Consider the following 288,358-nt stretch of genomic DNA (forward strand, 5'->3'; position numbering starts at 1 on the left):
ACAAGATCTGACACATCCTGATCTATTTTATGGTTGTTCTTGTTCCTATAGTTTGTGGTAGCACTACTCTTGTGATGTGGTGTCTCGATTTTCCATAACCTCTTAAACAGACTGGTAACCTTTGACCTTTGGAGAGATTCTCTTGGCTGACACTTCCTTCCTCTGTCGATGACTTCTCATCTGTCATCTGAAGTGGATGTTCAAGTAAGGATTCATAACAAGTAATAAAACATTTACACCTTTTCATAATAAACTCTTTTTGGTGTATTTTCTCTTACAGATTAGGGTTTAAGGTTAAAGGTTACCATGAAGAAGTAATCAGGAATATGCATTCAAGTTCAAATGTAGCCGTACTACCTTGCACTGATACTGTCTTGCACTATAGCCACGCTTGCTGTTTAATTCTATAAATATAATTTTGTGGTTACTTATGACAATGACAATAAATCTTGAATCTTGAACCACCTTGTCTGATCTCAGAAGCCAAGCAGGGTTGGGACTGGTTAGTACTTGGATGGGAGGCAGCTGGGAATACCAGTGAGGTGACAGTGGCTCTAGTGCAAACTATAATTGTGTCCTTAGGTAAGATACTTCATTATTATGGCGTGCATAAATTAGAAGCCTTGCAATTTTGCATGCTTTTTTTTTTTTTTTTTTTTTTTTTTTTTTTTTACAGTGTATGAACGTGCATTGTTGTCTGTGTCCTGATTGGCTAAGGGACTGTAGACCATTGTCCCCCAGTCTCTTCTGTGCCATGTCTCCAGTACAGTACAGAATACGTTCAGCCAAATTTACATAAATGTTCAATCTCAGTGTGACTCTGAAGTGCTGTATGTTTGCAAGTTTTCTCCCCGACAAAACCCACAATGTCAATAAAATGTTCTGCACCTATATTTTAAAATCTACAAAAGTTTGAACTTTGAGAATGTTTAAACAAGAGAGAAATGTGAGAAAATGCTGATGCCTGTCTGAGAAATGTGTATAAGGTGTGTGGTGAGGGGTTTTACAGCTGCAAAACATATATAATAATTGTAAAAAATAAAGCTGACTACTTTGCAGATTTTGCCTATTGCGAGTTATTTTTAGAACATAACCCCCGTGATAAACGAGACACCACTGTATACGTATAGGTAGACTTTTAATTTCTTCTATTGCTGAACATTAATACTGTCACTCCAGACAGTGGTTCATCTTTCATAATTCATTAATGGCTTAAAAATGAAAACAAACATGAACAGAAACCATGGCTGACTTGTCGAGGTCATGGCACATAAAGAAGTCACAGGAAAGGAAGAGCCCATTTAAAGACTTGATAGTGACGATCAGACGGTGTTTTTCCTCTGATAGTCCTGTGCAAATTCTTAACATTTTTCCAATTGCTTGTTCAGTGTTAGTTCGAAAGTTATCCCAAAAGGACATGTAAACGTGAATGTGCATAAGTGACTGTATGATTCAGATCCGTGCCGTATAAGCAGTTCAGTGACAAATGCTGACAGTTGTTTTTTTTAGTTGTGGCTGCAGGGCCCTGGGGCAGTGGCCTGGTGACACGCTCCGTCATGTTGCTCAACACAGCTGCAGTAAACAGCCTGTGTTTAGATGCCCATGTCCCAACCTGTGCATACTGTGCTTGTCTAGGGACATGCTAAAAACTGACAGTCAGCTATTAGTGCACTGAATTACTCTGCAGTGGAATATACAGTAGTTTGTAGAACACAAGGGTAGCTTTTTCTGGTGGAGGGTATATGCTGCCTACTTGTCTCCAGTGAGAAGTTTTTGCTTTGCCTGGAATGTTCCGCATACGACATTAAACTAAGCTATCTCAATGGAGACAAGGAGGTGACAGTATCAGGTTACAGGTTAGATCTGTGGAAAGGCAAGCCTGCTATACTTATATGTTTCAATCTTTTAGCAAAAATACATGTACCTGAATAAATGCCATATCCAAGCAAAGCAAACATTTCTGTCGAGATAGCTGGTAATGGACGCCTGCCAGAAAAGTTACATTGTTCACCTTTAAATATTCATTGCATTTAGGACATATGGCAACATTATTTTTAAAGTATTTCTATTTTAGCAGTACCAAATGACTGTAAATGCACCAATCATTTGACTCCTCAGTGCTTGTTTTGCTTATCTGCAGTCACCCCTCCTTTCAGGTAAATAATATTAATAATCTTTTACGGTACACACCCAAAACATAATACATTCACAGTACATATACTTCTTAAAAGTGGGTGTTTTCACAAAGCCACTCCAACAGCTCCTGTCTTGACTTGTTATTGAGGAATAAGATGCTTTTTTAAAACCACAGTCAACTGAATTATATGATCTATCTTTGCTTTTGAACAAGAATGTATTTGTCTTAGCAGTAATTGAACTGGTCTGTTATGCGGGTGCAGTCACATCTGGGAGTCATACAATATGTTTTTGACTTCACTGCATTTGTTCTTTGCAAAGTGGAAAACACTTGAAATGATGCTGACTAACTACTTGTTCATAATACGTTGCGATTATTGTTTTATATTCCCTTTGAACTTAAAATGGTCCAAGATATTTGGTTAATAGTGATTATTCAGGTCACAGTCATTCGCAAGAACTGAAACATAACGATAATTGTGATAATTTTAAAAATAAATGTAAGTCATTTCGATTTCCACAAAAGGTAAACCTAAATGTAAAGTGCTTTTTGTTTGACCATTAATGTCACGTGAAAATTTGATTTCATAAAGCTGCTTATACACTTGAGGAAAGATAAGCTACAGAAAATTACATATTTCACTGTTGTTTGTAGTGTAAGTAATCTGAATAATTGTTAAATCATGATGTGTTTCTTGTCACAGTAACCCTAAAACTAAAAATGTATCGATACATCCCCACAGTCCAGTCCTAAACATATCTAGGTGATATGCAGTCAGGGCATGTGTGTGGTTTCATCAGATAGCAATAGTCTTTATCCCTGAATAACGAGGCTTACATTTGAGCTTTAGTTTGAGAGTGTGTGAGCTAACCACAGTCCAGGCTGACCCGGGCTGACCTGAGTCCTGTGAGCCTGTGGTCCATCACCGTTTCAGCTGGTGCTCCGACAAACAGGGCAAAGAGAGAAGAGGAGAAGAGGGTCAAATACAATAAATGAATGAATGCTGAGAATCAGTCAGATTAGCTAAATTTGAACAACACATTGGGATCTATTTCAGGAATAACCAGACTAAATCACAACCAAAATCAGAGTCTAGAATGTAATGGTGTCCTACTCCCAGGACAGGGGCGAGAGACACTTTTTGGGCTGACACTGGGCCTCATTTGTGAATGTTTTTTAAAAAAATGTTTGTAACTTTTACTTAAAGAAGATGCTAAGAGAACTCTGCGCTCTTTCTTAAGCAGCCAAATGTCTCCTTGAATGAGAACTGCGTCTAACTAATCAACATCAAGCTGCGACACTCACCAGGACACTCATAAACAAAATGCATAGAATGTCATTTTCAACACAAAACATAAACAGAAATAAAACTCGAACTACATTGAATTGTCTTGGACTGTAGAAGAATCCTTTGTACCACGAGCGCTCTCTTTGCCAGAGTGTGAGCGCCACTGCCCTACAGAGGAAGAATGTTAGAATAAGATTTGTGCATGTGTTAGTAATAAAGGCCCTTATATGTGGCAAGAGCAAGTGTGCCATTGGAGTGGATCGGCGTATTTCTCTTTCCTGCTTCGTGAGCCAAACGCTCCATTTTCCCCGATCCTTTTTCACAGCCTGCTTTCATCCCTCACAAAAAATTCAGAATACCGCAAAGAAAATGGGACGGGGCGGAGTTGAGAACGCAGACCAAGTTTTATGTTGGGGAAGATTAGGAATGACTTTTTAAATGCCACACTATAGGGGCCGCACACTGGAAGAGTTGGCTCTAATGAGTTTAATGTGCACGTTTTGGCGCGAGACGTTCCAGTGTGGTGGTTTGTGGAGTGATGAGGAGGAGAGGTGATTTATGGCTGCAGTGAGAGTCTGGCTTGTTTTGTGTTGCGGTCTTCTCATAACGACTGGAATTTCATCATATTTGCAGTGTATATTGTACGTGCCATATGCAGTAAGTGTGAAGTTGTATCATGTTATAACCATCATGGAAACGACATGTTTTAGGATATTTGTGATATAAAGCTAAAATCATCATCCATTGTTTTGTTGTTTAATGTGAAAAGTTCAAGCATCCACTCGCTCCATATAAGGTGAATTATAGGTTTGAGTCTAATTGGGTGGTTGTTATTTCAACTCCTACCCTTGTTGTATCGCTTGGCAAGGCTTTAACCATATGGCACGTACTCTAGTCACAGTAGTATTTAGAGATCGACCAATATGGGTTTTTTCATGGCCAATGCCGATTGTTTAGAATCCAGAGCAGCCGATGGCCAATAAGATCTACCGATATCTTTGAGCTAATATATAGGGTCAATTGTGATTATTTTCCTCAGATTACTGGTATGTATTTTTTATTTTTCTTTACCAAAACCCTTTAAGAGAGCAGTGTATTACATTTAGTGCACTTATCTCTTCATATAAGTGTTAAAATAAAGCTTTGTTTGTACGTTCTAGGCTATGGAAGCCCGTTTCCGCCATGAAAAAAAAAAAAAAAGCCCCACAGAAAGTCGAAATTACGAGTTTTAAACTCGTAATTACGACTTTTAAACTCGTAATTATGAGTTTAAAACTCGTAATTATGAGTTTAAAACTCGTAATTATGAGTTTAAAACTCGTAATTATGAGTTTAAAACTCGTAATTATGAGTTTAAAACTCGTAATTACGAGTTTAAAACTCGTAATTAGGACTTTTAAAACTACTAATTATGAGTTTAAAACTCGTAATTAGGACTTTTAAAAGTATGAATTATGAGTTTATAACTCGTAATTTTGGGAATGTAACATTTACAAAAAGTGAACCTTATCAATTTTGATTAAATGAATTTGGTATTTTAATAATTTCCTCAATAAACCAGCGGGGTTGTGACCAGCTGGCACTCTGCTCAGACCAGGAAAACGAGCGCTCACAGACACAGAGCACAGCTCATGAGTGGTCAGAACAGCACTCAGGGCCCACTGATTTGTTCAAGACGCCAGAAACTTTACTGGAGCTTAATTTATTCATTTTTTAAAAGTATGTAGGTGATAAACATAACAGTCCTCCTCCTGTCTCCTCTGCTCTGTACACTCAGTTGCAGTGTGCTACAAGCTCAATTAAGACTTTAAAAGTTCTAATTACGAGTTTTAAACTCATAATTAGTAGTTTTAAAACTCATAATTACGAGTTTTAAACTCATAATTAGTAGTTTTAAAAGTCCTAATTACGAGTTTTAAACTCGTAATTACGAGTTTTAAACTCATAATTACGAGTTTTAAACTCATAATTACGAGTTTTAAACTCATAATTACGAGTTTAAAACTCGTAATTTCGACTTTCTGTGGGGCTTTTATTTTTTTTTTCATGGCGGAAACGGGCTTCCATACTAGGCAGCAAATCCACCAAAACAAAATATTGGCAAGATTTAAGGCCGGGAGCAATACGCTAAAAAGTCCAAATATCAATCAACTGATATATCGGCCCATTTCACTGTGGTAAGCTCATATAGAAAAGGAAGAAAGGCTATTGCTTTTTATAATCCCCTTCTGACCAGGGCAGTATACGTGCATGTCTAACAACCATCAGGCTTAATCCATCTGCCAGTTTGCTATTAAAACATAACATGCTAATTGCACTATACTTGCAGGTGGTGCACCCAATTACTTACTTTTTACTGTTTACAAATGCTTTTCAGAGACCTCCCAGACAGTCCATTAGTGCATTTTTACTACTGATTGAGTGGGCCAAAATGCAGCAGTGTGTGACCTGCCAAGTTTACGGTAAATAAAGGGACTATAAAATGTGGTATATATTTCATGTCAAGGACCCATCAAAATCATCTTTCTTTTTAGGGTGGTGTTTATTATTATTATTTTTTTTTTAGTTTCAGTATTTTTTTTAATATATTTTTTAGTATTTTTTAGTTAAGTTATTGTTACTACCCAAAAATGGATCTTGCTTCAGGTGAAGTTTTTGCCTTAGATTTCCAAACACAATGCTGCGTTTTGTCTGTTTCAGCAGTTTTTCATTTGTTTTCCCTCAGTTCTTTTGACTCAAGCCTATGATTAGCCTAACTCAATCATACTAAATCACTATTTTCCCCGAGAGGCATTAGTGCAACATGGGCTGACAGGCATATAGGGCCTTAATGAGCAGTACTATAACTGGCTGTCTTCTTGTACAACCGGGACTTCAGATGCGTTTACTGTGAAATCCTTGCAGGCATGTTTTGCTGTTCGGAAAGAGGGGTAGTGGTAGCATTTATCTCCAGAGGTGGTCTAACCTCAGAAGTAAGAAACTACGTGTTTTAAACCTTTTAAAAACAACATTAGATAACACCATTTCACTGCCAATCCAAGACATTTTAGGAGATATTTAGTAGTGCAGAATTTGAGTTCCCATGCTTTCCAGAGCAGGAAAAGTACAGAGTTGACAAGAACAAGGAAGAAAAGTCAATTGGGAATAAATGGGTATAATAGTGCAATTAAAATTTTCCAATGATATGTTGTGTATTTCTGATAATTATCAAACTACTAGAGAAGATGTCTGTGTAATCCCTCAGTCGTCCAGGTCTGATCCATAGTAAATGCCAAAATTAAATCTGTCAGCTGGATAAAAAGTTGCAGGAGTGAAGACATTTGGCTGCTCATCGAAGCCGCTTCTTTAGTTTTGGTCAGATTACTGGTGGACACTGCCTTATATCTATCTCAAGGAAGGAGCTAACTAACTGTAAACAACTATTGTTAACAGTTTCTGCATGTAGGCTGGATCTGTTGAGCTACACTAAGTGTGCACTGTGCCTGAGACCTACTTAGCATAGTCATTCAGCTCTTAATGGGTCTACTGGCTAGCTCTGTTGACCTAACCTACTTTTACTATCAGACTACTAGTTTCCATTAAAATATGAGGTGTGCTTGTCTATCAAATTGAGGTATTACATTAATATTAATCAACATTTATCTTTATTTTATAAAACAGACAGAAATTGTAATTTGAGGCTTATAACAATATTCAACCACACAGTTTGAATTGCGAAATGTTTCAGAAGATATTGAGTTGGTAGGTTTTACCCAACTTCCCACACTTGTCAAGGCAGGAAAAAAGCAGAGTCAACAGGACACATTCCTGCCCCTGCCCTCCCTCCCTCACTCTGCTCCAGGAGGCCATAAACCATGATGAAGATTTACCACCGATGCTGTTGATAGATAGATCTAAAAAGATCATTCTGCCACATGCCAAGCCGTCCACATGACCTTGGGGCTGGTTGGAGATTGCTGAGAGATACACGTTGTACACTGTCATTTAACCTGAACCTGAATGACACAGTGAGAAGTGATGAGGAGCAGCCTGGTGCAGACCAGACGCTTCTGTATTATGTTCTATGAGCTGCAGTGGAAATGTGGCTTACCACCAACTATAAATGACAGGACATCATTTTATTTATCATCATAGGCAACTCATCGCTAACTACGTTCACAACACTTATATTGTTGTATTAAGAATTTTATAAATAAATATAGGTCATAAAACTGAACAGACAAGACCCACTTCAGCAGAATGAATGACAGGTATATGACAGTACATCACATCTTACTCATTTGATGACTTGCTGCAGGTAAATAGCTGTGACAAATACAGTAATAATTTTGTGATGTGCCCCAGAGGGGAGGTTGGCTTACCAAGCTAGCTTTCTATCAACAATTTAAGACTAACTATTTAAAATATTACTTCCAAAAATATGATTCATGTTGAAACTTGAGAGTGTCTTTTTGCCTGGGATAATATTAGGTTAATTTAGCTTATTTATTAATTAAAAGTAAATTGATGGGTTTTGATTAATAAACAATTTGATACGTATTTTTATAATTATATTAATGTACCATGACTCGTTGCTTGTTATTTAACAAGTTGACACATGCAGCTGGGAGTGTGTGGCATTTTCTTTCCAGACTGTGACTCACCCACCTGCAGTGCCCCAGCACCTCTCGTGTCAACCGACCCCACCCTGCACCCCAAATATGACGCACTGCAGGAGTCACACCTATCAATCCCCCAAAGCCACTGTTTAACAACAAATGTTTCTGACTATTTTAATACATGGTGACGTTTACATTTCTATGAATTCATTTATGGGCCCTCGCATGTAGCCCTGACGTATATATTGACAGCAGGTGGCTCTATTTAATGCACACATATAAAACAAGCAGGAAGCATTAAAACACAGACGCAGGATTTGCAGTTAGTCCGAGTGACCCTGCTCTCATTTCAGTCTATGTGCACCACCACCCAGGGTCTGGACATACCTGTCCAAGCCATTAGACACGCTTGCCCTCCATATTAGAATAATAAATACACAGTGTGGGCTCCACTCTGGTTAATGTGTCTCTTTCAGCTTGAATGTGAATAAACAGCAGTGGTTTTGGGAAAGCTGACGAGTGGCAAACCGTCAAATGGAAGTGTGCACACATATATTACTGTGGCTTGTTTGGGCTGTCACCAGTTTACTCTTTGAGACAGGTCACATCAGTCAATGTGTTTACATGAAGGGCAAACTTTGACTAAGCTTATATTAAACACTCACATTGTTATAGCTCACCTGTGTCCAAGTTTACTCACAGGAAACACCAGCTAAACTACTGTCTGAGAGGTGATGATTTCAAAATATCTTTTCGAACTCACTGTTGCATTCTTTGCTCACTCCTCGCTAAACTAACATAAATTGTTACGATACAGTGGTACAGTGGTTTCGGTTGCCAACTTTCAGTGACAAAGAAAACATTTTTTTGGGATGACATTTTAAATTTTGTTAATTGTAAAGCATAATATTCATCTAAAACAGCTTAATAAAAGAAACTGGTTCACTGACTTTCTGGTTTTCAGTTACATGTTTTATTTGTAAAAAATTGTATAAAAATGTACAAATTCGTGGGGATAGGGGGTAGGTGAAAACAGAAATGTCTCATTTCCCAAAGGAAGAACAAAACAGGACTTCTCAATCAAAATGCAGCTTTGTGTAAGATTCAGAGAACATTGTTATATTATGGTTAAAAGTTCATAAAAGCTGATTTTACCTTAAATGTAACCTGTCATTACACATCGTCCAGGACAAACAAATACACTATGTAACCATATACCAATAGCTGTGAAATATATATCTCACAAACATAGTGATACATTTTAGACTGTTATTAATCACTCTATTTAAAATGAAACAAATACTGACTTGAACTTTGACCACAGCTTTAGAAAAGTATTTCATTACTCATTAATGCAGTGAGCCCTTAGTGTGGCTCCCATGATAAACACTCATAAAGAGCCTGGGATTGAGTTGCACAAACATAAATAGCTCATCTATTTGTAGCAGTGATGCTCCGTGCCAGAGACAGACACAGGCTCTGAAACCCACTGTCGCCACCATCAGAGTTATGGCACAAACGAAGGTAGTCAACACGCCTGACAAGGTGTAGGCATTCGCATAGAAATACATCTGTAATATATAGTCCTTGGAGAATGGAACAGCAGAATTTGCCTTTGCCCACCATCACAATTGTTGTTGACTTAAAAATGTAAATATGTGAATGTAAATTGGTTAAAGGTCCTATATTAAAATTGTCTCTTGTGAGTTTTAAGACATGTTATAATGTTGTTACCTCATCAGAAACAGACCTGGAGTTGTGTTATGTTTCATTCACACAAATTTAAGTAAGCCTTTATTATTAGACTGTTTACATCTCCAAAGCTCAAAATGCTGTTATCAAGTTGACAGTTACCTTTTACCTTTAGCAGAGATGGGCAAGTCCAGGGCTGAAATTATCCAAATTATTTTAGTGAAGGTGTATGGAGTTTATTACCTGTATTACCACGTGACATCACAAGGTCTAACGGAGAAGAACTCAGCCTAAATATGCAGTGTTTGTGTGTTAAACATGTGTGAATGAACAAAAGACATCTCCAAGTATGTTTTTAATGAGATAACAACATTATAACATAGATCAGAAAACAGTGTAATATGGGCCCTTTAAAATGCAAGACTAAATATTAGACTTTAAATGGACAGAATGTGACCGACTACCATTAACTGCATATAGGATTCTATAGCATATTAATTACTGAGATAATTATCAGGATCAAAGTAATATTTAGACTGCAGAAATCCCATTGATAGATTGGTTAATATCTCTGTGTGTGATGTGTATTTATCTGTTGGTTCCTGTTATTTTTTACTCTTGGGAGAGATAGTTGCATGTGCATTGTGCTTGCGTACATTGGTGTATTAATATGTGTATGAATTGGTGAGTGGTTCTGATATAAAGTACTTTGAAGGTGCTATATAAAAATGTCACTGTTGACCATTTAAAAATATCAATATATATTTTCTGTCGAGCTACAAAAAGTTTGTTTCACTTTAAGCCCTGTACTTATGTCATTCAATTCAAAGCACGCTGAGGCAGATGGTTCATCCTAGAAAAGAAAAGCCAAAAGCAAAGATTAGTTTTCACACACAGTGATATGTCTTGCCATGCACAGCCCTTCACTACGGGATGATGGAGGTGTCACTTCTCCCCCCCATGGTCCACAGCTATTTTCCACCACATTAACTTGCACCATTACCCCCCACAAGCCACAACTGGGCTCTCTGTGTAACATAGCAGCACACTGATTGATTGGTCTGTTTATTTTTTCATTGGGCCTGACAGGAATCCCAGACTTCAGCTCTCAAATACCTTGCAGATGGACGGCTCCCCTTTGAAGGCCCACTGCGATTAACCTTTGCAGGAGAATAACAGAGCTGTACGCGAGGCAGAGCGGCAGGGAAGGGGGCTTTGATGTGGGTTTTCTGGGTTTGCTCGCTGCGCGCTGGGAGGCAGGGAGGGGAACTGAACCAGGACGACCTGAGAGGGGTCACAGGGGGCCACAGGGCACCCATGGGGGCTACCAATGTGGAAGAGAAAGTAATGGGCTTCAGTTAACTTGAACTCTATATTATATGCAAACTGCCTGTGGTTGGTGTTTTCTTGGTTGGGACTATAGAAAATATCCCAATAATAACTGGAAAATATTTTTGCAAATGATTCCAAATTGTGTCTGTAAATACCTTAGTTGAGATTCAAGTACTACTGAAATGGCACAAAGCGTGAATGGACTGTAAAATCAAACCCAGAAGTACATACCTCTTTTGCAGCTTTTTAAACATAGCTTTTATGGTAGACATTATACTTAATATTATAATTTTACAAAACAACAATGTGTCAATATTTCAGTATATTGCCCGTCTCTACTAATTGACATTTAGTTAAAAGTTACACAGCTGATAATTTACCAACCAACCAAAAACTGCTGCCATGGTGATTAACGATTCAAAACAAAATATTACATCTTTTAAATGGGAAAAAGTTGCATACATGTTAGCCTATTTATATACTGGAATTATTGTACACCCCTGTAGACAAATGCTGGCTATCCCACCATTCATGATTGAAGCCACCTCACCAATAAGAAAAATTTAGTGTGACTTTCAATCAGGTAAAGGTTATTTTCTGTTATTATCAAGGCCCTCCATGTGGGATGTACAAGTACAGGCTGAAAAGTTAATTCCACTTGTTTCCGTGGCAGCAGGGAGTGGACTCACCTGAAGTGTTTGTCAAACTTGTCAGGACACAGATCTTTTGTGTTCAGATCCAGTAAATTGGCAACCAGCAATGGAGCTATTTCTGAGTTTTGAAAAGCTGCCTCCCTGCCTTATCAAGTGGTAGTGCCACTTTTACCGCCAAAAGTAAATGATTAAGACTTGCCCCTGGGGCTGTCTGGCTGGTGTAGTTGAACTGTTTGCTCAAAGCCAATATTTAATGACAACTTCTGTATCAAATTCAAATAAACGCAATCTCAGATTTTGACAGAAACAACTGTTGTTCCAGGAACGCAACCTCTGCCTGACTTTTAAGGTTTATGGGCTGTCAATAGTGGTGACAAACTGACTCCCATGATGCACAGCAGTGGCAACCAAATCCTTAAGGCAAACATGCATATTATGCAAAATCAACTTTTATGGGCCTATAATTATGTTATAACAGTGTTTCAACATCATTACCTTATTGTATTATGATTGATTCATGTGTACTTTAGTAATCTTGGCTTGTACAGTCCTGTATTTGAGGCTTGAGGTCTCAGAAAAAGTATGTTTTCACCTACTCCTTACACCCATTTACTAGTTAAGATTATTTAAAAAAATAAGAGTTAAAAAGTGCTCAGTGGCTGTAAATAAAAACACAAATCTGCTGCTACTGTGAAATGCTACATTGATGAGGCTTTGCTTTGTGTTTTACAGTTTTTAATTTTGGAGAATATTTTTTCTTGTCAAGAGTGTAAGTGTCTCATAAGTGTCCCTTATCCTATGTGCCATGTCTTCTCCATTGGTGGGTTGACTTTGAAACCCAAAACCAACTCCAGGAGTCACCTTCCAGACCTGGACCACACTCACCATGTTCTTGATCATACGACTACAGCTGACCTTTCCATGAGGAACCTTGCGGCCCTGTGTGACGCTTACATAAGGGTAAGGACTTGTTAGAGGCCAAATGTACCAATAGTGTCAGTAGCATCAAAGACCCCGCCCCATGTGCATGATAAGGTCCTGCAGTGTGGATCTGTGTGTGTGACTTTTCATAAACCAGAGTGACCCCCGCACCCTAGGGCCCCTCTGCTCGCACCCTTGTCCCATTTGGAGGATTCGGTTTCAGTGCAGCTACGTGCTGCATTCCCATCATACACACATGGCCAAAGAGATGCAGTGAGTGAGCAGCAAAGAATGGTTGACTTGACAAAGTAACTGGAGCAAAAAAAAATTCAAGTTTTACTGGGCTTGGCTTTAAACAACAAAGCCAGGGCAAAATTACTGTAACTTCATTTGAACTTTCAAAATTATTATGACAAAAAAAAAACAACAAAAAAACAGACAAAATCACCAATAAGATGAATTTATAAATTGATATTATATACATAATTTTGTAAATATATCATTTACCCAACTACATACACCCAAAAACAAGGTTACCGGTAATATAAACATTTAGACTGTCCAGTAATTGTTGATTATTTTGAGGTTCAAAATTGTGGCTCATCAGAGACACAGCTGTTAAGTGTTCTAATAAATGAGACAAGAAAAGGGAGAAAGGGCAGGTCAGCGGTCAAGGTTTTCCCAGTGGCCACGTGATCAGGGTGGCCAGGCTGTAACTCAAAGTGTGTGTGTGTGTTGGTGCTGAGTTTGCAGGTACAGTCGTTAACCTGAGCTGGAGCAGACCACCCACTTTGCTTTTGGTCTGTCAGGACAGAGTCACTCAGCTTGACTCATGTTGTCACCACAGCCACATACGAACATCAGATGACCAGTTTCAACACCTCCACTAGTTTTAGAAAGCTCTTAACTAACTGAGGGCTTGTAGCTTCACGGGGTGGAAAAGACCCCAAATAATAATAATACACCTCATTCATTTAATGGTGCTAAGCTACTATTGAAGCCACGGCTGCCAATACCTGATATCAACCATTATGGAGAATATAGCATTTATTTCCTCAAAATGTAATTAGGCAGCTACAACAGTACAATTTTAAACATTATGACATGTTTTGAAATTTGAAAAATAAAATTAAGCTTTTATTTATTTATTTAATTTAAACATTTTCATTAGCATTTTGTGGCTCTCCTGGTCCTCCTGGATTAAGTTAAGAACATTTTCAGAAACTACCTAGTCAACAGTTTATAAACCAATCAGAAAGCTCCTTTGTTTTTTATGTTTTTAACTTAATTCATTTATTAATTAGTCTATTTAACAAGCTCTTTTAATAAAAGCATTTACTAAATAATTTATGAAATCGTGTTTTTAAAACACTTAAGACTAAAAGGATTTGTTAATTTATTTAATAAATAATCTATTTAATCGTTAAGCCTATTCAAGTGGTTCTCAGGGTCTTATTACATCAGTTTATAGGCCACAAGTGGATATCAGACTCTACATATTTTCTGGATCAAAGTCGATATTCAACACCAGTATCAGTATTGATGCATACTAAATACATATCCTTTTGTCATAAGTATCTCCTGTTACTTGCATATCCCTCTCCCAAGACTCTAACTGTTCCCAGGGGCCTCACAGTGTAAGATTGTTAATTCATTTAGCTGCTGTAAACCCAACCCTGGCCTTCAGATCTGCCACTGATAATCAAACAAAAAACCCATTTCCACTGCCGACAGTCACTTAATCCTCTCTCAGTAGCATGGGCCCCTATGCCTCTCTGAGCTGACCCAACTGCCACTAAAGGTTTCACACACTGTCTCAGCGCACAGTGCACTTGGCCACTCTCCCTCTCTCCCTTCTTTCTCTCCCTCTCTCTCTCTCTCTCACGCACACACACACACACACACCCCCACCCACACACCCCCACACACCCCCCCCCACACACACACACACCCCCACACACCCCCACACCCCCACACACACACACACACACATACACACACACACTCTAGCTCTCTCTCATCTTCTGTCTTTCTCTCTCTTTCTCTCTCCTGTGTCCCTGATGTAAGCTCACACACAGTGGATTCTCAGTAACCCAACACTAGGCAGCCGAGCTGGAGTCAGGTCCAGAAACACATAGTTATAAAAAGAGACAGAGCAGAAGAAAGGGCACTGCCTTCATGTGACTTTTACTCCCTCACTGCACACACGGGCTATGTGGACAGTCCTGTCACTCAGATATTTTTTCTCCCTTTTTCATCTGTGGCCACCACAACAAACCAGTGGCAGTAGTTGAAATTAAATGAAATTTGTTGTCACTTTTTACTTTCTGCTATAACCAGATCTTGTCACCGCAGCTCCTCCAGTAGCCCAGACCTCCCCTGCTGAAGTGTCCACCTCCTCCACTACCTGCTCTTAGAGTGGATAGATGTGTGGGAGCCTCATCAGACTCATCTCAGCTGTGCCCTTTTTGACAATGAAGAGGATAGTTACTTGGTGCCAGATCATAAACCTTGCTACAGTTATCTATCCCAAAGTCACACAGGTCTGATCTATAGCAAAAGATGAAAGTTTAAATCTGTTACTGGCCAAATCGTTGTAAAAATGAAGACATTTCATTGCCCATCCAGGCCGCTTCTTCAGTTCTGGTCAGATTGCTGATGGACACTGCCTTATATCTATCTGAAGGGAGCGCCTATTTCAGTATAGTTGTACGTATTCCCTCATAAAACACTCGTCAGCTGTAACCTTTATCATTTTCATTTTACTGTATATCACAGCATTTTATATTTTCCATGATTCCAGCAAAGGAAAAAGCTTGATCTGAAATGGGTCCAGATTCAGACAGAGGGGTGGATGGTGGGCGCGGTGGGGCAGCACTTGTTGATCTCCGGGCCGTCCCGCGTGGATAGAGTGTCGAGGTGTTGAAATGGCCCATTGAGCCAGAATGTCAGCTACAGACAGCAGATAGAAGCACAGCTATCTGTCCTCAGCTCACAGCACAATGTGTATGTCTCCAGAGAGAGGGCCAGAGGAAGAAGTTTGTTTTTATTCAACATGAACTGTGTACACGCTGACATATAAACTCCGACATATAAACCCCATTGTGAGGTGTTCAGTGGAAAGTGTGGCTCTGAAATGCCATGTGAGTAACAGAAAATGCATGGAAAGTCCTCACAAAGCCAGCATTGTTCCTTCTGTCTGTTAAATGGACACAGAAACATTGTTAAACAGGCTGTGGCGCAAATTGTGGGAGTGAAATCCGATTGCGAGATAGTTAGAACAGAGTCATCTTAGATATTTGTTGTAAAGTTGAAAGTCCAATTCTGACTTTTTACACAGTAAAAGCAAAACATTTGGTCTCCTATGCATTCAGTCATTTTCATATATAAGGTTTTTTTGCTTGATGACCTTTTCAGTGTCATTTTAGTCTGCTGTTCCAGACTTGGCACAAAAGTTAAACATTTGCTATGACATTTTGCCTGAATGTGGTGTGTGAGTGATCAGTGGTGGTCTCCAGGACTCTATAGGCGCATATTAGAAGCCACGTTTCTGTCAATCTTCCCCAAGGCAACTGTGGCTATAAATAACTTATGACCATATGAAGACTGAATAAATAATGCTGTTCGTTTTAAATTGTTAATTGCTAAGGCAACAGTCCTAATTTTTCATAACACGGAAGCTCATGGATAATTACTTTTGTAAGACAATAAAAGAAAACAGAAGAAGGTATTTTCAGAAGTTTGCACATTAAATAAATTATTCTGAGTTGTGCAAGAGGAGAAGGCGCCAGAGGCAAAGAAACACAAATATCCCAGGTCTGTTTAGTATAAACTTGTGAGTCTGTTACATATTTAGTGGAGATCAGAGATGAGTGACAGGTCCCACACTGCAGTCTGTGGTGCAGTATAAGATAGAGATCTCACATAGGAGCATGCAGCACTGTGTTTGTGCCTCTCAGTGGAAAAGCCTCAGTCTAATGATGTCCAAACAGAGGTGTGCTGGACACGCTCTGCTGCTGATGGAGCAGCCACTCAAGCCCCAGCTAATTACAAACTGCCACAATGATACTGTAACATGGAGCCAACACAGCCCCTAGAGGACTCCCGACTATAGCGGGAAAATGGACACGGACAAAGTCAAATGTTTGCTGTGTAACATCTGAAAATAGAAACATCCAGTGATTTCCTTGGTCCTCACAACTTGATGACTGACTTACCACTGAAATGTTGAAGCCAATAATAACTTTCATTCAGAAAGAACAGGGTTTATTGTGTAAGAGTTTGTTACGTTCTAATATATGGCAACCAAGCAGATATTTAAAAAAAGAGACAATCTCTGTGTTTTATGCACTGATATTTACAGAGTGAGATAGACATTCAAAATCTATTCATTCTGATCAAAATCTGAGTGTATATTGGAATGTAAACTGTATATAAGTGCACTGTGTAACTTTTTGGTCGAGGGTAAGCTACAAGCCTGTCTCCATGGAGATGTCATTGCTCTGTCAGGAATGTTTCACAGTATGGTCAATGAATTTAGAGTTGATTTCATTTTTATTGTTTAAAAATAACTTGAAAAATATACATTGCTATTATGAGTGGGGTTGCTTTTTCACAGATCGGACCTGTAAATTGGCTGTGTGGCATCACCTGACCTTCTAAGAAAATGATCAAAATTCACTTAGTTCATCAGAGCACCTATGATCAACTAATTCTCTGCAGTATCATAATATTGATCTCAATCTCTCATCCCCATTTCTATGCAGTTGCAGAAGTAACAATATCCTCTAAACCCCCTCTCGTGCAGCCCAGAATGCAGACAATGCTTGGACCGTGTTTGACAGGGCTGGCCTGAGAACATTGTGCACTAATACGTCTAGACACCAGCAAAGAGAGGATTTCAGTCACATGTGCCAGCTATAAACAGCATGGAGACCCAAGCAGAGGCCAAAGCATGATACTTATACCTTTTTGTCCTGGACCTTTTACTGTCTGAGGGCTTGTTGCCAGCATGAGTTGCTATACTTACCATAGGACATTTATTACCACGCCCTGTCCCCGTAGCCGGGCCAAAGAAGCAAGGCGTGACAAGCAATGTAACACAAATATATATGGTAGATTGGCTGTCAAATATAAAAGCCACACAAAATACTACAAGGGGTTAGGCCTAAATATAGCAGGACAAACTGGCACCATCCAAAATGTTTGCAGTAAAAGCAGACAGGAAGCAGCTTGTTGTCGTAGGGTGTGTGGTTAAAATGGCATGGTTTGTTTCAGTGAAATCAGCATGTTCACCTGAGATGGCCCTAAGAAAAAAGGTTTAAATGTTTACGGTACTTTAGAGGAAGAGCAACCATGTGTTTATAAAGGCCCTATATGTTTGTGTGAGTGTGAGAGTGAATGGGAATGTGTTTACAGATCTCACCACACTTGCCAACATTGTGCACTCAGAGGAACTTTAGACCACCCCAAACCTCTCTGATATGTTGCCAATAGTTACTAGTTTATATTAACATGTGTTAAATGTTATTTTTTAATTAAAGCTGCACATATGAAATTTTCTGTTTGGGGGTCCACCACCTGCTTGTCTCTTTGATGATTTTACTTAGCCAGGAGTGTTTTACAGTATGGCATTATACTTATTAATCCTGCACTTACTAAGTGGCTTAAGCTAAATCATACCTTGAAAAACATGCTTTCTTATGTGACCCCTCCATAAAATACAAACAAAATATTAAATGTGTCCACCAGAGAACATGAAAAGCATAATGCATCTTTACATTTAGATTAAACACAATTATTAAGTTATTTATGCACATACAACCAGTCTGCAGGTGTGGAATATTTACACCTCTGGGACTCGTGGGAGACGTGGAAGAATGGTACACTGTAAAACTGGAGAACTACGGTTAATTTGTTATTTTAGGTCAAATCAGCAAACAAACTATTTGTTGTTTATGAACTGGAGCTTTTATATAACTAATATAAATATATGTAATATAATGACAAAAAGGTGTAACATTTTCAATTAAGCCACAATTTTATGTTTATATTATATATGTGTGTGTGTGTGTGTGTGTGTGTGTGTGTGTTCACCTTTTAAATGAGTTTCTATTTTGATGCTCCACTGAACTACATTAATATGTCAATGTGGATCCTTAATCACCCAGGCACTTGTTCTATTGGGATCACTCGAGGTAAACTTGTACAATGATGTTTGCCGTATCTCTGTCTGAACTGGACACATGCTGACTGATGAGAAGTCGATTTCTTGACGACAGCCATAAAGTCAACACAGGCCCTTCCTTCTTAAACAAGCACTTTATTGGATTTGAGAAATAACTACAGATCCTCAGGTTTCTCTAACAACACTGCTTCGTCCGGTGCTGTGTCCGGTGGTCAGTCCTCCTCCAGTACCTCGGGGTGAACTCTTGTTATTCTCCTGCAGTGGGAGAGTTAGAAATTGTTTGCCATAAAAAGAAGGATAGAGAGAGAAAATCACAGCTGTCCAAACACAGGCCGGAGCAGATCTGGGGCAGATGGGTGTGAGGATGTAAAAATCTGCTATCCTACACTCCCCGGTCAGTGAAGTGGTCCCGCAGACAGCACATGCTAATTTCATTTACTCTCAATGAGGGATAAAGACTTCATTTCAGTGGCCTGAGAACTTCACTGTCTGAGGAGTTCTCTGGTACAACATAACAGAAGAAGAAAAGAAAAAGAAAAGAAAAAATTAGCTTGAAATGGTATGAAGATGGACTTAAGATTTCAACTACAGCCTTTATGGGCAATCAAAACATTATATTCCAAATCTATGCAAATAGGTTAAACTATATATTTGTTAAATTCCTGTGAGTTCTTATGAGCAGAATTGACAAATATATAACCAGTCAGAGAAACCCATGGTCTGACCTGCAGCAAAGAGGAATATAATATCTATAAATGTGATTGGTTGTCCCCTTCAACAGATAGAACGATAGGATTTGTTTTATCCAAATTTAACAGAAAAACCAAAGGGAGCCACCACCCAGATTGTAACTACAGCTTTATATATAAAAGTTAATGATAATGATCTTAAAAAATGGTTATGCTTATATTGTCCATATGTGTCCCATTGGAGGATTTCCCTGCAGGCCTCACAAATAAATAAAAAACACTATGGTTTCTAAGAACATATTGTTGGATGGGACCCATTATTTTAATACAGAGCATATTTGGAGATCCAACTTTGCCTTATGCACTAATAAACAGGATGTGTCTGATGAGTATGATGAGTCCAGGTGCAGACAAAATGTCTGTAGAAAAAAAAAAGTCAAGGTTAGCGTCGGCCATCTTTTCCTCTCACTGATTGCCAGAATAACTGTGACCACCACAGTGCACATTTTCCTTTAATCACTCCCATGTATGGTGCAGGCATAGAGAAAATTGCTGTCATAAGTGGTACACAGACATACACTGTTTCCTCCACACTAAAGTAAACACACCCTGCTTGTGTTTATCTCCGGCTTTTCCAGTTGCCAAATAAATACAGCAAACTTCTCTTAATCAAAACATGGTGAAAGTGCAAAATAGCATACAAATACACGACAATCACTTGAACAACCCTCTGCCTTTTAACAATTGAATATTAGATACCACTTTATAATAACTACACATTAATTAATGTTAATAAAACAGAAACAAAGACTTAATGCATGATGAAGAAATAGTTTAGTAAGAATGATTCAGGCTTAGTAACTACTTGATTAAGGGATTAGGAGTTACAGTTAGGGTATTAAGTAAGTAATTAAGCCTCATCATCAAGTCTTTATTCAAGGAAAATTGAATGTAGTTATTATAAAGTGTTATTGGATATTATTACCAAGATTAAGTTGAATAATTTAGCTGAACAGTGTATTCCTCTGAGCTCTGTGACACTAATCAGGAAAATCTGTCCAGTGTGGAGGAGAGCAAATCACAAACTTCTGTCTGCAAGACTCCACAAAGACCATACTCAGGTAACATTAGGGCCAAGAGACCTAAATAAAGCCACTGCAAGTATCAAAGTATGAAAACAAATAGAAAGCCAAAAGCATAAGTGAGGACTGCTGCGAGTGTGTTTGGGTGCGCACACAGCTGCCACTCTGCCAAGTTCAAGTGAAGAATGCTTTTATGTGCCCGCCTCGGAAATGCTATGGAAGTATTAAACCTTTTAAACCTCATCTATTTGGAAGTCACCTGTTTTCTATAATAGAGTGTTAATGAGTAGCTACATGGAACGGGACTGCACAGGTGTAAGCCAGACAACAACAATGGCGAAGGGAGATTGAAGGTGTTGTGTGATACAATGGAGCAGTGCCTTAAGAAATGTCCCATCCACCAAAGAGTTTGTGCATACTGTAGTTTACTCCAGTCACACAAACTCATTCAGTGTCAAAGTGTAAAGACCTGCCATATCAATGTGACCTGTTTTCTGTATGACCTTGTATGTAAGATTTTTACATTTCATAAACTTGTGTCTCTCCAGATACAAGGTCAAATCTTTGGGGCATGTTTCCAAAGATGTATCTATCGTTAGGAACATGTCCCTCTGAATTTGTTCACTCTCTTCTCTAATAAGACCGAACATTTCTTGGCCCGGGCAGCTTTTTACTCTTGCCTCCACCACTGGCCTCATGCTGCTGCCCTTTTATAAGACCACTAACCAGGGGAATTAGCTTAACTGCATTTGCCATTGACTTTTGACATGAATTTACAAAGAGCTTATAGACGTTTCCATGTTCCCCTGTACATACGTCTGTCTTGGGCACGGATCACAGCCACTCCACAAAAGTCACGTCCATGTGCTTCTTATTAGGGTAATTGAAGGGAAAGCTGCCCATTTAACACTAATTAAAGGTTTACGTTAAGTTTACGTTAATTATCCAACCCTTTCTGAAGTGTGCTCACACCATACAGAGAACATAGGGATGCAGTTCATGGCTTTTTAAGTTGCTTTTGCTGAGAACTTCTTAAATCTTAAAACATTTTCTTATTTGAAAGTGAGTACAATTACCCCTGCCAAAGGAAGTCATGTTACCACTGGCATCTGGATGTTTGTTTGGAAAAAAGATTAGGTTTGAGCCCCTGAGTCCCATAACATAAAACATTATGGGATATGATGAAATGATTCAATTGAAATGTTTTCTTCAACATTACTGTTGCTATATTGTCTTAATTTTATTTGGATCCATATGCTTTCTCACATGAATAACAAGAGAACTAATTCAAATGTTAATAAATGAAGCATAAATGAAGAAAAAGCATAAATACGAAAAATGCACATTTTTATTATGAGTTATTTAACCAATGCTGCAGGAGCATGCTGCATGTTTTTAAGAAAGAAACATTTTCATTTTACTGCCCTGAAGTAGCAGGAGAGAAGTTTTTACTGCACCCAGTCATTACTCACTAACTCATGCATATGTGCTACTCTCTGAAACAAAAAGACGCATTGTGAACTCAATCATAAGTTAGGGGACAAACTCCCCTCATTGCACTCACACAAAGCTCTGGTCCCATGTTGCCCCGCTCCTGGCCTGACTGTATTCCACGCCTCACTGATGCTGATTTTCAGGTTAGCACAATAAACATAGCAGCAATGGAGAACCTCAAAGAGGCCACACTTCCTGTGTTTGGGCTCTGCTCTGCTGAGAAATCAGAGTGCACAGGAAAACCTTTAAAAGAGGCAGGATCAATGTAAACTGTAGTGGGAACAAAATAATCATTTTGTGATCTTAGTCAGGGGTGGCCTGTCCCATTGTTAATGTATAATCTGCAATGACTATTTTTAACTTTTGCCTTTAGTTATTACTGTTTGACTAAGTGCAGTGGATTTGGCTGCTGACATATCTTTATGTGCTGAGGCATGTTCGATTCTCGATAATAGGTCTGCTGCTTTACCTGTTAGCATTAGAAAAGAAGGTAAACTCACTTTAGGGAAGTTACAAATGTGGACACAAACTCTAGCCTTCACAGGGCTGAACACAGCTCAACCATGATGCATACTTCAACCCCCTTCTGTCTCTCCGGACTTGAAAACATCTGGCTGCGAGCATCTTCAGGATTCCATCAATACCACAGCAAGGGGGAAAAGCCCAAAGTGTATGAGCCACCTCAGCATCTGAGCAGGATCTGTTCTTTTTAGGACTGTTCTATAGATGAGCAAGCCCAGAGTGAAGCAGCACCATTCCCCAGTGCAGGCACTCCGCCTCAGAGCAGAGGGCACTGCAGTGTCTGCTGTGTGCATACTGTGTACTGTGAGCGCTTAGCATTAGCTGCTTCCAGCTGCTGAGCTTCATCCTGGTCATTAGTGTAATCAGCGCTGAGTTCTCTGTGCTCTCTGGGTGTTCTGACACTTTCACACACTGCCCTCTCCGGATATCCCCCATCTCTGTGTCCTAATCACACGCCGCGCTCTACCTGGAACCCAGCAGTAAACTGACCCCTGAAACATATGTGTGTGTCTGTGTGTATGTGTGTGTGTACATGTTAGTGCGTATAGACAGTATGTCTGTATGTGCCAAGCCTCGCAGGCCTCTGGGCTCTGTTCACTTCACATGTGCTGCACACATGTTGCCATCAGTCTGTGAATCAGTCTTTGTCCACAGCAGCATCCTTAGAGCTCTCTGTATGTCCTCCTGCCCCAACATGGGTGACCTCATAAATAAGCTGTGTGTGGGAGCATGTTTTATGTACCAGGCCCTGGTGTGTATTTGTTGCTAAAATAGTGCACATATCACTGGTTTGGTGATACAAGTAGATGACATTATACATTTCCTTCTTTCTTCTCCTGTCCCAGTCTGGGACTGTTATATCCTACCTCTCACATAAAGACTTCTACAGGCAGGTGCGCGGACCCACACACACATGAACACACACAAACAGCAGGGCCAGCGACCTTTGACCTTTCTGCAGCACAGCACATTCTCTGGGACTTGTTGATACTGGGGTAGGATCTATGAGGAGGCTCTGGCATCAGGAACATTTTGTTATTCCAACAGCTCTCAGCACAAACTGACATTAACAGGCTGACTGTATAAAAGCAAACTTGAACAGCACACAGTATAGGCTGGTAGAACTGTTATTCTGAAATGATATTATCTGAAAAGAAGAAATGTTTCATACAAGATTGATAACTGTTGTGTCTGTTAGAATGACATTTCACCCTGCCTTAAGTCACAGTAAAAACTCAATTTTGATTGTGCCTGTGTACATACATTCCACTGTCACATCCCTCAAATGTGGTATTGTATTATAATTCAGCACTTTAATTTGTAAATTATTAGTGATTATAATGCACCAGAGCATTGTGCAAATGTCCTTCCAGGTTTTCCTTCTATCTCTTTTATTGCCGTATTAATTTCTGGACAAACCTGCCTCATTAACATCTGCTTTAAGACGTGGTCTATAAATAGCCCCAGAGCCCCTGACTTTGGCCCTGCCAGTGGTCCCAGGGCGTCTTCAAAAATGTGGGGCACAGGACGCTGATGTCAAACACATGTGGAGACAGGGATTTACAGTGAAACCAAACCTGTTTCATCTTTAACTGAGAATGACTCCGGCCCTACTGTGCTTCTCTCTGTGCTGCTTTGATGTGTGCAAGTGCCCCGCAAGACCCAATTAGACAACAGGCTAATGAGGCTGTTGTATGTTACAGCAGCATGTGTAAGTAAAGAATGTTAAAGAAAGTCCTCTGGCTCTTACCGTATAGTGCTGATAATGGTGGGACTGTTACTTTTTTGAGAAAACACCCTAGTCCATATAATATTGCAATTGTACTGATAATTATTAAATGAAGTCCCAGGGCAATACCCCAGTGTTGTGACTTTCAATCCCCATCATGCTTGTCCTATTTAATGAAGAAAATATTTTATAATGAAAATAATTGGAAAATAATAATTGTCTGATGAAAAACTACGTAAAAAAATTATTGGACGTTAATATTTTGTCATTGCTTACAGGCAGCTACTGTCTATTCCTCTGATGGTGGAAACTGGAGCACCCTCAAGAAAATCCCTTGCCTGCACAGGGGGTCAGAGAGAAACTCTACAGCCAACAAAGTGAATTGAAGCTTTTTGTTGTGAACTGCAGCTTCCATTATACCAATAAATGTCTGTATTTCTCAACCATGAAAGCTCAAAGCGTGACATCTCTAATCTCTTGATCTCTCTTGCTCTTTTCAGATACTTATGTAGATCAACAAACATATAATTAATTCTAACTGCCACATAACCACTTAAGTAAAGTAACAAAAAATTGTACACAGTGCAGAGTTAATCACAAATTGTCAGCCTTGTTTCTCCATGAGCGTTGGCCTGCATGCCTCTGGACACACTACCCCCTGACTAAGCTGTGACTCAGATGCCACTAAAGAGGAGTGCACCTCCTGTTGCCAACTGCACATATTTTCAAAGTCCAAATTTGCAAATGTCTTTTTGAACAAGCCCCTCACTTGTCAATGTGAAACAGATCTGCAGGAAGGAAGTGGCACTCCTCTTAAGACAACTGTGGACCCACAACTGTCAGGCCGCCTCATGCATCAGAGTGAAGATGTGTGAGAACAAGGCAGTGTCAATGTGTTGAATCAGTGGTTCTCAAACTGGGGTGCACATACCAATGGGAACGTGCAGTGCTTCTTCTGACATCTTTTGCAGATCTAAAATAGATAACCACTTCAAAGTACTACTGTTTTAGGCCTGTTTTAAAATGTGATTAGTCTTCTCTTCTGAATTAATCCTTATCTTGTAATGTTCTGGTTTAGTTCTAGATAAGTTCTTGGATTGTTTGTTTAGACTTGGATATTTTTTTCCATGGATTATTGGAAAACATGCAACACTGTCATACAATGTCACCTATTGTCAAGTTACAAATGAGGGACAGCTAAAGTCAAAACTGATAAAATGCAGATTTTTGTTGCATTACAGTGAATTCTTGGATCTACTCAAGAATTTAACTTTTGGATATTTTGCAAAGTCAATAAGAAAAACTGGCTCATCATCATTTTCTAGAGTATGAAAACTACACAATAAGTTGATGGTATTGTAAAACCTAATCACACGTAAAAACATCAGTCTTACTAAAGTTCAACATGTCATTGAAAGCTCCAGCATTTCCTCTTTGTCCTGGTTCTCCTGCCCCTGACCATTTCCTCCTGCCTTTGAACTTTGCCGTTGCTCTCGGCTGCTTTCACACAGGATGCCCCACATCCTGCAGGAGACAGGAAGGGCCCTACTCTGCAGCCTCAAGCACATCTATTACTCCGCACACACATGTCCAGTAAGAAGAGTGCAAATGTGCAAGTTAAGTACAGGGGGAGCAAGTATTTGAACCAGAAAGTCCAAAATGATGTCTTTAATTCATGTTGAGCTGGAGGTGCACCTCAAATCTTGCAGGATATCAGCAGCTGACACCAATTTGCCTTAGCCCTCCTTTGGACGAACACGCCCTGCTTCATTGAATACAGGCCAGAGCTCTTCTGATGCACAGTTAGTGGTGGTTTAGGTTTGCTGCACTGATAAACCGCATGCACATCAGGAATTTGGGTTAGCAGTATTTTCAGCTCTTTAAAAGTGGGACAAATTCACTGTCAAGGTCTGTCTGAACTGTCAGGCAAAAGTAATGGGCTCTGTGGTGGCCCGGCTAATCGGGTAAAGATGCAGACATCAAGAAAAGAAAACTTGAACTTGAAATGCCTTTGGGAAGACTGGGAAAAAGTTTCATCTTACTGTCAAAAAGTAAAAGCAAAATTTAATTGAATTTAATAAAAAAATAATAATATGAATCTAAATTTTTCCTCCAATACATTTCTGAGTGGTTATATTTTGACACTGCATAAAATTAGATATCACACTATAACTCTATGCTCTATGTAATATAATAAGTATAGTTAATGGGATGCCATTGCTTGACTATCATTTATAGGGTGACCAGATGTCCCTATTTACCCCGGGCAGTTCCACTTTTGAGCCCTGTGTCCCATGTCCCAGCAGATTTATCTAAAACCATCAATTTGTCCCGGTTTTACGCACGAAATAGCCCAGGTCTCCCCATTTTTGACCAATTTGATCCCCTCCAATAGTAAAAACGGTAATATATTGTTAAATGTATTTGTTCAAAAACAGAAAACTGTGCTTGAAAATCACCAGAAGGCCAAGAAGTGCACTGTGTTACAATGACTGAAGTCTCTTATCTTAAATAAGCAAATTTGGTCACCCTAATCATTTAACAAATTGATACCTGCTTAAACCCCTTTGTGTTAATTCCGTCACATTCTACTCCAGGTCAGTCTAATAAGGTGCGTGTGTGTGTTTCCTAGTGTTTTTAAAGCCGGATATATTTCCCAATCCTGATGTGTATTTAGCTTTTACTGCTTAATTTGATATAGCAGCCTCTACTACTGGCTATTAGCTGCTGGCTCTTGTAAAAGCTGCCCATTTAGCAGCTAACCGTGAGATCTGGGCCAAAGGGAATGAGCTCTCGCCCACAAAACCTGCCCTTGTTTTCGGACTGGCATTTCGGCTCGTCAGAATATTGCTTTTCACTGCCATAAAAACACTGCACGCCCTGAATGCCTGGCGTCCTTCCAGAGCGTGGAGAGACAGAAACATTTGTGGTCAACAGCTCCATGCCACAGCCAAAATGTCTGCTCTGCGTTCAGCCAAGCCCCAATCAAACTGTACTCAGGTGTGGGAATGCAGCTATGCCAAGGGGCCATCAAAACGAGCGGTCATTTCGATTCACACTACAGGAAGTTGGCACATTCACCCACCACACCCAGAGCTACACAGGAGAGCTAAACTGCATTAAACTGGTGCAAACTGTAAAGCAACAGGATCAAATTGCCCTCCATGTCTGGTATATATGTCTGACATGTAGCCTATATGCTCACATTGATAAAAAATGTAAAAAGTACTGAAAAATCACCTCTCAATCAATATGCACCATGTAAGGGAATAAAATAAAAATATAGTTAAAAGTCCTTTATTTTTGTAGCATGGGTCAACACTGTGTTTTGGCCCTCGTCTACACTCTGCATTTTGGTTAAAGGTGTAATTTATTGTTCTTCAATTGCAAATTTGTCTTTGAAAAGCATCTGATATTTATAGTATCTCGAGTGAAAAAAGAAATAGGTATTGGAATATTGCCAAAGGAATGAAAATGTAAGTATGGTCCTTGAAATTGTAAATGTGTAATACCCTTACAAAAGCAAAAAATCAGTTTCTTCAGGTCTGAGTAAATGTTCAACTGATCTGACATTAACAATTATACTTGTAACATTTGTACATAAAAGCAACTGTCCAAAAGTCAATGTCACATAAAGTAGATTTTACTGTAGCCAATTGCACGTCAACTCTGTTCAAGCTAAGTGTCAACAAGTTGCTGAGTTTGTGGTTTTTGCCTCATGAAGTGAGGCTCCTGCAATAGTTTCCATCCAGAAAATGAGTTCTGCTTCCAGTGAGATGTAGACAAAACAATAATGAACTTATATAAGACAAAACAAAATGAAAATACCGCTGCGTATTCAAATGGTGTGAGTCTCAGACAGACTCTGTACTTTAAATAAACTGTATCAGATTTGGTTGTGAGGTATCCTACAAGCTCTTTAGGGTCCAGGTCATATGTGCATTCTTCTGCTATCATTATAACACTTTTTTTTAACAGTAACATTCATGTGAAAATGTGCACAAAATGATTTTTTCAACAGACTCAAAGCATGAAACTTTCATTGAGTGTTTGTAAGCAGTAACAGGAGACACCTAGTGGTCTGACTGTGGTAAAATATAGGTTCCTAATGTTAAGCATACAAGTTTGACAGACAAATATCTGGTTGAAAACATTGTAATTCTTTTGGATTGCAGCTTACTGTTTGACCTGCTCTGGTTGAGAGAGACACCTATGGGGCAGAGTTGAGGGCTGAGCTTAAAAGCAGGCGGTCTGTCTGTCTAAACCTACCAAAACATTCACACATCGCCAATCAAAATCCACATCTCAGACCCACTGGCTGTGCTGACATTTTTGACTATTATTGTTTTAAAAGGCTGATAGACAAGAGTGCGGCTGTGAGTGGAGGGAGCAGCAGATATTATTAAAAAGAATGGGAGACAGCATGTGGGCTACACGGGGACACTCTGGCCTGTTGAAACTATAGCTTTTAATATGCTTGAAGTGGCACAGGAGTTGGCAGCCCTCACAGCTCAACTTTTATTATACTCCTAGTGCAAAGCGTTTTTCAACCACGAGCCTTCAAGATGTCGTTACATGAGGTTTGTGCCAGCTACTATAACTTTCCTGTGTAACTTTCTGACAACTTTGACAATGCACAGTGGTTAAGAGTTTTTTGTTGTTGTGTATAACCATCTACTTTGATATTTTGATAAGCTGGTAATTGTAGCTTATTGCGTATCAGTGAAATGTGCAATCTGCTGTTCTACCTCTCTGCAATTTGCATGAAAGTGAACTGTTGATTTTTGCTGTTGAAAAATATGTTGTAATCTATGCCTTTTTTCAAAGTTGCAGAGAAAGGCACTAGTAAACCCATGAACAAATCCTTGTGTGTGTTAGATGCAACATGTGTACATCTCCACCTTGTAAGTGTTTAAATTAATAAACACAACTGAGGCTTAAAGAGTTTACATACTAAAAGTAATTGCAAATTACTTTTGATTTCAACCTAGGACATTGTGTTTGACATAAGGGCCTGAAAATACAAGGCAGCTTCGTAACTATAAAGTCACAGCTGAAGCGTCTGTCTGAATGTGTGGTTTATAGATGACTGGTTTCCCAGGACAGAGGGCTCTTGTGCCTGTCCCAAAATGAGGGAGCTGAGGAGAGGTGAGGAGGAGTCTGGGCGGGTGACATGGGTTGAGTTGGGGTGAGAAAGGGTTAGGAAGGGTGTGGTGCTCATGCGCCCAACTCTGAAGTGGGCCATTGCTGTCACTCTGCAGAAGCTCAACACATGCAGCAAGTGCACCTGAACAAACATACAGAGGAGTGAAAACAGAGAAAAGTGAAATGTCACCAACTAAAATAAAAGTGGAATAAAGGAGTTGCTCTACACAGGTAAGGGCCAAAGATAAGGCTCCACACAAAAAAACTCTTAAAAATAGTTTTAGAAGTTAGTTACAAGTCAGTAGGTCAAATTGTTTGATTACATTTTGAATTTGCTGTTCCATTCCACCTTAACAACCTGACAAAGGTGAAGGACATACTACATTGAGCCACCCCTGTTAAGTTAATTGTTGGGAGAATGTTTGTACAACTTGCATTTTCAATGATGCAGTTTTCTAAGCTCAGTGTGGGCAGCTGTTTTACTTAACAGCATAGCTGTTTCGCTTTGTGGCTCATCTGCATGATTCTGCAGCTCTCATGCTGACAGCGAAAATCCTTGAGCAAAATAAACATCTGCAATCTTATACCATGCCAGAAACTCAGCTCAACTCAATTTAGCAATGATTGTGCACCTGTCAATCTCAGCTGTGAACACAGGACACTATACTGTTGAAGTATTTGTATGTTGTTTATTGAAAATACTTTCAACATTGTATTGATATTGTTGTCCCAATGGCATCCACAGGCCATCATTACTACAGTAATAGTAAGTTTACGTGTGTAATGATGGGCCTGTGCAGATGAGCCCCTTCCTCCGCAGCCTGCATCTTGTGGGAAAGTCACTAACCTCAATGAACTCTGCTGCTGTCTGCTGCAATAAACAGGCAGCCAAAACATTTTGCACTTAGTCTTTATAACCCAGAAAACAGATAAATCCAAAGGTTTTAAGCCAATTATAATCCTTGTGTTTCAGATGAACTGCAGGTTGTTTTTACAGTGGGAGTATCATTTGGAATGTGAAAGTGAATGAATTCAAAATAATTCAAATGTATTTTGCCATGGTGAAGCAAATCACAAAAATGCATATATAATAATGCATTCATATAATATTTATTTTGTTAGCCTTATGGCTTTAGCCCTCTTGATTAGTGTTCCTCATTGTATATCAGAAAAACTCCCACTTTTGTCAGAAATCACTCTGCAGCTGCTGGTGTGGCTTGACGAGGTATATTACAGCCATATATACGCACTGGCCAGGTAAATGTTGTAGAAAAATAAATACATTCAACTGTCCTATTCATTTAGGCTCTTTTTAAACCACAAATTGTGATTCCTCCCTGTGCAGCCTCCCTACAGTCATTGGACGCGACTGCAACAACATATGAACATTCTTCAGTGGCATTAGATAATATTTGGAGAGGGAGTGAGAATGGAAGAAACCTAAGATATAAACAGAGAGAAGAGAGAGAGAAAGAGAGAGAGACTCAGAGAGAGAGAGAGACAGAGAGAGAGAGAGACATAGAGAGAGTGAGACAGAGAGAGAGAGAAAGAGAGACTGAGTGAGAGAGACAGAGAGAGAGAGAGAAAGACTGAATGAGAGAGAGACATAGAGAGACTGAGTGAAGGAGACAGAAGAGAGAGACAGAGAGAGAGTGAGAGAGAGAGAGACAGAAAAAGACACAGAGAGAAACAGAAAGAGAAGGGGGGCTGGGGCTGGAATGGGTATTTCCTCTTCATAGTCTGCCTCACCTGCTCACTGACCAACCTTAAACACTGAGAAGCATTGTTACCACAGCTTTTCGCACAAACATTTAGAGTTAGTGTTGGATGTATATTGGGAGTATTTGTATATATACCACTGTAGAAATTAATCATTCCTTTTATTCAGTTTAAGTTTTCTAGAGAAAGAGAACAGCTCTTCCCTAAATTGGAAGGTGAGCATACTACTACTACTTATAAGGTAAAAAAAAATATTCTATTTATAGATCAAGTCCAATGAAAAACAAATATAGATGAATGCGTGTCAGAATAAGCTATTCATTACTCACACTTTCTACACATATAACCTGTTGTTTGTAACAGATCAGAAATGTTGCACTGAACATTGTAACATTTGTAAGCTCATACATTTTTGATGATTTTGCATAAATATGTGTATGTTAAATGCTCTTGCTTCAGGGTATATATAAAGTAAAATACTGTCATTAAACCCATTATGCTGACAGCACTTGATTCATTACAAACAAAACAGTCACAAAGATTTATGAGTGCACTATGATTAATGTTAATATGACTTGGGAAATACAATAATATTTGCAGGAGCTACACATTTGGCTTACACTAAATAATAGTAACTGAATGAAACACAAAGTTAAAAATTTTAAAAATGCTTTGATAAGCAATAGATTTTGGTAAAAGATGTGAGAAAAATCTTCATTCTGCACTCTCTGGGCCTGCCACGGCTGGAGGCAGTGGGTGCCTGTGCCTGAATGAAAATACAGAATGAAAGGAATTTCCTGAAATGAAACTCAATCTATGTCGCTTTACCAGCAGTGAATGCATTGGAGGCACTCTGGTGGAAAGATGGTTAAAGGAGAAGAATTGAGGTCACATGTTAAAATTGTGACTTGAATGAAAATAATAACATATTAAATTATTCCAAAAGGCTAGAGTGAATACTTAGGGAGTCATTTTCATATGTCCTTTAAAGTCTCTTTAGAGCCAAAACCTTACATTCTGGACCTCTTTTTTGCTCACCAAAAAGACAGAAAATGCCAAAAAGCCCCAAATCACTCCAGGTATACATATTAGTGCATGATTTAAATTTTACTACCATCTGTAAATGTATTAGATTTTATTTTACCATCTAGATGTCAGATGTGAAAACTGTTTCCCCTTCTCCTCACCTGGCCTTTGTTCAGGCACAACTGTGGTCTCTGATCTTCTGTCAGGTAAAAGCTGGCATCCGACAGAAGTTATGTAGATAGCCTCTAAGAGGGTTATGAGACAATACAACAGGGCTGGGTCAGCTAGTCTAATTACATTTAGCAAAAAAAAAAAAAAGAAGATTTTTGTTGTCAGGTCCACACCTGTCGTTTAGCTGACATTTGACAATTAAAAAAAAAAAAAAATGCTAATAACTGGAAGAAAATGTCTCAGTTGTCAACTGGACAAATCCAGTTGACAGATTTAAACTTGTCAGACCTGGATGACAGAGGGTTTACACATTGTCAGTGAACAAAGTAGGAATTTGCTTCAGTGGTATGGCACAACATAAAACAATGAATAATATGAAAAATAAATAAATTGTAAAATAAAAATAAGGTCAATCATTAAAAAAATAAGGCACGTCTAAATAAAATAAGATTTTGACTGAGTACAGTCTATAAATACAAAATATACAGTATGGCTAGAACAACAGTGCAAAACTATTAGTGCAAGTAGCTAGATTAATTATAGTTTAAGTAAAACAGATTAATATTATTTATTACTTAATTTGAGACCTGACTAATATATAGTATAAGATAAGATATGCCTTTATTAGTCCCACAGTGGGGAAATTCCAGTATTGCACCGCACAGTTAAAGAACAGAAGGAAAGTGGTACATGAAATAAAACAAGATAATAGATAAATAGTTTAAAATAATTTTAAAAATATACGTAAAAATAAACTAAAAATAGACTCTAATATAACATCTTCGTAAAGTGACTTAAGTATTGCACATAGGTATGGATGAATGACACATGTTCAGTGTTAACAGTGTTCATTGTACAGTCTGCCAGCAGCAGGAAGGAAAGACCTGCGAAACCTCTCCTTTACACAGCGAGGGTGAATCAGTCTGTCACTGAAGCTGCTCTCCAGGGCAGACAGTGCGTCCTGCAGGGGGTGAGACTCATAGCCCAGCATAGAAATGACCTTAGCCAGGACCCTCCTGTCCCCCACCTCCTGCACTGAGTCCAGAGGACAGCCCAAGACGGAGCTGGACTTCTTGATGACCTTGTCCAGCTTCTTCCTCTCCCTCTCTGTGATGCTGCTGCTCCAGCAGACCACACCATACCGGATGGCTTGCCACCACAGAGTCATAGAAGGTCTTCAGGAGTGGCCCTCTCACTCCAAAAGACCTGAGTCTCCTCAGAAGATAGAGCCTGCTCTGGCCCTTCCTGTACAGTGCATCTGTGTTGTGAGTCCAGTCCAGTTTGTTGTTCAGATGAACACCCAGGTACTTGTATGAGTCCACTCTCTCAATATCCCTTCCCTGGATGTTCACTGAGGGGGCAGTAGAGTGGTGTCTGCACAAGTCCACCACCAACTCCTTGGTCTTCTCTGCATTGATGATGAGGTGGTTCCGCTGACACCAGTCCACAAAGTCCTGTGTTAGTCCTCAGTACTCCACATCGTCATCATCCTTGATGAGTCCAATGATGGCAGAGTCATCAGAGAACTTCTGCAGGACGCAGCTGTCCGTGTTGTGTCTGAAGTCTGCAGTGTAAAGGGTGAAAAGAAAGGGTGCGAGGACAGTGCCCTGGGGCGCCTCCACACTGCAGGTCATGAGATCAGACACGCAGTTCTTGGCTCTCACAAACTGGGGCCGGTTTGTGAGAGTCCAGGATCCAGTCTGCCAGGTCACAGTCCACCCCGGCAGTCTCCAGCTTGTCCCTCAGGAGCAGTGGCTGGATGGTGTTGAAAGCACTGGAGAAGTCAAAGAAGAGAATCCTCACAGTGCTGCCGGCGTTCTCCAGGTGAGACAGTGAGCGGTGCAGCAGGTAGATGACGGCGTCCTCCACTCCGATGCCAGGCCGGTACGCAAACTGCAGCGGGTCCATCGCTGAGCTCACGGTAGAGCGGAGGTGGCCAAGGACCAGTCTCTCCAGTGTCTTCATCAGGTGAGATGTTAGAGCCACCGGCCTGAAGCTGCTGAGCTCCTTGGCCTGTGGCGTCTTGGGCACCGGTACCACACAGGAGGTCTTCCAGAGTTGTGGTACAACCCTCAGCTTTAGGCTCATGTTGAAGACATGCTCCATAACTCCGTACAGTTCATCTGCACAGTACTTAAGGAGCCTGGAGCTGATGCCGTCTGGTCCTGCTGCCTTCCTGGGTCTGATCTTCTTGAGCTCCAGTCTCACCTGGGCTGTAGAAAATGACAGCGGCAGGCTGGGAGGATGGGTGAGTCCATGTGTATTGGTGGGCTGAAGAGCAGAGGCAGAGGTGTGAAGAGGTGCAGGAGTTCACCATTGTCCAGCTGGGGAGGGGAGAGCAGGCAGCTGGGTGGGGAGAGGGGTGGGTGATTGATCAAATCTCAGGAAGTGAGAATTGAGGTCGTTCACCCACAGCAGGTCCCCTTCCGTCTGGGCAGGAGGTGCTTTGAAGCCTGAGATAGTCTTTAGACTTCTCCACACCCCCTGGATGTTCTTCTCCTGTAGCTGTTGCTCTATCCTTCTCTTATGGCTGGCTTGGCTTGTCCTGATTTTCCTCCTCAGCTTCTTCTGTACAGCCTTCAGCTCCTCCTTGGTCCCTGACCTAAAAACTCTCTTCTTCTCCTTCAGCAGAGCTTTTATGTCAGGGTTAATCCACGGCTTGTTGTTCGGAAAACACCGCACCGTCTGGGAGGGAACAATGTTTTCAAAACAGAAGTTTATGTAGTCCGTGATGCAATCAGTCATTGCGTTGATGTCCTCTCCATGTGGGTCACAGAGCTCTGTCCACACTGTGGTGTCAAAGCAGTCTCTCAGACAATCCTCACTCTCAGCAGTCCACTTCTTCACCACACAGGACACCACAGGCTGTCTGTGCACAATGGGCTGGTACACAGGCTCCAGATGGAGAATGTTGTGGTCAGCTCTACCCAGGGGAGGCAGTGGGGATGAAGAGTAAGCCCCCTTGGCGTTGGCAAAAAAATAAGTCCAATGTTTTATTGTCTCTTGTGGGGCAGGTGACATACTGAGTGTATGTAGGCAGGACAGGTGCAGGAGATGCATGATTGAAGTCTCCAGAGATCAGGAAGAGAGCCTGTGGGTGCTTTGTTTGGAGTGTGCTGGTACAGGAGTGCAGCGTGTCACAGGCCGTCTCAGCATTAGCAGAGGAAGGAACATACACAGTAATCACAATCACATGTGAGAACTCCCGGGGCAGATAGTATGGCCTCATGCTAACAGCCAGCAGCTCAATGTCTTTGTTACACAGTTGCGTTTTCACTGTACAGTGTCCAGGTTTGCACCACTTCTCATTCACAAACAAAGCCAAACCTCCTCCTTCCCTCTTTCCGCTCTCTGCCGTCCTGTCTGCGCGCAGGAGGTGAAAGTTGTCCATAGCAACAGCTGAATCCGGGATTTGCGGGTTTAACCAGGACTCCGTGAAAAGCATGATGCTGCTGTCTCTGTATTCCCGCTGATATCGCGTGAGCGCCGCTAATTCGTCCGTCTTGTTCGAAATAGACCGCACGTTTCCTGCGATGACAGAAGGGAGCACATGTCTGAAGCGTCTCTTCTTTTCCCGGAGTTTACGTCCCGCTCGTCTGCCCCTCCGCGTTCTCCGTAGCAGCTCCGCTGGGATGTCATGTAGATCCTGCGGGAGCACGACAGACCCGCGTAGTGCCATCAGCTGTTCTCTGGAGTAAACAATGGGTGGTCGCGGTCCCACGCACATCGCGCCGATGAAATTGGCGAAATACAACAGAAAAAAAACTTAAACTAAACAGAAACACCGCGTTTCTGAAAAAAACACACACTATTTACAAAAAGTGCCAAACAAACAAAGAGGGTAAAGAGTAAAAAGAGTAGGAAAAAGTTGGAAAATAGACGAGCGCGATGCAAACCAGCTGCTGCTCTCGCCAGCGCCGGAAGTATAAGATCTGTTAACCATAATAAAATTTGTTGGCAATTGTGCAAATTATGTTATTTAAATAGATATTTTTATAGATACATAAATCTTCAACTAGTTGAAGCACTTAATCTTGCCACAAGATGGCGACATCGTTGAAATGCAGAGAATTCTGTTGCTATGGTAATGACGCTGTTCCTAAATTGGACCTTCAACTTCACAAATTTACTGTCAGAACGTTGAATATGTTTTTTTCTTTTTAAACTAAGTTTTTTATAAATATTAATTTTATTTTACTGTTACTTGTCTTTTTAACCAGTAATCATTTAAATTATCAATCAAATACGCCGTCCTGCGCTGTACCCGGCTTCCCATAATGCACCGCTTTATTTTGTCTCGTATCTCAGGGAGATGATCGGGGTCTGACCAGCCCTCCGCTCCTTTCGCCTGCCAAAGTGAATCCCTCTCAGCATCCATTCCTGACAGAGATGCCAGACAGGAAAAGATGCCCTTAGCCGCTCAGGCTTTCGTTACTTTATGCAAAATTGAATTAGCACCTTGAAGAAATTCGACGATTCTATTTTTAGCCCAAAGGTAAGCACCCGAGGTAGCGTTAATGAACTGCTGCAGCCTCTTTAGCTATCCATGCTAACTGCAAGCTAGCTCTAATGTAGACACCTCCTGTATTTGGGTACATTCCCGCGAAAGACATGTAAATATTTGTTTGGGTATTTTAGGATGCCTGACTATTACGTTGACCTCTGAGGCTTAACACAAGTGCTTTTATTGATATGATCAGTCATTGGATCGTGACGGTTTGTTAGTGTTTGCCACTTTTTCACGTCTATTTTAACATTGTAACATTGTTGAAGGACAGGTTATCTAATTCCTGAACAATGTTTTAATTACATTACACATATATGAATAAACTACTGGAATACGAGTACCTTATGCGATGTTATTAAATGTTATTTAGACTTTCTAGCGGTTTGTACATTGTTTTGGGCTGGACAGCTCCTCCCTTTGACGATTTTTCCCTTGACAACTGCAAGGACAGTGTCTGAGCACAACAAACACGCCACGGGAGTCCAACAGCACTAGGCCTGTGTACCGCGCTATACAAAGCGGAGATCGGTCCTGCTAACAGCTGCAGAAGAATAAAAAGGGTCACTATCTGAGCAGGATGCCCTTGAACAAGTTTATAACGTCATGTAAAGTAATGAGCTGCCGACCCTTTGCTAGCAGCAGCGGTGTCTTTCGGGTGCTGTCCGCAATGCAGGTGCTGAAATTTAAAGTGCAGGAAGAATCGAGCATCTCTCCGCTCACAAACAAACCAGTGTGTGCATTACCACCATGCCACTAGCGTTTGTTATGTGTGAACGTTTTTCATTATATGCTTTAATAAAGTGTAACGCTATGTGCGATATATGCCTACACCTGGAGCTTTTTGTTTGTTTGTTTGTTTGTTTGTTTGTTTGTTTTTTCACACAATACAGATGTAAGCAGTGCTTACAGTTTTGTCAAGTTATCGTGGTCTCGGGAATCGTCTTGCAATGGCTGTGTTTCATGCTGCAACTCATTGAATATTTATGGAAACTTCATGGAAAAACATGTAAATGTGTTGAGATAGAGAAGGAAAACACAATGATATTGATCTTAAGAATAAACCGTTATTGTTCTGCATATTATTTAAAGAGAGACGATCACTATGCTAAACCTTACTCGTTTGTATTTATACCATTTATGACATTGTTGTTATTGAGGCTGGTTGAGGTCACAACTTTGGAAATAGAAAAGCATCAACATCTATTCTAGGAATGGGCTGGGATGAGAGCATGGCTTGCAGTGCGGACTTTACCGGAAGGACCTGACATTAGTCATCCATAATAGATAATCCCTTCAGTAGTTATGACACACTCCCCTGGAATTGGGGCCATTTTCTTATTGATATTTTTTCTCTTTCCATAAATGTGTTAATATTCAGACAAAGAAGGAGGAAGCTGTTCACTGAAGTATTGTGAAATATATTATTTATGTTAGTGAGCTGATGATGTAAGAGTGAGAAGGCACTAATGTTTTATTGAAGCACACTTGCATATGGTTCCCAGGCCTTATGAGAATTTGCGCTCTCTTGACTGAACTGTTTCAGTCTGTGAGATTGTAGAAATAAATACTCAATGTTTTTCCTTTCCCTGTCTAGCTTTAGAAGTCACAGGGACGATGGTAGTGGATTTTCTTTTTCTTTAAACATAAACAGCATAAGGTAAAAATGACCCAAATGTGTTTTCTGTTACTCACTTACTGTTATTTATCATTATCATAAATTAATTACAGAAGAACTGTCACAGAAGAAAATGTCATGAGCTGTTTTGTGCCAGCATTGGCCAATAAATTGTATTATTACACTAATTTGGGGTAATTGGGATTCTCTGATCACGTCATGGTTCACCTCATCCCTGCTTACAAACAACGGCTGAAACTCTCCAAACCTGCTGTGAGGACTTCTAAGAAGTGGACCAGTGAGGCTGTGGAGGAGCTTCGCACGTGTTTGGACACTACAGACTGGGATGTGTTCAAGGCTGCCACAGACAGTTTGGATGAGTACACAGACACTGTGACGACATACATTCAGTTCTGTGAGGACAGCATCGTTCCATCATGCACCAGGGTGACTTTTAACAATGACAAACCCTGGTTCACACCCAGACTGAGACATCTGAGGAGGGAAAAGGAGATGGCTCTTAGGGCAGAAGATCGTGAAGGCTACAGGCATTGCAAGTATGCTTTTAGCAAAGAGGTGGAAAAGGCTAAAGCAAAGTACAATACATGTCTGGAGCAGCATTTCTCCACCAACGACTCTGCTTCTGTCTGGAGAGGGCTTAGGCAAATCACCAACTACAGGCCCAAAGCCCCTCCCGCCGTGGACAACAAACAACTAGCAGAAAAGTTAAACAGCTTTTATGCGAGGTTTGAAGTTTCACACCCCTCCCCCTCCTCCCTCACCATCATGGACATTACCTCCAAACCCACCTCGGACCCCTCCTCCTCCCCCACTGCCCTCACAGTTTTGGAGCAAGACGTGACTAAGCTTTTCAGGAAGCAGAATCCCTATAAGGCCGCGGGCCCAGATGGTGTCTCCCCTTCCACCCTTAGACACTGTGCTGAGGAACTGGCTCCTGTCTTCTCGGACATTTTTAACACCTCCCTGGAGTCATGTCACGTCCCAGCCTGCTTCAAGCTGTCCACCATCGTGCCCGTCCCCAAGAAGCCCAGGATCACTGGACTTAATGACTACAGACCTGTGGCGCTGAGTGACGTCCGTAATCATGAAGTCATTTGAGCGCCTGGTCCTGCACCACCTCAAGTCCTTCACCTCCCCCCTCCTGGACCCTCTGCAGTTTGCCTACAGAGCCAATCGTTCTGTAGATGACGCCATTAACCTGGCCCTTCACTTCATCCTCCAGCATCTGGACTCCCGGCAACCTACGCCAGGATCCTGTTTGTGGACTTCAGCTCTGCGTTCAACACCATCCTCCCTGCTCTGCTCCAGGACAAGCTCGCTCAGCTCAATGTGCCTGACTCCACCTGCAGGTGGATCACTGACTTCCTGACGGACAGGAGGCAGCGCGTACGGCTGGGGAAGAATGTCTCGGACACTCGGACTATTAGCATAGGATCTCCACAGGGCTGTGTACTTTCTCCCCTGCTCTTCTCCCTGTACACCAACTGCTGCACCTCCAGCCACGAAACCGTCAAACTGGTTAAGTTTGCGGATGACACCACCCTCATTGGACTCATCTCGGACGGCGAGCAGGGAGGTGGACCGGCTGGTGTCCTGGTGCAGCAACAACAACCTGGAGTTTAACGCCCAGAAGACAGTGGAGATGATTGTGGACTTCAGGAAAGTCACAGCCCCCCTGCCTCCCCTCACCCTGACGGACTCCCCCATCACCACTGTGGACTCTTTCTGCTTCCTGGGCACCTGCATCACCCAGGATCTCAAGTGGGAGCCAACCATCAGCTCCCTCATCAAGAAAGCCCATCACAGGATGTTCCACCTGCGGCAGCTGAGGAAAGGCAAGCTGCCGGTCCAGATGATGGTGCAGTTTTACACAGCCATCAATTAAGTCCATCCTCACCTCCTCCATCACTGTGTGGTTCGCTGGGGCCACTGCCAGGGACAGACAGAGACTGCAGCGCATTGTGCGCTCTGCTGAGAAGGTGATTGGCTGCAGCCTTCCATCGCTACAGGACCTGTACATCTCCAGGACTCGGGGGCGGGCAGGCCGTATAGCAGCTGACACCTCTCACCCTGGACATGGACTATTTGAGCCACCTCCCTCTGGCAGGAGGCTACGGTCCATTGGGACCGGAACCTCTCGTCATAAGAACAGTTTCTTCCCCTCTGCAGTTTGTCTCATGAACACTTTATAATATTTGCACAAAACTGGACACTTTATAACACCGGTCACTTTAATAAGTCATGTTTGCACTGTTGTTCTGATGCTGCTGCTGTATATATTTTCTACCTTTAAGTATTTTATTTTATTTTTTTAACTTCGTGCATGCCCTTATTTGTATTTGTATTTATTCAGTGTGTTCTATGTTTTATGTTGCACTTTATCACCAAAATAAATTCCTAGTTTGTGAACTGTGTTCACAAATGATGGCAATAAAAGGATTCTGATTCTGATTTATAGACCAAAATTGGATATCGGCTGAACCGATGTCTTGGAAGCCGAAACATGATCCATTAAAATTTTCAACATTGGCACCAAAATCCGGTATGGGTATCTTATCAGTGCCTCCCTACTCCAAAGTATAATGTAAGACCTGTGACCAGACAGTAGCGTTTACTGTGCAGTTAATGTCCAGTAATTAATTTAGTATTCTTTTTAGCTTTTATGCATGATACTTATTAGTTAATTTTATATATCAATGCTTTAAGTGGAGGTTACACGTTCAATTTTGTATGATACAAGACTTTTTTTTCTACCCCTATTTATATTTGGTTAACAACACTGAGTAAGACCATTCACACTTCCAAATCTAACTTGTCTTCTTTTTTTCTGTTTGTATGTCCATTCCTTCTGTCACCAGTGTCTTTAAGTTGCTAGGCTGCTATTTGGTGAAGCATAATCAACCATGGCATCTGCAAATGTTAGCCTGGAAAATCAGCTTCACAGTGCACAGAAAAACCTGCTGTTCCTCCAGCAGGACCATGCCAACACCTTAAAGGGACTGCATGCAGAGATACGTAGGCTTCAACAACAGTGCACTGGTAAGTTCTCTTGTAATGTATGTTTGAGGCACCACAAGCTCTACTTATTAATTCTAAATGGCAAGCCAAAGTCTTGTAACAGTACGCAGTTCAATGTGTGGTATTGAAAGGAGCCATATGGTTTAAAAAGTCTTGATAAAAAAAAAAAAAAAATAACAACATGGTTTTCAAGTTGTTAAACGACAGAAGAAAAGATAATATGCTCACCACACCCTTGTTGCTGAACTGCAAAATGTGTATTGATTATTCCAACACTGTAATTTGAACCATATAAAGATACTCACAGAAACACAAGACAAGTTCTGCTCTGAAATCTTGTATCCTCGATAAATTACTAAATGCTCCTAAATCCTCCTCTGTAATCTTGTTAAATCCATAGTTCTGAATGGGAAAGTGACAAACTACTTTTAGTGTTTATAGTTCTGTCAGTATCCTGTGAATTCTGACGGTGTGTTTTCAAAGCCTCCTCTATGTCCACAGACCTGACATACGAGCTTACAGTGAGGAGCTGCGATCCTTCAGGTAACACCCACCTCATCACACTGCACTATGAACAACAGTGAGCAACCAAATATTTAAGTACTCGAACTGTAAATTACCAAAGCTATGAACATTTACACCTTGTCAGTATCTGCTTTAATATGTGTCATATATGCAATATTTATATTTTCATCTCTTTCTTTCTTTGGGTTATCATTTTGTGCTATCTTCAAGAGCAGGGGTTCAGGGGCCCCTAAAGTAGCCAAGCAACTAATCCTGTAAAAACAGGTTTAATTGTGTTCATTTTAGTAGTTTCAAAAATAATAATAATAATAATAATAATACATTTTATTTATATAGCGCTTTTCAAGATACTCAAAGACACTTTACATAGAAGAACAATTTAAAAAAAGAGATACAAATATACAAACATTTAAAATCAACACTCATAATAATTAAAGATTAAAAGCAGCTTTAAACAGGTGAGTCTTTAGGTGTTTTTTTGAAGGTGGTGAGGTCAGTGCAGTCCTGGAGTTGTTGCGGTAGAGTGTTCCAGAGAGTGGGGGCAGCGATGGAGAAGGCTCTGTCTCCCCAGGTTCGGAGCTTGGTCCTACAGGGGAGGGAGAGGAGGTTTGCATTTGAGGAGCGGAGGGAGCGAGAGGGAGTGTGGTGATGGAGCAGATCTGTGAGGTAGGAGGGGGCCAGGTTATGGAGAGCTTTGAAAGTGATGAGAAGAACTTTGAACTGAATTCGCTGAGAAATGGGGAGCCAGTGGAGGCGTAAATAAATAGCCCCAGGGGGTACTTTTTAAGCCACTGATCTAGAGGACACCAGTAGTGACAAAGCACAAGTAAATGAAGATTTTAAAAAAATCATCATAATACATACATGAAAAAAGCTCACTGGAAAATTCGACCTTCTGGCCTCTGAACAGAGTGGAGAGGAACGCCACAGAAGTGTTGCATTGTGGGATTCCTTGTGGTTAATTATTGCGGCATTCCCACCCCTCACACCAGTTGTACCTTCCACACGTTTCCATGATCAGGAGATGCACACACAACATTTGACCAATCCAGTGACTTGACTGTCCACTCAGTGCATGACGTCTTGCAGTTTTTTTACTGCCTTGAGTGACCACAGGGATCTGTTTTACCGAGCAGGAAGCACACTGAACATAATGCAGGCCAGGCTATTCTTGTATTGTTGGTATTAGATGGTTTAGAAGTAAGCAGAGCTGTTAATGTCTCCTGTTAGCTATACTATCATGTTAGTGTGAGACATTTCAGAGATTGGAGTGCAGGAAATGAGATTATCTGTCACAGTGCTAATGCACAACCTGCTTAGGCTAGCAAGGGCGCAGCTGTTCTCTCTATGGTTAACATCTACAATTCACCTTCTGTGGGCTCCATCTTTCAGTATACAGAGGAATAATGTTTTTTTTTATATATATATATAGGCCTGTACTCTGAGAATGTATGGATACAGTGTTTGTGTGTGTGTTGGTCAAAGCCATAAGTGAAATGTGAGACAGGAGCCCTTTCCCAACCACAAATGGGTCCCTAAAGGGTCATAGTGTCTCTCCCTGAAAGACTGTCCCGCCTCATGTCTGCACTAATGCGCCTAATGCACTAATAAATACCAAATTATAGGTATTTATCTCAGTATTTAAATTGCACATGTGTCTCTTATTTCTCTTCCAGGGTTGATCTTTCCCTTAATAATGTATTTTGTCAAGAGAATTTCGCTAATATGTTTCAATTTTTATTCTTTTGAGCTTATTTGTTTCTTAAAATAACACTATTGGCTATACATTAACCTAAAACGTGTCTCCAATAAATATTATAAATTTTAATTTTCTCCTTTAGCAGACAATGGTGAGGCCCGTTGCAGGGAGCTGCAGAGGAGGTGTGAAGAACTGGAGGCAGAGCTGAAAAAGAAGGAGGAGGAGAACACAGAGCTGCTGCGGGACCTGGAGCAAAAGAACGCCATGATCTCTGTGCTCGAGAACACCATCAAAGAGCGAGAAAAGAAGTATCTGGAGGAGCTGAAGATGAAGAGTCATAAATTGGCCGTTCTGTCAGGAGAGCTGGAGCAGAGAGCCAGCACCATTGCGTACCTCACCTCTCAGCTCCATGCCACAAAGAAGAAACTCCTGGCTGGCAGTTCCTCTGAGGCCAGTCCCAATGTCAGTCCTGTCACCTCCTACAAGCCCACCCCTCCCCCAGCCAAAGACCGACAGCCTGAAACCCCACGGCGCCGTATGAAGAAGAGCCTGTCCCAGCCTCTACACCCGGAACTCACAGAGGTGTACCGGGCCGGACAGGAGGGGCGGAGGATGGTGCTACGTGAGCCCGTAGACGCCATGCCTGACCCCACCCCCTTCCTTCAGGCTGGCAGGGACTCTCCTGAACCACAGATGCTGCGTGAACGTCCCTCTGTCATCCCTCCCATAGCACCGTCAGGCTCCATGGCGCCCTCTGTTGGTGCCACAGCCAGCCCTCGTCACAGCCCTGCACGGGACAGGCAGTACAGGGCGCACGTCGGAGTGGCACACCGAATCCCCCATGGAGCCCCCCCTCCCGCCCCACCACAAGCCGAGCTGGAGACTCTGGCTGTGGACCAGGTCAATGAGGATAAGGTGGTCCGTAAACGCTCAGGAGTGGACCGGACAGTTTAAAGCATTATGCACATCTACTGTATACACTCAACTGTAGGAGAAGGAGCGGGAAGAAGCCTGACCCACTGTGTAGCCTGCTTTTTACGCAACACGCAATATTTAGAACAAAAAGAAAAAAATCACATTTGATTTTGGATACCTTAAAGACTCCTACATGACTACTACAAAGCATGCCAAATGTTGCTGAACCACTGAGATCTTGTATCATACACTTACTTGCTTCTGCTTTTCACAATTTAGTGGTGCATAAACCAATTTTCAGCCAAAAATCAGCATCAGTGCCTCCTCAGTCGGCTCAACTGTAGACAAGCTGTGTAATGTAGTCCACGCTTAGTATTCTTCACAATATCACTGTATGTCTTTTCTAAACATATCAATATACAGTAGATACTTATAATATTGGCAAATTCTTAGGGTAGATTTAAAGCAAATAATCTTTTCTTGACCTGTCTGACCTTAATGTTTGTGAAAACTGTATGTTATAGATATGAGCCGCATATTGTGCAATTGTCTGCTGTTTTGAATTTCTAATGCAGTATGACCGGTGAAGAAGAGAGTGGAAACTTGCATGTGAGATTGAGTGGTAAGAAGTAAAACTACATGGTTGGGACTGAATAACTGATACCAGGGCATTTTTAAAAACACTGTAATTTTGTGATATTAATATAATTGTACTTTATAAAGCCTGTGCATTTTTAATGTTTTTTTTATTTATTGTCTAAGGGAAATGACCTGGCACTAAACATAAACACCATCAACATAGTATAACTGAATAATCTGCTTTTCAGTCACTGTTCTCTGATGGTCAAGTCAACTCAATAAAGCAATGCCTTTGATTTGCTTTCTCATCTTATTGTCTATTCATGTTATAGCGCTGCTTTGAGTAGTTCAACCTACAGCCACTAGGTGTCCACAAGTGTGAGACTTCCAAGAGCAAATCTTAGCATTGAGATGAAATCTTTGCAAAAAAGGGGTGACATTTATGAGGTTTAGATGATTAACCCTTTGGAAAGACAAACCAGACTAATGACTGAAATCATTTTTATTTTGATAGACATTTGGATAGGCAAGCATCCCACTCCAGAGGTGAGGGGCAATGGCACTCAATAGTCATAGTTACAATAAATCCTATTTGGCATATTTGATGTGCTTTTCTTTCACATTTACAGTTATAAGGCCACTCAATATGCATTACTGACAAATACATGTACAAACATCATGTACAACATCAAAAAAACACAACCACAATTTGACAAGAGCAGCAAGACCGAAACTAAAACATTTCAATAAAGGCACCAAAAGCATGTTTAAAATAGCTACATTTAGCTTGGTTAAATATAATTTTAAAATGCGTTTTGGTGTGCCTTCTCCATACAAGCATGGTTATTTTCCTGATGTGTGCCTTGTTTTTATTACCAACATTTTGACCCTGTTGTAAACATTCCTACTTGCTCAGTTGCTTATGCTTATTTTGCTGAAACGGATCTGTTCTCCATTTGCTACTGTGCAAGCTCAAATCTTTGGGCAGGTGAAGTTTTCATTTGTTGTAAACCTAAACAAAGACAAACAGTTAGATATACTCTCCATGTTGTTTACAAGAATCTCGTGGGCAGACCTGATTCAGTGAGGGTCAGATTGTTGAGCTCCTCTTCTAGCTGCTCATCAGTGATGGTCAGGGGGCCTTGAGGCACTGCAGGCAGAGAGCTGAGGAGGTCCGACCCCGGTGTGTTCTGGGGCAGTCGGTCTGAGGGGACTTTAGGTAACACTGGGGCTGTATCAGGCTGTGTATCGTCCAACAAAGACTTAAGCTCCTCCTCTAGAGCATCCATATCCATATCATCTAAAACAAAATGCAATTACATTTACCTGTTCAAGCATATTACAAATATTTCACGTGTGCAATATGACAAACCTGCCCCAACCACGCCACTAGAGAGAGTTTGGTTCACTTCATCTTGGGTGTCACATAACTATTTAGAAGATGGGAAACATCTGCCATTATCAAAATACAAAGAAATCAAAGTGCTTCAAATAAACAGCTACCTCCTGGATTTGATCCACCAGGTTCTCAGCTCGCTCTACAGTCACATCCTTCAGAGATAATCTCAGAGCCGACACGCCAGCCTGATAGGCTTGTATGACCTGCTCAACACAGGACATTATTACACACTTGCACCTGAAGATTGTATATGTGTCGTTCTTACCATTTTATCAGTCTGTGACTGAGCTATTCTGTCCAGGATCCCTCTGATTATCTCTAGTTTGGCAAATAAAGTGTCAGCCTTTTTCTCCACTCTCTTGCGTCCTCTCAGACATCTTAGTGCCTGTTTAACACACAGGAACAAACCATTGTAGAATGTTACAATTACATAAAATACAATATGCAATAGAACACTATTTTTAAATTTCTAAATTACACATAGTAATTATATATATTTATTCTAACCTGAGATTTTTTTCCTTCCCGAAGTAGAAGCCTTGCTTCATCTTTGCATCTGCAAGAAAATTTAGTAAAAGCTCATTATTATTAAATTATATAAAATGAAAGTTGAAATCTAATTTAAGTACATACTTCTCAGCCTCAACGCCCAATTTTTCCACCCGCTCCCCAAGAAGCTTCTCACTGCGCTGGAGCTGGTGGATGCCAATGTCTACATCATTGACCGGAGACACTCGATCTTGTCCAGGCTGACTGAATTTAACAATCTGCATGGACAAAGCCATACTAGACAGCATAAGTATGTTTTATAGACAATACGCATAATATGGAATACAAATACTTGCTCATTGCACCTTCTCTCCTTCATGGATTGAGACTATCACTTGTTTGTCCCTCTGCAGCTGCAATAGAGCCATGCAGAGGGTGCTCTCATCAGCACATATGTCAGCTGAGAGGGTACACAGCTCTTGAAATGAGAGAACTGAAGAGTTCGAAAGCTCACTGCTGCGATATGCTTTAAGTAATTCAGACGCTTTCTCCTAGTAAAAAAATATTACAAAAAATTAAAAACATTACAAATTAAAAATTACCATCCAGTCCACACTAAAGCTGTCTTAGCCTCACCTTAACTAGTTCAATGACAACAAACGATTCCTCTAAAGGCACACGGCTGCTTCCCAGAAGAGTTGAGAAGGTCCATTTGAGTGGCTTCACTAACAAAAGCCCCATGCCCCATGACAGCCAGCCACTGTCCACACTGGCAGCAAACTCTGACTCCCTCTGAAGCTTCCCACTCCTAAAAATATAGGAGTACAACACCATTAGTGAGACAGTGACAATCAACTGAATTGTGGAAGACAAATATGCTTGCTGAGGTTCTGACTGTTCTCCATAAAAAATAAATAAATAAATAAATTCCATCTCCAGGCTTTTCTGTGATGCCAACTAACTTTATGTACTTCACAAGGAAAGTGTGAAGGACATAAAGTAAACCATCTAAAGTAAACCATCTGGGCTTGCTCTTCAAAACTATCCCTCGTATGTACTCTTAATCCTTATGTGTGAAATGAACCAGATTGCACTGTCAGTGTTTATAGAGTTATAAAATCTATTGTCAAACATGACTACCTGCCTAAAAGTGAGGATTCATACCTGGCCATCGACTGGAGGACTGTAGGCAGACCAAGTGGACATTTCTCTTTCCTCCTGAAGGTTTTGTTGAGGTCTTGCAGGTTGACACAGACTGACCCCCTGCTCCTACAGCTCTTCGTGATTAGAGATGTCCAAAAGTCCATCTTGCTGTCCCAGTCCAAGGTGTTCACTTCCCTGTTCTCCTTAAACTCAGAGAAAAGAAAATTCATCCGCTCGTCGTCATCCCACTCAGCTGGCAGGGACATTTTGGTGCTTGTAGACATTTGTTGCGATCGGTTAAAACTTCTACAATGCCAGTTTTCTTTTGTTATGACTAGGTTACAACTCTAGCCACTTAGCTAGCTTAGCCTTTCGAGTAGTAGCCCTGGGTGGGAAATTATCCCTAACCAGAGTAGTTCAAAAATAAATTAGCTGCTTACAAACCTAGTCATGGTGGTAATTCTATGGCATGCGTTTTGTGGGCCTCGTCATTGCGCAGATTAACTTTGATAAAACGCTGAAGTAGCGTAACAAATGTCAACAACGATGTTTAGCAGCGCTTGGGTAGGAATACAGTTCCGACGGAGGGGGCGGTGCCAACTGTTCTAACCTATGGTTGACTCATATGCAAGTCTTCAGACACGCAGGCAGACAAATCAAACGCACTAAAACGTCAGTAGCGCGCATGTAACCCAATATGCAGCCAAGGCATACCTGATTTATTGATTTCTATGTAGCTAATGCATATTATGAGTAAAATCTCTTATTTTCACCCTTATTTTTATCTTTATACACGTATTAACATAAATATTTTCTGTTGATATGTAGGCATATTGTGGAACTTTGCCTATGAATGACAAAAGTAGATTAGGCCTTCATATTTAGTATACTAAGCCATCTTTTCCATTTAGTTTTTTTTTTTTTTTTTAATGCATATTTAAGTGTTTTTAAGTAGATTATCGTAAAACTCAATTTATTTGGATAATTTGAGCCAACCTTTCATTTGAGATGACACAATGTGTGGGAAAACAAGGCTCTTTATCTGCATATATTTTATTGAAATTTTCATGCATACTTGATAATGATGAATTTACATGTCGTTGATAACCACAAACATCTTTAAACATTCATCAATCATCTTTTCATTATTTTAGTCCACCACTCTCACAGGACAATAGCAAATTCATCGGCATATGTGTAGCAAAAAATACACAGAAATAGCACTTTGCTGCTGTCTTACCTAGATATTAGTCAATGTCATAACAGTCATGTTCACAGTTCTGATTCACAATTGCACGCCAAACATCCTCAATTGTATTCACAGGTATAGGCCAACTTTTAATATAGTCATTGAACCAAAGTATGGTAGCATATGCTTGGTTGACACATGTCACCCAGCATCTTGCAAACCCGTAGAGTATGCACATTTGGGTTAAGAATTAGTAGATACCCATGCACAACATTGTTCACATTAGTCAGGTTAAGTAAGCTATAGCACATATGCTGCAATTGGCACTTAAAGTAGGCTACATGTTAAAGACATGTTTCATGTGTTTCATTGTTATGGGGAACAGTGCATATTAATCCAAATATTAACAAAACATGCCTTTCTTGTTTTGCAGTTTTTGCCATTGTAATTTATTTGGCACATGTTCAAGGTCATATTTTGTCTGTCTTTACCTCCCTACTTTGCACTGAGATCTACCAACAGGTGCTGATAGGCCAAGGTGTTGCCTTTGAAACTGGCTGCCAGCAAAATGTCTTTGTTGTCCACAGATATCAAACTAAATGCCCGTGGTGCTCTCATGTTAAGCTCCTGGAAGGGTTGGAAGCGCTGAGTAAGGTCATCCCACAAGTACACCTTGGAGAAGGAGAAATCACTGCCCAGGATCAGGTACAGTCTTGGGCCTACAGTGAATGGATACACCACCATTGAACCACGTGATGGTAGAGTCTGGATCTCCACAAAACGCTGTCCTTCCCAACGCATGATTTTAGAGTCACCAATAAAACGAGTAAGGCAAAGATACAAGGCTCTCCTCACCCAAAAGTGCTTCACCATCTGAATATCGGCCATTTCTGTAATTTGGGAGTGGAAAGTGAACTGCTTTTGGCTAGGGTTCCACTGGTAGATTATTGGGGGCTGTGAGGCACTAGACAGGATCAGGTGAGGCTTCCCCCCTGCATCAATGAACTCCACGTGCGTGTCCCGGTGCCAGGGGTGAAGGGACTGGTGGGAGTAGAAGCCATTGCTGTTCCATCGGTAAATGCTGGTGGAGCCAGCTTTGGAGCTGTCCGCGACCACAAAGTACCACTCTCCATCTAGTAAGAAGGTTTCCACAAAGTTGGGTTTACGCACTCGAGTGGTGTCAATGTCCTGGATTTTGATAAATCGCTGAGGGGCGTCTTCCCATCTGAGTCATTAATGGTAACAAAAAAGGCAATAATATATTAAGTTGAGAATATATTTTATAACTTCACATTATAAAATACCTTTCCTACTATTAAATAACTAAAAGTACACTATGTAACTTTCAGGTGGAAGGTATGGTGTTTGGTGTTTATGTTGTTTGCTGGAAATGTTCCACAGTATAGCATAAAATCTTTCTCCCTGGAGATAAGCAGGTGATGCCACCAGGCCAAGTTACATGTCAGGGACAAGTTAGAATCCATGTTGTGCATACTAATGCCATACTGACGCACATTTGAGGCAAAACAGATGGGCAGACATTACTAATCTCAATGTAACACTAAAATATTGAGAACAAATCTTACTTGTAAATATGAGATCCACCAAACAACTGAGCAACTACCATGTGTAGTGTGTTATTTATCACCACCGGTTTGCAGTACACAGCAGAGCGAGCTGTAGGAATGTCACATAAAAACATTACAAACTGAATATTTATGATGTAGCTCACTTTTATATAGTGGATAAATCTTACAGGTGATGTTGTGAAATTTCCTGAAGATCATCTCCACATGGTCCCACACATAGACAGTGCAGTATCCTGAATCAGGCTGAGCAAACGTCACAAACTGATCGCCACTGAAGTCATAGGACTCCACAGACACCGAGTGGAAGGGGAAGGTTTCATACACTGCAAAATCTGCAGGGAGGAAATATTAAAACTTAGTCAGAGTTTGTCCAGCCTGAGATGAGCACCACTACTTGCCTGTATTATTACATTATATGAAGCTTGTTTTTTGTGGGGGGTTTTCAGGGCTAATAAATGCTTGCCTTGGTTATAGACATTTACTTCCTTTATATCACTGTTTTTGCATATCTCTAGTGAAGGCTTGGTGCATATATTATCCTTACTGTTTTTTGAGATTCTTCAAATTGTATAATTATTTTTTTTATTAGACATGCTCATTTTAGTTTGACCAAAACACTACTTGGTAAACAAAATATTGGCCATTGGTTTACTATAGCCATACCAGCGCTGATGCAGTTGAAGTCTCGAGGTGTTAGGTCGTGGACTCTGCGCCCCTGAAACTCAAAAGGGCTGGCACAGTAAACAGCAGGAACTGTGGTATTGGTTTTCTCAATCCAGTCAACAAGCCACTTGATTTTACAGTCACAAAGGAAAGAGTTCCCCCGCAAGTCTCTGATGATACATAAAAAACAACATGAAGACAAATGTGACATAGAAGAATTGTGACATTTTCAGTTGGCAAACTTACAAATCAGTCAGAATGTCGAGGTTTTTAAAAAGGTCTCTTGGCAGCGTCTGTAGGTTGTTGTTTGACAGAGAACTGGAAATTGTGACATTTGTCAAGATAATGTTATGACACTTTAAATTAAAGTGGAAAGACATTTTACTAATTGATAAAATACTCACAGGTGAGTCAGCGATTTTAATCCTCTGAAGGTATACTTTGAAAGAGCCTGGATGTCATTATTCTCAATAAATCTGTGGGAAAAAAAATACATATCCTAATTCATCAGCAAAAGAGGTGTAGTTGAGTTTGACCTGAAAGTAGCTAACATGGCAAATGTCAAATTGATATTATAGCTCTAATGAGGTTAGCTCAGAGATAGCTCTGTCAGTTTGTCAGTTTGATCCTTCAAACCTTCTGACAATCCAACTTGCAGAGCAAGGTTAGTAACCAGTTCATCTCAACTGCAGCCAATAGCTACTAACATGTCTCTGGGTAAGACAACCATAATGCCATTTAAAAAGATGAATAATCATGTGTCCCTGACTGTATTGCTCATACTGTACACTCTTAGGATGTTATGTGGTTCTTTTAAGGGCAAACTCGGCTGTGCCAGCGCAGATGTCAAGGTGTCAGCATCATTTGATCCAGGCTGGCCCTGGTTTTGTCTATACACCAGATCATCATCAGGAAAATAAAGCAGCAGCATTCTGAAGCCATTTGAAAAGATGGGGTTATTAGCATTCACAGCAGGTCGTGCTGGTTATGGCATCGATGCAGATGCCTGATGGGCTGCGGCTAAAGCCCCACAGAGAGAAGGAGGGAGCACAGTGCAATCCAAGTCATCAGCTAACTACTTTATAGGCCTCATCAATTCACACAACCGCATGCTCAGCTTTATCACAGAGCACAGAGGCAGCAGGGTGAATTAAGTTTACTTGTGGCTTTCTTTGCCAGACAACAGATAATAATAAAAGTTTGCCTCCTTGTCAAATCAGGACAAATGTGTCTTGGGGAAAGGGTTCATCAGGGACTTAGTATTCCCTCATTTCAATATTAAAATAGTTATGTGAGGTTAACAATGCAACTTTTGGCACATATTAAAAATCTTGATGCAAGTTTCAAAAATAAAGAAATGGAATTGTTACAGGTGGAGTCAGGTTGACAAACTGACAATTGAAGATTATTCATTCAAAATTTGGTTAAAAGTGAATTAAGCAGTTTGTCCCTTAACAGACAATACTGGTATCTATTGTTGTATTGGTTAAGGTGGTACCTACAAGTACTGAAGATGAGACAACCCAGCAAAGGCATCGTCATTTATCATGGTAAATGTGTTGGAGTTGAGGAGCCTGCAACAATAACACATAAACACAGGTTAGTGCAAAGTTGTTATAAACTCCACTGTCACATTATCAGACAGAAACATGTGTTCATGATTGCATTTGATGAAAACAATACATGCCAGCATATATCAAAATGTAAACCTTATATGACTTCATAATATAATTTTACAAACTGGTGAGAGCAGCAGAAAACAGACAACTTTGGAGGACACAATCATTCCTTTGTGCTTTAGAACGGGGCTGGTGACAATGGCCCCATTACAGAGTCAGTTATTACTGCTATGTCACCACTGCTTTCACTAACCATTCATTCAAGTAGCTTTCAAGAGGCTCAAGTGTTATCTTTGTCAATGTAAACAAAAACTGTACACCACAATGCATGGTAATAGTAAGTTATAGTTTAATTACATTCCTTTAATAGAGAACTGTTTCTGAAATGATGCATGTAACTTGTATTCCGGCAGTGCAATAGTGTAAGTTTGATTCAGTTCATACTTACAAAAACTGCAATAGTGTAAGATGTGAGAAGGCTCCCTCTGGAATTGTAGTAAAAGCTGCATTCACCATTGTCCTGTCAAACATAACAATATGAAGGTTTCCAGATAAAAATAACACATTTGGTGCAAAAAAAGAAGAAAGAAACAACATCAAAAACATAATAATACATTTCATATCTCTAGCCTTGTTGCCTGATTGTCCTGTATAGCCTTACTGTAAGTTCAAGGAAGGTGAGATCTAATTAAAACAAAGCCATAACTTCTACTGTTCTTTTTTATTGCTGTCATAAATATGTGCCAGTGGAGTTTTATTTCCCATGGCCAATTGGACTAATATTCTTTCACAAGCCATGACATCGAGTGACAGGGCTCTAATGAGATCTGAACACATAAAACTCTCCCTTTCATTATGTATGCTCCATTTAGTGTACTTCTGTGCCTCTAGAAGATTGAATCTCTCAAAGGTAGAGCTGCAGTAGAGAGGATGGGTCTATTGTTAGAAGTATTCCCTGGAGTTTAACACATTTTACTGCTGCACTTCTTAAGATTAATTTTGCATAATAGTTGTCAGTATGTCTGCAATGTATTTAGCATGTTTTTTACAATAAGGTATAATATCAGCTAAAATTATTTAACGCTGTAGTCGTCCTTAAGTAATTTTAACTAAATTATTTTGCTGGATGTGAAGTGAAATTTCTAGACATTTTTAAAAAACCTTTGTAGCTCTTGTTTTAGTTTGATGGGTGAGGTTATTCACTGCCACTGCTCACTGTTTATACATCAAGCAGACCTACTACATTCTAGTTTGCATATACTTGCATGCTTGTTTATGCTGTAGTCTACCTAAATTAACTAGTAGATTTAAAGATGTATTATTACCTTTAGGTCAGTCTGATATTAAAAACTGTCTATGGCATTCTATCATAATTGACTTGCCACCTTACATGCATTCATCACTATCAGCTACATCCCGGACTTTATCTATTTAGAGTCGCAACTCACAGAGAGATGATGCCAGGTGGGAAGCTCTTGGGGATAGCTTTGGTGTCCACACAGAACGCACTGTCTTTGGTGCAGGAGCAGGTAGCTGGGCAGCGAGGAATCTTGGCTTTCTTTGAGCTTGCTTCCTCCATGCACAACACCAGGCAAAATACAACCACAACTAAAAACCTTATCATCCATCTTGATCCACATTCCGACATCCTTAAAGTTCTTCCTCAAGTTGACAGCCGGCTAGAATCACAAAGCTTGGGAAAAGAAAGGAGAGATGGAGAGAAGGAGAGAGGGAGGAGGCAGCGTGGTGGTATTGTGTGAATGTGGGTCTGATGGTGGTACCTCTCTGAAGAGTGGCTGATGCTGAGGAGGGCACACTGCAGGGATGACGAGCTCGAGGACCCGTGCGCTGCCTTGCTCACAATCAATAATTCACCACCACATTTACACAAACGCAGGGAAGACAGGAGAGAGAGCAAAACACCACTGCCAACTGCTGCACACTGAAGATCACTTTTAGAGGCTGCGGCTGTAAAAGGCTCTTAAAATGCATCTGGGGTATTCAAAGCTGCTGTCATATTCTCACCACTGTACTATTGCTTACTTACAGTTCAACTAGCCTGTCTGTTTTACATCTTGACATTTGTAAAGTTCTTTTTTTATGTCCTAGCACAAGCTTGCTTTTAATATTAATTTCTAAACTACCTTACTTGGTCCAACAAGGGGGGAATTGCAATGTTGCAACAGCAAAGTACAAAAACAGTAGCAAGACATATGGATGTAAGGCTAAATAATCTAACAGAAAAAAATTATTGTTGTTCTTACTACTTAGGTTAATAACAAAGTACAGCATTTCTGTCACACAAAAGTGACAGCATAGACTATAAGTCAGTCAGAATTAGAATAAAATATTACATTACAATACATCATTATTAAATATTATCTAGCTCAGTATGGTCTAATGCATGAATCAGGATGTTTGAAACGTGCTGGGGCTTTAACCATGCAACACAACACAATATGGCTCATTTGATTCATTAGCTTAATTAGCCAATAGACTACTTTGCAAACTTTTTGGCTTTGCTTGTAGGCTTATGCAGCCTGTAGGCTTATCCAGCACACATACATCAAATACATACAAATACATCAATATTTTTGAATCCTTGACTCATCTCTTTCTGCAGGTTCTAAAGTATGAGTAAGTCAGAAGTTCAATCTTTTATAAGAAAATATGTTGAGCTTTGGCTTTATTCATAGTGATTACATCATTGTCAGTGTGCGTATGTACCTAAAAGTGACAACAGATGGCGCTGTCGACCATTTATATTGTTATATTGAGCAGAGACTCAAGCGGCCAGGGCAGGAGGGGCAGAAAGGGACTGCACAACGGCTCATCTGGTCTGTGGTGCAAACGACTCCGTGCCAGGCGTCACCAGCCTCTCCCCTCCTTCACAGTCTCACTGTTGTCACAAGACATGGTTTATTGGTAAGGCTTCACAATGTTCACAGTGCACACAGCACTGGCAGCATTTGACCAACCAAAACCGTTCCCTCTGTTTTTCATACAGCATAGAAAATGACTTAATCAAATCCAGGTTGCTTTGCATAATCAACCATCTTTTGTTTTAAGTTTCGTTACTTGAGTCATATCAGCCTCAGTTATTGTTTTGTCATTTGCCATTGCTAAACAAACATATGATCTCTGGCCACCAGGGGTCAGTAGAGGAATACATTCATTGCTTATGGCTATGTATGAATTTAAAATGTAACGTTTTAAATTGTCTTGAATGATCTAGATTCTAGATAGAAAGTAACATTAATGTCTTGGCATTATAGGGCATTTGAACTGCTGCAGGGTGGGTCAACTCAATACCATGAGCAAGGTGAATGTATTATTAGACCTATATTAACATGATTTGTTTAGTTTTTGTAATGAGTTTTTTGGTTTTGTTTTTTTTTTTGTTTTTTTTTTTTTTTTTTTTTTTTTTTTTTAGCATAGATTCAGTCTTGCATTTCTAAAGTCTTATATATCTCCATGTTCTATCATGTCAGTCACACAACATAATGCAAGCAGGTTGGAATAAAACATGTCTTGCTCCAAATAATGGGTGTAGTCTGATACAGGGCTATTTCCTGAGAGGCAGAGCTATTTTGGACAGTTTATTTTCTTTTGTCTCTTGCTGTGTGCTTCTTGGCCTCTTTTTTATCCTAATTGTATACGTGCATTCATGTAAGTTATGCGCCCTAAGGAGCAGTTAATGCCAGAGCTTTACTTCTCCCTGGAGCTCCACCCAGCCAGAGCCAACCTCCGGTGGGAAACTGTATAATTGTATGGCAGCGAATAGGAACCATGAAACAGCAGCTGGAGGCCTGGCATGCCCTCTGCTCAAGCCAAAAATTTATAAATGTGGCTGAGATATGAATGCACGTTTTGTTAGTGCATTATAGTCATTAAAACAACATGGGGTTTAAGCCAAATGCTGCAGCTATTGGTACAAACATCAAGGCTTTGTTATTTTTACAATACCACAGCAGACATATAATTAACATATTTCAAGGGTGTGTGTGTTCTAGAAAAAAAGTGTCACTTTTATTTGTCTTAAATTGGACAAAATAAAATAGAATTAAAAAATCACCATTGATACAAAGGGGAAAATATCATACTTTTGTTTTTTTTTCATTTTCCCCTATAACCCCAGCACGTACCATATAGTGCTATGGCTTTCACAGTTGTGACTCTGGTCCTGCCTCATTTTATATTAACTTTTTAAATTAAAAAAACAAAACAATGTGAGTCAAGTCACCAGTCACTTTAAGAACCTCTTGTCAAAGCGATCAAATTTGGAAAATATAATATCCTAAAACATCAGTAAGAGCTTGTGCCAGACACACTGTATGTGGAAACAGTGCTAATAGCTCTATTAGAGAAAAGGTTTCACAATATAATGAGAGGGTGGTTTAAAGTTGATCTATGTGTCCCTTACATTTAAAACCTTTAAGATGTTACAGTATCACATTTTAGTGTTACAATTTTTGTATTAAGAAACATCACAATTAAATAATTATTCACAATGTGAGTGTAGCATTGAGTGGCTAAAGTGGGAGGAGAGTTTAAGATTCACTTAGTCGCACAGTTATTGGCACAATAAATGATATGAATGAATAATAACCACAGTGTAGCACTTTGAGAGGCTTTGACAAGCTTATAGTGCAAGTGTAAAGTATTATTATTTATTATAATCAGTGAAGTACCACATTTTCTGTCTAATTTCTGTCTAACTATTTCTCAAGACTAGTATGTGGCCAGCTAGCTCTAGAAATCAAACTTTATGAGTAATCAAGTTATAGGACATAAACAACCAGATAAAAATAAAATGTACTCTCTCCATTTTCTTCTAAAACTGACACAATTTTTATTTGTTTACTTCCTTACTGGGTTTGTTATTTATATTGTGATTAACCGAATAGGCCTAATCTTGACATCATGACAATCTTGACATATGACTGTGACCATTGTGGATAAGTTGTTTTAATATATACACAAATTATTGAAGTTACCTGATGTCTTGTCTATGCTAATCATGGTATGTTGTTGGCCGCAATAACATTTTGAGTGGGGGGAAAGAAGACCTGCACCTCTACCTTATTGTATTCGATGGATATCCTAATAGATGAAATGTATATGAAAATGAGAACTTTTTATTTACACCTTTTCACTTTACTTTAAATCCCTTATGTTTGAATACCTTAGGAGTTACATCACAGCCTTGAACATAGAGCACTCTCCTCCGCTCCAAACCCACATCCCATTCTAATTACTGACCAAAAGAGCCCTGTGTGTCTGTTCCCATTTCCTCTTTGGTTTTCACGGTTTTGGCCTTCTCCTGGCTGCACAGGAAGCTGCACAAAAACACAATACAGCCAAAGAGCTCATTTGTTTCACCTCCTTCAACCTTTTTCGTCTTCTTATTTCTAGGGAAAAACCCCAACAGCTCCAGGCATGTGTCGTTCATTCTGCGACCGCAGAGGTGTCGGACAAGTTTGCACAAGTCAAGATGCACAAACTGTCTGCTGCAGAGGAAGTAAGTGGAAGTTACTAACAGTTCAACCGGGACATGATACACAGGTGATTTTTTAAAGACACATTTTAACCATACTTTAATGGTGTTCCCTCATCATAGGTTTGATCAAAGTAGTATGTGTGATTCATGCATGGATTGCTGTATTGTCCTGCATTTGAGGCCTGAGTGTTGAATGTTTTCACCTACACCTGTCCCTGCCTATACCTGTGTAATCAGTACAGATTCCAAGACACACATAGGGTTAAAAAATGTTGCATTTATATATTAAACAAATCTGATCAACTGAAATCCACTGCTTGCTACAGGGCGTATCACCTGTTCTGTTTTGAATAGAAACTCAGTTTTCCTATTTCTATTGGCCTGGTGCGTCACCTGCTTGGAGATATGTTTAATGCCATACTGTGGAACATTGTAGGCAAAGTGATAACGTCTCCATGACAATAAGCAGGTGGTGGCTACTAAACCAGAAATAAATGACAGGTATGCTGTGGCAGATTGCATTTAAGTCATTTTAGATCAATATTGTGATTTACAATTAAACAAAATGCAAAATGATGAACTACTTATGTTGTATTTCAGTATTATCTAAGAAAGAGTCCACTAACTCCACTAAGACTTTTTATACGCTCTCTCTCTCTCCCTCTCTCTCTCTTTCTCCTCTCTCTCTCTTTCTCCTCTCTCTTTCTCCTCTCTCTCTCTCCTCTGTCTCTCTCTTTCTCCTCTTTCTCCCCTCTCTCTCTCTCTCTCTCTCCACTGTCTCTCTCTATCTTTCTCCTCTCTCTGTCTTTCTCTCTCTTTTTGACAGACACTTTCCCATTGGACTTGCTGACGTTACATGACCTCCTGGTGAGTCATACACTATGAAGAAATTTAATAAACTAAATGATTGTCATGACAACGGGGGTTGGAGTGAATTGTTGTGGATCGATCAGCAACTCTCAAAAATAATGTTAATCTGCAAAGGGTTCATCAGGCAAATATATATATATATGCATAATATTTGTGACTCAGTTGAAAATGTATTTGTACCTAAATAAAAAAAAAAGAAAAACTGGTGTAGGCCACATCATTCTGTAGTAGTCGAGACACTCTTGTTTCTTTCCATTGAATATGATCCAAACAGTTTATTGGATGAGTTCTTGCACTTTTGTACAGCACCTTAAAACTGACACTATAAATGAATGAATGTTGTTTTCTGACAATGACAACAGAAATTAGAATCTTAAGTCTTAAATCTTGAATCGTAAAAGTCCCTTTAAGGAGATTGTATATGAAATCTCAAAATAGACTTCTAGGATTATCATGGTAGGTTGCGGCATAGCGTATGGTGAGAGATGCTAAATTAGAATTATTGATAGTATCCCAAAATGTAAATGAATTGTGTTTTTGACCAATCACACGCTCAGTTGAAACGGAGGTAGCCCCATTTGAAACAGAACTGTCACATCCAGAATGTCTTGACAGATGTGTAATAGTGCCATTTAGATTTTAAAATGAATACTTTTTTTTTTTTTTTACCACAGTCAAATGATTATAAGGAAACAATGTAATATTTATTTATTTATTTGATAGGGACAATGTACATTAATGAACATCAGTATAGAAAAGATGTAAATATGACAAAATTTTAGCTACAAGGCTAGTTTTCATCCGTAGTCCTTAGGCAGGCAAATACATAAAAAATACAACATCCAACACAAGCAGCACAAACAAAAGTCTAGTGGTCACATGACTGGTTTCCATAGTTTCAGTTGTGTTTTAAAGCTGATTAGTGTACGGCTCTCCTTTACATGCAGAGGAAGACTGTTCCAGATGTTAGTGGCCCTCACAGAGATATATATATTCCCATCAGTCCCTGCTTCAAAAGTGCCTAAATGTGAAAGTGTGATACTTGAAACAGTCATTTGAAAAGCTCCTAGCTCACACGAGACCTTAGGCAGGACTCCACAAGACGAGGAATTTGGATTACAGCTCTGTTTAGTGAGATTTATTTGGAAAGCTATGAAGCTTCCTGGCCCTCAACCCACTTCCACCATAATGAGGCGAGTTAAACCAGGACTGGATGTTATTTTTCTCAAATAGAAGGTGGTCTGTGTACTATGATATAAGGGATTTGGAGACAGTTTACAGGATCATTTTATTATTACAAAAGCTGGTTGTGTCTTTGTAAACCTATAAAAGAAAGTTAAATTGTTTTTACTTTTATTGTTGCTTGGATAATGCTTGCTCGGTCCGTCTTAAAATACTGTTCTAGTTAAAGGCACACTTTGTAGCTTTTCTTATGAAGGGAACTGCCACATAACAGTCTCCTTTGAAAAACATGCATTCTGTCATTACATTCTTACTGTGAGTGTGGTTGCCTCTCCACAGATCTGATTTCACCAGGAGATAGATAATTTATACAATGCACTTTCAGTTTAAATACATAGTAATTTAAAGGGCTCATATTACTCTATTTTCTGATCTGTTATAACGTTTCCTCATCACAGACATACCCGAAGTTGTTGTTTGTTTTTTTCATTCACGCATTTTTAACACACAAACCCTGCATACTTAGGCTGAGTTCTTCTCTCACTCTGTTCCACTTTGTGATGTCATGTGGTAATACAGGAAGTGCTTCACTGTGTTTTTAAACTTCACCTTCACTAGAGTCATTTGCATAATCTCAGCCCTGGAATTGCCAATCTCTACTGAATTAAAGGTAAAAGGTAGCTGTTAACTTGAAAATTATCGCTTCAAAAGGTCACAAGTTGGAACAAGCATTTTGAGCTTTGAAGATCATAGACTATAATAAAGGGTTACTCAAGGGTTACTACAATGTGGGAATGAAGCAAAGCACAACTCCAGTAATTTTAAATACAGTACAACCCATATCTTAAACTTTATACTTGGCAGATAGCAAGGTCAGTACAGTCAGATTTCGACCCTGTGCAACAGTGTGCCCATGTTGCCTTGTCTGTTCTGGGGTAAACAGGGTTGTGGGTGGCACTGCTGGCTGGTGTTGTGGGGGTGAACTGTTTGTAATCAAATCTGTGGTGAGAGCTGCTCCTCGAAGACGTGGTTTAATCCAATTGGGCCCCATGTCCACTTCAAAGCTCTAGGTCGTGTCTGTGGGTCGTCTGATGGAGCAGATTCTGTGTTTGTGTTTTACAGGTTTACAGTTGATGAGAGCCAGGAGCACACGGGGTCTTTTATGAAATAAGAACAGATTGTATTTATTGTATATATTGGACATATCTTGTGTAATAGATGACAAATGCAGTTGTGTTGTTGGTCCTTTTGTAGGCCCACTGAATAGATGCTCTTCAAGGCATTTTTAGGAATATGTAATACTTAAGTATGTAAGCATTTGGAGATTCCTGAAGATATTTTTTAGCATTAAATACCAACTATTGACCTGAGTGGCACATTGACCTCATTTTCTTAGCTGTTAAACTTTTTTTCCCAAACTAAAATGTGTCTACTTATATCATTAATGCTCAGTATTGTTTGGTTCATTAAGTCTCTTTCTTCTACTTTTATGTAAACAGTGTGTATTCTTTATTCTCTGCTTACTCAGAGTGATTATAAATATGATCAAAGTTATAACATTTCTTAATTAGACACTCGTGGTGGTTGTTAAACAGAATAAAGTCCAAGTGCTTAATCACACTGTAATTTTGGGCTAGTTCTATTCAGGGAAGTGCATATTTTCCCAGCTGTTTCTGGAGTATTTTCCAGACTATTATGGACGATTAAGTTTCTTTTTTTATTGATTATGGAGATGTAATCTTCTGAAAAGCATGGCCGACAAACAACCCGTAAGTTGAACCATATGAGTCACAGGACGATTAATGGTTGCTCTGGATTTTTAGATATATGTCCAATTCCAATCTTTATAAAAAATAAAACATAAAAAAGCTCTCCAGCCTAGTTCAACCTATTCAAGACTCTTTGCATATATATGATTGCTATATGTTTCTTTGGGAGTGCCCATTTGCATAGCTATTGTAGACTTTTGCAAATGAGTTTTACCCGCAGACAGGTCATAATCTCAAGTGTGTCAGACTGAGACCAAAAAAATTATCCTAAGTACCTGTGTGTTTAGATCTGGTTACAGAATACAATGTAGAGATGGGAAGTATATGGTCACGGTGTTTAAAGCAGTACATATAGTGCAAAAGACAAGTCAACAAATATGTTAGGATAGAGACAACATAATAGAATAGCAAATTGGTCAACAAAATGGTAAAAAAAAAAAAAAAAAAAAAAGCACAATTATTTGTTTTTTTTTTACTGTTTGTTACTTATAATGCAGAATTGAATGCAGAATAGGCCATGACAACAGATTTTCATGATAAACAATATTGTTGAAACTTATTCCACAGAAAAAAAAAGTCTGATAAACCCAGTAAAGCAGAATGTATCTATAATGAGTCATAGAAGTTAATTATTCAACCCTCTACAGCTCAATTTATTAAAAAATCTTCATAAAAATACAAAAAATAACAAAAGGTTCCCCACTAGTACAAAGAAAAAGTACAGAGAATAAATATTGACCCCCCAAAATGATTGTTCCATCATGTATTGAATATTAAGTTGATTTAGTATTTATCACGAGAGGCCTACTGCAAAATTGGACTTCTGAAACACACACTTTGTAGAAAATACCAAACACTTCAAGTTAGCCTTTTTGCCAGCCTAAAACTTGCAATTATATGAGCTAATACATGAACCTAAACCTAACTCATCTTAATTTCTATAATGCTTTCAATACATTACACTTCTTTGAATGAGCACGTTCATACATGTCTTTGGGTCTATTTGCACAACACAGTCACATCAAAGCGACGTGTCTGCATGCAGTCGTAGCACTAATTGAATGAGCATGGTTGTTAATTAACAGTTAAAACAATGCTACATCCTAAGGCCAAAATCTATCACAGTGGCTGCTGACAGGACTCCCATTCAGTTCAAATGAGCGGGGAAGGCTACACCACAGCGGGCCACACGTGTAATGAACAAGATGGTGCAGACTCGTATGTGCACTGTCCCTCTGTCAGCACAAAGCACACTGCCCCATTCATATGCGCATTCCTGTCTCTCCACTCCAGCAGCCCAGCAGGTTCCTCCTCTGTCCTCTCCGCTCGGGACGGGGCTCTGACGCACTCACAAAAGGGGTCTTCAATCTGTCCCCCACCATACAACAGGCAGCAGCATAAAGACCCGGAAAGCCAGAGCGACATGTCCAAGAATGAGCCGGGGGTGGTGTCCAGGGGGAGAACTAGGGGACATAGTGCAAAAAGAGGCCAATGTGATGGATGGATGAAAGCTATACAGATATGTGTGTCTAGTTTAACAATGCATCCTCTGCTGCTTATTCCGGTTCGATTGTTGACTGAAGTATGGGTCCTAGGTGCAGGGAACCTAGGACACTGGTGGCCAGTCCTCAAATGGAACATCTGGTAGAAATATGAAGAAGTAATACTTAATTTGAGAATATTTAAAACAAGCTGAATGAATGTGAGGTTTACCAGCATTTTCTAGCTAATATAGAAGTGCTGGACAATAATCGTATGACATCTCCTAATTCTGCTCACTCTACCACTAATGATTGTCATTCTGGTGTGTAAATATACAATGCACTTGTCAGATACTTTACAAGACTACAATTTACCAACATAAGTATTATGTACATCTCTTATCCTGTATTTGAAGCACCAATAGAAAACACTATGTAACATTTCTGGTAGAGGTCCGCCACCTTCTTGTCTCAAAATGTTACTGCTGGGCCTAGCCAAAAAATACCTAGAAAATATGCATTCAATCTGTGAGCTGAGTTACACAGATTTTACCTGAAACTTGGCCTAGTGGCATCACCTGCTTGTCTCCATGGAGAGACAGTAAATAGATTTAAAGCCATGCTGTGGAACACTCCAGGCAAAATTAAAATAATATCCATGGAGACAAGGAGATGGTTTCAAGGCAGTTATATTTATGCTATAGGAAAAATAAGACCTCTTGATTGACCAATCTCTCCCTCTTTTCCTACCCTAGACAAAAGACCACATGTCAGGGAGCAGACTGGGGGTAGTGAGGAGCAGAGCGTGTGGGGCCTAGTGCAAAACCAGGGCAATGCTGATAGATGGATGAGGGCTCTTCCGTGTCCTGATTGGTGGATATTTGTAGTTTGCCCGGGAACAATGGAATGCAAACATGAAAAGCAAGCACCATAATACAGCACTTTGGGGTGATGAAGAAGCTGCTAGGGAAATCACCATGCAAAGCGTTCCCGTGTAGATATTGTTCACTCTGGGCATTGCATGACTTTCTATTTGCTCATATGCTGATGTGCAGGTTAGTGCTGCCTTCAGTTTTCTTTTGCATATGGGTTTAACAGTGTCCGGCACATTTCCTTAGCATGAAAGCAGAGTGAGGAGTGATGCCCCACCTTGTCTTAAACAGACCGTGAGCTGCAGGGCTTTGTCCGCTGCATCTGAGCTCAACCAAATTTAAAGTCACCTTGTGCAATATAAAATGAAGTACTTTTCCTCAAGCTGACACATTGCATTTCATATTTCCCATAAAAATGGTAACTCTGCGTCATTTTAGTGTAGGTTCCATTACTCTAATATTCCTGCCCAGAGTGGACAAACTGTGTATTGTTGTGTAGCCTCTAAAATCTCTAAAATCTATCATTTCATCAAAATAGAAGTCACATATTGTCTATATGGTAATCTTAACTAAAATTATGAATGTTTGATCATCAAACCAGTTGCATAGAACATGGTTGTACATTTGATTTGTGAAGTATAGGTCTAACTCCCTGGTGATATCTTTCTGCTTTTTCCTTGACTAGTATCTACATGATACAGTGGCATGTACACCTCACATTGAGTAATTATTGACCATCAAACATGCTCCTACATTATTCTTCTTCTACATTATTATTATTTATTTATTTATTATTATTTTTTTCCTTTTTTTTTACAAGGTGTTTGTCTTTTAGTAAACAAATATGTCACAAGCCAAGACTTTCATGACGTCTGAAAATCTTTCTTATAAAGCTTGACTCCCAAAACAACTCTTTATCGGCACCATTTATAGACCCTGCTCCTTCTTCAAAGCCCCTGTGATGTATGTTTTGAAGCTGCAGTTGTAAGATGTGGCTGATGGTGGTGGGGTGCGCACAGTTAACTCTCACTATTATAAACACACTGGGCTGTTTTCTGGTATGTAGTGGTTGATATCACATCTGGGACAGCGTCTGTGCCACTCTTTGAAGTCAGACCATTTGATATTGTGACTGACTGAAGTTGATTCAAGCAAGCAGTGACAATGACAAGGATTGTTGATCTCATATTACCAAAACATATGTGTGATAATGTGATGTATATTTGCTCTGGTCTGATCTGGTCCCAACAAAGATGAGATCAAGAAATAATTAAGTAACTGTAATGCTGAATGCTATTTTCTTTATTCCAGGCTAAAATAAACCAAACAGAAATGTTACCTCCTCCTGTGAACAGAGAAAGCAATACGTTTACCAGAGTATAGACTAAATGTAAAGCACTTTTAGTATCTTGAAAGGCACTAGATAAATCCGCTGCATTAGTCTAAGTAATAAAGTGTACTTATAGTAAGGAATCATTATTGCCACAGACAGGTGTGATGAAAGAAGGGCACATGCCCTGGCCTGGGTCACATATTAGTGTCTTTGTCTCACCCAAGTCTCACATTGAAGCTGTGATTCATATGTCCGATCATCAATCATCTTTCATTTGTGACAGAAATCAAAGCCCACATGAACTCCTCATGTGAAAAACGTGTTTGATCCACAGAGCTCTCCAACGCTGAGCCAACACATACATTTGAATGTCTGAGTCACTTTGAAATGCTGCCAGTATATGATGTTTATGCCAGGACAATAAAGCTAGTTTATAGTTGCTTTGAGCACAGAAGTTGATGAAAAGTGGAGGCTTTTTGCTGAAAGAATTCACGTAATTTAAAAGTGCTCAAAGGAAAACACATTTTATTGATCAAATACACATTGTTTTCCCACATGTTATGCAGTTGGTATATTTTGTACTTGTTTTAGCCTATGTAAAATACACTTTAATAATTTAATAATCCTGGTTAAAGCTTAAAGGATACCCTGTTGCAAGTCCTCACCACAATTCATTATTTAGGCTAAAATGTCACTAAATTAATTAAGCAACTTATTTTATATCAATATTTTGACTTTCCCTTTTGATTTTAGGAGATGTTAATCCAAAGTTTGTGGTGTCCTGCTCCTGAAGTTGATGTAGCTGGAAGGGGGAGCCATGATATGACCATCCTGAACTGTGCAGCTCCAAGATATCAACAACAGTCTGACTGTCACCTCAGGTTTACACAGCGAGACCATCAAAATAAAATGTGCACCACATGAGAAGATAAACTCATGTGGTTTTACACAGCACTGCTGATGATTCTGTACTACATCTTTGATATAAGATAATAGGTGGTTATTTGGACCTTCAAATGGAATGTGGACTGAGTTATAAATGAAGCACATGTGAGGAGATAGCCTGTGTCTTTGAATACACCCTGATTTAATTTAGTCTTGTTTGAGCTGTGGCCGCAGTCTGGCCACACATAGTGTTTATAGCAGATTTGGTGTCTGTTTACAATTACTCATTAAACTCCAAGTTAATGTTTTTGTAAGTATTGTGCATTATCCCAGCAGCAGGACACACAAACAGCTGGTTGTTGTTTGTAGCCAATTGCTAAAATTTGGACCACCCACACTATATTTTTATAATTTTAATATCATTTTGGTATGTTATTTGGTTTTATTAATAAAATAGCCTACAGACTGTTGTCATGAAGTTACAAATGACGTTGTTCAGACGTATTCAGTTGAGCTTTACTCTGAAGGCGTGTACCGGAAGTGCACTGCGCACTGGCTGTAGTTTTACTCTTGTCCCGAGGATGCGCATTTTCTCTGCTTTTGGGGGGAGGTTTGGAGTTGCCTGGACTCTCGCTGTTTAACTCCATTTATTCGCGAGGACTGACCACTACACGGATTAGGATTACCTAGAATCATCAATTCGTTTGTTGTTTTTTGTGCTTCGGTAGAGAAAATAAGTTTTTTTAGGTTTACTAATCTTTTTCTCACCAGGGAAACGCGAACTTTTGTGAGTAAAACGATTTGGGATAAAAGGACTACCCACAGCTGCACGCACGTACTTTTGGGACTTGTTTGATCGCAAAAAACAAGAAAATACCTCTCATATTAAAGAAAACAGCTAATCAGTTTTGTATCGTGCATACTTTCCACACTTTTGCGCACCGTTGTTGTCTCTGTGGATTGTACAGTCGCGGAGGGACTGGACGCTTTTCTTCTCGTAGAAGTTTGGTACAAATGTGCTGAAACTTGTTCGCTGAATGCTGCTTGTTTTTTTGGAATAACGTGGGTACTGTGAACGGCCTACTTATTTTGTCTGGGAATTAAAAAGTTTCTGGGAAGTTTTTTTCAAGCGAAATCTCAGTTTTGGAGTCTCTCTGACCCGCAGCATCGAGTGTTTGTTCTTCTCGAGTCGCCACTAAGGTGAGTCCATTTTACGCTCGGGCTTTTACGCGTCCAACCAAGACACTACAGGGACAGGAACATGTGTGAACTGTGAGTTAATTTCGTTGTCCACTGGCTCTAAACTGTGTGATGTTGGTCTCGTTTGTGTGTGTGCTGTCTAAAAATGTTTTATTAGTTAAATGTGCAGTATTTTGGTCAAGTTGAACAAGTCTATAGGTGAAGTTTGATGGGCAGGTCGGGATGTGACACTTTTGAGCTTAACCAAAGTAAACTAATACAAATCACTTATATAGAGCTTGTAAGGGATAAAGATGGAGCATGAGCTAGTCCTTTAATTTATTATTTTCTGCTATATTGAATAGGCCCACCTTATGACACTAGTGAAATCTAATAATACTTTTACATTAGGCCTTTGTATTTTTATTCTATTTTTCGTTGTCTATTTAAAATAACATGTATCCATCATATGTGAAGTCACAGTCATTTTGCATGAGGCAGTGTAATGTTATGTAAAAGCTCTACATGTTATGAGCTGGAAGAGCAGATTGTCTTCCGGGAGTTCAACATTGAGGTTAAAAGTTCTAATATCCAAGTAAGCCAGCACCAGACATCAGGCAATTCAATTAGTTTTACCCTTTGGCAAAGAGAGGGCATCCACTTCTTATCCATGCAATAAAATGGTGTGAGGATGGCTTAGTCCTTCTCATGTGCTTTTCTTATTACTCACCCAGACAGTTTATAGCTGCTTTTGTGCCTGTAAACAATTATTTGGACTCATTAAATTCCCTATTTAATGTCTTTTGGATGCTTTACAAACATCCCCACTCAGGGTTGTTTTTGCATTAGCCTCTTGGGGAAAAAACACACTACATGTAGACAGAAAGGGATCAGGGTGTCAAACAAATGGTCTAGTGTCAGCTCACTTGACATTAATTGTTTTTGCACTAAGGTGTGATCTGAAGACACCTGATACCTATGGACAAACCTCTAAATTGTGGTAAAGAAAGTAGGAGTCATGTTTGTTTTTGTGAAAATAGTAGCCCCGGGGCTCAAGAGCAAAGTAGTTATTATGAGTTATACTTACTATGCAACGTATCTTCAAGCAACATTTTGAATAACTGGTACTTCTAAGAGTATCCAAAGTCACAGCAAAGCTTTTACTTCTATGTGAATTGTATAGTGGTGATGAAACAATACTCTCCCATGAGTACAGTTTTTGACTTTTGTTTTACTTGCCTGTGATCGTGCAAAATGTCTGAATGCTTGTGTCTCAAAGCCCTATATAAAACCTGAGTACGTCTAGTGTACACTCTGGACTGACTTAGGAAAGGGGCTGTAGACTGGACTTGTGGAATGTTATGCATGGACGGCAGTGAACAGTAATTATTGTGCTTGCCATGTTATGGGTTAGTCCTGTAGCCTTTGCATGGTTATAATGAGGGAGACTCAAAGTGTCTGGTACATCTGTCCAGTTAACTAGGGCTGCACAGCTTCAGAAATACTATGTGATAATTGTGCTTAGTATTGTAAAATAATGACTTGCAGGCGTGTCATGGGATATTGTTGGTGGAAAAGTCTGGTCAAATGGGTCGAGACAAGCTAATCAAACCCAGGACTAAACGTGGCTGCCGATAGTCCAGATTTGTTTGGACTAGTTGTAGTTCTAGTTACTCTACTGTAAAATGGTGAGAAGTACAAGAATTGGTAAATGCTTTCTTAGTCTGGTACCAAAGCCCCTAATGAATAAGCGTGAATAGTTGGACTAGTTAAGAACACTGGCAGCTTTCAATCCATATTTGGTTACTACACTTGAGTTAGTTTCCTGTTCAGTAACTAATGAATGTCTCTCCCCAAACCTGGAAACTCTGTTAGTATACGTAGAACTGTAGAGGCTGTAATTAGACTGAACTAATGTGATAAACACTAATCTGGCCTCTTTGTAGTATCTGAGTTAAAAACAAGTGAAAAAAGAGGCAGTGCACACTTTTGTTCCAGTCCAAAGCTTGAATAAATAAAAAAGTTAGCATAGGAAATTGACCATTGAAATTTGTATTTCACTGTAGAACGTTTCTGATGGGGTGTCCGTCGCCTTTTCTCCCTTGAGATGTAATGATTTTGTGTGAAATGTTACGCAATATGGCATTACACTTCCATCCACTTGCATTCATCTTGCATTTATTTATTGAATAGGTGTATTTATTGCCCAAAAATCTATTGAAAAACATCTTGGCTCTGCACAGATCTGACTTATAACTTGGTCTGCTGGCCTTGTGGAGATCGTTTTATTACCATTGCTCTAGCTGTATTTTAGGTAAATAAACAAACAACAACTAGAACATTAAAGGTGTGATATAGTTCTGTATTAAAAAGCTATTATCTCCTTATTGAATTTGAGTGGCCGATCTGTGAAGTGCTTCCTCTCTCTGGACACTAAGACATTGCGTATGTTTAACTCTTGATCCCTTGAGAGCTCAGAATGACAGAGCGCAGTGTCATACTTCTAAAGATGCCACTTCCTTTTCCAATTATCAACGGTTGTCATGGCAAGGAGTAGTGGTCTTTCTTTGGTCCGTCTGTCTGGCAAAACAAACTGCTTTCTTGGAGCTCTCCCAAACTCTGACTCACAGCTTACACAGTTCGATGATGACCAAGCTTTCTTTATTCCGTCCGGACCCCCCGGCCCCGCTCAGCTGCTACGACACTGCATGGGCTTTGGTTCTTGGAAAGTGAAATTCAATTGGTTTTGTGGAGAACACACAATAAATGTTTTCCAAATGAACTGTCACACAGACAGCCATTACCGCTTAAAGGAAACCACAGCTGCTTCTGAACATGAGTCTGTGTGAAGGGCTGACCAAGCTGGGGTTTCTCTGACCAAAATATGGAGCTATAGTTTTGACTTGAGCTGAGACGTTATTTCCTTTTTAAAGTCAAATTTGAAGCATTTGTTTGACACTTTGTGACAGCTCTGTGGAGCAAATGTTCTCTGTGGGGGCCATTTTAGGCACTACACCAACTTTCTGGTGACAGATTGTTCCTGAAATGATAATTTAATACCATATAACTTTTTTCACCAACTACTACCACAGCTTCTGTTTAGCATTCAAAATATCATCTTCAACAAAGTAAAGGATAGATATCCATCAACCTAGGTCTAAACTGGAAATAAAATGCATCTAACCCAGGATTAAGAATTATAGCTTCAACATCTCAGCACGCAGGATCTAACTATGTCAATTATGTCATGTAATTTTATATTTTCTCAGTAAAAGCATTTTTGAGTTAAATGAGAGTGATTAAAAGTATTTTGAATATTGAAAACTACATATTTTAATAAAATTGAAATTGAATTGAAAATTGTGATGGATCAATGTGAGGAAAGAAAATGTGATTCATTTTTTGTAATACATTACCAGTTAAAAGTTTGGACACGCCCTCTCATTCAACGTTACTTTAAACTAATTTCCACATTTTATATACATACAGAAGACAGAAGAAGAATTCTCAAAGGAGCCACCCTTTGCTTTGTTGTAAAATATTTTGTAGTTATTTAACTTTTTCTTTATTACATATTTCCATATATCCTGCTTCATATATTTGATGTTTTCCATGTATAAAATGTAGAAAGTAATAAACAGTCAGAAGTCTGGACAAAGGAAAGGGTGGCTACTTTGAGGATTTGAATATAAAGTATATAAAAAATATTTAGTAGAGTTATTTAACGATTTGTCTTTACTGCATAATTTCATATGCCTTACTTAATATATTTGATGTTTTCTGTATGTATATAAAATGTAGCAAGTAGTAAAAACAAACAATGAGATGGTGTGTCCAAACATTTGACTGATAGTATTTAGTGCCCAGCCCATCTCTTGAGCAAGCCTTCATTGGTAGCTGCCCCAGTGTTTGAGAACCATAAGAGTAAATGGAGTCACATAGCTTTGCCCCCTCTTTGCGTAACAAATTCTTCAAAGGACATAGGAGAGATGACAGGACCAAGTATGCATGTCCACATCTTGCTGATGATGTCCACAGATGTTGCACTGAGGGTCACTGGTTGTAAAGTTGACGTAGACTGAGAAGTAGTGAAGGCTGTGGCTCATTCTTTAGACTGTGGAGCTGTGAAAGTGAACTTGGACTAGTGTTTTTATGGTGATAGTGTAATGACCTCAGACCACAAGAGTCAAACAACAAGATGTCTTTATCCAGAGATGTGAGCAGCATGTTTCTACTGCATTGAAGGAGCAAGCAGCCACTATGCACTTTCTTATCAATGTTTTGCAAAAGCTCTTCAGTGGAATACCATCTTTGTGCATATAAACAAAATAGAAAACTGTGAATGTTTGGGGGGGATGTTTTTCTCTTTACCACAGATTAGTATTGCTTTTTACCTACTGCAAATGCACAGTTTTTCATATCAACAAATACTTATTGTGGCATTTTCCATCAGATTGTCATTATCAAAAGTACATAAAAGTACGAGTCACCAGCTACTACAAAATCAGATTTTAGACATAACAAAGATACTACATTTCTTATATTTTGTGGTCTTTTCCTAATCATATATTTGTTAGCCTGGTCGAGTCCAGGTTTAGTTTTGGTTTTAGTCCCAATTTATTCCAAATTGAATGTGGTACATAACTACAACATTTTCTTGCCCATTTATTTCTAACTATTTTCTGCTTTATTTCCTTGTGTATAGTGAAGCAGTATCCATGCCGTGCTGCTGATGCCCAGGTCTGAATGGAGAAGCGGTCGCAGAGAAGCCAACAGTCGTAGCTCCTTGTTCAGGATGCTGACAGAGCACTGTTTACTCCTGCTTCTGGCTTTATGCACGCAACTTCTGAGTGTGCACTGTCGACTGGCCAGCACAGATGAAGGTGAGGAGTTTGTTAATACATTTTAGCCTCATGTTTGCATTGAAGTAGATCGGTATGGGCCACAAGTGTCTCCACTGTCTAAAGTGAACCGTATTGCCTTGTTTGAGAGGTCAGAAGCGGACCCCTGGAGGCTACTAGCTCCCAGTGGGGTCTGGAGCCCGCATGACTCCAGGCGTGGTTGCAAAGACTAAACAGATGATTGGACAGGAGAGAACACAGTGTCAGGCAAAAACAAGGCGACAAAAAGCAGATCTAAACATAAAATAATAATTTCTCTCCAAATGCTGACTTGATCCTGTGATAAACCACTGTATTTCCAGTTATGGCAACTGAAATGTTGAGCTAATATGCTCTGCAAAACAAAGCGAGCGCACCTAACTGCTGTGTCTTGTTTATGGATGCACTGCACTCATGTATAAAGACCGAACATATTATATTTGCAGTGGATAATGCATCTAACATGAGCCAAACCCAATGCATTACATAAAGAGGCTTATATTTGTGATGTATTTTTTCTTTTGGACTTTAAGGATTTATAAATATTACATTCAATTGTTATGATGATTGTAATCAGAATAGTTTAATTATAATGCCAATCACAAGGGAAAATAGTTAAGTCAAAGGTAATTAAGGTGACTAATCAATTTATTTTTTCCTATTAAGCTATAGCAATTTTAAAAACCCATTCTAACTTCCCTCAGTGAAGTAAACTCATAGTTTAGTAATACTTGGGGCTGGACAAAGATCACTTTGATTTGTAGCTGGATACTGTTCCCTTGGTTTGAGTTTTATTAAACGTCCTGTATTTGAGTGGACTCACCGGGGCAGTCTTATCTGGCCTGTTGCCTTGAGAAGCAGACCAGTGATAATCAGAGCTTTGTTCTTGTGCAGGAATGTAATCCTAACACACTCCAGGCCACACGGACATTGAGGCCTGGCCTTTGTAGTGTGCGTGTTCCCACTTCCCCCTTTCTCCTCAGTCTGATGTTTGTTAAGTGCAACAAATTCACCATTGACGCTCTTTGCATTCTTTGTTTTGCAGTGGTGATTATTTAGAATTTATACATGTACTATTAAAACATGCAGATGGGAAGTCAGATTACATATGCCCGGGTTCAATAATTGTAATATACTGGATGTAACTTCTTCAATTACAGCAGTACTTTCGAAATTTATATTTACTTAAACATAATTTTGCCCGTTATACATTATTTGCTACTGTTATGTGGAATAATCCAGTAGGAATGTAATTGTGATATCCACTGTAAAATAGACACTGTTTTAATTGTACAGGTAATGTGTTAAAATAATCAAATAATACCAACTCTGTGGGCCTTTGAACTTTGTATTTCTCCTGATTGGAGTTTTTGTTCACTTTTGTTGAAGCTCCAAATGTGCTGGATATACCAATGTAAATATACACTTGTTTTACTTGCTATAATTCCAAGATCCATTTTATTTTCCAAAGAGGATTGGTCCTGATTTGGCTGCAAGACATGTTCTGAAAAGGGAAAAGCGCCACTGAAACCAAATCCTAAAAAATGTGTCTCTTGGAGGCACTCCAGCGGAGTAATACCCGGCTGGACATGTGGGCAACGAGTTGGGATGTTTACACTCTACAGTCGGAAGTGGAGCGCAGCCACTGGATATGATAAAGCCTCAACATTATAATTAGAGATATTAGGAAAGAGGGTCTCTGTAGGGTCTTAAGCCCTAAAATAAACTTGCTGTAGCTCCTCTGGAGCCAACTCTGGGACAGGGAGGAGTAAATGGGTCCCATGTGTTGCCCCAGGGCAGCCCTGCTACCTCGTCCAGCTCTGCTCTTCTCCTTTTGTAATGAAAAAGTATTTGTTGTCACTGAGAGTAGAGTTAACTGCCAGGGAAACTATAAATTATCCTGTTTTTGAAAAAGAGGAAAGAAGATGCTACTCTGAGCCCGCCCCTGCTGCATCGGGATAGAGTTTCTTAGGGGAATGTTTGTCTTCTGTGTCATAAATTTCCATTGTGGGGGAATAGAGGTGGGGGTAGGTTGAAGCATTTACACCCCACCCTGCTGCTAATCACCAAATGGCCAGGTACTATCTATGCACAGCTCCCCCGCTCACTAGCCTGTGAATCCTGGGTCACTTTCCCCGCTCCCCATGGTGTGACGGACGACTTCAGCTGTCCACAAACAATCACAGCACATGCATTTGGCTGCATTCTTTTTGTCTTGGTACAGGGAAACAAGAAGTGATATTCAAATGGCTCTGGTTTATGCGTGTAAAAGCTTTTTGTTAAGTAAGAGCCAGCTCTATACAAATTAAATTCATCTGTCGTCTTCTGAGGCTCATTGGAAAAAATCATTTGATCACCAACCTTTCCTCCTCCCAATGCAAAACTTCAATTTGTGTTACTAAAAATAAGTTCAGTGTCATAATTAAGATTAATTACCATTCTGATATGGTAGCCCTAAATCAATTAACTTTTGTATATTCAGAAATGCTCGGTGACCAAGTTAGCACTGACCAGTTTTCCATGTAGCTCCAAAGGGCTAATTCATGTTGATTGTGTCTCATTTAAAACTGAAAAGGCCATGCTGGGGTGCATTCAGTGCTGAGGTGGACTGGTGAACTTTTGGGGCTTTGCTAATGGCCTTTGTCCCAGTCTTTGGCTTCCCGCTAGTCTCGCCTTTTGTCTCTTATCAATCCTCTTTATGCGTCTCCCACCTCTTCACTCTGCTCTGGTCAAATTAGCAGAGAAACGTGCCAATGTTTTTTCAGTGTGGCACAAGGAAAAGGCCTCGACTGTCCAGACCCACTTCATTCAACCATCACTGCAGCGAGGGCAGGAAATCCCACAAGTCATTCATGCAGCATATTGCTTCCTATCTTGTACTCAGAGTAGGTTCCAATGACTGGTGCCAAGCCCTTTCCCCCTTATTCACACACTGGTGATTTTTAGCTCAGAACTCTTAAAATTTGAGAGAGGTTCATGTCATTAGTCTGATTTCAGACCTTGTCAATCAGGTTTGCAGAAGAAGGCAATAGAGATCTTTTATAGTTGGGCACCACACTAAAAATATGGCCCTTAATCCATTTTAATCCAATCAGTGAACCACCTGGAATACTGGAAACTTTTGAGGCACAAGCCAAGTTATGTTTATCAAACCATGTAGAGAGAGACAATGTCATTCTTTTCTATATAATTTTAACCACAACAATGTATTTGACTCTCACTGTGTCTAGATTTCTTTTTAGCACAGGGGTTGAACCATTTACAACCCGTATTTTCTGAGCTTTGGCAGGTATTTAAAAATATATCTCATACTATTTATTAAGGTGGACAGCTTCTTCCTGAATAATGTGTATTTTCCTACTAGGGCTGTGCTAGCAAAGACAAAGTTAGTGGTCTTGATGATGTCTTAGCCAAATAACTCGGATGTCTTATCAGTCCCATTTGTTCTCAAGGCAAATCCTGGTACATTGCAAACAGTTCATGACCTTGCTTACAGTCCTGTTCGGATGTACCCTCTGTCTCCTAAAACTGCTCAAACATTTCTTCTGCTTCCCCCTATTCAGTTTGTTTTGGAGGAGAAAGTTGATCCTACCCCCTGGCCCCCCTTTCCTGCTGGGATTAGGAGCCCTGTCAGACATATGTGATCCAGGAAATACCTTTACTAGGCCCAAGTGGGGTCACCATAGCAACTGGCACCAGAACCTGCCTCTGCAAGCCCTCTGCCTTTTGCACATGCTCCGTAAAGATGTTTTTTTTTTTTTCTTTTTTAATGCAGGATTATAATACAAAACAAAGATTAGCACTGCAATGATCGTAGCCTTTACCTGAGAAATCTTTGAGCGTGTTGTTGAATAATTGTCTTTTTTATTTACTGAGTTTTTAAGCTTTTCAGATCATAACTGTGGTACTTGAAAGTAATGATATAAAATGAATTACACTGTCCTACACTCAATGCTACCTCTGACCTCTCATTGTTTGGGAGTCTTTTGTTGGGACGATGGGAGGGATTACACTGCAGGTTAGCTGATGTTGACATAAAGTTGAAATACTCTATAGTTATGCTTCCTGTGCAGGGGAAGTGCAAGGCCAAGCAAATATCTCTGTGATTGCGTGATTATTTTTAATATGTGTACCGTCATCAGATTGTATAACAAATCCTGTAACTTTTACTTTGCAGTTACTCCTATTACTGTGAAGTACTTGCAATAGAAGGCCAAGGGTATTTTATTGCTAACTCTTTTCCTTGCAAACCTTTAACTTGTAAAATGTTTCCACTCTACTTCCATCTATAGTGGTTCATATAACTTTTCTATTCCAATCATCAGTTAAATGTTTGTGTTTGGAAAAAGCTTTTTTGTAACTGTCATTTAGAGGAAGTATCCCAACTTGTTCAGGAAAGACCTTGTAGGAAGTTGTAAAAGAAAATCACTTGTTAACAGATCCTGCCAGGAATTATTTTTAGACTTAGCATGTAACAGCTAGCTCGATACAACAGTAAGAATGCTACATAAGTTGGACAGTGGTGATCTCTCTGCTTTTGTGCGTAGACAAACAACACTATTGTGATGGACGATGTGTCAGCAAAATTGGGTTACCCCCCCCTTCCCTGGTGAACTACGTAGTCATTTAGCACAGGGGGGCTCAGGTGTCCCGTGCTGCGAAGCCTCTCTGCTCTTCACTGCTCTAATCAAATTCCAGCTCCTCTTGTAAAGTAGCTTCTGCCCACCCTGCCACACAACAGGCTTTGACTAATTTGGGATAAGATGTAATTTACAAGTGAGGCAAGATGGAGAAAGTGAACAGTGGATACTAGGGTAAAAAAATACTACTAGGGCACAAAACATATTTAGAACTTGCATAACGGTTAAAAAGCTGTTTTTCTTTGAATGAAGTTGGTATAAAATCAATTTTTTTTTTTAATTTTTTTTTTTTTAAACTTTTTACCATTATAGAATTTCCTACAAAAAGTGATTGTTCCAAGGATGGAACTACTTTACTAGATTTGATAAAAACTCTGTTGTTGCTTCCTTATTAACATTAACATTAACATTAACATAACATTTTATAACATTAATCAAATAATCTTTTATTGTTGTTCTTTCAGTTCTTATAGAAACACAAATTGAACCGTACTCTCTCTTACTGGGGGACCCTCTGGCCCTGAGCTGCTCAACAAAAGATGCAGACCATGCTGTGAACTGGACCAAAGACAATGTGGTGATAGTGGACAGTGAACACACTCACATTCGGAATGGACAACTGGAGATCGAGACTGTGGAGATGACAGACTCTGGGCTCTACACCTGCACCACCTTTGGCAACCACAGCCTCTACTTCAATGTTACAGGTAAGAGAGGATATTTTAAACCTGTTTTTAAATGGTCACAACCAGAACCTTTTAAAGCAATTAACTTGAAATGTCTATCGATTCATACTCACGAGGACTTAAAACTGTATACTTTGGGAGGAGACAGTGTTTTGCCTAAGGCCAGTGGCAGTATCCTTCTGATTATTGGGTGACTGATGCCAGCTACTTGATTCTGAAAACATGTATTTGTCTATGTGCTTTTGTTGTAGTTGATACTATGGCTTCATCAGAAGATGATGATGAAGACGAGGAGTCTTCATCAGAGGAAGCAAAGTTGTTGGGCAGTCAGAAGAAGATGCGTAAGTGTGACATCCCTAGCACTTGTTGCATTTGGACATTTCTGTTTTCCTTAAATGAGTCATCTAAGTCTCCTAACTTTTATACATGGTGGTCACTAGGAAAGTGCTTTAGGTCTGAATCAGAGATGAATAACTAGAGTAATGACGTGTCCATATTTAAGCACTATAGTGAGTAACAGTGGTAAACCCATTGTGACTTAATGTTATTAAGTACCATCACTCAGACCTCAGCATCTGTGCAAACCACAAAGAGGCTAGCAGAGCGCAAAGTGTAGCAGGCATGCTGACCTTTCCATGCACACCCTAAACGTGACTCAGTTCTTAATCTAGTGAGTTATAACTGGAAAGTTATTTGCAACATTGTTTATAAGATGATAACTCTTAATCACTTACTACAGTAATATTTTCTGATGCATTTATTTGTTGAATGTCCAACACTCACCACCTTCTTCTTTCTTTAGCTATGCCTCCTCAATGGGTTCAACCAGGGAAAATGGAGAAAAAGCTCCACGCTGTCCCAGCTAGTAAGACTGTAAAGTTTCGTTGTCAGGCCAGTGGTAACCCCACGCCAACTCTCAGATGGTACAAAAACGGCAAAGAGTTCAAGAGGGACCATCGCATTGGAGGATTTAAGGTTTGTGTTGTTTGTTTGTACACGTATGTTTCCTCTGCGTACTCCATTCCAGATCTGGGCCAGAAGTGCCCCATAAGAGTTTCTTAATCACTGTGGAATTGCGATTACAATAATTTAGAGACCACTGATTAACTGGCCCTTGTGGTAAAAACAATGGGCTCAACTTTAGCATAGCATTTCATCTCACCTGTATGGAGGTGTTGGTGATCTCATCTCTACATCTGATCACCAGCCCCTCCCTGTGTGTAAAGTGGAAAACCCAGACAAGTTTCACATTTGACCTCAAAAACAATGTGGCTGAAATCCAATGCTTCTAATGAAACACTGTACCATATAAGAATACCTCCAGGTGTGTGGGAGACTTCAGCCATCTCCATTCTTTTTTTTTTTTGCTTTTTGCTTTTGTTTTTAAAAATTGCATTTATGCGGCAGAAAAAGTACAGCCACCTCTTGATATCTAGGGTTTTTCAATTACTTCCTTTTTTTGACATCCTTTTATTTACCAGCTAACAGTATTCATATATGTCGTTAAATACTGATAACACGTCATATTGATAAGACTGTCTGGGTCTTGTTTACATGGTTTTGTAAGTTTAAGGAGTGTATCTCTACTTCTCCCTTCTTATCACTTTTGGTTGTGGTTTATTGCTGATAACAATAGTGATATCGGCTTATCATTCTTTCGAGAGTGAGCAAGCTACCTTCTTGGCTGGTCTTTGTGATCTGGCACTGTTTATTGGAGGTAGTAAATCTTGTATGTTTATGTACCTTAAAGTTTTGCGATGAGTGCACTTTGAAGCAATTGTTACGCAGGTGTGTGGAATACTTTACATGTTAACGGAGGGAAACGTCCTCTCTCCATCTGCTTATCCCATCACGTGCAGGCCAGTCCAGCCCTGTCCTGTCTTACTACAGTCTGTCTTAACTCCACAGCTGGAGCGTATTTAGGAGTTTCCTTTCAGCTGCCCGTCTCCACCCTGCAATGTCAGATTTTACTCTTGGACTAAGAGGCTTCAGGAATTCAAAGTGAAACCAAAGCATCATCATTGTCACTGCTAAAATCATGTAGAATCTCTAATCTAATAATTATTGCCTGTGGCTCCACCCTGAACTGTATAATATTATAATTAAAACATGTTGAACTAAGGTTATTGTTTTAGACAAGACACTTGGGTGAATTGTAAAAGTGCATGCGTTATCTTCATTAAATACAATCTTGATATCATTTCATGAATGCCATAACCCCTTAAGCATATTTGACTTCTAAATTGAATACATTATAGATTTATACAAAACTAATTAAGGTTAATCTTTTACTGTTAGCTAAACCACACAGCACATTCCCCATCTGGCTCCAGTTTTTTAGTGTATGTGCCATGTCTGCATTGTGTATGGGACGTCTCTCATTCCTCTCGCAGTCAGCTTTTATAGGCAGGCGTCTATTGTCTGTACGAAAGGATAGAGTAATGTAGACCACATGCATGAAGCCAAGCACAACACATCTGGCAGTAGGCAGCTGGACTCCCTCATCACGTTTTAGCTAAATGAGCCTGCCGTATGGTTGGTGGATATGCAGGTTTGATGTTGCTGTTGCCTTAGAGGTTGCCTGGTTAATCACATACTGCCGGTCTTGGCAGATTTATGGAAGAAAAATTATAACATGTCTCGGATAAAGAGCCAGACTTGAGTCGGGGCTAACAAGGCTAAGACAGGTTTGGGCAGATGTATATAAAACAACATTTTCCTGTGCTTTGTTAAGATCCGGTTAGTCAAACTTTGGGTGTTGTCAGGAAGGAAGGGGTGTAGAATATTTAATCATCATCACCACACATAATTAATCACATAATTAAACTGACAGTACTATAATACAATGTCAAAACCGTGGTATGGATACATCCGGTGGCAAACTGGCCTCTTTGTTATTACTTTTGGTATTTAAGTAGTTGATATTTTTGATAACATTGGTTTAAACATAAAATCATAAAATGGCTCTACCAACAGAAAAATTCCACCTTTTTGTTCATAGGTGCGTGACCAGGTGGGCACCATCATCATGGAGTCAGTAGTGCCCTCAGACAAGGGCAACTACACCTGTGTGGTGGAGAACCAGTATGGCAGCATAAACCACACCTACCAACTAGATGTAGTCGGTAAGTGGAAATTGTTATTTTAGGTCCCACACAATCACAATAAGCCTACTATTCTCTACAGTGGGATCATTGCTTTCAAAGTCTTTTACAATCACATGCAAATCTACACAAACTTATGAAGAAGTATTTTGCTAGCACTTGCTACCACCATAAATGTTTACCGTCACACACTTCAACCATAAAACATCCTCAAAAATATTATTATTTTTAACACAAGACACTCAACTTGATTGCATCCATTTATAGTTCATAATTATACTTTACGCTTAGCTGCAAAAACAGCAATTATTTTCCCCGAAAGAAATTGCAGCCTAACCTGTAAAATGACATGGTATCATAAGATTAAACAGACCTGCTATTACTATAAGCACTAATCTTCCCTTTTTAGGTTTGTGTTTTTGGGATGAGGGTAGCATTATGTAAAATTATGCACATCCATCTTTATCATGAAAACTGGTTGTTTTCAGATCCTATGTGATAAGGTCACACTCCCAGATGGAAGGAGCCTGTAGTCTGTGTTTTTTTATTTTTTTATTATTATTTTAAAGTACACGGATTCCTTGTATAAGTACACAAGTACAAGGAATCTATTTAAATATTTGTAACTTGTTGGTTTGTAACCTGTTAGTTTTTAAATGCACATCAAAGCATTTGTCTATCAGTATTGCCATTTTGCCCATGCTATTTTAAATTAGCCCTTCAGTCACATATTGGGCTACGGTGTCATCAGAAAAACAACAACAAGCAACAATCTTTTATCTTATGCTCTTTTTTATCCATAGAGCGCTCCCCTCACAGGCCGATCCTTCAGGCTGGTTTGCCAGCAAACCGCACAGCAGTGGTGGGCAGCGATGTGGAGTTTGAATGTAAAGTGTTCAGTGACCCTCAGCCTCACATACAGTGGCTCAAACACATTGAGATCAACGGCAGCCGTGTTGGCCCCAATGGCCTCCCATACGTCCGTGTGCTTAAGGTAGGAAGAGCATGTGCACGTAGCTTTGTTTCTGCTTACATTTGATTGAATGATGATGTTCAATCAAATGTAAGCAGAAACAAAGCTATGCATCATCATAGTATAATAACAATGTGTGACCTGTGTGACTCTTTCAACGACAAGCAAGTAGCATGATCTAATTTTGACAAAATAATTGGCATAGGATTTTATATGAACCACATCCTTCTCCCTAATAACATGGAGACATTTGCATATAGTGAAAAGAAACATTATAAAGCAAAGTTTGCAATTAGTAGGGATAAAATGGAAGAAATTTTGTGCTTTATCTAAAAAAAAAAAAAAAAAGGTCACTGTGCAATGCTCAATGGCTTTCATTATTCAAACAAATACAACCACTTGCTTGTCCTTTTAATGCAGATTTTTACATGTATTTTTGCTGTTTATTTTACTCACACAAATGTTTTTGTTGTGTCTTGTGCCCATAACATGTTGTTTATTTCCAGCATTCTGGGGTCAATAGTTCGGATGCTCAGGTGCTGACCCTCTACAATGTGACTGAGGAGGAGGGCGGGGAATATACATGTAAAGTGTCCAATTATATAGGAGAAGCCAATCAGTCGGCCTGGCTGACTGTCACCAGATATGAGCCCCCAGGTAACCACCACCACCACCGCTGCTGCTATGGCCCAAAAGAGGAGCCTCCTGGAAGCATAGGGCCATGTACAGGCCCCTAGACAAGCTGTTTCTCTCCTCCCTCCCCTCATTTATTCCTCCTGCCTCGATGCTCCTGACTGTAAATGACGCTATGGAAAATTCCCAGCAGAACAGTTGAAAGTGTTTAGACTCTGGTTATGTTGTCTGTGTGCCGGAGCTGTGCCCGCCTAATAAGGGCCTCTCTGCCATCTTCTTCTATTACGGCCGCTCCTCTGCCCTTCAAAGTCCTGTGTGTTTTTTCCACACTTCCTACCCATCCTTCTCCCGCTACCGCTGTTTTTATGTTTTTTTTACAAGTCCACTTTCCATCAAGAGGTATATAGTATAATTCAATGTACTACTGAAGGGCTATTCTTATACATGGTTACAATAAAATAAAAAAATAAAAACTAAAAAAAACCTATCCATTTAGTTAGTCGCCATGCTTACAATAATAGCAGAAGAGATTGAGTATTATTGCCACAGGAATTCCCAATCTTTAATTAGAATTCCAATTAAATGTTACTTTACCCAGGAAAGTTTTGAAGAAGGGCAGTTAACTTAAAACATAAGCCACAGACCCAGTAATACAGTGTGGTTGCTGCAGTTTAGATTAAGGCAGTCCAAAAATGGTGGAAAGGACCAGAATGTGTGAGTATGTATCTCTATGTGTGCTTGTGTGCTGTTCTGCTGAGGAGTTTTCCATGGCGACCATCTCTTGCATGTAGAGATGAGACGAGGTGTTGATGTGGTGATGGGATAGCCCAGGTCTGGACTCCTCTAACAGCTCCTCCACTAACAGGCTGGAGGGCTCTCCCTGACAGAGACCTCTGCAGTGGGCTCTTGGTGGTGCCTTTGGGGCCGATGGTGCTGGATCGAGAATAACAGCGCTCCTCTCTTTTCTGACCTCTCTCTCTTTCAAAAGCTTTTACTCATAGTTACCTTTTCCTTCTTGGGCCTCTTGTTGGGTCTGCTTCCTTTGTTATTTTCTAGACCGCTGGCCTTAACACCACGGACAAGGAAATGGAAGTCCTCCAACTGAGAAATGTGTCTTTTGAGGATGCTGGGGAGTATACCTGCTTGGCGGGCAATTCTATCGGGTACTCTCATCACTCTGCATGGTTGTCCATTTTTGAAGGTATCAGTGGTCCTGTCTTTCTCCTATTTTTTCTTCTTTGTGTCTATATTCATTTCTGCCTGGCCGTTCATTATCACATTTATCAGAACGAGGTTAGTTTAACCTCAGCTCTGTAGAAAAATGTGTGGGGAAGCCAGGGCAAGTTACTCCATTAAAATTCTCTTCTGTCTCAACGCTCAGCATGGCTCCTACCCCATCAAAACTGATAAGATGGGAGTGTGCGTGCCATGCTCTGCTCTTTTAATGTAACACAGAATGCCAAACAATACAACAAACAACAATTAAATACTTTTAAGATCAGACATTTCCAATTTAGTTGGAAAAGAAAGAAAAAGAGATTAATCATTGTACTGCAGTCTCCTCAGATCACCCTATGCACATAACATCCAGAAAAGGTCACTGCTCGTAATTTGCATTCATACTGGTAAAATTTCTTGCTTATGCAATGATTTCCCTTAATATATGGGGCATTTTCATTTGTAAACATAGTCCAGCAGTATTGGCAATGTTGTAGACCATGCATTTAAATTATGACAATTTTTCTATTGATGCCAGTAATCTACATGAAAAAGTTTGAGTGTTAAGTTAAATAGTAACCCTGCAGTGTCTCGCCTTAAACCATCTGACACAACATTTATGGGTCTGGGGCAGGTAGGATGTCACTATCACTAAAGGCTTGTTTGGCAGCTCTAATGAGACTCTACTTTGAGCTCCCTGTACTCTCTGCTCTTTAATTGGTGTTGATTTGGTGAAAAGCTGATGTTCTTTGACAAGCCGGGTAAATGACTTGTATTGCTGATGTCATTTCCTGCTGAGACCTTTGATAATTGCCCCTCTGAACTGAAGTGGTCCCATTCGTGAGGGTCCGAATGGGCATTTGTTCAATTATCAAAGCGCTTGTCAGTCAACCTCTCCACACAAGAGGAGTGCACTTGTGTAGCTGGTGTTTTAGGTTAGGGTTGTTATTGCACAATGTTGGTATGGCAGCCATGTTTGGGATAATTGCAGGTTTGAAAAAAATATTTTTGACACCAACATAAAGCAATCAAATTAATAATGTAACATGTACAACAATGTAACACTATTCCCCAAAAATATGTCACTCTAAATCTGAGGTGCAGTTTGTTTACATTAAAAGCTGTTGTACTAATTAAAATATATTGTTGTCACAGTACTAAAGTTTCAAACATTACCGATCCTAAAGGAAATACAAAATTATATTAAAATAAATTATTTTGTCTTATTGTCAAGCACCACATAACAATAATATAATGATATTACAGATGTATATACACATTTTTTGTCACTGTTTTTCCACATTTATTATTGGTTTTAAATATAAGGAGCTAGGAAAAAGCCCAACTGCCAACACCTCAGGTCTATATGACCTCAGCAAAGAGACAGATGTTAGATCTTAAACTATTCAAATATTGTTTGACATATTACATTTCCCTCTCTTCCTCCACAAAGACGTATTCTAAACCAATGCTTGCACGATACCCTTAAACATGGAAACAATTCACTCCAAGCACTGGTATTAATAAACGCTGGTGTTTTCACTGAACAGGAGGAAAAAAACAATGTATCACACTACAGCTGCTTCAATCACCAGTACACAACGCAGGAGAATGCCTTACAAATGCTGTAAAAAAATAGCATACCAATGTTAATGATCCTTATCTTGGATAGTTGAGTTATGTTTGTAATATAGTGCCTAGACACAGATAATCATGAAATATGAAGTAGAAAATTCAGTAATGTGTTAGATATGTGTGACGTGTTGATTCTTTGTCTAAAAGGCGGTTCCTTTGCAAACATTTAGTCATAGAGCATAAAACACATTCATAGTTTAGATTTATAGTACAGGTTCTGCTTTTTAGACTCTGGAGAGAGTAAATGTGTGTTGCCCACCATTACATGTACAGTACAGTGCTGAAGTTTGTTTATTTTTACAAAATAAGGAGGGAAGGAAGGGTGCTTTAATGTTACAAAATGGAGTAATTGGACAGTTTTGGGACTGTACAGTATATACTTCAGCCATGGATAGTACTGTGGTATAATGGTACCTATCTTGCGAAGTAAGTTTTTCCAATTCATGGTGAAATGAGCCATGAAACCCTCATATCACAGTAAACTAAAATTAGTCCCAGTTGAATTTTGTATCTTTAGTCTTTGTGGCCATATAATACACCTTCCTGTATTTAAGCTCTCTTAGTTAACAGCCCCTCTCACTTTTGCACAGTACTGTACATCTACAGGTAAAGCTACGCTACAGTTGTTTTCTGACACATGTTTTGTCACCCTACCCTCCCATGTAGCAGACCCCACCAACCCTCCAGCCAACCACACCTATCTGGAGGTGGTCATTTACTGTGTGGGCTTCTTCTTCATCATCATCATGATCGTCATCACCATTATTGTCAAGATCCGCACCTCCTCCAAGAAAAGTGACTTCAATAGCCAGCTGGCTGTGCACAAGCTAGCCAAAAGCATCCCACTGCGCAGACAGGTAACAGAAAGTAGATAGGGGGTTTGCATATTTACTTCTTTGCATAGGCAATTTCATTAATATAGCACCAAAAACACATAAAAACTCATATTTTAAGTATATGTCCCATGATTCAGTATCTAATAATATAATAATCAAGGGACATTTCCATCATTCATGCATCTTAAAATAAACAAATGTTTATAACAGTCATCCAGTTAAATGTTTACAAAGATAGATACATGTATTACTAATAAGACATTTTAAAGGATCCTGTCATAAATTAGAGGCGTGTGGCTGAATATTATGTGCAAGAGTTAACTGTTGCTAACTTGAGATGAAATATAACCACTTGTCCATCAGGTTGGTGAGAGTATGCACAGTAAGTGTTTTTTTAAACAGTTTTCATAGTCCACTAGTTTAGTGAATAATTTGACTGCAGTGATTTTATGTGCCACTTCGAGAGAGTAATGTCACTGCTCTTCACATTAGGTCTCTGTGGAGTCAAGCAACTCTATCCACTCAGGAGTGATGCTGGTGCGCCCATCCCGCCTCTCCTCCAGCGGCTCCCCCATGTTATCAGGAGTGTCCGAATATGAGCTGCCCCAAGACCCACGCTGGGAACTGCCCCGTGACAGGTATGTCTATAAACTCATCTGCACCTAAGATCTTATTTCCCATAATGCTGTATTAAAGAACGTGCTGCCTAATGTTATATATTCTTTCTAAATCGGTATGAAGAGCCTATAGCATATCTGTGTGTTGCTTTCACATTTTTCTATGTATTCCCACCGGTGACTCTATCTGTCTTATTATTTTGCTTGATGGTCTGTGAATTCCTTAGGCAAGTGTGAAGTAGGAAGGAATTTAACTACACTGCCCAGAAAAATAAAAGTCAGTCTCAAATGGGGACTACTTTCAAAACAAAAGTTACACTGGTCTTTATCCAGGTGTATAGTATTAAAAGTTTTGCAGACCTTGCCAGATGTATAAATGCATTGATGCAGTTTTCTTGTCTTTCTACTTCAGACTTGTTCTTGGAAAGCCCTTGGGTGAAGGCTGCTTCGGTCAAGTGGTGATGGGAGAGGCCCTGGGTCTTGATAAGGAGAAACCGAACCGAGTGACCAAAGTGGCTGTTAAAATGTTGAAAGGTGGGTTTGCTAGTTTTCTAAGTGACTGATGCTTATTTGTGAATAGAAAGTCTCATGCACTGTATTGCCTCGATACTGTCGTCTGCTTTGGATATGAGCCAAAGGGAAAATGGGAGAGCAGAATAAAATTTATGAGAAACCTTGACATCACTTGTAAAACTGTGTTCATTAAACTCTGCGGGGAGAGGGGCGATGATGGAGGAAAAGTGTCATTTATGGTCTTTACTTAAAGAAAGCTCTAGAAAAAGCACTTAAAGATTTTTACCCACCTCACGTTCACATTGAATACTTTTTTTCCCCACAAACATTTTATACATAAAGTTCCTGATGTGATTATTTCCTCCTCTCACAGCTGATGCGACAGAGAAAGACCTGTCAGACCTGATTTCTGAAATGGAGATGATGAAGATTATCGGGAAGCACAAGAACATCATCAATCTTCTTGGCGCCTGCACTCAGGATGGTAAGAGTGGATAGGGACTTGACCTTCACATTTGGCTATCCTACTTCACTTTACAAGACAATGCATAGAATGTGTAGTGAATTTCCAAAATAGTCTTGTCAGACTTGAAAAAATAAATAAAATCAGAACTCTCTTGCAGCAAAAATAAGATGTGGTCACACCCACTAATCCATCTGCTGATGAATGAGTGGATCTCTGCTTTGGCCATTTCTTTGTAATCATCTGCGACAGGCCTTGTGCAGAAAACCACTAGCTCCCAGTGAACTGGGAATGACCTTTCAGAACATGTATATGAAGTATGGGTGGACAGTCTGTTTTTTTTTTCTCCTTCAACATGAATAAGCATATGATCAGAATTTTGAAATTTTATACTGTGATATTTAAAAAATGTATTTGTCTTCTTTTTTAATATCAACACAAAAAGTTACCACACATAGTAGCTATGAATACGACTGTTTTGTGACTAATTTAACATTATGTGCAGGTCCTTTGTATGTGATTGTGGAATACGCCTCTAAAGGGAATCTGCGTGAGTACTTGCGAGCTCGCCGACCTCCAGGTCTGGAGTACTGCTATAACCCAGATCAAGTCCCAGTGGAAAACGTGTCCATTAAAGATCTGGTGTCCTGCGCCTACCAAGTGGCTCGAGGCATGGAGTACCTGGCCTCTAAGAAGGTAAAATGATCTAATAATAATCTATCTGATCTCAGTTTTTTCTGAGCTGGTATCACATTAAGCCTCGGAGCTGAGCCACAGATTTCCGGGATGATTAAGTCTAATAATGTGTTTTTGTTGTTTTTGTACAGTGCATCCACCGAGATTTGGCCGCTCGTAATGTTTTGGTAACGGAGGACAATGTGATGAAGATAGCGGACTTTGGCCTGGCGAGAGATATCCACCACATCGATTATTATAAAAAGACCACTAATGTAAGTTAATGCACACTGCGTATAATTTCATTCATAGTCTACTCTAAGTGCATTGCAGAGTGATGGATGTTAACTGTAGAATTGTATTTTTCTAGACTAAACAGAAAATACTATATGCTTTATAATACTAATATCTGTATCAGATTATATGTTATATGTTTCATTTTAGTCAAGTCAGTCAGTTGTTGTCAGCCATCACGGTTGATTGAACTAACCTATACTTTTCTCAAAGGGTCGTTTACCAGTCAAGTGGATGGCTCCTGAAGCTCTGTTTGACCGGATATACACACACCAAAGTGATGTGTAAGTACCGCATGTAGTAAATGTTGTGCTATGCATGTAAAGGGTTAAATTCTCAAGACATTTTTCCCATCTTTTCCTGGCATGTTGTGTCTGCAGCTGGTCGTTTGGGGTGCTACTCTGGGAGATCTTCACCCTGGGGGGCTCTCCATACCCAGGGGTCCCAGTGGAGGAGTTGTTCAAGCTGCTGAAGGAGGGTCATCGCATGGACAAGCCGTCAACATGCACTCACGAACTGTAAGGAAAAACTCATCTCCCTTTGTCTTTTCACACTACACTGCTGTTCATTAGATCCCAGAGGAGAAATATTTTTTAAACAGCTAACATACCATTACAGTGCCAATGTTCTTATTAGTTCTGGTAACAGTATTCAACCTCTGACTAACTGCATAGCTATTTGTTCTTTTCTTTTTATAGAAAATACATTTCTGAACACTAACATGCAATTTAATATAAAATTTTAAGCATTCTTTAACTTCTACCTCTGAATTTATAACTGGACTATCGTATCGTGTCTTCTCATTTCTCCTGTTTGTAGTTATCTGTATGAACATAAATAAAATGATGTTCACATTATCTGCAGCCATAAAATTTGCAACAAGATGTGTAGCTCAACTAATAAAACACAGTAAAAAACATTATCTGTTGTGATTTATTTTGCTTAATTAAATGTGTGTACTTGACATTTAGACAGATGCTGACATGATTCATAAAGGAATAACTTTACTTATCAACAGAAAGCACTTCTGATAATATTGCATTATTTTTCTTTTTTTGTTTCCCATTTTTTTACAATTCCAATAGGTCTTTCACTTATAATCACTTCTCGCTATTAGGACAGCTATTAAGATCCACTGAGTAGTCCTAATTTTGTTCTTACATGGTAATGTTGTGTATATAGGGCAGTGCATCTTTTTATATGAACTAAGATGATGTCAGTGTTTGAACAGTCTGTAGAATGGTCTCTAAAAAACAAGGAGCTTAGCAACACAATAATTCCCTCTACCATTGTTTGAGCGGCTGCCAATAAAACGTGCATAACCCCTCTAATAGGACATACTGTTCTGTGCATTTTCAGACTTGCATTTTAGCTACAGCTACTCTGCATCTGTAATAATATTAGTAATAATATGGTAAAATACGTAGAGTGGTTAGCCCCACTCAAGAACAAGTACATATTAATGAATTTGAATATGCTTGGGCAATGAAGGACAGTCACCATGCAATGTGATATTAAAGACTCTGTACCCATTTTTTTCCAGGTATTTTATCAAAACAAATGTATTGTATAAGCAGCTCTTGAGGTAAAAATATGTCTGATGTGACAACAAAACTCTGCTCTGGCCTCTGGCACTTATAAACTTGTGTGTGAATAATTAGGATGATAGAAATGCAGGCGAGTAAGGAATAACTTTTGACCACAGCAAACAGTTTAAACTAAAGTAGTTCTGTTTTTCATGTTTTTAAGACTGTAAAAAATCACATTTAGTCCCTTTTTGATCAAAGCATTTTTCTTTATCTTTGCAGATATTTGATGATGAGGGATTGCTGGCACGCTGTTCCTTCTCAAAGACCAACGTTCAAACAGCTTGTGGAGGACTTGGACCGCTGTTTGGCCATGTCTTCAAACCAGGTCAGAACTATAGCCCTCAGCAAATTCAGTATTTTTTATTGCTACTAAATATAAATATTACATGTATATTTGTTTTAATGTTTTAGGAATATTTGGAGCTCTCTGTTCCCCTGGACCAATATTCGCCCAGTTACCCCGACACACGCAGCTCTACCTGTTCATCCGGTGAGGACTCTGTTTTCTCCCACGAGGCTAGTGCCGAGGAGCCCTGTCTGCCAAAGTTCCCCCCTCACTCCAATGGGGCAGCCATCAAGAAACGCTGATACCTCATCTTCAAACAGAACATTTTATCCAGCTCTCTGCCACGTGCAGTCCATACTCCCAGTAATGAAGCTAAAACACTGATGTACTGTAAAGAAAGGAGCTTATATGGACTGAAGACTGAAGTAGCCATTTCTTGTTTTTTGGGGGGGAGGGATTTGGCTACCATGCAAAAAGGGCACTTTGATTTTGACTCTCATGCTTGGACATTGTCAAAAAAGAGCAGACTTTTGGGCAACACTTGGGCATTCCTCTGTTGGAAAATCAAAAAGACTGATTCAAAATATCAGGTTTTGATCATGTTCTGTTTATCTGCCATTGGTCTGGACTCCAAACTGCTTCTCACTTGAGTTATTCAGCAACATTGTGTAAATACAGTTAGAAAATTATAAATATGAATATATATTTACAGTTTACTCTTATTTTTATTACCATAATTGATTTATTTCTTTTGTACAAGGATGTTTGTTTTTGAGGGCGGCAGTTACATGACAAGAATATATGGCCAGTTTTCAGCTTGATACCCCTTTAAACTTACCAAACTGCTTAATCAGCTATGGAAAAAATATGTACTGATTTTTTAAAGCTATAATTTCGACTGCTTTTAACAACATTTGTAGAATATTGTAAATGATTGTCCAGAAATCTCCATCTAAATACCACATGTCCACAAAAATATGAATTGTTTTTTGTGTATGTCTGTCTGTGTGAATGATAGCAACAAGTCATTTTCTCTAGTCAACATCATGCACTTAACATTACTGTGCATGGCTTTATGTGATTGAGTTTACCTCCTATTGTAAATGCTATAACAGGAATAACATTACATTCACTGCCATATAACTTCTGACGCAGGGTTGACGAAAGCGCATGTCATCGTAAAAGGATTACATTAAATAAAATGCTATTGAAAAACAAACCGCCAAAAGCTTTCAGAGTTTGAAGTCCATAAACATGCCTATAAATATCAGATATGCAAATTTCTAGTGTATTTTATTTTTACAAAGATGAAATATGTGCCTCCATTTATGTCATAGTCCCTGATTAGATATGTTAATGCCTTGCTGACATCATATGCCCAACTGTTAGTCAGCTCCACCAGCCAAAGTAGTAAACATGTAATTTATTGGAGAGCGGGTGGCTTGGCAAGAGCTAAGGCTACACTTAAAACTATCAGTCCAACCAACCTTGGTGCTCATGCCCGTCTCTGGCCTCTTGCCATTGGTCAATGCATCACCTGGAGTGAGGTCTCTATGCGACGGGACAAAAAGAACCACTAAATGAAACTGGCCCTTGTCCTTGAAAGATGAGTGCTTTCATGAAAAACAAAAAAAAGATGACAAAAAACATTTTTCAATATCTTTATTGTTAGCATCTCAATATTTTGGACCCTTTTTCTTTTTCAGTTTTATTTCAAAGTGTTAAAATACACTGATGAAGGAAGATGTTTGTATTGACATTTTGCATATATGTTTTGTTTCCTATAACTTATTTCACCCAACATTGATTGCATATTTGTTTGATACACCCAGTGCTTTTGTGATGTAACTCACTAAATTTATTTAGGCTTAGAACTGATGAAAGAATGCATTGTAATCCTGAGATTGCCTAACTGCAATTTAAAAAATTGCATTGTTGCTGCACACTAACTAAAAGATACGCTTTTGCTTCAGACCTATGGGCAACAGAAGATTCATGCGAAAAAATGACGTTATTGTTGTGGAAGACATATTTTCAAGGCTTGGAAACAGGTAGTAATAAAAGTATTATTTGTGTGCTGTGGCTGAGGTGACGGTGGAGAGCCCTATATAAAAATAGTACGCACAGAAGCACCTCTGCTGTATAACCTGCTATTATCTGTATGGTATTATCACTTCTGACAGATGGCATAAGTCAAGTTGAATGGGGCAAAGTTTTTTTTGCAATTGTCTTGTGTAGTAACAGCTCTCCGTTTAAGCGAAAACATCTATTTTTGCCAGGAATGTGCTTGTTTTTTGTTTATAGGCGCTATGTTTGGGGAGTTGAGCGGTGATTAAATCATTAGCAGTGGAGGAGCTGACAGGAGAAGTGGCTGGTTCATGTTATTTTGGTGAGAGATTGCTGACTGATGAGTGAAGTATTTAAATTGATTTGGGAATACAGGAATCTTGGGCATCTGAGGCTAAAGTACCGAGAACACAGTGGCACAGATGAACTTAATGCCCTCCATTGTGTCAGCTGTGCACACAGGACCTGATTCAACAACTAAATGTGCCATCAAAGTGTCACAATATATCTTCAAGGATTGCCATAAATACTGTTATATTGTATTCTGGGAATTTCTTTGAGCAATTTCTGATGTACATCTTCACTTTGTGTACTCTAATAAGCTTATTTGTTTAAATTTATTGACAAAGGCTTTCCAACAAATGCCTATTCAGGTGCGCCACTTTAACGGGCATAATATGTATGCCTTGCAGTTTCTGCTTTTTTTTTGTGAATTTAACACACCTTTTACAAATGTCATACTTTTGTACCTGTTCCATGGGCAAATAACTAGATACCACAAGAGGTCTAGATCAGTGGTTCCCAAAGTGGGGTCCAGACCCCTGAGGAGCCTCCGAAGCATTGCAGGGGGGCCCCAAAGATTGTCTACACAGCAACCAAGAAAGAGTTTTATATCAACTTTACAATAAGATATTTGTTTATATTTCTTTATATCAGTATTAAGACCCCAGGAATGTATTGTTTTAACATATAAATCTAAGGAGAAAATATTACATGTTATTTTACATGTAGTGTAAAATATTATTAGAGGGGCCCTGTGTGATCTTTGCATTAATAGAGGGGCCGCGGCACAGCAGACTTAGGGAATGACTGGTCTAGATAAACAATTTCAAATATGTTATAATACCTGAAACAAAAGGTATCCCTCTGAAGTATGTTATTAGCTCTACTCAAGGTATGGTTGTTTTTCAGTGCGTGTGTGTGGACAACTTATTAAAATGCAGCAAATCATATGCGAGTTCCTCATTAGATGCGTGTGAGTGATTGATATGAGCCAGATGCAGTGCGTGCCTGTTTCCTGCGTCTCGTTATTGGACGCATTGCTTTGTGTTTTTGTTTACCAGAGAAGGGCTTGATTTATTCGGAGTCCTGCCTTATTATTTCCAGGTTGACGCAAAACCCTGAACCTCTATATTATTCTTTGTACTTCATGGTTCCTGACAACCGTGACAGACAACCTACCCTTCAACTCAGAGATGCACATGTGCTATCAATCAAAAATGTCTTCTTCCAGGATGAGGAGTAATGGTGACATCACTGGTGTTGCCTACCCTGTCTGATTTGTAAATGAACTGGTTATTTATAGTGCTGAGGGGAGGGACATGGAGTGATAGGCCACAGAAGCAGCAGCAGCAGTAGTGGTGCCGGGACAGTCCTGGATGAGAGGGTATAATTCTGGCTCTCATCCATCTCCAAGGTGAAGGGAGACATTTGTCTTGTCTTGGCAGAAAAAGTGTGGTAAACCGCAGACAGTGAAGCTCACAGTGATTTCAAAATACTCAAGAGGAATTTAAATTTTCTCTTGTTTGCCAAAGTCTGACTGGAATCCACCCATGTTAACAATAGATGATGGCATGTTTTGCATCTAAATGTGGCGGCTGTGGTTTTGGGTGCAGCTCCCAAATATTTTTAATGATCTAAAATATGTGACAAGTGAAGTCTGGTTGAGACAGAGATGACAGGTAAAGATATGGTGATTTGGGGATGTGACTTGAGGGGTGAAGGTCCTGATTGGAGGAGGTGGTCTCTATCCCTGACAGGTCCCTGATGTGTTACTGCTTTGGGACAGAGACATGTCAAAGATGACAGAGGGTGAAGCATGGGGCAAGTCCTGTCACTCATAGTGTGCTGTTATTCTATTGTCCTCTGCAGCCTCTTTCACTGAGTATGCAATATGACACAGAAATATGTATTATTATCACCATTGTTGTTGAGTTTCTTTCTGATATATGTTCATATAAAAGGCTGTTGTTCCTGCATCTATCAATCAAATGTTAATTTATAAAGCACTTTTTAACACACATCATGTACACAGCATTTAACCAGTTTAGCAAGGCGCATAAAACACAAGACAAGACAAACTTAAAATTAAAGAAAAACATTTAAGTCCAGTCTAAATGCCCTCTCTATTTGGAGGTCATTTAGTAATATCCTCTATTTAAATATACAAGTTTAAGCAGTGTATATAGCCTGTGTGTTTACTATGTTTTAAAGTACCACTAACACAACTGAACTTTGGTTGTTAATCCCTTAACTTGGCCATCATGTCCAATGTTTTTGTAATAAAAATAAATCAGCCATCAGTTAAATCAGTGATATGTCTCGCTCATATCTGAAGACACATATAGGTCTTGCACATGAAAATCTAAATTTTACATGCTGTCCTTTGAATTTCATTATCTCTCTCTTTCTAGGATCAGCATTACAGTGCCTAAGCAGAAAGTATAAAAGGGTTATTCATTCTTACTTTCCACTGTGTATTCCATCACGTGTGCTGTCTTGAACACATGTAAAACAGAGCCACAATGTGTAGTTATGGTGTCTAGGTATGCAGGTGTGGTCAGGTAAATGAGCTGCCTGTTTATTTAGTATATAGCAGCAGAGGGGGTAGAGACAGGGTGGGATGGTGGTCTGCTGGTGTAGTGTCTGGACAGCTATGGCTCAAAGTGGAGTTCCAGAGGTGCATGGAGAAGCATATTGATACAGGTTAAATTAGTATTGCATGAAAATTCTTGGTGTCATTGGACGAATTTTGTGTGATGATAGATCTTATTACAGTAATAGATTAAAAGTTGCTTATCAGTTTTTTGTGTCTCATCCCCATGTGAAAGTGTCAAATAATTTTAGAATCCAGCTATAAAGAAATTTGTGCATCTGTTTTTGGGGTGTCTTCATTGGCCTTGTGTAGCGTGAGGGGCAATAGTAGTGGTAGTAGTGGTAGTAGTAGTAGTAGTAGTAGTAGTAGTAGTAGTAATGAATCTTTCAAATGCTAAAAGCGGCAGTAGAAGGTGACTGGACAATATGGTGTTGATATAATGATAAATAAACAGTGATGAATTGGGTTCAACAGGGGTGGGTGCCAGTGCAGTTTGAACCTTATGTGTCTGCCCCGTCAAGGCGTGCGTCTGTTGGCATTGAGACAAAAGCTGACGCCTTTGGGCTGGTCCCGCCTCTTTCCCACCAGATCGACTTTCTTCAGCACTGGAATGAGAGACGCACCTCCTCCGGGCCTAGACATATAATCTGGGACTGTCAGGGCCTCTATCAAACAGGATCAACTGGTGCTAGTCCCACAGGCCCCGGGATATACCTGCACTCACATTCCTCCGACACATCCCTGTCCCGAGAGGAGGATCATCTGTCTTTTGTGGCAGCTCTGGCTCGATGGTGCAGTCTCTTCCCTTGCATTGTCTCAAAGTGAAATGTAGTTAAAGGGCTGCAATACACACCTTTGGGTTTGAAGGATTTTTTCTGATCCCTAGAGTCTCCAAATGTCAGGATGCTGATCAAGAAAAAATATGTTTCCTAAACATGCCAATATCTTTCTCTTGTGTGTGCTCTCCAATATAAAATTTAGTCAAATGCAAATGAGCTTATTTTTTCCATAGTAAAAGCCAATAGTTTCCCTTTGCCACCAAAAACATTATACTTTCAACAAATGAATCCATAGTTTCCACAACAGTTTTGGCAACGCTATTTGAGTCCACAAAGTCACAGCATAATAGTCCCTGATGTCTCACAAACTGTACAGTCACTTTTAATCACCTGGTTTATTTGGATTGCTTTATTTATCCATTAATCACACATTAACAAAGATTACAACATGAAGCTGAAGTAAATATTGTTCAAAAATGTACGTAGGTAAGTTTAGTAAAAGTATCCATTTGCTCTCCACCCCTAGTCTGTATAATATGATCTTTATCCTCAGCTCATGTTGCTGGTGGTGAATGGGAGGAGTAGGATCCTAGCTCTCACCTGAAGGTTCCTTGTCCTGTTGGTGTTAGCTCCTTGAAACTGAAGTCTATGTGTGCTGCAGATAAAAGAGGAGATGAATCAAAGCAGTGTGGCTGTACACAAGACTATAATCTTATCACTCGCCCTGCAGCCATATGTCTTTGTACTCTCTTTAATTGCATTGGGCCTGCGATGAGATTGGCTGACATACCTTCCAGTGGCAGAGCTGTGCACAGAGACAGCTAAGCCAAGAGTCAAAGCAAATTTGGGGCGGTTGTTTTCTTGAAACAGTTACATAAAAAGTCCTACAGGTATCCCATAGGCCACCTCTGCCTTCCTTGCTCACAATTGTAAAAGTACATGCCCAAGGACTAAAACATAATTGGCCTAAATTGAATCATTTTGTTTTCACTCCAACACTTGTGATTTAATAAAGACAAAATATGACAGAAACTAGCCTTATTCAGTTTCTTAAATGAATGTGACTCAACAAGAACTTACCAGTGCAAGAGGCAGAAGCAAGAGCAAGCCTAGTTGTCTCTAAAAACAAATTGAAGTAGTTGGAGACTGAAGACCTCCCACTGACTTTGACTGGCATTTGTGTGAGAAGCAAAATAACTTTTTTGGTAGGCTAACTAAACGGATGTCAGTTTATGTGGTGATGGGCTATTTATACCTTACTAAATTAGGAATAAACACACAATAAACCAGATTAAACTGGGTCTTTAAAAGAACCAAGCCATGACTAAACTGGATCCAAAGTCACAACCAGTTTTAAACAACTCTTCAGTTCTACAAAAAGGACCCTGCACCCCACTTGTATAAGCTCCACAGTTTGAGAACCACTCCTTTAACTCTTTAAGATGTAGCCCTTTAGCTCTTTAAGATGTAGCATGCGAGTAAGGTGATCTTTGTAAGGTGAGGTTTAGCTGTGTGAAGAGGAAGGAGTTGTCATTGAGCGTAAACAGCAAAAGACTCTGCCTACCCCTCGCCCCACCACTCCTACCCCCGTCCCGACACCCCATCTCCCCTCGTGCAGTGTGGCGTCAGCTGCAATGAGCTCCAGATGTGGCCTGGCACCCCTCCACAATCACGGTACTGGATGTGGTTTTGAAGGTAGTTTGGACGCGCCACCCACCAGTGAGACCCAATGAAAGTTCTTCTCAACTTAGAACAAGAGGGTTTCTGTAAAAAGGTTCATATTTAAACGCACATCTGGATAGAGCCAAGATGAAGAAAACTGTATCAGTCTTATATGTGCATGTGTAACTTATTTAACATGCTTTGGAGAAGTATGGGAGACAATAGCTCAAAGTGCTTCCATGTGTTCTACCAGATATGGAAATATCAACATCCTTTATTTAGCCCTAGGCCTCCATCTTTTGTTCCTTTGTGTAAAAATACTTTAATAGGTTCATGTGGGCTGCCTTTGATACCTCCGGAGGTGAAAAAGAAAAGAGCTGGTAATTAGGTTTTCTCATGAGGATAATGTTTTAAAGGTAAGAAACAAGTAGAATAACTTTATGTGATGTAGGGGAGAAATATTTATGGAAGACAAGGGGCTTTTACATTCACTGTCTGACAGAAGCAGTAACTGTCACTTCAGATAAATAGTGTAATGTTATATGAGAAGCAAGTATAATACTAGTTTAACAATTGAAGTAGACTTTAAATCACTGCAGTGTAGCTTTCCTTTTCTATAGGACATTGTGTAGCTTTCCAATATTTCTGATTGAATGAGCTCATTCTGTTCAAGCTGCCAGGTCTTTTACATAGTCTGTACCAAAACTCTTACTATACCAAAACTCAGTCATACTTATACAGTAATGGCTCCCTCTGCTGTCCACTGCAACCTCATACACAAAGTAAATACCTCTTCAGTTTTTATTTTGTTTTAGTTTTTATCAAAATATTTTTCACTATCAAGTTTTACATCAGAGAACTATGGGAAATGTAAAGTATAAAATTTACTATTAAGTTTGTTGTTGGTATGCCTTTACTGAAGCATTAGTCCATAGTTCATGGATTGTGAAAATTTGTTTATCACCTTCAGCTCCACGTGTCTGAATGGTTACGGTGGTGGTTTCAGGAGCTCCTGTAGATCCTCCTCTTTGGCTAAGTGGCACGGTAACAGATGTCTGTTGTTCATTTGAGATATGAGAGATGGACACTGCTGAAGAAGCAACTGACAGATATCTGTATGTCCTTTCTCTGCAGCCTGTGACACAAAAGACAATTCATTAAAAATTATAAGTCTACTCAATTCATATCAGGGTGTTCTGTTTATAATCTTTAACCAGGGTGGCCTAAAGAAGGACATGCAAACTCCACAGACCCATGGCCATCATAAGTAGCCTGATCGAACACACCTTATGCAATGGAGATGCTCCGTCATCATCACACAGCAGTGGGTCTGCTCTGTGCTGCAGGAGGAGTTTAACCACCTCCAGATGTCCACAGTAGGCCGCTCTGTGCAGGGGAGTGGCGCCCCCTGGTGTCTGGGGAGCTGCACACGCACCATTTTCAAGAAGGAACTTGCAAATAGCTAGCTGTCCACTGCGACTGGCATAGTGCTGGAAAAAGTAAAACATTAATAACACTAGAAAAAACAATAAAAGAAATTCCTCTAAAATACTAACCAAAGCTGTGTATCCAGCACTATCTTTCATGTTTGGATGTGAACCTTTCTGGATCAAAAATGTGACCCTTTCAAAGTCCCCTTCCATTGCTGCTGACCAAATGCCTATGATGTAAAGCAAATAGTGCAAGCTATGAATATAAGATTTAAATGAAAGCATGCATCAGTCAGTCTTATAAATACATGCATAGTGCATAGACATGTGTCAAACCTCTTTCAAAATCCATCTCACTCAAGGTCTGGTAAACAGTGGAGGATGACACTGGATGTGAGCAGCAGGAACAGTGGTCTCGATTGGATGCCATTATATCATTAAAAGCTCAGTCCCATTCAATAAACTTTAGCTTTGTACTTTTGAGGTAAATCACTGTAATTTTTGATCAATGCAGCTAGTTACTGCAAAATACAAAATGTGTTCAGATAAACCTTTACTAAAGTATGTGGTGGTGCATATAAAAGTATATCATAACGACAGTAGAAACAAGTTCTGTAAAGCTAGCACCAAGTAAACAAATTCAGAGTAAAAATTAGTCAGCGAAATACGGAAACTGGCGTGGGACAAACTTTCCCCGTGTGATATTTCGTTACGCAGTAACCTTTGACCAATCACAGAGCCGCAATTCGAGTGTGACCTCCAAAGACTCTTAAAAAGGTTGGTTTTATGAAGTGTGTTATGAAATAGCCACGTGTATATCTCCACTAACGTAACCAATGGTTGTTTGGATACAATATAGGTTATTATATGGGCAATCATATAGATTATAGCGTAATGGAATATATTATCATCTTTTCTATTTTAACCAAGTCGGAACGATTTTTTCCCCATATGCTTTCATAACTCCTATACTTTCCTGAGAGTCCCCAAAGGCGCCTTTTGTCTCGTGTTATTGTCTGATGCAGTTAGCTATAGCCACAGTGAAGTGTGAATAGGTTTGAGCTTCCCAAATCAACATTTCGTGTAAATATAAATACCAATTAAATTAAACCAAAGCGCCAAAATAATGAGAAGAGTAACGCTATTTGTAAACGGGACGTCCAAAAATGGCAAGGTGGGTAATAACGCCTTAATAAAGATACATACAGTGTAATATCGGGCCTTGACTAATTCAAAGATGTTTTACGTGTTTAGGTACAGCAAAGTGTAACGTTATCTCAAATGTTGTATGTCTGATATTAGATTTTTGCTGTTAATCATCTCAAAAATGACCAGTGATCGACCTATTAGGGATACTTTACAAATCAAATCAGTAATACAGTATACAAACCATGGAAGTATATACTACGCCTGATGTTTCAATTATTCCTGTTTTTAACTAGGTTGTAGCTGTGTATGGGACCTTGCCAGACCTGCTATCTGTAGCAAGCAATAAGTTAGGAATCAAAGCCTCGTGTCTGTACAATGGAAAAGGTGGTCTCATAGATGACATCGCCCTGATAAGGTAAACAACAAAAGCATGACGTGAATTTAATATGTCATGCAAACTAACTAACACATTTGTTTTGTGTGTATCTAATAGGGATGACGACGTGCTGTACGTGTCAGAAGGAGACAGTTTTGTTGGTGGGTGATAGTATCCATCATTTGAATAGGAATCACTAAGTATATATATTTTAAAATAATTTAGTCCATGTATTTTGATTTTAGATCCACAAAGTGATGTGAAGCCAATGCTGGAACTACAGGGTTCTCATACTGACTGGATAACCCTGAATATTGGTGGTCGGCTTTTTACTACAACTAGGTGAATGTTACTTACAAGTTATTTGAAAATGTGTGTATGTAAGAAACTGGAATAAGTGTATATTTTTAGTATGACCAAAATATGCTTTTTTCCATCTTCCCTGTAGGAGCACTTTGGTCAGCAAGGAGCCTGACAGTATGCTTGCTCACATGTTCAGAGAGAAAGGTAGACTATTTGTTTTTTGTACAAGTCAATTAAACAAAACTGTAGTTGTAGATGGATATTTTAATTTGTTTATTTTTAGATGTGTGGGGGAACAAACAGGACGAGAAAGGAGCTTACTTAATCGACCGCAGCCCTGAATACTTTGAACCCATTCTCAACTACTTGAGGCATGGGCAGCTCATCGTCAATGAAGGCATCAATATCCGAGGTCGGTTTATATCTGCTCAAAACCTATAAACTAGTGTATTCTAAATCTTAATATTGTGAAATCATTTATTTTTCCAGGTGTACTTGAAGAGGCTCGCTTTTTTGGGATTGAGCAACTTGCTGAACAACTTGAAATGACAGTTAAGGTCTGCTATCTAGGGTGTGGTAAATTTTTTAACTTGTTATTTTTATTATTTACAGCATGATTTTGTATCTTAACCAGAGCTCACAACCAGCTGATGACCACTCTCCCATTTCTCGAAAGGAGTTTGTACGTTTTCTTTTGACAACACCAACTAAGTCTGAGCTCCGTTGTCAGGTACAAGACATGTTACTTAAACATTACAAATTGCATTATTAATATTATCACAATAAAGACAAATATATCTTCTGCTATAGGGTCTTAATTTTAGTGGGGCTGATTTGTCTCGACTTGATTTGCGATACATCAATTTCAAGATGGCCAATCTGAGCCGCTGTAACCTGTCTCATGCTAATTTGTGTTGCTCCAATCTTGAAAGAGCAGATCTTTCGGGAGCGAACCTCGATGTAAGTCTTAATAATTTTGCACTACATTATCCCACAAATCACACAGATTAAATATAGATTTTGTGTTGATGTGTTTAATGCCTTTTCTTTAAAGGGGGCAAACTTACAAGGAGTGAAGATGCTTTGTTCCAATGCTGAAGGAGCTTCTCTCAAAGGATGTAATTTTGAGGATCCATCTGGACTGAAAGCCAATCTGGAGGGTAATGCGTCATTGTATTTGTTTGAGACCAGGGGGTTTTTTTGGACCTCATTTTATTGACATCTTCATCTTCAAGCAATAACATTTGGTAGAATGTGGACAAGGTTATGTCATGTTTGAATAGTGGATTAGTGCCGTATATTGCACATTATAGAAGTAGTATATTTATAAATAAAAGTGTTTCTTTTAGGGGCCAATCTGAAAGGCGTGGATATGGAGGGAAGCCAGATGACTGGGATCAACCTGCGTGTGGCCACTTTGAAAAATGCCAAGCTGAAGAACTGTAACCTGCGGGGAGCCACATTAGCAGGCACCGATCTTGAGGTGAGTAATGTTTGGAGCAAGGGATTATTTTTGAAAAAGCATTAACCGAGTCATACTGACCCAAGAGACTGCGTGTACTTTTAGGAGCTTAAACCATGCAAAAAGGATTTCAACAGCCATGATTATACTTACACTATTTTATACTACCATAGCATGTTTTAAATTCTTTCATTTTGAAGCATGCATTTTAAGTACAACCTATACTCAATGTCATGAACATTTTTTTATGCCTCATTCTTCAACAGTCAGCATGCTTACAAATGGTTACATACAATAGACAAGATATATTTAAAATGTTTTTAACTTTATAATTTCCAGAACTGTGATCTATCGGGCTGCGACTTACAAGAGGCAAACCTTAGAGGCTCCAATGTGAAAGGAGCCATTTTTGAAGAAATGCTGACGCCGCTGCACATGTCCCAGAGTGTCAGATAACTTCATGGAAGTACCCTCTCCTATCTGCTTGTTTCCAATGCTTCCTATATTCTGTTTCCCTTTGTGTGCTAGGAAAACAGACTGATAGGCTTTCCCTGACATTCCACCTGCATCAAGTTAGCTTTACATATCTTGCACTAGAGTCAATGCAGGGTTGGCCTTGTGTGTATGTTTTAATAATAGGATGCACAAGCTGCATGCATCACCAAAACAAAATAACCTTACTTGTGTACTTGTGTATGGATCCAATCCATTCACAATCTATATTTAGCATTACTATCATCACATTATTTTATTACGGGAGTCATGGTTTATGTGTGAAGTAGCTTTATTTAATGCTGCTGAAAATGGCTACTATAAAATAGCCATGTACTTTATGGTGTGCTACTTAATTTTGCTGGATCCACATGTTTAAATAGTAACACTAACCTACCCAAAGCCATACAATTAGCACAGTCTAAAAGACATCTCTGTAATGGGCTAAACTTAAACTAAATCTGGGTATGCAATACATCTTTTACACCTCTCTTTTCTTTGTTTCTGAAAACCTAAAAGCTTTTTTCTTGTTTTTTTGTGTGAATCTACCTCTTTTTGGTAATTTGTTGTCAGTGATTCACAATTGCATGCATTTGTGGCACTACTTATTGTGTTGATAAACTCAGTGTAACTTGTTCATTTCTTTTGTGAGAAAAGGAATACCTTCTCTAACAAGAAAATGCTGTTGATGCAATCTGTGTTATGTGATCTTGCCTGTAGACAAACTGTATATTCATATATCACTTGTACTTGCTTTTGACATGTTTGCACAAGTTTGTGTTTTATCATGTTTCCACCAAATGAATTCATTTGATGCTTGTAATCCTAGTGTAATTTAAATCCAGTGCTTCCAATATCTTCCAAAAACTTTATCAGAAAAGACCAATGATGTCAGATTTTAAAGAAGAAACAATCTTCACTTATTGCATGTGTAAACTTAACTCAAGCCTGAAGCTGCTCAAATGCAATACTTAATTTGTGTATTAGAAGGTACTGAGGCTGTGAGAATGAACGATGAAGGCAATCATGTGTTTTAACCTTGAGCTGGACGTGTGTGAGAGTTATTTATTGTAAAATGCAAAGGAGCAAAGGTTTTGTTGTGTTTGGGTGCGGAGACATCCTCCCTCTCTCTGATTATTGCACTTTGGAAATATGTTTCCATAAAAGACTGTTATAAATAAAATGCTCTGAAGAAGATAACACTGTTGTCATGTGTTTTTGTTGTAAATCTCTTGTCTGGATAATTATTAGCTTATGTGAGCAGATGGCTAAGCGTGTCCTGGATATCAAAATGGAAGGAACTCTGCAGGTTACCAGTAAAAGAGGCTTAAGTATTTTTGTGACCCCCTGTAGTGAAGACTTGAATGTATAAAAGCAAAACAACAGATCAAGTTGAAGAAGCATCCCATCTTGGCACAAAGGTAACTCACTAAAGTAACTGGTTTATAGTAATTAGATTTTTACAAAAGTTAACGATTGTTTATCTTTTCAGAATGGCTTGTAAATCATCTGCTCTTCGCTTGTGGGTTTTTGGGTTGATCACCTCTCAGGTTTGGAGCCAGCACTGGTCATTTGGTTTGAGTCCTGGAGGAAAGAGGGAGCTGGATGGCCTTTCACAAACTTTGAGTAATGTAAGTTATCTATTTGAGTTTATGTTTATAGTATTTGTACCAACATTGCACCGGATATCTCATATTTAAAAATCCCTGCAAAAATATACATTTTTTGCATTGTCAGGAATGTTCCACTGTATGGCAACAAGCAAATTTATCGCTTGTTTCATTACAGGCACTTATGTGTTTTCCATGCTCAAAAAGCCTCAAAATGTCTTCCGGGAGACAAGCGGGTGGTGAACCCATGGCCAAAATAGTGTACCATAGTGCCCCTTTAATTTCATTAAACATGGAGATGGCTGCTCAGCCAGCACAACAATAACTAACAATAACACTAACTTTAATGTGAAGGAGTGTGGGCATCCTACTGCAGGACTGGCCTTTGATGGGCTATTAATGTAGTTCTTCTCCACATTCCTGTAGCTTCTATGTTACAGTACCAAGTCTTCATGATTCGTAAAAATCCTATTCTCGTGATGTTTTGTTTCACAGATAGTAGAGCGGATTCAGCATGTGGACACACCCTGCAGTGTGGTGGGGTGTGGAGAGGAACTGTCCAAAGTGTACAGACTGAAAGGATTTCTTGTAAGTGGTTCAACTTTTTTTATATATACAGTATTACATGTGTGTATGATGAATCACAGTATATACTAAACGTGTTGACTTTCTTTCTCAGGGGAATGTAGCAGACATGGACAATGGACAAAGAGCATTTGAAAAGTGATTAATTTCTTCATTGTGATATCTGTAGTCAATAAAATATAAATTAGCAAATGTTATTACAGTCTTGCAATCTTTTTTTTGGTTTAGAGTTTATGAAAGAATGTTCCTAAGTCAAAGTAGAGTTTACAGTAGAGTATGATTTACAGTCAATCGTATGTATAGCCTTTGTGATGTTGAATTCAGTCAAAATGTAAGATAGTGGTTGGCATTAAAGATTATCAAATGATTTAGGTCATACAGTACAAAGAGTCTATTACACTTAGGCCTACATACGTAGCTTTAACGTAATAACCTAAAATTTCCTTCCTTTTCATGCCAGCTGTCTAATAGTAACCTTAAGACCGGCAAATATACAGCATAGTCTTGTTACTGTTAAAACACCAATAAAGCAATAAAATTATTTATACCAAACAGAAAATAATTCACCAAATGACTTACATTTTATGACTATTTACCCACTTACCTAGATTAAGTTCCATTTTTAGTAAAGTGAATATTACCGGGTTGCCCTTCTGACATTTGGTAGATAATAATAGACTGTAGTGTCCTGACTGCCAACTGTCATTATATCTATGCAGGAAAGTCCCCTGGTCTGTCTTGATTATGTGCGCTCCTCTTCCTCTCCTCTGATCTAACTATGTTCTCTTACCTGTATCTGGCCTCCACATCTATCCTAACATCCTCTCTCCTTCTCCCTGACATTAATGTGCCCTCCCTCCTCTCCTATAGGTACAAATACAGTGTCCCCTGGTGTAAATATATCATTGCTGCCCTTCACCGTGTCTCCTCTACATCCTCTCCCAGTTCTGTTTCTCCCCATTAGTCTTGTTTTCATTTCCCTTGCACATTTAAGCACATTACTCACTGTCCATGCACGAGAAATAAGAACATGTTTGAATGAAACTGAGACAAATTTCAGTCTCGCCCCTTTTTGTTGAATAATTTGCACTGTGTTGTGGAAAAAAACATGTTGTAGGATCAGAACAAAACTACACTTTATCCTGTTTTGTATGCAGTGTTTAAGCAATTTTCATACTTTGAAGTATGAAAAGTGTTATTAGCCTCCTAGGACCTGGCGTCTACATATGAGAACAACACATTTTGGGTTGTCTAGGCCACAAAGTTTAGAATGTTCAGAATTTTTTTTTTACTTTTTTTTTTTTGTAAAGGCATGTGTCACATGAGACACATTGTTCCAAGAGGCACAATTGTTGTTTGCCATTTTATTTTTAAATTCAGGACAAATATTGCTGTTTTCAGGCACTTAATAAATAGTTTTTGCAAATCCATTATTCAAATGTTTTATCAAAATGATTAAAATGTCCACATATGAGGACATTCATTTTACATCACTTTTCTCAGAAACTACATAATGTAAAAAGATAATTCTTCGTTTTTACACTCATCAGGTTCCAATCAGCCCAAATAACAAAGACAAATTAATAAAGCATGTCATGAAAGAGCTCGGGTCTTAGGAGGTTAGAGTAATTAGTACCAGCTTGAACAAACTTTAAATATAATCATGTCAACTATGCATACTTTTTAATGAAATGGGTAGCCTAATCTTCCATAATGCATAGGCCTACTGATACTCAAACCTACTATTTATTATCTAAGGTAGTCTAACTAAACTCTTCAAAGTCTAATCTATAATATGACAGAGGGGGTGATAGATTTATCATATCTTTTATACCAAATAAATTGAGAACCCATTTTAAAATTTACTAACACCTATATAGACCTGATGCTTTCATAAATAGTGTTTATCTTGCCACTGGAGTCACTATTATTAAATATTAACATTGTCATTTACACTTGAATTTATCCTACATGAGGTAAATCCATTTGAGCCCTCTGTGGTGCCGTTCATGGTCAGTAGAGGGCGCTGTGAATCAATCTCATGATCTCACAACTTCTCTGGCTCTTGTTACCCTTTTCCCAGTTTGGGATTTACCTGCTGGGCAATGTCGTGTCATTTATAGCCTAATGTTTGTTCTCATTGAGGACATGCGTTAGCACAATTTATTACTGTGTGTCCAGCACCTCAGAGTAATCTCCATATGGATTATAAAAGTGTTTATTAATGGATGACCGCACCACCACCAAGGTACTCTATACAGTCTATTGGCAAACACGCACCTCCTGGTCACATAATAACAAATCGAAGTGCATTCATCATCACGGTTTGACAGCGATACAACGACCTGTAATATCCTGAGGAGTAGCGCACAGTTTTATCTCCAATGGAAAATGTGTCTTTTAGTTGAAGCTGTGTTTTGCCCCGGGTCTGCAAACACGGGTCTAGTATCCTTCCGCGGGCTCTACCTCCATAATGAGACTCGCTTAATAAAGAGCTGTGTTAGTCTGGGCACAGTAGTCTATTGTTTTAAACTGATAACTTTGATAAGACGTGTAAAAGCACATGGAATATTTGCTCAAGATCAATACAGGCCAAAGTCGTAAGCTGTTATAGTTCTTATTAAGTTATATAATTACTGGGCACTTTTTAAACTTTGATATTATTGTGAAAGGATATTTTTACTTTTTACAGGTGCACTACAACTTGTCTTGCCCAGAATATTCGACAGTATGGCATTAAACTTGTCTACTCAGTTACACTTGTTTATATTGCTCGAAATGAATATACATTCTTCTGGGCCCAGCTCTCCACAGATCTGAAATGGAACTTGGCCTGGTGGAGTCACTTGATTGACTCCATAGAGATATATAAGTTTAATGTCATACTAGAGCATTCTTTGCAAAGTAATAACATCTTCTTGGAGAAAAGCAGGTGCACTAGTTATGCTGAACATGTGTTTGACCTCTGAACCTCCGGTTTCACACTGAGGATGAAGCCTGGGGTCAGCTCAGGACATGTCAGAGGAACTTCAGATGGGACTCTTTTAACCCTGTAGGAGCGACCCAGTGTCTGGGCAGAGGGAAGCCTAGACCATCACTGCTTTGTACCGCCTCAGCTGAAGCAAGAGAGCATGAATTGTTCATTATAAGATAAGATGGAGTGTGAGATATTCATGTGGTCATACAGCACATGGCAGAATGTGCAGCTCACCACTCTGTTTCAGTCACTGGTTTGATGTCTCAATCCTTATCAAGTATAGTGTATGATAGTTCTTTAGACTGTGTGCTCTTACCCACTGGTCATAGATATTTTTTTGTTTTACGTTAAAACATTTCTATGTTCAGAATGTACTGTCTGAGGAGCAGCATGTTTGCTGCCTTTGAGGGTGGAGAGTTGGATTTGGAGGCGTTAACCCCGAAACGTGTTTGATTACAGTATCAGATTGTCCTGGATAATTGCACAAACTGTTCTTGCAGAATCAAGAATGACTTCTGGATGGGAGTCAAACCATCTTAGGCACAGATGACTGCATTTGAACCTTAGGAATCCACTCCTGGATAAATGAGGCACTGCGCTGAAAACATGAACAAAATATATAAAATGTACTTTTGGTTGAGAATAAAGGAGAAAGTGGCTCTACTAAAACATATAGTGTGATAAAATATTTTATAAGCTGCCTTTTGAACTTATATTACTATCAAATTCAAACTATGTGCTTGCCTGACTGTGTGAAAGTGCATAATGAGTAGAGTATCTGTCCCCCTCCTGCCCCCTGTACTCCTTCTGCTGTGAGACCCTACAGGTTGTGGTTAATTACCCACAAGAGAATGCTCAGAAAGCCAATGAGCTGATGTAAGTGGACACTGCATTACCTAGCCGCTCCCAGACACTCACTAATACTATTAATGATGGATTTGCTTGTAGTGTCCTGTTCTGTTCTGTACCAAAGAGTCAACAAATGACATTTCACATTTTCTAGCATATATATACCTAATTACACTAATCACCATTCCAAGCATGTTGAAGGGGTAATCCATTTATACATATGTCGCAATTGGTTTCTTGCACACTTCTCAAAGTACTAATCTTTTTAGTGTCTGCCTTAGCATGTTTTGTCTAAAGATTTCATCTTGGAAATAGGTTTGGGGAGTTTTATCTACATAGCAGACTGGGGCTGCAATAACAAAAGAAGGTAATTTGTAAGCATACAATGTGGATCCAAGAAAATGTCATGTCATTTTTCTTAATCTAATGTATTGGCTTCATAGCAACAAAAGACAGGAAAACATCACTCATTGCACTGGCGCAATTTATATCACACACTAGGTCCTGTATGTCTCTATTAGGTCTCTTTAATCTTAATTATTTGTCAGAGATTCAACATTTGAAATAATATAATAAAGCAGTCATTCTCAATAGGAAGACCATGACCCTAAAATGGGTGGTGAGTAGAAGCATGAGCAAAGATTTACATAAATTAGTATGAGGTACGACGCTAATATATTTCCTGTATTATTTACCCAATTCATAACGATTACTGTTGGGCAGTGGTTTGACTGAGGATTTTTAAATAATGATGAATCCCACATCCAAAGAGTCACCATATTTTGTTGCTTGTCTTGTGGTCACCTTTGCTTAAGCTTTGTTTAATAGAAAAATGTTAAGAAAAAAAATCCCCTACAACGTAATGTCCATCTGGCTGAAATTGGTCATTAAGGCTGCAGTAACTAATCAGATTAATCATGATTAATCGATTATTGAAATAATAAACAAGTAATTTAATATTCACAGTTATATAGACTGTACAAACAACATGGAAGCATGGTATATGCCAGCAGTACAAGAAAATGTAACCTATGTCATGTTCTTTTGATGAAACCACATAGTAAATTGGTTTAGCTAGGCCCTATGATAATTTTTGGTATACCTTTTTGTGTGTTGAGAGATGCTCTTGGTCTATTGAGCTGAATGCTGTCTCTGTCCATTTGATTTTCTATTTACTTAAATGTCTTCCAAATGCATTTATTTTTCTTTTCTTTTCCCATATGTACCTTCTAGTTGCAGTAAAATACATAGCAAGTTCACATTTTAAACACTATCAACAGGTATCAATTGAATACATAATCTGGAGATTCAAAGGTACATTGTCTCTAAACTTCTGCTCTTTGCCTGTGCTTTTTGAAGTGGACCCAGGCTGTTCACCGTGTATTGTGTTTTTAGCCTGAAGGACCCCAGTAGAAACCCCAAGGTATAGCTGTAACCAGGCAACTAAAGCAGCCTGCGTTTTCTAATCAAAGAAAATAGAGGGTCAGACTCACAGGCCACAACCTAAATTATCCAAGTAATCTACAGCTTTTCTACCACATATGTGCTCTGATCTGCTCAGAGGAGCTCACTACACTTGCCTTACTTTTAGCATTCATCTCACTGCTGTGATGTGACATCCAAAAACAAATGGGGTGGGAAATGAATCAAGCATATCTCATATCCTAATCTCAGACGTGTTACTGATGGTAAAATTAAATACAGCTACCCTTTTTGTATATTTAGCCATTTTAATACATGATACAATGCTTAGATTATATTTTGAATAGATTACAAAGTCTCAAAACATTTTAAAGGTGCACTATGCAATCTATCTGAAAGAGTGTATGCCACCTGCTTGTCTCGAAGTTTATTGCTCAAAAATACCTTGGAAAACATAAAGTCTACTGTGAGCAGGGTCGCCTCTCCATAGATTTGAACTGTAACTTGGCCTGATGCTGTCACCTTGTCTCCATGGAGATAGATATGTGAAATACCATACTGTGGAATATTCCAAGCAAAGCAATAACATTTCCTTGGACAGAAGCAGGTGTTGTACTCTCCACCAGAGTTTACATAGCACACCTTTCAGTTACCACCTTTGTGGGTGAAATTTCTCAACACAGTGTCTTATAGAGAGTTACATTGCACACAAACTCTGGAACAGCTTTCCTCTGCACATCAGGGCTGCACAGACACTAGAGCACTTTAAGACTCTCCCAAAGACACACCTGTTTGCACTGACGTTCAACACAGATTAAGCTGCAGCACTTTCTAATTACATTTGCATAATTATGTTTTGAGCCAAAGATTATTTTTTACCTCATAATTTTGTTATTCTATGATATATATTGGTTTATATCACTACATATTCAGCCATGTATAGCACATACATTGCTATACATCGTTTTGTCATATTGGACTTAAATCCCCCAATGCTTGTGCCACAGGGAGATAAGGGAGCGACAGACAGAGAGGTCCAGGGGTTTGACCTGAGCAGTGCACTGGACATGTTACCATGGACCACAGCATTGATCAGGACTTCAACAGCAACAACACGTCTCCATGTGACCTTTTCTCTTTTCTCAAACATCAAGATTAGTGTCTCCCTGGGTTCAAAGGTCAACCAGCTACTGTTTCTGTCAGGACCAGACATGTAATATTGCTTCCAAAGATTAGTTTGGTACATTTTAGAGTTATTTGTTTTTTTTTTTTTTTTTTTTTTTTTTTTTTTTTTATAAAAATTCTCTCTGCTACACATGCCTGAAACATTTGGTGAAATCACTATCAAATTATTGTAGGCTCAGAGAAATATTAGGGGAAACTTGGGAAAAATAGACTTTGAAATGAAATGTTAATGAGAATAGAAGACAGAGGATGCTAAATTGTAGCCTGTGCTTTGAGCTTCCAGGCAAAAAAATGTGTCTGAGAATTTAATTTCAAAACAACAGCTTGGGGAAATTTCTGGCCAACAATTTCTTCGTTCATGTTGTTCCTGCGATTGGAGGAGAGCGATAGGATATGAAAATCTGTCTAAATTGAAATTCACAAAGACGAGAGATGTTAATCTTTCTGGACTGACTCCAGGGACAGGAGGAGAGAGACTGAATATGTGGACTTGGTAAATCTTTGTCTCTACTTTGCTGTACTCCTCAATACTGTGTCAAGTGCTGTACCTCCGGCTTCTCTCCTCCTCCATAGTGAGCATGACTTCCTGAATTAGAGTGGATTTAAAGGGACTTAGAGAAGAAAGGGTTAGTAGCGCTCATGAGAACTCATTTTAGGCAACAGTAAAGGAAGCAACGAGCCAATTAGTGTGACAAGAGATGCCCTGAGAGCTCTCCTGGGGCTGCCTCTGCCCTTGGAGAGTCGTAGTTGTCCAAAATGCTGTTACAGTTCAGAGATTTGTTTTGTATTTATTTCAATCTTGTTTCTAATTATAAATCCAATTGGATTGGTAAATCCAATTTATTTTTTTCAAATCTGAATCAGATTGTTTTATTGGCATTGTCAGTGAACAAAATTGTCAGTGAACAACATTGTTCACTAGCAACTTGCTTTGGTGGCATCAATGAAAAATAATAGTATAATATGATAAACTATGATAAAAACGCCTGCTGCCTTTTGCTTTTCCCAGTATTTTTATAATCATAATTTGTATAGCAATATTTTTTTCTTGTATAAAACAATATATATATATATTTTTTTTTTTTACTTTCCACCACTCGTCTAAATTCAAATCCAGCCAATAGATGCCAACATATTACAAACCTGAAAACCAGTAGACCCAAAAAGTATGTATTTCTTTGCGAGGAAAAAAAAAAGTAGCATGCTGTTTTCTATTAACTTTATGAGGCATCGACAAAAAAATGGGACATTCTCTAAATAAAATATGTAATTGCTTAATGGTTTTTAACAATGAAAAGAGGGACAGGTGATCACCGTAAACCAATAAGCATTTTGTCTGACAGAAAGCAATTTAATATTTACCATGGTGCATTCCTACTGTTTACGCCCCCAAACAAAAACACTGATTTATTAAACATGTCTAAAACGAGCACTGATTTTTGCCTAAGCCCTGAATAATGCACAGTAACAGATGCACTGCACTGGGTCTGACCTCATCTATAATGACAGGGTTAAAATAGTGCTGTATTTTTAATCTACACATCTCCACAAACGTGTTGATTGGCTTGTGTTTGGACGTGCTTTAACCTGTGAAGGAAATGAATTTGACACTTGGCTTAATGATGAAGTCTGTGGTCTCAGAGTGGCATTTTATCACAAATAACCCTCTCAGTTTAGCCTCTGTCAGTGATGAAGATGGAACACTGTGAGCTGACCTAAAGCCACTAAATCAATATAGGCTCTGATGGAAAGAAGAGCATTTCTTTGACATCATTGCGATCATTATGTCACTCAAACTATCACAAATGCATCCGTATGTAGTGGAAGTTGTGAAAAAGTAGTCAATAGTCCAGTTCAGAGTCAAAACAAAACATTTACTAATATCGATATGGTGATTAGACTTGAATTTGACTAATTCTACTTGTATTTGGGCTCATTTTGATTAGTGTTTGACATCATGTTTTAATCCAATCCCTCATTCATCTTGTAGTGGTAGGTTAAAAAACATTTTCCTGGATAACTTAACAACTATTCAGGAATTTTTATTTTTTTTTCTATTCATATGATTTCTTTGTCAGTATCTTGCTTTAGTATTGATTATCTGGTTATTGATTTATTTTTTGACAACCCAATCTGACTGGATAGAAAACCAACATTTAATCTATTGCATGTCATCCAAACGGGTAATTAAATATCATACATTTGTATGTATGATACAAACCAGGGAATCTCAAACCATAATATATCAAACATTACATTCTAATTTATTACATTACAACTGTCAAAACAAAGTACATTCAAGACTTCTTTCACAAATATATCATAAAGGTTTAATTCATCACACAAATAAAAGTGACAACAGTAATCCTAATTCCTCAAATCATCTATGCTACACATTGCTATTTATTGCCACAGATTTATAACTGTGTCGTACACTTCTCCTTATCCATATGTAATGCACGGAAGTCTATAGGGTTATATACAGCGGAAGAGGCCCTCTACTGACACTACTTGTATGGCACTTTTAAATTTATGGTGGTCACATCTTTATGCAAAAAACTACAGGCACATGGCACACTACTATATGGTATAATGGTTGAAAATAGACTGCATGAAAATAGACTGCATGAAAACACCGCATTGGCTTCACGAGGTTCATTATGAAAACATTATTGTTCATGGGAGTTTTCGATAATAAGAACAGCGTCTGATGAAGCAAATAAATCGCCTGGATGAATGCCTGGGGCCCCATTTGCAGCTCTAATGTACTTGCCGACAGTTATGCAACAAAACTGTCAATAATCATTAACACATCTTGGTTCGCTATCAATTTACATTTTCATCAATACATGCATCTTGGGGAAATTAAGCAAGACACAGCTGCACCGTTTGCCTCCCACATTGTCAGTAGGGTTTATATAGATAGATTACAAGCGTGTTTTTTTTCTTAAAAACCATGGTATTCTTCAGTAGAATACTTCTTGGTTGACCCCGATGCACCCCTTCAACCATCATTTTGTTATGTTCTGCTTCATCTGAAATAGAGGCCAGCGGTTAAGTGTCTCCAGCCTGCTCCCATCGGACAGCAAACTGTGAGCTTTGTAACTTTGTAAATGTCACACTCCTGCTATTGCACGCAGTGAAGCAAGAAAAGCTTTAAAGAAGGATAGTGGCCGTGAAGAGCAAAACAGGCCCCAAAAACAGACTTCTTGTGTCTTTGAATGAAAACGTTTTAGGTGTTGGCACTGATGGATCCATTGCTCAGCATTGACCCCTTGGTGACCTCCGTGCTAACCGTCGAAAGTGGCACAGTCTCGTATCTCTCGGTGACCGCCCAACAGCGACACCTCAATATGGTGGACTTGAGCTGCTTTTGGAAGTTGCTGTTGAGGAAACCGTATATTATGGGGTTGATGCAGGTCGATGCCATGGCTGTAAGATGACAGAATGAGAAGATGACGTCATGGCTGCAGGTGGGCAGAGCCTCGTGGTTCCAGTCGAAAACAGTGTTGAAGGTATTGAGAGGCAACCAGGCGAGAGCGAACGCCACCACGATAGCCGTTAGCATGATGTTAATCCTTGTAGCGCCTTTGTTTTTCTTCTGTGTATTGTTCCCACTCCGCTCCACTATCTCCTTCCTCCTCCTCAGGCGTAAGTAGATGTGCAAATAGCAGATCATTATAAGGAGAATCGGCAGGAGGTACTGGAAGACAATCAAGGAGGTTGTGTAGGCTCGCCTCATCGCTAACGACGGCCACTTTTCCATGCAGACGAGCTGGTCGGAGAGTGGCAGAGGGATGCTTAGGTTCTGGAAGGGTAATACCAAAACGTTGTAGGTCAAAAAAGGCACGGAAATCAAACATGCCACCACCCAAGTGCCCGCCACAGCAACATAGGACTGGGCGACTGTGGGCTTCCAACCAGTGGGGTGGACTATTAGCTGGTAGCGCTCCATTGCAATCAGAACAAGGGAGAAGATGGACACGGAGACGGAAATACATTGGACGAAAGGGGTGAGCTTACACATGGCGCTACCTAAAATCCAATGGTCCATCAACGTGTATATTATGGTCACAGGAAGGCAGACGATACACATGAGGATATCGGAGCAAGAGAGATTGGCAATTAGGATGTTAGTGACGTTACGCATCTCCTTGTGCCTTGTGATGACAAAAACGAGGCAGGAGTTTCCAATAAGTCCCATGGCCAGGACCACACTGTAGGCGATGATGAGGAAGGTGGTGCCACTGACAGACATTGAGCAGTCCTCAGTGGTTAAGGCCAGGTCTCTCCACAAAGCGTGGTTGTAAAAGGAGTTGTATTGGAGATCCATATTTGCACTTCAAAAGGCCGACTCTAATTAAACGGATTTGTTGTGTCACACTTCTTGTAATTGCCTCATGAATTCGTTTTAAGAAGGCTGTCGAAGCTTGTGCTTAATTTTAAGATTTGTCATTTCTTCAGTGCCTGGAAAAAAACAAACAAATAAGATTTTAATATTCTCCTTACTGTATGAGGAAACAAGGAACATGTGAACTCTTAATTAAAGGTGCACTATGTACCATTTTTGGTGTGTGTGTGTGTGTGTGGGGGGGGGGGGTATGTATGTATGTAGGGGTGTGTATGTGTGTGTGTGCGTGTGTACATTCATAGAGATGTCTGTCTGGAATATTCCACAACACAGCATTTAACCTGTATCTTGAATGTATTCAGTTACAGGTATTTTAAGTCCCTGAACAGCATCTGAGAGCAGGGTTATCTCTCCACAGCTCTGACCTGTAACGGAGCTGTCTGCTTGTTGACGATATGGAACATTCTCGGCAAAGTAATAACATTTCCACAAAGACAAGCAGGTGCCAAACCCTCCACCAGAAGAGTTATAGTACTTTAATTGAATTGGTTAAAAGATGTCATCTAATCCAGAACTGTAGTGAGCCACTCATTAGCAGATAACATGTCTACAGAGACTGAAATGATTATTATTTGGAGAAACTAATTTCATGATTAGCCAGTTCATTTCAAAGCAATACATGACTCAGAAAAAGCTTATCTTTCTTAATTTTCTGGGGACAAGTTTTTACATTCCTTTTCCCTGTTCCAGGTCAATTTCAGGATCTGTGCAACAGAACTGGTCTCATTGGTCCAATTTCACCTTTGTTAGCAGCACTTACTTTCACACAAAGAGAGGTTTGAACATCATGATTATAGCAGTGAACATATATCAGTTTGGGGGATCCTTCTTGTCCTAAACCTCAGTATCTGTTCTGTTGCACCTCAGGACAGCAGCTCACATCTCCACTTCTCTACACCGCTGTAATGGCAGGCTGATTTACATTTCCATCACAATAACTGTAATAATGTCTGCTCCTTTACACAATCGTCTCCCACAAATGTTTGCTCCGCTTTTGACGGAAGCAATTTATTCTGTTTGGTTCATCAGGGAAAACTCTCTCTCCTGCATTCTCAACAACACAAACATATATATACTGTCAGAGAATAATAAAACATAGACTAAGCAGTGTGTTCTTTCACTGTGCAGGCAATGACAATAATCTACAGCACACCACATTTTAACCCATGTTTTGTCTTCCACATCATGCAGTATGTTTCTGCAAGGACATTAACTGCATTTGTGGAATGTTTTTCATTTTAATTGAGAACCAAGCACAATAGATAACAATGATTGCTCCTTGCTGTGCATTATTACCACGATGCACAGTTATAGGCGTGCGAATAAGGAGACATGGACAGTGACAAAAAGCACGCATGGTAAACTATAGTCCTTTTCATTCACCAAAGGATTTTGAAGCATATCCACGCTGAATGAAAAAGTTAATTTGCATACCTGGTAAACGTCCTCAGTTGTTTCCTCTAATCTCTGTGTCGGGCTGTTCCACGCTGGGACAGGTGCACATAATTTAAGGTAAAATCCATAGGCTTCAGCGTCTGTCCAGAAGTAAAAACATAATTTATTTCTACGTTAAAACCCTTTAAATGGACCTCCATAACAACAACCTTACGGACGGGAAAATGCACAGTGTCAGCAAAACAAGGCGCACAGAGGAGGAGGCATCTGCCTGATGAATGAGGTTGTTTAAAGATCGTAAAGAGTAAAGACACACCTGAAAACACGGACTTTTACTTTTAGCTCAAGCTCCGTTTCTTACCAGAGTGTGGTGTGTGGTCTGCTCTCTCCCACTTTCTTCGCACGGATCTTCGCGTCAGGTGAGGAGAGGAGGTGAGGAGAGGAGGTGAGGAGAGAGGAGGTGAGGAACAGACGTCCTGATGAGCTCCTGATGAGCGCGCGCGCAGGAGCACAGCGAGGAGTGGAGCGAGCTCTTAAAGAGACCTTATGTATCACACACTCTGCTGGGGATGGGATGGTGGAACATGTTACATAAGACATTTCTCGCCGTGACATGCACGCGCACCGGACGCGCGCACGCGCGCACCGGACGCGCGCGCACACACACACACACACACACACACACACACACACACACACACCAACACACACACACACACAGACACACTGACGGCAGAACTATTTCAGCTTTAACACTGCACCTGAAGAAGAAAAGACAATGCATCACTATAGACATGTGCATGTTTACGTGCTCTAATGGCGCCCCTCTTACCACCAAAATGTGGTTTAAAATATGTCTTTTCTCATTCGAACTGATCTTGTGCTTTAGGCCTTGGTAACCAACACTTTTTTCCTTGATAACAGGCAAAATAGAAATAGCCTATACTTTACCTTAGTTCACTTAGTGCTGCTGCAAAACATTCTTACTCTGAGAAAGTGAGAAAGCGACGCTTGGTCAGTGCCCTTGGCTACAAAACCACAGAAGTTTGACTGAGCCCACACCTGTCACCAGATCACTGGATCTTAAAGGGAACACTCTGGAGCAGGAAAGTCACCTGGAGAAGATTCTGCATGGAGATATACAAGTTTTATGCCGTTCTGTGGAAGATTAGGCTATTTTAAAGGAATAACAATTTAATCTAGTCCATTTTAATGTTTAAAAGTTACAAACTGTGGCTTTAATAAACCAGGACAATTCAACCATAAAAACTGCTCTACTCCTCATTAAAAAAAAACAACAAAAAAACATGATTACAATGTTATGAAGTCACACATGTCTTTTCTGTTTTTGCTCCATTTTATTTAGAGGAATATACCAGGAAACTGCCTTTATCATATTTGGTCCTAAAAATAGGCTATAGCTACAATTTAAAAAATGAGATCTTAGGACCATCAGGCATTATTGATTTGACCTATATCTGTGTGCAAATAACTTGTGTTGTTAAAAGACAGCCAAACAGATAATTCCTGATGTAGCCTATTTTCAACTTACTGGAATATGCAGTCTTCGATTTCAAAAGATGACTGTCTTTCAGATCATCAGACAGTATTGATCTGACTTACATCTGCGTCAAATACTCTTAAAAGATGTAATACAAATCAGACAGTACAGACACAAACAGCACTACTTTTGATATAAAGGGGTGAGACCCAGCATGGTCCAAAGTCTCACTTTTATAGTAGTAATAGTTATTCATTTTATATGCAAGATTTGCAATCATTGTCTGACTAAAATACAAATAAAATCCCTGTACAAGAGTGGTGACCCAACACACAAGTAGGAGACAGTGTAATGGCTGTGAATTGTCAACAAAAATTGGATTTGGCTTATTGAGAATGAGAATTTGTGGGTTGTAGGCTATTTCCTGCACACTCTGTTGCTTTAGCAATTATTAGGTTGCATTATAAATTTCATTTACATTTTAAACCCAATAGTTTCTATTAAAGTAAACTTTATAGACAAAAGTATGGATAAGCACTTGAATGACATTCTTTGCACATGGGTCAATTGGCCCCCATTCAACAGAGGGGCTGCTACGTCTTCTTTAAAATACACATATTACAATTATTTGTGTGAGAAATTACAAACATAGACATCAAACTTTTAGATTACATACAAAAAGCAAACTGCAAATATACAGTTTCATGATAGGAAAAGCATATTATATACACACTGATAAAAACATAGCCTAAATCAGCATAAAATATTTAAATGGAAAAATGCATAAATACATTTTTTCTCACTATCACTTTGTCTACCACAGCCACATGTGGTTGGTTTTATGGGCAGGGCATCTGAAGTTAAAAAAGGATGAAAAGAAATGCTAAAATGGGTAGTCAAAAACAATGCATTCAGAAGGACTGGATATGTCCCTGATTCTAATAATGAAATGATTGTACACATTGACAAAACTTACCAACAATAACATTTGAGGAGGGTGAAGTCACATGTTGTATGTGCACAAAGCAACACTGTAGCATTGCTGCATCCTGAAATCTCACATAAGACAAAAATTCTATAACTGCCTCATTAAAATGCCTTCCTCTTCCAATCTCACACTAGAGACTATTTTAGACCCATTTTTCTTTGCACCTTTTCTGCTTGTGCAACAGATTGTTAACTGCTTCTTCACACTGTCCCCACACACTACTGCTCAGAGCTGCACTGGTGCTCTATCGGTGCAGTTCATTATACTTGCACTGCTCAAACCTCCAAAGACAAGTCATTTCTGGACTACCAGCAGTGCAGTTGTTGAAAAGGTGATATGTAATTATGTCATCATCAACCCTTCAAAAAGTCTGATGTGTAATGGCTTGTACTTACACTGTCACTCACTCCTGATCCTTCTTCCAGGTGTTTTGACACACAGTCATCCGAAGGCAATTGTGACGTAGAAATGACAAGCTGTCGGGGGCAGCGAGGACACAGTAGGAAATGTAGGTGGGCTTGATCTATATCAGGTTATAAGTGAATTTATTTTTCTTATTTTGCCTGGAGAACACACTTTTACATGTGTTGTGATGGTAAGACCTTTTACATTTTTGTTAATGATTAAGATGAAGCTAATTATAGGGGTCTAGATAGCTGCTGGTCAAAAATGAATATATACTTATATATACTTAACAAAAACTGTTTCTTAGGAGAAAATGACTGAATGCAAAAAGATGCTGGGGAGAGGTAGAGGGGAAAAATTAAACGGTGACAGAAAAATGGGGCAATTTGGACAATTTGTCAAGTACATATCTACAACTGACTAAATGATTTGTTATTTGTCTTTGTATGTTATATTATTTCAGTTATGTTTTGTTTGATACAAATGTTAAACTTAATAGACATTTGATTTATAAAAAAACAAACAAAAAAACTTTCTTACTTTTTATCACCTTCCTGTCATATTCACTGTCATCTGACACTCAACCTAACAGCTTTCACATCATTCCAGTATGCAGTAGCATGCCAAAATAACCCTTCTCTTTTTTGATCTCCTGCATTCAGCAGTGCAAGGGTGTTTCTGGGGCTCCCAAGACAATACCCTGTGTAGCTAATCTAAAATAGAGACTTGATTTACATTCATGCATGGTGACAATGGCAGGAGCCTTTACAATACCTCAACACTAATTTCCTGGATCACTGCACATATTGATCAGTTCACATGCTGACAGGTACATTAGAAAATACCATAGGTGTAATATGTTGTTTGATTATTGTATTAATTAAAAAGGCTCTATAAAAAGCTTGCAATACGGCTTCAGATAGTCGTATAATGTCTTGATAACCCTGTTATGTTCAGTGGAAATGAATGGTGACCTGGCCTCATGTTAAAGTGAATCTTGGCACCATCATTGTAATCGTGTCCCACAGATTCCCAGAGGCTTTTTAGTTGACCTCAGTTCTGTACAAATGCCATGCTGCTGGAGGAAGCCTGCATCAGTCAAATCCCATGTGACGGAAGGCGCCCTTCTGCCCCCCTGATAAAATAGGACTTTAAGAAGCTCATTTATTCACTAACAGAGCACTATGTGTGGAGTAATGTGTACTGCAAAATAGATAAATGTCATCTTTTAAGAACTATTATGGTTTCAAAGTCTTCAGTCACTATGATATGTGCCCCATGTTGTCCCTCAAATCAGATTTCTGGTAATCAATCCAGCCCGTGCAAGGAGTGAGAAAGTCTTACTGTCATTGATCACGGGACATGACACTTCAATATGCAATACTTTACTGACTGCCCTGCAGGTCTTTTTTATTCCTATAGTCTTTGTAAATGTGACTAGGATTAATTGGACTTAATTAAAATGCTGAATTCAGTAGGTGAATAACAATCTGGACAAAAGCTAGGAAGTAATATCAGCATTCACTCATCTACTGACTCCAGTTAGTGGCTATGGATGACCAGGTCAAGCAAGCTTTTATCTAACACTGGGGATAATGTCAAATTTGATGAGGCGCAGACTATTAACTGCATGGGTATTGAACACACAACCTACAATTTTACCATCATGTAACACTCCAGTTTCATAATTATGGAGAACCTTCTTCAATTGGTTGTCAATTGATTTATTGTTGGTAAAGAAAATGTAAAGTAATTTAACAATGTTTTGAAAATTCACTTCTCAGTGATGTCTGCCAAGAGTGTTTTGTTTTTTTTTAATAGATGTAGACCAATGCTGCAAGTGTATATTTTTAGCCCAAGAAAACTGATATTAAGACTCCAAAAGAAAATGGATTACAGCAAAGACTGGAAGACAGAAAATTGGACAGTGAAGGAGCAGAGATGAAGCTTTATTAAAACTCAATTGCATTAGTCGACCGTAAGGCAGAATCCATCTATTGTACATTAGACCTGCTGACCTTCACTCTTTAATTGATATGAATTCCCAGCATGCCCCTGCACCTGCCCTGTGAGGTAGTCTCCGGTCATGTCTTTGCTAGTTTAACAGCAGTTTCTCTCTACTCCATGCAATCACGCCCTGTGTTGATCTCAGCTCATGAAGCACAACGTATTCTAACGTCACATTATATAAAATGGAAGATGTCACACCTCAAAATAGCACCCGTAGAAATAGCAAGAAGTGTAAACTGTATGCGAGGAGTGGCCAAAACACATCAGTGCTGGCCAATATTGACTTTAAAAATCCTATTTAATCCAGGTCCACTGACATGCTGAGTATTTTATAGCACCCACCTACGCAGTCATTGGCCAGACTTTAACCATTTCCCAATTAAAATTTGATCCAGTGTTGGTCCCTTCATGCTTGGCCTCATTGCAAGATCTGGGGAGGAGCAATAACAGTTTCCAGGGATACTCTGCATGGGTTGTGATTTGAGAAAGCTACAAAAAAATGGAAGCCAAAGTGAATATGGTTTTAAGTGTAAATTAATCATTTTGTTATGTGCCACAGAGGGTGATGTTCCATTAGCAATGGAATAAGTCGTCCTCAGAGAGAAGCTGTCAAACACAGTCCAATAGGCGGCTGACAGTCTCTAGCTGCTGTCTTGTATAATTCCTTCCACTGGGAGATGTGTGGCAATGTGTGAAGCATGGAACAAGTTATGAGGCTCCCAACAGATTCTCATCTCAAGTTCATCTGCTACCACAAACTCAATTTAACTTATATAGCTTATGAGTTTCAAAACGTGTGGTGTGTAAAGTGTAACAGTTTCCATTTTCTAAAATAATGTAAACAATACGGCAATAGGAGCAACACATCTGCAAAACAAAGGCAGAATAATGTGTTTAAGAAAGAGGAAAAGATAGCACCCCTTCTTCAATAATCATACAAGGGCAGCAGGCAGAATAAATGTAATACTGTGCCCCATTGCATATATATTTCACCAGATCTAGTTATGAAGCTACAGTTTGTTTTGAGGTGATTAGCACATGGACTGACATATAGACGGACTGGATTTTGTGAATATATTTGTGTATCTTTATCAGCAGATAACCTTTACTTCTTGGGAGGAATAGAATATACTCAGAAGAGGCCAATATTTTTGTTAAGTTGGTTTGTTTTATCTAACTCCCCATTGTGCTACACGTGAGTATCTTTGGTTTTCCCCCCTAAAGTTTATCCTAACTGAGCCTGCTGCAAATACATGGAGTGATTACACACAGTTCAATGTAATCTAATTGTTCAGTGCATATTGGCTATAGATAATATTGATGTATTATTTGTAAGCTAAACAAAACAAACTGAAGGAATCAGTCCAAGTGCCACGACAGTTTTTCCTGAGCCTGAAGTGTTTGTCTTTGAGGGGAGTGATGGATCCTGCTGCTTGCCTTCTTTACAGCTTTGATCAGACTGTAATTTTGGAAGAAAGCGCGACTGGGTTTTGGTGTGAGAAATTATTGCTTGGTTTGCTGTCACCTAGCAGCTATGTCAATATAGGAGCAGCCAGATCTGAGTACACACTCACAGTGAAGTGATCGTTCAGGTCTATTCCAGTATGCTGCGATATAAGAAGAGATGAAGGGGAAGGACATTTGATCAAGTTTTGGTTCTTAATTATATCAAACTATTTTAAATTCTTATTTTGGTAATGTGACATGTTTTGGCTGCTTTGAAGTGTCAAAACTCCCCCATCTTCATAAGCGTGGCCAGTCTGATTCGACCACACCTCCTGACCGACCTTAATCATTGCATACCTAAAAAAAAAGAGCAGTTCCATCATAATTATTATCATCATGTTTCATGCACCATGTTTTGTTTTGCCATCTGGCTGTAGCATGCTTCTTTTATCTCTTTTGGAGCCAGACTTCATAGACCACCAGTTGTGTGTTTTATAGTATCTGTTATCTGCTTTTTTTTTTGGATGTTACCTTAGCAATTATTTTCATTTGAAAGATGTCATGGACAGACCACTTTATGTAGCCTAGTTCAAGTTACAGGTTACAGACTCTTTAAAAGACCCAATTATTGTAAAAAACAAAACAAAAAACAAAACAAACAAACAACCCATCTATAACCACTGCAAATATTATGTCTATTAGCCAAGATTGACATTTAATTTAGCTAGTGCTGCACCTTGTTCACCTACTGTTGGCTTGTACAGCCGACGAGAGGAGACAGCCTAATGTACTGTGCACTTAGTAATGGTAAAATCAGGCTTTTTATTCTGTGAAGTCTGACATAAACAGAACCAGTCTTTCCCAGCCGCTGAGTAAAATTACTAAGTGGCTTTTAGCCTATTGTGTCCCTGTCTGATTCTGAACAGAAATGATTGCAGTTAAACAATTACATTACAGATGCAAACTCTGATATCATGTTCAAGTACTTGCTATTTGTTGATGTGCAGAGCTAGTAAAGTGCATGCAATATGAGTGACAAAATCACAGCGTGACTAGTAAATTCAATGCTGCTATTTTAGGCTATGCAATGCAGTAATAAAATAAATCAGATGCCCTACCTTATACATCCCTTCAGCACAAAGACTGCACATGGTATGGGCTTATCTAAAACATAAGCATTGGATTGGTTTGCTTACAGGCCAATAAACGGTCATTCTTAAGATTAATGTGAGTGATTTTGTTGTAAGCCATATGCCACATGGTCACCATTAGGAGAAACTATTCAGTCCACATTAGACTAATAACTGTTCAATGATATCCAGCCATTTAACAGCTGCACCCAAGCCACATTATTGCATCCATACAGAGCAATTGTGTTGTGAGTGATTGCTCTGCTGGTGATGGTGATGTCCCTTGTACAAGCTGCAGGGTATTTCTTTAGCTAGATGGTGCATAAAAGGGTGGAAAAAATGCTATAATTTACTATTTGCAAAGGGCATTTTTGTACCCAAGACAGAATACATTACATAGAGCAGTAATGTACATGTGACAGGAAAATAAATGTAATAAAAGTGAAAAATTATGTAGCAGGGCCTTACAAGTTAAGGAAATCTCAACCTATATGTTGGGAAAACTATATATGCAAATTAATCTCTGGGAAGATGGATGAGAAATGTAACCATTATGGGAATTTTAATGAAAAAGAACATTGTGCCAAGGCCTTTACAAAGTGATGACAAGCTAATTTCCAAAGTATTACACACTCTAGCTATAACACAACTAGAGATAGAACATGAAAAACTCTAGAATTCATTGTTTACACAATTATCAGTGAACTGTACTAATAAATTAGCATTCAAATCAGCTCATTTGTACCAGGCTACAGCTCTTTACCCTAAACTGATCAACACTGCCCTCTAGTGGCCACAAAATATACTTACAGGCGCAAAAGACTCGTTCTTGCATAGTAATAATATCAATATGATCAATATATAACTTGTAACAACTATAATCTAAATAAGCCTCTGTACATATAGGCCTATGTATTGCCATGCTTAATATTTTAATTCTAAACAATCCACCTCCCAGCAAAATAAGGAGCGATGTGAAAGAAAACTTGTGATTGGATGTTCACCAGGAAGAGGGCGGGTCCCTGTGTGACATCATTAACCAATCAGCTTTTGACCTCTGATCGCTTGACTCCAAAAAGTAAACAGACTTGTTTTGAGCTGTCAAAAATGTAGAGGCCTCACAAATTAATGCGTTTAAGAACCGTCGTTACTGGGGCATCTAAATGTACATGGACGATACCACGGAAGTTAGCAGAAGGTGCGTTTGTTTTTCTTGAATTTTCTGTATTGTCGCTTGTTTTGTCCAGCTAGCAGAGTTCTTGGTTAGCGAATTTAGCAATGCAGGAGATTTTCTTCTCAACATAATGTATAAATAAAGCATATAAACTCTGGGACTAATGTAAAGAAATGTCATTCGTTTGTCTTCTTGTTGTGCAGGTATTTAACGCTTTAGCCTTTAGCTTTGCAGACAAATACCTTTCGGTTTTGTCACATTTTGAGCATGTTTCCTGCATAAAGAGTAAGAATGGGGTTGCTATTCGACAGATAACGCAATGAAGCCCGAGTACAAGTTTCCTGCTATGGCTGAAGACAGAGACCTGGGGCGGCCTCCAATTGGAGAACGTCGCAAGGGCCGACAAACATTCTGGAGCTCGTCCCACTTCTGCAGCCTGCTAGACGGCCTGGTGGGGCTCAGACAGTCCGGGCTACTGTTTGATGTGGTGCTCCTGGTGGAGGGGCGACCCATACAGGCTCACCGCATACTGCTGGCAGCCTCCTGTGACTACTTCAGGTTCTGCTGCTATAGTCTCTTTGATTGGACTTTCGCGTTATATATGCACTGCAGTATTTACATTTTTATGTACTATTATGTGGCAGCTTGGCTTCAACTGTTCTGAAAAGGAAGACAATGTAACTAATAACACTATTCTTGGTGCATTATAACAGTCTGTAACATTTGGCACTACAGGCCTAAATTTCTGCAAACCTACAGTTTGATAATCCAGTTAATCCATTTTGTTTACATTAACCTTTTGCACTAATATGCTCTGACCTCTAAAAAAGACCATTCTTATTAATCATTTTATAAATAAGAATTATTTTTATTTATAATTAATCCTTAACTCGTTATTGTTCAAATAATCTCCAGTGTGCTACTAACTTTATGTGTCTATAGAGGAATGTTTGCTGGAGGGCTTCGTGAGACGCAACAAAATGAGATCCCGATTCATGGAGTAACATACTTAGCCATGAAGAAAATACTTGATTACATCTACACTTCAGAGATTGAGTTAGACCTGGAGTGTGTACAGGATGTTCTGGTTGCTGCCACTTTGTTACAGGTAATGTACTTTTTAAAAATGTTGATACAGTTTTGCTTTCACTCTCACGGCACTAAAAAGTAATTAACTACTTTTCCATGGTTGTTTAACAATACTTATAGAAGGAAGGAGCAAATATTATACTAGAACTGATAAAACAAGTCCCATATTGATAAATCATTTAATGTATTTATTAAACCAAATTAAAATGGTGGGCAATATTAATTTCAAAACATAAACACAGACCTTTACTAATTTCCATAAAAAATAGTAACATTTCTCAATTAAAAAGACCAAAGCATAACATTGCCAATTAATTTATTGCACAGCCCTACTGTGCAATAAACAGGAGAAATAACATGATTATATTATCCATTGACTTTGACATTCTTTGAACAGCTTGAGATTGTCATTGGCTTCTGTTGTGACTTCCTCTACTCCTGGCTGGATGAGACAAACATTTTAGAGGTCCACCATCTTGCTGATATGTATGGACTGGAACAGCTCAAAACTCGAGTCCACTCCTACATCCTCAAGAACATCCAGAGCCTGTCTCGGACTGATGTGTACCGACAGCTGCCCCAAGAGGAGGTGTACAGGGCCCTGAGCAGTAATGAGCTTCAGGTGAACAGCGAGAATGAGGTGTATGAGGCAGCGCTGCACTATCACTTCAGCCCAGAGCAGGTGGAAACTGACCAGGTCTACCTCCAGGTCAGTCAACAGGTGTGTCTGCACTTTCAGCATTAGAACACATGGCAATAAGATGTCACAGCAGAGCATAGCAGGACCAAAACAAATGTTGTGCATAAATCAATTATTTGAAGAATTACTTCATTAAAATGAAAAATGAACACTACAGGAACTTTTTTCTGTAACTAAAAAGTCTACATGATGTTTAAGATGCATTCTCTACCCCCTTGTTGCACGCTAGCTTAAATTGTAGCATTGTGCTCTAAAACTGTCAGAAACTTGTGTATGAGTTTCTGAGATGACATAAATGCAACATCACCCAGTTTAGCAGCTCCTTTAGACTGTCTCTTATCCATATTATCCACTTTGCCTTGAATCTTCCCCAGTATTGCATTAAATCTATCCTGCATTTATTATAATACAGATGTTATGATTGCTCAAAAATAAGTTTCAGTGTTATTGATACAGTTACATCTGACCTGTAACTTTGCATAGTGGTGTCACTTGCTTGTCTCCATGGAAAGAGATTTGTTAAATGCCAGTGTGAGTGTGTGTGAGTGGAGTAGGCTGAGAATCACTGACCTTCATCATATTTGTGTATATTATTGTATTTTAAAGGACAACCTGAAAATGCTGGAGACGGTGCGCTTCTGTCTGATTGAGAAGCATATATTGGAGAGGTTGCACAGCAGACTCAGCCCATGTCCTCTGAGGGATCTGGTTTCTGAAGCTCTTAAATATCATGAACTGGAAATCCTGCAGCCTGTCCTCCAAAGTCCTCTGACTCAGCCACGCTCCACTCTGCACTGTATCCTGGGATTTGGGGGCATGTTCTGCTCCATCCCATACATCGACCCAGAACCTCTGTTTCAGGTGTATCACCCGAGCTGGGGCGAGTGGAGGACTCTGAATGCAGCGCCTGGTCCACAGATGTCCAACCAGGGCATTGTGGTGCTTAACAATTTTGTGTACCTCATCGGTGGGGATAAGAACACCAGGAGGTTTAGGGCTGAGACTCGCTGTTGGAGGTGAGATGTTATTTGGTTCCCTCTTCACTTTTTTCTGTGTTTTTAAAATTTTCCACTTGAAGGTGCAGTATATAACTTCTCTGGTGGAGGGTCTGTCATACAGACTCTACATGTAAATGGATATAGCGCTTGCCAGCACGTTCCAGATAGGAAGCGAACATGGGCACACTTCTGGGTCCAATTTAATTTACATTGAAAAATTATCACCCCCTCTCTGTAACTGCTCCAATGAGCCTCGTCATGTTAGTCTTAAAATGTTCATATTAACCCACTCCACATGATGCTGTTATTTTGCTATTTTGTCTGTGAATCAAGATATGAACATTAATAACAGACCAATCAGGCACTGTCTTTTTCCGAGTTTGCTCCTGCTAGCATTTGCAATAGGCTTGATTGACAGCATTGCTAAGCGCTCGCTCCCTGCTAAACCAGCGGTGTGGGTGGGAACGGGCAGTACCTTCCAAATATGGAACTCGGCTCCAAATTCTCCCCTATAACTGCTAGCCTCGATGCTATGGGTGGCGTCAGATTCACTTTGTCACTTCTTTTATACAGTCTTTGGTCTGTCACCTGCTTGTCTCCATGACGATGTTATTGCTTTACCTAACATGTTCCACAGTATGGTATTAGTCACTCTTGAATTTATTCAGTCATAGGGGTTTTAATTGCTAAAAAATAATTTGAAAACAGGCATTCTACTTTGAGCTGGGTTGCCCTCTCCACAGATCTGGCTTGTAATTTGGTCTGGTGGTGTTAGTTGTCTCCAAAAACATGAGTTTAATGCAATACTGTGAGACTTCAGATTTTTGGCAAAACAATAACATCTTTACAGAGACAAACAGAAGCTCCACCAGAAAAGTTACATAGTGCCCTTTAAACTTGATGTTTTCTAATTATCTAGGAGATTAGATACACAATAGTTTGACTGGTCTGTGTCTCATTTGTTGATTGTTTATTGCATTTTTGTCTTCCATGCCCAGGTATGACCCTCGCCATAACCGCTGGTGCACTATCCAGCCTTTGCAGCGGCAGCATGCGGACCATTGTGTTTGTGTGGCAGGTGGTCACATTTACGCCATTGGAGGTCGGGATTATAGCAATGAACTGGACACTGTGGAGCGCTACGACCCACGCACTAACAGATGGGAATATGTAGCACCTCTAAAACGAGAGGTATGACCAAACCTGTTTATGTAATACTGCCTATATCCACAAGATGGGTCTATAAACTTCTCATGATTGGTCTTTTCCCAATTCCAGCACTGATTTCAGAATAACTGAGAATTATATTTTGCTGCTGTGGTCTTGTTATGGAATGTTGAATTTTCCTGGTTTAGTCTATTTTTAGACTTTGTGATAATATTTAAAAAGGCAGTGATACTTGAAAATATCTAATTGACACTAATGTTATGTGTAGGTCTATGCACATGCTGGGGCCACTGTTGATGGAAAAATATACATCACTTGTGGTCGAAGAGGAATGACCTACCTCAAAGAGACTTACTGCTATGACCCTGCAGTGGATGCTTGGACAGAGTGCGCACTGGGGCCAGTGGAGCGGGCCTGGCACGGCATGGCCTCAGTGAATGGACGTGTTTATGTTATCGGGGGAAGTAATGATCAACACGGGTATCGACGAGATGTTGTCAAGGTAAAGCTGAAATCTATTCAAGAGTTACTTAAAGACAGGCTTACTTTGGTATTTATAATGTATTACTTATAAAAGGAAAATGTAACTAACTGCTGTTACAAAAACATTGCATACAGCTTTTGATATATAATGCAATATCTAAAAAGCAATATACACATCTCATGTAAGTAATTTTGCATTAAAGTAAAAAAAAAAAGAAGTAATATCAAACTGTAAAACATTCTAAGCAACGCAATAACATATTTATGAGACAAGCAGATGGTGGCCACCACCAAATTTTACATTTTGCACCTTTGATTTAATGGTTGATTGAACTCACTCCTACAATGATATCAAAACATTAGTAACCATATAATTATTACTATATTTAGCATATCTTTTGAAACAGCTGTAAAGAGCTGAAACATTATTCATTTCTTATAGGTGGGATGCTTCAACCCAGCCAATAACTCTTGGTCTGTGGTGAACCCACTGCCCGCTGGTCACGGAGAGCCTGGTGTTGCAGTCCTGGACAGTCGCATTTACATCCTGGGGGGGCGCTCTCACGATAGGGGTGACAGGATGAAGTATGTGCATGTGTACAACAGCGAGGCAGATGAGTGGGACACGGACACTGAGTTTACAGAGTGCGTCTCTGGGCTGGCCGCCTGTGTCGTTCTCATGCCCCCTGCTGTTATCGCTCAGACCAAGAGCTGGGAGGGCAGCAAAGCATCATGGGACGACGTTGCAGAAAACTCAGAGGCCTCCAGTGAGGACTGAACTGAGCCTCAGCACTACAGACTGTCAAGCACTTTTTCGGCCTTATGGAGTTATATCCTATTTTGTGGTACTAACCCAAGGTTATAATATTAGCTACAGCTGGGCTAATATCTTTTAACATTTTGCAAATTCAAACCACACACTTCACTGCATAGATAAAAAATTGCTCCTTATCTAAAAGATAACGCTTGTCTGACACTAAGCTGTTTTATTTACTGTAGTACATTTTTGTGTTATTTATTTATATAAAGAATATATTATTTAAAAATGAGTAAAAACGTGGTGCAATTGGCAATATCACTGCATTTACTTTAACATAAAGCTATATTAGGATACACGTTTGTCTCGATACACGTTTGTCAAAATGTACTATTGTTAAGTACATTTTAAATACCACTGGCAGATCTTGCTCATTAATGAGAAAATGGAAATGGTATAAATGTAGAGATGGTTTAACCTCATCACAAAACTACTGACTTTTTATTTTGTGCCTTTAGTCCTGTGCCTACAGAATTATATTTTTTATTGTCAGTGGTTTGTTTTTTGGGTTTTAGTTATAACATATTATGAACATTATAATAATGTTTTTCAATGTTTATATTATTATGTGTTTAGTTAATGAAAAGTACATTTTGTTTGGTGCCTGAATCATGTGTAGAATAATATTCATTATTCACTGTAATTAAACAATGATTTAACAAAATAGCCAGAAATCAGTATTTTTAAACATGGTGGAAAATATGTATTTTTAAAAAACATTTTCCATCATGTTAATTTGCATCTTTATAGGTGAGAAACATTCTACAAAAGTCAATATGTATACAGTAATAACATTGGTTAATTGGTTACTATCAGTCAACTGAAATACTCTCAACCAATTGCTGTGCATATTGACTTTGTTGACTTGTGGTCATGTTTTTGTAGTCTCTCTGAGTTCCTCTCCATTTGGTGCTTTGGTTTTATGCAGCTTGTGTCTAAAGCTTTTTCATGAGCAGCTGTTAGTCCCCTTAGCCCTCTTTCACACTGCACCGCCAGCCCCCCTTTCCTCCTGAGCAGACGCATAACCCACGAGGCCTGCTGTCGCTGACTCTGGACACTTAGGACCGTCCCATTACTGGGTTTTATGTCGGACCCTTTTCATTCAGAATAGGACCACCTTGGGGATACTTAACTCAAATGTCATGCACTTAGATGTCCAACTGCAGCTCAATGTAAGGCTTTTTGTCCGGTCATTATCACGGCAATGAAAAGCCCAACTGTATTCAGTGATGAATGCCAATTTAACCCAGTGGATATAAGAGTTAAGAGGAATGCTCTAGGTTCCTTTTTTTTTTTTTTACAAACGGACATTATATAGACATTTTTACAACAACCAGTCCCCTTCATAGAAAAAAGTGCGATTTAGACCTGCATGTGACACAAACTGTCAAAGGTCAAAGGGCAAAGGGCAATTCAGTTTGCAGATCTCTGTTTGTCATGCACAAACCATAAATAAATCATGTGCAACACACACCATACATTCAAACCTCAATGTATCATGGGACAAATTAGCACATTTACTTTCCATTTAAAAGTTTTATTGTAGAAAGAATAAAAGATTTTGGTATTTTGTTGTGGAGTGACATATCACCTCCCAGAGGGCATGACCACAAACGGCGAGCACAGACTTTTGGACTTTTTCTGCACACACAGGCCAAATCCACTACTATTTTACCACACACTTTAACTTTGTGGTTCAGATTATTCTTGTCTCTCACAGACAACCCATAAAACTATCAAATAAAGAAAAATGGCAACAAACTTTTGATAAAGGAATGATAAAAAAATATTAGTTAAGCTTCTGCATCAAGTGAACCCTTTGCTGTTTTTGACAATTTGCTCAGTATTATTATCAAACCTTAGGGAGGAATCAACCACAGTCCTCAAGTAGCCTACTTATGAGAGTCCACCATTTCCACTTTTTCCACATTGATAATGCTCACTTTTGGACTGTGAGCTAATAGTTTTGTGTCCAAACAGCAAGGACAAGAAGACAGGAGTGGACCATGCCAGAAGCCTATAGCCTATAGCCACTGGGTTAGCACTTGGATGTACAATGTCAAAATTTGAATTGATAATGTATAACTTCAACTTCAAGCTCAAACTGCAACAGTTTAAGGTGATTCATTAATGACACTTTTTGCTATGTGTAATAGTGTAGGTTAAATTCAACTGAGATTGTTCCTCAGTCCCTCAGTGAGGTGGTAGTGGCCTGTCCTCTGTGCCACTCTCTAGTCACAGCCCTGGACTGGACTCTGCTTGTCCCCGGTCATCATCAACTGCATCTTCCAGCAATTTGTTTTTAACATAATCTTAACATAAATAACTATTAAAACTGTAGATATGGTATGTGTTCATGTCCTTACTACATCATTACCATCAGTGAACTGAGACCAGAACTGAAGAAGCAGCTCAGATGAGCAGTGAAACGTCCAGTAGATAGCTTTTATTTTCCTTTTGCTATGGATCAGACCTGGATGACTGAGGGATTACTCAGATATCAGCTGTACTGAATACACACGATCATCCCCCCTCCCCTCCCCCCAGTAATTTACATCAGTCATTAGCAACTCATAGCCCACAAAGGCTGGAGGAGACAGCTCAAGCCTCAGTTGAAAGACAGTGAAACGCCCCTCATTTTCATGCTTTTTAAAGATAATTGAGATGGAGAAAGTGACTTGAGTTGTTCTGGTGTTCTAGGTAAACATCAGCAGGTGAGCTATTCTTTGGAAACACCTCAAAGTAGAACACTGAATAGCTGGTTGAAAGGGAGACAGAACCAGTAGCCCTATGTCCTTCTAATTTATTAATAATCATTGTAGAATTAAAGTGAACAGGCTGCTAAAGCACTCCCAACTTGGTCCCCTGGTCAAGGTAGATGCTTTTACACTTGCTGAACCAACTAACAAAATAACGAACAATCAAATTAGGAAAAAAATCCTCTAGACTATTTGATATTACTGAACAAGAGACTAAACCCAACATTCAAAACATTGGATGTTTCTTGACTAACCCAAGGTAGAGGCATCTCCTAGTGGCTTTTGCTAAAAGTAAATATGCACAAATAGACCTTTTTACAGTTTTATTTTCAAATCACATCACAAGTTGCAGACAGAAATAAATTGCACACTTAACTTTATCTGTTTTATAAAAATAATATTTACACCTGAAATGAGTTGAAATACTAAATAAATAGACCACAATTAGACAATCATACTTAGTAATAGTAAAGCACTCTATTTGCACATTTCACATCCGGTCTGACTCCTGAACTGTTCTGTTATGACCGGCCTCTAGTTCTGTCCTGGGCATGCACCGTCTTCTCAGCGAGCCTCTTTGTGCATAGTAGCATCAGTAAATTCAGTTTTTTCTATCAAAGTTCATTCACCAGCATGAATAGGAGAAAAGAGGGTACTGGCTCCACTCTGCCATGTTGCTATGATGGTAACCAGGGTGCACTGCCTGTGTGGGGTAGTCCGCTGTCAGGTGATGGGGTGCTGGGTACTGGGATGGTGCTGCATTGCTCCACTGTGCCAATGGCTGCTCTGCTGTGCCATAGGGGTTGTAGATGGGGTGTCCAATCACGCCGGGTTTGCCAGCTTGGGCCATGGTCATGTTGAGAACACCTGTATAGTCCTGGGGTAGATTCTGGGGGACACAGGAGGAAGAGGAGGCGACCATGTCTTGTGGTCTGGCAGCTTTGGAGGAGTCGTGTTCCGGGACAGTTGCGACATCTGGGACTCTTGGTTCAAAGCGTCCAGAGCCAACGCTGCTTCTACTAGCAGAGGAAGAGGGGGAGGGGGACTTGCCAGAATACTCGTGGAACCTGAGGATAGAAAGAAAGTCGTTATGTTTAATGAAAAAAATACTAGGTGATGACTGTCTGGTGGGCTACTCAGTTTTCTATTGTATTAAGGTTTTTGTAAGTTGTTCATATGTTAATTCTTGTTCCTGAATACTCTGTAAACTTTATCAACATTTTGTTTCATTTGGCGCATTTTTAGGTTTATATGAGCAAAAACCTTGTGCTCTATGAGTGGTCAGAACTTTAAACCCAAATACTGAAGAACTACTTAGAATACAGATAGAACCCTGTAAGTCTAAAGGGACGAATTACTACTACTCATAGGTGAGGAATACACAATTGAAGAGATCTCTCTTGAATACATTTTGACAACTCGACTTCCCTTTCAGACCACATTGTTATACATAATTTAAACATATTCACCTGTAGGGTTGATAGGAAGCAGGAGCCGGCACTAGCTGCTCTGTATTATACATGTCCCGGGTGTCTGTCCCATTTGGAGACTCTGTCCTGACGCTCTGCTCTCGGTCTGCAGCCCAGGGGGAGTAACTCTCCTCTTTCACAGGGTCCACCTCCTTCCGTTTGTCCACCTCTTCACCATCAAAAACTTCAAAGGACTGCCTGCAGAAGTCTAAGGGAGAGGATCATGATTAGACCAATGTTCAAACATAACAAATTAATCTTCATATTGAGTTTGTGTCAAGTACCTTGCTGGATGTCCTCCTCAGAGTCTCGGGCCAACATGTCAGTCATCTTAGTTTTTTTGTCAGCACTGTCTGGGCTCTTGTTGGCACGCCTATAGAGAAATATCAAGGCAACTTATTCAAGCTATTTCAAAAAGACCCAACAACTATTCATATTTATTGAAATGCTCATGAATACGCACCTTTTCTTGTTAGTGCCCTCATCTCGGAATCCTTTAGCAAATGGGTTGTGGTCAATCTTGAGTTTGGTAATCTGCACAAAACAAAAGCATGGTTAAAATCTTTGCACACATGTTTTAAAGTCATAGAAACAGTTTCATAGTTTACAGAAGGTGAGTCTGACCTTAGTGTTTTGGTAGGCTGTGACTGCTGTGAACGAGGTCTCGGGGAAAGTGAAGGTCTGGAACACACTCCAACGCACACTGAAGAGGTCATCGGCCTGGACTATGTGGAAGCGCGGGTAGTAGCGGTGCATGGAGTGCAGAATGATCTAAGCAAAAAACCAAAACAGGCTCTATTAGAATTGTATGACATAATGAGCATAAAAATGGCTGTTAATGCTGTAATGCAGAACTTTAAATATTTGTTGGGTGCATCGCCTGGTAATAGCAAGTCTACCTCATATGTTTTAAGTATTTTAGGCATGATTGAAGAGTGACTATATATAAATCAAATTATTATTGTTGCTGCTGTACAACTAGAGAAGCATATGCAATTTAGTCTTGAAATAACAAATCAAACACATTAGGCACAATTTAAACAACCGAAAACAGATCCAAGACACTCCAATTAGTATATCTCTTAAATATATTCTAATTATCAGGCATTTATATTCAGAATCGTAGTAACAGTGCGATACAGTGGGCTTCCTTACATGTCCATGCTGGTCCAGGGTGTTATTGGTGAGCTTGAGCTTGAGGAAGGATACGGACTGCTTCATCCAGTGGCTCCCGGGGGCTGGGGAGTCCGGGTGGAGGTAGGTCCTGCACGGTGGCTGGGGCTCCGCTTTGCCTGCCACCTCCCACTTGTCTTTATTCCACTAAAGAAAGCACACAGTTGGACATCGTTAGGCTAATCTGTCATTGGGGAAAAAAGTGATTTCTTCTACTTCCCACGATGGCACTACAGTAGACAGGGTAGGAGCTGAGAGCGATGGTTGACCCGGGACTCCCACAGAGATAGGGTCTGGTACAGTAGGTTCCCAGCAGGGGATAAAAAACAGGAAGAGATAGCGCCCCTTTGATGTCCACTGTCAAGACAAGGGGGGCATGGGATGTCTGGGGTACTGACTGACCACTGGGGTGTCACTAGCTCATTTGCAATAGTCTGCCCTTTGTGAGTCAAAAAGTCATACTCACATTTAAACAACATTTAACAGACTAGAAATGTAATTTTACCATTACTTTTTAACTGTTTTTAAGTAAGGTTAAATTCATATTTTTGTAACCATGTCTTACTTTGTATCTGAATCCATCCTCAGGAACCATGTCAACCAGTAGAATATATTTGGCACAGGGGATAAGGCCAGAGATGTTGACCTTGCAATGTGGAAACATCCTCCTGCAAAAGACAGTCAAAATGAGTTCATGGTTTCAAGTTCCTCAATTTAATTCAACTTTTTTGAGTCTAGCCACCAAATGTATTTTCTGGTAAGCTGTTTAGTCATCTTACCTGCCAGGTTTGGTGATGATCATCTCAGTTCCTATTTCATGAAAGGACTTCCACAGCTCAGGGTCCTCCAGGGTCATTCTGATGTTGCCTTGGAGGTAGGCATCAGGACCAGCTGCCATGGAAGTTGGAGGTGGGCTAGTGAAGTTTGGCTTAAGGTCTAAAAGACAAGAGATTTTTTTTTTTTTGTTACAGACTAAAACAAACAAACAAACAAACAAAAATCAGAAAGCAAGGAGAAAAATGAAGCTAGGCTTACCTCTGATAGGCTGCATGTCCACTGAATTCAGTAAAATTAAAGTCATAAAAAGAAGGACAATTTGTAAAAGTATCCAAGTATAGAGATATCCAAACGTTTTGCTCTCTTCCCGATTTCCTGGTTCATAGAAGAAGCAAATATCCAAAAGCCAAAGGTTAGTCAGATGTTGTCCGTGCCTGTCCTACTGCCTCTTGTGTCAGAGGTGCTTGGTCTTCCAGGATGGGGCGACCATGACTTTTAAGGGGACTCCCAAAGAGGGTGGGGCCAGCAGAGTCATTCCCAGGCTTTGAAGTGGCACATTGATGAGCCGGTCCCCCGCTGTGATTGGAGGGCACTGGAAATCAAAGAGACTTAACAGAGCCTTGATACCGTCCCAACAGGAAGGACCAACTGGAGGAAATGCATGTTTATTAACTGCTAAGAGACTTTAAAAACAAATATGGACCATGCACTTCCCTGATGCAGAGCCGAGGAGTGGCACCACTGTATGTGTATTTACCATTGACATACAGGCTTCACCAAATTGGAAACATTTAGTGGCTTTGTGCAATGAGGTAAATGGCCAATACTGGTGTTTTTACAAAAGTGGGAGACACAACTTAAAAACAAATGTACACATTATCAACTTAAAATAGATGCCTTTTAGAAAAATAAACCCCCCAAATTAATAATAGCTGCATGTAAAGTAAGTATATCTTCACCTATAAAGTTTTAGATGTGCAACTATAGCCATGAGTGAATAGTTTTAAAGTTTTAAATTGTGTGCTGGCATAAAATGTATTTTCCATTATTTAATTAAGTCCTCTGTTTCTGAGCTTCTAACAACAAACAAACAATTATTATTAGCTTGAAAAAGGGAAATATGACAACAAAAAAACAACAACAACAAAAGCTGTATATTTTTATTGAATTATTTTAAATATCAATTCAGTTTACTGACATGGAATAAAAATTCAAATTTTATGCAAGCAAGCCTACTTAATTGTTTTATTTTGGCCATCAAGGATGCACATTCTACATTTCCTATATCTGATAAATGGCAGAGGGTGAGAAGTTCTGTAAAACCATAATGGTCTAATGATAACATGCACTGTATTTTCTGCAGGTAACTTTCACCTGGGCCCTCCTAGGGCAGGGCAGAGGTGCTGGGGACGGGGAGGGGTTGTGTATTGGGTGTCTAGACAGACCAGTGCTCTGATAGATAATCTCATTAGGCCAGTTTCCCTTGAAGAAGCTGGTTCTGCATGTGGAGAAAGTCCTGTGTAAAGGCCAGCAATTAACAGCCAGTTAGCACCACAGGGCCAAGTATGCCTTCCATGGGATGAGAGAGGAGGGAGGGGGGCGATAAGGACCTACAAGCGTCTTATCCACATCCAGGGCCATCTAGGGCTGTCTGCTCGGATCATATGTCGGTAAAGACCAAACAAAGGCAAAACACTATAGGCATTAGCATAGACTAAAAAGGAATGCTCAAGCTCCTTTTAAAGATCAGAATTAAGGCATCTTTCATGTCTCATTCAGCCACTTACAACATCTATGCTACTTTCACTGTTGCAGTATGTGCTATTGCATGCTGTATAGTGCAATAGTGAATACAACACACCGATTCATAGTGGAAAGCTCAAAATAAATCCGATATACTTCCTTCACTGTATGTCAGAATATGGAAAAAAAATTAAAATGTGGCTCAGGACAAATTGGTGCATCAGAATCATGATAAAGCCAATTAGTTTCATATCGGGTTTCCATGAGAAATGTCTTATGTAATTTTTTTTTTACTGTAAAATCCTTCACTTCAAAAGCATCCATGTATTTGCTTTTATACTCTTGTATGGCAATGTCTAGTGTAAACCTTTTGCTTTCAAATGAATCATCAAGGATATCATTTGGTCAGACATTGACACAGATGCTGCACAAGGCAGCTCTGTGTTTTGATGCCTCAGCAGTCCATTGTGAAGTGGTCTGTGTGAAAGTATTGACTGGTTAAAACGTTCAGTCGATGTACAACAAAAAGCATTCTAACACTGACATAATGATGCACTTAAAGATGCAGAGTGCTGTGTTTATGGTTGAGGTGTGTTAAAAGTCCTGATGCAGGAATCACACTTTGTGAGGGTAAATTCAGAGGTACAACTTTGGCCTTGAACAAGTGTTTCCTCTGCCTTATGTAAGCCAACTGTTGTCAGGGAGTTATGAATCACAGCTTCAGTGTGGCTTCTGTCACCTAGCGTGTAGCTGAAAAGATAGCATTGGTACAGGATAAAAATACAGTCTCAAAATGATTTGAAACTGAATAAGTGGTCCTTAATGGCACACTTTTTATTCAGTTAATCAAATTTAAGATGTAGCCTACTTCATAGAATTTTTTTAATCTCCAGAAAATATGGGTGTTTTATCCACTTTGCTAATGCCATTGAACACCTTGGTATCCACATGCTATGGTAAGATTTTAGTTTTTTGCTTTAATATTTGCAATACCCATAACCTTTTAAACAGCCAAGACATCTGCACAATGCAGGATGCAGATGTAGAAAAGAGAAGCTCTTGTTTAGCCTTTGATGTTACTAAAATGCTATCTGAAAGAGTTAATTTGGATGCTAAAATTGTAAATGACATGAGTAGGAGTGTCAGAGCGGAGGTGTACGTTCCAGCAGCAGCAGTGTCGTTCCCATTACGCATTAGTCCTAGAGGTGACAGCTGTGACTGTTACACAGCCTCAGTACACTGCCCTGGGACTGCAGCCTAAGAGAAAGGAGCAGAGAGCCTTAAGTAACTGAGCCTAGGGCATTCCAATATAGATGACACTTCAGAGGGAAGTTGGAAGTTACTTGGGAACACCTGAAATATTGTTTATCGAAGTAAAGACTTTCCAAAGCATTATTTTGAAACTTTGCCCCCACTATATCATACAGTAAATATAATAAATATATCTGTAATAAAACAGTATAGTAATTGTTAAGTGTGAGTTAACTTATTATCAAACTATGGACACTCATGCAGCATAATTTTTGTGAAATGTGTGTGTTAAATGAACATGCATGAGATACATGCTGTAAACACGCTGGATTGTAGCATAGTGGGCTCATTTCCATCTATTGTCCCACATTTGCTCAGACAAGCACATTCATACATCAGTATACACTGACACATGAGGCACGGTAAGTAAAGCGCCTTGCCCAAGGATACAAAGATGTATGCATTACCTCTTTATGTGATAAATACTACTGGCAAAACATTTTATCAATTCATGCAATAGTCAAAGTGAGAGTTTCTGGTTTAATGTTTAATTACTATAACAAGTCTATAATTTGAATGTTTTTGATTTGTTGATATCAATGCCTAGTTAAAATCACCACAGTAGTCTCTTAATTTGCTACAATAGTTAATTGCATATTTATTACAGTGGAAAAGTGTGGAGCTACTCTAAAGTGTCTAAATTTTAGCCCAAGTGACATGAGTGTGCCGTGGCCTGTCGTCTATGTGCCTACCACACTTCACCTTGAGGCAGCGGTGTCCCTCACTCCCAGGTGTCAGTGTCTGTGGCCATTTGCTTTAAGTGCACAGCAGTTAACAGCTGCCAATATACAGCCCGGGCCGGGGATCAGACGGCTCTGCAGCAGCCCCATAAAGAGCCCCTGGAGTGGACTGACGAGAAATCTCACACCTATCGCCCACATTAGCCATGCACCATGCCCTTTTGATGCTTAATTGGCCACTTTCAGGGGTTTGTGTATATGTCCTATTGCCACAAACTATTCAGACTGGGCAATGTCATAAGACAACGTGTTTAAGATGCAAACAGCATTTGCCTGAATTCAAACAGACTGTGGTACATTTTTGTCAGTAAAATCATGATTTGCATAGAATCATTTTAATTTTATTTTTGAAGAACTAAAAAATAGTTATTTGCCCACTGAATTAATGATTGGTTCAGTGTTCTAAGCGGTGTGCACTGAACATTATATTTATGTGTAAAACATCATGATAAAGCAATAACAGCGCATAAAGGTGTGAATAAATGCACATATCTTTCAAAGCTGGAAATGCAATTGATATGTCCTTCTCTGTTATACAGAATCTTCTATTTGAATTGTGCAGTTTATTTTACATAATGCCATTTGAGCGATTACTACTGCTGCTATGACAAATCATTTTTCTTTTGTAATATAAGAGTAACTTTGTACTTACCCTACAGTGATTTATACATTATGTGGAGTATTGTTTGTGTTTGGAAATGGGTTAAAAATGGCACTGCTCTCACAGGCAAGCAGCAGCAGTGGAAGGGGCTGCGCTCACATTTGGTTCAGCCTTGTGCTTAGGAAAACAAACCTCCATGTAGAGCTTGATCGGCAAAGGGGCAGATGACGACTTCACAGCACTTCATAAGAAGCTCCTGGAAGTGGCTAATGAAGAGTAATGACTTCCCTCGTGTCGCAGACTTCACACCGTGTGATGAGGCCTTTGAGCACAGAGCCAATGTGGTCCAGGATGGTCTGACAACACAACACTGATAGGACACACAAAGACTTGGAGTAACTAAGGTCCTATTAGTGAACTACTGAATTCCATTACTTTCCATTCTTAATTATTTGTATTCTTCATAAAAATAAACAACAAAACAATATACGACACATTTGTTCAAAATGTTACAAAAATGGCATCATCTTCATATTTAATTTTATGAAAAGTTCAATGTCAAGTTGTTGTTTTTTTTAAGAGTTTGACTCAGGAAGTTTGTCTTTTAAGAGAAAACCTTTTAGAGTGCAAGTCTCATTTTTAAAAAATCTTGATCCCAGTGGAAAATAAACGTTTTGTGCTTATTTGTGTTTAGTTTGTAGCAGCACACAGAAAAACGCAGTGTTTCTCAAATATATTTTTGGTTTGACATCTATAATGCATTCAATCGAGACAGAACAATTCCCCTCCAGCTGAGTGGGGGCGGAGACTGACCCGGTTACATTGTCACCGTGTACATCCCAGAAACTCAGCAACAATAGAAAACTGTAGTACAACAAGAAAAATAATGACATATTAAGGATCATACTTTACAATTGTTAATCTGTGCCCTTTTCTATAAAATTATTTAGATAGCCTCCCAGAAACATTATGAGTATATATCTTTCCGTTTATACAAAACAATCTGTAAAAACATTCGGTTGTCTTCGCTGAGTTAGGCTTGATTGAGACAGATTCAATAGAGAGGAGCATGCAATTTCAGTCAATTCCTATGAACCCAGGAAATGCTGCATCAGAAGAAAGGAATTGAATGACCTTTGCCCTCTTACACATGCACACTGCCCTATACTCACACCATTAGCCAAACAGAGTGGAAAAACATTTAGATAATGATATGTACAAAGCTAATTTACTGTATCAACCATATCAGTCAGATCAGTGCTGGTGGCAGGACTCATTCCTGGAAAAACTCTTGCAGCTACAAATGCACAAAAATATATTAGACAAATATTACAAGTGGAGTACAAAAACAGCAAAAGCTCAAGTGCGGACTGAAGAACAAATGTTAAATGTAAACATTTCCAATTTGCTACAGGTCGAGGAGTGGTCTGAGCGCTTCACAGATACACTCCAAATTCAGTTCTTACGTCATCATGAAAAATACTGAGAGACAAATTTATCATGCTGAAAGGAAAGAGTCTAAGAGGAGAGTAGGCAAGTCCACGCTCCATCAAAATTGATTCCATAGAGGCACCAGAATGACATCCAAACACAGGAGACTCTAGTCTGGATAGTCCTTGTGCAAGTCCCAAGTACACATGAAAAGAGAGCCATGTTTCATGATTTAATTGTAGGCCAAATCAATCGGAGGATATTTGGAGGATGGCGTGACATTGTGATTGCAAGAAATGAATCAGTCCCAAGATTGGACATAAGAAGGGCTTGTCTAAAACATATGCCTCATCAAGTGTGTAAATTACTGCGCGCTTGTTGGCCTATGATTTGCCATGGCCATTTGGGAACAGAGGCGAACTCATTCCTAACTTGAATATAGTAATACAATTTTTTTCTGCGTAATGTGAAAATTATTTGAGGACTTTTGGCAAAACCATGTCACATTCACCATTTATGAGGACTGCATCATCAGAAAGGGTGTTACAAGTAGGTTGTTGTGATTCAGGTAAAGCATTGGGAATAATGTGTGTTACGGTGGGGCTCAGATGTCCATGTAGTCGTCCTCCTCGTCCGACTCACTCTCCAGGGATGACTCCTGACTGGAAGTCTCCTGCACCTCGAGCGCCGGCTGGGTCAGTGTGTCCTTCTTCACTGTGGCGGCCGACTGAGAGGCTAAAATCACATTCTGTTCAGGAGCAGAGACAGCAGGGGGCAATCTTCAGTTAGCTGCTAGTTGGATATTTGTCATAATCAAGGCATAACTGTAAAACTAATTATTGTATAATACTGGAGATTTTTCACTTTATAATATCAAATAATATTTTTAAAATGTAGTGTAAATGGTCATTAGCACGTTTAATAGGAAATACATGTATTGCAATTATGTCTGGGGCTTTAAATATAAAAAGAATACAGAATGTTATAAGTTATAACTTATAAGTTATATGTCTACTCCTTGAACAATCCTTACCTTTAGTTTGAGTTTGGTTTCCTCTGAGATGCTGCCTTTGGGGGAGAGCAGGGTGGGTGTGGGGGGTGTGACTGTGATCTCTGGGGGGAACTTTGCGACTGTGGAGGGGATGAAGAGCTTTGGCATGTTTGGGGGGACACGGGAGCGAATTCGGCTTGGGTCTGGAAGCTTTGACAGGTCACTGCTGGCATACTGCTGCTGGTCTGAGGAGGACAGAGAAGATTCAGCTAGGAGTGGGATATATAGCATCCAGAGAGGCCCATTTATTTATCTGAAGAACATAGACTGCTTTGAACATGGAACATTTTTTAAAGAAATTATGACTGCTTTCCTACTTGGTTTGCATCATTTAGTCTCTCTTTGGATTGCTGCTGGTATTACTGATTTAGCTATGTAAACATTTATGTGTTTTATTGGATATTTTCCCCTTACCTGTACAAACTTGTGCGGTGCTACATGTGGGTATTTCCTCACTGAACCAGGCTGCTGTTGTGAGTGCTGTTGTGAGTGCTGTTGTACGTGCTGTTGTGCGTGCTGTTGTGCGTGCTGTTGTGGGTAGTGGTGTGGGTACTGGTGTGGGTGCTGTTGTGGGTGGTGCTGTGGGTGCTGCTGTGGGTGCTGCTGTGGATGCTGCTGTGGATGCTGCTGTGGATGCTGCTGTGGATGCTGCAGAGTCCTGTCCTGGAGACACAGAGGCCAGTTTCATCTGCTGACACAGGTGGGACTCCTGCTGCCGGTATGCCAGACCCTCGGAGTGATCCTCCCTCTCCTCTGCTGTGCCAAGCAAAATCAATATTATAAATGTATTCTATACATTTACTATAGAAGTAATTTAGGGTTAGGGTTACAATACATAGTAAAATTATTCATAATTAACATATACAAAACAACGAAAAGAAGCTGCAAGTGGCAATCGTCGGACACTGTCTCACCCTGAATGTCCATCTTTATAATACACCTAATGCCAATTGTGTGACAGTATCTAACTTGCATTTTAGTCTTACAAGAATAATAGGCCCTTTGGCAGCTTGTGGTGGTGGGCCTAATAATGTTAGGGACATCATTTTAGTGACTGCAGAGGCCGTTTATCTTCTTGGTAAGTGATCTCGACTTGGTCACTCATTTTTTTTTTTACTATGCCTACGAGCAATGCAATGTGTATATAATGTATTATTGACACATATTTTATATAGCATAATTACTCATTCCTTCAGATAAATTTCAATGCAGAGACAAACATGTTAAGCATTTATTGAATATGCACATCTTGTATAAAATCGAAAGACTACTATAGCTTGGATTTATTCAGCAGATAAGAAATTAAAAATGATGAATGCTCAGTGTGTTGCTATGAAACCTAACAAACAGTCAAAGTGGGCTTGATTCTTACCAGATGATGTATGCAATTATATTCAAATGAGCTTGCAGTATTTAAATAAAAGCAGGTTTCCTTTCCCACAACATAGTGAGTCCTTAAACACTGATGTTTGTGGCACAGTACAGTTCATTGTAAGACAATGAAAAGTGGTCAGACGGTCTGGAGGTAGACCTGAGGCTAAGGTGAGTCAGCACATTCCAATTATATTATAAATACACAATCTTAACAAAAAGTACAAGAACTTATGACTCATTTATTACAATTTTAATTATATTTTGTGAACATTTATGGTTTTAAGGTGTGCTCTTCAGATCAAACCTGTATGGAGGTTGAACAAAAGACTGTTTAAAAATTGTGTTATATTTTATTTATTGACAAAATAAGGTAAAAATGTAAAAACTTTAAAAAGAAATCAAAAACTTTAAAAAGATTTTTTTGAGTGGCAACGCCAGAACAAAACAAATCTAAAAATCAACTACTGGCATAAGGCATAATTGTAGGCACAGTTTGGAGTACAAAAAATGAAATAAAAACACTGCTTGGCAAGCTGACAGAACCTAAAAGGAAAACCATCAGCCAGGGTATCTTATGTAACAGGGAAAAAAGACCAACAGAGCCCCCTGTTGGTCACTAAAGAGAGCACAGATATACAGTGCCAGTGGAAGGACTACAAGAGTAAAATAACTTTCTGAGAAGAAAAAAAAAAGAGATACTGTATTTGTAAAGTGCATACCTGTGCGTGGGAGGAAAGCCATAGCTGCTGTGGGGTGTCCTCCAGCTCTCCTGTGCTGCTCGTGGAAGCCCGGAGCGGGAGTCCTGGGAAGCTTGTTCAGGGGCTCATAGACCACTTTGGCTGGATCCGGAGTGGACAGGGGGTGGCAAGTGCTGTGGCTGAGCAGGACAGGCGTAGGCAGTGACGCAGGGAAGAAGATGTCACGATGCTCCTTGGTGAACTTTGGAGTGGATGGAGCATCGGCAGAAGACTGCTGGAGAGACAAAGGAGCAGAGTTCATCAGGCAGAACTAACCGGAGTGTCCCACTGCGGCACTAATGTCCTCTACTCTCGTCCACTACTGCAGAGAGGTGATTATCCGGGTCCCAAAGGCACCGCTCAGAGCAGAGACAGGCTGTCGTGACCACTGCACATTTAAACATCAGCAATATTCACCTGATTCAGCCCACTGCTGCCCACCCTGACAGCAATGCTCTGAGGCTCTGAGGCACAGAGCTTTCACCCCTCTACATCTCTGAGCCACTTTCCTGGGTGTCCTTTTGAGGACCACTTATAACCACAAAAGCTACACAAACAACCTGTGACAACAGCCGCCCTGCTCCCACAGCCGCTGTCATGGCAACGCAGAGGAGGGCATTTAAAAGAAATAACAAAGCCTCTCTCACTTTTCATCTTGAAATTAAAAGAAAGTCTGACAAATAACCTCCCACGATACAAGCAAAACAGATAGCCTTCAACTGAACTGCACTCGACCACAAGCCACTAATTAAACACTGAAAATAATGATATTCTGCTTGACAGTTCTGTGTCAGTGTTGATACTGAAAGAGATATCCATTTGTCAAAAACCACATTAGTGTAAATGATCTTTGACAGACACAGTATCAACAGTGTTTGTCACGCTCCACAGCACTCTCCTGGCAGGTACAGTCTAAGCCAGTATCAGCCACAGCCTGATTAAGTGACCCGTGGGAATTAGTAAACAGACAACAAACAGACAAACCATCCAAGAACACTGCATCAGCTCCTCCCATCCAACAGTAAGCAGCGCCAAGTGTGCACGGTCCTACACAGCTTTGAAGGTTCCTGTCATGCATTAAACATCAGCATGAAGGCAGTGACTAGTGGGCAAAACCCTTGAGAGGGAGTATCCCTGAGAAGATACCGTCACAGTAAGGAAGTCAAACTGGAGAGCTGCTGCTAAAGGCACATGGGGGTAGTGATGTCACCATCCCATTCCAATAGTCAAACATATCACAGCACTTGGATAAAGTGCATGTTGATACTTGGCTGTATTGTGCATCCCAGTCCGGAGCCTTCACAAATTACTTATGAGGGGTATGAGACTAATTGAGGGCCTTAATTTTTTTAGCTGAATGATGTTCTTTTTGTGATTAAGAAGACTGGTGTTAAAAATAATTCAAGTCCGAGGGGAATGCAATGAAAGGCTCAAAGGCTTAGATCTTTTTTCCTACAACAAAAAAACGAGCCTTTAAATGTACATTTACAATTTTATAGTGATACAGTGGCTCTTTTGTGAGCAAAATATCTCCTAAGCTTAATTATCCGTGAGAGCTGAAAAATAGCTCAAACTAGTGCAGGGAAAAGGAAACATGAAACATGAGAAAATTATGGGATATTTTAGAGTTCTCAAAATGGAGAAAACATGAATTAGCTGAAACCATGGAATGGTAGTTAATCGACAGTTAATCGTACAGTAAATCAAGGTGAAATATTTATTTTTTATTATATTTGATTTGAAAATCTCCTTGATAACCAGCCGTGGGCAAACAGACCCTTGATGACCATATAGGCTGGAGGGGCGTGGGAAAGGGCCAGTGACAAAATAAGCTAAACCAAGTAAAGACTGAAAAAGAATAACACAATACGTAAGCCATTAGATAGAACAGAGCTATTTGAGGGACTGCGACATCTAATTGGATCAATTCTGACTAATCAATTATTGAAAAAGTCAACATCTAATTTATTAATTGACAAATGATGGACTACACACACTCCAAAATGGATGCAGGTAAAGGCAGCACCATTATAAAAATAGAAAAAGAAGATTATACATTATGTGGCACTGGTTGTGTTACGATGAATCAAGTAACTGACCAGTCGATTATATATATTTTTTTTAAATCCACAACCATAGCTGTATTTTGATCATCCTAATCCTTATTTGGACTATACAGACCCTAAAATATATGCCAAAAAGACCTTTTTTATCACAAAGACAGTGGCATTATTAAATCAAAATCTTATAAAAAATAAACAGTTTTGGATTTTTCATCAGTGACACTCTTTAGAAACCTCCAGTCAATAAATCCTAGTGTACAAAAATGTATTGTCGACTAGTAGACTACTACAAAAATAGTCCAGTTTGCATGGATTTATCTTGTCAACATATAATATAAAGAAAAATGTCTGACCAGGTGAATTACCAGCAAAAAACAAAAAAAAAAACAGCATACAGATCTTTTTCAAAACCACATAATTACGGTAGTATTTTCTCATTTTAAACCCCCATGTTATCTAAAGCAATGTGGATGTATTAATGTAGGGCAGCATAGCCACAATAGGCTGAGCATTCGTGTCCAGAAGGAATGATGGATCAAGATAAAAACCAACCCACTCAACTACTGTATTTGCTGTGGCGATCTAAATTAGAAAAAGAAACATTAAGAACAAGCACCTGTGCAAAACACAAATATTTCAAATATGCATGTCAAGCAAGTTTTACCACAACTAAGGTTCAACAATAAAGACATAACAGGTTAGTCAGTTGCCAGTTCTGTCTGATGGGTTTATATACAGTTTCAATGTAAAATGTGCAAGAAATGGAGAGTTTGAAGTAGTGTCATTACCTGTCTTTGGGTAGAAGTTGCCATTTGTATCTGGCAAAACTTCACAGCTTGGTCCAAAGCTACATCCTCATCAACCTGTCACAAAAAGCAGGGCAATAGATTACCATTTTAGTTTGGAATGTACTTTCTAAATGATACAATTTTGAATATAATACTCCACTATAGTTTAATAATAAGTGATGGTTATTAAAAAACAAAACAAAAAAAACATTCAGCTAGGAAGTAAAAGGTCCAACTCCTGTCCAGCTCTTTATCAAATCTGGCCAATTCTGACAGATGATGCTCCGGGAAATCCGGAGTAAAGCGGTCATATGTACATTGTGTGGGAGTATACATTAAACTAATCTTGTTCGCACAGCTGTTCACTATCGTGGCATGTTGAGCACAATAGTTCAAAGACTGCACCACAATCACATGCAAAGTAGTACAGATGAAAAATGTACATTTATCTATAACATACTAGCTAATGACCAATATTAAATAAGCTGAACCTTTGTGCCTTTTAAAAGGGCACAATTATGGTTTTGGTATATTTGTCATTTTAAAGAGCTTCAAAGGGAAGGTGTGAAGGGGAACGATTGTAAACAAACCAACAACTGCATGCATATTTTGGTAAAGATTAAGACATTTCAAAAATCACTGCATTTCATTTTGTGAGCTTTCCACTGTACAAGTCCTAAACTGCATCTTAGATGGCAAACCAAAAGAAGGCATACCAACCAGAGGGATATTATTAAGCGCATGTACAAAGGGATTTCAATTGTGCGGGAATTCATTATTCATCAGGCAAACCCTGTTTATTATTCCATTAGCATAAATGCAGGGCTAATGCAAACACATAACATGGCTGAGATGGATAAATTGTAAACTACCAAACTCCTGAGCATAGCAGTACAGGATCAGCTCACCAGGAGAATCCCTGGTGTTTTAATAACATGAGCCACTTGATGACAGGAAACACACTGTAGCAGCTCCTGGTTTCTACTCTCTTTAATGGATACATCAGTGAAAATCCGCAACCCCTCATCATTAAAAACACAATAGCATGACAATGTGCACGGTCAACATTGATCTGGAGCTCAATATAGCTTCATAAGTTGTTGGCAGCTCTGCACCACTGATATTAATGCTACTGAGGGCTTGAAGATTTCACTTTCATTTTTTGCTGCAAAAAGACAAATCAACAATGAAGTTACAGAAAAGCTTAGTACATAAAAGTGACATCACTTCATGTCAAAAGGTTTTGTCTATGGTTCAAACTGAAAGCACGACTAAGAAATATATTGCCTAGTTTTGGAGGGAAAGTACCTACTTTCAAGAGGGTGTCATGTTACTAATTCTGTTAAAAGGGACATTTCCAAATGTATTTTAAGAGCTGACTTGCTTTGTAGAAGGACAGGTTTGCTTACGTTATCCCATTTAAAGCAGATACAGTGGTTTATGTTCTAAAAATAACCTGCAATAGGTGAAATCTGTGAAGTAGCCAGCTTTATTTTTTACAGTTATTATATATGTTAAGTAAACCCCACACCACATACTTTATACACTTTTTTCAGACAGGCATTAGCATTTTCTCACATTTCTCTCTAGTTTAAAAACTCTCAAAGTGTATATTATATCCCCCTTCCTCTACGATCGCTTTAAATGTGTTGTTCACGTATGCCTCTGCTCCAGCGGTATCCAGCGGTTTCTGAAATTTGTCGGTGCAGAATGTTTCATCGACATTGAAGTGCTGTATGGTTGCAAGTTTTCTCCCCAAAAAACCTAGAGTCACACTGCGAGCGAACATTTATGTAAATTTGACTGAACGCATTCTGTACTGTACAGGAGACACGGCACGGAGGAGATTGATTGACAATGGTCTACAGTCCCTTAGCCAATCAGGATGTAGACAACTATCATGTAAAAAAAAAAAAAAAAAGCATGCAAAATTGCACAAAAAAAAAAAAAAAAAAAGGTGAAAAGGCGAAAAAGGTGAAAGGTGAACCGCGATATAGTGAGGAACCACTGTAGTTAGGTGTGGTGTTTGTTTCATGGCCTTACCTGTTTCATAAGCATGTATGTTTCAGACATGATCTTTTCTATGCTTCCCAGGTCATAGGTCATGACCTTCTGGCCTTGCTGCCACACTCTGTAAGCATTGAGTAGAAGGGTTTTTCCAGACTCCACGTCCTCTATGAGTTTCCTCTTGCGGTTGGGCCTGTGTGAGCCCATCTGGTCTGGGGCAGTTGTGGCTTTGAGAGCAGAGGCCTGGACCTGCTGTTGTCTGGAGCTGATGCTGAGCTCCTCTAGAGACAACTCTGGAGCACGGTTGTCATTGCCTTTCTGCTGAGGTGTTGCTGTGCTCAGACTAATGTCTGCTTCAGTCTTATTGCCCTGAGAGTCTGTGGCAGTGGAAGTCCTTCTCCAGAGACCAGAATCCAGATCCATGGGCTCCTCAGGGGCACGTCTCTGAATCTCATTTCCAACACCTTCCACCTTTCCTGGGTCGCCATCAGTCTTACTCCTTGTATCAGAGGCCTGAGATGCTTCCCGAGGCCCACCGTCAGGGGCTGGGGTGCATACCCCTTCTGTAAGTCCGGCCTTCTTGGGCAGGCCATGTTTACTGTCCTCTGAACTGGCCTTGTTGGATGACTCAGTCGTGGTCATCTCCCCCATGGAGGGGGCAGCCGCTTTGGGAAGCTGCTCTGAAACCTGAGAGAAAACAGAAGCTGTCAAACATGAGGCGTATACATACCAGACAATTACAGCAGTGTGTGCACTTCCTCACCCCTGAGAGACTGTTCAGATTGTCCTCCAACACTTTAACCGTTAGGAAAAACGCTCTCTTGGCCAAGACCTGGCGATCAACATCCCGTAAAAACTTCCTACAAGAAAAGCCATATACAGACAATGAGATGAAGCTATTAGAAAGAACACTCATAATCTCTTGGTTACAAAAAAGTAAAAGCAACATTTCTTACTTTCCCTGATCAGGGGTCCTCTGCAACATGAAGGAGACTTTGAGCAGAGTGTCGTGATCTTTTAGCTGATACAGCACTTCCAGCAAGAGGACAATGGATCGGTTCATATGAGATGCAAAACTTCCAGGACGGTCTATCTCATCGACTGGAATACGCCAGATGCCCTGAAGATAGAAAAACACCCTAAACATTTGCATGCCAAAACATTTACTGATTCAGACTAGCATTGTTTCTATGGTGAGATTTTAAATTGTCCCTCATTTTGGTTCCTTGTAGGATATTATTAGATGCACCTGTTGACTGGACTGAAAGCATTGTAGGTAGCTAATGATTTAATAAGAATTAAAAATATGGTATTCAAAGAAGAAGGGGATGGTACGGGCTGCAAAGGAAATGGGAGGAGGAGGGGAGTAAGGGATGGGGTGTCTTCTCTCTGGGCACACGATAGGCAGCCTCATTAGAGCTCAGTTCAGTTCAGGCAAAGCAACAGACCACAAGGCTGGCTGCCAACAAACGCATCCACACTGAAAGCATGAAGCCGTTTTGATGTAGAAGCCACCTTTTCCTGTTAGATGTGTGCTCCAGCTCTAGCCAGGCCTAGCACTGTACTCAGAAGAGACTGTTGGGAATGCAGGTGGTGGGCAAGACTTGGAGCAGTCATGAAGAGGCACAAGCTACACTTACAGCAAAAAATCTGCATCAGGCTAGAGCAATTAAAGCAGTGTAGCACACTTGTGTCAAAAACATAGGCGATATCAGAGCTTAAGCTGATCAAAACACAGTGTGTGATAAACTTTTGCCATACTATTTGAATCATTGAGGCCAGTGCTGCCTGATGTGAATAATAATCCAAAAAATGTCATGACTACAAAATGTATGATGCAATCGGCCAGGGATAGCCGCGGTTTGAACTATTGGATGCACAGATTACCAAAAGCCTCTAACAGGAGCAGGACGAGTACGGTGAGGGGGTGGGCTTGCTCACTTATAAAAAACATCCCTAATGGAGGAGAGTTGGTCTTCATCAGAGAATCATCCAAACACAGCAAATCAGTAGGGGAAGCAGAGCCATGGCTTTATACAGATTACACCACAGCACAGCTAAAGCAGATTTAAGACTGGAACTGCTACAAATTAAGCATATTGCGCTTTTGACAGAACAATACCAGCCAGAACACCCTTAAATGAGTAGTCAACACTGTCAGTACCTTAATAACAACATTCACCTGGAGAATGAACAGAGTAATGGTCAAAGTAATTCAACAAGGAGATGGGAACAGTCAAAACTACATCACATGTAGCAAATTAGATTATAGTATTTGCACAATTAATTTAAACCTACATAAAAGGTTGTGAAAATAATCAAAGGTGTCTATAAAATAACTATCTAAAAAGAAAAGTAAAGAAAAGTTAGTTCATATTACTAAAGAAAAACCTAAACCAGCACAGTATCAGATTAACAGATTAGTTCAGTTATTGCTTTCAAAAAATATTCGTGTCAGATAAAGATAAAGTTGGTCCATCAACTGCTTAGTGTGTTACAGTGTAACAATTCTATATAGCACAAAAATCACAAGTTTAAATCAAAGGGAGGAGGACTCACCATCACCAAACGAAGCTACCACGATGCCTATTCGACAGTACTTTTGGAGAGTTTCCTGCTGGCCGTAGTGGCCCCAGTAGCCCTGGTAGTGCCTCCGCCCAGAGAGAGCCTCACGCTCACAGAGCACGGGGCGTGTTGCATTTGGGTGTTTGGGCAGCGAGCACGGCAGCAGAGGAAGAGAGGGAACCACAGCTCCACACAGCAGAAAACCCCGAGAGAAGGGCCACTGCCTCGGAAAGGGGAGAGTCAGCGCAGCAGTCAGCCGTGCCTATGAGCTCAAAGTGCCACTGACAGACAGGCTGAGCCGCTCCTCTGCTGCGTTCAGACCCTGCCATCTCAAAACAAAACACCCACGCACTACAGCTCGCTTTCCCCTGACCCAAGAGTTCTTCCCCCTCCTCCCTTCCTTCTCTCACTATACACAGCCAACAGCCAATCCCTGCTGCCCTTTGCCAGCCTATCACAGCCAAGTAGCCAAACTCCCGCCTATTTGTGCACGCCCACACAACACACACAAACATGAGGAGAGTAATGAGGAAACTGAGCAGTGCAGCACACAAGAGATGAGTAGAGCGTAGAAGGAACCAGGGGGAGGGGCAGAGCATGAGCCCGAAGACAGAGCAACAGGAAAAGAACTGGCTCAACAAATGAATATGTAGGTACAGATGAACAAGGCACTGAACCACAAGCCATACAAAATACAGTAGAGCAATATCTACACCCACAACAGCTCTCACCTGATAGTGTTCCTCACTTCCAACCCTGGCTGTGTGTCTACAGCTGGTCAACATAAACATACTAGGCAAGTGCACATTGCGCTGCTTGATTCCTGGTCAGCACCGGCAAAACCAAAGGATCACTTAAACACAGCGCTTTAGAAGTAATTCAAAACCAAACTGACCGATGCACTGAGGCAGCAAACTGAACCACTTCCACGCAAATCAGCAACTTCTTCAAAACATTCTCATTGGGCCAACACTCCGCCCACTTTGAAAGGACCTTCTAAGAGGTGCTCCACCTACAATGGCACAACAAGATTTGAGTCATACATCACACCTAAAGAAAGCACAGATTATAAGAACACTACTTTAAAACTTGAGAAACCCAACAACAAAACCTTTGAAAGAGTCAAATACGGTAGCTTACAAGGGCGGTGGTAATTAAATGTTTTGTGATAACATCCATGGCACAGAGCTTTGTATCTCTTGCTTCGAAGAAAGAACATTGTGTGGGTGGAAGAATATGTAAGCAAGGGTATGTGTGTGGTGCAGGGAGGTGAGGGATGAGGACATAGGGACGCCTCACAATCAGTTCAGCTTGGAGACAATCATTACAGAGGGATTTTATATTTCAAATCCAGCCGCAAAGCCTAGAGGTTGCACCAAGAGTAAGAAAGGTGCCAGAATGATTCTGAAATTTGATAAAAGCAGAACAGTTTCTGACACAAGAGCAAAAGGGAGAAAACAATTATGCCAATAAGCTGGATTTGCTACAGATCACATAATACAACTGCTGCAAGAAGTCCAAGCCTGTGTCAACTAATAGGGGGCGTGGGACAAACTATTCACAATATCTATGCCCTCATTATACATCTGACCCAAACTGTACTCCTCTACTCCATAACTATACGCAGAACTGCTAGGACAGCATCTTCATATCTAAGTGTAAAGTTGATTCACTCAGAAAACTCCAGCTAACTCGTTCAACATCATTCATTCTCCTTTCTGCAATTGCAAAAAATACATATAATATCTATTCAATTTTTTAATAAAAATGTTGGTCAACTAAAACATCATCAACCAGCTAATTGACTAAAGGCCAATAGCTCTTCCTCCCAAGCCTAGACAAATTAAGTTTTGTGTAGAATTTTGCTGTATGTTGGTGTATAGTTATTGTCCAGTAGGTAAAGGAGCATAGTCACTTGACTTAACATGCTGCAGCAAGATTGTCAATCTCAAAGACAGCTGTCATCATAAAAAACTTGGATCTTTTACTATGAGAAACTCAAGCGTTGTTTTAAAAGGTACTTTCTACAATGCTTTGGAATCAGGGCTGGGTTTGTGCGAACAGTAAAGCTCCAACAGTTGGTATGCCGAAGCAGGAGCAGGTTTAAATCCAGAAGGGGCTCTGCTAGAACCCAGTGGGAGCCTGGAGCTACAGAGCGCTCCTCCAGCTCAGTGCTGGCTCACATCACCAATACAGTCTGTTAGCACAAGTGCTCTATAGATCCAGCTATTAGCAGTGTACAAATTAAGACGAGCTAAACAAACTCCAGACTGTTTTAATCACAGCAATTAATGTGGTAACCTAGGCATTTAAGAGCTTCACAAATGACTTGAACCAAAAGAAATGCTTTTGATACTAGTCCCAAGCTTCAATACATGAAAAGGGTTATGTAGGGAAGTAGGGAAAACCTTTCCTAAATCAATATGGAAATCATTAGAACACAGTAATGTCAGAGAAAAGCCCAAATGGAAGAGGTAAATAAGAAGGTAAAGATAAAAGGGATCACCAAACTACGTTAATTTCAAATGGAAAGACACTAGACATAGGTGACTGGCTGCAATGATTCCATGAAGAAATAAACTTAAAAAGAGTAATTTTTTAGCAAACTAATAATTAAAAGCAATGGTAATTAAGAAGGTGAACAAACCACCTGCATGTACAGTATTCTCGTCAAAACTAGCACATCATAATCCAAATTTAGGGCTCAATATTTGAGTTCCAGTGAATTCAGTGTGGTGTGAATAATCATAGTATGCCAATCAATCCACTTCAACAAGCTTGCAGACAATTTATTAGTCACAAATTTCAGACGCACTTCAGTGCTTCTCATACTCAGGCAACAGCATCTGGCACTTTTTGTGAGTCGAAGTCGAGAGATAAAATGTTATTACTCATCCACTATCACGCATGTGAATCAGTCCCTATGAACATAGTGTAAGTAGATTTTCATATAAAGGCAGGCACATGTGGTGACTTGCGTAGTGAGATGCTTACATAATAACCCCTGACTTACATTAAACAGGTTAGTCTTGTTTCGTTCACAGAAAAGTCCTTGTGCAGGCATGTGCTTCAGCTGTTGCCATGGGACACTGCTTCCTAGCAACACATCTCGGGCCCACTGTAGGTTCTGTGAGAGAAATAAATAAATATATGATAAAAAAAAAACAACATACATTTGGTTTGTTCATTTTAATTAAACAAAAAAACAAGTAGCTGAATATGTTTTCAATGCACAAAAAATTTTTTTTATGGGTGTACATATCATTGTACATATCATTTTTGTAATTAACTTGTAATTTGTAATAGACATAAATAATTTGCCCTCTCTAAGTCTTCCTAAAATTTACACCATAGAGTCATTAAAACACCATGGTAAAAAACACTGACACAGTGTATGTATGCAAGAAATCGGAAAGAGTCATCTAAAAGCATGACAATATAATAGCTCCTTCATAAACAATATTTTTTCCCCAATTTGTCCTGCCAGCAGTTCTAAATCAATCTTGGATTTTACACTTCTAGCATTATGTTGTGATGAAAAGAATTAAGTGAGTGGATGTGGGCATCTAAAGTATGACTCATCACTTTCCCTGTCTTACATTTTAATTGTATGAAAATGTCTTTTAAAAACGATTCTGGTATATGTTTAAAGATTGCACCTGTTGCTTTTACACACAAAATATTTACTTTAAATACTGTAAGTACCGGTAACTGTTTTATACGCAGCAGAGTGCACCCAACAATTACTAAGTAAAATGTAAATTAGCGTTTAAGAAGCTAAAAGGCTGCCTTAAATTGCTTAACAAAGTGGGTGCTAACAGAAGGATGCTACTGCAGTGAAGCCCTACACAGCCTCCTTGTGCCAAACTGGCTGAGAGAGTGCTGTGCTCCCACCCACGCACACCTCTGCCCACAGAGCTCCACAGCCTGCTTCAGCAACTTCTATCGCTGCAGCGCAAACCCAAGCTAACGCCATAATCTACACATTTTAATTAGGCCTGTCATGATAATTACTATATCAACTTATGGTTCAATAAATTAAAGATGGAATGATACTTTTGGGCCTCAATATTTAGTGTGCATGTTTTTTCTTTGTATTACAGAGGAACTTTAAAAAAATATTTTGTATTTCTATGACTCATTATAAACACAAAGTTACTAGGTTAGGTTTTTCATTTTTCATTCTATTTATTAATTGCAGCTGAAGATTAATCTTTTTTTAATATTGTACATTTAGAAAAGGGTTTAATAACGTTATCTTGCTTCACTGCTTTTGTGTGAGTGGCATAAAGTTGTCTCAATATTATCATATATATTTCTTATATCATATCATATATTTCCTTCAGCAATATATCGCCCTTCAAAATTTGATATCCTGGCTGGCCTAATTGTACCAAGCAGTCATATACAAGATTGTATCATTTTATACAGTATGTGTCACCATGACTAACCTGGTGTGTCTTGCTGTTACTGTAGAAAAATGCCAAGCGATATAAACTTTTGTAATGTTGAGGGAATCGGCCAAGGCATAGGAACAGAGCCCTGACGCACATCTCCACCAGCATTTTCTTCTGCTCAGCTGGTTCAGTGGGCAGAGCCTTGGGTACCTCCATCACTTCGGGAGGGGGCTCGGGCTTCTTCTTGCTCTCACTCACAGGGGTCTGAGGGGCGGCCTGTTGGGAGGGAGGTGGCTTCGGAGGGGTGGCTGGAATGGGCAGAGCAGGAAGAGGGCAAACGTCCACAGGAACCTTGGGGGCTGAGGTGTCAGGAAGAGTCACCACCTCCACCACCTCCACTTCCTGGATCATCTTCTCTTCCACAAGGACACAGGCATTGTCACTGTTCAAAGCTGAAAGTACAATTTAAAGGTAGAGCGACAAAAGACCCTTTATAATGACAGAAAATAAGACATGTAAGTTCTGACGGATTATTGTTTATGTAGCATATTTTATTTTCAGGTGATGAAAATGGTAAGTGTGGATGGTGTTCTGTATACTTTGAAACTTTCCTTTCAAAATAAGGACATCAAATGTATTCTTTATTTTTTTTTCTTGTAGCTGAGCAGTATATTGAAATATTAAAAGTAACTCTTATGATAAAAAAAACCTCATCAATAAAGAATTGGGATGCTAGATATACATTCAAAAAGTGGAGAAAAACATTGGACCACAGCAAACTGTTTCAGCACAGTGCCTTTAAAGCCACACATATACATACATATATACAGTTACAGAGGCTAAGTACCATCTGAAAGTCTCCTAGAAGACTTCAGAAGTGGTGTTGGAGGTAGGGATTGCTGCAGCATTGAAAGCAATCCCTACCTCAAACACCACAGAAACCACTGAGCTGATATATACTTCAGCAGCAGTGATCCTAGAGATGCTTGGCTATAAGAGCAACCATGGGAGCCGTGGGAAACAATACCCACCATGGAAACAATGGTTAGAGGCTAGAATCAACGCAGCACGGAGAGAAGTGACCCAACTGTCAGAGGCCAAGAGAGGTGCAATGAAAAAACAGGTACCCAAAAGGTATAGCCAGATGCCCATACCTGAAGCACTGGAAACTGCCAAACAAAGGCTCCAAGCCTTGGCCAGCCACCTGAAGAGGTACAAACAAGATAATGAAGCCAGACAAATAAACTGTCTGTTTGCAACACAGCCTGCGAAAGTGTATGCTCAATGGCAGGGTAATAACACCAGAGCAAACCCACCAAGGCTGGAAACCAAACAGTATGGGAAAGGCATATGGGAGAAGGAGGCATCACATAACAACGATGCACAGTGAATGGTGGCTTTGAGAGAAGACCACAGCAACCTCCCTGAACAGAATCCAGTCACCCTCACAGTGTCAGACATCCAGGAAAGAGTCTCAGGACCTGACATGATCCACACCTAGTGGCTAAAGAAACTCACTGCTCTCCATGAGTGTCTGGCAGCACAAATGAACCAGCTGCTAAGGGATGGGACTGACCCTGAATGGCTAACTGAAGGGTGTATGACCCTGAAGGATCCCTCTATTAGGGCTGCACTATTAATTGTAATAATGGGTACAGTCCCATCCAACTATCGGCCAATAACCTGTCTCTACACAACATGCAAGCTCATGTCAGGCATCATCGCACCTAAGATAAGCGGGCATATGGATCAATACATGAGTACAGCACAGAAGGGCATTGGCAAAGAAGAAGTGCAGAGGAAGAGGTGCTGGAGGTATCACCATGGGAGGACAAGCTCCTGCATGGGATGCACCACCGGAACATAACTGAAGAGGCTGATATCAAAAAATCCTACCAATGGCTTGAGAGAGCTGGTCTGAAGGACAGCACAGAAGCACTCATACTGAGACAATCCAACACATAACTGCAGGGTGTAAGACCAACCATAATATGCATAACCAAGTGGTGGGCATAGTGTGCAGAAACATATGTGCAGAGTATGGACTGGAGACCCCAAGGTCAAGGTGGAAAACACTTCCAAAGGTAGTGGAGAATGATTGAGCCAAGATCCTGTGGAACTTCCAGATACAGACTGACAGAATGGTGATGGCATACCAACCGGACATTGTGGTGGTGGATAAAGAACAGAGCAAAGCCGTTGTGGTGGACATTGCAGTACGAAGTGATGGGAACATCAGGAAAAAGGAAGATGAGAAACTAGAGAAATGCCAGGGGCTGGAGCTGGAGAAGGCCTGGAAGGTGAAGGTATCAGTGGTGCCAGTGGTCATCGAAGCACTCGGGGCAGTGACCCCTGAGTGGCTACAGTAAATCACAGGAAAAAAACATCAGACATCTCAGTCCAGAAAAGTGCAGTATTAGGAACAGCAAAGACTCAAGCTCCCAGGCCTTTAGTAGAGGACCAAGCGTGTAAAAAGGGATGAGACCATCCGCAGATGCTGAGGATGAGATTTTTATATTATATTATATATACATATAAGTGTGTGTATGTATGTGCCTTATATAATGTTGTCCATTGTGAAAAATAAAATTGAATATATATCTCAGCACTAATTAAGCTGTTTAAATGAGGCTAGACAAGAGCTGAAGTTGGTTAGCTGTGCAATGTTTGAGGCAGGAGCATGGGACTAAAAGCCCAAAAAGGTGGTCAAAAATATTTGGAAATGTATAATACTTTCAACATTTAAAAAAAAATAAAAAATCCAAGTCTGATAATGGCACCTACTTGTTTCGTCCGATGTTGGCTGCCCTTCCTTCACTGGTGTAGTGCTCTCAGAAGAGGTGGAGCTGGCTTTCCCGGGGGCAGGTCTGTGACTGCTGTCCTGAGAGCTGGTGGGGTCCGTGAATGCATCCTGGGTGGAGTTTGAGTCAGACAGCAGCACCAACTCACTGTCCTGACTGCGTTCTACACAATTCAAACAATAAGATCATGCTGCCAGTTGTCTACCAGTCAATAAATACACATAGATATAAATATTCTTAAATAATAATTACATTTCTATCAGTTAAAAACTTGTAATCATTGTGTAAATGATCATTCCTTGTAAACATTTTCAATAAGATGAGATAAAATTGTCACATAATAAATGGAGAATATCTGTAATAGAAGCAAAAAAAAAACTGAAGCCAAATAAGTTGCTCTCATAAATCCTTATTAGTGCACCACTGATGACACATTCATACTCTTTCTTTAAAAGACACCATTTTGTACCTTGTCAAAACCATGCCACCAACAATTCTGTTAATTGCCACCGTTTGCAGACTTAGCAAAAGCAGAACAAGGACAACAAGTTTTGAAGACTGTGGAATGCACAAACATGTAAGTTGACAAAGTCATCCTAGTTTTAGAAATTGGGGTAGTGAGTGGTGGGATTAAAGGACCAGTACCATTTTTAGAAGCCAGCCACACTGCAGACCTGAACAGGCAGTAATCATGGTCAAACTCTGGGGAGGCTGTTGAAGATATGGTGAGCATGTTTTATCATCCAGTATTTTTACAGTCAACAATGATTGTGTTTAAAAGCTAAACATGATACCACTCCCAAGAGAACCTGATTTGGACAAGTCCCTTTTTATAGCTGTAACAATAATGTTTCTGTATGCATTATTGCATATTGATTATAACTACTGGACTGTATAAACTTTGATCAGTACAGCCAAATAAGTAGATGTGTGCGAATCAGGTCCTTAAATAGTCATCTGATCACCATGTGCGCCTTTGAGAACTCACCAAAAGAACACCTGGATGCATGGATGTGCACATAAAGCTACAGTACAAGTTTATTTCAGCCTGTGTGCCAAGTATGACCCAGCTAAATCACCAGTGACATGGTATTCTGAAACTAATTGAAGATAATTACGTATTATATCCAATTAGAGGGGAAACACTTTCTTAGGAAGTTCATAGGTTAGACAGCCTCAAAAGGATTGAATATGTTTCGAAAGCAATGATAGAATGTTCCCCAGTAGTGTCAACCATTCATCCCATTATAACCACATGCATAAATGGCAAAGCAGGTGGTAAAAGCAAGCAGGCACAGAGGTAGCAGGCAGGTAGGTAGGAAGGAATCTGGACAGGGTGACCACAGGCAATATGGGCAATATGACGGCATTATTTGCACAGCTAAGTGTGACAAGGAGAAGACGTTCCACTGATCATTATAGTGCACTACACGAACCAGTTTGTATCTGAAATGAAAGAAGACCAAACTCCTACACTAGAAATTCTTCCTGTTGAGCAAATCATATAACAGGTAATAATTACATTATTGGATATTTTTTAAATGTACGACAGGGATCACTAATTCGAAATCACCGTAAATACAATATAGTGCATAGATTCCCCATGAGGCGTAAAATTATATTACTCAGACAAAAACAAAGTATTTTTTTTTGATAAACTGAAAAGAAAGCATGACACCTAGTATGCGGTGATTAATGTCTTTCTTTAGAGTAGATACACAAAAGCCCTTGGAAAACACTTCCACTTGTACAGGTTTTGAAACAGCGCAGGTTTTCTAGCTTGTGTGAATGACTTAGCACTATCTAAAATAAAGGGGTGAAATAATTCCTGGCCATATTGCCCATTTCACCACATCCCAATCACCCAGTTCAAATGGGGGATTATTGTAACTGAAACCAAAGCCATTAAGCATGGTGATTAGCGTTCTGTGCGCCCCCCGAAGGCCATGTGTCCCAGTGCGGACAGAGCATAGGGCCCAAACCCCAGAGACAGTGTCTAGGCCTGGGACTGTACCATCGGCCTGCTGCTCCTCATGCCGCTGTTGCTGCCACTGCTGCCGTCGGAGTGTTTTGCGTTTGGCGTAATCGTGGTCAGACGGCGTGGCCACATAAGGAGGGGATGTCAGACCTGGGGTGGCTGCCGATGGGAGAGACGAGCTTAGCACATTTCCTATGCAAACCGAGGAGTTAGTGAAATCCTCATCTGCGATGGAGGCAGTCTTCTCCCTAGAAAAAATATATATTTATATTCCAAGTAAATCACCACTATAATGCATTGGGCATCATTCTGTTCAGAGTGCATATTGTAAACACCTCCATAGCATCAACATTTGATAGAAGATTGAAATATGACCTGATAAATCAATCCAATGCATTCAGAACCTGTTTGTAGAGGTCTAAAATATGGATACAAACTGTTTCTATAAAGACAGGGTATTGTTCTTGTGCAAGGAATATTCTAAAAGCAACCTTTACAATGTGATACTTACGCCAACTAAATTGCGACTTCGATTCAATTACAATTAATAGTGCAGCCCTAATAGAGTAATAAAGCAAATCCATATTTTCATTTGCAGTTTGTAGAAGCTCTTTATGTGACCTTATTAACAATGAAACAATAATAAATGTAACTATTTTAATTATTTTTGTTCAAACAAACCTTAAAGTCATGTTAGCATGTGGCCAAATTTGTCAAAGCTTGATCTATCACAGAAGCTAAGAAAGGCTAGATCTGGTTAGTACTTGGATGGGAGACCACTGGGAAAATCATGTGCTACAGCGTGGGCACCACTGGCGATGTGTTCTTAGGCAAGGCACTTTTGCCCCTTCACCCATTGCCTAGTATGAATGTGGCGTGTGTGTGTGTGTGTGACTGTTGGTGGTGGTCAGAGGGGCCAATGACACAGATTGGAACCCTTGCTTCAGTCAGTCTTCCACGGGGGCAACAGTAGTTTACCACCACCGAGTGGAGTGAATAAAAAATGCGCTGTAAAGCATCTTTAACTGTCCAAAAAAGTTCTATATACATTTGATGCATTATTAGCACATTACTGTTAAATACATCCATAAAATGGTTTACTTTTCATTAGATCTCGGCACACTGGGCACACTCTTCTCTTCTCCCTTTGCAAATGGTCCCGTAGCGGCCTCCACTAACAAACTGAATAAGAGCTCATGATCCAGATCAGAGCCACCACTCTCCAGAAGTTTTAGGATTGTTGCACTGAGTCGGAAATGTAGCTGTGAAAAAGAATATAAATTGATCAAAATCTTCATCTTTACATACAACTATAGCATTTTCTAGAACAATTATACATTTTTTTTAATTTATGAATGAATGAATAGATAGTTTACCTCTAGGGCCTCCATAGCCAAGTCAGGAGGATTGTGGTAGTGGATTTTCCGTGGGTATCTGGCAGCTTCTTCATGTAAATAGTTTGCAGACTATAAAATAAGACCGATGATAATGACCCGTATGTAATATAATATTTGGAAAGATATAGCACCCAAGGTGTCAGCGCCTCACGACCCGTCTCACAAGTATCCTCTCCTTCCACTGACCGCCATGACTATTCCATACATTATTTACACACAAAACTTGTTTAATGAATGATTAATCATTGTGCGCTGGATAATTACCTAAAAGCACATGGGCAGGTCCAATTCAGCATACAGTGATCTAACATCTTGGGTAAAATAAAAATCTATACCCATATAGGATAAATAGTGTTTTATTTATTACAAAGTAGTCCGATGTAAAAGTAATATTACTTAATTACTCAAAGAAAGGAGAGCTCTGTTTTCTAGTTCCTAGACTAAAGCTTGATTGGTATATGGAACTGTAGTTCAAGGATTTCCAAAACTAATGCAGTTCCTATTATAATAATAACAATAAGAGAAACGACAGTTAAACATATTCTTTGTTCCTTTACTGACCCCTAGTGATTGGATCTGGACAATGTAACAGATTCAACAACTATGACTTTTGGCCATCATTGGCTTACTAAAAAATACAGTTATAAATATTATTTAAGTTGGAATAATTTTATCAAACATCTGCACAACTTTACAGTGTAAGGTGTATTTACATGACAAAATGTTTACATGTCCATTTACCTTTTTATAAAGCTGCAAATAGTCCACTGGAGGCTGCTTGCGTTTTTCTGCGATCTTTCCAAGCATGTAGTGAATAAGCCACTCTTCCTCATCACTGTCACCCTCACAACGGGAAGCCCCCTGGAAACACTGCAGCGCAGTCTCCAACATGGAGTCTCTCCGCTCCTCCATCTGAGCAGCACACATGCGGGACATTCATGAGTAATTTAGCTCACAGTGGCGAATCATCAGACCGATAAACAAGCAACAAACTACAAGTGAGAGATGACATAGTGCTAGGTGCCATATGTGCATGGTCAGTTTTGGATCAGTAGAGATATATTAGCTAGTATGAACTCCTTGAACAGAGTAGAGTTAACAATGCAGATCCCAACAAGAGTGGAATATTCACATTTTTAGAGTAATGCTAAGCTTCCAATGCTAGTCCATCAATATATGTAATGTCAGTGATAACCTTAAGTAAATAAATGAGTCACCTGTTTGACAACTTCCGAGGGAAGCTCATTGCGCCACTGTTTGAGCTGTCGAGAGGCAAAGGAGTGGAGAGCGTACGAGATGGTCCCATACTCAATCCACAGAGACAGGTTGGAGCTGTCGATCTCAAGGGCTCTCTTAAAGCAGTTAAGTACCGCCTGTGAGTGCTTCCATATGGGCACATCACTTTTCAATTCATTGGAGTTGAGTTTTTCCTGAATACGGCTGGCCCTAGCTAAAGCCATACCCGCCCAAGAATCAAACCTGAAAGAAGAATTAATATTATTGTCATCTGTAATAAAATGAGAAATATAGAGAATTAATCGCATTGAGGACAATCTGAATAACCTGTTTGGGCAAACGCAGATGTCATGCATGTAGAACTTGATGGCTTTAGACTGCTCCTTGTTTTTGAAATGATAATCTGCAAGCAGGTAATACATTTCATTGATGATTGGAGGTGCTGGAGGAGTACCCTCTGGGAAACCAGGGATCTTAAAAGAATAAAACAAAATGTAAATAGTAAAAACAACAGCAAACATTTAAGACTTAAATCATATAAAAATAAACAAAAAATATCCAGCCACTGACCTTCTCATTATTGCCTTCAATGTACGCTGCTACCTCCTCCATATTCAGTGTTAGCGTGTCACTGATAGGGGCAATACCAGAAAACCTCCTGAGAAGATTGGCTAGGTCTGCAGACACTGTACTTGCCTTATAACTGTCAAACTCAGGCAATGACTTTGGTTTAAAATACTGGAACATGGACAGGGCATCACACCACATTAACTCAACCTGCAATTAAAAAAAAATAAATAAATCAATATCCCCCCCATAAATACATAAGCTGCTTCACATTTATCTATATATACATAGAGTACATACAGTGGGGCAAAAAAGTATTTCGTCAGCTGCCAATTGTGCAAATTCTCCCACTTAAAAAGATGAGAGGCCTGTAATTTTCATCATAGGTACACTTCAACAATGAGAGACAGAATGGGTGGAAAGAATCCAGGAAATCACATTGTAGGATTTTTAATGAATTAATTGGTAAATTCCTCAGTAAAATAAGTATTTGGTCACCTACAAACAAGCAGGATTTGTGGCTCTCACAGACCTGTAACCTCTTCTTTAAGAGGCTCCTCTGTCCTCCACTCGTTATCTGTATAAAAGACACCTGTCCACAATCTCAAACAGTCAGACTCCAAACTCCACTAGGGCCAAGACCAAAGCTGGAACCAAAGAAACAAAGGCTACCATCAGTAACACTACGCTGCCAGGGACTGAAATCCTGCAGTGCCAGACGTGTCCCCCTGCTTAAGCCAGTACATGTCCAGGCCCATCCGAAGTTTGCTAGAGAGCATCTGGATGATCCAGAAGAGGACTGGGAGAATGTCATATGGTCAGATGAAACTAAAATAGACCTTTTTGGTAAAAACTCAACTTGTCGTGGTTAGAGGAGAAAGAATGCCGAGTTGCATCCAAAGAACACCATACCTACTGTGAAGCATAGGGATGGAAACATCATGCTCTGGGGCTGTTTTTTTGCAAAGGAACCAGAACAACTGATACATGTAAAGGAAAGAATGAATGGGGCCATGTATCGTGAGATTTTGAGTGAAAACCTCCTTCCATCAGCAAGGGCATTGCAGATGAAACGTGGCTGGGTCTTTCAGCATGACAATGACAGGCAACGAAGGAGTGGGTTCATAAGAAGCATTTCAAGGTCCTGGAGTGGCCTAGCCAATCTCCAGATCTCAACCCCATAGAAAAATCTTTGGAGGGAGTTGAAAGTCCAGTCCAAGTTGTCTAGTGCCCAAAACATCACTGCTCTAGAGGAGATCTACATGGAGGAATGGGCCACACTACCAGCAACAGTGTGTGAAAACCTTGTGGAGACTTACAGAAAACATTTGACCTCTGTCATCGCCAACAAAGGGTATATAACAAAGTATTGAGATGAACTTTTGTTATTGGCCAAATACTTATTTTCCACCATAATTTGCAAATTATATACAAATCAGATCAGTGATTTTCTTTCTCATTTTGTCTTTCATAGTTGATGTGTACCTATGATGAAATTTACAGGCCTCTCTCATCTTTTTAAGTGGAAGAACTTGCACAATAGTTGGCTGACTAAATACTTTTTTTGTCCCACTGTATATGTACACAAGTACGGCATATGGACAGACAACATTGATAAGACCCCTGGTGGACAGAATATTACATTACAAAAACACAGATTATGTAAATGTAAAGAGAATATGTTATTTAACAACATAACAACTGAACAACATAACAAGTATGACATGAATAAGCACATTACCTGTGGACTAGAGTGGTCCTCAAGGTAGCGTGCTTTGCTCTTTTTACTGGGGTAGGCATACAGGCAGAAAAAGCATTGTTCTAAAGCAACCTCCAATTCTTCTCTGTAGGGATGTGCTTCACTTTGGCAAGCAGCAAATTCTTTTTCCAAAACACCAACCTACATCAAAATGAAAGTTTTCAAACATTTTTGCCTCATCTTGTGTAATGCTGAGGCATCCTTTCAACAAATGCCTTAGGTAATGTAGCATCTGCAGACATGTGCAACATTAACTTACAAAAAATTTGAGGAGTGCACCATTAGAATTGCAACACATTGAGCGGCGGCCAAGATACTCATGGGCGGTATTGAGAAGCATCAAGGAGGAGGGCAGCATGGGAGTGTCTGAGTCATCTGTAAGAGACCTGACTGGGTTACACAAGCATCACGACATGAGCACTAAGAGAAAACAACTAGTGAACAAACCTTCTTCATCCCCCATAGACATGTGCTGTCTAAGCATGCAATCAAAAGCAGCTTCTTCGTGTTTGATAATGCGATACAAGATTATCCACGGCAGGACTGAGAAGAAAAATGGCTCCTTGGGGTCATCAGAAATGGCCATGCTGAGATCAATCAGCTGAAAAGAAAATAACAGAGATCGGATCTAGACCTTAAATTAAATGCTAGCTAGTTTGACAATTTTTTCAGAAACAATTTAAATTTAGACAGATGGGCAAGGGCAGCTTCTACAGTACTTCGTCGCCAGTGTTCCCTGTCTACAATGATTATAAGTGGAGCAAGGAAGGAACAGTGGTGTCCCAACAAAAGGTGATGCACATGGTGAATAAATGCTGGCTTCTGCCATTTACACAGTTATTTTAGCTCAGTTAAGGTTTACATTATGTAAATAGTAGAATTGTACCATTTTATCAAGTATATTTTTAGTAACTTTACCTGAATGAGATTGTTAGCCAGTCGAGCCATACTTGAGAAGCGGGGGACATTTTTAAGAAGCTCTGTGTCTTTGTTGAAACAGAGCTCTATGCCATCCAGCAGCTTCCCAATTGTGTTGACCCACTCTTCTTTACTGGGATTAGACGTGGGTGATGCAGATGCTAGCTGTTGTAGGGACTCATTAAGGGAGAGCTCACTGTACTCCAAACACTGCTGGTAGTCCTTCATCCGCAATAATGAGTTCTGAAACAAAAAACAGACAAGCAATGTCACACCAAACACCTTTTACATCATATATCAAAATGTCCTAAATGTCCTGATTACAGTTCAGTGTTAGATAGCAAAGCCAACCTGTAAAAGCATTAGCTGAGCAGGTCGTTCTGGTGCAGAGCTCACAAACTCTAGGGGCTTGCTTCTGTTGCCATAATTAAGTGTGGGCTGCAACAAGAGCACGACAGATGCATACTCTGCAGATTCAAAGAGACGCTGGATCTCCTCGAGAGACTGACAGCGCTCCAAGGACTTCAGCCTCTTGTCAATCTGTTAAAGGAGTAGGAAAATGTGTCACTTATTTGATTTCATTATACTGAAATCTCACCATGTGATACATGCTATCAACCAATATGCTGCTTTCCCACAAAAGACACATTTTAAAATAAATGACCTAATAGAAAATCCATTTGTTGAACAAATGGGCACAATCCTTTCGTCGTACTTCAGTAGATAAACTGAATTTACTTGATACAGTAATACTACTATGTAAAACTATAGGTTTAGAAGATTTAATTTGTTAGTTCTCTGAAATAGTTATTTTCCTGTGCCCATCTCAATTACACAATATTGGCATACACATGAAAATAACATGAAATAGCCAACCATAGCCCCACCATAGCCCCACCTCCTCCACAGAGATTGTTGCATCCACACGTAGATTTGGCAGGGTGATAGTGTCATATTTTCCTTCTGAAGTCTTTGGTTTAGACTGCAGCCAGCTAAGGCACTCCTCGTAACTCTCCGAAGCCAACTCCATGTCTCCCTGATGAGAAACCACAAGACTTTAAAAGGTGACATCAGCTGAATCGACTATGATAAGAAAAAACCTGCCCAAGACTCCATGAATAAAGAAAAAAGATTACCAGTCCGTACCTGCAGGGCCAAGTAACGTGCCTTGAGCCAGTAGACACGCACCATAATATGAATCCAGTCATCTTCAAAGAGGTCCTTTTGGGATGAACCTAGAGCCAGGATGAACAAATCCCCCTGATATTGCTGTCCAGGGGAATCAGAGTCAGCAGCTTCACCGCTACCACCAATACCGCTTCTTCTTGGTGAAACTATCAAAAAAAAAAAAAATTATAATATTACACAGCTATACTTCATCAATGCAATACTGTGGATACTACTACGTATAATTATTTTAAATAATTAAATAACAAATAAGCATTAACCCACCATTTTTCCCCTTACTATGTAACCAGTGCTCCAGCTGAAGCTCCATACATGCCAAGCAGATAGTTAACATTTCCTGCAAATACAAGTCAAAACGATATGACTATCTTCTAAGAACACACACACAAAAAATCCTGCCAAATTTTAATTTGTCAGTGAAAAGACATTTCCTGAGCCATGTATAAAATTGTGCGGCTCTCTTTCACATCACATTAACTACAAATGCAAAGCTGGTAGGTACCAGTAGAGCTGAGGAATACATCAAATATTGATTATGGATAATAGTGTGAATGTGTTTTTTTAAAATATGACACATTTTTAATGATGGTATATTATTTATAATATTACAATTAAAAAATGGTACAAAAAGAGCTGAATAAAATAAAAATGTAAGTGGTAATCTTTAAAACAAGGTTAAAAAGTGATATTTCTGCATATTTGTGGGTAATTTTACAGTCCTTTCACAGTCCTGACACTGATAGTCTTAACTAGGCATTTAAAAACATTTTAGCACATTTCATTTGGATTGCAAAAATATCATCTGATAATCACTATCGTGATAAAAAAAATTACAGATATATTAGAGAATATATCGGTATAAAAAAAATAAATTCACAAAGAGTGTGTACCCTGATGTGTTGGTTACTGCAGTCCCGGAGCAGGGGGTTGGGGAGACCCGTGCTGTGCTTCCTCCAGGTCTGGTACACCTCCAGTACCACTGTAGTCAAACCACGAGGCCAGTTCTCCAAGAACCTCTGACCAACAGCTTTGAGATAACGCATTAACAGATCAAGAATACCTCCATTGGTCATGCTGTTCAGCAGGAAGTTATGAACATCCTGTTTTTCTATGGAAGAAAAATGCAATGTGTAAATGTGTTGCACATAGTTATGGTCAATACTACCTGGGTGACATCCTGCATACCAGATTCCATGTATTCGATAGTGTCCACCTGCACGCACCCACTCTGGATTTGCTGTAGATCTTCCTTTCCATTGCACTGTGCATCAAGATTACTCAAACTCTCATCATCGTCTGGGTCAAACTTCTTCAGTCTGAGTGGAACCAACCAAATCATTAATACATTATAGATATTCACACTAGGTTATGTGTTTGTGTGTCTGTGTAAGTACCTGGATGGTAGATATTTGAAAAGTAGTTCCTGGAAATCTATTTTCTCTTCCTTTTTGCATTTAGTGTTTCGGACACGGGCCGAGCGCCTCTTTGCTGTGTCTACATTTTCGTCAGTTGTGCGCTTTCTTTTTTGTGGCTTCTTTACTTCCATTATTGAGGCTGTGGAAACATTGTAAGATGATCTTTTAAGAACATGTGTAAATGTGTACAAGAACATTTAGGCTACTTCAAACTCACCAACAGATGGTGCTGCAGTGGAGGCCACCTCAACAGTGGTGAGAGTGGAAATGATGGGAGGTTGAGAGCTCGTTTGTGGCATCATTACTGGTTCAGAAAAGGTAAGGGGTGGCAGAGAAGAGCTTGGGCTACTACTGAGAGCAGTGGTTTGGCTGGTGCTCACTGGACTTTTAGGCTGAGGCAGATTTTCAAGAAAGTTGGGATCACGGTACTCAGACAAGTCAATTCTTCTTCCTAGACTGGGTCTAGGTGGTTCACACGTCGTCTGATGTCTGTACATTGCTAAAAGGTTTTCACCCACATGCTTCCAGCTAAACAACAAAAAGAAAGTAAATATTTTATCTAATTTAAAATATGACACTATTAAACTTACGAGAGACAGCGAATAGGTTGAATCAGGAAAAGATCTGCTGTTGGTTCATGGTATGAGAGAACCCGCCTTCGTCTCCGTAACTCCAAGGCTTCTTCTAGAATAGATTTACGCTCCTCAATCTCCACTTCAACATAGTGAATAGACATGTCACTGCAAAGAGGGAAAATACATCTTCATTTAGAAGATCCATGTAATAAAATAACAGCATAGTATATGATATCCTTCACCATTTCTTGAACATCTGAGTGGTATCTCTTCTCAGACTGGGCTGTTCCTCAAAGATCTTCTCCTTCAGCACTAGAGCTTTAGTGTAACAGTGATCTTTCTCAAGTGCTTTGGCAATAAAGTACAAACAACCTGAAAAGACAACATACGATAAATGTAGTTACATACATGACCACAGCAGCAAAATGTGGAAATTATTTACATTCAAACATTTAACATACATGTGTAATCACAGAGTGTGTATAATATTGTAATAAGATTATCCAGACAGGGCCAATGGTCTGGGTTACAGTGTAATCCCTCTTCAAAAGCATGGCGGGCCAAAGGAATACGAACAAGGCGCACAGCCACCAGCCCAATCTTATACCACATGTTCACATCAGTGGAGTCCAGCATCACTGCCTAAAAAACAGGTAACACGTTACTGACACTCAGTGGTAAGCACATTATTGTTAAACAAATTGTTCTTTGTTACCTCCAAATAGAAGTCCATGGCTGTCTCAAGATCATCCTTCAAGGCGGCCATACTTGCCAAGTTTTTGAAAGTTGAATACTTCAGCATAAGACCAGGATGTTTGAGAGCCACTCTTTGATCCTCTGCAGGTATTGCCTTAAAACATAAGCTCAAGTCATAATTGTATATAATATGCATGACTCATTCAATATTACTGACACTTTAGCTATTCAGTGTGCTGTCAATAGTTACCTCTTTAAGCAATGGAGTTTTAAGAAGCTCATGATAAGCTTTAGCTGACTCCTCAAACTTGTCATGTTTTTGCAGATCTAAAGCCTTATGATATAAGGCAAAGGCTTCAGCTTCCTGTGAAATAAGTCAATTTATAGACCTTTATAAATCAACTGACTTTATACATTTCCTTGCAATATTGTTTGTACCTGAGCTTCTTTGGTCTGACTCTTTGAACTTTTCAAAGGGTCTTGAGACTCATCTGCCGCCGACAGAGAAGCATTCAGTGCTGCTATACGAATCTGGACATAACAACATGCATGCATGCATTAATAACCATACTGTCAATCGAACATGTAATGCACTTGCTGTTAAAAATAATATAACATAATGTGATAAAGGAACTTATCACGTGTTCTTACCATTTTGATCAGTTAGGTAGCTGTTAGTCCCTTGGCTATTTATCAAGGATGATTTCTGGAAGAACACAATGCAACAAAATAAACCTACGTCATGTAACATCCCTTACAAACAGACAGGTCGTCTCCCATGAGATGAGATGACCCACACGTTTGAAGAAATGGGCAAATCTGCAGCTAGCGGTCAATCATCAAAAGGTAGAAAACAGTCGTGAATGGAGTGCTTTAAAATGATAACCTAACAATGTCAGCAACGTTAAAAAACAGTCGTTAAGCTGTGTACATGATGACAGCGCAAAATAACGCCTGCACAGTCGCACAGTACTTTTTGTTAACGTTAGGCAACATAGCATTTTATCTGAGCTAGCCGCAATGTGAGGATGTACAAAGATATGCTACAGGACCTACCTACCATTCATTGCCGATTTTGCAGCAGTGATAACATTTCAATCCACAAATGCAGCAAGCGTGAAAGCAGCAAAAATCAAGCCTAGCAAACATAACTTCGCAACTTCACATTTTCATCATATTCCTTTGTTGTTTGTAATACTGGCTGCTGAGCCACTTTACGTCACGACGTGACACTTTGCAACGCGCCAAGTAACAAACTGCGCCCTGATTGGTCAAACAGTTAAGGGCATTTCTATCTGTCCTATCACATGAGCAAGTGTAAGAAACCGCTTTGTCAAAGATGGTTAAAGATGCTCCAAATATATAGTGCATTGTTTGGATGCACTTTTTAAATGTCATTTGGACCTTTAACTTTAGACCTATAACTATTTTTATTTTTACATTCATAGGCTACCAAACATTACTAATTAATCACTTAACAGTTCTCTCCTTGCTTTTAAATAATTTAATAATTTATTATAAAGGACAATGGTCAAATTGGGGAAATAAAACGTCAATTTAAATAAATCCACCACAAAGTAGTCTACTGTAAATGTGCATGCAAATATATAACCAGTAGGGGGCATACTTTTATTAAATTGCTGGCTGAATATTTTCAGTAGTCCTACTAGGTTTTGATTTAGCATCAAATGTTCTGTGAAAACTTAATTTTCAGATTTGGCTGCAGTGGTAAATTAACAGTTCAACTTTTCTTTATAGCCAAGACAAAAAAATTACTATATTAGGGAGTTCTAGACATTAATGATACAATAAGGAAAGTATTGAACTATGAACCAGTATTAATGACTGCAATAGTAATAGGACAATAGAAACAGGCTTGATTCATTTCTGTCTGTCCTCAATAACCCTTCTGTTGCAGCTTCTTACAGCTCCATCACTTTGGCTGCTCAATGCACTCTCCTCACCCACCCCGTCTCTACTTGGCTGGGGATGACTGGCTGGCACCATTTTCTATTCCCTTCAAGTCAGCAAGCCTGCAGAAAAAAAGAAAAAAAAACATCTTACGTCACAGTCATTACAGACTTTATAAAAGCTCTTGTAATGCAGATACACTGTATAGTCCAGACTACAGCAGGCCATCCACAATCATGTCTTCCCGCAGCTTTGACCCTTTTTACCCATCCACTTACAAAAGAAGAGTGGTTGGGCTCAATTCAAGGCATGACGGAGGAATAGGATCAAGGTCCACTTATTCAAGCTACTCTGCCCCTTTTTCTTTTGCTTCTTCACGCAGAAGTTATCCCATGCATAGCCGTGTTATTTCAAGCTCTGTGCTGCTTTCTGCTCCGGTGACTGCAGCTGCGACTGATTTACGTCTTGACCAGGCAGCCCAGGTCAGCTCTGAGTTCAAAGTTTTGAGGACCCAAGAAAAAGCCGAGCTGCAGGACCTCAATGACCGCTTTGTCAGTTTCATTGACAGGGTACATGACTTGGAGCAGCAGAATAAGCTTTTGGAGACTGAGCTTATGTTGCTTAGACAAAGGCAGACTCAGCCATCCAACTTGAAGGCCCTTTATGAGCAAGAGATCCACCAGCTTCATGCAGTGCTAGATGGAGCCAGAAGTGAGAAGCAAGCAGCCCAAGATCACAAGAACCAACTGGAGCATGTGTTTAAAAACATGCAAAAGCAATATGAAGATGAGGTCCTGGCCAGAGAGGAGGCAGAGATGCATTTGATGGATGCCAGGAAAGGAGCAGATGAAGCAGCATTGGGGCAGGCTGAGTTTGAGAAGAAGGTTGAGAATCTCTTGGACGAGCTTGACTTCTTGAAGCGTGTATGTGAGAGCGAGTTAGCCGAACTCCAAGCTCAAATCCACTACACTGCAGAGGTGACTGTGGAGATGGAGGTAGCTAAACCAGACCTCTCAGCCTCTTTGCGGGATATTCGTCTCCAGTATGAGAAGTTGGCCCAGAACAACCTCCAGTCAGCTGAAGAGTGGTTCACCAACAAGATGAAAGTGATGACAGTGGGCAGCGCACGTGACACAGAAAGTGCCAGAAGTGCCAAAGATGAGGCCGGAGAATATCGCAGATTGCTCAGAGCTAGGTCCCTGGAGATTGAAGCCTGCAGGGAAATGAACCAAGCTCTGGAAAACCAAATACAGGAAGTGGAGGAGAAACAAAGTGCTGAAGTTCAAGCACTTCAGGTCAGATACAAATCAGAGCGACTGCTGCAGAACAACCTCAGAAAATACTTGGACTAGGATTATTTAAACCAGGTTTATACCAAGTCAAACATGGATTAATATAGATTTAAAACATATGATTTTAATCAAATAGCACTATACAATATAATGTAATGTAAGTGAAACTAAAAAGCTCCATTTTGACTACGTATTACTCTAAATAGGAGCCTATTTGTGTTTTTAAATTTATAATATATTGTCTTTTCTTTACAGGATACAATAAGCCAATTGGAGGATGACCTCAGGGTAAACAAAGCTGACATGGCTCGCTATTTGAAAGATTATCAGGAGCTGCTAAATGTGAAGATGGCTTTAGATATTGAGATTGCAGCATATAGGTAACTGACTGGTATTACTTTATCTTAACATAGGCACAAACCTTTGCGTCTCTTTCTTATTTGTATTTTGCATTTTACCCATTTATATATGATGTATTTTGCATATTATTTTACTTGATCTAATTCCAAAAAATACATTTTAATCTTCAATATCATGAAGAACACCTTGTGAATGTGATGTACTTTGTGTGTCAGGAAGTTGTTGGAAGGTGAAGAAAGCCGTTTGAATGTGTCAGCTCCAGCTCATAGTGTGTATTCCCAGACCATGTACTGCAGCCCCTCATACGGCCAACTTCAGCTCTGCTCTGCCTCTCCACTCCTCATGAGCTCCTCCCGGTGGTACTCGTCCACACTTTCCACCGAGGAAAAAATATCCTCCAGCCAGGCACAGCAGGCAGAAGCTAGCCCACCCAATGAGCCTGAGGTGGATGATAGGGGAGAAGATGGAGAGGAGGTAGTGATCAAGATGGTTCAATAAAATATTTAGTTTGGGTATTTTTTTTTTTACACTATTGAATCTTATCTGTTCAGATGAGGCCAGAGAAGGAAGAAGAACAAGAAGAAGCAGGTTATGAGGGTACAATTTGTTTACATTCTTCAATACATACATAGCATACATAGTTTATAACAATTTTTGAAATCTTCTTTACCGACTTTAAACAAAAGGAGAAGACAAAGAACAAGTAGAAGCAGGACATGAAGGTACAATTTGTTTACATTATTTAATACACGTTTGCCTAGAACTGTTTTTTTTTTGTTTGTTTGTTTTTTTTAAATTGCCTTTACTGACTTTAAATAGAAGGAGAAGCGAAAGAACAACAAGAAGACGATGCTTGAGAAGAAGGTACAAGAGTTAATGCTACCAAAAATAATTTAAACTCATTTGTTTAAATACATTATTATTAAAGCACATCCACAACTCTTTTTTTCATCTCAAATTCAAACAGAACAGACAGAGGAAAAGGCAGATGGGGAAGGTAACTATCCTGATGTCTTAAATATTTTGCAAAGCAATAAATAATTCAGATCTAATTCCAAAAGCAAAACCAAAAGCACAAATTGATTGTGACATGGTTCATAAGTGGTATATGTTGTCCTACACAGTTGTTATCCCGTTTACTCTACTTCTTTTCTATTGAATTGCACAATCACATAATAAGGCTGATGGAAAAATAACATTTTTGATATAGAATGCTCCACATGCTTAAAAATCCACTTAAAACCCATGTGCCACATTCTAAACTACCTTTCTACTTGTCTGGATTCTGAAAAATATAGAAGCAGAAGATGAAGACCATGATGGTGATGATGAAGATGGAGGGGAAGGAGGTGAAGAGGAGGATGGTGAAGGAGAAGAAGTGGCAGATGAGGAGCAGGAGGAAGAAGAGACAGAAGAATCAGTGGAGTCAGTGGAAACCAAAAAGAAAACAATTGAAACAACAACAGATAAAAAAGTATAACCTTTCCTGCTGTAGATCTACCTCATATATCAGTGATTCTCAAACTTTGAACTCCAAGTACCACAGTACAAAATACCTCTTCAAGTATCAGCATAATAATACAATGGGTCTACACTTCAATTCAACCAGAGCTGTTCCAAAAAAGTGGCTAGTCTTCCCACTTACACCAGGTTTATGTTTGTTTTCAAACAAAAGTTGAACTGCAACCGGGCCTAACCATTTAATTTACCTTAACCAACCCCCCCACCCCCCAAAAAAAACAACAACCTGTGAAACCTATATGTTAGAGTGAAGGCATGCAACCACTCCTGTGTATATACAGCTTCAATAGAAACTGATCAATCAATATCCCAAAGCCTTAAAATAACTGTGTTATAGTTTTGGGTGCTAATAATAAAAATGTAATAAATCTTGACTCCATTTAATTTGTCATTGCCTTTATTTCTATACCATACAATACTGAAACTTACAAAGATACAGCATTTTTTATGTATTACTCCTAAATAATCATTATAATCATTCCCCTAAAGCAACATGCAATATTCAAATTAGCTCCATTCTTCTTTTTGAGACATGCCATAATCGAGGGTAATGGAAAGAGCATATAGCAAAAATTCAAAAGCGTGTAGCAGTATTCGTATGAATAAATCAGTGCACAATTGTGGCCGAAAGCACAGCAAAGCAGCTGAGTCAGCAGCTCTGGACTGTTTACCAAACCAATCTGTAAAATGAGAATGCATTATTTTACACATATTAGCGACCAGAAAGGGCATCTTATTGAACAAAATTGTAAATTAGCTGTCATCTTGTGCTTGGGGCTATTTTTTTTCCGACGTGGAGACAAAAGAAAGGGGAGGTCTATATTTGAGCAGCAGTCAGCAAGTCGTCTTTGCCCGGATGCTATACAGTGTCTGGGAGATCACTGAGCTGACACCAGTGTTTTTTTTTGCTTCTCCCCCATCACTGTCCATAAATCACCCAATGCACACTGGGCCCTGTGACTCAGCTGCACCAAAGGAGTCTGGCTAAGCGTCAACTCATGCAGGAGGATGGCAAGAGACGGCGACAGAGGGGGGCACATTTCATTATTGCATTAGAGTGAAGGAGAGGGGAGTTGCAGTAAGGATACAGGCAGTGTACTAAACCTTGATGGAGGACAGGCAGACTTTTATATGCAACTAAAAAGGTGAGTATACCAGGGGCTTCCTCTAGGCCGTGACACAAAAAGGCAAGTTCATGATGTTAATAAACCTAAACATGCAGAATTAACTTTTTTTCTCCAACAGTAATTTTTTATGTGTAAAATACATGACTATAATTAGCCTGTCAAATCCAGAATGATATCTCTCTGTATTTTTTATACAGAGGGTTATCAGTCTGGTCCCCACGCCTCTGTTGCATCTCAAGCCCGACCAAACTGATCGTGCAATCAGATTTTTTTTTTCAGTACCACATGTGAAATGAAGGAGTTTTTCAGTCCCCTGTGATATTTTTTTTTCCTTTTTTTTGGGAAGTGAATGGATGTATTTTTTTTTAATATATTAACCCCTATTACATCAACATTGTGATTTACAATGAACAAAAACCTAAAAATCATGATCACTGTATGTTATAGTTTAACAGCAATTAATTACAGATATTGGTGTTCATGCACAACACTTATGTACCACTTATGTAACACTTACGTAAACAGCCCAACCACAGGGGTAATCTTTATGCCTGTCCCAAACTCCAAACTGAAACAGAACTACCAAATTGGTCAGATTACAATTGCTATGACATTGTTATTCTGTTTTACTTCATTGCTTTTGAATGTATTTGCACAATGACAACAATGAGTAAGGCAAATGGAAAAATAATATTATGTTCTGCTTGAATGTCTTTCAAAGAAATCCACTTGAAGAAGAGGAAGAAGAAAAAGATGAGGAGGATGGTGAAGGAGAAGAAGTGGGAGATGAGGAGCAGGAGGAAGAGGAGGAGAAATCCAAAGAGACAGTGTAGGTCGAAGGATGAAAACAACTTAAACAACAGATAATATAAAAGTGATTTAAAAAAAAGTGTCTGTTTTATACCAGTGATTCTGAAACCACACACTCCAAGTATCTCAGTAGAAAATACCTGGCTTTTTTAGCGTGGCAATACAATGCGCCGAAACTGACCTCAACCAGATATCCCTCATAAGTGCCTGGCCTCTTCTCATAACTTAACTTGTTAAATTAGAATTCAGGTCGAATTCCATCCTTTACTAATATTGGTCTTCACTCAAATAGGAATTTTACATTTATTAGAGCTTTCAAAGTTATCCCCCTTTTCTAGCTGTATTATAGATGCAATATTTTGTATTATGTATGTTGCATTGGTTTATAGGCTTCCTCTGCGTACAATATACATATACAGACTCACTGTGCACTGTACTGTATCAATAAAACATACATATAAACATCACACAATGAAATTGTATGAATTATATCCTTGTGTAGACAGCCCAGGCACAGTCAATCTTAATTTGTGCAAGTCCCAAGCCTGATAAATTTATAAAACTGAAACAGGTCTAATATTATGCTTTTTGTCATCTTTTCTGTTCCACAGTTATATGTAGTATTCAGCGTTGTTTGGTAATAGTCAGTTCATTGAAGACATGAGGGTCAGTCTATTGAAATAAGTATGATCCAGACCCCTCTAATCACCAACGTGTTTAGATGCCTGAGATCCTGTTCAAATCAGACAAGACCAGAGATTCGGTTTCCTGGCTCTCTACCTTTCCCTTGTCCTGAGCTCACCTCGCCCATAGCAGCTGCACAATACCATCCTCCTCTTTCAGTTGCTTTGAATTGCAACAGTGAGCCATTCCAACAGCACTTTAATCATTAGGAATTCTACTTTGCAATAAATTTTCTTTAGGCTTGCACATCCCTTTAGACTTATGTCGAAAGCGATAAAGCAACACTGTAAATGTTTTTCCTGCTGATTAGAAAGGTACTGTGGCACAAAGATAATATTCTATTGCTTATATTTCAGTGTAAGTAAATTCAGCAATACCCAGTATAAGAAAACTCATATATACACACTCAGATATATAGTTTGTTTTGCTTGCGGGAGTCCAAAAGCTTATCTTATCTGAATATACTATAGAGCCTATAAGAAAGTCCCCATAAGAAACTAAACTACATTTTTTTAACACTTTATCCAATTGTGTTGTTCTGGTATGACTGCAATACTGGCTTGCTGTTGTGCAATGTCATTTTCAGAAACTATCCATTTATCTTTATATATAGCTATACAAACTTATATATAATTTCATACATACAAAATATAATATAAAATACTACAATTGACAATGTTGAATGTTCTGTGTGCAATGACAAAACATGTCAATGAAATGTGGTGTATGTCTTGAATATTTCAGGCAAAATGAATTTTCTTCATTGACAATGGCAATGAAACGCATTCTGACTCTGATAAATCTCACATCTTTAAGAAGCTTCTGCAAGGGCTGAGATGTATCTATAAGAACAAAAAGGGAATGCGTCTAAAATATTATACTTTACAGTCAACATAATATCTGCAACTTGACTTTCCTTTCAGGCATACAAATATGGAATGGAAATAAATTACAAAAAAAAAAATACAAAAAAAAAAATCCAATCTGACAATCTGAGACGGGGCAAGGGTGTTGAGTTGTTTTGTTCTTCTACCCATATCTTGACCTTTGAGCGTAGTACAGAGCTAATACCGAGGTGGAGTTCAACAGGAGAATGGAAGTGTGAAAACTGGCAGTTCCACTCACAGCAGCTCTTATTGAACACAGACTCATAAACCCACAGCTTAATGTTTTGCAAGTCTCAAAAAGGGATTAGACTTTCACCTTGAGAGAGGCATTTGTCACTCTTATAGATCCTGTTTAATTGTAGGCAAGAGTCTGCACATCCCCAGAGAGGCCATATTGGATCCTGTCCACGCTGTAAGTGTGATGCAGGAGTTTGCCTTTTGCGATGTGACACTGCCAAGCTCGTTTCTCTGCACCGAAGAAAGCACAGGTTTTTAGATAAGACTTGTGGCTCCCTCTGCTGATACATGCAAATGCCTAATTACAACTCTGAACAAGCTGTCACATTGGCCTAAAGGCAGATATTAACAAACGACCTTCTATTTGCTCTAGAAAATGCATTCATGCTAATCTTGGTGAAAAAAAAAAAATAGCACAATTTAGAAACTCCTATGCATGCACTACAAGACGAGGGGTTTCAGAGGTAGATGATGACAAATGATGGAGCCTTGGGCAGGTACTTTTCCGTGCATCAAAGGCTCCAAATGTAATACTAGACTTAAATGGATCACTTTAAAACTACATTACCATTTATAATGGTAATGTAGTGGATGCATGATTAACATAAGTGTAGTCGATTATTTCAGTGATTGTGAATATGGGACCAAAAGTAGCTGGCATGGAAGCTGAAGGTACTTATGTTAAACTTGAATTCAATTGCAATGATTTCTTGTGTTCCTTTTTCCTGATGTTCCCATCACTTTGGCATTGTTGTACCAAGTGATGGGAAAATCAGGAAAACGAAAGACGAGAAACTAGAGAAATACCAGGGGCTCAAAGAAGGTCTGCACAATGCCTGAAAGGTGAAGGCATCAGTGGTGCCCGTGGTCATCGGAGCACTCGGGGCAGTGACCCCCAAACTGGAGGAGTGGCTACAGCAGATTCCAGGAAAAAACATCAGACATCTCAGTCTAGAAAAGTGCAGTACTAGGAACTGCAAAGATACTGCACAGAACCCTCAAGCTCCCAGGCCTCTGGTAAAGGATCCAAATGATGTTTTAAGGAAATGAGTAGTCTAATCTGTCACATGCACTAAACTAGATCAAACATCTCCATTTCTGAATGTGACAGCATTTGTAGTACATAAGAGTCAAAATCATCAATAGTTAGTAACAATGTTATCAAGGCAAGTCAAAAATGATTAAATCATTATTAAATCAAAATGTCAATTTTTATCTACAAAACACTTTAGTTGTTTATACTGTCTAGAAGCTTTCAGTCACCATAATTTAACTCATTCTAGACTGTGCAATAGAAACAATCTTTTGACCAGTCGACTTATTGAAAAAATAATTGCTGACTACTCAACTTCTAAAATAATAATTACTTGCAGTCCTGATTCATATGTATATAATGCATAATGAACATATTCATTAAATCATTTAAATGGGCAGTCTCTTTCTTTTTTTTCCATACAGTCTTTGTTCAGCTATGGTCCTTTGTTGCGCACAGGCTCACTCCTCAGCCTGGTACCTACAAGCCTTGGCAGAATGGCAGGTGCAGGTGGGCTGGAAGCGGAGGGCCAACTAATTCGCCTCTGGCATGGCGCGGGCCTGGCAGGCTACCCATAAATCCATTAGGCCTTATGTCTGCTTTTGTCTCGAGAATTGAACACCTCAGTGGGGACTACAAGCAGCGTTGGGAACCCTGCCTCTCAGACACCTCTTAAGAACTGCCTTTCACAACAGGAATGGCACAGTTCAATGAGCTTGGTAATGTCAAGATATAAACTAATACTGAAGTTTTTATTCTATACTCTGGATGTACTTTTTTCTATTTCCCTACCACATAAGCAGTAATCTCATCCATATGCCTTTGCAATAAATGAATTCAAATATGGTGATGTGTAGAGAGCATATTTTATAAGATGCTAAAACTTAATTCACCTTGCAGTGTCCGATGGCACGCTGAGAAGCCCTTAGGCAAAGTAAACAGACCACATAGCCATATTTACAGATGAAAACACTTCATGGGTTGAACTCCAATCTTCCAACATTTCGAACACTTGCATGCTTCTTCACTTGCACCCTGAGAATAAAGAGCGTAATCTGTTATGACACAGGATTTGCAGTACAGTCTATGCACTGATGGACAATACACTTTTCTCTTCTTTTATGCTGCAGCTTCATGTCCTGTTGTTGTGAAAACAACACAAGATGAAGGAATTGAATGTTATGTTATGTTTTTTCATATATAGTTAACTTAATAGCTAGTACAAATACAAACAAAGAACAGTGTGCCAATGTAATAAGTATTTTTATAGGCACTACTACTACTACTACTATAGTAGTACTAATACTAATAATTCTAGTACTAATAACAAAATAATAATGTATTTACTTTAGCATTTTTTATGTTTCACTAAAAGAGTTTTTTTTTTATTTAATGTCAAGCTAATAGACTTCGGTTACTTGGTTGTCTGAACACATTTTGTATGCAATGGCGCAAAGTCGTCAGTTGGTGGCAATCTTGCATTCTTTTTAGCAGAATTGATTGTTAAAAACATTGTCAATAGCTTCTCTTTTTCATATTAAGTGGAGGTTGTCTTTTCAAAAAAGGCGATTTAAAGCAAGAGGTGGAAAAAGATCTTGCAGTAAAAATTGGCTTAGGTCTACAGTTTTATAAAAATACATCTTGTCTAGGGCTAGGCTGTAGCTCTTTGAAAAGTGTTAATGTGGGTCTTTACAAGCAAAGACTTTGGTATAATAAGGAATGACTTTATCATTTAAAACTGTACACATGCAATCTTGTAGGCCTAATTCTTTGGATCTATTAGTTGTAATATGTTTAGCTGCGATATGTCTACAAAGAAGTGCAGGTAGAAGGGCAGCTCACAAATACTCATCATGTTGTAATATAGTGGCTTCATTCCCCACAAAAGTCTTTGGAGGCATTCATACGTCAAAGAGTGAAAACGCATAATGTAATGTTGTGCTGTCAAAGAGAACAACAAAAGCACAACATTATTGACAACACCATTTGGCAGCCTGGCAAGTGGCAGGAAAAATAAAGCAGATGATGACCAACCAAAAGACTAAGGGCACTGCGGGCCAGAGTCAATAGCTGTTCACCTCAGGTCGCACACTCACAACTGCAGCATTACAATTCAGCCAGGCACCCTTAAATACCGGAATGTTTGGAGAAGAAAGAAAAGCGCAGACCTATTCAAACGTAAGGTGATTAGCCGACCTTACTGGAGCCTGGCTGAAAGATAACTGTGTTAGGATAAACTATTTTTGACCTTAATATGCATAGAAACACCAGAAATTAGAAATAAAGAACAACTAGGACGCGTCAGAGGTCAGATGCGTAAAAACGTGCGTAAAAATCTGCCAGTAGCACTAACTGGGAACTCCATCATATCTCAAATTAAAATGAAAATCATGTTAATCATTTATTTATGAACAAGTGATTTATTGCTTAATTCCCATACAGATTGCAGTTTACCAGGAAGGGAATTGCTTTTGGGGATTTGAGAGGCTAGGCTGCAAGTGAATGGCTCGTTAGTAATGTGGTGAGGAATGCACAGAAAAGAAGTAGGTTATGTGTTTATGGGCACAACCGGGACAAATAACTGTAGCACTAATTGCGGGGGTTGTAGTTTTTGTGGTTCACGCCTATCCAGTATTTTCCAAGCCGCGCTCCTCCCTCCCCCTGGCGACAACACAAGTCATGATGGCGGAACTGTAGCACTTCGGGACGCTCAGGAGTGCACCGCCCGCGAGTCCTCCTTTTTAACAAGTGTATATAGTCATTAGAGTTTGTGATATAGTTTACTTTTTCAATCAACACAACTTTCCACTATGACCCGCTGGATTCCCACTAAAAAAGAGAAATACGGAGTCGGTAAGTTGCCATATGAATCGTTGCGTTTGGTGCGTAAAGTTCTACTCCACTATCTTCTTCAAGGGGACAGTGGAGTTCGGGAAATACTGTAGGATATGGTTACTTAACACATTTTCTCGTGAATTCGGAAAGTTTAGCATTGATAGATTGCAGTGGATGTCTGTATACGTATGTTTAGTCTGACAGCAGTTGTTCAATATGCATACCAGTCATAGTTGCGTTTAATCTCGTAGAGTAAACTTTTTGAACTTAAATGAGTCCTTGTTTGGCTGTAAGGTCCCTCCAGGCAGCCTCAAGGTCTCCTGCTGGCTCCACATGGGAAGCTCTGCGTGCATTGTGAGATAAGAATGTGACATTGGCATAGACAAGTTCAGTTTGCCACTTGTCTGCTCAGGAATTTGAATTTGGCCTATACTGAAAAATTTGTTTCACTCAACTTTTTGTGAAAATAGTAACAACACCATTAGGCTACTTGGAGAAATTACCCAACATTTGGTGAAGAAAAAAAATGTTGCTCAATACCCATGGATTGAAAAAGAGTTCATTTGTAACAAAAATGTGTTTTTTTTAAAAGTTGATTTTGGTTAAAGTATGTTTGTTCTTTATTGACCTTCCCTGTACTCTAGGTTAGGTTATGTGCTGCAACTATAGAGATGACTATGACTTTGTGTCTACTCGGCACCTTTATGTTTGTAATGATATCTGGCAGTGTGCTGCTCCACCCTCAGCTGTGTGCAGTCTATGAAAAGTGCTTTCTGGTTTGCTTTAGTGACTTCATAGCCAGTTCAGGTTCAGGCTATAAAAACTAAATCAGCTCTGGGCTACACAATTTTATAGACACTCTTTACCCGGTGCACTCCAGATGTGGTTGGTCCTTGTGAAGAATGCTCGCTATGTGGACATTTTCAGAAAAAAATGTAAGCTATAGGTGTCTTGTGCATAGCTTTTGATACCTTGTCTTTAAACTTTGATGCTTGCTTGCTAAACTCTATAATCCCACAAATTCTGATGGATAAGAGAAAATCGACAGTACAAACGGTCTTTTACGTGACCCTGTACTTAGCAGCTGATATTGGGAAATGTTCTGTGATAATCCTTTTAGATTCATGTTGTGCCATTTCAAACTATTTCACATTTGTGTATACTATGCTGTTTTTTGCCTCATTCTCTGCAGAAACAGGGCAGGAGTCACTTACACTGTTCTTAATCCTCAAAATGCCATCAGACCCTGTACAAGGTCTTAGGTTGTAATCCGATTAGACAAGGCAGGGCTCAGCTAAAATACAGGCAACTACATTTTGGGATGAAAGAAAAGATCATAAGTTGTCTGATAGCATCTCTAATATACTAGCTAACAGGGAAATTCAAATGAGGCATATCCTGGTCTCTTAATAGTGAGCACCAACATAATAGGATTGGCAGCTAATTTTCATATTCTGGTGCTCAGCAGTAGAAATGTAAATGATGCAATCAAATGTTCCCACACTTGAATGTAATTGAATTGTTGTGCTAATACAGCCTTCATGATATACAGCGTTACATGCACTTACATTCAAGTCGCTTTGCTTTAAGAATCCACCTACAGAGTAAGAAGAATCAAATTTGAGTTAAAAAAAAAAAAAATTGTACAAGCTCCAAAGAGCTCATATTTACCAATAACAGTTTTTTTTTTTAACTCGTTTTGATTTTATGTTATAAACAAAGAAAAATAGCTTTCAATATTAATTTCCTGAACATTAACAAAGCAGACTTACCAATTTCCATTACCATCAGAAAATAGTAAAATTTCTTCCAAAGTTGGAACTCTGCTCCAAACCACATGCTTTTACTGACCTGTTACTGACCTCTCGATTAAAAAGACAGATCATTAGATAATTGATTATTAGAAATGACTGAATTTAAGTGTCAATTAAATTTCTATTAATTGCACAGCCTTAACAGAAAATCACAAAATGTGCACACACAACTTTCATGTACTGTAAATATTTAATATTTGGCAAAGACACACTAAGCATCAGTGTGACATGTTTGTGCCTGTGTCATAGAATGAGTTATTAATTTCATTTCAATCCTGGAATAACAAAAAAATTAGGTTCAAATGATCTGAGTCAATGGCATGATTGAATTTGTTTCTAGGGTTTCTGTGCACCATCTTGGATAATTAACCTGTCAAAAATCAAGAAATCACCACACCCACCTCCCCCTTTTAACAATGTCTAATTAAATCACATCGCATGCATTACAAATCTGAAACTCCATCCAATTATAATTACATTGACATATTCTATGGGGAGCACCTATTAAAGTCATTCAAATAATAAGGACTGACTTAATGCCAGCACTTAAGTATTTGTGGTGTGAAAAAGGTTAGAGTACACTTCTGCTTTACTTGAGCAGTATAAGCAGCCAAGAGGTTGCTTTGAAATGTGGTCGCTCTAAGGTCATTGCTGCCTGGGCATCTCTTTCTAATAAGCAAATCAGTTTGGCTTTCCTCTCCTCTTAGATCTCACTGATAACATCCTTGTTTGTTCATCGTTCAATGTCAAATGTGATTATTGTCTGATGCTTTAGAGATTGGGTCGACCTTGTTGCCAGTTTGGATGGGCCAAAAGGGGGTTCTGTGATCACTTTAATTCATCGTCTTTTCACTACAGATAAAGGAATGCAATCATCTCTTTATATTTTTTTGACTCAATCCTTTTGAGTTAAAAATGAAGCCATGCCAATGTAAATTTGTAAATGGGTTTGAAGCAAAAAATGAAGTCAAACGAAACGTGATACTCATTTGAACAAAATTAGACGTTCCCTGAATGAAGGATCTTCTATTGAGCTGTGAACAGTGATGCCCACTCTGGTAGTACATTTTACATACATTTTACCCGTAGACTTTTTGAAAAATTTAAATACTAAGAGTTCAAGGACATCGCAGAGATTAGAGAGCTACATGGTAACTTGTTTTAAGTCCTAAAAGCACATTTATAATTCAAGATTTGGCAAAATGTTTCAATAACTTGGTGATTTATACATTTTCACAAACAGATTAAAAAAAATAAATAATAAAAATAATAAAAAGGTTATTTCAAATAAAAATGTTATCTTCAACCTATATGAGTTTTAACATGTCCAATGTCCGATGCCGATACAAATTGTTTAGAATCCAGAGAAATCAATATAGCTGATAAGCTCTGTCAATATTTTTGGTGTTTCTTTGATCAAAATCATCAAGAATTCAGCCTTTCAAAACTGAGCTTGAAATTTTAGCATTGTGACTGTAGCAGTGTAGGAATTTAGTTGCTTGGTCAGCTAATTGGTCATTGTGATGTGTTTTATTTGAAACACTAGAGACTAGACATAATGCAATGCATCAATTTGCAATGGTCAGCTTAATGCAACCTTTTCCCACTGCAGGTAATACAATGCTAACCTCCTCCAGGTTTTTTGTTCAGTTTAATATGTAATCACCCTAGTCTAAATGTATTCTTTTATGTTTTTTTGGCGTGAAGATCAGAATAAAGTCTGTGATTTATGGTTAACCTATAAGGACTTATTAGCTGGAGCACTATGTAAAGTGATGATCGTTTGGAGCCGTCTAGACAGCGGGAGAAGACAATCGGCTGCTCTCCCACTGAGGTCTGTGCTTTGAGATGCCCGGCCCCAGAATTTGTGTTTCTCCAGAAAAATTTAATAGAGCTGCTTTCACTTAATGAGTTGAGTAGATTTACAATGCTTCTTTGTTTTCCCATACATGTTTTATCCTCATATTATATACTGAATTAAACACTTGTAAATTATTTGATTTATTTATTTTATTGTGAGTTTAAGGCCATCTGTTTTTCTTCTGTGTTTGTCACATAGAAGATACTCATAAATTGCAGAAAATCATTTTAGTGTGAAGTGGCTGCATCCAAAACTTGAGTGAATGCCATTAAGGCGATATAAAGGCCACAATGTCAAAGCCTGGTTAGGACGTTAATTATCAATATTTACTCCATCCAATTGTCACACCTTTATTAGTATATAAGCCAAACGCTAAATAGTACAAAAATGCTCATAATTTGGGCTAATTGATTAAATGTTTTGTTTTTTTCAACAACTAATATCTTACTCACGGACTGTGTTCATATAAAGGCAAGGTGGTTAGGTTGTTGTAAAAAGCCACATTGTGCACTTGTTGGACACACGTAATGTATTATTTAAAAACTGGTGTTACTCAGCATGTTATTATCTCATGCATTTCTGTAACATATTCTAACTGGCTCTGACTTTGTCTAGGACTACTTCACACAATCTTGAACTTGCTCAAAGAGAAAGTTTATTGGAAATCCGACTGCAGCAAATGAGTTGGGTTCTTATCTCTGTATTTGTTGTCGCTGCAGATATAGCATCTTTCACTGAACTCTGCCAAGACGCAGAGAGTTGCCTTTAGTTGAGACAGTGTGGCATCACAGCCTGCTCAGCCCAGCGCAGTCTACTGGCACCATTCCAGTGTGTTGCTAAGCACAGACACTGCGTCCAGGCTTTGAATGGGCCATTGTCACTCTGGGCATGACTAGAAGCAGATGTCACTTCTCCAAAACATTTAGCACTGTTCACAAAGCATAAATAATCACCTGCTCAAGATAAACACTCTTAAAATTTGTCAAGGTTGTCTTTTGAATGAAGCTATTCATCCTCTGTGACAGTGATGTAGGCAAACGTTTTTCTAGTTAAAGCAGCAAAGTAGTCATTTACTACTACTTAAATGTCTTCTTTTCAAAGTTCTCCAGTAACACAGAGGTGAGAAAACATGACCTGAAGTCAAAATTATTAATTCATTTTCAATAGTTTCAAGATTTTAAGCATCCAAAAAAAGTGATCTGTAATTAAAATGCATATTATTATACAAGCTACTACAAACTTTAATGGCTTTGTTCATTTTTAGCTCTATTTTTGAAAAAAGTTCCTAATATATGACAGATTAAAAAAAAAAAAAATACAGCTGCTGGCCTTTAGTGGCTTAGTGGACGTATTAGTCAACAGTGTGTTTGTCGACCAAGGATTGTATTAGTCAACTTATTATTTTATTAGGAGTATAAAGACCTATATGGACAACAGCAGACGGGAGACGATAAGGCAGAAGTTTGCAGAGTTGTGACTTTATTCTGCCTTTTTAGATACAAATGTATAGTTCACTTGTATAAATAAATAGTTGTTTTTACATTGGACTCATGAGTCTGTGAGCACAGTTTGGGTCAGATTGATACACTGTGCTATAATTGAGATACTGAATAGTTTTGAGAGCTACCACTGCCATGCCTTGCACCCTTTTATACACTGAATTGATGCGCAGGGCATGTCTTTTGTTGACGAAGAATTTATTTAACCTTTATTCAATGTCTTAACCTGTAAAATAGCATATCCAGCATTCATGGGTGTTTGAATCATTTTTATCATCTTTGAAGTTTGAGCCTACACATCACAGGGCCTTGACAGTGTCTTTCATTCATTCACTATAGAATATTTCGCCAGTTGTTTACAAAAAATAATGTTAGTAACCTTTAGCACCTAGTTACAATCCACTATAACAAAGGGCGTACAACACACACAAACTATATTCAGTTACTGTACTCATACTCACAACCACCATCCTGAGAAAGTAGCGCTCGCCACTTCTTTTTCCCTACTGACGCTGTCTTTTGGGCAAATCACATGGAATAATATGTCTACATCCAGTGTGCAGCGGTCAGTACTGCCTCAGTGACAGAGCGTATGGCCTCTAATCTGCAGGTTGATCCCTGCTCTGATTGGTGTATATCATCATGTGTTTGGGCAAGACACTTCCCTTGCCTTGCCTCCTGTGTATATGCATACTCCTGGTCTATGAATAAGTATATTTATAAAAGCAAATGTGACAGAAGATCGAAGTAAGCCTATGGTTATAAGCTGGTGAGTTTACACTTGTCTCATGCATGTTAACATCATTTGCATTTGACGTCAGCATTGAGTATTATGACAGATACCCTTCCTGAAGCAATCCTTTCCATTTATCTATACATGTAACTGACTGAAAGGATGTTGTAGTATATAAATGCCTCCTGTATCACTGCATCTCCTTCTCCTGATCAAATATTGTTATTACACTTCCAGCTTGTGCAGGTGTGAATCGCACAGCAGGGGTGTTCAGATCATGCACTGGTTATACAAACAGTAGCCGGTTCCCTGCAGAGCTGACTGTTTGCTGGGAGTTTTTTCCTGAGCTTTCAATAATAAAAAAAAAACATTTGCACAAAGAAGAGGGAGTTATAGAAATGGAGATATAGTAGAGTTCACTTTTTTGTGTTTAAATTTAGGTATTCAGACGGAGGTGCGATAAGCCGAGCGTGCTATGAAATCTAGCCTCTAGCAATGCGCATTATCGCCATGCAAGTCAGGGCACGGCTGCTTCAGTTCCTCTAACTTACTCTGTGGCTATGTGCAATTGCGGCTGCCTCGAGTCATGGCAAAGACCTTTGTTACTGTATTGTTTGCTAAGGTGGTTTTTCTGTTGCAACACCCTTGAGCTTGTGTGTACCTTTGTTATCTGGTGTCATGTTTTATGCCTTCAACTAACCTAAGGAAGAGACATGACAAGTTTATCCAATCACGTATACAAGACAAAGAAGGAGTCACAAATGGAATCCAGCTGACTGTGTAGAGGTCAAAGGTCGCCATGTAAGAAATGAAAGAGTTCATATCAACACTTCCTCTGCATTTGACCCATCCTTCAATGCCACTGAGGCAACCTGTCACGGGCAAAGAGCAGTAAAGGTCAGGACTACCTTAGCTGGAAGATTTTGCCTGTTGTGCATGTTTTGGATAGATGGGGAAACCAAAGTGTGTACTCTTTTGGTGTGTTATTCCTTAAATAAGTATTCAAACGCAAAACAGTTTTCCCCTAAGAAATAATTGGATTTAGTTTTTCAGATATTCAGTCAAAACAGACTTTTCTCACTAAACCCTCAAGCATAATAATAATAATATAATAATAATAATAATAATCTGACAATAATCTTTTGTCACCTTGTTGGGAGGTCTAATGCATAAGAAAAAAAAAAAATCACTGGTATGTTTGTATGTCCTGGCTGATACTGTATTGTTAACATGAATTTTCAGAATATTAGATGCTGTCTGTGTGTGCCTCAAAGATTTATTTTGTTTATGAATCATTTAGCTGCATTGTTATTGTGTGATTTCTGTACTAGACTGCTCTTGACCCTGCAACAGGCCAAAGACTACTCTCGCTGCCTCGGTTCATTTGCTTCAACATTAGCTACAGTCCCTGACCATTTGTTTCAATAAAAGGTGGCCAGGAACCTTTTTTCCACTGAGACTTGACAAAAAAGCATTTTCCCTGGACACGACTTTTAAAAGAGCTATCAGTGAAGAAATAAATCAAAGTTCAAGAGTGTTACATGTGTAAATTGTACAAAGATCGGGGGCTTTGAAAAAGAATTGGTTTCCAGTGAGGTGATCCAAAACTTTTTTCTACTTAAAAACAGCCCTGCTCCTGTGTGACAAGTGATTGAAAAGGGATTTGGGGTTCTGTTACGCGCTGGACCATGTAGAAAAACTTCTTAGCTTTTGGGAAAAGAATCTAAATTGCGATTTTTCAAACAAGTATTGCGATTAGTTTTGTGAAAAAGTAGGATTCGGTTCAAAGTAGACAATGTAAACAATTCCAAGAGTATTTACATTTCAGAGACAGAAATATGAACTGATAAACCAATACAAGAATCCAATCCAGTTTCAGAACATGTTTGGAGAGATCTACATTACAGGTACAAGATTGATGTCTATAAAAAGACGAGATATTTTGTGATTTGCAGAGGATTCTAATGGCTAAATAATTTCATTTTTATAATTGCACCAACTCAAATTGTGATGTAATTTAGATTGCGATATATTATGCAGCCATAGCTTACAGTCTGTTTTTCCGGTTAAGTCCATATAAGCAGATACCCTTTTGTTCTTGTCCTACAGCCATCTACAATTATGATCCGAGAGGAGACCACGAGCTGTGCCTACAGGTGGGGGACGCGGTGCACATACTTGAGAAACTGGAAGGTGAGTGAACACGCAACAAGCCCTAACACGTCCCTTTGAACATGCTGACACAGGACCTAGGTTAGAAGTGTTGAACCAAGCAGCACTCGGTATGCCATGTCTAATCATGTAAATGAGCGTGCACTGCCACTTTGCCCTCTTGCCTGTCGTCCCCTGCCTCCTCTGCTCTTCAAGATGAATCTGTGTCTCCGCAGGCTGGTACAGAGGCTACACACTACGCAAGAAATCACACAAGGTAGCATCATTAACACTTAATTATTGTACTGTACCTTCCACCGTGATGCATTAATCTTGATAGTAACTCATTGTCTCTAGGGCATTTTCCCAGCTTCCTACATTCACTTGAAGGAAGCCACAGTGGAGGGAATCGGGTGAGAAATCAGCACTTAATTTTCTCTAATTAAAATGAATAATGTATTAATGTATTTCAGTGGTAGAGTCTTAGTAGGATGGACTGTCCTTTCCCATCCTTGTTTACAGTATATCTGTGGTGATGACTCTGGTGCTTTACCCACCATAAGTGAAAAAAACAACAACCCAAAAAACATACATACACATACTCAGAGAAATACTTTTGTCAAGAATATTCAAGGTTTTTAAGGTCATTCTAATAAGCAAAAAAAAAAGCTAAAAGTGTTGGGCAAGATCCTACACAAAGTAATTAGTTACAGTTGCTCCTTACATTTCCCCAAAGTAATTGCGTGTTACTGGGTGATGAAAGTAACTAATTACCAGATAAAGTGACTACTAAATGACCAAATAATCCTCAAAAATACACCTCAGCTGCTTTTTCCAAGTAAAAAAGAGCTATATTCTGTCTTATTTGTCCTGCAAATCACCAAATGCACCCAAAGCCAGTGTTATGAGCTATTCTCCTCTATGGAGCTCAAAAGCACCAAAATGGACTCACAACTGTACAATCATAACAACCCAGAGCAAACTACAGTCCCCTTTACGCAGCTGACTGTGGCCAAACAGAGCATTTACAGATATCAGAACATTTCAATAAAATGATTTTCTGCAATGCTGTTTATACACTAGTAAAACCACCAAACAGATATTAAATTAGCTGTAATTATGATAAGTAGCATAAACAGAGGGCTATGCCCATTATTGCATCGCTGACATTTTTTCAAACTCCAAGTGCACGTGTCACTCCTGCTGTAGTCGTCCCTTTGTGCTTCCAAGAATCTCCCAGAATCACCAAATAACCATGCGTATCCATAAAATCCACAAGAATCGGCATATTTCCTCATGCATGTTAAACAGGGAGTATTTGCCCGCTTGTCAGCCCTAAACCAGTTACCACAATTACCATCAAACCCAACATAGAAAATAACAATAATAAGAGTATGGGAATGCGGCACAAGTCATGAAGACGTGTGTACTGAATGTACTTGAACTGAGATCATCTGAAAAGTTTTGATTTCATTTTAGAATAAACTTAAATAACTTAAAGTCAGTGACACAGGGTGAGATAACATCAACAAAACACTTCCATTCATAATTCAGTTAATATTGGTTTGCTGGCCCGCCTCAGCATCTGTCAATAACATGCTGCACTTGCAATTATCGCCTTTGGTAATGTCTTTTTTGGCTGTGTAAGGAAAAGCATCCTGTTTACTTATCACCAATACAAATGTTGCACTGTCTAAATCATATGGCATGAATGATGAGCCACTACTCTAATATCTTATTCTGTTTTTATGGACGTCAGCCAGCAGGAAATAATTATCCCCTCAGACCTACCGCTGGTGCAAGAGCTGGGGGCCACTCTCAGGGAATGGACGCAGATATGGCACAAGCTCTATGTGGTATGTCGTTCTTATCAGCATTTCTGTATTTAGTTAACACACTTTTCACCAGGGCACTGTACTACACAGCAGGATTAGAGAGGTATATAGAGGTAAGTTTGAGGTGAAACCTGGATTTTCTCTAGTATGAAGCTAGTTCCTCCTCTATCAGAGACAATCTCAGGGAATTGGATTTGAACTGCTAACCTGCTTCAGTGTAGAAAAAGATATAGTAGAGGATATGAAGATGGAGGGACACAACGTACTGCTGTTGTGAACGAGATGGAGCTAAGAGGGATTGCTTATTTAATTATCTGATAAAATGGTAACATTTTTTACATCTACATTTACCCTAGACGCTATTCTAGTAACTATTCTGCAGAGAAGCCACAGTAAAATAAAGGTTCATGCAAACTTGCATATAAGTCGCTTAGTTACTGGTGTCTGAACAAGGCTAATGTGTTATGCATTTCAAGTTTGTGGTGTCTATTTTGCATTCATATTAACTGTGTCTGTTTCATAGAATTTAGTAGTCTCTTGAGAACCATTTTACTCTTCCTGAGTTTGTATTGTAGCTTATTCTGTCTCACAGTGGTTCTCTGGTGCTATTGATGGCACAGTCCTCTGTACCATGACAGTGGAGTTCAAAGGTGTGTTCACTGGTTTAGTTCTAGTCTAGTCCAGGTTTATTCTAAATTTAATCCAGGATAAGTCATTATTATGTACATGTGGGTATTTATCTGATTGTGAGGACTAAAATCTGTATACACACTCGCATCACCTGCCTCCCTTATGGGGAGAAAAATCAGCTCCACATAATGTAAATTCTTTATTATAGCTATTGTTGCTTTAATAATAACCAAGATAATAACAATTTTGGTTAAAATGAGTCAAGGTTAGAGTTTAGGTTAAGGTTACATATGTAGTGACTATGGTTACGGTCAGAATCGCTCTCTGGGAAATTAATGTCAGTGTCAATATAATGTCCCCAAGAAGTGTGGAAATGTATGTGTTTGTGTGTCTGAACACACTCTATGGCTTGATTTGACGGACAGACTCAGGGCAGGTTTAAGTATCTCCTTAACACAGAGCCCTTTTGTTGAACCCGTTTGGTCAATTCCCTTGAAGTGTGTGTAAGACAGTGTGTGTATCTGTTTATCTGACAGGCCAACAAGACTCCGCTGTTCAGGAATGTTCAGCAGATGGCCTACAGCCTCATAGAGTATCGATCTCAGATAGTGTCGGGAACGCTGCCCAAAGATGACCTTGTAGAGCTCAAGAAGAAAGTCACTGCAAAAATAGACTACGGGAACAAGTATGGATGCTTGTTTTGTCAAATAGAATGCTTTCAGATAAAAAAAACAAAAAAAAACACTGATAAATTTTAATTCTTGAATCACTGTGCTGAGTTGGTCTGTTTAGACCATTTTAAAAGTTATCCTCTGTGCTGCACAGGATTTTGGGTTTGGACTTAGTGGTACGAGATGAAGCTGGAAACACGCTGGATCCAGACCAAACCAGTACAGTCAGTCTTTTTCAGGCTCATGAAACTGCATCACGAAGTGTGGATGACAGGATACAAGAAGAGAAGGTACAGCTACATTTAGATGCATGTCAATTAATTCATTAGACCTATGTAAGCACAATATTGAACAGCAGGTGAGATAGATGGCAAAGGATTTGCCATCTATCTCACCTCTCTTTTCAATTAGAATACGGAAATATGTACCTTCAGTGGCCTCTGTTCACTTGCTGGGCTTCATTTGTATTGTAAGACCTGATGATTACATTTTCATTTGCTTGTATAAGACACGGCTACAGAACCTGGAGACCAGACGTCAGACCCTGTTCAGCACAGTGCACACCTACAGTCTCCTTATGAACCTCAAGAACTTTGTGTGCAACATCGGTGAAGACGCCGAGCTCCTCATGTCTCTGTATGACCCCGACCAGTCAGAATTCATCAGGCCAGTACATGTAGTTGATGTAGTTTGTTTTAAAGTTACAGTTACATAATCCTCCATCAAAGTAAAAATCCCCTGTGCTTTTAGTCATGTTTTGATGCTTAAAAATATGTTTCTGTCCAAACTTGTTTAAGACCAAACTCTTTTGAATTGGGGACTAAATACTGCATCAGTACACAGTAATATACTTCAGTGAGCAGCTCACATGTTTCTGAGCTGAAATAGTGTCTATAACCTCTATATGGTTCTGTTCCAAGTGTTGTTTTATTCCTTTTTGTATATTTCTCTGACTTTGTATGGACTTTCCTGACATTCTATTATTACTTACTATTATTATTAATATTACTAATATATATTCAGCAAGCAGAACATGTCATTCAGAACAAACAATAAGTTTGTAAATGTATAATTCAAGACCACAATATAACATGTTACTGACATTTTCATGTACATGTGTAAACTTTGCATACTTTGGCCGTGCAAACAATGGTTGTGATTGATCTGAGTGCCTCACAGTTGGTTTGGTTCTCAGACCAATCACAACTATTGTTTAATAGATTTAGGGTATGTGTCTACAATTTAGGAACAATATTGATGAGTGGCTGTTAAAGTTTCACATGTAAATTAATCAAATGTGTAATTGCACCACTACCTGATGTCTTACTTTAACTGAATTCATCCTGTGACAGTCAAAAAATGAATCAGTTGGATATTAAGTCACTTGAGTTTCAAGGAATTTTGCCAAGAAATATAAATAGATGTACTTTTTTCAGTTATTGGACATACCGTAATCTGCAGTTTATTCATAATTGTGATCATAATCTTCTCCATGGTCGGCAAGATTACCACCTCCTCTCAAGCAGCACACTTCAGAGATTCAAAGTTGGTTTTGCTTCAGCAGATAAACTTGAGCTGTAAATTCCTTTTGAACTGACGGAGGTTTAGAAAATTACAGTGATTTGTTTGAAACAACCAGCTGCATTTTACATGTTAGACCACACCCTTGACATACTGAGTCATTTTTCTTTTAAGTAATTAATCCATTGTGTCTTCTGTGCTTGTGTTATGTGGCGGCCATTATTACATAACTGGGTCCAAAACAAATGCAAACCTCAAGCCCTGATAGTAACGATGTGCTTGTCATTGTTTACTTTCTAGACGATATATATACCACAGCTATTAAGAGTAATTATTATGATTGGTCATGCATTCCTGTCACGTATTTCTGCTGTTAAAGTAGCATTAGTGTTTTTATATTAGTAGTCCGCGCTGGAAGGCTACTCTTTTAGGCATCATTAAAGCACTGCTGCTTCTGCATAGTGGGATAGGAAAACAGACTGTGTGAGCTCAACTTGACAAAAATGTGTCAGCATAAACCACAAGAAGGTCTAAAAATGCTTCTCTGTCAATACGTGTGAGGACGTTTCCCCCAAAGTCCTTGACAAACTAAAATGTCTAAATTTTTACAAAGGAACAATTTTATCTAATGAGCAGCTTTAAAGAAAATTGTGTTCCATAGGGTTCAGTATTGTCAGTGTGTGTCATGCCTAAAATACCACACTGTACTGTAGAATAGTGGCAAGGTTTAATATTAGATGTAATGAACAGAAATGTATGATTGTGCAAAATCAAATCCACTTACCCACAGGTTGGCAATTTGGTCCCAGCTGCCACAGGTGATTGCTGTTGTTGTGTCCTTGGGCAAAACAAAGTGCTTTTAGTGCCTTGAAGGTAAAAAAGTGCAATATAAATGTGATGATTTTACCTTTTTAGTTTGAGAGCACAGACCTATGAAGCTATTGTCTCCAAACATGAAAATTCAAATTCAATGCTCTGTCCATTGAGTCATGATATTAATTTCTGCCATAGTGTATATAAAACAATCTACTAGAAATCTGATCCTTTTCTAGTTGAAAGCAATGCAGTATCTGCTCTGCCTCTCTTATTTAAGATCTAATTTGCCACACCTGTGCATACTGCTGTATGTTCTGTGCTTCTGTCTTCTGGGCAGTGAAACTCCAAATCCATCATTTTGTATTTTTCTTGATGCTTGCACATTTGTAATATCTAACTGTGTGTCTTATTTAAATTCATACAGCGAGAACTTCCTGGTGCGGTGGGACAGTATGGGAATGCCTAAAGAAATTGAAAAGCTCAACAACCTGCCAGCACTCTTCACGGTAACTGAATCCAAAACACCCTCTGTGTGCTCTGCGTAGGATTTACACAATCCACAAAGTCTAAAACCTGTGACAAAAGGCATACATTGTTCCTGGACGGCTGTTAAATTAGTGAAACTTTTCAATGCAAGACTGGCATTCACAGCAATTTTATGGAAATTTGAATACATTTGCCTCTATTATGCTGCTAAACGTCATTTTGAAAACACACAATTGTTTGAAAACCGAGCCTGCTTCTAGGAATGACTGATTGTTGTTGTTGTTGAAATAATTTCAGTTGTTTATTTAAAAGATATTGCAATATTTTTCATATAATAGTTTCTATTAAATTATTCAAATGTTATTGCATTTCTATGGAATACTGCTTTTACTATAATTCTCTGCAATTCACATACTTCTACTGGAGTGTAATATCCAAGCAGCTACAGGCCTTAGGCAGGGTACAAGCAATGTTAAAACTTGGACACACATTGATGGGCAGACCCTTCCTACATTCACTAAATATGCACAATTCTACCATTTATTTCTTTTTAAAATAAAATAAATATTTTGCTCTCCCTGCTTTTTGATCCCTTCACAAATTTAGCTATCCAAAGCTATCGAGTATCTTTTTCATCTTCCACAGTACATGAATGGTGCCCAATTATTTACACTGTTCATTTTTTCTATGTATTGTAGCTTTTCACCCTTAATTTGCCATAATACATCAACTTTTGCATGTTCTTTGGTGCCCAGGATTTGAGCAGCAGTGACTTGATGAGACCGCGGCTCTTTCTAGTTTGTCAGATCATTAGAGTCGGCAGCATGGAGCTCAAAGAGGGCAAGAAATGCACCGGAGGACTACGAAGGCCATTTGGTGTGGCGGGTGAGCTAATATTTGTTTAAGCAGTTCATCTTGAATTCGGCTATGTTGCCGCATTCTGACACTCCTTTCTGTGGCAAGAGTTTTGTCAGGCATTTGTGAAAAGGTGTAAAAATGACAAATGCATGTGCTGAAGGAAATTGGAACAGCTGCCTCCTGACCTACAAAATCCCTGTTTGTGCATTGGCAAAAGAAGTCAGGGGAAATTTGTTTAGAGGAGAGTACAGCTTCACCAATAGGATTTTGATACAAAATTTTAGAAAGAGACAATGAGACAATATGGTATGGTTTGCTGGTCTATCAGTCCTGCTTAGTCAATTTTTTGTTGTGTTTTTTTTTTTTTTTTTTTTTTAGCTCTTTACAGCTGGTCCTTTGCTGCATATTTTCAAAGACTTACTTAAAAAAAAAAATTCATCTTATAATCTAATTCAGTGTGACTGTGATTAAAATTTTATTGTAGCATGCAAAAAATTTTTAGCAGATCTCCAGACTTGGTACACATTATTTCAAACTTAAAGTTTAAGCAATTATAACTACAGTAACTCGTATGGTTTTGATGAATTATGGTTTCGGGTAAATGGACTGAAACCAGTTAGAACTTTTTAAATTAAAGCAACATTATTTTGTAGCAGAAACCAAAGCACTTAAAGAGGAGTACTGGGTTGGAAATTTTTATCATGTGTGAGATGAAAAATGCATTAAATTGGTTTTGCTCTGTGGTGCCAAGCAACAGGTAAATGGCCTCCAACACCTGGCACAGATCAGGCACAATATTATCACCAATTTACTGCACTGTGATGCTCTTTCTGTCCACACTAGCACTGGCAGATTTGAAGGTGCACGGTGTGACTTTTCTGATGGAGGATCCGCTACCAGGTCAGATACAGTTGAAACCAGAAGTTTACATACACTATATAAAAAGACACCTACACTTTTTTTCTCACTGTCTGTGATGAAGTCAGTCTAAATTTTTTCCTGTTTTAGGTCAATTAGGATTACCTAATACCAATTAGGATTTGCTAAATGCCAGAATAATGAGAGAAGGATTTTTTTTTGACAAATTATTACTTTTTATTAATTAATATTAATTCAAAATCAAATGTTTACATACATTTCATTACCATTGCCTTTAAACTGTATGACTTGGTCAAACGTTTTGAATATCCTTCCACAAGCATCTCGCGTAGTAGGAATTTTGGCCCATTCCTCCAGACAGGTGTAACTGAGCCAAGTTTGTAGGCCGCCTTCCTCGCACATGCCTTTTCAGGTCTGCCCATACATTTTCAATAGCAGTGAGATCAGGACTTTGTGATGGCCACCCCAAAACAATCACTTTGTTATCCTTAAGCCACTTTGTAACCAGTTTGGCAGTATGCTTCTGGTGACTGTTTGGAAGACCCATTTGTACACAAGCTTTAACTTCCTGGCTGATGTCTTGAGATGTTGCTTCAGTATTTCCACATAATTTTCTTTCCTCATGACACCATTTATTTTGTGAAGTGCACTGGTCCATCCTGCAGCAAAACAACCTCACAACACGATGCTGCCACCTCTGTAATTCACAGTTGGGATGGTGTTCTCAGGCTTGCAAGCTTCCCCCTTTTTCCTTCAATAGTAACAATGCTCATTATGGCCAAACATGTCTCCAGAAATTAAGGTCTTTTTGCAATGCATTTGCAAACTGTAATCTGGCTTTTTTGTTTTTTTGGAGTAATGACTTCTTCTTGGGAGAGTGGCCTTTCAGCCCATGTCGATACAATACTCGTTTCACTGTGGATAGCTTCAGCCAGCATCTTCACAAGGTCTTCACAACGTCTTTTGCTTTTGTTCTTCAGTTGATAAGCACATTTTGGCACAAAGCACATTCATCTCTGACATAGAACCCCTCTCCTTCCTGAGCAGTTGATGGCTGGACATTCTCATGGCGTTTATATTTGCATATAATTGTAACTGTATGTAAACTTCTGACTTTGAAGAAAGTGAAAATTTGTCTGAAACAATCCTCTCATTATTCTGGCATTTAGAAAATAGAAATAATTTTGGTATTCCTAACTGGCCTAAAGCAGGTGTTGTGTGATTTCATGTCAGACAGTGAAAAAAAAGTGCATGTGTCTTTTGTCATCGTATGTAAACTTCTGGTTTCAACTGTATATGGAGCTTCTGCCCAGTCTTATTACTATTACTATCCAGTTTTATTATAAGAATAACACCCTTAATGAAATAAATGGTAGATGGATATATTTAAGGTCATACGGTGGACATCTCAGGGAAAGTGGAATAAACATTATTCTCGGACAGGAAAAGCCTTTATGTGGAATGCTAGAGTGGATATTTTTAATCATGTTTGAAATTAAAAATGTCAAACTCCCCATTTGTCGCACTGTGTTGTGCCAAGCAACAGGTAAGTGGCATTTAACACCCGGTACACCTTATACAAAGTCTTTGTTATTTTTATGCACAGCAGCAAAGGTGTGTCATAGGATTAACTATTTTTACATGTGTCTTGCAGTAATGGACATAACAGAAATCGCCCATGGTAAAAATGATGATGAAGACAAACAACATTTCATCCCTTTTCAGCAGTGAGTCTTTTGACTTAACACTTAACATAATTAACAAACTAATATTGGTTTGCAGTAAATCAATAGTGACAGTATACATAAAGAGTTGAGCATTTCTCAGTGTGCTCCATCACATATTTGCTGCAGATGTTGCCAATGTTTTGTTTTCAAGGACAAATTGTAAAGTCAAGACTTTTCTCTCTTTCAGTAGTTTCAGTAGTTTTCAGTAGAGTTTAGTCTATAGCGACTGCCTTACACACTGCAAGAGGAGGTTGATAATGTATTCATAAAAAGCTTAAAGCTTAAGCAGCAGACACCCCCAAAAAACTTAAGATATTCTTGTCATGGATGCAAAACTGAACCAGAATCCAACTTGTAGTTTTCAGTGCTTGACATTTTACTGTGACAGCCCACTTTTGTCCAGAAGGTAGTAATTTAGTATGTTGGAAATATTTATTACAAAATTCCTGCAATGTTTTTGTGTCTTTTTTATTGAACACTGTGAAATATCTCAGTTAGTAATGTTTTTCGACCATGACCATTGTGAGAATAGCATTAGTGTTCAAGACATGTTTTTCCTGAATGGAAAAATCATGTCCAGCTTCTCATTTTTGCCAAATGCATTTGAACTCAAATAAGTCAGTGAGAATTATTTTCCACAGGAAATCATGAACTGGATAATTATACAAATTAATAGGAAAGGTCATCCAAATTGAGTTTTTCATTGAAGAAAGAAAAAAAGAATTATGCTTAGAACTTGGGCCTAAAATATATTGATTTTAAAGCATCCCGTGCAATAAAGGAAACAATTTTTATATAATTTGGTGACTGCAGTAACCGAAAGATAGAATCACTGGAAAGGACTACTGCAAATGTTCCTGCAACTCACAATTTGAATAAGTAAAAAAGACAAATTAATATTTTAACATTTAAAACAATAAGTTACAAACATCTTTAATATTTAATACTTGAGTGATGAGCTAATATAAATCAGTAATACTTTTGAAACATCAATATTGGTTCAAGCCCTATAAAAGTTATTCATTAAAGGTTTTATATTACACTAAATGGATTTTTGCGCCATGTTGTACTACTGTTACCTCCTCAAAAACATACCTGGACTTTTGTTTTTTTTTGAAGTGGTAGCTTTCATATTAACAGCTACCTTTTACCTTTTGTTTAGAAGTGATTGGCAATTTAAGGGCTGAAATTATCCAAATGCTTCTAGTGAAGTTGTATGGAGTTTAAAAATGCAGTGGAGCACTTGTATTACCTTATGACATCACAAGTTGAAGTGTTTTCTGTTTGAAAGAAGAACTCAGCCTAAATATGTAGAGTTTGTGTGTTAAACTTGTGTGAATGAAAAAAAACACAACTCCATGTTTTTGATGAGGAAACATTATAATATAGATCAGAAAACAACACAGTATGGGGCCTTTAAAGGATTGTGATGATGATGTGATCTACATGTAAAACAAAAAACTAAACAAAAAATGGAAATTTGTCACTTGACAATACACTTGATGTTGAGTTATTCTTAAATGTTACCCAGTTTGAAAACTTACTTAAAAATGCCAGCTGGGAACTTGCTACATGACTGCCTTGTTCTCAGTTTAGACATAAGCACATGCACACCATAACTATGTCATGCCAAAACATCCATAAAGCATTTCTAGGTGCTTTTTTGGCTTTCTCAGCCCATTTGTTTGTCACCTGTCAGTGGAGTTGGCACCTGAATTATATTTTCTTTCTATGCTTTCTCTTCCCTCCCAGGATTGCGATGGAAACCTACATTCGTCAGAGGCAGCTCATCATGTCCCCACTCATCCCTTCGCGGGTTATAGGGGAGAATGAGCCGCTCACTGCCGTCTTCAACAAAGTCATTGCCACGCGGGAGGTCAATCACAAAGGCCAGGGTAAAATGAAGTGCTCACAGACAGCACAGCATCCCCTGTGATTTTAGCCGGGCCGACTCTAATCTGACCTTTTTGTTTTGAGCGGAATAAATGATGTGTGTAAGGGTCCACAGGGTGTATAGCCTTTGCAGCGTCTGGCTCATTGGATTTCTTTACATGTTTGCTGGCAGGGCTGTTTGTGACCCTGAAGCTGCTCCCTGGAGATCTGGCCCAGGTCAGGAAGGACTACCCTCACTTTGTGGACCGCAGCACGGCCATAGTGAGGAAGATGGGCTTTCCAGAAATCATCCTCCCTGGTGGGTTAAGCTTAAATTACTCATTCTGCCCCCCAAATATATATATATATATATATATATATATATATATATATATATATATATATATATATATATATATATATATATATACACACAAGGGTTTACACAATAGGGAAAAGGCTGGAAAACACACAAAGAAAATATTTAAACTATTGTAGTCACGAGAATATAATTTCAAACTGCATTTTGATACTAAGGAAAAGGCTTTCAATAACACAATCATGCTTACACAATGGTATATAATGTTCATCACTAAACAATAGTACTTTCTTGATGTTACCCTATGATCTCGAAAAAAAAAAAAAAATAATAAAATATATATATATATATATATATATATATATATATATATATATATATATATATATATATATATATATATATATATATATATATATATATATATAAATATTGTTTTTTGACCTTTCCAAGCATATGTTTAATCAAGATTAATCACAATTTAAGCATGCAATTAATTGAGATGAAAAATTTTAATCTCTACTATTTATGCTTTTCAGCACTGAAACTGGTTCAAATGAGTATCTACATTTGATCCTACTTTTAGAATCAATTAGTGTCAGAGCTCTAGTTTGTAACACTTACAAATGGTTGCTTATTCATCCAAAGTAGGACTGTGCATATATAATTGTATTAACATAAATTACGATTTCATCCGCTGTATTTGTTATCTTTTGTTCAGGAAACGTGAGGAACGATTTCTATGTGACACTGGTACAAGGAGAGTTTGACCGAGGCAAGAAGAAGACCCCTAAAAATGTAGAGGTCATACTGAGTGTACATGATGATGATGGCAGTCCAATGGAGGTGAAATAGCCATATTTCTCCTATTTATTTACCTATCTATATGAAAGTGACTCAATTCACCTATTCATCTTTTCTCTAAATGTTAAACCAGAAATGAAATTGATCTGCCTCTCATCATTGTAAAATAATGGCTTTTCTTTCTTCGATTTCTTTTTTTATTTATTTATTTTTTAAGAAAGCAATATTTCCAGGAGCAGGTTATGATGGCATCTCAGAGTACAAGTCGGTTATTTACTATCAGGTGAAGCAGCCGTGCTGGAATGAGACTGTGAAGGTATGTTTGCCTTAAATATGATCCCAATGTTGTCCAATTAGATTTTCATATGGATTTACGATAGCTTGGTGTAATGAAGTAATCTTTAGGAGAGAGATGCCGGGGGAGGATGTGTGCTACCCTGGCAAATCTTTCCACAGATTACATTGCTTTTCATATGTACCATAATCCTCCATTTCTCTGACTTCTGTATCCTTGCAAGGTGACTATCCCCATTGAGGACGTATGCCGCTGCCATCTCAGGGTGATGTTTCGACACCGCTCCTCCCAAGACTGTAAGTGATTTCAAAATTTTATTTGTATTTCCCATTGCATATTTTTAGTGAGAACTTGCTTGTGAGTTTAAAGTGCTTTTTGCTTTTGTTAAAACTAAAATCCCAGGAATCACTGGCAATTGGACAAAAAAAAAAAAAAATCATTTTGGTGTTAATTGATTGCTTTTTGTTCCCAGGTGTGTTTTCTGAAACTGTCCACAGACCTGTACCTTTGCAAATGTTAAAATCCCAGTTGGTACACATTCTCCTCAGTTTTTCAGCAGAACATAAGAGTTTTCAGTGCAACCAGGGAGTTAGGCAAATTATGCAAAATATATAGTTATTGCGTAACACTTAATGTCCATACCAGTAGTGACATTGATGCATTATGATAGTTATGTATAAGATATGACTTCACTCTTATTTACAGTATGTCCTTCTTGTTCGGGTCACATTGGAAAACTGCTTACAGTTTGCGTTGTTCACAGCTTTTGTACATCGTTACACCTCTTTTTTCATAAGCTAAATAAAAAAAAACCCACTGTTGTTCCACATTGTACACTGACACATAAACTAAGTGATGGTGACTGTTGTATCTTTCATGTTTTTGCTCTCGTGCACCCTTCAGCTCGGGACAAATCCGAAAAGCCCTTTGGAATGGCCTTTGTGAATCTTATGCGACCAGATGGCACAACTCTGAGAGATGGCAGGCATGAACTTATTGTCTATAAGGTAATGAACAATTTTGTGGCATTTTATGTTGCAAATGTAATTCACTGCGTTCATTTTTATATGAAGTAGGAAATGTTTATTGCGCTCATTCAATTACGCTGAAATCTTTGTCTTGAGTAGCTGACAGGAGGTAGATGGATTATGCATGAATCTTTCTTTAAATCAATAAATATGAAATTAGATCTACCACAATCGATGCAGTACAGCATCTATTGCCTCTATTATGAATTTCCCCAGGTTGACGGCAAAAAGTCTGAGGATGCGAAGGTTTATCTGGGCTTGCCAGCGACATGGGCTGAGGTGGAGGAGAGGGAGAAGCAGACAGGGAAGCAGTTTCACCACACAGGAGCCATTCCCATGACTAAAGACAGCTTCCAGATCGCGACTCTCACCTGCTCCACTAAACTCACTCAGAACGGTAACGTTTTAGCACCTTTTACATCATATAATCCTTAAGCTTGTAACTTGCAGAGCTGCATAAAAATGGGTACATATTTTTGTAAAACCAAAATGTTCACTGTGCAATGCAGTACTGCAAAGACTAACAAAAAAAACAAACAAAAACAAACAAACAACAAAAATACTTATTTTTAAGTTTCACAAATTGTATTTTAGCTTTTAACCATCATCATCCAAATGGAGGGTATGTGGATTGTTTATTTCGATTTTTTATTTCAAAAGTCATAAATGCAACCTCAGTTCCAGATATGAAGCTAACATGCTTTTGCTTTTGCTATTGCTGATAATGAAATGCTGATTTATTCTTTGTACCACTGGATATGATGGCCAAGTTGTTTTCTGTTTATGTTTTTCCAATAAGAAAGTAGAATGAGACTACATTATGGAAGATAATTTGGTTCACCAGATTTTAAATTTTAAATGCTACTGAATTTCTGAATTTCTTACTTTGAATTTTTTTTTTACTCTTTGAATTGTTTTTATTTTGAATTTCAGTTGATGGATTTTTAAGTTTATATTTTCATTGTGTTTAAAATTTCAAAATAAAAAGTTCACCTTTTACTTATTCAGCACAAATGTTTCTAAGCCCTCAAATTCAACAGTCAAAATCCAGAGTGTAACATTTGCAGAGAAAAAATTCACAACAAAGATCCAAGATGCTAAGGTGTGTGACTGAGGAGGACAGGGCAGGCTGTTTCCTATTGGCCCTTCTGCGTAAGGAATAAAAAGAGATGTGGATTTGATTTGGCTAATTTTGACCAATAAGACTGTTTTCTTATCATTAAGTTAGATTGACTCATGTAGGATCAATTGCTTGGGCCTTGGCATCTTGGATCTTTGTTGCAAAAATTTTCACTGCAAATTTTACACTCTGAATTTTGACTGAATTTTGAGGGCTTGAAATTATATCTGCTGAATATGTAAAAGGTGAACATTTTATTTTTTATTTTTAAACACATTGAAAATGTATACTTAAAATGTTTGCAGCTAAAATTCAGAATACAAATAATTCAAACGTCAAAAGTGATACATTTATGCATTTAAAATTCTAAATCTGTTGAAACAAATTATCTTCCATATTACATTAGATACTCATTTAGGTTGAAAGACCAGGACTCTCTCAGATCCATATCTGCACTACCAAAACCCAAGCAACTACAGCCAATCATTAATCAGTGCTAATGAAAATTCTGAGCTTTCAAATGAGGGATGGTCTATCCATATAATGGGAATGAGAAAAACTTATACATGTCCTCTATATGCAGGTTAAGGCACACAATCCTGGTTCAGTGGTGATTGTACTTCGGGCACAGGCTACATAAAAAAATGACTGGAGCCTTTTTCCTGAGACCACATGTACTATGGATACTCTGGACAAAATATGGAGATATAAATGGCTTCAAAGATATGCATTTACAGTAAAATTGGTGGAACTAAATTGCCCCTCTCTAAATGAAGAGAGACCTGAGTTTCAGGTCTTGAAGTGGACAAAGCTGTGAGGTTTTCCAGCCCCAAGTCAACCCAAACCCCCACATATTTGGGCAAAAGCAATTTTGATTACAGGGATATTTAATTTCTTTCAATTTATATAACGTTACAGTCAATGCATTACAACATGATTGAACATTTCAAATCATGATGAACCGATGCATATAAGAAGGGAGTACTAAATTAGATCAATCCCGACAAGACCAAAAATATACGTACACATACACACGCACATTGTACATGTATGATTTTCCACCAGTCAAATTTCAGTGCAAGCTTAGAGATACCAACTTTAAGTCTTTGTAATGGGAGAAAGTCCAACTGTCGACAATGGCCTATTCTGACTATTACAGTCTGTTAGATCATAGAGAGAGGATAGAGATAGACCGATATATCATTTGGCAGATGTATTAGGCAGATACTTGGACTTTTTAACATATCGGCTATTGACTTCAAATCTACAGTATGGGCCGATATTTAGTTTTGGTTCTAAAAAATACACACAAAGCTTATTTTAGCACTTTAATATGAAGAAATAACTGCATAGCTCTTTTAAAGGTTTGTGGTAAAAGGGATGTGGGTGACTTTGTGGTAAAGTTTAAATTACATAATTTTAGGAAAACCATCAAAAAACATATTGGCATAGGTTTTTGGCCATCGGCTGCTCTGGATTCTAAACAATCAGTATCGGCATTGGCCATAAAAAGCCCATATGGGTCTAATCAAGGATCATACATTCAACTATATCTAGTCACTTGTGATATACATTTTGCAAGACTATTTAATCTTATCTATTTAATCTGCTACATATATACTGTGTTTAACTATTTAATCTGCTACATATATACTGTGTTTAACTATTTAATCTGCTACATATATACTGTATGATGTTTTGTTTGCAGTTGATTTGCTCGGCCTGTTGAATTGGAGGTCAAATCCTGAAGACCTGGAGCAGAACCTGCAGAGACTGATGGAGGTGGAAGGAGGGGAGATAGTCAAAGTAAATATATAACTTTTAAAGCCACTATATATAACCTTTCTGGTGTGCCTGCTTGTATCCAAGGAATTGTTTTGCCTGGAATGTTCCACAGTATGACACTAAACTTATTTATCTTGCATTTATTCTGCATGAGATGTTTTATAAAACATTATCTTCATGGAGACAAGCAGGTAGTGGAACATACACCTTTAAATTGAGCTATAGATTTCACCATTGTTTCTGTAATTAACAAATATGGTATACACTATAAATATATGAAGTAAATGTTTCCCTCTTAAATGTTTGTAAATGTTTTCTATGAAATTTTCAGTTTCTCCAGGATACCCTTGATGCCTTATTTAACATCATGATGGAAACCTCAGAAAAAGACACGTATGACACGCTGGTGTTCAATGCCCTGGTTAGTTTTAATCTTCTCGAATGACTTAGTTTTTTTGGGCTTGAATGAAAATTTCAACCTAAAACCATTATTTTCTGTTCATGCTTCTTATGTACCTTTGTGCAGCTCTTAACCTTGTGAATTGTGAAATGTGCACTCACTGACAAACACTCCTAATTAAGTTCAGCACTCTAAACTTGAACGCAAAAGTCGCACAGTTCAGCTTGGTTATGATGTGTGTTTTTATTTTAGGTCTTTATAATCACTCTTATTGGCGACATCAAGTTCCAGCATTTCAACCCGGTCCTGGAAACCTACATCAACAAGCATTTCAGTGCCACTTTGGCGTACATGTGAGTGCCCCACAGACTGCCTTTTTTACCTTTGATGGCAAACAAGCTTTCATGACACTTTATTTTTAGCACATTTTAGCTCTTCCCATGCCACCTACACTGACAAACCTTGATGTCTGACTCATTGACTTTTTCAGGAAGCTAACTGGGGTGCTTAACTACTATGTGAGCCATGCAGAGGAGCCTGTTCTAACTGAGAGGCTCTACACCGCACTCAAAGCATTGAAGTACTTGTTCAGATTCATTGTGCAGTCCCGGGTCCTCTATCTAAGGTAACACTGTCAATACACAAGTTCCTGTGTAGACAGTTGTCTTTGAATCCAACTTGAATATCTTGCGTCAGTAGTTTGGTAAATTTAATTATATTACTTTGGAACAGTACTTTTCGCTTCACTCACATTCTGGAAAACCCAGAAAACCTGTTTTCCAGACATGGAAAATGTTTGGAAAATGAAGAAAAAGGCCCAATGTCTTGGAAAATATATATTTTGTTTTTGAAAACAAGAGGGGAGAGGGGAACGACATTATTACATAAGTAAATAGGTCCTGAATTAAAAAAATATAAAATTTAAAAAAAGATTTCCCGCAAGCTATGTTGTGAATGTCATTCTGTTCTAACTACAGACTGTATAGGTGTTGTGTAGGTTCCTTCAACTAATTGTTTAATTGATGGTGATTATGGATTATTATTTTTGAAATGTCTGCTTTATAAAACATGCATGGTTGAATGTCGTTGTTCTTTTTGCAGATTCTATGGAAAAAGTGAAGACGGAGATGCTTTTTTTAACTCCATTCGCAGTTTGTTCCTCTCCTTCAACACTCTGATGGACAGACCACTGGACGAGGGAGTAAAAATAAAGGTCGGTGTAAAAATGTGTTAATGTGTGGTGTGTGGAGTCTCTATTGCCACTTTATCCAATTAAGCATTGCAGATGAAAGGAAACATGTATACTGGCTTTTTCATATTTTTAGGTCATATCCATCATATCTGCCTGTGACGATAACAGTAATGAACAACAGTGGCTTAATTAAATTCCTTTAAACAACTTAATTTGGAACACAAAACCAAAGCTTGGCAGTAATAGTAATTGTGACACAGCAGTCTATTTATTTTTCTATACATAAAATTACTGAGAAAATAACAAGCATCCATATGTCCACTGTAGACCCACATTAAGCTCTCCTGCTGCTTGCTGTTGCCTGGTCCCCCATTGTTTTAAACTTGTGAACATGATGGCAGCATTTTTGCAGTTTTCACATTTCTAATTGGGAGAAAAAGAGATTGGATACCAGAAATATATCTTGAACTCAGACATTCTGGTGTGGTCCTGATTTCTCGATAGCAGCTACTATTTGAATTGAACAGTTTAACCTCTATTTCATCACATCTTTCTAGTTACCCTCAGTTTCTGAAGGGAATAAATGTGCGGGCTGGCAGTCTCGCAGAGTGAATGAATTTTTTCTGCTAAAAAGATGTTTTACCAACCTCCCGGTGGCTGAGTTGCCCCCCCGTGGTTTCAACTGATGAGACTTGTTCTGTTGTTGCACTTTCAGGGGGCAATATTGAAATACCTCCCCACCATCATTAACGACATCCAGACGGTTTTTGATCCCGTGGAGCTCAGGTAACTCTCCAGAGAGTGCTCAGCAAGAAAGGATAATTGCCTGTCTTGTCGCAAACATCATATTTACTTCTGGCTAATTTGGGCTCTATCTTCATCCCTTGCTGCGCTGCCTATTAGTCCTACTCAGTGATAATTACCACCAGCAAAACATATGGTAAATATCTTGTGTTTTACTCCCACAGTGTTCTCCTATCAAAATTCATTGAAAGCATTCCTGACATGCAGCTTGTGCGTCAGAAACTGGGCTGCATGTGCAAAATGGTGGAGAGTGACCTTTTCAGGCAGCCAGGTAGGAGCTTCTCAAGAGTCTTAAGAACGCATAATGCCATTCCACACAAGAGGCAGCGGAAACTCCGGTCGACATCGCACTTAGACGCAACTTTGTCTGGTTGGCTGCAATAACAGAACAGGCTCTGTGTGTTACAATGACCTTTTTATATGCTTTTCATTGACTGTGTTGGAGTGTGACCATATACTCTGGCAGTAGGCATTTAATTGTAAGAATTGTTATTGTGATATTAGTGGTATAGCTTGATATTTCTTTATGATTGATATGATGAACCTTTATAATAGGCTACCCTTGAAATGTCGAGAGCTGGAGTAATAGATTTTAGTTTATAGAATTCTGTACAGTTTCAAACAAACCTATAACACCATGTGCAGAGGTGAAGGACTCAGTAGCTAGAGTCCTACAGTTTGCTGATTATGGTAATTATAATTGGTATTATACACGTTGTATCAAATTCTGTAATGAAATTATTGTTCTCGTTAATAATGTAACAGTGGCAGATTATGTTGTAGAATATACATGGTTAGATTATGTACATACATAATACATTAGAAATAATAAAAAATAAGATGTTAATTAATGTTAATTTTAACTCCTTTTCAAATATGTTGACTTTTTTTTTTTTTTCCTCTATTATATTTAGCATTTTGTTATTGCTGTTTTAGTATTACTGGTATAGGTTTGGTCATGTTCAAAACTAAAATAATCAATCTTTGAAAAGGGTAACATTTTCTTTTTTTCTTTCCTACTGCAGACTGTAGGGATGTGCTGCTACCTCTGGTGACAGACCAACTAAGTGGACAACTAGACGACTACTCGTGTAAACCGGACTATGAAGCCTGTGTCCAGCTGCTCAGCACTGTTCTGGACAACTTAGACCGCAAAGATGTGGTGAGGGTCTGGTAAAATCTGGGTCATGGGGAAATTAAAACGCTCTCTTTACTTTAAAATACACAGTTTAAAAAAAGCCTTCAGATCACATCTACCTTTTATCTTCACTCAGATAAAATAGATGTGACAAAATATGTTCAGGACTAGCTTGGCACACATCCACAAAAACATTGACTACAACTCACTCTAAAAGTAATCCTATTTTTTTAATCCAGTTTAATTAACATTTCCCTAATTTAAATTTGGTGTGTGGATTTAGACACCTTATGTACAGCAACCTTTCAAAAGTATGGTTCATTAGCGCAGTAAAGGTGTAAATTGCAATAACTTTTTTGTTATGTAGGGTCATTTTTAATAGTTAATAACTAAAAATAACGTACAGGTATAGAATATAGCTACATGCAGTTAGCCTACAAGCTTACGAAAGTTAGCAAAGTGTATGAAAAAAAATACATAATTTTTATATTTTCATATGTTCCAAGACGCATTCAACCTTGAATAAATATGTTTATTGCTAAAGATATTTCCATTAAAACATTAAGCACATCTCTTGAACAGCACTGGCACATTCTCTATTCACATTCTTCAGTACATCTTTACACTGTAAAACATAACCTTGACTTCATACTTGGATGCTGAAGGTTCATGTGGCTCAAAAGTCTCATCCCCTTTGCAAGAAAACTCAAATAATATTTGCCTGTGATGACATGTTCAGGAAAAGCCCATAATTGGAATTGTGGGAGAAGGGGTTGATTCATTTTGGGTGTGGATTGCAAGATGGAATCACAGATACTAACTCCAGCCAGTCACACAGCAGCCAAGTTTAATGGGGTTCTGGCAGACTGGAGCAATTTTAGGCTTTAAGTCCACATATCATCAACCTGGACATTGCCAAGTAAGGATGACAGTAAGGATGTACACACAACACTAAAGATCTACACAGAAACAGACAATTATTGCTCTTTTCCTGTACACAATTTAGTTATTTTGCTGGATTTTGCTATCACCCATCCAGTTCTCCTCACAATATTTTATTTAATAATGCATTAGTCTCATATAGTGCTTTTCCGGATACTCAAAGTCACTTTACAATTTTGTGAGTTATTCATTCGCTTGGGGCTGGTAAACTGCTATTATAGCCACAGCTGCCTGGGGGTAGACTGACAGAAGCGAGGTTCCCAACGCACTAGCGGCCCCTCCGATCACCACCAACCCAACACATTCAAACTAGTCAAGGTAGGTGAAGTGTCTTGCCTAAGAACACAACCACTACTGCCGCTTAACTTCTGAGGTCTGCTGAGATCAGGCTTTGACAACGACGTTTTGGATATAACAGTATTTAATGGTCAGAGGAAGCAAGAGTACATACCGAAGATCCACTGTAGCAAGTATTACCTACTATATTGTGTATTTCAGTCGATCTGTTACTGTCACAACATTTTGTGGTTCAAGGGATGAAGTACCTACCTTTTTATTACAAGATTCTGAGGCCAAGTCTATGTGTGGTCATAGTAATTACAATTCAAGATGGGGTCACTGCCCTGCCAGAGGTCTGAGAGCCCTGGTTGCTTTTTGTTTACTATTTTGCTTGAGTCCTTTAGTGGAAGATGGATTTCATATTGCCTTTATCCGCCTGATGTTGTATGCCACACCTCTGCTCTCCAATGATCTTGAGTCATTTGTTTCTCTATGAAGGGTCCCACAAGAGGGCATGTTCAGCTAATAATGGATCGGCTTCTGCGCAGGGTTAACCGTACAGTCATTGGCATGGACAGATCCTCCCCACTCATTGTAAGTCACTTTACAACTCAGAAATGCCCTTGACAACTTTCACCCGCTGCATTCATTTTCATATTAATAACATTACCAATATGTGGAGTGAGATGGAAGGCCACATCGTCAGTCTTAATACATACAATGACTAAAAGGCAGAACTACTGTGAAACATGTCTAAATTGTAATATTAACATTGGCAAAAGAAAAAGTATTTTGTTTATAACAGAACAGTGTGAAAGGAAGCATTAAAATAGATATTAGACTTTTTTTTACCAATTCTTGATAAATATTGGCACAATTAAACACCATTAGCTTGTACAAAACATAAAGAAAAACTGAAAATACTGTGAAGAATTTTCTGGAGCTGCAGAAGTAAGTGCAATAGCAGGTTTCAGTATTGCTGCTTTCTCTATATTTTCCCTGGAATGTTTCACAGTTAAGTCAATTGTAGGTGTTTGCTAAAATTATTATCATAAAAAAATTAAAAGTTTTTACTGGTAGCAGGAACTTTCCAAGCAAATAAACTTAATGGAGACAAGGAGATTACAGACCAATCTAAAAGAAAGGTGACCTACTGCACTTTTTAACATATTATTCTTAACACATTATTTGACTATGGATCACCATACAAATCAAAAACGCTGTATTTTTGTATTCTAATATGTGTCTTAAAGGGATTTCTGAACTAATGAAGCATATATCTTTTGCCAGGGTCACTATTTAGCTTGCATGACGGCGATCTTGAAGCAAATGGATGACATGCACTACGCCCACTACATCAGCACCTTCAAGACCCGACTAGATATTATTGTAAGTGATTCCTTTTGCTGCCTCATTTTGTCCTGAAACATCTCATCCATAACGGGCATTAAACCAGCCGGGTCACTTACAGCTCCTTACAGAATATTGATTATAGACATTTCATGCGCTGGATTGGGCAGACATAATGAGGATGTTAGTGGGGCCTTCCATTAGAAAGTATGAGGAGATTATGTATCCAGGCAAGTACCTATCAGTGCGCCAGTAAATTCCTTGTATCTGATTTCAAAGATGGTGCTTTAGGACTTGACACGGCATTTGTATTTTTCTCCCGTAATTTACTACACTGAGTAATTTAGAATTTTCATTAACAAGATTGTATAAAGTCTTTGTGCATTTGAGCAAGACACTTTGCCCGCTTTCTTTCTTCCCTCTGAATATGTTTGTGTTGTTGGGTATTGGGGGGAGACTTTTAGAAGCTATGTTGGTTCAGAGGGGATATCGAAATGGACTGATATGAAATAATGTTATCAATTTCTTAATTACTATTCATCCACTCTATTACATATAATCTTGACTACATATACTTAAACTACAAATGTTTGTAATAAAATTAACTAGTATGAAGCAGAAATCCAACTAGTATGAAGCAGCAATCCTCTAGCATCCAGTGGGTTCAAATGGCATGTCATATCTGTTCCTCCTTGTTTAGCTAAGTGGAGATTTCAGTCCAAGAAGCAAAATTTTAAAACCATTTAACTTGGTGACAGTGAGCCAGGGGAGATATTTTGGGCTCGGTAATGTAGTCACACTAACTGGTTTTGGTTTTCAGAATTTACTGAACGTGTCATATATCTGGTGAGCAGACCATAAGTGATGTGGGAAAAGAAAGCATAAATGTACCTCTAGGTCTGGTGCTGGTGTGTATTTTTCAGGCCTACAGAGGTACAGAGAAATGATTTATTTGTCCTAAACTTCTGCAAAAGCTTATAGGCTACAAAAAGCTGTATGTTTTCAAAGATGAAAATGTGTAGGGAAGACAAATGTGTGGCTAAGGCTTTGTAAAAAAAAAAAAACACATCAAGAGCTTCTTTAAAAAGCTATCAAACATTTATTAATAAGTACTCACAAACTCTGGATCACAGACTAACTAGATCAGTAAAATTGATAGTTCACACCAATTTTATCCTTGATCTTTTCTTAGATAGTTGTTAAGTAGAAACACATTATTGGCTGCCACTAATATTTAGAAACATCCATTAATCAGGCATAGCACAACAGGGAAAGTGATATAAAATCCTTTTCTTGGTTAGTCATGCTTCTTCATGGGAATGGACAAGTGGGCAGGTTGTTACGGGCACAAATTCAAGACCTCTCACCATTCAAAAAAAAAAAAAAAGTTATCTCAAACCATCACATATTAGGCTGGTAGTACTTGCAATGAAATATTAATTAAACATTCATTATTGTTATCATTGCCATGTATTTTTTATGTTGTTTTTGCCTCCAGGACTTCCTCATGGAGACCTTCCACATGTTCATGGACCTCATGGGGAATGTGTTCCCTGCTGACTGGATGCTCATGAACCTGGTGCAGATGCAGGTGTTTCTCAGAGCTATTGTCCAGTATTCAGACGTGCTCAATAAGTTATTCCTTGACCCAGCACACTTTAACAAACAGGTAAGTTTCGTCCTTCTCTGTCTCCGCAGAGGCACAAAAGAGGATACTCTAAAGCCAATGTTATGAGAAGGTAATTATGATATTAATATTTCATCTGCTATTCACAGCTGTGGGATAACTACTTTCTTTTGACCGTGGCTTTCATCACACATAAGACCCTGCAATTGGAGACATTTTCCCAGGAGAAAAGAACCAAGATAGTGAACAAGTGACCGGTCTTTTGTACATCTCCATAAAATATATTTAGGTAGGCACTCAATCTAATGGTGCTGTAATTTGAATTTGTTTCAGATATGGAGACATGAGGAAGATTATGGGCTTTAAAATAAAAGAGATGTGGAATAATCTCGGTGAGTGACATCTGTGTGAATAACCATGTGTTGTATTCAGTTTATGAAATTGCATATTTTATTCATACAAGTGTCGCAGAGAAAGAGCAAGTTATTTTTTTATTGGTCAGTTTCACTGTGCTGTTCTTTTTGTTTACCACCTTATTAAATTTGTCTGCTGTATGTTGTGAGCAGAAGAAAGAGCGTATTGCCTTCTGAAGGCATGCAACAATATTTCAGTGCATTATGTTTTATGTTTCCTCAGGCCAAAACAAAATTAAGTTTATCCCAGCCATGGTTGGTCCCATCCTGCAGGTCACTCTGGTGTCAGAGCCTGAACTCAGAAAAGACACTATTCCTATCTTCTTTGATATGATGCAGTGTGAACACAACTTCAGCCCAGGACGCACTTTTGAAAAGGTACTGCCTGTTTTCTTCAGACGCTTTGGTGCTTTTGTTTCAACTCGACTTGAGTAGCTGCTGGCTAAATGTGACACCTGTGATGCATTTGATAGTATGCTATAATTCCCCTCTTATCTCTGCAGTTTGAGAATGAACTGATAACAAAATTAGACCAAGAGGTAGAAGGGGGCCGAGGGGATGAGCAGTACAAAGTCCTGCTGGAAAAAACGTAAGTCACGTAGTGCATCAAACTGAGATCATGTCTCCAGTTGGAGACAATGTTACCATTCTATACTCTCTATTTAGGCATTCACTTTGTGTATTGGCCCTATGAATGTATTCTATGTGTTAGTCCTTAAGGGCGCAGCTTGGCGTACATGTTTTGTTAGTCCAATCAATAAACTTCCGCTCAGAAGTGGAAAGTAAACCCCCAAAATGATAATCAGTTTTAAATGTTGTCAGTAAAAGAGAGGCTGTTCTTGTGTGCTCAGGCTACTGGAGTATTGCAGACGCCACAGATACCTGTCACAATCAGGAGAGGAGCTGGCTTTGCTGCTCAGCAGTCTGCTGGAGAACCTCCTGGCGTACCGCACCATCACACATGACGAAAGCCCTGAGCACCGCATGAGCTGCACTGTCAACGTGCTGGTATGCTGTGTCTGCATTTACCAAAGACCTGGCCTCTTTGTACACACATCACGTTTGTAAGTGTATATTCGATTGTATTATTAATCACTGCATTGTGTCTCTCAGAATTTTTACAAAGAGAAGAAAAGAGAAGACATTTACATTCGGTGAGTCATACCACTATTGACACCTTGTATCCAGGAAATGGATGGTAACAAATTGAGCATTTTTTGCTTGATGATAATTACACTGTTATGATAGGTTTTACATCTTTCAACTATTACATTAGACAGAACTATGGTGTCTCTTTTTGCTGTGTTGTAGTTATCAATATATAGCTTAAGCTCTAGATACTGTACAGCTTGTGTTAAAATCTTGAAAATTGGTCAATAATAACAATCTAATCCATTGTTAACCAGGTATTTGTACAAACTGCGGGACCTGCACCTGGACTGTGAGAACTACACAGAAGCAGCATACACTCTGCTGCTACATGCTGAATTACTTGAGGTACCTGAGAAAAAAAATAGTTTTAAGCTTTTATGACTTTATTGCACCATTCCTCAAAACTGTGTGTCTCAAAGTTGAATTTTTCTGCCAGTGGTCGGACAAACCCTGTGCCCCTCATCTGATACCACGTGATGGACAACATCAGTGGACCCAACAGGAGCTCAAAGAAAGACTTTTCCAGGAGATCATACTTTATTTGGACAAGGGCAAGGTAAAAGTTTACTTCCAGCTAGAAAGTAATGGATCTCTGCTGTCACGGCAGACTTGCTTCTATTTCTCCACATAGCAATATTTTTTTATAGCTATAGTTATAGCTACATTTTCCCCAGTAAGTAAGAATAATAATAACAACCATAGCATTTATACCCCGTTAGCTGTATTTATGAAAAAAAATAAGTCGCAGAACAAACTCAGGGCACATAAGTAGGCCAAAGATGCCCTGTGTAAAATGTTAAAATACACTTTCTATAACATTTAGCCCTGTGGTCAAAGTGGTTTCCATTGCACATATCTCTCCACTCCAGAGAGTAGAGGAGTGCAGTAGTCCTGCACCTCCAGGGTGCAAATATGAAGTCTTGAAAACACAAATGTACTGCATTAACACACACACTTCACCTGGGACCAACTTTCTCACATCCATTTTTAAAGTGTTTCTCCAGAGAAGGAAAATAAGACACTGTTGACATTTTGACTATACTGTCATTTTTACTGCTATTTTTACTACTCTTAAAATCTCTAATAGAAATGGGATCTTCTTAAACATTAGCCGTTTTATTCAGCAGTCTTACATGTATCTGTTCAAAGTGCAGGCCTTTCAAATTGTGTGCGTTATAAATTCAGAATTACACTTCACGTTTTGCAATGTTTATATAGAAGAAAGTTTTTTAAAGTTTCATTTGTGCACAAGAAGACATAGATGACACAATATTTTGGTAGAACTTTTAACTTGGAATAATGTTTTGATCATTTTGGATACAATTTAGTGACTCTTCCACCCACGTCCAACTGTTGCCTATATACTTCTTCTGCACCTGCTTACATTAAATTAGGAGGTATTGTATTCTGTTTTTGTTTGTTTTGTCATCTTTACAACATTTTTAAATTGGAATTAGATGATCATAGATAATCTCACTCATAAAGTCTGTGTTTAACTGAGTAATCCAAATTCTGTCTTTAATTCAATCATTAAATCGTTGAATATCCTCTTTGAAACTTGTGAGTATACTTGCACTCCCACACAGCTACAGGTTTGGCTTTTGTATTCAGATTTCTTTTTATTCGACAGATGGCATAGTCTGGCTGCTTCCTCCTGAGTTTTATCTCTCTGCTTTACGTCCTCTCTTAATTCAGCTGTGCACATGTCGTTTCAGATGTGGGAGAAGGCCATTGAGTTGGGCAAGCAGCTGGCCAAGATGCACGAGAGCCACATGTTCGACTTCGTGGAGCTGAGCCGACTGCTGGTTAGTGGCCATTCTAATGTAATTTAGCTACTTAAGAAAAAATATAGTCTGGCGGTGGATTTTTAAAGGTCTACTATGTAAATTTTTCTGGTGGGTGGTCTGTCACGGTTTCTATGGATGTAATTGCTTTCCCTGGATTTTTGTATTCAACATATCTATTTCCATGGAGACGAGCGTGCCACCAGGCTAAGTTACAGATCTATGGAGTGGCAAACCTTCTGTTCTCATGACTAAATTGATGTTTTTTCACAGAAACAGCAAGCTCAGTTCTATGAAAATATTATGCACACAATGCGACCACAGCCAGAGTACTTTGCAGTCGGTTACTATGGGCTTGGATTCCCTTCTTTTCTCAGGGTAAGAGAATTATTCCAATAAGCAGAGATATTTCAGTTCCCTCACTTGCAGTTTGTAATGTATGGTGCCTGTTCAGAATTTTACTTGAGGCCTTTGGCAATTGAGTCGACCTGCAATTAAAGTTATTGGTTTGGATGACACTTGAATGTACCAGCGGTACATAAAAGTCTTTCACTGCTATGTGATTACTTACGCATTGTTGAACAAATCAGACCTCATACAAAAGCCTGACTATATTATGTTTTTTCTGCAGAATAAAATGTTCATATACAGGGGCAAAGAGTATGAATGGCTTGAAGAATTCAGCATAAGGCTACTCTCTCAGTTCCCCAATGCTGTCCGGATGACCAGCACAGCGCCCCCTGGAGACAACATCTGTAACTCACCCGGACAGTGTATCCTTGAAAGATTAATTTGTTTTGTTTGTCATTCTTGTTGATGTTGCTACTTTATCAAGATTTTACAGAATGAGCATTTATGTGTGGCACAGTGCACAACAACCTGTTTGCCAAGTCTGCTTATTCAACACTCCAGACAGCAGAATGCTGAGGTCAGGCATTTTAGCTTTTATTTAAGGAGAAATAATCTGCAAAATCAACTTTTAAGAACCATGTATTAAATGTTTTCCCTTCTCATTTACCCAGCCAAAGTTCTATTTAAAGAAGACATATTGTGCTTATGTGAATATAGTTATAATCTATGACACTTGTGGATCCTTATGTTATAATTTGGACCTTTTAAATCAAAATATTGATCTTAAACAACTTAATAAAAGAAACAAAACCGCTGACTTCTGCAGTGGCCAGTGAGAGTTGATGTTGCTGCAAACGTCATCACATCAAAGAGCTGCACAGTGATCAGCAACGCCGATGGATAGCTACATATCAGTCATGCTAAATACATCTTTGAGAGGGTAAATGTGAGAGGAAAACTATAACAAGCTCTAAAACGTTGATTCTGTATAATAGGTTTGCTTTAAGACGCCATTGCTCCAAAAAATTCCAGTTTTCCTTTACTCTGTATACACATCCAGTATTTGCATTGTAGTCCATTTTTTTTCGTTGCTTTAACATCGATAGGAGGGGCGGTCAGGATGGTCCTACAGTGCAGCACTTTGATGATGTTTACGGTTACATACTGTAAAAGGGGAGGCAGAAAGCAGCGCAATTTCCAACCAGAAGTCAGCTGACTTATTTCTTTAATTAAGTTCTTTTAGATCAATATGGCATTTTAAAATGTCCAAAATATAAAATAATGATTCATCTGTCACATACAATGGTCATAGATTATAACTATATAACTGACAAAAGTGAATGTCTTCTTTAAATGCAATACATTGTACAGGAACATGGCAGCAGCATTAAATGCCAGAGAAAGTTGTTCAGTTCAAACAATATATCTACTGTCTTCTATCTTGTGGGTTTTATTCACCACAAAAATGCAAATACTTGACATATTTAACTCTGTTCATTCAGTCTGCATCAACACTTTACAAGGTTATTTGTGTGTTTATGCAGCAGTATTTAAATCTCAACGGTGTTTTAGATGGATGCCATGTGGACAGCCTTAAGCATCTTGAGTGGTCGAATAGCATCTTGGCTGTGACCCTAATATGTCCGCCAAGATCTGATCTGAAAGGTTGCTTGGGCTAAATGTATTCTGATCTGTATGACCATGTAAATGAGTGTGGCTTGCTGCTTCAGCAGCATTGTCTTTTCCGCCATCATGGTTAAATGTTTAGCAATAGAAGTGTGGCTATACATAAAATGGTGATTCATCACAATACTGTTCAAAACCTAAAATGGAGCATGTTTTATGGGCAGTCTGAGGCTTTAGTGCAAACTGCAATACAAACATAAGGAGTGGCTTTTTTAAAATGAATTTCGACTTGTTTTGATATTGAGTTTTACACATTGGATATTGATTGTGAACTGTTGAATAGCCCTAGTAAATAACCTCTTATTATCTTCTATTTTCATTTTCTATGTCTGCAAACAGACCAGGCCATATGCAGTATGTTGAGGACAGGACATTGAAGCTATATGCAAAGTCCAAAAACATTAGCTTGGATACCATCTTAAATGCCTGCTAACAAGATGCAAGACATTTGTTAGTCCAGAAATCCAACTCAGACGATATAACAAGAAATTCCTCAAGCTTTTGTAGAATATAAAGGTCACATATAACACATTTTATTGTATTTATTCACTGGTAATTGTTCTGTATGGTGTCCTTTATCTTTGTTCTAGCTATATTTAGTGTTATTATGTGTTTTGTAATGGACTAATTGTGTAGCAATGCAGCTCCCCAAGACAGACTCTGCCATAAGGGACAGTAAAGCTTTTCTCCCCATACCTTATTAGCTGTCAGGACTGCTCACTTAACCTTTGTTTTATGATAAATTGCTTCACAATAAATCTCCAAAGTCCGATTCACAATATTGGTTTTATCCTTAGCTGAACCTGACAGACATACAGTGTTTCACAGTGAAGCCTGCTCTCTCAGTGCCCCACCAGTTTAAGGACAAGGGAGTACCAGAGCAGATATTAAAGTGGGTACAAGACTTAACGCCTGACATATTTTCTGGCAAATGCTACTGATTTCATACATCTTTGATCAAACTGCTAACTCGTTTCCTTTTGTTACTTCTGCAGCTATTACAGAGCAAATGAAGTGGACCAGTTTCAATATTCAAGGCCATTCCAGAAAGGTGAAAAAGACAAAGAAAATGAATTTGCAGTAAGCACTTTTTTTAAAATCTACTTTATTCACCCTGAGAGATGGCTAGGCTATAAATCCCCCAAATATACATAAACAAGTTTGTGTACACGCACCAAGATTAATACAAGCACTTGAATGTCAGTGCCTCATTTTTTATTGATATTAATGCTGCCTTTCAGACCATGTGGATTGAGAGAACAACATACATTACTGCCTATCACTTCCCAGGGATCCTCAAGTGGTTTGAAGTCAAATCTGTCTCAGTGGTAAGGACCCGTTTTCTTATGTTGATTTATTTATTGTTTTGCAAGACGAGTAAAGAACTAAAATGTATTAAAGGTCATAAATCTGTATTTTATTAACAACATTCACAGCAACATATGTAGTGTGAATTGGGAGCACATTGCAGTTTAGCAAAAAGTACTGGCTCAATTTTATTCAAGTAAAAATGTAACTATTCTAGCAGCAAGTAAACTGCAATTAAGAATTAACAGTATCTGGTGTTGACATTACCTTTACAGTATTTTGCCACAATGCAATTATTTACTTACAATACTACAAGGATTTAAATATAATATAATTATTAAATATAATTAATTGATTGGTACATTTGTGACACTGAACACGGTTTGCACAAAATTAGAGCTGTAAAACACAAAGGTCAGTGTCTGTCTAAAGTGATTAACAGTGTAATCATTTTGCAGGAAGAACTTAGTCCTTTGGAGAATGCCATAGAAACAATGGAGTCAACCAATGAGAAGCTGAGTAACCTGGTTCAGAAGCAGGCGTGCGACGCGTCTTTGTCCATCAACCCTCTGTCTATGATGCTGAATGGTATCGTGGATGCTGCTGTCATGGGGGGCCTAGCCAACTATGAGAAGGTGAGATTCTTTATCTCCCAGCATGCACCAGGTGAAATGGAAATCTCATGCATATCACTTGAGTTTGGAGCAATTGTTATTTTTCTGAATCTTTTTTGTTTGCCTTTCACTTAAACTCGAGCAACAAGCTGTGACTATTCACACACACAGAGGATTGTTGTAGTCACAGTGCACTGTACGCAACAAACTTTTGAAAGAGTGAAGGTTGCTCTCAGCACGACCTGGAGCAGTTTGTATTCATTTTTTTCTAGACTTATGATCCCCGCAGGGAAATTCAACCTCTGCATTTAGCCTATCCTTAAACCAGTGCCTCAGGGTAACATGTCAGGAGCAGTGAGCAACTGACCAGGGACTCGACTCCAGATCTTGAGCCAGTATCCTGGTCACGATTACCTAGAGCATAAGTCTAGTGCACATTTTCAGTTGATTAGTAATTACAATGAGGGGTTATTGGCTTGATCAGGGGCACCTCTGCTTTATGAAAGTAAGGCTGCACGCAAATTGAATAAATGCAAAATAGAGGTTTTATTGCTCAAGAATACCTCGAAAAACTGCATTTTCACTCTGACCTACACATATCCTGATCTGTAACTTGGTGTTAAATGTCATACTGTGGAACATTTCAAGCAAAGCTATACTATCTCCATAGAAACAAGGAGGTGGCATACCCTACACTAGAAAAGTACATGGTGCATATTTAATTAGCTATAGCTGAGACAATATCTTCAAAAATGTTCAAAACGGCTTTACTCTCTTCTGTTACATTTTTATCTTTAAATATATTCATGTACAACGCGCTTAGATACTTTGATGTAACTGTTAACGTAAGTTCCTTGCAGCCATTATCAAATGATTAAGTTCCTTTATGCCCTTGCCTATCTTTCCTTCCATAGGCTTTCTTCACAGACACCTACATTCAACAGCACCCTGAGGACCATGAGCGGATTGAAGTCCTCAAACACCTCATTGCCCTACAGGTATAAGCAGTGTTCTTTTCTCACTGTCATTGCTCACGTCGCCAAATGGAGCAGGTTTTGTCATGCTAAAGTGGTCGTTCTCTCCTCCAGATGCCTCTCTTGGCCGACGGTATGCACATCCACGGGGAGAAGGCGACGGAGCAGCTCAAGCCCCTGCACAACCGGCTGGTTACCTGCTTCCAAGAGCTGCGGGAGAAAGTGGAGAGGCAGTACGGTGTTGTAACCTTGGTACGGTGCCAACTGCAAACTCAATTTAACCCAAAGGAGGTGCCAGCTTAAGCTATTGGCCCTCTTGCCTTTCTATCAAACGCTTTTCATTCATGCTAGAGTGTACATTACATTAGAGGAGAGCCATAAATCTCTCTTTAGCCAGCCTTTTGTGCCCCCTGTTTCGCCTGTCATTGCGACCACCTCTGCCAAGATCCACAGTGGATTTTTAATCTCAATTGATTCATAAAATTGCCCATACCAAAGCTAAATCGCATTTTTTATTAAGTAGGAGCCATAATGGGGTGACACGGGCACAGTATGGGCTGTCCATTGCCTATTTCAGTCCCAGTGTGTGGCTGCTTGTAACACAAAGGGCACCTGAAAACATTATAAGAACAGCGTCATTGCTTCACTCTGGCAACTTCAATCATGGAGCTGTGAAGAATGGAATAATACTAAGCTGTAATTATCTCTAGTAAATTTAATTAAACATAGATTTTTTTTTTGTGTGTGCTGGATTAGAAATCTGAAAACCCTTATCAAAGTTTAGAATTAGACTAAATAAACCTTGCTATAGATCTTAATACCAATAGAAACTTCCACAGGATTAACAAATCTTGTACCCAGCCCCATAACCTGTTATTTTGCTTTTTGTTTTCCTTTCGACTTTGTTCAGTATATGAAAGATTTTGATGATTTTTGGGGCTCAATAATTATCATTATGCACTTTTACAACTCCATTTACTGAATATTACGATAGATTATAGCAATATTTCTTTACAGTAAACTGGGCTTAATTGTGCCTCATATTTATTGCAGCTGTTACAGACATAATTATATATGAGGATTGTAAAAATCAATACCCGGATAGTAACAGATACAGGAAACTAGCACCACACTGAAAAAAATCACATATTTATGACAAAACTGGACCTTTCCTGAATAGTTTTTGAATTATCTTTATCCAACAGATCTAGTGTAAGACCTCATGGTAATATTTAGGGGAATACTATTACTGTCTTAAATATTACGTAATGTTGTCATTTTTTTGTATTTATTTATTTTTCTCAGTCCGTTTTTGGTGTCTATTTTTTAATTAATTTTTTTGTATTATGACAGCACCATTATAGAGAATTGTTTTTAATTTGAAATATCACAGGGCTGCAGTATTGGTGTATTTTTATTATTATTATTATTTTATTACTTATCATTGTAGCTCCTCTGCCAAACCTCCTAGTTGATGTTTAATCCCATTTGTGTGCCCCAGCCCCACTCGTTGACAGAGAGGAAGACCACTCGTGTGGGCTCTGTGGTGATGCCCTATATCCACTCCTCCATCCTGCGCCGCATGTCTGTAGTGTCCACTCTGTCTACCGCCTCCTCTGGACTGTCTAGCTCCTCCTCTGACGGGCCGTCCTGCGTCTCATCCCAAGAGTCAGACATTTTCTTTTTGTCTCCTTTCCTTGACAATTTATTTTAGAGTTTGAGTTTCCATCTCTGCAGGGAATAGTTTCATCACAGTAGCTTTTGATAGATGGAGACCAGAGAAATGAAAATGATAGTTGTTGCAAAATAAGAAGTAAAAAAGCCTTCTATTATAGTTTATTGAGAAAAGAAAATAATACATTACTATCTCAACCAAAACTAAGAGAGAATGTTATGCTCTGAAAACATTATATGCTTTGTCTTATTTTGATCATTTATACTTGCTCCAAAGAACATCTATTTCATTTAGCAGGTTGTTAAAGCGGTGTTCAGTGCATATTGCTTTTATAAATGAGCTTAGATTTGATTGAACACAGAATTTTTAATGCTGTCTTGTATACTATTCTTCAGACATGCATTTATAGCAGTTAAGACAGCTTGTGTAGCTTATGGTTGAAATAATTTTAACTCAGTTGTCCTGATAAAGACAATACTATTATAGAATGCACCATTTTGTCTCGCTCCTATATCATTTTATAGTGCAGATTTCTATTCACTGCAGGGAATAGTTTTTCACAAAATGTTACCACTCAAGACTAAAAGCCCTGTGTTTTCTGATTGTTTCTTGTCTTGTGTATTTCCGTTTTCATATTTACAGCTCCTTGTTGTCCCGTCCCACTGATAATAGGGCTTCAGTTTTAGTGGAGGACAATAGGATCTCTCGGAAGAACAGAAAAGAGTGGAGCGTTAGCAAGTCCCAGGTTCTACTTGAAAAGATGGACTCGACTGAGGTAAGGCCAACGTGATACTAATATCTCAAATGGAGTTAAAGCAAATCAAAAGACACAGATTATAATTGCCAGAGAAAACAAAGAAACAGAAGCAAAATGTTATTTTTTGACTTGACTTGAATACATCTTTAGTCATTTCCCTAGTCAGGGATAATAATTAGTAGCTATTTTGTTTATGTTGTTGTTTTATTTCTGCCTGGAGGTGAATCATGCACTGTCTCCTAAAACCTTTCTAGGATTAAAAATGGGCCAATGCTGATTTTGTGGATAAAAGGCTTCCAACAGACCGGGTCTCAGTGTGTGGTGGTTCAACATTTTCTTTTAATTATCACAGACTCCCAGGGGTGTGATTGGATGAACAAAATCTAATTTAACTACTCCTATTTCTATTTGACCACCAAACCTTTTTCTATTTGTTTGCTTTTAACTCCAGGGTAAGCCAAAAGTAAAATCTGTCAACTGGACAACAAGTTGTAGGAGTCAACACGATTCGCTTCTCATCCAAGTCGCTTCTTCAGTTCTGGTCAGATTGCTGGTGGATATTGCCTTATATCTATCTGAAGGCAGGCGCTAACTATTTCTAGTTAGTTAGTTTCCCAAATCCAATGATTGGAGAAACTAAACAGCCACTCCATAAGAGAATGTACCAACACCGTCGCAAGAGCTCCTTGGGACCCCAGTCTGCCGTACATTTCCATCTCTAACTATGGTGCAGATGGTGGTGAGGGACAGATCTTACCCAGAGAAAATAAATAGTTTGAAAGGAGAGTTTAAAAAGCTATTTTTATTAGGAAAGACAATCTTTCCTTGAACAGGAATGGAGGCTTTAGACATCATCTTTCCCCCATCTATAACTCCATCCTCAGATCCAAAGCAAACAAAGGAAACAAAAAGAACAATAGAGCTAGCCAGGATGTAATAGATGTGGAAGCACCCATTAAAAGCTGAATGAATATGCCAAGTATGTCTCAGGCACAGTGCACACTTAGTGTTGCTTTTCATGGAGAGGGTATCAGACATTTCTTTGTATAAATTTTGTGTTTTCTCCCATAGAGTTTATTGTAAAAGCTGTGCTGTGTCTGCAGCAATTAATAAATCATTTGTTTCTATCATTAACCCGGAAGTAGGAGCTGTGTAAGCCGCATTAGGATTGACTGTGTTTTGGTATCCAGTTTCACTTTGCTGTCTGAAAAAAAGCAGCTCAAAAAAGTCTTTCATGTGAATATTAACGATCTTCCAAAGGGTTTGTGAGAGCTCGAACCAGTCAAATTTAAATACATACTTTCTCTTTCATCCAGTTAGAATTTTTTATTATTTTTTTAATGCTATAGATTTTTTGCAAATTGGGGGGTAGAGTATGTACTCTGTCAGTCCAAGGGAAAAGTATCACAACACAAAATAAAGTGATTTCATTTGTTAAAAAAGCTCATTGTATAACATTTCAGTTCATTGACTCATTTGGGATTTGTTCTAAATGGAAATTGTCTTTTGTTGCAGAATCCTCCAGAGAGACAGCCAAGACCCAAGAGTTTACAATTGGGCGACCGCCGGTTGACTCTCTCTCTTTTCCAAGGCAGTTCGTCTCAGCTCAGTCTGTCCAGCCCTCTCAGTCCTATAACAGCCTCCCCTCTACCCGAGAACACACCACGCAGCTCCAGTATGTACAGTATATAGATACATCTGTGGCAGTTTATTTGATTGCTTTTCTTTAATGTATCCAACAGTATCAGCCTGTGTCAATGAAAATAAATAAATAATCAAATAAATATCATTACAAATATCACCTCACGTCTTTAGCAGTACTTTTCTTGAGTAGCTTAATAGGGAAATTTGAAACAGAAACAGCAATTGAAATGTGGTAATTGGTTGTGTTGGTAATTAAATATTTACTATATAAACAAACTATTAAGTACATGTTGCCTTTTATACTTGCACTTTCCTCACAGCATAGCAATAAATCCTTACTGTTTAAAGTGTGCGATGTCTGTAGTCTTAATCAGGTCACATGCGGTTTTGAAAAACTTTTATTTCTTCTCTTGTAGGTTACTCGTCGCTTCTCAGTGATAATGACACAAACACCATTGACGCCCCAGGGACCCCCCCACCCATGCCTCCCAAAAAGCACCCACATGAGATTGACATCCCCGGGTTTCCTTCAGAGGTACGTATCCCTGTAAAAAAAATATATATATCAGCAGCCCTTCACTTATGTATATTTAATGACACATAAACGCTAAAAATATTCAGATTCCTGTTTGAAGTCCTGAAATGAACTTGCGTCTTCTTTCTCAATAGTTTTCTCCTCCGTTACCAACGAAAATTGAGAGCAAACCACCACCGCCACCCCCCAAAACACGGAAGTCAATGTTCCCCGCATACGAGCATTCTCCTCACTAAGGCCATGGCTGTGTATAAGCTGTGTGTTTGTTGGACCATTACCAGTGATGCAATATCTAGCCTTAATTCTGTTAATGCACTCCAGCTTTTTTATGATTTTCTTGGAAATCAGCTGTGGTCATGAGGGGAGAGTTGGATGTTTATATACAGTCCTATATATAGAACAGTCAGATAATTTCAGTAATGCAAATTTTTAAAAAATATATGCAGTATAAATGTATATGTATAGATATGCACTTTTTAGCAATTTGGCATGAGGTACAATGTGTACACTGACTTGTGACTCATAGCCATCTTCCAATTTAAATATATAAACATTTGTCTTGGATATTTGACTCGAAATCAATAACTTTGAATTTTAGATGAACTACTGCAATAATGTAATGTCACATTTTTGTAACTTGGAGACAAAAATATCAGGCAGTTTCTTAAATTATATTCTGATTTCTAACATTTTAACTTTACAAGGATCTGATTATTTAATATCTGATGACAGTATACATTTAGTTTATTACTGCCAGCTGCAGTTGTGTAAGATGCTTTTTTATGTTGGTGTGACACTGGATGACTCCTGTCCCCTGAACTCTCTGTCACTTGTGCACTGGCTGCCTTAGTGTTCCATAGAACAAAAGCAGGGAATAGAATGGACCGAATGTAACCTGCGTTGGTGTAGACACCAAACGCCCCTATTTGAATACACACTGGATGACTTTAATGAATGTGTTGCAGATTTTTAAATACTATTTCTATGAGCCGAATACTGCTTGATGCCAACTGTATCACTGTTGGGTGGTACAAGTTTGAGTTTTCTATATATTTCAAGACTCAGTAGTGTTCATGATCTATTTATATCTATACCTTTGCACAACCAGATGGTACAGCAACCAGCATCAAATCTACAGACTGTATACCACTTTTATTTTTATAGATGCAATATGTGTACAGATGGCTATGCATGTGAGAACTTTGTTTTGTTAATTAAGCTGTAAGATTAGATACATTTTATTTAGGTATCGTTTTTCACAAGGGATGGTTTTTTGATATGATCAAAGTGTTTTTTATAAATATGCTTTATGAACAAACTTTGTTGCTTACTGAGCTCAAATTAATAAATTCCGAAACAAAACTTGAACCTTTCTTCCTTCTTCTTTATGGTGGAAAACTATGGTCAAACACAAAAACATGTGAGAGGCATGATTTAACCAATCATGGTGAGGTATTAAGAAGAGATGTAATCACTTCTTTAGACAATATACCTGTCTGTACTTGTAATGTTATGGCTAACTTTGTTATATTCTCTCATTACACACTTGTAGTAAAAATGAAAACATTTAGCACCCTTACTCATAACTGCCATGGAAGTCCTTTACTGGTTAGTGTGAAAATGTACACATTTTAACTCACATCTTGACATCATATTTGCCTGAAGGTGATGATTTATGTATTTAAAAAAAAGCAAGAGCAAAACTATTAACAGCAAAAGTGTCAGGAAATTTGAAATCTTTACTCCACTCTGTTATCAGTGGGGGCCACACTTACTTTGAGAGGTTGTTTATGAGTTGTGTATGGCCGGCTCATCTGGATTTGTAAATACCTGCTCTTCTTCGCAGATAGTCATGAGCACAGTGTCACTCACTGCTCTTGTCTCAGGTGCTGAAGCAGTTGAACATGAGGTAGACTATCCGCATCTCTATGGAAACACTGTCTTACAGGCTTCCGCAGGGGCCTGTCTAGTGTTTAGGTTATATAGTGCAAGAAGAAAATGGCTGATTTTATAATAATGTGGGCTCCTTTGGCTTAAAAGAAAAAAAAAATCAAACCACAGAAAAATCTGACAAAATTTGGTCTGTTTAATATGATTGTGCATGAGAAGGACATCTTAATGGGATAATGAGCCATCCCTCTCCTTTTATTTCAGGTATAATGGAAAAGTAAAAAAAAAAAAAAAGAGTAATTAAAAAATAAATCAATAAAAAAAAATCTGGCTTTATGTATGAGAAAAACCAAACAAAACCAAACAAAAAAACCATACATATACCAAACTATCATATATTTAAAGATATTGAGCATATTTAATTGGAGATATTTTATTAAATTCTGCTATACTACACCTAATAAATAGCTCAGAGTATCTCTGATGTTGGAGGCACTCATTGAGCTAGCACCACTCCCACTTTTCAAAATGCTTCAATATGTTTTCGATTATGTACAGACCAAATATATCAGGCTCATGTCAGAAATACTGTATGTCAAAGATAGAACAAGATTTGTAAATGTGCTATATCATGTACGGGTACTATTTTACTCTTTTCACTCTCAATTGATCAGTGCAAATGACTACGATACATTCTCTACTACATTCCATACAATTTCCTCTCAATCAGTCCTCGCTGTCGGATAAGCCTTCTCCAGACCCTGATCAGGAGTACCTCGCTGTCAGATAAACCTTCTCCAGACCCTAATGAGGAGTACCTCGCTGTAAGATAACCTAATGGTTTGGAAAATGCCAATAACTGGTTTAATAATTTTGGTGACTATGGTGCCAAAGGATGAGGTAATATTTAAATGTTTTGAATGGTTAGTCCAAATAGATGTGAACCACTATAATCCATTTTGAACAGTGACAAGAGCAAATGGCAGTTTAAGAAACAGCAGACAAATGAACAAAAGCATTTGCATCATGCACCAAAGCATTTGCTCTTTGGAAAAACAAATAAGGAAATTACTTTTCTTGACTTTTGATGATTTGCAAAATAAGTGAAGGGTTTGAAGGTTGAACAAGAACTCATGAAATCTTTAGTTCTAATATGAAACTGGAATAATTGATTTTTCAGTAGTTATATATAAATGATATATAATAAAAACAACTTCTCTGTACGTATGTCTCACTATGTGTCAGCCCTGCAACTGACTGGTCATACTCAGATGTGTGGTGCAGCCTCACAAGCCCACAGCAGCTGCTCCATCTAAAAAAAAAAGGAAAAAAAAGTCTAAAGTGATCAACATTTTTGTTCAGTGAAACTAAAAGTGGCCTGCCGACTTAAAACACTCAGCACAGTACAAAGCCTTGACACTGCTGATGATCTTTTCAGCCTAAGCGCACTGCGTATTTTTCCGTCTGTTGGTGTGTGTGCCATCTCTTGAGTTATGCACTATATAAAGCAATAATCAACATCACATTTTGAATGATGAGTAACAGGGTGGACATTCATCATCGAGACACAACTCAATTTGAATACTTTAATAATTAAGCAAGTATTGATTTATTTAAAAGTAGGTAGAGAGCTACGTTGGTATAATGGTAGGGGTTTAGTTGTGTAAATCACGACAGAAGGAATTAAAAAATCTGTTTAGTTTATAATTTATAGTAATATCATACTGCAGAAGAAAAAACTACAGCCTTGTTCAAGTATCTAGATTCATGTACTTTTTTTCCTCCACTGTTGCAATCACTCCTATTTGCCTCATCATTAACCATTAAATAGCATATAGTCTACTTCAGAAGTTGCAGTAAATGTACTCAGGGGCAGTGTCCGTAACACTAACCTCTCTGCATCAAAGGATAATAATGCCTTTTTACTTGGTTCATTTGGGGCAGTAGGCAGCTCGGGCCTTGGCGTGGAGTGGATTAGCTGCTCCATTGTACTGTGCGTTCTTTGAAGCTCACTAGGTGGTGCCAGAGGGTGTGAACCAGTGGTCCATTGCAAAAAAAAGCTTTTCTCTGCATTTTCTACAGCTCTGCATCATTTACTTCACTTATGCTGAAGACCTACATCTGACTGTGCTGCTGAAGAACACACAGGAGATCAGTCCATGTCATCTGTAGCATATGACCTACAGCCAAACGTGGAGAGAGCGCACAGGTGGAGCATCTTAGCAAATTCTCGCTTTACTTCATAGTTGATGAGTTGAGTTGATAACATGCAGTTCATATTTGCAAAAAAGAAAACAAACATTCATTATTATTTATCATTTACAACATCAGGCCATATGCTCTTGCAATTAACCACAATTTGAACTATTTCAAAGTTTGGACTTGACCGGTCAAGTGCAATTTATATGTTTATTGCTGTTTTGTATTGCCCATTACACAAAGCTGTTTTGGCTTTTGGATTTGCTGTCTCGTGGAATAACTATTACCCAATAAATCATATGATAAAGATCACCACCCAACTGCCACAGTGAAACTATAAGCAAAGTTCCTTGATTGATTATGGCTAAGTGTACCTACCTCCCATTTGAGTCATTTTTGCTACTATGTAACAGTTGCTTGTGCAAAGATTATCCACCCAGCCTAGATGTCCTACACAAACATGTAGTCATCCTGCTGTCAGCTGTCTACTGCATACGTTTGTATTGGCAACCATCCAGAGAAATCCAGCAATTGTTGTCCCCACCTTCCTATAGCTTGCCTCCACCTCCTGTGTGAGCGACTGGGAGGAACTACCTCTTCTGCCTCGTGGTCAAACAAAAAAAACAGACTTCAGGATGTGTGCACTTTCTTGTTTTATTAATACGCTCAGTACTTCCACCATGTATTTTTCAGTATTTTTAGAAGGCTACCTGGTTACATCATGTGCAAGCAGTATGCTGATGTATTTTACAAAACTATTAGTTTTATTTTTTTATGAAATATTCACAGGGCAGACCAAATGCTTTCAGAGATCAAGAAGAGATATATCCTCATGTATTTGTGCAAAAAGAGACACAATTACTAAAACAAATATCTTCAATATTGGGCATTTTTTTGTGTATTATATAATTCCAAAGGAAAAGTAAATTACATGGTTAGTGAATAAAGTATCTCCTCATCCAAAAGAGTGGTACTACTAAAGTAGAAAATGAAATTACATTATTCAAAGCACTTTTTGTTTGTTTGTCATCTCTCACAGCACAGTAGCCTATTGTATTGTTATGGTCAGATTGCTTTACAGTTCCCCGTCTCACCAGTGCTGTGCATGCCATTACTCTTGTTGCCTTCACACTGATCAATTGAAAAGAAGAAAGAAACAAAAAAAAAAAAATCGTTACTGAGATTGCTTGCACTAAGATACAAATTGCTCACTGTTTTTAGTCGGCTTGCAATTTGGGACTCCAACGCACAAACAAAGCAATGGCATTGACTTTTTCATTTTTTATATTTCACAGGAGAGCGCCGTTCAGCCTTTTGTTCACGAACCTTTAGACCAGACAAGCAGGGATACTCATCAAGGCCTGTGTTAAATTCATGCAAGAACAATTTCCAGAAAGATGTTTTCCCATAGATTAACACCATAGGGGTTACAGTGGTGAATATGGATGTGAATAAAAATGTGAGCATTACAGCGTTCTCATGGTACACTGCTATTTGGTAATTCACATACAGATCCACTACAAGAAAGACCAGAAATACCGTGACAAGGGACAGTGCCATTTGAATAACCCGCAACTGCGACCCCAATTTTGGCCCGTGAGCTCCATTGGTACTTGCTTTCATGTGGCGCAGATGGGTCGCCAAGTGGACAGAAATGGAAATGCAACACTTAATCATGAGCAGTCCAGGGAACACATCGGCCAATAGTAAAGCCATAACTTCATAGACTCGTGCAGCAAAGGTCTCAGGGGTTTTGATGCCGCAATCTTGATTTATTATTGTTATGTTACGTGTTTTTTCTGATTGAAACACGACCAAAGTGGGCATGCACACGGCAAAAGCGCACAGAGGAATGAGGGTCACTCCAAGGGTCACATGCCTGAGGATGATTGCATGGATGGTGGTGTAGCAGCGATTTGGTGTGTGGACTAACTTGATGCTATAGTAACAGGTGAGAAAACTGACATACCAGACCATTATAAATTTGAAGCAAAAGATAAGAACAAGAAGGATGCTATAAGGCAGAGACGGGATGTGGCACTCGTTGTCAATCTCGTCCATGGTCATCCAGAGGTAGCAGATAAGCTGATGAACCAAGTTGGCGCTGGACAGAGCCACTACAATGGTTTCACTGGGGGACCACTGCTTTGTATGCTGGTAGTGAGACAGGCTACTCAGCAAGATGAAGAGGTTAAAGAACACCGTGCAGACTGCAAACAAGCCAGTTATTATCCAGATGGCCAACTTACTCGCGCCCAACATGTTGATAGTCCTTATGCCGGCAGCTTGCGCAGTTTAAAGCGTTATGAGGAGAACTTGCGCCTCAGCAGCCTGTGTCTCTTTTTGATGTCCGCTCTTTGTGCAGTTTTCAAACAGATGACAAGATGGTAGGAATTATGCGCGCACTTTCCAAACCAGACATGGCCTTGTTACCTTCAAAGAAAATAGTGAACAGAACAAGCTAGTTACATTGCTGCCGGCTTTAATCCTATCTACAAGTGTCTTGGAATGCAATACGCAAAGTGGCTCGATTCACTTAGAGTACTACTTCAACCTTGTTTAGCTCAGCAAGAAAAGGGTTAATGGTGCCATAAGAAACAGCTCAATAAAGACCTGACTCTGCTATATATGAGCAGAGAAGTATGACTGAATAAAATGATATGTTTATTAATTGCCATAAAATAAATGAGGAAACGTTTGCTTTTGTTCATTTGAGGCCTAAAACGTGGCAATATTGTGACTCACGCATAGATGTGTGTATCAGATTGTGAGAAAACTGCATTGTTTCTCAGTATCAACCCAGTTTAGCTCTGGATTAATCTTTGTTTAGTCTCTTGACAGTTCTGCGTTTTGACTTGTGGCTATACTCTCCATGGATTTCAGAATTATTGCCACAGTGATTAACAGTTTAAAATAAAATGTTGTATATTTTGAATCTACAAAGTCCTCAAAACCTTACATATAACTGGAAGCTGAAACCCATGAACATTCCCTGATTAATTCTGGTTTAGAATTGGTTTATTCCTTGTAATGAGTTTGTCCTTATTGTTCAAAATGCTGTTGTGGTAAATTCCCATAACCTCTTTTACTCCTGATAGATTCAATAATGGCTATCTGGAGAAATCCCTGAAACCCTCTCTAAATACATAGTCTTTGTTTTTTGATGCGTTGCATGACTCAATACCGTTGTTGGCTTTGGCTGAAGAATCCCTTGTTTTGTTTTGTTGATCCCAGCATTAATCCTCGCCTGGAGACATCTGAAGGAGGCCAACAACACAAGGTGAACTCCCTGGATCCTAGACTGCTGCTTGTGAAGAGCAGATTTATACAGCAGCGTTAGCCCACATTTGCATCGACCACAGGTAGTTGTGGTGGCGGCTTATTTGTATGTGACCCTGATTATGCAACATCTGTGCTAATTATACAGGCAAATTGAGTTTTATTGTATGTCGAAGAAAAAAAAATCTGAAACGATATTATGCAGGGAAGACTGTAGCTGTCAAACAGACACTGACACTGATTTACATGATTTACATGATTATCCAACTGCAGAGTCATCAAAATAATCAATACTTTTAATTAAAACTAGTATTTAAACTAGATTCTAATTTACAATTTACAAAAACAAAAAAAGATGACGTTAGACCTTCGCTGAACACTTTTAAAATGGAAATGCTGTGCTGTGAACTGCTTCACAACATTTTGTGGAGAAAAATTGCTTTCTAATGTTTAAAGTATGTAATTGTGGTATTGAAATTGGTATTGAGTGTAGTGTCTTTTGCTTAGTAATAAAAATCAAGTTGGAAAAATGTTTTTTATTACAACTCTGAATAAGCCTTAAATCATGGTTGTTTTGCTGGTAATGTAGTTGTTTTCCTGATGATATGATACATGTATTGCATTAGTTAACATAGCTATTTCATGTGACTTATTTATATGGGTAATATTTTTATCTGTTATAATGCAGCTCCTGGCGCATAACCAGGACCTGTCAGTTTCTACCACAGACCACACTGGACCACAACAGGAAGATGGTTAACCCACACATTTACAAACACAAACCACCAACACCGGCAGCACAGGCTTTTACCTGATAAGAAAAGCCAATCACCCAACAATGACCTTCAGCAGTGTGGACATTATAATCCCTTATCACTCAATCTGCAGTGACTCAGTTTCTTTGTTCACTGTTAAATAATGTATACAAGACACACATGTAAGCAATGTTGTGTCTCACATTATGTTTTAGTTAAAGTCAGCTTCTACCTCTAGTGTTACCTGTGACACTGTTTTAAATGCAAATCTTAAAATGCAGAGCTTGTGCTGTTTTCAGTATCATCTGCCTCACCTCATATGAAACACCTCAGCTTCATGATTCTTTCTTATCTTATCTAAGTATTTTTGTGACGTTTGATGCTATGAATGTAAAATGTTATCTCACCTTCCACTTCAAAGCGGTCACCAAAAACACCAACGTTCTGTTACAATTTGAAAAACATACCCCATGGAAGGCTTTTTTGTTCTTCTTGAAGTTTAGGTCCTTAACCTAAATGCTTGTTTAAGAGGCAGTGAAAAACATGTTTTTGCAATATTATGTGTGAAGCTTATAATTTCAGGTAAATGAGATACAATTTCCAATAATTTCCCTTTCCCTTCCAGTGACTGTGAATCCAAACGGCCGTGTGATGTTGCGTCTTTGGCGATGATCTGTTACACACTTGTAAACAAATGTGAGACCTTCACAGATTAGAGCAGGGAGGTAGTGCCCTGAAGGTGGCTCGGAGCTGAATGCATTACTGACCTGGACCACCAGCCCTTCGGCACCTGCAGCAGGCCTTATTAATGCTGCGCACCTTTGAAGGCGATGTACCGGTGCAGAGGAGAGGTGGGCTATAGGCATATATATCCTCAATCCTGTACATTGTATATAGGATGTGTGTAGAGTGCTGACGCAGCCCAGTGCCGCTGAGACTGGCAGCTAAGGGTTTCCACCTCAGGTGAATGTAGCCACAATCACTGCACGAGCATCTGAAAGCTTTGCAAATCAAGGACAGAAAAGGCACTTTCGCAGCACTTTGTTCTGCATCTTTTTCAACACAGAAAGTAATAAACTCCACTATGTCAAAAAATTTGACTGAAAAACATTTTTTTGAAACACTGATTTAGATATGTGTCTGAGTGTCTTAATTTTTTATTTGGAAAAGACTAAACCAGCACATAATCAGGCTTAACCAGGTCTAATGCAGGACTTAATTAGGACTTATAATAATACCATAGAGCAAATAATACCATAAACAACATGTTTATTAAAACACTGTATTATCCATCTCTGATTAAGAAATGCATAAAAGGCACCAAACTATTTACACATTAGTTACAGTTTAAGCAAAAATATTGTAATACCTCTTCTGAGACATTTCACAGACATTTTATATACAAATTGCACATTTACAAATACATAAAACATTGTTCTGTACATCTCAATACTCCATAGCTTAGTGTGACAGTAAAGTCCTCTGCAGTGCTCTCAGACAGGGTATCCATATTGGGGGTCATATTTGAGGGAGTGTGTGTGGTTTGGGACTCTGTTGGAGCGCTGTGAGTCTTTGAGAGAGCCTCCTGTGTAGATGGCATTTGGTGCAGACTCGCTGGATTGGGGGTTCCTTACATTGCTGTACTGGACCCCATGGTGCGTGTGGTAGCTCAGGACAGAGCGCATACTGGTGGCTCTGCTGGTGGGACGGCTTTCTGGGGCTTGGGCGTCCTCCCTGAGAAGAACATGCAGAGATTGAAGAGTTGATTTTGATACCAAGAAAAGATCATTTAAAAAAATTAGACTATAGAATATAATTTTCAACACAAATGAATAGTACTTTTTTTAATGTACCATTCTGTAACTGTATCCTGTACTTGAAAGATCTATTCCTATTCTATTTAGTGTAGGCCCCTGTTGTATTCTCACATTTCACTACTAGATGCTATCTACGGTACTCCCATCTGATAATGTGCCAGTTTTGACCTAGTAAGAGAAGACCAGCGAGCGCATTTGAGTCTGAACAAAGGCCGGGTGAGGAGGTAAATACACTTACAGGTACATCAATACTTATTCAAAGATATATTACATTTTTACATTGGTTCTTCTAAAAACTTGCAAGTTTAATGTTGCTCATTTGAAAAAAGAAAAAAAAATCTGTCTTTCATATTCATCATCAAAATAAAAGTCCGTTTAAACGTTAGGCAAGGTCACTCTGCTCGGAAACAATTTGGGTTCAGTTAATTAAAGTCCTGTCTGCAATCTAAAGCTTATCTAACATTCATACAATTCCAGCAATATCTCCATTAACTGTTCAATTTTGCGTCTATGACTTGAAGCACTCTTATTAAATGACTCACTTCACTTAACAAAAATCTTTCTGAAAAAACAACTATTCTGAAGTACATAGTCAGTATGTTCCTCCTTGTGTAAAAGAATTGCATGTTTTCAGGACACATTAGAATAGAAAAACTTGCTTTTACTTAAAGGAGGGGAGTTTGTCAATTACTCGTCTCCATGGAAGTCAGAATTATTGCATTATAGCACACATTCTCAGTGTAAATGAATAAAAGCCTGACATTTTTTATAGGAAGAGCTGTAAAAACCTAACCCTAAGTACAATATTCATAATCTCTTGTATAAATGTTGATTATTGTTCATATATGTAATTTAAGGTCTTTTTGAGCTGGCCAGACAGTTTTTGTCATTGTTTGCTTGCATAAAAGTTACTCAAAAGCACATTTGTTTTAATATTTTTCTTCTACTTAAACTGGTGTTACATGCTTATTTGCTGCATCAATGGAAAAATAAGAATGGATTTGTAAAATAGAGGTAGTTGTGTGAAAAAAGGGCAAAAGTACAGTTGAAGTTGATACCTCCTTTTACATGATTTTTATGGCAAAAAAAAGAAAAAAAAAGTCTAGACGAGCTACAATGGTCTATAATGTCCTTAAAGGGTTAAATATGGACTTCCTGTTTGTAAATTGTAATAATACTCTTCTACTAAATGCATAGGCCTCTGTTGACTGAGCTAACCTGATTTCATTGGCTCGCTCTTTTTCATATCTCCTCTTGTTGCAGCAGCAGATGAGCAGCCATATGAGCAGCAGGAGCAGCAGGAGGAGCAGGAGAGCACCTATGACAGCCCCCACGATCATACCCACTCTATTGGTCGCTAGATAAAGACAAAGAAATCACATGTAAGTACCACATTTAGCACATTAGCTTCATCTTACTACTTACTTTTTATGTATTTAAAGGAGACCTATTTATTTTTTTCTGGTATTTAGTATATGACATAAAATAAAACATACATAAGCCATTATTTAACACTGCAATATTGATTTAAAATGGCTAAATAACAGAAACCAGTGACTTCCTGTTTAAATTTGGCCGATAGACCAAATTAGTAAAATTTCACTGTAGCAAGCTGAGGGTTTAAAAATGGTTACTTAATATTTTTAACCCTATTTGTATGACCAGGATGTAAGTACAGAGCATTGGGCAGGGAGTAGGTAAAAACTGAATTTTTTGGAGCACTCAAGCCATGAACGCAGGGCAATACAAGATTATTCAAACATGTATGAATCAGTCGAAATACAACTCTGAGTAAGCTAATGATGAGGGATCACAAATATAACACGGTTAAAAGCTCATAAAAGTCTATTTTACATAATATGCCCCCCTTTTAAGATTGTACAGACTGCACCAGATAATGTTGAGTCACATACAAAAACAACATGGCCAGAGGAAAAGAGTGTATTTAGAGTACAATTAGAAGTGACTTACGGTTGTATGCGCGCAGTACATATTTACACTGTCCTGACCCCACGGCATTCTTCACCACACACGCGTAGGTCCCGACATAGCTGTCTGTGTGGTTTTTTATCAACAGCACCCCGGTGGAATAGTCTTAATGAGAGAACACAGAAGTTATAGGTTTTTCATAATGAAGACAAAGTGATACAGTTCTCTGCAAGGTAAAAAAGGATCTGAAAAAGCGGTCATTAGAAACAAATAGAAAACAGGAATATTTTGAATTACAGACCAGTGAAGTTTGATTTCAGGTCTGGTCTGTCTTAAAGCCAATGATCTTCTAGTTCAAGAGTAAATGATGTACTTTCCATTAAGCCAAAGGTTCTTCTCACTCAAAATAGCTGAAAATGAACTGCATCTAATCATTTTATAATTTTGATCTGTCCTTTAACACTGTAATCTTGACCAAGTGTACAATGCACTGACAGAATTGCTAATTCAGTGACAACAAGCTCTAAGCTTTAATTAAAACACTCAAAATTATTTTCTAAAAAACATGATTCATTATGTAACTGTTACATGACCCCGTCTTTTTGTAACAGAAATAAGAGGCTTTTGAGCACCTTCAAAATTACAGCTTTTAGGTGACTGTTTCACAATATACTTAAATTTTTACTTTCAGCAGCCCTCCATGGGGCCTTTGTGTTCTTTCTGTTAAACCTATCTTGCTTTGTAAAATAGAGCTATAGTGCAGTTTTAACTATTGCTGTTACAATTATATAAGGGATACATAATAATTGTATATTTAATACACATCTAGCTGGCAGAGTGCTTTTTGACAAATGGATCCTGGTTACATTTGTATAGTTTACCTTGGGTGGCGGTTGGGGGCATGGGCCCGTCTGACTCTCTTGTCCATGAATAAGTGAGTGGTATAGAGCCCTCCGGGGCCTTACAGCGCAGGGACACTGTGCTGCCTTTCTCTTCACCGCCTTCAACCCAACACTTAGGTCTTGAAGGGGGAACTGAGGAAGATAAACAAAAAGTGTCATTATTACCTAAAGATGACTATAGACTTTTAGAACTTTGGCTTAGCTTTGTACCATTTTTTTATTTTTTATTTTATTTTTTTTTTGTCTTTGTGAGAGACAATCTTCTTTAGTTTTTGTAGTATTTTTCTTTTTTTTTCTTTTTCTGTCTTTTCTATAGTGAGTAGATTTTTTGTTTTTGTTTTTGTTTTCTGAGCTGATTAACAGCCCAACTGTAAAGTAATAATTAAATCATCCAGAATTTAAAATCGTCCCTTCCATCTCCTTTAACATTGTACATGTTGTTATCAAGCAACAAAAGGAACTATAAAACAGGCTGGGTGAAATTACTGGCAGGGCACATTCCCAGTAAGTGATGGGTGTCATGACGAAAGAGTTAAGGCAAAGACAGCGAACAGGTCAGACCGGTAACTAAGGCATGTCTCTGTACTCACCCATCACTACCAGAGTGACTTTGCGGGTGTCGACTCCAGGTGCTTTCTTCACTTTGCACTGATATGTGGCTGTGTCTGAAGAGTGTAAGTTGGACAGGGAAACTGAGGCGTCACCATTTTTTGGGTCTGCAATAAACTTGAGTCTGTCTTTAATATCCCAGTTCCCGTAGTAATGCGTCTTGTCTCCTGTGTACGATAAGATCTGAAAGGCAGGCATTGTATAATTTTAGATCACTTACAGCAGGTTTTGCTTGAGTTTTCAAATGTGTAAAAGCTATATTTCAAATGATCACAAAAACATGTCCTAACAACTGTCTTCATAAATTTTCTGTCTGGTGTTTGCATCTATTTTGAAATGTGAATTAGAGCTGAAACAAATTTGCAACTAACTAATCGCAACTAATTAGTCATTGAAACAATTGTCCAAAACATGCCATACGCTGAGACATGCCAGACAAAGCAATAAATACAACATAAATTACATGTACATTCTGTGTTATGATTAAAAATATATTCTTCCTGAATGCATTATAACAATGGCCTCAAGCAGCATTATTTCAGTTTATTCTTGGGGAATTTGCAACTAGTCAGTTAATCAAAAACAATAATGACTAGATTACTTAATTATCAAAGTAATTGTTGTTTGCAGTTTTCTTATGAGTTTTGGTTAATGTAATTTCCTGAATGAAGTATGCTCTTTCCTCTTGTCATCTCCTGTCTAGTCTCACCTCAACAGAGAATCTGCCTTATGCATCCCATATTTGTTTGCCACAGATTTATAACCATATTCTCTTCCCTAGGCAATTTTTTCACTTAATATTTGTTGTACTTGACATATTTAATATCATATGTGCACAATTAATCCTCTTACAATCATAAAATAAGGTAATTTCTATCTATACCCCTAAACTGTGAACGTTTAATATAAGTAACTGAATTATCACCTACTGCCTAACTGTGTCTGTCGAGGTTTTATATACTGTGACATTAGTGTATATCTTGCAGTCTTACCAGTGAATCTTTCTGTGTCATATCTGGATTGAGATTGTACCACTCTATGTCCAGCTCCCCTGTGTCCTGCGCTCCTGGTGAGTAGGTGCAGCCCATTGTGACTGTCTCCCCTTTGGCTTTGTGAATGGTTTGAGGTCCCGTCGACGTCACTTGCATCGCAGTTGTGACTTCTGTACAAAATAGTCAAGCCAGTCAGATGGTACTACAGGACATACTGTGTAACATGACTGCATGTCGATAATGCAGCATCTTGCACCACAAACTCTGTATTATGTATTTTGTACAATTTGAGCCGCTCTTAATAAATGGCCACTACAAACTGCCAGACGAAAAGCTGCGGTTTGGGAGATTCTCTGATTATGTTGTCTAGCCGTCACAATTGGTTCTTTCCAAACTACCTTAAATGCTAAAACGATTTTGCAATTTTCTGCTTCTAACAGATCAACAGGAAAATATGTGTTATTTACTTCAGTGCAACATGCTTTTTATAGACATTACTGAAGATTGCACTGTTGAGTAGTAAAGTCAAACGCATTGAAGAAAAGACAGGGTGCAAAGCTGAAGATGCTGCAAGAGAGGTCAGGCCAGAGATAGCTTGGACTTGTACAGAGGAGAGCATAGGTTTGGATGATATGCCAAAAAAATATTCAAATTTTTTACCCTCATTTTGGACAATCTTGATTTTCTTTTTAATTTTACTTTTTCTTTTTACAAAGTCATATTTATTCCTCTAAAGTCTGAATTCTGCTCCAAACCACATGTTTTTATTGACAGAGGATCAGCTGTGGACCTCTCAAACCAGGCTGAACATTGACATTTAGAAATAACTCAGTCTTGATTAAAATTTGATTAAATGCACAGACCTAGGAGTGTGTAAGTTTTCATAAAAGGATGCCAACAAACAGATTTTATAGATGGTTGCAGGAGAATGAGGAGAATTCAGTGTCCCTGCTAAAATATATATGTTAACACAAAAACAAATAAATAAATAAAATAAATTAATTTATCTTGTTCTGTACTTTTTAATGTCATTCAAGCTTTGGGCCTGTGCTCACAAACACTCTGAAGTGAAGTAGGAGTGCTGATCCGAGACTAATTAGCCTCTTAACTCAATCTGAGGATTTAAGAGTTCGCGCTAGGAACCAAAGTAAAAGTGGTGATTTGGGCAAAAAAAGTGAGATGCATGCTTATCTAAAATCCACTAGGCTCATTAATTGTTTGAAATATATTGGTAAATGATGAAAGCTAGAAATATGTGTTGAAATGAAAAATGTGCCTGATCCAAGTGGCAGGCAGTTAAATCCATGTTGTGACAAACACCCACATAGAGCTGTGGTTTAATTGCTGTTCATGTTTGATGTCTTCAACTACATTATGGGTATAGATATGTACTTTGCAGCATAGACTCATGTCGGTCTTGGAAGCTACAGAGCCTCACAATAATCTTCAAGTATCATAATATGAAACTATTTCATGTTCAAAGTTCAGCTAATGTGAAAATGGTCATTGACAGTAAATAAAACAACTTACTAATCGCTAATGAAGAAATGTAATAAAGCGAATAGCTGCATTTATTGGTCAGTGCATTGCTTATATTTTCTAATGTATAACTTTGTCCTGATCTTTCAACGACTTTTGTTTATATAATCATAACAAGGATAATTATAAGAATAATGATTTGGATTTATATATCTCCTTTCCGGATATTCAGAGCACTCCCATTCATTACTCACCGCATTTATATATAGGCACGGTGGGTGAGTGTGAATGTCTGGCTTCTTACATGTCAAATACATAGCAAGTGCCATTTAGTGTTTAATTTAATTTAAACTACAATATTGGATGCATATCTGTGTGTGATTTCCAAAACAGCAGACAAACTCTAAGAAACACCCCTTCCCTCTGCCACACCTGTTTTCTCTTCTATTAAATCCACTAAAAGTTACAGCACCACTTTTTGTCAATATCTCAGCTACTCTGCAGTTCACCTTTATGTCAGGGTTTAACTATGCATGCATTAGGTACACAAATATTTACTCTAATGAGGCCCTATGGGGCAAACCCAAACAGGAATCTAAATAACACATTTTTCAAACAAGCTAACTGTCCAATCATCTGCGTTTAACCGGTATTCAAATGTAGTACTGCGTAGCGTTTTATTGGACTCCAAAAATGCAAACCATTTTAACTGCCCCACCCCTTGTCCATGTGTTCTTGTCTTTATGATGATCAATTATCATCACAACTTCCTTAACAGCAGATCTTATTTTTACTGTCTATCTAGTTTGGTGTCACATACTACACAGCACAGAGCTGTTAACAAATGAAACAGAGCTGGAAATGTCAGGTCAAAGGCAGTATATTCCACTGTCATACAAGCGTCAGACCACATCATCTGCAAACAATAATAAAAAGCACATAAAAACTGACCACGCTGAGAATTAGGCAACGTTCTTTCTGTCATTGTGTAAAAGAGCAATAAGATAGTCTAGTTGTATTAGCAGTCGTAGTTTAATAATGGTATGCTATAGCAGATGTAGCATTTTGTAGAAGTGGTAACACCCAGAGAGGGATTCAGGGACAAAAATTACATTATGTTCCTTTAATGTTTCTCAGTAAAGTGCTGTTTTAAGAGGCTATATAGAATAACACAGACATAACTTCTCTTGGCTGTGGTTAAAGATGATGAGCACATCTTCACAAAACAAGGGTAATCTCCCATAGCTCCAAATCTGTCTTTAAAGCTCTGTGCCTGTCCCCACTGTGGGCATTTGATTTAATTTTCAGAGCGTTTTATGTTTTTCTTGTATAAACTCGTGCAGCTTGGCCGGAAGCCAGACACTAATTCCTCTACTGGGGACAATAAAGTCTCTCAGGGTCTTTGCTTTTTGAAACGCTCCAAGCAGTTTGACCCTCAGCAGCAGCCGTAGCAGCAGAAAGAGTTTTAAATGGATGCTATGCGAGGAACTTGTCAGATGTACCTGCATTAAGTACATGGTTGGTTGACCCTGTGCAATGTAATTTAGTGAGTTTTAGAGGCAGGTCATCAGACAGGAGCGACTCAGACTGGCCTCTTTGTATCAGGCAGACAGTGGGTAATGTTCATTGTAAAAACTGAGTAATTCAATCAAAACCAACTTTAATTTAAGTTTTATATTTTAAATCTTTGTGTTCCAAGTTCATAAAAGCAAAACTCTCAAATGCATCTACACTCCCATTGTGAATTAGTGCATTGTTTGTACCTTTTCTTAAGTTATTGTTGTAGACACATATTGCAGAAACATAAGTAGAATGTGTTAAGTTTAAGTGTTCTAATCAAAATGTTTTATTTTCAAGTGATGCCTAACAATTAGATGTAGAATTAGAGGATGGAGTTTTTTGTTTCCCCATTGGTATAGCTTTAAGAGAAATGTTTGCTTTTTTAATCATGAAAAAAATGAAAGACTTACCTGTGTAAAGAAGAACCAGAACCAACACAACAACATGTAACTTCACATTTGAAAACGCCATTGAAAACCTACAAAAACAAGAAGTGACATTTTAGACTGGTACATTTTTTAGATCAAACTTTTAATATTAAAATATGATGTGTTAAGTAGCGTTAAACCCCACAATCTGAAAATATTCAGATCAAAGCCTAAAGACTTACTAAACCCTTGGCCTTCAACCATTTGTGATGATTTTAAAATGTAGTTGTGTGCAACGTTTTAACCCCAGCTCTCTAAAGGTAGAACACATCACAAAAGTCAAGACTGCCATGGTAATAAACACTCTATACTACAATATAGGGAGGAATTAAATTAAATGGGTTCTGAACTAAACCATGTTACAGTACAGTATTTGCAGGTGTTGTTATAACTTCAACTAGCCACAAAAAGAGGAACTTACTTTTAGGATGTATGCCAGTATAATATAAAGTTGATATAAATACACCTACCTTAAAGTTGATAAATAATACTGTGTTCAGCCGTTAAGTAATAATTCCTGGTGTGTTGATCGCTGTCTGTATTGGAGGCTCAGTGTGACTCTTGAGTGAAACTCTGCAGAGGTGGGCCCCACCCTCTATCGGTACATAGTTCATCTGGAGGCCACTCCCAGTCTCTCACTCTAATGACACTATTTTTGGCTTATATAAAATGTATAAACATGTGTGAAGTAACACTTTTTTATCACTTGTAAGTAAATTGCAATTCCCAATTAGCAAAAGAAACTTTTATTCTGTCAATCCGACTAAAGTTTATTTACTGAAAGAATTCAATTTTCTTTTGCTATGGACCTTACCTTTCAATTATTACTATTTTGAAGCAGTAGTGTTTGTTGATTTTAATGCTTTTAATGACTTACACTTAGACAAATTTTATTAATCTTCAAGGCACAACAGCTCACATATTAAATTACATTTTAAAAATACTAAAAAACTAAAAATTCTAAATAAATTTATTGGCAAAAAGTGCAGTTTAATGGTTTATTTGATCAACTTGTCTCTGCTATTAATAAAATAAATTGCATATACATTTTTATAACTTCTTTAAATACATACTAAAACGCTGATGTTACTATGTTCAGTTTCACCCATTACTTTCACGTGAATAGGTCACTATGTTAAAGTATCACTCGGAACCAATTCAAACTCTGTATAGTGTTAACTGTTTAATATCTGCTCTTAACATCTACTTTTGATCTGATCTTTAAATGTGTTGGCCCTACCTTGTTAATATTTGATTGGCAGTTGCATATATTACTCTACACCAGGGATCATTGCAATGTTAATTAATCCCACACCTGGAGAACTGTATATAGGATCTGTCAGGTTTTTCAGTCAAATAAAGAACTGTGTAATTAAGTCTCGTGACGGCTCTCCTCTTTCACTGCAGTGCTGTAGTGTCTAGTAGTGTACATCGGGTGATCACAGTTCAGATTCAACCCTCTGAAACCTTTAGCCCACACATTTTCTCACACACAACTCTTCACATGTAGCGTCACACCTTCTTGACACACCTTAAAAAAAAAAAAAAAAAAAGCCTTCATTGTTGCTGCAGACATACAAAGCGCAGTACCTGTATGTATTTGTAACCTGTGCCAAGTTAGTGACAAGAGCTCGGAGAATGCAGTGTGCGCCGCCATCTGCCGCAATGCCCGCTGTAAATAACGCTTTTATTAGATGATTAAACGTATTGAGAGGGCTGAACTCTGCAACAACTTTTATCAGCTATGAATGATTTGCAAGGAGAGGCAGGCAGCATTCAGGGTTCTTTCCTTTGTCAGCACAGTGTAACACATCCAGGCCTGATTTGGCTTATTCAGTTGCTCTCAAGCTTTTCATGCCACCAGCTGACCTGCTTAATTTAGACAAGAATAGATGTAAATGTCTGTACAAGCTCTAAACAAAGACACATGATATTATAGTATTACTCACTGTAACAGCAGTAATAGTATTCCTTTCCTCAGTATTAAAACCAAGCTCTAGTAGTCCCATTAAAACTGTCACAAAACAAAGTTATTTTGAAATAAAACTGCTTTCTGACCAGTAGAGGAGACACTTGCAAAATCAACTTTTAACAATGTTATAATTGTTTCCCTTCTAATTTACTCAATTGAAATTGTATTTAGAGCGACTAATGCATGTTTGTGCAATCTTTATTCTCCTGCATTCAAGATGACATTGGTTTGAAAATTCTCATTTTCACCTACCTCCATATATAGGGTCATTAACATGATCCAGCAGTGCAAAACTTTGTGGTGATGACATTTGCATTTTCAACCAACATCATCTGACTTGTTCTTTTATTAAGTAATTTTAGATCAATATTGCAATTTAAATATCCAAATATAATATTACAATCCATGTCATATTACAACTTTATAGCAGACAAAAGCATAATGGCTTCTTTAAAATAACCCTCCATGTCATCTAAGTTTTCTGCTCCACAATTTGAGAAACATGGCCACAACGCATTTATTTAGCAGCCAACAAAATAACCCCAAAATTGAACAAGGCAAGAATGGTGAAATTATTCAGTATTGATTGTTGTAGAGACTACAGTACAGGATGTAAGCGTGGTTGTTGGCCATTAAGAAGCTAAGTGCTGGCCTAATGATACGCTGCCAATATTGTTCATTAAGAAGATGAACAAATGCTTGCAGAAGGCTAAGTGAATTTACAAGCACTTGGTTGTATTCACTTCTCTCTCTGTTGGCTTTACACCAATAAATCCATGTACTACCAATGGTCCTGCAAAATGTCAGTGAGCCTGAGGAGGAGGGCACAGTGACAGCTTGACCAGCAGGTGGTTAATTGGCCCATATCTACTTCCTCCTATGGTGTGTAAGAGTTATAGTGTTTGAGAGAACAGTGTAGCCAATACAGAAGGACAGTAGGACAACAACTTTGCAAATCAAGACTCAAGTAGTAGGAGTAGTAGCAGTAGTATTAGGAATAGAAGTAGTAATAGTTGGAGGAGTTGGAGGACTTGAAGTAGTAGTAGGAGTAGAATTTATTGTAGCATAGGTAGAAGATGTAATTAATATGTTGTTTTAGTTATTACCCATTACACACCAAGCTGTAGGTTTGTATTTATTTATTTATTCAATATGAACATAATTGCATTGGACACACCAGATGCACTGCAAATACTAATTTTCAAAACTTAGGTTTTAAATAATTTGTAGCAACAGTAGAAACAGTGGCGGTGGTGATTAAGTTGTTGAAATTGAGAGTAGTGGTCAAAAGAACACTGTATCAAGCCAGTACAAGTGTGAACAGCGGAGAGGATGGCACTCATTTGACCTGCATGTTTTATCCCTTTAGTCGCCTAATTGTACTTTAATTATCCTTCTGAACTGTGCCGATGACAAGGGGCCCAAACACTTAGCTTCTTTTTGCATTTACAGCCAAGAGTTGTCATAACCTCATTTGTCTTCTGCAGATTTGGCAAAGGTGGCCTAATCGCACCACAGGGGGAGCAAACAAACCACCTTGACAGATGTCCAAATTACAAGTAAACAGAACGGCAAGGGAGGCAAACAAATGACCAAGAAGCATCGGGAGTGTGGGGGGAGGAGGGAGGATGGAGGGGGAGGAGGGAGGAGGGATAGCCAGCAGCCAAAGTGAAGTAGCTCATGACTCACCATGTGTCAATGTCAGCGAGCCAGTTAGGCACATATATTCATCTTTTTAAGGTGGAGTGCCACTGGGCTGAGGATGGCACTATTGGCAGAGAATGGCTCAGCAGTCAGAGCGCCATTAGTCAGGAGGTCAAAAGTTTGATGCAGAAGTACAGTGAGTTTATAGTAGTTGTTCTTGTAGAAGTTTTGTAGCAGGAACAGTAACAGTAGCAATACCAGTAGTAGTAATAGTAGTAGTGGTAATAATAGTGGCAGTAGCAGGAGCAATAACAGTAATACATTTGCTTATTGTTATACTACATGATTACTGCATGATTGTAAATTTACTTTACACATTGTTTTGTAAAAAGTACTTCTTTTTTTTTTTTTTTTTAACTTTAATTCATGTTTCACTTATATTTACCCATTTTTCTATTACATTTGCTTCTTTTCTCGTGTTTTTAACATTGTCTTTTACTGTACTGTTGAGCTACACTGACCCTATAATTTCCCTCTTGGAGCAATAAAGTTGATGTTTATGTACAGTAGCAGCAGTAGTTGCAGTAATTGTAGTAGTAGTATTAAATGCAACAGTACGGATAGTAAATAGTAGTAGAATGTAGTATTTCCCCCATTTCCCCCAGCAGCATAGCAGTGCCTTTAGTTGTAATAACTCGAGCAGTAGTTGTTGTATCCTTATTGTAGTAGTAGCAGTAATACAACTTTATTTTTGTAAGTTTTAGTTGCCCCATCTTCCCAGGAGCACTGCTTTATATGGCAGCAGTTTCTTGTTAGAGCTGCAGGTAGGCACATCTATTGGTCTTTCAGAGCAGTGCCAATGGGTCCAGGAATGGCACTATTGGCAGGAGCAGACCGTCAGTCAAGCCCTTGTAGAGGCGACTTGAGAGGAATACATCCAGTTTATTCATGACCCCTGTTGGGGCAATTAAACGCTAGCCCTCACACTACATTGATTTCTTATCTGCCAAAGCCTAGCTATCAAAAACATACTTGTCAGAGTGGGTAGAAACAAGCACTTTGTTGCACTTTCTGAAAGAAAAGTTTGGACAGTGCAAAAGATGCTATGTTATGAAACCAAAATCCAAACAGAACAGCGAATCATGTCTGTACAACTTGCATTTGCTTCATTTTATTTATGTTACCCAGCTAAATTACGGTGGACTACCTTCTGACAGTTTATTGCTACATGCAGTGAAAAATAATGAAATATCTTTAATAATAATAATCATAATAAAAATAAAACATGAGTAACAAATGTCAGCAATTACAAATGTGGTAGGAAAGCACAATTTGTTCCAATTTTCTCACAGTTTGTTAATTTGATCATTAAGTTATCTTCTTTTCACACCAGCCATCGTTTAATTAAGTTTTGTTTAATTAGGATTTTGAGGCGTGCAAATCCTTCTGTTTTATTCAGGCAGTGTCCTAACTTGTGTGGATTGGTAAATATGTCAGCCTACTTAATTTTGGGTTGCATTGTTGCAGAGCAGAGACAGGAGTGATTACCCAGCTCTCCCGGGTTCTGAGCACTGTGTTACTGCCTCTTCACTGCATGCCTTCCCGCACAGACTGCACAATAAATAATAAAAAGCCAAATGCAAAGAATCCTCCCCAGCATCTGCGATTCTTTATCTCAGTACGGGAGCCACTAAGAAAAGGGCACACCGACAATCAGTGCGGGCTTGAATGACATTGGACGCAGCACGACCAAATCCCATTGCCTTATGTGTGCTGTGTGGTATTTTTCACTAGTTTTATTGAAATTTAGAAACACATCAGTGAGTTCTGCGGTTACCTATCAAATACTGAACTTGTTGATTCAGGCTGTGCAGATGTGGAACGTTGCCAAAAAATTACTTTTCTTTTTGAAATGTTTGTAAGTGTGGTTTAACTTTTGGTTCACAGTGGGTAGTACCATTGTAGTGCTTGTTCAGTCGATAATAATTGTAGTTTGGGATTTTGCTGTATAATTATAAAACAAGGGAAGTTCTTCTAATATACCGCCCTTTTGCAGATTGTTTTGTTGTTGGCATTTAAAATATGGGAACATAACCCATCTCCTCTTCTGCAGCAACCGAACCAATAACCTCCTCAGCTCACCTTCTCCCTCTCCTCGCTTTTAGTCACAATTTCATTTCATTTATCTTTATTTATACAGGGAGAGCACAATGTGAGTACCAGACTCTCTTTTTCATGAGCGCCCAGTTAAAATACAGAAGCATAAAAACACAAACAAACAAAACAAATCACCACATAGGTCCATTTAAAACATAAGAAACAGGAGCAGGTGTGATTATAAATGTTTATCACCAGATTATTAAAATGCATTAGTTGCACCAATGAATCCAGTTTTGCATATCTTTGGAATGTATTCCATTTTTGGGAAGCAAAATAACCAAAACCTTTTTTTCCTATTTCAGTTCTAGTGTGACCAGTTTTTAGACGTAGACAATCATGAGATCTTAAAATTTCCTATATCAAAGTTCAACAAACAAGTGAGATATTCAGGAAATCCCTTATAAATAAATTTTGTGTGTGAACAGTGATGGGTTTAAATTCATCACCTGTTATGAAGAGCTGAGTGAAAGAGTGTATCTAAAGGTTTCAAAGTAGAGGCTGAAATCTGCATGTACTATTATAACTCCATAATCTAGTACAGAAAGAAAGGTTGCTTGAACAGTTTCTTTTCTGTAATTAAATGGGATACGCAATCTATTTCTATAATAAAATTATAATTTTGATTTGAAACTGTTACATAATTCCAAAATAATTATTTTTAGCAAGACAAAACCCAAGATATTTACTATACGTGGTGACTCTTTCAATCAATGTACCATTTAGTGTATAAAGATTTTTGGCACATGTTTTTTTTTAAACACCTTCAATTCAACTTCAGTGATAATGTAATCGCCTGATGAGCAGAGGGAACACTTGCATGGAAAACACCATCATCGGCAAATAAATTTATCAGGCTTTCTCTTAAACTGCAAACAATGGAATTAATAAATATAGTAAAAAGTAGGGGACCCAAAATTGAGCTGTGCGACGCTCCTTTACTTAGTTAAAAATGTTTATTTATTTGGTTGGGACAATGCATGTTAATGAACAAACATGATTCAACATGAACATAAACATGGCGGACTATAACCAAAGGCTAATTTCTATCTCCTGTTCCAATGGCTGGGGTCACAAAAGGGTCAACATAAAAACTGCACACTACACACATTGCACATTTCCCATAGTTGCACATTCCACACATTGCACGTTCCACACATTGCACATTACACTTATTGCACAGTTCCCATTATTGCACCATTCAAAATATTGCACATTCCACTCACTGCACAGTTTCCATAATTGCACATTCCATTCATTACACAGTCCCCATTATTTCAGTCAGTAGTAGCTAATGTGATTTAAACCCATTGACTACTACTGTCTGGGTTCTGTTTGATAAGATAATTTTGGAACCAATTACATGTAGCATTGTCAAATCCAATATGCTTCTATACTGAGTCAAAAGATTTTTGATAAATCAATAAACAGAGCTACACAATCTTTTTGTCATCAAGGGCTGTGAAAATGTAATTTAAAAGTTTTGTGGTTGCAGTGACAGTAATATGTCCTTTTATGAAACCTGATTGATAAGACTTCAAAATGGAACATTTATTTAAATAAATTGTGACTTGATTTGCAACAAACTTTTCTGCAAGACAAGGTAATTTGGATCTTTGCCGGAAATTATTTACATATTGTCCATCCTTTGTGTAAAGGCAATACATGTGCTGTTTTTCATCATTGTGGTACAACTGCCACTCCCCTCTCAGAGGGAGATTAAATAAGCTATTTTTGTTAGGAAGAACAATCGTTCTTTGAACAGGAATGGGGGCCTTAGACACCACTTATCCCCTATATACAACTCTATCCTCAGACTCAAAGCAAACAAAGGAAACAAAGAGAACAATAGAGTGAGCCAATAGGGCCATTAAAGGTTGAATGGAGGCCATTAAGGCTGAAACTGTAAACAATAGCTGTTTACAGTTTCAGTGTATTTAGCTCCTCCCTTCAGATAGATATAAGGCAGTGTCCACCAGCAATCTGACCAGAACTGCAGAAGCGACTTGGATGAGCAGTGAAAAGTCTTCACTCCTACAAGGTTGTGTCCATGTGACAGATTTAACATTGGCTTTTACTATGGACAGTTTGCTGTATAATTATGTAGTTGTTTGTTAAGATTATATTAATGAGTGTGCCTTTATTCACTTTCCTAGGGTCAGGACTAGCCATTGCATAGATCTTTCAAAGTTTGGAAAAGTTACACATTACGCATTCCACATTCCACATTCCCTTCCTGGCTGAGGCAGAGCTGACTGATGATTAATCACATCTTGTGGCAGGGATTTTTGCCCTATTTTCTACATTTGTAGTATCTTTATGGACATGGGAATTACTCTGATTTTGTTGTTGTAATGCAGTGGGTGCCTCTGTCCCACAAGGAGCTAAGAGTGGATGCTAACTCCTCATGACTTGATAGACAAGGAAACTTGTTCAGGTCAAGAATGTCAGATCTATTTGACAGCTCAAATGGCTGATTTGTTTTGTTTACTATTTGTAATGAGGGACCAGTTATGTGAAGGAATAGAAGAAGTTGGACTCTTTGGTTTAGCTGCACCATGACAATCCCATGCATCCTGATGAGCATGGGTAGAGGTTTGGCTGACTGCATCCTGCACCAGCAGATGCAGAATTTACACCGGGAACTACAGTCGCATCTAATTCATTCATCATGGCGATGGACATGGACTTAGATTTTCCCACTGTCATCACCGAGTCAAGGAGCTGCTCATGAGACTGGCTCTGGGTTTGAAGGGATGTGATTCTCTAGATCTGTCATCCCCGCTTCCAAGTCTAGACAGCTGTCACAGTGCGTGCTAGGTCCAAAGAAAAGCGTTCTGAACAATGGTTTAGGACAGCCAGGGGCAGAGGGGACACTTAGCGCTGAGTTTGTCCCGAAAGCATGCTGTGGAGCCAAATTGCACAATCGTGTGGCATCGCTAACAACAAGCTTGTAAGGAGTATCAGTAATAACTATAATAACTATTATCTTTGTTCAGTAAATGAAAGGTGGGGCAATATCTTTTGGGGTGCAATAGTCATTGTGTGGGCCTTTTCTTTGCAGTGACAGAAAATGTTTTCTTTATTTTTATTAGTTCATAAACATTTGAGCTGTAAAGCTGTAACATGTGTGACTCATTAATGATGCTAACTACTTTTTTGTTTCCTTGTGCTTCCTTAATTCATGTTTTTAATTTTATTGTACATTTAGAAAATGTATTTCTGGGATTATCCTGCTTTAGCCTTATTATGTCAGTGACATAAAGTAGTATCAACAATCACAGTATATCGCATTTGAAAACCTTTTATTATGACAGACCTACTTCCCTCCAGTACTTGTATCAAGGCCCAGCAGGGAGACCTACAAAAGTGCTTTACTTCCCTTAAAACATTTATTCATCACACTTCATTTCTAAGTCTTTTTAGAGGAAATATTATTTTGAGGAAACATTTTGAGTTGTTCCTCAATCTTTTGTATGAGTGTCAGTAAATCATCCAACAATTGTAGTGTAAAAGAAATCTCAGCAGTGCAATAAACCGTCTGAGGTGCTCTCCAGCACGTGCTGTGAAAAAGCCACATGGAGACGATTCTGGAGTGACTGTTTACAGGTAAATCCACGTGAACCAAACCTCCATGGCCGGGTTTGGTTTTCCCGGACTCAGCTCCTCAGGCCCGCTTAAACTCCTAACCCATGAACATGAAAAGAAGTGCTTCTGTGAGCACATTTTGCATATGAAATGTGAAAGTAAATGGGAATTTAACGTGTATTTACAGCCTCTATCCCTCCCTCTGCCCACCCACACCCCCCCTCTCCATACAAACATGCTCACACGCCTACAGCTATATGAGCATAGACGGAGGACCCCCTAATCCAATAAGTTGTGCTTCTTGTGCTAAACCCAGTGAAGTCTGGCACACACACACGCTCCCCTAAGCCTGACTGCAGGAGGAGGATGGAAACCATATTTTCAGATAAAAAAAACGTCAGATCTCACCCCCTCCACATGCTTACTACTGAGCCGGGAATATTTATCACGGCAACTGAGAAATATCACTCAATAATTATGTAATGTTGGCTGCAAGAGTACTTAAAAAATAAAATAAAAAGTACAAAACTGGAATATGTATTTCCATTCACACATAACACATATAAATGGTCAAATAAGTGTTTCCAGCAATCAAATGTGTCCCTGCTCTCTCTTTCATCATGTCATTTTAAAAGTGCGTCATAAGTTTGCAGGATGCTCTGGTTGTCTCCACAAAGATTTGATTTGCTTTGCCTTCAGTGTTCACAGCAAGAACGCATGTTTATCAAGATATATTTTTGTAATAGTAAACCTGTAAAAAAAAAGAAAAAGAAAGAAAGAAAGAAAGAAATAAAGGAAAGATGTTTAATGGGCTATTGTCATACTGTTGAACATTCCAGACATCTCCATGGAGACAGGCAGGTGGCAGATACCTCCACCAGAAAAGTGATAGCACACCTTTAAAGATAAAATATAAGATGTTTAGTTTAATGCTTAGTAATAATAGGAGTCAGTATGATTTGCAATTTTAGTGGTGTTGTAAAATGTAATTTTCCTAATAACCAACTATGCTACAACACAGTACACACATAGTACTAGTAGAAGTAATATTTGTAGCAGTAGTCCCACAGGCATTGTGGAAACTCTGAAAATCTACAAAATGTTTGGCTTTATCAAATGAATGAAAAAACAAAACAAAAACAAAAAACAGTAATTCAGAGGAACATTATCTTTGCAGAACCACAGTGAGTGGAATGGATTGGCACACAAGTCCGAGCATGGCTGAAAGCATTATCATTTTTCAAGTTATGGCAATTTTCATCAAAACAATAACAGTGGTTTGTGTAGTGAAATTAGCATTCTTTTGATGCCGTGTGTCCTTGTTCTCGGTTCAAGCTCTATATAACTTGACTTTGTCGACAGATAGCTGTGCTCAGTGCTAGATATTAATAAAAGCTTCAAGAGCAAAACCTCCCTACACATTTCACATTATGCACTATGCACTTGTTTGGACAGTTGAGAGTTTGTGCATCACTCCGGCTAAACTAAATGAAAATGTGAGTCCAATATACCCAAGGTTATATACATAACCTACACTCAAACTTGCCTTATATGACTGTAATCTTTAATTATTTTGTTGTTTCTATTTTCTTAGGACCTAGTTGGCTATGGTTTGGAAAATGCTAATTTGTACAGCAAGAAGATGCAGAACAACACTTCTAAGTAAAGTAACATTGTTTCCACAGGGTGAACTGAAGTCCAGCGATGTTTTAAACTTAGTCTGAACTAATGGAACATGTTTGGCCTGACTTGGTATATTTTTTCTATGCATTTGTTAAACTTGTTATAAAATCTGTTTATTAGGGTTGGGCTTCAAAATTTATCTGTATTGGCCCAATGTTGAAGATATTTGCCACTAATACTTTTTTCTAAGCTCCCCCAGTCTCTGTGCGCCCATGTGTCATTCCCACTTTGTCCTCAGTCCATCAGATTTGTCTTTTTAAACAGACGAGTGAGTTACAATAGAAATGGAAGCGCAAACATACGGCTTTATGTTTACACACACACACACACACACACACACACCCACACACACACCATCCCTGCTGTATAAGTCTTTATTTTAGTTTATTTTTCAAGCCATTGTCTATTAGAAACTATTGTGGCAAAATGGGTTGAACCTTGAGCCAGTTTTGTGACAGATGGGTGATAAAAAAGGGGGAGATGGAAGTTGGTTTGCGCAGATGGAGGCAATTTTATCTGAATTTTACAGGGTCTCTTCTCTAATAAATTGAGTCAAAGTGTCAGTTACCCTCCATTATTAAAGATTCCATAGATTCCTCTTTGTCATCTTTTGTAATTGGTCATAATATTATCCCGTTTTATACCAGATTAATAAACCCTTCTAGTGATATATAAACAAAGTGCTAATGGACAAGATGTTAAATTATCTACAGACCGCAATTCATTTGGCTGAAGAAATCTGAAATATGTATTAACTTTCCAAGGAAAAAAAAAAAAAAAAAAATGAACCAATTATCTTGTACATAAAGTGTGGTGAAAAAAATCATGATCTGAACTTGAACTTTTTTGATGAAATCTCAGTATTGCGATTCACTGCTTTTATATTTAACACAGCTCCATTTAACACCCATTTTCACCTCATACTCTTGTGGCAGGTGGATTAAACCAATCACAGTGAAAGCTCAATTCTGTCAAGTGGACAAAAGTTTTAGACTAAAGATGTTATGCTCCTCATCCAAGCCGCTTCTTCAGTTCTGGCCAGATTGGCTGCCTTATGTCAGTCTGAAGGGAGGAGCTGATACACTGATACTAACACACCTATTTGTATACTTTCTATTTGTTAGCTAGGTCTATTGAACTGTAAGTGTGAGTCATAGTTTGCATACTGGCTAGTACTATTGTTTTTCTTGTTTTGATTTAGGTCTGAGGATGATGTCTGTGTAATCCCTCAGTCAACCAGGTCTGATTCACAATAAAAGCCAAAAGTAAAATCTGTCAACTGGACAAAAGGTTGTAGGAGTGAAGACGTTTTGCTGCTCATCTAAACTGCTTCTCCAGTTCTGGTCAGATTACTGGTGGATACTGCCTTATATCTGTCTGAAGGGAGGAGCTACCTACACTGAACTGGAAACAGCTTTTGTTTAGTTTCTGTGTGGCTAGATCTACTGTGCACCGTACCTTAGACATACTCAGCATATTCACACACCCCTTAGTGGCTGTTTTTCACACCTATTGGCAACCTGGTTCTTTTGTTCTCTTTATTTCCTTTGTTTGCTTTGGATCTAAGGATGAAGTTATAAATAGAAGATGAATGATGTCTAAAGACACTGTTCGTTTTCAAAGATGGATTGTCTTTCCTAATAAAAAAAAAGCCTCTTTAACTCCCCTCTAAAACCATTTATTTTCTTTGGCTAAGATCAGTACCTCACTGTCTTCAAAGGAGTGGTTAGTGGCCTAGAGATGGAGATGCACGACAGACTGAGGTCCTGAAAAGCTCTTGCGACAGTGTTGGTACGTTCTTTTATGGAGTGACTGTTTTGTTTCTCTAATATAACACTCACTGCGGTCTTCACTACACTGAACCACATTGGACCACATTGCTTTGTTTGTGGCCCTGGGTTTTGTAGACCGGGATTTCATACTGTCTGAAAATCCTTTGAAGCTTTTCAGACACATCAGCTGTGTAGGGAATAGTTACATCTTTTCTTCTAGGTTCTGATTCTCTGTTGTCTGTTTTTTTGACTGTCTTAGATCTACTGAAGACCCATTTTGGATATCCACAAGCTGAGAGGGCTTTCTCCACATGTTCTTCTTCTTTACCTTTTCTCTCTTTGTTTGTGGAAACCATTTGAACCTTGTGTTGTAGTGTTCGAATGACTCGGAGTTTGGGCTGCAGTGGATGATGTGATTCGAAAAGCAGGTCACTCAACAGTCACATTCTGATTCGCATTAACAGCCCGCTCCGAGAGTGCTTGAAACAGGTGGTCTCGGGCTCACAGTGCATGTTTGGGGTGAATGATGGACGATGGATGTCAACAAGGCCGACTCAAAAGTGAAGTAAACAGAACTAAATCTAGTGCTCGCTGGGGTCGCTCGACAGAGAGCAGCAACATGTGTGGAAACGACCTTAAGGGCAATTTATGTTTAATTCACAAACAGATCATGGTACTATGAAGTCAACTTTGCTACTTCAACATACATTTCAGTATAGTTCTGTTCTTCTTACGCTTTGAACTCTGGCTGGTTCCCTTGCTGCTGCACAGATGCACACATAACACAGCATGTCCGCATCAATAGCTGTTGTGGCGTAGGTGGAAGAAAAGTACGCCAATGTCACCTCTGTTCACACAAAGGAGAAAGTTATGTCACCTTGAGATTAGTTGTCATGTTATGAAAAGAAAATTCAAGTTAGGCTACACTATAGGGCAGCATATTGTTTTTTTTATTTGCTTTATTTTGTCTTAAAATTTAATTAAACATAAGCAGTTAAATATAAAATTGTCTTCCTCCAAAGTCTGAACTCAGCTCCAAACCACACGCTTTTACTGACAGAGGACTGGCTGTAAATCCCTCAATTAAAAACACCCAAGCTGATCACAGATAATTAGAAATGACTGAATCAACTGAACTGTAACAGAAGTAGTGATAGTGGCAAATTATGTGTTTGTAGCTGTAGTATTAGTAGTAGTAATAGCAGTAATAGTAATAGTTTTGTGGATGTAGTAGGGGAAGTTAGAATAGTGGTTTCTGTTTAAAATGCTTTGATCTCTAAAAAATATTGACGCTATTGCCAGAACTACCACTGTAACCTGAATAAGCAGATGCTGAATATATAACACAGGGCAGCATGGGTTAAGTGGGCAGCCATCCGATATGTCCAGTTTGTTTATTTGAGACAGTTAGGGAGTTGTATAACAGCGTAGGTGGTTAACACATCTGAAAAAGCTCTTTTATGCAGCATATAGTACGCTTTGGCTCCATATGTCTTATTTGTATTCTAAACTCTCAGCTAGCGGTTGTTGCTGTCAATAGGAAATTATAAACTTGTAAATTTCTTTTTGAGAGGAATGTGGGTCACTGTAGCCTCTGGACAAAGAAAAAAGACGTTTGTCAGAATCAACATTTCTCTCTGTAAAGTTAAATCACATATCCTGCTGAATGAAGGAAATGTATTCTTTCAGCCTTCATACCATGAACATATTATAATTTTAATGCCACTTTATTTAATTGTTGTTTACTGTGCAGGAACAAAAGAAAGAAACAGACTCACTCTTATGATGACTCTTTTAATGTGTAAGTTAATTATTTACCTTTGAATATGTTTCTGTTTTAAACTAATTTCTGTCATAAGGACACAATGTTAAAGTGTACATACAAAACAGATAAAATAATATATTTTTAATCCAGTAGATGGCAGATGTGAAACCTGTTCCCTCTCATCTGGCCTTTGTTCAGGCTCATCTGTGCTCTCTGGTCTTCTGTCAGGCCAAAGCAGGCAAACTGTAACATAGCAGTAACATAGATAGCATCCAGTGGGGTTATCTGAGAATACAACATTGCCGGGTTGGTCAGTATAATTACAAATAGGGGGTTTAATGATGAAAATTATATTTGTTCAACTGTTGATGACAAAAGGAAGAATATGTAATAAAAAAATAAAAAAACAATGAAAGGAAAGACTCAGATCTTTCCTTTGTCTTACACATTTACATTTTTACGTTTTTGTTTTGTTTGTTTTTTTTTTTGTTTGTTTGTTTTTTTTCCTGTGGCATTGTAAAATAGTTCAAAATTAGCACACACAAAAAAAAAACTCTTTCAGACTAGAGGCTGCTTTTACAAGAAGGGCTTAAAAGAATTAATAAGGTGTTCTGTACATCCAGCAACCATCAACAATAAACAACCTGCCTACAGGGTAACTCTGCATTTTATTACAGTTACCATAAGTTGATATGTTCTATGTTCTCTGCCTTTTCAGGTCTGCCCATACATTTTCAATAGTATTGAGATCAGGGCTTTGAGATGACCAAAAACACTGACTTTGTTATTTTTAAAACACTTTGTAACCAGTTTTGCTGTATGACCCATTTGCGCCCAAGCTGTAACTTTGTGGCTGATGTCTTGAGATGTTCCTTCAGTATTTCCACATAATGTTCTTTGTTCATGATGTCATCTATTTTGTGAAGTGCACCAGTCCCTCCTGCAACAAAACAACCTCACAACATGATGCTGCCACCATCATATTTCACAGCTGGGATGGTGTTCTCAGGCTTGCAAGCTTCCCCCTTTTTCCTCCAAACGTAACGATGCTCGGCTCAATTTTAGTTTAGTCAGACCACAGGACATGGCTCCAGAAATTAAGGTCTCTGTCCCTTTGTGCATTTGCAAACTGTAATCTGGCTTTTTTATGTTTCTTTTGGAGTAATGGCTTCTTCCTGCAGAGTGGCCTTTCAGCTCATGTCGGTACAGTACTCGTTTCACTGTGAATAATGACACACTCTTACCACCTTCAGTCAGCATCTTTCCATGTAACTTCTGTTTTCAAGTATAGTAAGTGATTGTCATGTTCTTGACTCTGCAGATGAAATGTTAAAAGCATACATTCAGACACGGTAGTGTTTAATATAAGGCACATAAATGTTAGTCTTAATGGGCTATGCAGATGGGCTGAGTCACTAATTAATTCGTCTCTGTTAGATGTTTTATGTATTTGCAAGCACCCTTTTTACATGTAGACATCATGTTAACATCTGATGTTTAGGGCAGAATTTGTGCTTGGATTAATACAAATATCTATCATGTCAAATGTACAGCATTTTTCTGCACAAAGATTGGCAGCACTTGTAGTACATGGCCACTCATATTATTAGTTTATTAGACACACAGGCAAAATTAAATGCCCTGAGTATTTCTGTTAATTGAATGTATTTTATGCATAAATCATGCAAAAAGACAGTCTTTAAGAAGTTTTATTACTTCTAAGCAATGGTACAAAAATTGTATTTAAGGAGATACTGATTTTGAAAACTTGAACAGAACTAGTTCATTTTAAAGGTCCAAAGTTATCCCAAATTTACATTATGAATACAAACTTTCAGAAACAGGAGCAGCATTTACAGTGACAGTAAGCAACAGTTAGCATGCTAATATTGCACCTCCTGATTATCTGACAATAAAACACTTCATAATTGGATTCAGACAGAACACAGTAGTCTTATTTTTACATCAAAAGCTCTACAACATATATGTTCTAGGGCAAGATGCATTGAGGGCTAAGTTCTAAATGCATGACCCAGAGCCAACAATCAAAAGTACACAGAGGTGGGCGGAGGTTTGAGGTAGGTGAAATATGATATTTTCTGAGCATGCAAGCCTCAAATACAGGACAATACAGAATTACTCAGACATGCATGAATCAATTGAAATACCACCATAACATGGTTAAAAGCTCATAAAAGTTTTTACATAATATGTCCCCTTTAAAGTACAGATTTTGTGACAGCCTGTGGCTAATTATTTGGCCAGCCATTTACTTCCTAAATGTTATGTTCCATTACAGGGTGATCACTGGTACATGGGCACTGTATTGAACTGCACATAAAATATCAAAAGTGAAATGAAGCATCCTGGATGTGTTATTGATGTCACATGAAGAACATTTTCAGCAGGGGTCAATGTTTGGAAACATGCAGAGTGTAAAGCAGGCACAAATCACTGTTATCAAACTTCAAGTCCAGAGCTCCCCAGGCCTCCCTCTGATTCAAGTATGTTGTTTTTCTTTATCAAACAAACAGCAAGAAGCCACATTCATCCTTCCCTTAAGTCATTTCTCATCTGACCAAATGTTATTATTTGTTTTTTTCAAACTGGTAAATAGAGCAGCTCCAAATAATGTTTCTCTTATTTCTCTTACATATTTACACTATGAATAAAAACAGTATGTACTCTCATGAGTACAAGCATCAAAATGTATATAGGCACTAATAACTACACCTTACTGAACCCTAAACCGAGCATGAAGAAAGACTTAATCCGTAATAATCAAATTGTTTAGTAAGAATTATTCAAGCTTTGTAACTAGTTCATACCCTAATATATGAATAATAATAATAATAATATAATACCTTAAGTCAGGGGTGTCAAACTCATTTTCACCAAGGACAACATCAGCAAATTGTATCCCCTCAAAGAGCCAGATGTAATTGTAAATGTAACTAAATGTAACCAAATGTAATGTAAAATAAATGTAACAACTTTTCTGTATTTATTACTCATTCAAGTTTCAAATATTGCATATGCATTTGCATAGATGTAAAAAAAATACAGTCGTACATTTTAATTTACCATGTCACGGGTCACATAAAATGATGTGGCGGGCCACATTTGGCCCGCGGGCCTTGAGTTTGACACATGTGTCTTAAGTAAAGCAGCATGTGCCTTTTAAAGCAGACCTATATTTGATGCTAACACGTCTCTCTAACTCACTGGCCTACATCTGCATGCTGTAGCAGCATCTGGCCACTTCTCCAAGGTGCAAAGGTAGTGCAGAGGACAGATTTCCTTACGGGGACAATAAAGTGTATCTTAACCCTAATCGCCTCCTCTCAAACTCCTGTTTTACCGTTTTAGGTTGAGGTATTTCCAGGAAATTCTAAAAGTTAACATGATATGAGACTCAAATTTAAAAGGAGAATATACAGTATAATGTGGTTAAAAGTTTAAGTCACTTTTGCATCAGTAGTTGCTATCTTTTTATTGATCCCATGTCAGATCATAATAGAACGGACACTCACTGTTGAACTGAGTACTGATATCAACAGTGCCTGTGTTAAATGATGATTGGACGACAGTGGGCAGACCCCAGTCATAAACGTGAGACAGCTCTTAAATGATGGGATTATTATCCAGAAGACATTGTTCATCAGTGTTAGCGATGTGCCTACGGGGGCCTTTTATCTGCTCTATGGCCACTGCCTCCATCACTGTAATTTCATCTCTTCAACAAGCGCCTGGAGTGAATGGCCAAAGCCTTTTCACTGTGGAGCCAGAAAAAGTGTCTGGCCACAAAGGGACAGTGCTAATGACACCGTATCCTATTGTGATGTACATGCACATGCTGATCCAAGTCATCCAAGATCTCATTGGAAAATAAAATGGGCTTAATAATATGAAAAGGAGGGCAGATGGTAAAAAAGAATAAGGGCATTGTAACCTCATACTGTAATAATACTCAAGTTGACAAAAAAAAGTAAATGAATGTTAAGTTGTAATTTATTAATTTATAAAACATTAATTAAGTCATCAAGTAGACACATGGCTGACCTCAAAATTACTGCATAACCACTTGAATAATCATGTAAACTGCAAAATATGACTCAGGTGAACTAACAGATTAGACTTAACTATAGTCATCACTCTAAACCACTGTGGTGTTAGTGTCAATGTCGTTAGCTCCTCCCTTCAGACAGATATAAGGTAGTGACTTACCAGAACCTTGTCAGAACTGAAGAAGCCTCTTGGACGAGTGCCGAAATGTATTCACTCCAAAACAATAATAAATGATCTTCTGTGATACGTAATAACTACAATTTCCTCTTGCTTCGTATCAAATCACCCTTTGGAAACCTGTAACATTGTGAATGCGTTTATACAGTCGCGTTTTACAGCTCTATTTGTACCCTCGCTGTTGGATTCTTCACCACCATAACTGATACGCCTGGAATAATGACATCTGTAATGTATAGTAATTAATCATGTATTGCTCATTTCATTGTGGCGTGTGGCAGGTGAGGTAATTTTCCAAGTAATAGGGTTTCTAATGAGACTCATCACCTGTAGACTTTTGAAAGGCATGGGTATAGTATTCTCTATTAAATAATCTTTTTATGTTCATTATATTTCATTATTCGTCCTTTCTAGAAGCAAAGTGATCGTTGCTTAGTTTTTGGTTGACCGTTTCTTGTGAGACCTAAAACACATAGGGACATCAGGTCTTTGCTTTATTTCTTTAAGTGAGTTTTGTCCAACATAAAAGAGACAATAATTTCCATAGTGATTCATTCAAGATAAAAAAAAAAAAAAAAAAGCAAAGGGTCCATAGTTCTATCCTACATTGCCCGTGGTATTCCCTGGAGAAAATAAATAATGGAAAATGCGTCTGCGAGGATGAATGGGTTTCCACTTCCAAAAATGAAATAAACATACAGGTGGTATGCTGTTTCATATTGTTGTTGTGTTCTTGAGCAAGGCACTCATCTTCCCTAAGTATGAGCGTAATGTGTGAGTGACTGAGAGTGGGATCCTGTGTTAATATAACTATTTTATGTCGTTTTAGTTTTTGTATATATTATTGTTCCCTTTTGTGCGCTCCCCCGTGGAGGCTTTTCATCTGGTACCATAGCAACCTGAAAATAATCTCAACAATGGGAAACCCCAGCCTCCTCTCAGCTGTACCAACCCAATGGCATTCTGTCTCCTGTGTCCAACCAGTTTGCTTTACTTAGGTGTGGAAAGTAACACATTATAGATATCCATGTTGCTCTAATTGAGTGGTTTGTTTGTTTTGTTCAGGTATTTTTGAGTGGATTTTAAACATATGCTTGAAATTGTACTTTGTTACATTTAAAATTATAGGCATACAGCTCCCAATCATCATCCCAGTGCTTGTATCTACTGTTTACCACAACTTTAAACTGTTTTGTATGAAAAACTGATCTAAAATCCTTCTAAAATTGCATTAAAAAGTAACCGTTATAAAATATTGTGTAGTATTTTTTATGCATACTTAGTACAAATTTGGCAGCAGCAATATTTCGTAATTGAGTACATTTTTTGCCATGTAACTGTGCATATTTTCAGCAATCTTTCCACCACAGTTTTTACCCACCAGTCACTTTCAATGTAATAAAACCAGGCTTGGCACTTTTAATCTTTATTAGGATGTTTCTGTGCGCTCCGATTGCCTCTACTGCCCCTAATGCTGCCATCATTCACCAGGCAGCCGAAAAGCTCATAGCCCAGAGCCTGTGGGACGCCTGTCAAACGGACTCTCCCAAAGCAGGAAAAAAGATGTAACACAGGCAATATATTACAGTGATTTGTACGGCCATGTATCGGAGAGCTCGCAGTTACAAATGACATCGCAGCATCTAAACAGTATGTGGAATTATTTTGTTTTATAAAGTTTTTGTACGTCATGAAACACTACTTTTTAAAGTCCATATGACAGGTAAGACTACTCATTTTACAATAAGTTGAAGTAATTGCATAATGATTACCTAGAAGCACACTGTAAACAAGGCCCAAAACCTAAATCATACAATAGTTATGATTAGACTAATAAAAATACATTTCATTGCTTTTATTTTTTTAAATGGAGGTTTAAATAGTCAGAAAAATGGCAGTGACTTCCTTGTGCGTAATTGTTTCTGTATTTTGGATGGACTTTTGACGACATACGCAAAGGTATTCTGTCTAAAAACTCACCGTGACTTCTTGTACTTTTGTTCTTTTCTTCCACAAACTGCCACTTAACTGATGTAAAACTATGATTAATATTTATCTCATCCACAAAACCATGTAATAATTAGAAAAACATGAAAATCTGTCATACGCGCTTTAACCACTTCTGAAATAGTGATGTAATATTGTATTATTCATTAAAACACAGCCTTATTAAAGAATGATATGACTCACTTGAGGTTGTATTTGGCTGACAAGTGACACGGCAATGTTTTATTTATGATTGTCATTCTCATTTTGTCTGTCATTTAAAGATGCCAAATGTCCACAACTCAACAACTTGGCATGTGTAACTTTAAACAGATCCCCAGAGGTCATGTGTAGCATTTGTGTCGCCATAGAGACCACATTATGACACAGTACCACTCGAGTGCAGCTTGTAAATCTTATACATTTATAATTGTAGTTGCCCTTTGCTTGATTTCCCTGGTGCGGGAGGAGCAGAGCTGGAATGGAAACAGGGGGAATAAATCACACAAACAATGAAAGGATGATTGCAAAAGGAAAAGTCCTGTAATACAATTCCTGTCTGGATGTGAAAGGTACTGAAACGAGATACAAAAGCCATTGAAGAGAATGTAACCGTGTTCATTTTTGCATTTTTCTGTGAGGGTTTGGGGAATGAATGAAAAGGGCATATCCTGGTAACTATGAGCCAAGACTCTGGATGGAGTTAGTTACAGACGTATTACACTTAGGACTGTAGGCCTTTTGTCATTCAGTCAATTTACTGAGTGTTACTTAAAGCAGACCTATTATGCAAAAACAACTTTTCAAAGCTTTTAACCATGTTATAGTTGCCACTTCTCATTTACCCTCTCAAAGTTGTTTCTGGAGCGATTTATGCATGTTTGAGCAATCTTTAATCCCTTATTTTTGACATCATATTGCCAATCAATCTCCGTTTTCACTGCGCTCACTGCTCTGTACTTACTTCATTCTTGAATTTTTTGTTGATGATATGCGTAAGATTTGTCAGTGTCATGTAGTCATTTTGTTACAAGTGAAAAAACAAAGCTGGTGCTCTCGAGCATGATGTGCAGCTGTCCATAGGAGCAGCCGATAGCTACACGGCTCTATGTTGTGATGACAATACGACGACATCAGCTCCCAATGGGCTCCACAGTTTTCTAACATGCAAATCAGCAGCTTTGTTTCTTTTACTAAGTTGTTTTAGATGAATATTGCTATTTAAAATGTGCAATTTATGACATAATGATCCACGGGTGTCATAGATTATAATTATATAACAGACACATTCACAATAGGTCTTCTTTAACCAACATTTTTCTTAATAGACTGATTAATTTATTGTGGAAGCTGGAGTTTGGGGAGTAAATTTTGAACTTATTCTCCCTTTTAGATATGAAGACAATGTTTAGTAATTCACTTTATACATAGTTATTATTGTGCTTTGTAAATGTTTGGCTCAGATCTATTTACATCTCTGTATGTTGTCTAGTTATTGGAAGAAAGTTTTTAATACTGAGAGATGTCCCAATTTTTTAACATAAAAAAAAAAAGTTTTGTTTTGTCTCTACATGCAACAAATAATTAGTGAAATACCAAGAATTTTTCAATGGATTTGATCAAGGGTTTAATTAATATTGCAGACTTCAGCCTCTGCTTGAAACGTTTTGACACTCAGCCCTTCGTTTCATAACAGGTGATGAATTAAAAACCCATCACTTTACACTCTACAAAAAAGTAGGTTGGCCTTCGCTATCTGTCAGAAGAGAACAACACTGTATAAAACTCATTTATAAGGGACTAGTTGATAGACTGCTTGAATATCTCACTTGTTTGTTGAATTTTGATATGGGAACTTTTAATGCAAGATCTCATGATTGTGTAAGTCTAAGGACTGTCCCCACCAGAACTGAGATGGGAAAAAAGGAGTTTGACTGTTTTGCTTCACAAAAATGTAATATATATAAAGGACATGGAAAACTGGAAAAAATTTGTGACACAACTACAATTTAATAACCTGTTGACAAACATTTATACTCAAACTTGCACCTGTTTTGATGTTTTAAATTGACCTAGGCACTTATTTATTTATTTTTTTCTGTATTTGAACACCCATGAAAAGAAGAGTCTGAGTGCTCTCATTGGGCTCTCCCTAAATGAAATGAAATATTCTTATCATGCTAAACTTGACTTGGTGGTTGAAAACACTATAATACAAAAATAAATTACAATTTTGACTTGATAGAGACAGTGCATTTTGATGAGCATCTGCAACAGTGGAAATACCAGATTATAGCAAGGATCTATGTGGTACCTCACCACAATCTCCTCTAGCCTCTGCTGATATGAAAAGTCCATATAACCCCACTTTGTAACACTTTCAGTTCAATGGCCTAAAACATCCAAAAATATTGCATTTCCAGCTGATTGCAGAACTTTGAACAGCTGTAGATCAGGATGTGTTTTATGCTTGTGAGAGGATCCCATATCTCTGAGTTTATCTTTCCGTACTTAAACTTATATATTCCCAATCTCTGGTCTTCTGAATGATTTACAGAGAAATACCTGTGGTGGGTGGTGGAGTAAAAGGGCTGAGGGCTATCCGATTTAAATTTGAGATGTACATCTTATAACATCTCATAATGTTTGAACTTAATGCTGTTGCTGAATCACTGACGTTCTATCATATTTGGACCAGAAACTGAAAAATAATTTCTGTGTATATCTAATTTAAACCCCATATTAAAAATAGTACTTGGTAAAGTACGATACACTAACAAAATATATCTTAGATCCCAGTCAGTTCTGGGGTTGCCTTATCATTTGGTGGCTCGAGTATGGAGTAGAATTTCAATTATTGTTTTGCCGATTGAATCAACCAAATGTAGAATTTAACCAAAAGGTATTTTATTCATAAGCAGCCCATAGGAATATTGCTACAGCACTTTCCTCCTTTAGTCCTTCGTTGTTTGTCTTTGCACATTCCAAAAATTCGTGACCTGGTGCTTTAAATTTTAATGTCGACATTTGACACAAGGAGCTAAAAATGCAGCTGTAAAGGTCAAGCAAATAGTTTTGTAATTACTGAGGTTATTTGGGGATTGTCTGCAAATTGTATGCCAGTTGTGTTTTGTTATATTGTGCAGATTTAAGTCATGTAAATGTATTGAGATTTACAAAAGTATCAGCATTGAGTCATGTTTTCAGAGAAAATTCTCTCATCTACCTGCTGTTTCCTACATCGATATACATAAATACTGGTCTTATAAATTTTACATTTTGTGGTCAGTAAATGACTTTTCGTGTCCAAGAGCCGATAGTTAATTACCTTCTTAGACAAATGAGAAACGTGGAGTCCCTCGTATATGGGTCATAATACATAATACACGTATATTTCACAGCGTGTTTATAGACCTTGGAAATTTGATTTCCAAATGACCTTGTTAGTGATGCTGTTCATAAATAAATATGTTATGTCTCTTCTTTTTCACTAATCACCGTAAATATGTAAAGCTATATACTCTCCTGGGACTCAGTCAGGACAGGTACAGTGTGTACAGTGAGTTACCACATTTTCATCCGTATAATTATGGACAGACATTCAACTATTGAGTCTAGCTTCAGGGTCTTTCTCGATTAACTAATACTAATATATCAAAGATTGAATAGTGTTGTTTGTGGCAACTGGCAACAGGCCTTATCAATATCTGATCTCATCAGAAGCTAAGTAATGCCAGGCCTGGTTAGTACTTGGATGGGACACTGCAGAGAATACCATTTGCCACAGTGGGGCAGCAGTGGCTCTAATGAAAACTGTTTTTGTGTCCTTAGGCAAGACACTTCACCCACATTGCCTAATATGAATGTGGGAAGTGTGACTGATCGGTGGTGGTTGGAATTAACTATTTCAATGCCTACCATCAAAAAGTGGCATTATCTGCAGACAAAGTCTCCTCTATTTAGTTGCTTAATTTGTCTGTTGTCTGACATAACTGTCCCATCTAGACCAGTGCTTGATAAACATGTCTATTTTCAAATTAACTAAAAGGCTATTTTTTTTTTCCATTTTATGAATGTCCACTGTTTCTTGAGCCCAGTCCTTGACAGTTAGTTTAGTCTGTGTCATCCATTTCTTTGGGATAGCTTTTTTCTGCTGCCAAAAGTACATTGCAAAGTTATCCATCTACTGTTTTCATTTCAGGAGTTGTATGTTCCAGACACATAGTTTTAAAAACAAGATGCTTTGCAGTGCTTTATTAATCTCAAGTACAAAATGTATTAACAGTAGGAAAATTGCAAAACACAGGGTGTGATGTGCTATCTTAATGTGATTTGTGTTTTGTAGGTTCTCTTCTGTATTCTTCCTCTTCTATGATTAATTGTTAAGCCCATAAAACCCAGGCATGCACCCTCTTGATTGGTACAAGCACAAAGGCTACTTGTGCAATTAGTCCATTTTTAAATCTAATCGAGATCCAATTGTTTCACATCGTCAATGATCAGCTTGGGTCTTTTTAACTGAGGTCTACCGCCATCCTCCGTCTATAAAAGCATGTGGTTTGGAGCTGACTTCAGAGAAATAAAGGGGCTATTTCTGTGTTAGATGGCACTGATTAAATACTGTCTTATGTTCATTAAATTATCACTGAAATACATTTTTATTTGTTTTAGTCAGAGAAATACAATCCAATCAATCAAGAGCAGGAAATAAGTTAGCTAGTTATGATTTTTTTTTTTTTTTTTTTGCCAGTTGCTATAATCTACTACAGACTCCCTGTCATTGATCTGTTATTCTAATCAGTCAGTATAACTACACCTTATTAACCAACACTGATATAAATATGTAATTAAAATATAATCTGAGTTGCCCCTTGTACATGTCATAATGATCTGGCTGTTTGGTGTAGTTTTAATATGAACTAAGTGCGTCGACTCCCTCTCTACACAAGGACAGACTCAGAGATGATGACAATAGCACCGTCTGTCCTCTGATTGGATAACTCACTTAAGTACTTTAGAGAATACTTTCACCCGAACTTGGCAGTGCTCACTTTTGTCAATGTGAAGGACTAGTGCTTCAGGACAGGAAAACACCACAGTATATAAACCTACAGACTGCAGGGTAAAGGACATGTATAGCCACGCAGTATTTTTTCTTGAGTAAATGTATAATGAATGATGTTACAAATGCACTTACTACCAATTATACAAGAACTAGAAAGGTTGAATATTACTAAGGGTTTCTAAGGCCTAACATCTCCCTTTTATTCAACTGAAATGGAAACTTTTCATAGATGTGCACTGACAGTAACATAAAGGGAAAGATGTTGTATTAAAGAAAGAATATGTATGTTTGTTATGTTTGTATCTGCAATTACAGGTGTAGTTCTCCATCACTTTGCTTTGAACAGGGGGGTAGGTGGTCAGATTTGTTCTGCTGTAAGTGGAGCACAGCGGGGATGTGGATAGGAGCATGACAGAAAGGTAATACTTTCTCAGAACACAAATCATTTCTATTTGTCAAACAGTCAAAAGGACCCGAGCGAAGTGCCCATTTCCTAGTAAAGATTTGCTTTGACGACAGTGAGAGGTCTTCATTGCTTGCGTTTGAAATGAACACAAAAGAGGAGAGGCCATTGTCACCCAGGTCCCCAGGGACACCTAACAAAGGCCGTACAGCATTAATATTCAAATTAGTTTTTACAGGTGACATGCGCTGCACAAAAGACGAGCTAAAGAAGAAATCCTGTTGGAAAACTTTCTCTCACCATGTCCTGTCATAGCTCACTGAGTCGATTCTGGGGCGAGGCTAATCTTTTCACATTATTGACTTAGTACTCAGCATTTTGACTTTAGGCTGTGAAAAAAAGTGGGAAATCATTTCAGTACCACTTTATAATATTAATTAACCTAATGAACCTATGGACAAAGACTTAATTTTAATGAACAAATAGCTTATGAACCGAAGTTATGGAGAACTGCTCCTGTGACTGAGAATAAAATCTTACACATTATGTCCTATATAATTTATATACCCTCTTATAACATATAGAACCTTGTCTTTTATATTACAGTGAATACACACCAATTGAGAGTTTTCATTTAATTTGTGGATAACATATTTTCAAGTAGGTAATATATGTAGTAACTTAATTAAGAGGAGGTCGTAGATTACGTTAAAGGTCCTATATTGCGCAAAATTGACTCTTGAGAGCTTTAAGCCATGTCATAATGTTGTTACTTCTTAAAAAACATATCTGCAGCTGTGTTTTGTTTAATTTACACATGCTTGAGAGATTATTTATTTTTTATTTAATCTATCTACATTTCCAAAGCTATCTTCCACCTTGTGATGTCATATAGTGGTAGTTTTCAGGTTAACAGCTCCTTTTACCTTTTGTTCAGTAGAGATTGGCAATTCTAGTGAAGGTGTATGGAGTTTAAAAACACAATGGAGCACTTCTTGTATTACCACATGACATCACAAGGTGGAACAGAGTGTTTTCTGTTTGAGAAAAGAACTCAGCCTAAATATGCAGGGTTTGTGCGTTAAACATGTGTGAATGAAACTAAACACAAGTCCAGGTCTATTTGTGATGAGGAAACAACATTATAACATAGAACAGAAAATAGTGTAATATGGGCTGTACACATTTGTCTCATAACTTCTCAGCGCACCGATGGATACGAAAGCAAATAATGATAGCTCGACTACTTTCACCATGAAGGCCTGGTACTTGTACACGTCTGAGAATGACACCCATCTCTACGATGAGGACTTCAACCTGCAGGATCTGCTGTGACCCATGTCAACAGGGGACGCTAAAGAGCCCAAGGAGACCCAACTGGTGTCTCCCAATATCCAGGACCCCTCAAACCCAGAAGAATGAAGTCCAGGCCCAGGCAAACTCAAGACTCTGGAGAGGATTGACCAAGAGAAAGATCCAAAACCTCAATGATGCTCTCCAAAACAAGGACAAACAACTCCAAGACCAAAGTAATGCATATAAAGAGATCAGATACCTGTACAACACTGCAGTACAGGCAAAAGTGTTACAGCAAAAATGAACAGTTGAAGTTGCAAAAAGTCAGGGACATGCTTCAAAAGAAAGAAAGAGTTGGATGAACAAATGGATGTACATAAGGAGATCAGATAGCTTTATTACAGTGGAACGAGCGACAAAATACAGATTAAACAAGAACTGGCCAACACCAAAAGAGCCATGGAAACAATGAATAATACACTTAAAGAGCAGGACATTGTAATAGCTGCACTGAAACACCAAGACTGGCCTGATTCAGTCATGAAGGGACAGTTCAGTGCACGAGCGGCAAAACCAGAGCCACCGAGAGCAAATGGGACAACAAAAGACCACCAATGATGGACAATAAAACAAGCATTAAAGTTAGTGGAGATGCTCAGATGTCTCGAAAGGTGAACAAGCTATCTTCAGAGCTGCAGTCATCCGAGAAGGAGGTGTACTTCCTGAAAATGGAGAAGAAGAATCTCGAGCCGGCTCTTAAGAAAAGTGAGGAACAAAGGGCACAGCAATCCACACAACTGAAAAGACGAGTGGAGGAGCAGAGGAGGGCGCTCAGGCATCACCAGCACCTCCAAAGACGACCCTTTACACTTTTAAGACCATTACAAGAAAATAAAAATATCACACCTTTAAATATCTGTTATTCGTGTTTTATTGTTTTACAAGTCAAACCTTATTTACATGCCAACCATAGAACTGGTCTCTATTATGCAGGATATTGGTGAAGTGGATTATTTATTGACTGTTGGACTTTTACTCTTTAAATCAACCAGGTAGTAGGCAAAATAGTCAAACATTTACCATATAGAAAAACAACACATGATATAGTTGAGGCCTGGTATTAGAATGTTTAGCAGGATAGAAGAGTATTGCTTTAATTAAATCAGTCAAATCATTATAGACTTTTTTGTTTGCCAGATCACCAACTATTAAAAAGGACAGACACAGAAGCCAAAACGTTACAAAAGCCACAAGCCTTTTAAATGGTTAATCAGTTCAGCAATGCCATTTTGTACCAGTGGTGGAAGAAGTACTTTATTTTGTTACTTAAGTAAAACTACAGGTATCAGAGCAAAAAAACAAACAAAAACAAAACAAAAAACAAACAAACAAACAAAAACTTAAGTGAAAGTAAAAGTATCACATGGAAAAATCTACTTAAGTACTTGTTTAAGTGTGTTTTGCAGTAATTTTGATTGATTTTGTTCAACAGAAACAACTGGATCAATATTTTTTCCAGCTGGTTTTATTTGTATAATTTTTGTTTTCTTAAATTATGAACATGTAAAAAAAATAAATAAATAAACCCCTCAGCAGGTCTCAAACAATAACAAAAATGATTTTACTTTTCAGTCCAGCTTAAAAATGTAGTAGTAGAAAGTATAGATACCTGCTTTCGAATGTAGTGAAGTAAAAGTAAAAAGTATTAATTTTAAATCTACTTAAATAAAGTACAAATAACTAAAATGTAAGTACAGTACTTTACTACTTTTATTTTCTTACATTCCACCATTGCTTTGCACTTCCATAAGGACACACAGATATTTTGAAGTGTAAGGTTAATGCTGCCTCCTGAGACACAATTTTAGACTAATATCCAGAACAAGAAGAGAGTTTAATATTAATCTAACTTAAGTGATGATGCAAATGATTAATGATGATGGAGTAGTGTTTTTATGTATATAGCCACTTGAACTTGGAGATTGAAAGCACCATTGGAACTATATTGAGACATCACTTGATAAACACATGGTCTTCCTCTGCAACCACAACCTGACCTGACACACACCTGTGCCCCGATACCTCCAGAATAGACTTGGCTCTATCCATAACTTACTTCACATCGTTATTTATCAAAACAGAAACCTGAGACATGAGACGCACACATTTCCAACAAGATTATGAAGGTAAGAGCTTAAAAACTACTGAAATAAGGGGTTAAGGTTATGAGTTAGGTTACTAAGCCAGGATCATTCGTAATAAACCATTTGCTCATTCTGGATTGATAAATTATTTATAAATTGTTATAGTCTTAGAGTCTTAATAGTCTTAGATACCAGAGTAAAAATACTGTTTATAATGTGATTGTACAGCATGTCTGTTATTCCCATCGCTGTCACTATACATTTTATCACCTTCCACCACAACTGTGCAAATATCTACTTCTGACTTTGTTTAATCAATTTTAGTAGAATAATTATTTGTAAAAGTCCTTATCTTTTGCACTTTTATTTGATTGTCTATTAAGCGCTTACTTGCAAGTGAATTTCTCCACTGTGAAATCAATAAAGTCCTTATCTTACAAACTCCCTAATTTTCTATCAAACAGTATTTTTCTGTGCACATAGATTAAAAAATGCGCCGTGCTCAGGCTACAATCACTACAACTACCATTAACATGTCATATAACTCAGTTGTCATGTTTCTGCTTTAGTTATATCTTTTCCATGTTAATCAGAGCTTGACCCATTACTTTTGACTTCGTCCTGTTGATTCATTCAACAGCCAGAATGGATGAGGAAAAAAAACTGAAAAACATCTCTTGTTTACTTGTCTATTTGAACTCTTTTTGTCCAATTTAGACCTGCTCTGACACAATCATCCTTGAAAATTTTCCAGTCCGTGGTTATAGTCGCTGAGTGTGAGAGCGTGGGGACAGCAATAACGAAGTACTGAAAACACATGCAAGGATAAAGTGTTATTTATTTATATACAGGCGCATTTAATAGTGGATATAAGCAGAGGGGTTTATGGTTATGGCTTAGTGGTATTTTTTTTACGTAGGGCTGTATGTAATGGGTTTCTTATGGGTTGTGTTTATCTGCACCAGAAACCCATAGCCCCATATAATAGACCTCGATTAACTCAAGACATTTTTCATCTCTGAAGTGTATACAACATGTTCTCCAACTCTTGTGCTGTGCTCGTGTGTATTGTTTTACAGAGGCAACAGCAGAAGCATAGATTACTTCTACCATTGTGCTGCTGAACTAACATCTGCAATAATGATGACGTATTTCTTAGTCATGTGTTTTAATAATTCTCATCTTTCTTTTTGGCTTCTCCCTCTATAGATCATTAACACAAACAGTCCGCCTCCTAGTGGTATATGTTGTGGTTTGCAAATAATTTGGCATTCATGCTAAGTGGCTTTTCTAGCTCACATCTCTACAATTAGCCAATGTTTTAGAATCAGGTATGTTGTATGTTAAACCATAGAACACATTTTTCACCACAAGTGGTCATGTTCCATTGTTCTCAAGTTTGAAAGCTGAAACTAATCTGACCCATAATGTGGATGGAGAGGCAGGTAATTTACACTCACAACCCCCAAAAAGTCAATTCAGCTTTTGTTCTTATTGCTGTTGTACCCGTGTATGCGTCTAACTGGTCTATGACAAAAAACCTGCCATATTCAGTTTATTCATTGTGAAAAATCTGAGTACATAGTTAGACAATTCTGGTGAAAAAGCAAGTATTTTGTAGTACTTCTTGGTGCTATATGTCACCATAATGGCACACCATGTTCTCTGCCTTCAGCAGTAGAGTGGAGAGTTGTCCTATAATTTCTCTACAAAACATGTGTAATGTTGACCGCTGCTCTCAATCAGTCTTCTTTTCTTGGCTACACAAAGAAAACCTGCAAAATCGCTTTTCATCGCTCACAATATGACAAATCAAACACTAATTACCAGAAGTAGAATCAACAAATCATTCGTCCTTTTGTGGAATTTTTCTATGGTCTTATTAATATTCCCATTGGCTTTTGGAGAGAGATTAATCATATACTATGCATGCAGGGAGGTAAATATATGGATATGAATTCAGTTGGCAGCATGCCGTACTCCTGCTCAGAGGGTGAGAGAAAAACCTGAGTCATGTTTAGACGGTGAATGATATGAGATCACAAATCCATATCCACATGACCTTTGACCTGTCTTAGTCCTCAGACTGGAGATAAATGAAGCGTGCATAAAACCTTGATTAGAGGTATTAGTTCATACATTGCATTGAAGAACAAATGAGACTATCTACTTAACATGGTACTGATTTGGCATAGAGTCTATCTCTGATGATGTTTCTAACACCTTCCCAGGTATCCAGGCATGGCACTGTAATAAAGTGTGGTAAAGTTGTCATTTTATAACTGTAAGATTCTCAGTTGGCAGCTCTGATGGGAACATCATCATAGCACAGCTGTCCCAAGGTCCAGTTCACTCTTTTTTGACATTTCTTTGTGGATAGCTTCATCTGTGATGTCTGTGTAGACCCTCAGTCGTCCAGGTCTGATCCATAGCAAACAACTAAGTTAAATCTGTCAACTGGACAAATCTTGTAGGAGTGAAGACATTTCACTGCTCATCCAAGCCACCTATGAACTGCTGAAACCCCCCACCAGTGGGTACAGGAAGAAAATCATAGACTGTTTGCAGAAGCTGGAGAAGGAGGAAGCCACTGATAGACAGCTGTATTACAGACTCTATCCTGGTGATTCCATTCCTTCTATCTATGGCCTCCCTAAGATCCACAAAGAAGGAGTACCCCTCAGACCCATTGTATGTAGTGTTGATTCCATCACATACAATGTGGCCAAACATTTGAAGACCATCCTGGCTCCTCTGGTGGGCAACACGGAGCACCATATTGAAAAAAACAGCTGAATTTGTGAGCAAAATCAAGCATCTTCAATTTGATTCAGATGAGACCATGGTTTCATTTGATGTCACCTCTCTTTTCACTTGTATCCCCACATCAGTAGCGGTGGAGGCAGCAAAGAGGAGGCTACTGCAGGATACTAAGCTAGAAGAGAGAACTAAACTCACACCGGACCAAATCTGCAAACTGCTGGAAATTTATCTCAATACCACATTTTTCCAGTTTAGAGGAAACTTCTACAGGCAAATCCACGGCTGTGCCATGGGCTCACCTGTCTCTCCTATCATGGCTAATTTATACATGGAACAATTTGAACAGGAGGCTTTGGCCTCATTTCCAGGTACTCCACCCACACATTGGTTTCAATATGTGGATGACAACTGGACCAAAATCAAAATTCAGGATCTGGAGCCTTTTACTGCACATATTAATGCTGTGGATCCTAACATCAAGTTCACATGGGAAGAAGCCAAGGAGAACAAACTGGCCTTTTTAGATTGAGCAGTAACAATAGGAGAGGACAGGCGACTCCAGGTAGAAGTTTACAGGAAGCCTACACATACGGACCAGTACCTGCTGTTTGATTCACGCCATCCACTGCATCACAAACTCGGAGTGATCCGGACACTACACCACAGAGCTCAAGTGGTGCGTACAAACACAGAGGGAAAAGTAAAGGAGGAGCAAAGTAATGTAGTCTACTCCATTCAGTGTAGTGAAGAGTACAGTGAGCGTTACATTAGAGAAACTAAACAGCTGCTCCATAAGAAGATGTACCAACACCGGCGGGAGAGTTCCTCTGGACCCCAGTCCGCCGTGCATCTCCATCTTAAAGCCACTAACCACTCCTTTGAAGATAGTGAAGTTCAGATCTTAGCCAGAGAAAAGAAATGGTTTGAGAGAGGAGTTAAGGAAGCTATTTTGTTAGGAAAGAGAATCCTTCCTCAAACAGAAATGGGGGCCTGAGACATAATCTCTCCCCCATCTACAACTCCATCCTCAGACCCAGAACAATGAGAACAATAGCAAGGTCGTTAAGAGCTGAATAGGGTAGTTTTAGCTGAAACTGGAGACAATAGATGTTTACAGTTTCAGTGTAGTTAGCCCCTCTCCTCAGTTAGATTTAAAAGGCAGTGGCCACCAGCATTCTGACCAGAACTGAAGAAGCAGCTTGGATGAGCAGCAAAACGTCTTCACTCCTACAAGATTTGTCCAATTGACAGATTTAACTTAGTTGTTTGCTATTCATCTGTGATCTGCATCTTCAGTGGGAATACAGTGTAAGGCAGACTTGAATGGACTAAACTAACACATTATATTAACTGTTCACATGTTCAAATTCCAATGGTAAACAAACTTGTTCTGTATTATTGTCACAATGGTCACATTTTTCTGTAGTTTTATACTTTACATCGAGCCACCATTCCCACCCATTCACACAGTGTATGCAGACAGTGTGTCTTGCCCAAAGACACAATGACAGAAGGTGGAATCACACCATCAACCAGGTTGGTCAGTGGCTTTGACCACTCAACCAAAGATGTTATGTCGAGAGCGAGATTTGAACCCAAATCTAAGAAAGCTGGCAGGATTTGTACTACTAACCTTCAGATCAGTGGATAAACACTCTAGCAGCTGAGCTACTGCCACTCCCAGATGCATTACTTATCTGGAGTCTCTTGCCTTTCTTTGCATCTCTCAAAACTACGTGAACGATGTGTTTACAGCATTTGAGTCCTTGGGCAAGACACTTGACAAGCTACAAATATAACCACTTTTTAATTCAGTACACCATTTTGCTTTATTACAGCTCTTGACTCCCTCTTCACATTAGAAACATAAGAGGATTCTAAAATGTGTTAGAAATAAGCGCTGTGCACAACTAATTACAATTAAAGAATCCAACTAAGCTTTTGATTTTTACTGAGCACAAATCTTCACTTCTTGCTGTCTATTAAAACACGCTGTAGTGGTCTGCCTGGCTTAACACATGCGCATATGTCCCCTGATGCAGGTTAATTTACTCTCATCACAGCCAGCTAGCCGTGAAAGTAAAAAAGAAAAAAAATCTGAGAAACAAAATGGAGGCCAGGGCAGGAGGGGTGAGTAGGATAGAGGAGAGGAGGAGACAGACCAAGGTAGTGAACTATTCCTAATAGCATATCTGCCTTGACCCGTAACACCCATAGTCTCTCAGAAGCTGCTCTCGTTTCCTCCATGGCTAAAATGAATTATGTCCAAGCCTGTGATTGTATAAAGTAAAAATAAAAATTCGCCTAATCCACCCTTTGTTTCAGTACAGCAAAAAATGTCTTGGCTCAGTTTTCCATTAAAAGCTATTTACAACCAGAGCAGTAAAATAGTATAAAGCCACTCATTTATTTTATTTTACAAAAGAAGATGGTTTGGCAATGTCTCAGGGCTGCTATATCCTGAGTTTGAGAGGCCTAGATTTAATAAATAATGTTGTCAATACACTGCCAACAGAGGACAGCGAAATGAAGCCAGAAAACACTATATATACCAACACGTGACAAGAAATATGTCTACTATAGCCCAATACATCAGCTTATCCAATAAAATGTGTGCCGCTGGGAGTTCAATGCATAGCCTGCGTAAGGGGGATGCTTTTGTATGTAGCATAATGGCATTTTGACAAACACACAATTTTCCATTAAATTCAATGGGTTCTTTTAATCATACATCATTATCACATTGAATGCCTCACAGTCTTTACACAAATGATGCATATCCAGAAATGATACAAAATCCATTATGGAAAGTCAATATCTTCGTCACTGAGTTCTGTTGGACCCATACAACAGTGCAGAAATCTTGAGAAGGTTATTAACAGTGAAGAAAGCTGCAAATGATGGAGATAAACACAAAAATTGCAACAAAAAATCAATCTCTAAAGCTAAAATCTTGAGTGCAAGACTTAAATGCGACACAGAAGCTTTTTTTTTTGTGGCTTTTTTTTTTTTTTTTTTTTTTTGCGATGATTAAAGTGTGGTCCTCAGAACTGGATTGTAAGACACAAAAATATTAGTTATTTTAGTGAATAATTTTTCTTGTCAAATTTTAACAGCAAAACATGTTTCTGAACAGTGATCCATCCCAGTCAAATGCACTATTGTCTTAATATACTATGACTGACCAGTATTAAAGAAGACATATTATGCTCTTATCTGCTAAATAGTTATAATGTGTGATACCCGATTGGTATTTTATATTTTGGACTTTTGAAAATCTTAATATCAATCTAAAATGACTTGTTCACTTGCTCCTTTATGGTACATCACCTTAAACGTCATCAAAAAGTCCCTCGCTGCTGGACAATGCTTTCGGCCCCTCCTATGGAAAGCTGCAGTTCATATTTTGTTTTCATTTGAGCCAAAATGGCAACACACTGCAATTAAGACAAAAAAACAAAAAGAAGGCCGAAGTAAGTACAGAACTGTGGGAGCATATGGGGGTTGGGGAAAATTGGAATTTTTGGAGCAATGGCGTCTTGATTATAGAAAAACAGACTGCTCAAAATTCATGAATTACACACAAAAAAGGACATTTTGCATAACATGTCTCCTTAGGATTAGAGTGACATCATAAATAAAAAGTATTTCCTCACCTGCCGGAACGTTTTGCTTGATTTATTTGTATTTATCAACTAAACATGTCCTGGAGGTTCATATTTTTTCATGCAAAATATTTTAATGCAAGGACAAGGTGCTCCAAAGGCTATGGCACAGGGTTTTTTTTTTAATGAAATTTCACTTTAAACTGAAACTACTTTGTATAGAGGGGTCCTTTGAAAATGTAGTCAGCCTTGATTGTTTTTTAATAGAAAAAAAATCTCTTACCAGTGAATTGAGTACAGCTTTTAATCGTTTATAAAAAGTTATAATCCTGCTTTTTCATGCTTTTCAGGGTTTTACTTTTTACTAAATTTAAGGACACATTTATTCTCTACCAATTTGTTCACAGTTTGTATCTTCCACCATATTCACTATTCAGCTTTTTATTTCATACATGACTTCGTTGGTTAATTAAAAAAATTAGCCACTACATAAAGATGGATTTTGTGTTTAGTTTTTTTAATGCAACAACGTGTATTTTGGTGTGAGTGTTGGTGTTGGGGTTTGACTTACTGTTTATTTGCAGTGGATCAAAAACTGTTCTTCAAATAAAAGAATCAGTATCACATACTTAATAGATTTGATATGTATATCAACAATTTACCAGTGACACATGTTTGAACAAACTGTAATAAAATGTAAGTGCATTGATAGTGTAACAGTTATTTTTATAGCCACAAAATGTGACTTGTGACCAAACTTCACAAGAATTTATTGTAGCCTCTGTGTAGAAACAACAACTCCAGCAGGTACAAATCCAACCATAGCTGCATTTCATTACAATTTGTTTCATTGTGTTCCACTGTAGATACTCTGCATTAAGGCAGGTTGTTGCCAAATAATTAGACAAACTTCAACTTAAAAGAGGAACACAACCAGCACTGACTAAATGGCACAGATAGATGCACACATGTACTCAAAGATGCTCCCATACTCCCCCAGTGGCATACAGTATAAATTAAAATCGGTGTATAAATTGCCTTTGTTGGATAAAGACCATATCAAATGACAACAGTGGACCAGTCTTTCTGTCACTGTGAGTTTTCCCTAGTAGCAAGTCCAGTCATTACCTCTCCTCTTCCACGGCCAACCTGCATGACCCCGTCAGCGTTCCTGTGTCAGTCCGTGCAATAATTAGCCCCGCTCCAAATATATCTCTATGCCCATCTCATCCCTCCTCTTCTTTCTTTCCATGCACGTAATTATATCGCACAATGCCCCCAAGTACTTCTTTCAGCTCTGTAAAAATCCATCACCGTGTATTAAGAGATAAAAAGCATTTCAACTCACGGAAAACATCATTTAGACACCTCTGCCGGGCAACTGCACTTCTCTTAGAAGCTGAATGAGTGTTCTCTCAGACCTCACACTCTATGGATCCCGATATGGTGCATGTGCAAGGCCGTACCTCATTCACCAGAGAGTCCATCGTCTCCGAGTTGGAATGGTAGCTCAGATAATATTCCTGAAGTTGTGAGTTTAGGTCCTGCTCTTGCTTGCGGGTCTTTTTCCTCTTCTTATGGTTGACAGAGTGCTGCTGCAGCTGCCTCATGGTGTTGGGATAGCGCCTCCACGAGACATAAATAACTAAGAGAATCAATGACACAGACAGAAACAGGGCCACGCTCCCCGCAATGATTTTATGGAAAGACATGTGTTCGAAATGTATCTCAGGAATGAATGTAGTGGGGGTTTCGGGATTGAAAGGTAAAGTGGTCCTTGTAAAAGTAGTTGGTTCTTTTGTTGTCTTTCTGTCAGTGCTTATATGATAGATAGGGGGAGGGGTCAGAATCTGTACTGTAGCTTCAGGAACATCCAACTCCAGGGATACAGTTGTGGGATGCTGGCTTGTGGTGTTTTTAGCTGCGGTTGACGTGTGAAGGAGAAGTAGAGCAGTGGTAGAGAACACATTGTCCGGGCACGTGGAGTGGTTCCTTATGGCATCCACCACTCGCTCGCCCTGTGCCCTCTTGGGACCGCTGCAGATCATACTTATATCTTTGGCGTCCCGGATGGTTAGGAGCCAGACCATTAGTGGGCAGATGCTAGGCCTGCAGTCCCAAGAGTTTCCCGCCAAACTGATGGTGGTGAGAGATGTCCAAGCCGCCACTGCCTCCACGGGGACGCTGCTGAGTTTATTTGATTCTAGATTGAGGATCTGTAAATTAGGCATGCACTGAAAAACCACCGGGTCCAGCGTTTGTATCTCATTCCCAGAAAGATCCAACTTTTGCAGCTTTTGCCAAATCCAGCGCTCGCCCTGGCTGATAGCTCGAATGCGGTTCCACTGTAGATAAAGGGCCTGCAGGTTGGTGAGGCGTGGAAAAAGAAAGAAATTAATCCGGGAGAACTGATTGTGCTCCAAGTGAAGCTCTTTTAATTTAAACAAACCCAAAAAAGTTGTTCGCGTAAGACTCCGCAACCGA

The 288,358-nt window shown here is 38.8% G+C and overlaps 16 protein-coding genes across 31 annotated transcripts in view; 7 read left to right on the top strand and 9 right to left on the bottom strand.

Annotated features, from left to right (window-relative positions):
- The first annotated feature begins 36,684 nt into the window (after nucleotides 1-36,684).
- Nucleotides 36,685-45,559, top strand: ccdc92 (coiled-coil domain containing 92). Of its 2 annotated transcripts, none has more exons than XM_033971916.2 (4): nucleotides 36,685-36,880; nucleotides 41,387-41,567; nucleotides 42,048-42,089; nucleotides 43,913-45,559. In XM_033971916.2, exons 2-4 carry the CDS (start codon nucleotides 41,432-41,434, stop codon nucleotides 44,722-44,724), a joined length of 990 nt encoding a protein of 329 aa, XP_033827807.1. In that variant the 5' UTR covers nucleotides 36,685-36,880; nucleotides 41,387-41,431; the 3' UTR covers nucleotides 44,725-45,559. The 2 variants fall into 2 exon arrangements, with proteins under 2 accessions (XP_033827807.1, XP_033827808.1); XM_033971917.2 differs by having other exon boundaries at nucleotides 36,702-36,880; nucleotides 43,916-45,333.
- A 189-nt stretch (nucleotides 45,560-45,748) lies between these two features.
- Nucleotides 45,749-48,885, bottom strand: chmp7 (charged multivesicular body protein 7). The gene is made up of 10 exons (XM_033973217.2): nucleotides 48,317-48,885; nucleotides 47,789-47,960; nucleotides 47,518-47,703; nucleotides 47,297-47,430; nucleotides 47,171-47,219; nucleotides 46,929-47,048; nucleotides 46,768-46,866; nucleotides 46,637-46,694; nucleotides 46,340-46,564; nucleotides 45,749-46,276 (listed from the first exon to the last, which is right to left on the bottom strand). The coding sequence occupies exons 1-10, from the start codon at nucleotides 48,577-48,579 to the stop codon at nucleotides 46,224-46,226; spliced, it is 1,359 nt and encodes a 452-aa protein (XP_033829108.1). The 5' UTR covers nucleotides 48,580-48,885; the 3' UTR covers nucleotides 45,749-46,223.
- Nucleotides 48,886-49,334: 449 nt separating this feature from the next.
- Nucleotides 49,335-55,296, bottom strand: lgi3 (leucine-rich repeat LGI family, member 3). Its single transcript, XM_033973397.2, has 9 exons — nucleotides 54,804-55,296; nucleotides 53,804-53,875; nucleotides 53,239-53,310; nucleotides 52,141-52,212; nucleotides 51,983-52,054; nucleotides 51,737-51,906; nucleotides 51,241-51,405; nucleotides 51,071-51,161; nucleotides 49,335-50,709 (listed from the first exon to the last, which is right to left on the bottom strand). The coding sequence occupies exons 1-9, from the start codon at nucleotides 55,001-55,003 to the stop codon at nucleotides 49,980-49,982; spliced, it is 1,644 nt and encodes a 547-aa protein (XP_033829288.1). The 5' UTR covers nucleotides 55,004-55,296; the 3' UTR covers nucleotides 49,335-49,979.
- Nucleotides 55,297-67,833: 12,537 nt separating this feature from the next.
- fgfr1a (fibroblast growth factor receptor 1a) lies at nucleotides 67,834-92,687 on the top strand. Of its 7 annotated transcripts, none has more exons than XM_033972045.2 (18): nucleotides 67,834-68,447; nucleotides 73,132-73,309; nucleotides 78,411-78,653; nucleotides 78,884-78,973; nucleotides 79,435-79,607; nucleotides 81,634-81,757; nucleotides 82,540-82,730; nucleotides 84,399-84,543; nucleotides 86,862-87,058; nucleotides 87,524-87,669; nucleotides 88,061-88,182; nucleotides 88,535-88,645; nucleotides 89,130-89,320; nucleotides 89,452-89,574; nucleotides 89,807-89,877; nucleotides 89,974-90,111; nucleotides 91,402-91,507; nucleotides 91,594-92,687. In XM_033972045.2, the coding sequence occupies exons 2-18, from the start codon at nucleotides 73,159-73,161 to the stop codon at nucleotides 91,768-91,770; spliced, it is 2,499 nt and encodes an 832-aa protein (XP_033827936.1). In that variant the 5' UTR covers nucleotides 67,834-68,447; nucleotides 73,132-73,158; the 3' UTR covers nucleotides 91,771-92,687. The 7 variants fall into 7 exon arrangements, with proteins under 7 accessions (XP_033827936.1, XP_033827935.1, XP_033827937.1 ...); XM_033972044.2 differs by lacking the exon at nucleotides 84,399-84,543 and adding an exon at nucleotides 83,216-83,366 and having other exon boundaries at nucleotides 67,840-68,447; XM_033972046.2 differs by lacking the exon at nucleotides 84,399-84,543 and adding an exon at nucleotides 83,216-83,366 and having other exon boundaries at nucleotides 67,840-68,447; nucleotides 86,862-87,052.
- Nucleotides 92,688-97,577: 4,890 nt separating this feature from the next.
- Nucleotides 97,578-100,928, bottom strand: ankrd39 (ankyrin repeat domain 39). The gene is made up of 4 exons (XM_033973044.2): nucleotides 100,618-100,928; nucleotides 100,408-100,511; nucleotides 100,138-100,341; nucleotides 97,578-99,986 (listed from the first exon to the last, which is right to left on the bottom strand). The coding sequence occupies exons 1-4, from the start codon at nucleotides 100,709-100,711 to the stop codon at nucleotides 99,840-99,842; spliced, it is 549 nt and encodes a 182-aa protein (XP_033828935.1). The 5' UTR covers nucleotides 100,712-100,928; the 3' UTR covers nucleotides 97,578-99,839.
- A 348-nt stretch (nucleotides 100,929-101,276) lies between these two features.
- kctd9a (potassium channel tetramerization domain containing 9a) lies at nucleotides 101,277-105,261 on the top strand. The gene is made up of 12 exons (XM_033973138.2): nucleotides 101,277-101,455; nucleotides 101,724-101,845; nucleotides 101,924-101,967; nucleotides 102,052-102,148; nucleotides 102,255-102,313; nucleotides 102,393-102,521; nucleotides 102,599-102,666; nucleotides 102,744-102,839; nucleotides 102,920-103,069; nucleotides 103,164-103,269; nucleotides 103,459-103,592; nucleotides 103,911-105,261. Exons 1-12 carry the CDS (start codon nucleotides 101,408-101,410, stop codon nucleotides 104,025-104,027), a joined length of 1,170 nt encoding a protein of 389 aa, XP_033829029.1. The 5' UTR covers nucleotides 101,277-101,407; the 3' UTR covers nucleotides 104,028-105,261.
- Nucleotides 105,262-105,348: 87 nt separating this feature from the next.
- Nucleotides 105,349-106,400, top strand: LOC117376585 (progonadoliberin-1-like). The gene is made up of 4 exons (XM_033973098.1): nucleotides 105,349-105,484; nucleotides 105,556-105,694; nucleotides 106,169-106,261; nucleotides 106,353-106,400. Exons 2-4 carry the CDS (start codon nucleotides 105,557-105,559, stop codon nucleotides 106,398-106,400), a joined length of 279 nt encoding a protein of 92 aa, XP_033828989.1. The 5' UTR covers nucleotides 105,349-105,484; nucleotide 105,556.
- Nucleotides 106,401-115,001: 8,601 nt separating this feature from the next.
- npy8br (neuropeptide Y receptor Y8b) lies at nucleotides 115,002-119,062 on the bottom strand. Its single transcript, XM_033972734.2, has 3 exons — nucleotides 118,859-119,062; nucleotides 118,537-118,637; nucleotides 115,002-117,158 (listed from the first exon to the last, which is right to left on the bottom strand). The coding sequence occupies exon 3, from the start codon at nucleotides 117,022-117,024 to the stop codon at nucleotides 115,924-115,926; it is 1,101 nt and encodes a 366-aa protein (XP_033828625.1). The 5' UTR covers nucleotides 117,025-117,158; nucleotides 118,537-118,637; nucleotides 118,859-119,062; the 3' UTR covers nucleotides 115,002-115,923.
- A 7,974-nt stretch (nucleotides 119,063-127,036) lies between these two features.
- Nucleotides 127,037-133,066, top strand: klhl22 (kelch-like family member 22). 2 transcript variants are annotated; one of them, XM_033972732.2, is made up of 8 exons: nucleotides 127,037-127,175; nucleotides 127,463-127,709; nucleotides 128,094-128,259; nucleotides 128,638-128,961; nucleotides 129,547-129,956; nucleotides 130,937-131,129; nucleotides 131,374-131,607; nucleotides 132,031-133,066. In XM_033972732.2, the coding sequence occupies exons 1-8, from the start codon at nucleotides 127,106-127,108 to the stop codon at nucleotides 132,364-132,366; spliced, it is 1,980 nt and encodes a 659-aa protein (XP_033828623.1). In that variant the 5' UTR covers nucleotides 127,037-127,105; the 3' UTR covers nucleotides 132,367-133,066. The 2 variants fall into 2 exon arrangements, with proteins under 2 accessions (XP_033828623.1, XP_033828624.1); XM_033972733.2 differs by having other exon boundaries at nucleotides 128,638-128,949; nucleotides 132,031-133,062.
- A 2,469-nt stretch (nucleotides 133,067-135,535) lies between these two features.
- tbx16 (T-box transcription factor 16) lies at nucleotides 135,536-138,749 on the bottom strand. The gene is made up of 8 exons (XM_033973072.2): nucleotides 138,586-138,749; nucleotides 138,372-138,474; nucleotides 137,789-137,953; nucleotides 137,258-137,404; nucleotides 137,097-137,167; nucleotides 136,918-137,006; nucleotides 136,634-136,841; nucleotides 135,536-136,231 (listed from the first exon to the last, which is right to left on the bottom strand). Exons 1-8 carry the CDS (start codon nucleotides 138,702-138,704, stop codon nucleotides 135,790-135,792), a joined length of 1,344 nt encoding a protein of 447 aa, XP_033828963.2. The 5' UTR covers nucleotides 138,705-138,749; the 3' UTR covers nucleotides 135,536-135,789.
- A 4,947-nt stretch (nucleotides 138,750-143,696) lies between these two features.
- cabin1 (calcineurin binding protein 1) lies at nucleotides 143,697-175,186 on the bottom strand. Of its 7 annotated transcripts, none has more exons than XM_055224423.1 (38): nucleotides 174,982-175,186; nucleotides 174,573-174,627; nucleotides 174,360-174,452; nucleotides 174,172-174,285; nucleotides 173,941-174,075; nucleotides 173,687-173,867; nucleotides 173,468-173,597; nucleotides 173,241-173,390; nucleotides 172,868-173,178; nucleotides 172,630-172,789; nucleotides 172,421-172,551; nucleotides 172,126-172,343; nucleotides 171,500-171,572; nucleotides 171,194-171,381; nucleotides 170,946-171,083; nucleotides 170,399-170,587; nucleotides 170,048-170,290; nucleotides 169,577-169,730; nucleotides 169,389-169,504; nucleotides 169,112-169,270; nucleotides 167,374-167,580; nucleotides 167,131-167,276; nucleotides 166,785-167,046; nucleotides 166,309-166,479; nucleotides 165,547-165,636; nucleotides 165,272-165,432; nucleotides 164,207-164,418; nucleotides 162,176-162,355; nucleotides 159,446-159,843; nucleotides 158,008-158,121; nucleotides 153,386-153,549; nucleotides 153,193-153,289; nucleotides 152,466-153,116; nucleotides 150,423-150,497; nucleotides 147,554-147,803; nucleotides 145,875-146,213; nucleotides 145,443-145,645; nucleotides 143,697-145,157 (listed from the first exon to the last, which is right to left on the bottom strand). In XM_055224423.1, the coding sequence occupies exons 2-38, from the start codon at nucleotides 174,573-174,575 to the stop codon at nucleotides 145,014-145,016; spliced, it is 6,750 nt and encodes a 2,249-aa protein (XP_055080398.1). In that variant the 5' UTR covers nucleotides 174,576-174,627; nucleotides 174,982-175,186; the 3' UTR covers nucleotides 143,697-145,013. The 7 variants fall into 7 exon arrangements, with proteins under 7 accessions (XP_055080398.1, XP_055080392.1, XP_055080396.1 ...); XM_055224417.1 differs by having other exon boundaries at nucleotides 145,875-146,216; nucleotides 147,554-147,806; nucleotides 169,389-169,519; XM_055224421.1 differs by having other exon boundaries at nucleotides 145,875-146,216; nucleotides 147,554-147,806; nucleotides 174,982-175,129.
- Nucleotides 175,187-176,056: 870 nt separating this feature from the next.
- LOC117376115 (neurofilament light polypeptide-like) lies at nucleotides 176,057-184,320 on the top strand. Its single transcript, XM_033972522.2, has 6 exons — nucleotides 176,057-177,127; nucleotides 177,380-177,504; nucleotides 177,700-177,958; nucleotides 178,036-178,081; nucleotides 178,783-178,958; nucleotides 184,243-184,320. The coding sequence occupies exons 1-6, from the start codon at nucleotides 176,069-176,071 to the stop codon at nucleotides 184,318-184,320; spliced, it is 1,743 nt and encodes a 580-aa protein (XP_033828413.2). The 5' UTR covers nucleotides 176,057-176,068.
- Nucleotides 184,321-186,444: 2,124 nt separating this feature from the next.
- On the top strand, nucleotides 186,445-233,313 carry dock5 (dedicator of cytokinesis 5). Its single transcript, XM_033972108.2, has 51 exons — nucleotides 186,445-186,636; nucleotides 194,635-194,718; nucleotides 194,913-194,953; nucleotides 195,034-195,089; nucleotides 196,436-196,532; nucleotides 197,678-197,826; nucleotides 197,967-198,102; nucleotides 198,321-198,478; nucleotides 200,574-200,655; nucleotides 201,391-201,520; nucleotides 204,027-204,099; nucleotides 205,852-205,994; nucleotides 206,165-206,290; nucleotides 207,012-207,136; nucleotides 207,312-207,410; nucleotides 207,613-207,685; nucleotides 208,293-208,396; nucleotides 208,634-208,814; nucleotides 211,246-211,343; nucleotides 211,654-211,743; nucleotides 211,975-212,075; nucleotides 212,213-212,347; nucleotides 212,824-212,935; nucleotides 213,630-213,700; nucleotides 213,883-213,989; nucleotides 214,744-214,880; nucleotides 216,576-216,671; nucleotides 217,368-217,466; nucleotides 218,926-219,096; nucleotides 219,204-219,304; nucleotides 219,388-219,446; nucleotides 219,691-219,845; nucleotides 219,971-220,056; nucleotides 220,319-220,475; nucleotides 220,581-220,621; nucleotides 220,874-220,964; nucleotides 221,056-221,175; nucleotides 222,335-222,424; nucleotides 222,677-222,781; nucleotides 223,035-223,176; nucleotides 225,251-225,332; nucleotides 225,436-225,520; nucleotides 225,682-225,768; nucleotides 226,207-226,383; nucleotides 227,277-227,360; nucleotides 227,451-227,588; nucleotides 228,838-229,004; nucleotides 229,654-229,786; nucleotides 231,284-231,443; nucleotides 231,829-231,947; nucleotides 232,082-233,313. The coding sequence occupies exons 1-51, from the start codon at nucleotides 186,594-186,596 to the stop codon at nucleotides 232,181-232,183; spliced, it is 5,598 nt and encodes a 1,865-aa protein (XP_033827999.1). The 5' UTR covers nucleotides 186,445-186,593; the 3' UTR covers nucleotides 232,184-233,313.
- Nucleotides 233,314-237,311: 3,998 nt separating this feature from the next.
- Nucleotides 237,312-238,298, bottom strand: LOC117376116 (uncharacterized). Its single transcript, XM_033972523.1, has one exon. The coding sequence runs from the start codon at nucleotides 238,296-238,298 to the stop codon at nucleotides 237,312-237,314; it is 987 nt and encodes a 328-aa protein (XP_033828414.1).
- Nucleotides 238,299-241,324: 3,026 nt separating this feature from the next.
- On the bottom strand, nucleotides 241,325-250,341 carry vsig8b (V-set and immunoglobulin domain containing 8b). The gene is made up of 8 exons (XM_033972915.2): nucleotides 250,257-250,341; nucleotides 249,769-249,836; nucleotides 246,320-246,489; nucleotides 245,309-245,510; nucleotides 244,698-244,850; nucleotides 243,859-243,981; nucleotides 243,106-243,244; nucleotides 241,325-241,804 (listed from the first exon to the last, which is right to left on the bottom strand). Exons 2-8 carry the CDS (start codon nucleotides 249,827-249,829, stop codon nucleotides 241,564-241,566), a joined length of 1,089 nt encoding a protein of 362 aa, XP_033828806.1. The 5' UTR covers nucleotides 249,830-249,836; nucleotides 250,257-250,341; the 3' UTR covers nucleotides 241,325-241,563.
- A 34,951-nt stretch (nucleotides 250,342-285,292) lies between these two features.
- lrrtm4l2 (leucine rich repeat transmembrane neuronal 4 like 2) overlaps nucleotides 285,293-288,358 on the bottom strand; it is a 4,135-nt gene continuing 1,069 nt past the window's right edge. The window contains exons 2-3 of one of the 2 annotated variants that reach the window (XM_055224165.1): nucleotides 287,688-288,358; nucleotides 287,051-287,606 (exon numbers count right to left, since the gene is read on the bottom strand). The exon at nucleotides 287,688-288,358 is cut by the window's right edge and continues 556 nt beyond it. In XM_055224165.1, coding sequence (XP_055080140.1) covers nucleotides 287,290-287,606; nucleotides 287,688-288,358 — 988 coding nt within the window. In that variant the 3' untranslated portion in view covers nucleotides 287,051-287,289. The other variant, XM_033972524.2, reaches the window with a different exon arrangement.

Source organism: Periophthalmus magnuspinnatus, chromosome 9 (assembly GCF_009829125.3).
Source record: "Periophthalmus magnuspinnatus isolate fPerMag1 chromosome 9, fPerMag1.2.pri, whole genome shotgun sequence".
Taxonomy (NCBI): domain Eukaryota; kingdom Metazoa; phylum Chordata; class Actinopteri; order Gobiiformes; family Gobiidae; genus Periophthalmus; species Periophthalmus magnuspinnatus.

Bases quoted from the DNA above. Each gene is read 5' to 3' on its own strand.
- ccdc92 (XM_033971916.2), top strand. From the start codon at position 41,432: ATGGCATCTGCAAATGTTAGCCTGGAAAATCAGCTTCACAGTGCACAG. The intron at 41,568-42,047 runs GTAAGTTCTCTT...CTATGTCCACAG, and splicing joins GCTTCAACAACAGTGCACTG to ACCTGACATACGAGCTTACA. The intron at 42,090-43,912 runs GTAACACCCACC...TTTCTCCTTTAG, and splicing joins GAGGAGCTGCGATCCTTCAG to CAGACAATGGTGAGGCCCGT.
- chmp7 (XM_033973217.2), bottom strand. From the start codon at position 48,579: ATGTCTACAAGCACCAAAATGTCCCTGCCAGCTGAGTGGGATGACGAC. The intron at 47,961-48,316 runs GTATGAATCCTC...CTATATTTTTAG, and splicing joins GTCCTCCAGTCGATGGCCAG to GAGTGGGAAGCTTCAGAGGG. The intron at 47,704-47,788 runs GTGAGGCTAAGA...TTTTTTTACTAG, and splicing joins TTGTCATTGAACTAGTTAAG to GAGAAAGCGTCTGAATTACT.
- lgi3 (XM_033973397.2), bottom strand. From the start codon at position 55,003: ATGTCGGAATGTGGATCAAGATGGATGATAAGGTTTTTAGTTGTGGTT. The intron at 53,876-54,803 runs GTGAGTTGCGAC...TATGTTTGACAG, and splicing joins CCACCTGGCATCATCTCTCT to GACAATGGTGAATGCAGCTT. The intron at 51,406-51,736 runs GTATGGCTATAG...TCCTCCCTGCAG, and splicing joins CTTCAACTGCATCAGCGCTG to ATTTTGCAGTGTATGAAACC.
- fgfr1a (XM_033972044.2), top strand. From the start codon at position 73,159: ATGCCCAGGTCTGAATGGAGAAGCGGTCGCAGAGAAGCCAACAGTCGT. The intron at 88,183-88,534 runs GTGGGTTTGCTA...CTCCTCTCACAG, and splicing joins GGCTGTTAAAATGTTGAAAG to CTGATGCGACAGAGAAAGAC. The intron at 91,508-91,593 runs GTCAGAACTATA...TTAATGTTTTAG, and splicing joins TGGCCATGTCTTCAAACCAG to GAATATTTGGAGCTCTCTGT.
- ankrd39 (XM_033973044.2), bottom strand. From the start codon at position 100,711: ATGGCATCCAATCGAGACCACTGTTCCTGCTGCTCACATCCAGTGTCA. The intron at 100,512-100,617 runs GTTTGACACATG...TTTACATCATAG, and splicing joins TGAGATGGATTTTGAAAGAG to GCATTTGGTCAGCAGCAATG. The intron at 100,342-100,407 runs GTTAGTATTTTA...TACTTTTTCCAG, and splicing joins GTGCTGGATACACAGCTTTG to CACTATGCCAGTCGCAGTGG.
- kctd9a (XM_033973138.2), top strand. From the start codon at position 101,408: ATGAGAAGAGTAACGCTATTTGTAAACGGGACGTCCAAAAATGGCAAG. The intron at 102,522-102,598 runs GTCGGTTTATAT...TTATTTTTCCAG, and splicing joins TGAAGGCATCAATATCCGAG to GTGTACTTGAAGAGGCTCGC. The intron at 103,070-103,163 runs GTAAGTCTTAAT...TTTTCTTTAAAG, and splicing joins TTTCGGGAGCGAACCTCGAT to GGGGCAAACTTACAAGGAGT.
- LOC117376585 (XM_033973098.1), top strand. From the start codon at position 105,557: ATGGCTTGTAAATCATCTGCTCTTCGCTTGTGGGTTTTTGGGTTGATC. The intron at 105,695-106,168 runs GTAAGTTATCTA...TTTGTTTCACAG, and splicing joins TTTCACAAACTTTGAGTAAT to ATAGTAGAGCGGATTCAGCA. The intron at 106,262-106,352 runs GTAAGTGGTTCA...TTTCTTTCTCAG, and splicing joins ACAGACTGAAAGGATTTCTT to GGGAATGTAGCAGACATGGA.
- npy8br (XM_033972734.2), bottom strand. From the start codon at position 117,024: ATGGATCTCCAATACAACTCCTTTTACAACCACGCTTTGTGGAGAGAC.
- klhl22 (XM_033972732.2), top strand. From the start codon at position 127,106: ATGCGTTTAAGAACCGTCGTTACTGGGGCATCTAAATGTACATGGACG. The intron at 127,710-128,093 runs GTTCTGCTGCTA...ATGTGTCTATAG, and splicing joins GCCTCCTGTGACTACTTCAG to AGGAATGTTTGCTGGAGGGC. The intron at 131,608-132,030 runs GTAAAGCTGAAA...CATTTCTTATAG, and splicing joins ATCGACGAGATGTTGTCAAG to GTGGGATGCTTCAACCCAGC.
- tbx16 (XM_033973072.2), bottom strand. From the start codon at position 138,704: ATGGCAGCTGGTCCTGATGCCTACCTCCAAGGCAACATCAGAATGACC. The intron at 138,475-138,585 runs GTAAGATGACTA...TGTCTTTTGCAG, and splicing joins ATCATCACCAAACCTGGCAG to GAGGATGTTTCCACATTGCA. The intron at 137,954-138,371 runs GTAAGACATGGT...TGCTTTCTTTAG, and splicing joins AGGATGGATTCAGATACAAA to TGGAATAAAGACAAGTGGGA.
- cabin1 (XM_055224417.1), bottom strand. The intron at 170,588-170,945 runs GTGGGGCTATGG...CTCCTTTAACAG, and splicing joins CAACAATCTCTGTGGAGGAG to ATTGACAAGAGGCTGAAGTC. The intron at 158,122-159,445 runs GTTAGTCATGGT...TTTCTCTCACAG, and splicing joins GTAACAGCAAGACACACCAG to AACCTACAGTGGGCCCGAGA.
- LOC117376115 (XM_033972522.2), top strand. From the start codon at position 176,069: ATGTCTTCCCGCAGCTTTGACCCTTTTTACCCATCCACTTACAAAAGA. The intron at 177,505-177,699 runs GTAACTGACTGG...TTTGTGTGTCAG, and splicing joins ATTGAGATTGCAGCATATAG to GAAGTTGTTGGAAGGTGAAG. The intron at 178,082-178,782 runs GTACAATTTGTT...TGAAAAATATAG, and splicing joins AGAAGAAGCAGGTTATGAGG to AAGCAGAAGATGAAGACCAT.
- dock5 (XM_033972108.2), top strand. From the start codon at position 186,594: ATGACCCGCTGGATTCCCACTAAAAAAGAGAAATACGGAGTCG. The intron at 212,076-212,212 runs GTGAGTGCCCCA...TGACTTTTTCAG, and splicing joins AGTGCCACTTTGGCGTACAT to GAAGCTAACTGGGGTGCTTA. The intron at 225,769-226,206 runs GTAAGGACCCGT...ATCATTTTGCAG, and splicing joins AAGTCAAATCTGTCTCAGTG to GAAGAACTTAGTCCTTTGGA.
- LOC117376116 (XM_033972523.1), bottom strand. From the start codon at position 238,298: ATGTTGGGCGCGAGTAAGTTGGCCATCTGGATAATAACTGGCTTGTTT.
- vsig8b (XM_033972915.2), bottom strand. From the start codon at position 249,829: ATGGCGTTTTCAAATGTGAAGTTACATGTTGTTGTGTTGGTTCTGGTT. The intron at 246,490-249,768 runs GTAAGTCTTTCA...TATTTTGTACAG, and splicing joins TCTGGTTCTTCTTTACACAG to AAGTCACAACTGCGATGCAA. The intron at 241,805-243,105 runs GTTAGCTCAGTC...TGTTCTTCTCAG, and splicing joins GAGCGAGCCAATGAAATCAG to GGAGGACGCCCAAGCCCCAG.